General features: G+C 45.6%; 1 protein-coding gene across 1 annotated transcript; it reads left to right on the top strand.

The window, feature by feature from the left end:
- Nucleotides 1-126,075: 126,075 nt before the first annotated feature.
- RGS17 (regulator of G protein signaling 17) lies at nt 126,076-261,069 on the top strand. Its single transcript, XM_066594553.1, has 5 exons — nt 126,076-126,154; nt 194,476-194,613; nt 228,950-229,039; nt 255,343-255,577; nt 260,838-261,069. Exons 2-5 carry the CDS (start codon nt 194,495-194,497, stop codon nt 261,024-261,026), a joined length of 633 nt encoding a protein of 210 aa, XP_066450650.1. The 5' UTR covers nt 126,076-126,154; nt 194,476-194,494; the 3' UTR covers nt 261,027-261,069.
- Nucleotides 261,070-288,358: the final 27,289 nt, after the last annotated feature.

Here is a 288,358-nt window from a genome sequence, read left to right as displayed (position 1 = left end):
GAGGAAGTCACATGGGACGGCAGGGCACAGTGATCACGTGATCATGTGCTGCCCCCTGATTCCTGCTGAACGGGAAGCTTCTGAGATTGCCTCTCCTGCTGCTGTCACATGGAGGAGAAGTGGACCGGGCCCTAAATGTATCTGTCTGTCTGTCTCCCCCCTTCATCTATCTATCTATCTATATACTATCTATCTATCCCATATCTATCTATATACTATCTATCTATCCCATATGTATCTATATACTATCTATCTGCTATCTATATACTATCTATCTATCTATCTATCTATCTCATATCTATCTATATACTATCTATCTATCTCATATCTATCTATCTCATATCTATCTATCCCATATCTATCTATATACTATCTATCTGCTATCTATATACTATCTATCTGCTATCTATATACTATCTATCTATCTCATATCTATCTATATACTATCTATCTATCTATTTCATATCTATCTATCTCATATCCATCTATATACTATCTATCTATCTATCTGCTATCTATATACTATCTATCTATCTGCTATATAAATACTATCTACATTCTATCTATCTATATACTATCTCTCTATCTGCTATCTATATACTATCTATCTGATATCTATATACCATCTATCTATTTTCTATCTATCTATCTATCTAATATCTATCCATATACTATTTATCTATCTCATATCTATCTATGTACTATCTATCTATCTATCTATCTATCTATCCCATATCTATCTATATACTATCTATCTATCCCATATCTATCTATATACTATCTATCCCATATCTATCTATGTACTATCTATCTGCTATCTATATACTATATATCTCATATCTATCTATATACTATCTATCTATCTCATATCTATCTGTCGATCTCATATCCATCTATATACTATCTATCTATCTGCTATCTATATTCTATCTATCTATCTGCTATATAAATACTATCTATCTATATTCTATCTATCTTAATACTATCTATCTGCTATCTATATACTATCTATCTGCTATCTATATACTATCTATCTATCTAATATCTATCCATATACTATTTATCTATCTATATACTATCTATCTATCCCATATCTATCTATATACTATCTATCTATTTATCTATCTATCTATCATCTATATACTATTTATCCATCTATCTATATACTATCTATCTATTCCTCTATCTAGATACTATCTATCTATCTGCTATCTATATACTATCTATCTATTCATCTATCTATCTCATATGAGATAGATAGTATATGGATAGATATGAGATAGATAGATGAATAGATATATAGATGGATGAATAGATAGATAGTATATAGATAGCAGATAGATAGTATATAGATAGATATGAGATAGATAGTATATAGATAGATATGAGATAGATAGTGTATAGATAGATATGAGATAGATAGATAGTGTATAGATAGATAGTATATAGATAGATGGATGAATAGATAGATAGTATATAGATAGATAGTATATACATAGATATCTATATACTATCTATCTCATATCTATCTACTTATCTATCTATTCGTCTATCTATATACTATCTATCTGCTATCTATATACTATCTATCTATCTGCTATCTATATTCTATCTATCTATCTATCTATATACTATCTATCTATCTGCTATCTATATACTATTTATCTAGTCATCTATCTATCTATCTATCTGCTATCAATATACTATCTATCTATTCATCCATCTATCTATATACTAGCTATCTATTCATCTATCTATATACTATCTATTTATTCATCTATCTATATACTATCTATCTATTCATCTATCTATCTCATATGGGATAGATAGATAGCATATAGATAGATATGAGATAGATAGATAGATAGATGAATAGATATATAGACAGTATGAGATAGATAGATAGTGTATAGATAGATAGTATATAGATAGCAGATAGATAGATAGTATATAGATAGATATGAGATATCTATGTATATACTATCTATCTATCTCATATCTCCAGCTTAGCATACAGATGATGAGCTTGAAGGCAGGAAAGAACTGTCCGTAAATGCTTGACATGGCTCTCCCAATCAGAAGAGAATATCAGAATGCTATCCAAATATACAACCATGAACGTGCCCAGGATGTGATGGAAAATGGTGTTCATAAAAACTTGAAAAATAGCTTGCCAGTTAAATAACCCGAATGGCATGACCAGACATTCAAAATGCCCAAAAAGAGTATTAAACGCCATTTTCCATTCGTCCCCCTCTCTGATACGGATGAGATTATAGGCTCCCCGAAGATCAAGCTTGGAAAGCCAATGGGCTTCTACAACCTGGTTGAGGAGGTCAGGAATCAGGGGTAAAGAGTACTGACTCTTGATGGTTATCCTGTTCAGGGCTCTATAATCAACACAGGGCCAAAGGCCACCATCCGTCTTCTCCACGAAAAATAACCCTGCCCCTGCGGGTGATTCGGAAGGACGTATCTGTCCCTTGGTGAGACTCTCCGTAATATACTCCTTCATTGCCTCGCGTTCAGGGACTGTAACATTATATATTCCCCCCTTGGGGATCTTGCTCCCAGGAATTAGATCAATCTTGCAATCCCATTCACGGTGCGAAGGTAACGTCTCAGAAAGTTGTTTCGAAAAAACATTAGAAAAATCCTCAATATTTGGAGGTAACCCCCTTATATTACACTCAGTGGAATGCACCTGGACTGAGACCAAATGCTCCCTGCAACCCTGCCCCCATTGCACTAGTTCAGAGGTGGACCAATCAATCTGGGGATTGTGAAGCCAGAGCCAGGGTAACCCAAGGACTAAATCAACTGAAAGGCTCTCCATCACAAGAAAGAAACACACCTCAGAATGTAGCGCCCCTACAGAAAAAAAACAGTTCAGGGACCTCGTACCGATTAACCCCGCAGACAACGGAGTGGAATCAATACACGAGACCTGGATTGGAGGATTTAATGGTAAAAGATATGCAGACATAGATTTGACAAATTCAAAATTAATGAAGTTCGCAGCAGCCCCCGAATCAATAAAGGCCCAACTGTTGAGATGATGAGCATTATAAGAAATAGAGAACGGCACAAACAATTTGGAACATTCTGGAAGTAACTGAGCTCCTAGGCAGACATCGCCTAGGAGCGGAAGTTTTCTGGCGGCTGTTTCTTGAGGCGACCTGATGACCTGGACCTCCGCAATAAAGGCATAATCGGTTCCTGAGCCGGAATTCCTTGTGTTCCTGTGGGGACATAGAGCCCACTTCCATTGACTCGACTTTGTTGGTAGCTGAGGTCATGGACGGATTCTCGGACCGGTTCACGGGCAGTTTGGTCCGCGTCTTGCGTCGGGTCCTAAGATGACGGTCGGCCTTTGCCGCAATAGTCATGGATGCTCTAATGTCTCGGGTTCCGGGTGTGAAAACAACAGATCTTTTACAGACTCAGACGAACCAGTTAAAAACAAATCTTTCAGAGCGCGGTCATTCCATCTTGATTCCATGCAAAACTGACGAAACTAGGAACAGAATTCTTACACGGGACGTCTTCCCTGTCGAAGACTCAATAGCTTACTCACAGCATACCCCGTCCTATCTGGCTCGTAATAAATCTGCTCAAGGGCTGTAAAAAAGGCGTCTACCAATTGGTGAGATCGCGAGTCGGGAAGTAGCAAGAATGCCCAGTTTTGAGGGTCACCCCTCAAATGTGAAATAACAATGCACACTCTCTGGTATTCAGAACCCAACGAGTGGGGACGCAATTTGAAATACAACCTACAGGCTTCCCGGAAAGAGAAACACGTCCTACAGTCACCAGAAAAAATGTCAGGTAGAGAGATCTTGGGTTCGACCCCCGCCCCCTGGGCTGCAGCAGTTGTGACTGAAGCATTGGTAGCAGTCTACTTTTGTTGCTGGAGCCAGGTGGACAGGTTTTGCACCATACATGTCAAGACTTGCACTTGATTGGCAAGAGCAACGACAGCTTACATATCAGGGGTCAAGCGGGAAGGTCTCCCGTGTCCCTACCTACTTTCCCCTCTGGTCTAGGCCCCAGGGCGACAACTGGTCGATGGTCCCTGTGCTGCACTAGTGACAGGGACCCCAAGGAAGGAGGGACAGGGAGACTGGCAGGTGAGCACCGCGTAGCTGACTGGAAGCAACAAGTGAGCAGACCAGAGAGTAGTCATTAAACAAGCAGGGTAAAACCGAAAGACACGGGCAGAGTACAGGAGGGAAAAACAGAGACAGAGTCAAATGAAAGGCCGAAGACACAAAAGTCAGGTCACTAATAGCGGGTGTAGGCAGACAAGTCAAAACCAAACACTGGCAACCAGAGTCTGGGCCAGCAAGGTATAAATGCAGAACTCCCCGCCCAGAGGGGTGGGGTGAAGTCACATGACGACTGGAGGGAATCATAAAGCTGCCTCCCCCAACGGATGGGCACACCTGCGCACGTCATGGGATGCGTCGCCGGCCACTGCGACCAACCGCCAGAGTGGGGGAACCCCGGACAGAGCCGGCAGCCCAGGCCCCCGCAGCACCAGGATGAGCATCCTGCATCAACCGGACCTCGGTGCCCCCAGTGGTAACCCCATATCTAACAGTATACACTGAGGAGAGTCTACCTCACCTCTTTGCGTATATACTGAGGACAATCTGCCTCACCTCTATGTGTATATACTGTGGACAATCTAACTGACCTCTGTTTATATACTGAAAGGTTGTAAAATAAGTAAGGAAGCGGCCATGGATTGCAGGGATGGAGCATGGCTTAAAGGCTGCAACCTGCAGTCTGGGGGTAAATTTGAATAAAAAGAGGCGTTAACTTTAAGGGTAAAAAGTGAGGAGAGATGGTGCATTCTACAGAGGGACATCAGTACATGCAGTCTGAGGAGAATCTAGGGCTCCTCTATGTGTATACATATTTTATTCCTCGGTTGTTCTGAAGTAACCATGAGTTCATGAAAATTTTCTGTGCAAACAACAGATAAATACCTGAACCAAATTAACTTGGGCGAAGCTGGGTATATCAGCTAGTTAGATTATTAAAGCTTATATTTTAAGATACTTTCAGTGAGAAGGTTGCTCTTTGATATTTAGAATCTTTTTTGCCTTTAGTGATAAGAAAATTGTGGCTATATAGTAAATGATGACTACTTCTGGGTAAGAGCACTGTGTCTGAATTTGTTGTCAATTTAGATACTAAATATTTACTGTATAAACTATTTAACTGGGCAGAATATGGTATTGTTTAGTCACTACTTGGCAGAATATGACTCTATGTGAGCACAATATGGAACCATATAGCCATTATATGGTTCTATGTGGGAAAATTATGGTGCTTTGTGAGCTCTATTTGTAACTGTATAACTCTATATGCTCACAAAATTATACTATGGGCAGAACCCATCTTCATGTGTTTCTTTTCAACCTCCAGCGCTATGGTGCGGTGTTTGAACAGCCGGCAAAGGTGAAGAAATTTCTCTCAATCAGGTGCAACTACACTCCGTACTAGAAACCGTAGTTGTGCCTATGGCCATCTGAAGCTGCCCTGGAGGCCGTATTCATGCGTATTGGTGAGCATATGGGTGCCACGTATTTGTGGAACGAATGTTACTTTTTTGCATGTGGATCAGTAAACATTTTGCTGTTTTTTGCGCACACAAAAAAATAAGCACCAATGCTCCCAGTCATTGATATGGCTAATTAGTCTAATGAGTTCAAGATATATTCTTTTCCTGCGCAGTTATGCAGAGCATCACGCCTCTCCTAGCATATTTACTAGAGATGAGCGAACGCGTTCGTCCGAGCTTGATATTCGTGCGAATATTAGGGTGTTCGGGATGTTCGTTATTCGTAACGAACACCATGCGGTGTTCTGGTTACTTTCACTTCCTTCCCTGAGACGTTAGCGCGCTTTTCTGGCCAATTGAAAGACAGGGAAGGCATTACAACTTCCCCCTGCAACGTTTAAGCCCTATACCACCCCCCTGCTGTGAGTGGCTGGCGAGATCAGGTGTTCGCCTAATATAAAAGTCGGCCCCTCCCGCGGCTCGCCTCAGATGCCTGGTGAGTTAGATGAGGGACAGTGCTGTTTATACCGGAGCTGCTGTAGGGAAAGAATTGGTAGTTAGTGTAGGCTTCAAGACCCCCCAAAGGTCCTTATTAGGGCCACTGATAGCTGTGTGTTGGCTGCTGTTAGCAGTGGCATTTTTTTTTTCTCAAAATCGGCTCTGCAGAGCGTTGCACCTGGCATTAGGGACAGAAGTGCTGCATAGGCAGGGAGAGTGTTAGGAGTGAGTGTAGCCTTCAAGAACCTCAACGGTCCTTTCTAGGGCCATATTTATCCGTGTGCAGTACTGTCCAGGCTGCTGTTAGCTGTGCTGCATTTTTTTTGGGCTTCTCAAAATCGCCTCTGCAGAGCATTCCACCCTCCATTGATACTGCAGGGAAAGAATTGTATAGGCAGGGCCACAACACAGTTATTATTCATAGAATATACGCAGTGCTGCCTTTTGGTGGAAAAACAAGTGAAAACAAATCTATTTGTCCAGCCTCTGTCCGTCCTTACGGGCGGTGGACACGTGTGAGCTGCGTGAAAAACATTGCTAAATCATACGCACCCAGCTACGCTTTACTGCTGGCTTCGCCATTTGCTTTCCTTAATTGGGAAAAAAAATACCTGCTCTGCCAGAGTTATAATAACTCTGCTACCCTCACGTTCTGTGACACATTAGCAGGGACACAGCACAGTTATTAAACTTCTCATGTTCATTGAATATACGCAGTGCTGCCTTTTGGTGGAAAAACAAGTGAAAACAAATCTATTTGTCCAGCCTCTGTCCGTCCTTACGGGCGGTGGACACGTGTGAGCTGCGTGAAAAACATTGCTAAATCATACGCACCCAGCTACGCTTTACTGCTGGCTTCGCCATTTGCTTTCCTTAATTGGGAAAAAAAATACCTGCTCTGCCAGAGTTATAATAACTCTGCTACCCTCACGTTCTGTGACACATTAGCAGGGACACAGCACAGTTATTAAACTTCTCATGTTCATTGAATATACGCAGTGCTGCCTTTTGGTGGAAAAATAAGTGAAAACAAATCTATTTGTCCAGCCTCTGTCCGTCCTTACGGGCGGTGGACACGTGTGAGCTGCGTGAAAAACATTGCTAAATCATACGCACCCAGCTACGGTTTACTGCTGGCTTCGCCATTTGCTTTCCTTAATTGGGAAAAAAAATACCTGCTCTGCCAGAGTTATAATAACTCTGCTACCCTCACGTTCTGTGACACATTAGCAGGGACACAGCACAGTTATTAAACTTCTCATGTTCATTGAATATACGCAGTGCTGCCTTTTGGTGGAAAAACAAGTGGAAACAAATCTATTTGTCCAGCCTCTGTCCGTCCTTACGGGCGGTGGACACGTGTGAGCTGCGTGAAAAACATTGCTAAATCATACGCACCCAGCTACGCTTTACTGCTGGCTTCACCATTTGCTTTCCTTAATTGGGAAAAAAAATACCTGCTCTGCCAGAGTTATAATAACTCTGCTACCCTCACGTTCTGTGACACATTAGCAGGGACACAGCACAGTTATTAAACTTCTCATGTTCATTGAATATACGCAGTGCTGCCTTTTGGTGGAAAAACAAGTGAAAACAAATCTATTTGTCCAGCCTCTGTCCGTCCTTACGGGCGGTGGACACGTGTGAGCTGCGTGAAAAACATTGCTAAATCATACGCACCCAGCTACGGTTTACTGCTGGCTTCGCCATTTGCTTTCCTTAATTGGGAAAAAAAATACCTGCTCTGCCAGAGTTATAATAACTCTGCTACCCTCACGTTCTGTGACACATTAGCAGGGACACAGCACAGTTATTAAACTTAGATTATTCATTCACTAGAGGCAGTGGGGCCTTTCGTTTTCCAAAAAGGGAAGAAATTATATTTGGCCTGCAGTCTTGCGCCAATTTATTTCCTGCCTGTGAAATCAAATCACTGGTAATACAGCATGCTGAGGGGTAGGGGTAGGCCTAGAGGACGTGGACGCGGCCGAGGACGCGGAGGGCCAAGTCAGGGTGTGGGCACAGGCCGAGCTCCTGATCCCGGTGTGTCGCAGCCGACTGCTGCGCGATTAGGAGAGAGGCACGTTTCTGGCGTCCCCACATTCATCGCCCAATTAATGGGTCCACGCGGGAGACGGTTATTAGAAAATGAGCAGTGTGAGCAGGTCCTGTCCTGGATGGCAGAAAGTGCTTCGAGCAACCTATCGTCAACACGCAGTTCTGCGCCGTCCACTGCTGCAAATCCGAATCCTCTGTCTGCTGCTCCTCCTTCCTCCCAGCCTCCTCACTCCACTACAATGACACATGCTCAGGAGCGGGAACACTCCCAGGAACTGTTCTCGGGCCCCTGCTTAGATTGGGCAGCAGCGGTTCCTCTCCCACCAGAGGAGTTTATCGTCACTGATGCCCAACCATTCGAAAGTTCCCGGGGTCCGAGGGAAGAGGCTGGGGACTTCCGCCAACTGTCTCAACAACTTTCTGTGGGTGAGGAGGACGATGACGATCAGACACAGTTGTCTTGCAGTGAGGTAGTAGTAAGGGCAGTAAGTCCAAGGGAGCAGCGCACAGAGGATTCGGAGGAAGAGCAGCAGGACGATGAGGTGACTGACCCCACCTGGTGTGCAACGCTTACTCAGGAGGACAGGTCTTCAGAGGGGGAGTCAAGGGCATCAGCAGGGCAGGTTGCAAGAGGCAGTGCGGTGGCCAGGGCCAGGGGTAGAGGCAGGGCCAGACCGAATAATCCACCAAGTGTTTCCCAAAGCGCCCCCTCGCGCCATGCCACCCTGCAGAGGCCGAGGTGCTCTAAGGTCTGGCAGTTTTTCACAGAGACGCCTGACGACCGACGAACAGTGGTGTGCAACCTTTGTTGCCAAAGCTCAGCCGGGGAGCCAACACCAACAGCCTCACCACCACCACCATGCGCAGACATATGATGGCCAAGCACCCCACAAGGTGGGACGAAGGCCGTTCACCGCCTCCGGTTTGCACCCCTGCCTCTCCCCCTGTGCCCCAACCTGCCACTGAGATGCAACCCCCCTCTCAGGACACAGGCACTACCGCCTCATGGCCTGCACCCACACCCTCATCTCCGCTGTCCTCGGCCCCATCCAGCAGTGTAGTTCAGCGCACCGTTCAGCCGTCGCTTGCGCAAGTGTTCGAGCGCAAGCGCAAGTACGCCGCCACGCACCCGCACGCTCAAACGTTAACCGTCCGCATAGCAAAATTCATCAGCCTTGAGATGCTGCCGTATAGGGTTGTGGAAACTGAGTCCTTCAAAAGTATCATGGAGGCGGCGGCCCCGCGCTACTCAGTTCCCAGTCGCCACTACTTTTCCCGATGTGCCGTCCCAGCCCTGCACGACCACGTCTCCCGCAACATTGTGCGCGCCCTCACCAACGCGGTTACTGCCACGGTCCACTTAACTACGGACACGTGGACAAGCACAGGCGGGCAGGGCCACTACATCTCCCTGACGGCACATTGGGTGAATTTAGTGGAGGCTGGGACAGAGTCAGAGCCCGGGACCGCTCACGTCCTACCCACCCCCAGAATTGCGGGCCCCAGCTCGGTGGTGGTATCTGCGGAGGTGTATGCTTCCTCCACTAAAGCACCCTCCTCCTCCTCCTCCTCCTCTGTCTCGCAATCAAGATGTGTTAGCAGCAGCATGTCGCCAGCAGTCTGTGTCGCGCGGTGTGGCAGCACAGCGGTGGGCAAGCGTCAGCAGGCCGTGCTGAAACTACTCAGCTTAGGCGATAAGAGGCACACGGCCCACGAACTGCTGCAGGGTCTGACACAGCAGACCGACCGCTGGCTTGCGCCGCTGAGCCTCCAACCGGGCATGGTCGTGTGTGACAACGGCCGTAACCTGGTGGCGGCTCTGCAGCTCGGCAGCCTCACGCACGTGCCATGCCTGGCCCACGTCTTTAATTTGGTGGTTCAGCGCTTTCTGAAAAGCTACCCACGCTTGTCAGACCTGCTCGTAAAGGCGCGCCGGCTCTGCGCACATTTCCGCAAGTCCCACACGGACGCTGCCACCCTGCGCACCCTGCAACATCACTTTAAGCTGCCAGTGCACCGACTGCTGTGCGACGTGCCCACACGGTGGAACTCTACGCTCCACATGTTGGCCAGGCTCTATGAACAACGTAGAGCTATAGTCGAATACCAACTCCAACATGGGCGGCGCAGTGGGAGTCAGCCTCCTCAATTCCTTTCAGAAGAGTGGGCCTGGTTGGCAGACATCTGCCATGTCCTTGGTAATTTTGAGGAGTCTACCCAGGTGGTGAGCGGCGATGCTACAATCATTAGCGTCACCATTCCTCTGCTATGCATCTTGAGAAATTCCCTGCAAACCATAAAGGCAGCTGCTTTGCGCTCGGAAACGGGGGCGGGGGAAGACAGTATGCCGCTGGATAGTCAGGGCACCCTCCTGTCTATTTCTCAGCGCGTACAGGAGGAGGAGGAGGAGCATGAGGAGGAGGAGGAGGAGGGGGAAGAGACAGCTTGGGCCGCTGCTGACGGTACACCGGCTGATTGCCTGTCATCCTTTCAGCGTGTATGGCCTGAGGAGGAGGAGGAGGAGGAGGAGGAGGAGGAGGAGGATCCTGAAAGTGATCTTCCTAGTGAAGACAGCCATGTGTTGCGTACAGGTACCCTGGCACACATGGCTGACTTCATGTTAGGATGCCTTTCTCGTGACCCTCGCGTTGCACGCATTCTGGCCACTACGGATTACTGGGTGTACACACTGCTCGATCCACGGTATAAGGAGAACCTGCCCACTCTGATTCCCGAAGAGGAAAGGGGTTCGAGAGTGTTGCTATACCACAGGACCCTTGCGGACAAGCTGATGGTAAAATTCCCAGCCGACAGCGCTAGTGGCAGAAGGCGCAGTACCGAGGGCAAGGTAGCAGGGGATGTGCGTAGATCGAGCAGCATGTACATCCCAGGCAGTGCAACAGTCTTTAAGGGCCTGGCCAGCTTTATGGCTCCCCACCAAGACTGTGTCACCGCTCCCCAGTCACGGCTGAGTCGGCGGGAGCACTGTAAAAGGATGGTGAGGGAGTACGTAGCGGATCGCACGACCATCCTTGGTGACGCCTCTGCCCCCTACAACTACTGGGTGTCGAAGCTGGACATGTGGCCTGAACTAGCGCTGTATGCCCTGGAGGTGCTTGCTTGTCCTGCGGCTAGCGTGTTGTCGGAGAGGGTGTTTAGTGCGGCTGGGGGAATCATCACAGATAAGCGTAGCCGCTTGTCAACCGACAGTGCCGACAGGCTAACACTCATCAAGATGAACAAAGGCTGGATTTCCCCAGACTTCTGTTCTCCACCAGCGGACAGCAGCGATACGTAAGCAATACGTAGGCTGCACCCGCGGATGGAAGCTACGTTCTCTCTCACCATCCAAAACGGGGACATTTCTGCTTCATCAATCTGTGTCTAATATTCCTCCTCCTCCTCCTCCTGCTCCTCCTCCTGAAACCTCACGTAATCACGCTGAACGGGCAATTTTTCTTAGGGCCACAAGGCTCACTCAAATAATTTTTCAGAACAATTTTTATAAGTTTCAATGCGCTTAAAAGCATTGGAACTTTAACTTGAACCAATTTTTCGTTACACTGGGCTGCCTCCAGGCCTAGTTACCACTTAAGCCACATTAACCAAAGCGATTAATGGGTTTCACCTGCCCTCTTGGCTGGCCATGGCCAATTTTTGGGATGTACATTAGTACTGTTGATACAGCAATTTTTGTGGGCCCTCGCCTACAGTGTAATCAAATTAATTTTTAGGCCACCTGCATTACAGCTGACGTTACCTCAGCTGTGTTGGGCAATGCAATGGGATATTTTTGTGTACCGCCGGTGGGTTCCAGGGAGCCACCCATGCTGTAGGTGCACACTGAGTTTTTAATACATCTGTACACTTCTAAAGAACCCGTCTGACTGGGGCATGCAGTGTGGGCCGAAGCCCACCTGTATTACGCACGACATTACTACCTCAGCTGTGTTGGGCAATGCAATGGGATATTTCTATGTACCGCCGGTGGCTTCCTGGCACCCACCCAGGCAGTGGGTCCACAGGGAGTTTAACCTACATGTGTCCACTTGTAAAGAACCCCAGTCTGACTGGGGCATGCAGTGTGGGCCGAAGCCCACCTGCATTAAGCACGACATTACTACCTCAGCTGTGTTGGGCAATGCAATGGGATATTTTTGTGTACCGCCGGTGGGTTCCAGGGAGCCACCCATGCTGTAGGTGCACACTGAGTTTTTAATACATCTGTACACTTCTAAAGAACCCGTCTGACTGGGGCATGCAGTGTGGGCTGAAGCCCACCTGTATTACGCACGACATTACTACCTCAGCTGTGTTGGGCAATGCAATGGGATATTTCTATGTACCGCCGGTGGCTTCCTGGCACCCACCCAGGCAGTGGGTCCACAGGGAGTTTAACCTACATGTGTCCACTTGTAAAGAACACCAGTCTGACTGGGGCATGCAGTGTGGGCCGAAACCCACCTGCATTAACCCTTTCCAGTCCACTGTGTGACCTGTGAAGACATTAGGGTTTAAGGCTGTACAGCTCCGTTGTTGGTAGACGTCCGTCGGGGTTCTCTTACTGTATATTGCCAGCCTCTCTGCTGTCGGAGCCTATCCTACGTGTCAGCTCATGCAGTACTGGCTTTAGCCAGCATATAGCGCCGTTGTATAACAGCAGAAAAAGAGTAAGCCCCCTAGGAAAACCATATACAAATTGGATTGGAAAGGGTTAAGCACAACATTACTACCTCAGCTGTGTTGGGCAATGCAATGGGATATTTCTATGTACCGCCGGTGGCTTCCTGGCACCCACCCATGCTGTAGGTGCACACGGAGTTTTTACTACATCTGTACACTTATAAAGAAGCCCAGTCAGACTGGGGCATGCAGTGTGGGCCGAAGCCCACCTGCATTAAGCACGACATTACTACCTCAGCTGTGTTGGGCAATGCAATGGGATATTTCTGTGTACCGCCGGTGGGTTCCAGGGAGCCACCCATGCTGTGGGTCGACAGGGACTTCACAATAGGGAGTTGTACCTGCCTGTGTCTATGAATTAAAAAGCCCGGTCTGACTGGGGCATGCAGACACCTTGACAGAATGAATAGTGTGTGGCACATAGGTTCCCCATTGCTATGCCCACGTGTGCAGCTCCTGATGGCGGTGGCACAGGATTCTATTTCTCATTGCTTCTGTACAGCATTGTGGGCTATCGCTCCGCCACTTTTAAAGAGGGTCGCTGCCTAGCCGTGCCAACCTCTGCAGTGTGTGCCTGCGGTCCCTCGTCATGGCAGACGCAATTCTAAATAGACATGAGCGTGGTGTGGCATGAGGGCAGCTGAAGGCTGCCCAGGGACACTTTGGTGTGCGCTGTGGGGGGGGAGGGGGGGCGGTTGGGCAGCATGTAACCCAGGAGAAGTGTCAGTGGAGTGTCATGCAGGCAGTGATTGTGCTTTGTTGGAGGTAGTGTGGTGCTTAGCAAAGGTATGCCATGCTAATGAGGGCTTTTCAGAAGTAAAAGTTGTTGGGAGGGGGGGGGGCCCACTCTTGCCGGTATTGTGGCTTAATAGTGGGACCTGTGAACTTGAGATGCAGCCCAACACGTAGCCCCTCGCCTGCCCTATCCGTCACTGTGTCATTCCCATCACTTTCCTGAATTGCCCAGATTTTCACACATGAAAACCTTAGCGAGCATCGGCGAAATACAAAAATGTTCTGGTCGCCCATAGACTTCAATGGGGTTCGTTGTTCGAAACGAACCCTCGAGCATCACGGGAAGTTCGTTCCGAATAACGAACACCCGAACATTTTGGTGTTCGCTCATCTCTAATATTTACGCATCCCCATTGACTCTATGGAGTATTTTAATGCGCTGCAATTTTTTTGTGCTTAACAAAACCATTTATGCCTAAACTGAAGTTTTGATTTTTTTTTTTTTACAAAAATAAGCATAAGGTCTCTGTCCACTTGTTCTTCTGTGTACGTATGTCGATAGTCAAGAGTTTCCATGATTTCACAGATATGAGGTGTTAAGCACAGCACCACAAGCATAATGAATTAATGATAGAAATCAATGGAACTTCTGCTTTGCTTGCAGCACATCAATATTACATTTATTCAGCCATCTTTGTATCTTTCTTCACAGCTTTTAAAGAAACATCTGTCAGTAGTTGGCTATTATCTTTATTGCAACGTGAAAGTTCTACAAGTTCAAAAGGAACTTCTCATTTTAGGAAGCGAGACATGTATTTAAACTAAGAAGTGACTCAAACCACAACTGATTCACTTGTTTTCAGCTGAATAAGCAAAAAGTGCAGAATGGTTTTGTTGTTCTATCACAAAACAAAGACTTGTTTCGTCTTAACTGACTTCATAATCAATAACCCTTAGGAGGAAATGTCTACAGATTTTCAAATGTGCACAGCTGAGCTATAAAGTGAATCGTCGACAGAACAGGAGTGCTGAAGAAAGCTTCACCTTCCAAGACAATTTATTTTGTACTTTTTTAAGGGCTCCGTTACAGGCTTGTGTTTGTCTATGCAAAATCTGCGTGCTAAACACTGAGAATAGAACCCATTTATTTCAATGCACAGAAGAACAGAGTAAGTCCATTATCAGGTAAAGAACTCTTTCTCTTTATTAAACAATCTAGACAGACATTCAGGAACAAAGGACATGTGCCGTCTTACATGTTTCAGGCAAGCATGTTCCCCTTATCATCACAGCCTGAAACATGTAAGACGGCACATGCTTCTTGTTCCTCCATGTTTATCTAGATGGTTTAATAATGAAAAAGAGTTTTTAACCTCCGCTGGACTTACTCCGTTGTCCTGTGCATCTGTTGTGGTTTCCAGACAGTCCTTGCGTGGGAGCAATTGCAGAGAAGCTGGTTTCGGTTTGCATGTCCATTGATTTCAATGGGTTTGTTCTCATGAGCGTGTTTTGTGCAAGCATTTTATGCAAAAAAAATAAGTCTTGCTGTAATTTCCTGCTTTTTGCGCAGCGAAACTGTCATAGAAATATTACAGTAATACGTGCAGAGACACGTGCAACAGGCGGATTACCTTGCTCTTCCAAACTTGTGCATGCACAAATATGCACAAATGTGTGCAAATGTGCTGCGGTGAGCGTATTTGCGCTAATGCTATTGGGTGTCTGCCATTAGATAGGGTTTAGAGGAGCCTAAGCGCAAAAAAAACTCGCTCCAGTGCATCGCATTTGGGCTAAGAATGAGGGTTTTTGTGCACATGCCTGCACAAATACTGTACACATTTGCGCAGGCACCGCTTCTTGACATGGGCAGGAAATTACCCCTGCCCTGATTTTTAAGTGACCACTAGGCCAAATCCGGTGCCGGTGTTCACGGTTATACATAGTGTTTTCCGCATACCCATGCACTCCCCCATAGACTCCTATGGGGATCTTTTGTGTGCAAATGCGCATGAAAATGTATCACGCGAGCAAAATACGTGCACAAAAATCGGTGAGAAGGAACCCATTGCAAACAATGGATTCTATTCTCTGCTCAATAAGTGCGAATATGTCCATCTGAAGCCACCCGACGGGTGGCCTCACATGAGCACATTTGCCGCTGCAAAATCTGCGCCTGCAATGTGCAGCAAATAGAACCTATTGACCTCAATTCGTCCCTTCCCATGTTTACCACGCATTTCGAGCACTGGGAAAAAAATGCTACATGCTCCATTTTTAGGCATAAAAATTTTTTTAGGTTCACAAACCAAAGAAATATTTTTGTGGTATGTTTAGAACATGAGGCTCTTGTCATGAATGGAAGACATTTTACTACATAGTGCTCGCTCACACGCAGTGAATTGAACCTGTTGATTTTAATGGATTCATTCATATGAGCGTGTTTTTTTATGCAATATTGAAAAATACACATGTCCGATTGTGGTGCGAATTAGGGTTCCTCACTTGGGTGTATTTGCGCGCGCAAAACTTGCATGCGCAATAAGCAGAGAAAAGAACCCATTGATACATGGGTACAAACACATTTTCATCTTTGCACGCTCACTACTTATGTGCACCAAAAAAAAGACCTGCTCTATTTTGTGCGCATTTGTGCCCCAAAGGTCCCCATAGAAGTCTATCAGAGGTGTGAAAATGCGCAATTCCATGAAATAAAGAGCACATCTAGACCTCAGTAGGCTAAATAGCCATTTAAATCAGGGTGTGGGTGTGTTCCATGTGCATACGCACATGCTCTGCATGTGTAAAAGAGTAAACTAAAGCATGTGCATTTGCCCATACACCTGTCTGATGGAGCCCTTATGCACCACAATAGGGCATTAAAGTGAATGGCCTGTGAAAATACGCAATGAGTATGCAAGAAACCTTGTGATCAAATACATCGGCCCTTTTGCATATTTTTTTTTTGTGCGCAAATATGCACTGTTTTTGTGTGCACAAAAACATGCAGGAGCTGCGAAACATGCAGGCATAAGCAATTTTCAGTTGTGTAAATACGTAGTGTATTAACACAACCAAAATACGCTTACACCCATGTGAATGAGACCTTATACTGCAATTCACACATCTTTTTGCATGTAACAAACATAATAACAAGCACGTCCTACTGAGTAGAAAATGAAGCAGACTTGTAAAGTAAGCAAACTCTATAAGGTCAATTTCACACAAGTGTATTACGGCCACAAGCTTTGTCCAACCGCAGAACTAATGACCTGAACTAACAGCTTCATAGGGATCTATAATGCTGTCAGTTTGGATCATTAAACCCACAGTTAGCTGAGACTTGTGCGAAATTGGCCTAAACAAAACAATGATTGTTAACCATAAGACCTGCAAGACAGATATAAACCCCATTTATTGGTGGCATCCCAGTCGTGACAAATATCTGACAGACTTGGAGGAAACTGATACATGAATAAATGATATCTGCAATACATTCAGTTTGGTTTCATCTGCAATGCAATTCTCAAAAAGTGTAATTAAAGATGCAACAATATGAAAAGTGTAATTAAAGATGCGACTACAAAGTATTCCAACCTCATAAGGTCATCACTAGGATATGCCATCACTTTATGCGGGCCCAACCTCTGGGACTCTCACTGATACTGAGGATGAAGTACTAATTTAGGGCTGCAATCACTTCATTGTTTTTCACGATGCAAGCTTGTTAGGACAGCGCCTCTAGAGTAAGAACCAAGTTGATTGCAGTCAATTCCTTGGATGGGGAATGCCTGTCACAACTGTGTATATAGAGAGAGTGCTGTACGAAAAGGAGACACCCTGTCCCAAAGGACATCCAAAGAGAGCTGAAGCAAGGAGAGATCCCTGGAGATCCCAGGGAGGGGTAAGGACTAGAGATGAGCGAACGTACTCGTCCGAGCTTGATATTCGTGCGAATATTAGGGTGTTCGGGATGCTCGTTACTCGTAACGAGTACCACGCGGTGTTCCGGTTACTTTCAGTTTCCTCTCTGAGACGTTAGCGCGCTTTTCTGGCCAATTGAAAGACAGGGAAGGCATTACAACTTCCCCCTGTGACGTTCAAGCCCTATACCACCCCCCTGCTGTGAGTGGCTGGGGAGATCTGATGTCACCCGAGTATAAAAATCGGCCCCTCCCGCGGCTCGGCTCAGATGCCTTGTGAGTTAGCTGAGGGACAGTGGTATCGTGCTGGAGCTGCTGTAGGGAGAGCGTTAGGAGTTAGTGTAGGCTTCAAGAACCCCAACGGTCCTTCTCAGGGCCACATCTAATAGTGTGCAGTACTGTGTTAGCACTGTATTTTATTTTTTTTTTTCAAAATTGGATCTGCAGAGCATTGCGCCCTGCAATAGGGACAGAAGTGGTGGTTAGGCAGGGAGAGTGTTAGCAGTGAGTGTAGGCTTCAAGAACCCCAACGGTCCTTTCTAGGGCCACATCTATCCATGTGCAGTACTGTCCAGGCTGCTGTTAGCAGTGTTGCATTTTTTTTTTTTTTTCTCAAAACCGGCTGTGCAGACCATTGCACCCGGCATTAATACTACAGGGATAGAATTGTGTAGGCAGGGCCAGAAGACATACATTATTCATTGAATAGACGCAGTGTGGCTTTTCCTTTGAAAAACAAGGGAAAAAATTCTATTTCGCCTGCCTCTGACAGTCCTCAGGGCTCTGGGTACGTGTGTGCTGCATGCAGAACGTTAAAAAAAATCAGACGCAGCCAGCTACGTTTTACTGCAGGCTTGCGCCAATTTGTTTCCTGCATGGGAAATCCCTGATCTGCTGTAGCGAATAACTTTGCATCACTACAGTTCTCTGACACATTTGCAGGGCCACAACACAGTTATTAAACTTAGTAGTATTCATTGAATACACGCAGTGTGGCTTGTCCTTTGAAAAACAAGGGAAAAATTCTATTTTGGCTGCAGGCTTGCGCCAATTTCTTTCCTGGCTTGGAAATCACTGGTAATACAGCATGCTGAGGGGTAGGGGTAGGCCTAGAGGACGTGGACGCGGCCGAGGACGCGTAGGCCCAAGTGAGGGTGTGGGCACAGGCCGAGCTCCTGATCCAGGTGTGTCGCAGCCGACTGCTGCGCGATTAGGAGAGAGGCACGTTTCTGGCGTCCCCACATTCATCGCCCAATTAATGGGTCCACGCGGGAGACCTTTATTAGAAAATGAGCAGTGTGAGCAGGTCCTGTCGTGGATGGCAGAAAGTGCTTCGAGCAAGCTATCATCCACCCAGAGTTCTGCGCCGTCCAGTGCTGCAAATCCGAATCCTCTGGCTGCTGCTCCTCCTTCCTCCCAGCCTCCTCACTCCACTACAATGACACATGCTCAGGAGCGGGAAGACTCCCAGGAACTGTTCTCGGGCCCCTGCTCAGATTGGGCAGCAGTGGTTCCTTTCCCACCAGAGGAGTTTATCGTCACTGATGCACAACCATTGGAAAGTTCCCGGGGTCCGGGGGAAGAGGCTGGGGACTTCCGCCAACTGTCTCAACAACTTTCTGTGGGTGAGGAGGACGATGACGATGAGACACAGTTGTCTTGCAGTGAGGTAATAATAATAATAATAATAATCTTTATTTGTATAGCGCCAACATATTCCGCAGGTAGTAGTAAGGGCAGTAAGTCCGAGGGAGGAGCGCACAGAGGATTCGGAGGAAGAGCAGCAGGACGATGAGGTGACTGACCCCACCTGGTGTGCAACGCCTACTCAGGACAGGTCTTCAGAGGGGCAGGCAAGAGCAGCAGCAGGGCAGGTTGCAAGAGGCAGTGCGGTGGCCAGGGGTGGAGGCAGGGCCAGACCGAATAATCCACCAACTGTTTCCCAAAGCGCACCCTCGCGCCATGCCACCCTGCAGAGGCCGAGGTGCTCTAAGGTCTGGCAGTTTTTCACAGAGACGCCTGATGACCGACGAACAGTGGTGTGCAACCTTTGTCGCGCCAAGATCAGCCGGGGAGCCACCACCAACAGCCTCACCACCACCAGCATGCGCAGACATATGATGGCCAAGCACCCCACAAGGTGGGACGAAGGCCGTTCACCGCCTCCGGTTTGCACCGCTGCCTCTCCCCCTGTGCCCCAACCTGCCACTGAGATCCAACCCCCCTCTCAGGACACAGGCACTACCGTCTCCTGGCCTGCACCCACACCCTCACCTCCGCTGTCCTCGGCCCCATCCACCAATGTCTCGCACCGCACAGTCCAGCCGTCGCTAGCGCAAGTGTTGGAGCGCAAGCGCAAGTACGCCGCCACGCACCCGCACGCTCAATCGTTAACCGTCCACATAGCCAAATTTATCAGCCTTGAGATGCTGCCGTATAGGGTTGTGGAAACGGAGGCTTTCAAAGCTATGATGGCGGCGGCGGCCCCGCGCTACTCAGTTCCCAGTCGCCACTACTTTTCCCGATGTGCCGTCCCAGCCCTGCACGACCACGTCTCCCGCAACATTGTACGCGCCCTCACCAATGCGGTTAGTGGCAAGGTCCACTTAACTACGGACACGTGGACAAGCACAGGCGGGCAGGGCCACTACATCTCCCTGACGGCACATTGGGTTAATTTAGTGGAGGCTGGGACAGAGTCAGAGCCTGGGACCGCTCACGTCCTACCCACCCCCAGAATTGCGGGCCCCAGCTCGGTGGTGGTATGTTCGGCGGTGTATGCTTCCTCCACTAAAGCACCCTCCTCCTCCTCCTCCTCAACCTCTGTCTCGCAATCTAAATGTGTCAGCAGCAGCAGGACGTCGTCGCCAGCAGTCGGTGTCGCGCGGCGTGGCAGCACAGCGGTGGGCAAGCGTCAGCAGGCCGTGCTGAAACTACTCAGCTGAGGAGATAGGAGGCACACGGCCCACGAACTGCTGCAGGGTCTGACAGAGCAGACCGACCGTTGGCTTGCGCCGCTGAGCCTCCAACCGAGCATGGTCGTGTGTGACAACGGCCGTAACCTGGTGGCGGCTCTGCAGCTCGGCAGCCTCACGCACGTGCCATGCCTGGCCCACGTCTTTAATTTGGTGGTTCAGCGCTTTCTGAAAAGCTACCCACGCTTGTCAGACCTGCTCGTAAAGGTGCGCCGGCTCTGCGCACATTTCCGCAAGTCCCACACGGACGCTGCCACCCTGCGCACCCTGCAACATCGGTTTAATCTGCCAGTGCACCGACTGCTGTGCGACGTGCCCACACGGTGGAACTCTACGCTCCACATGTTGGCTAGGCTCTATGAGCAGCGTAGAGCTATAGTGGAATACCAACTCCAACATGGGCGGCGCAGTGGGAGTCAGCCTCCTCAATTCTTTTCAGAAGAGTGGGCCTGGTTGGCAGACATCTGCCAGGTCCTTCGAAACTTTGAGCAGTCTACCCAGGTGGTGAGCGGCGATGCTGCAATCATTAGCGTCACCATTCCTCTGCTATGCATCTTGAGAAGTTCCCTGCAAACCATAAAGGCAGCCGCTTTGCGCTCGGAAACAGAGCCGGGGGAAGACAGTATGTCGCTGGATAGTCAGAGCACCCTCCTGTCTATATCTCAGCGCGTTCAGGAGGAGGAGGAGGAGCATGAGGAGGATGAGGTGGAGGGGGAAGAGACAGCTTGGCCCACTGCTGTTGGTACCCATGCTGCTTGCCTGTCATCATTTCAGCGTGTATGGCCTGAGGAGGAGGAGGAGGAGGAGGAGAAGGAGGAGGAGGAGGATCCTGAAAGTGATCTTCCTAGTGCGGACAGCCATGTGTTGCGTACAGGTACCCTGGCACACATGGCTGACTTCATGTTAGGATGCCTTTCTCGTGACCCTCGCGTTACACGCATTCTCGCGACTACGGATTACTGGGTGTACACACTGCTCGACCCACGCTATAAGGAGAACCTTCCCACTCTCATTCCCGAAGAGGAAAGGGGTTCGAGAGTGTTGCTATACCACAGGACCCTTGCGGACAAGCTGATGGTAAAATTCCCATCCGACAGCGCTAGTGGCAGAAGGCGCAGTTCCGAGGGCCAGGTAGCAGGGGAGGTGCGGAGATCGAGCAGCATGTACAGCCCAGGCAGTGCAACAGTCTTTAAGGGCCTGGACAGCTTTATGGCTCCCCAGCAAGACTGTGTCACCGCTCCCCAGTCAAGGCTGAGTCGGCGGGAGCACTGTAAAAGGATGGTGAGGGAGTACGTAGCCGATCGCACGACCGTCCTCCGTGACGCCTCTGCCACCTACAACTACTGGGTGTCGAAGCTGGACACGTGGCCTGAACTAGCACTGTATGCCCTGGAGGTGCTTGCTTGTCCTGCGGCTAGCGTCTTGTCGGAGAGGGTGTTTAGTGCGGCTGGGGGAATCATCACAGATAAGCGTACCCGCCTGTCAACCGACAGTGCCGACAGGCTAACACTCATCAAGATGAACAAAGCCTGGATTTCCCCAGACTTCTCTTCTCCACCAGCGGACAGCAGCGATACCTAAGCAATACGTAGGCTGCACCCGCGGATGGAAGCATAGTTCTCTCTCACCATCCAAAACGGGGACATTTCTGCTTCATCAATCTGTGTATAATATTCCTCCTCCTCCTACTCCTCCTCCTGAAACCTCACATAATCACGCTGAACGGGCAATTTTTCTTAGGGCCACAAGGCTCACTCATATAATTTTTCTAAAAATGTTTTATACGTTTCAATGCTCTTAAAAGCGTTGGAACTTTAACTTGAACCAGTTTTTCGTTAAACTGGGCTGCCTTCAGGCCTAGTTACCACTTAAGCCACATTAACCAAAGCGATTAATGGGTTTCACCTGCCATCTTGGTTGGGCATGGCCAATTTTTACTGAGGTACATTAGTACTGTTGGTACACCAATTTTTTTGGGCCCTCACCTACAGTGTAATCATAGCAATTTCTATGTTCTTCGCCTGCACTCATGGTACAGAAAGGTGTGTGGGGTTGGCCTACACTTTAGCTACATAAATGTAACTTGGGCCTTGGCTATACTGCAGCTACTGAAATGGAACTAAGACTGCGCTCCCACTATACTGCTGCTTCGGAATTGTTCCTGGGGCCTGTGTAGGCTGCTACTATTACTTAAATGGAACTTAGACTATGCTCCTCCTATACTGCTGCTTCGGAATTGTTACTGGGGCCTGTCTTGAGTGCTACTATTACTGAAATGGAACTAATACTGTGCTCCCCCTATAATGCTGCTAGTGATATGTTAGTGGGGCCTGTCCTAATGCTACGGCTGAAATGTTACGAATTCTGGGCTCTGCCTATACCGCTGCTAATGGTATGTCTCTGGGGTGTGGAAACAGAGGCTTCCCAAAGACATGATGGCGGCGAGGCCATTTCCCACCAACGCGGTTACTGTTAAGGTGCATATAACCACGGACACGTGGAGAGGACACGTAGTGCCTCAAAAACATCCCCCTCCTCCTCCAACAATGAAAACATTCTTGGCAAATGCCTTTGCATTGGTTTGTCTGGTGGCAGTCCAAGAATTTCACCTTTACCGACACAACAAGAGAGCCCCCCCACCATCCCCCCGCCATGGCCCACTTAATCCTGGCCGCATTCCGAAAACCAACAAAATACAACCGTGCTACTAGCTCCGCAGTCACCACCACTTTACCACCAACGCGGTTACTGTTAAGGTGCATATAACCACGGACACGTGGAGAGGACACGTAGTGCCTCAAAAACATCCCCCTCCTCCTCCAACAATGAAAACATTCTTGGCAAATGCCTTTGCATTGGTTCGTCTGGTGGCAGTCCAAGAATTTCACCTTTACCGACACAACAAGAGAGCCCCCCCACCATCCCCCCGCCACGGCCCACTTAATCCTGGCCGCATTCCGAAAACCAACAAAATACAACCGTGCTAGTAGGTCCGCAGTCACCACCACATTACCACCAACGCGGTTACTGTTAAGGTGCATATAACCACAGACACGTGGAGAGGACACGTAGTGCCTCAAAAACATCCCCCTCCTCCTCCAACAATGAAAACATTCTTGGCAAATGCCTTTACATTGGTTCGTCTGGCGGCAGTCCAAGAATTTCACCTTTACCGACACAACAAGAGAGCCCCCCCACCATCCCCCCGCCACGGCCCACTTAATCCTGGCCGCATTCCGATAACCAACAAAATACAACCGTGCTACTAGGTCCGCAGTCACCACCACATTACCACCAACGCGGTTACTGTTAAGGTACATATTACCAGTCTGACTGGGGCATACAGACACCTTGACAGAATGAATAGTGTGTGGCACATAGGTTCCCCATTGCTATGCCCACGTGTGCAGCTCCTGATGGAGGTGGCACAGGATTGGATTTCTCATTGCTTCTGTACAGCATTGTGGGCTATCGCCCCACCACTTTTAAAGAGGGTCGCTGCCTAGCCGTGCCAACCCTCTGCAGTGTGTGCCTGCAGTTCCTCCTCATGGCAGACTCACTTATAAATAGACATGAGGGTGGTGTGGCATGAGGGCAGCTGAAGGCTGCGCAGGGACAGTTTGGTGTGCGCTGTGGACACTGTGTCGTGCAGGGGGGAGGGGGGTTGGGCAGCATGTAACCCAGGAGAAGTGGCAGCGGAGTGTCATGCAGGCAGTGATTGTGCTTTGTTGTAGCTAGTGTGGTGCTTAGCTAAGGTATGCCATGCTAATGAGGGCTTTTCAGAAGTAAAAGTTGTTGGGAGGGGGGCGGGCCCACTCTTGCCGCTATTGTGGCTTAATAGTGGGACCTGTGAACTTGAGATGCAGCCCAACATGTAGCCCCTCGCCTGCCCTATCCGTTTCTGTGTCGTTCCCATCACTTTCTTGAATTGCCTAGATTTTCACACATGAAAACCTTAGCGAGCATCGGCGAAACACAAAAATGCTCGGGTCGCCCATTGACTTCAATGGGGTTCGTTACTCGAAACGAACCCTCGAGCATCGCGATAATTTCGTCCCGAGTAACGAGCACCCGAGCATTTTGGTGCTCGCTAATCTCTAGTAAGGACTATAAGTGAAAAAGAAAAGAACTCCTGTGCTCAGAGTGCCCAAAGTGTACCACAGCTCCAAGACATAGTCAAGAGTAGACCAAGTTACTATGGATGGTAAAAAAAAAGCAGGACTTATAAATGAATGGTGAAAACTTCATAAAGGTGTAGTGGCCTGGCGGGTCATCTAGAACAGTCAGATTAACACCTGTCCTGTCCCACCGGTCTATGCACCTGCCCTGGGCATAGAAGGTGCCATACTTTGGAGAAACCCTGTTTCTCTCCCTTTTCTAAGCCTTGAGCTTAGTTCTGGCATTAGCTGGTTGCCGATTGGGTAATTGTCAAATCCACATTGATTGGAGCAGAGGCCAGGGCGGGAAGAATTCAAAGAGAGCCCCTATGCAGAGTGAGAGGAGAGAAGAAAAGTGCGGGAACTGAAAGAAAAGATAAAAGGGGGGGGGAGAGTGAGTGAGAGTGGGCAGTTGGAGTTAGGCATTGGAGGAGAGAGGTCGGGAGAGCGTTGGCTGCAGAAAGTCGTGTCAGAGAAAGAGGAGGTGTTCATACAAGAGAGGAAGCAGTATCTTTACCAGTCTTCTCAAGGGTTAGCAAGGTCCCTTTCCACTCCCTTGGTTTTCCACAGCAGAGTGGAGGAGAAAGTATTGAGGTCGATCTTCCACTAAGACAGTGAGTCTAAAGCTACCCAGTGAACTCAGAGCCAGGATTAGTCCAGCGACCACCTTACACTCAACTTCATCTACACTCTGTTTAAATCTTACTCATCCCGTCAGATAGATAAACTAGTGGAAAATTGACTTAAGTCAGCTTCAGTGAAGATGAAAGTAAAGGAGAGAGCATTGAAGTCAATTGTCATTCATCTTGTTCACTGCATATTGCTGTATGTACTTGTACCATCACCAAGTGCTGCATTGAAAGTGTGTGTATTTAACTGTTACAAATACCATCTTAGTAAATCTGCGTACTCCCAGATTACTACACAAGCTACCGGACTTGTCTCAATTATTTCATCGGCACTCCATCCCGAGAGTCCAGGGTGGAGTACTGGCATTACCCATGACAAAACAGGCCTTCCTGTTAAGTGTACCACAGTATGTTACTTTGGCCACTATGCGATAGCTGATCAGGGCATTGGTATTGCCACTGTCAGGAGAGATTACAGCTGTTCTACAAACCCCATGATCTACCCCACTTTGGCGCGCTCAGCTCTGTCATTGCATGCCCACCGCTTTGGCATCCTATGAACAGGATAGTTCTTTCTGTGCCACGTACTCATGGTTGCAGTAACACAAATCCCAGTAGCAACCACCAATATTTACAAAAATTCAACAAAAAGGAAAATCTGTATTTTAAAATGACAGTCGACAGAAATAACTCCACTGGCAACCCGCCAGTTGTAGCAAATGCACCAGTTGTTACTAATGCACCAGTTGTTGTCGCGCCAGCTGCTACTGTTGCAACAGTTGTTTTAGCACTTGCAAATGCAACCCCCACTAGCCATGCCATACTGTGTAGCAGCAACATTGCTACCCAAATATAGTGGCAAGTGACATACTCTGAGAGAGTTTAGAGGGAAGATGGGAGCTGTGTTTCATTTGCACCCGCTAGCAACGGAACAGAAAATAGAAATGCTCATGCGTCAATTAGAAGGTGCCACTGCCAGAGAAGTAAAAACATGGCCACATGGGAATATGCGTTGTTCCTGCAGGAAGACATGAAGGCCGTAATAAGGCCTGATCCTAAAGAGGCCACTAGAGTTGATCAGGTGCTGGAAGAGCAAGTTATTGAGGGCTCATTAAATGAGACTCTCAGGAGCCAGCTAAAGATGTTGTCGGTGCAACACCCCAACAATATATTTTTAGACTTCATGAAGTTGGCTATTACTATTTTAGGTACAGAGCCCCAGACCATTGAGGGGTTAAGTCTGAGACTGGGATGAATCTCCTGAGTGACGAAAGCTTGTCCAGCCCTCGTAAGGATAATGTCTACAGACAGTCCAAGCAATCCAGCGACGATATGTCCCCCCCACTGCTGGAAATGCAGAGACAGATGACGGAGCTGACTCATAGTGTTGCCACACTATGTAGAAAAGTTAGTGAGCTTGAAAGCCCATATCTGGTGCCGTAGCCTTCACTACCCGAGCGCCGGTTACCACTGAGACAGTCTCGGCTGGCTGGAAGTTACACATGCTCCTTGCGGTCATTTTTTGAACATTGCCGCTAGTACAGGCATAAAGTAAATTCATGCTTTCGTTTAAACGGGCAACCCCTGGAAAGAAGGACCTTACCCCGGGAAGATAAACACTAGGTCCGCACAGCCCGAAAGGGATTTCTAAGTATGTAGGCCCCCGTCCAGAAGTCACTTTATATGTGGACGTTATGCCCCTACCTGCTTTGATTGATACTGGTACGCAAGTAACTATGATCCGGAAATGTGACTTCGAAAAGTATTGGTCCCTTGAAGTCCTCAGCTGTCTGCCAAAAGAATTAATCAATGTTGTAGCGAGTAAGGGATACTGGGAACCCACTGTTATAGCTGGGAGAACTGAGATACCCCACCACGGAATTCTGGTAGTAGATTGCCAGATAAAAACGCACCAATTAATATGCTGGGTATAAACATTCTCAGGAATTGCTACACAGAAATGTTAGAAGCTCTGCAGAGTCATATACCCACAGCATCCCAGGCTCAGCGAGCTGTATTAAAAATAACCATTAAAGCATTCACGGCTCTGCAACGGTTTACTAACCCGCAGGGTCATGTGGGTAGAGCCTGTGTGAAAGATGTCAGACTGGTTCTAGTTCCACCGAAATCTGAATTTGTCCTTTGGTGCCTTACATGTCCAGGTCTACATGATCATGCATACGAGGCTATAGTGCAGCCTGTACCAATAGATGGCCACCCATTCTTGATGGCTGCCTGGAGGCTGGCTACTGTAGCAGACGGGAAGGTGGTGATGCGTCTCATTAATATTGGGAATGTCCCCGTACAATTAAAGAAATACACTGCCGTGGCACAGGTTTTCCTACTTGCTCTTGACATCATTCTCAGGAACTAGACTGACAGTGTCCTACAGGGGGCGCAATCCATACAGTCAGGTTCCGCTAAATCTCCTTTATGGCTAAATCTGTTGATGCACAGAGAGTTTTCTGTCCCAGAAAACCAGGTAATTATGCCTGCTTAAATTGCTCATGCTGTAGCAACCTAATCCGTGGGGACACTTTTCAACATCCCTGAACTGGTCGTACCTTTAAGATAAAAAACTATTATACCTGCAGTTCCACTTTTGTTATCTATTTGATAACATGCCAGTGTGGAAGGCCTATGTTGGCGAAACTACACAAGAGATTAGACAGAGAATAACCAAATATAAGAGCACAATTAGAACTGCAGTAAAAAGACTTACCAGTTGTAAAACATTTTTTGGAACATAGGCATTCTATCAGCCAATTGCGGTTTAAAGTAATAGACCATGTACCGGTACTAGAAAGGGGTGGTGATAGGATAAAATTGTTGAAGAAAAAAGAATTACAATGGATTCATGTGTTGGACACATTGCAACCCAATGGTTTGAGCATCGAGTACCAACTCACACCGTATTTGTGACTGTCCTTGTATATATACGTCTTTCTTATCTGTAAATGTATGGACTTGAGATGCTGTATATTTCTTTACATTGTTTTTATTTACTAATGTTTTGTTGTATTGTAGGTGATATGCCAAGATGATTATCCTCAAATGTTGCCTCCTATGCTGGATGTACCCTGAGAGTGATAGACTCTGTCGCCACTGTAGCCACGGGATACTTATATACTGATGAATAAAATGCTTTGTTGTATATTTCCCCAACTATCAGTATATTGATTTGCTGTAATAAAGTAGATTTTGCTTTTCCATTGGGACTATTTCATCTAACTATGGCATTACGTCAATTAGGTTGTTTTGATTGAATCTGGGTCTATAAAGTATAACTTTCTGTCCAAGGTATATACCATAAGGTATTGATGCATTATGAAATTTGGCTGGGAGGTTTGGCAGAGTATTATGTGCTTATATTGCTTCTTAATTAAGGATATCAATGATAGACTGTAAGTCTGAGGTGGTTGATGGATTTTGTCTATGCAGGCTATCGATTGAGATCATACCGATTATATAGAATGACACATTTTTTGTTGTATACCGCCTCCTCTTGAACTTATGCCCCTTTACGTTGTATATTGATGCATATGGCAAGTATGCCTGAAGGGCATTATAGTATGCCGAGCTATATATTTTCTGACATAGGCTATTTATGCCACTGGGTCCTTATTATTTGATCAACAATTAATAATTGATAGATTAATACCTTGAACTATTGACATGCCTTCTCCCCTATGATAGTATTTAATTGTAGGTGATTATTGGCCTTTAACTTCGGGTCTGATATATAAAGGCATTAGGAGTAATTAATACATATAGTTGCCATGGAATTTGGCTTGTACCAATCATGTGCCTCTACGTCTTGGGGGCTCGCCAAGATCACGTGCCGCTGCGTCACTGGTGCACGCACCGGTCACGTGGTTAGGTAACTCCCGCACAAGAGCATCTCGCATTGAGTATGAGTACGTAAGACAGAGATTTGGGGATAACGCAAGATAACTGGTGTATCTCGCACAGGCACGCTAGAACCCTGGCAAGCCGTGGCGGTATGGAGTCTCTATTAACTCATTCCTGGGTGATCGGCAGGGACGGCACCATTGACTATGATCTTCATGCAGGTAACAACCATTCATTGAACTAGTTAAATACTATCTTGTATACTATTGGCTAATCACTTTTAACAGGTGTTGGTAATTTGTAATTTTAAATGTTTGTGTATATATGTGTGTCTTTAAGTTTTTGCACACTAAGCATGATTAAGACCTAGGAACAGGTCAAAAAAATCGCTGGTGTTTATGTATGGAGGAATAAAGAACACAAGCTTTTTTCATCTTATGCTGTCTGGACCATAACTTTACTTTTGAACAGTCTTGACTTTGGGCAGGTCAAAAATATCTGCCACTCTGTCCTACTAATGGTCATGCACCAAGGCCCATCCCACCTTCCTCGTACCAACAGGTCAAAAGCATGATTAAGGAGATGAAGGATAAACACATTATCAGGGAGAGTCATAGTCTCTGGGCTGTTTCCATTGTCCTAGTAAAAAATAAAGATGGAGGAGGTATTTCAGATCCTCATTGACCATGGTCTCAAAATCAAACCTTCTAAATGCCATCTACTACAAATGAAAGTGCGCTGTCTCAGACACATTGTCAGTGCTGAAAGAGTGTATCCAGACCCCGACAAAGTAGATGCTATTAAACATTGGCCTACCCCAAAAACGCTGGATGATATTTGAAGTTTCATAGGGTTCGTTGGATATTATAGACGCTTTATCCCTAAATTTGCGCAGATTGTGGCCCCTCTACAGGACGTTTTGCGCGGGCACCCAAAGGAGGCCTAAAAACATCTGATATCCATTAATTGCGAAGAAGAGCAAGAGCAGGCCTTTCAGACACTAAAGGAGAGGATGACTACTCCTCCCATACTTGCTTATCCGGATTATGCGCTCCCTTTAATTTATATACAGATGCCAGTTTCTGAGGTTGAGGTGCAGTACTTAGTCAAGTGCAGGAAGGCAAGGAGAGAGTAGTTGCTTATGCCAGCCGCTCGCTAAAAGGATCTGAAAGAAACAACCATAATTACAGTTCCTTTAACTTAGAACTACTCACATTATTCTGGACAGTCACCAAGAAATTCAAAAACTATCTAGCTGCCGCAATCCTTACTGCCTACACCGATAACAATCCAGTTGCCTACCTAAATTCAGCCAAACCAGGAGCGTTAGAACAGAGATGGCTTTCCCGTTTAGCAAATTTCACTTTCCAAATCAAATATTGTACTGGAAAATGTAATGCAAACACTGACGCTCTCTCCAGACTACCCACCCCAATAGACTATTCCCCTGAAGACGACACATTGAGGTACCAGATTTCATGATACACCAAGTCCAGCAGAGCTGCCAAGCTGTGTCCTCTACCTCAAACTCTTTATCTCAAAACGTAGATTCTCTCAAAAAGTGGTTCTTGCTACAACAGGACAGTCAGACATTTGGTGAGTTGCAGTAACATTTGTTAACAGGAGCCATCCCTAAAGGTGTCTTACATAAGTCTATGGACCCTGAGTTGCAATGGTTGTGGAGACAGAGGAAACAATTATTCTTAAAAAAGAACCTCATTTGCAGAAGCATTATTGACCTCGACCTCTGGAAATCGTCTGCATCAAATAGTAATTCCACACAGAGATGCAAATCAAGTACTACTTACATATCACAACCAATCTAGCCATTTCAGCATACACAAAATGGAAACTGTAATCTGACAATGCTTTTATTGGATTGGGATGAGGAATGACATTGAAAGTGGTGGCAGGAATGAACAGTATGTGAAACGAAATAAACAGCTCAGAATGAACAAAAAGCCACGCTATGCCCCATCATCACTACCAAACCACTGGAAATCCTCTCCATCGATCACCTAAAAATTGAAATAAGCAAGTTCGGGTATAGTTATGTACTTTAATCGACCATTACACAAAATTCACCATCGCCATTCCAGTAAAGGACTTGACCGCCAGAACTACAGCCGCCCTTGTATGGAAACATTTCATCTCAACTATGGATGTCCTGACCAGATTCTTTGAGATGGAGGACCAGCATTGAATCCCAATAATTTGAAGAATTGTGTGACACCCATCATTACAAAAAGCTTCGAACTACCACTTATCACCTCCAAAGAAATGGACTTTGCGAGAAAGCAAACCAAACAATCCTTGAATTGCTAAGAACCATTCTGTACAAACCAAAAGATTATTGGCCCACTCTCTTACCTGAATTAGTCTACACTTACAACAATACCCCACACTGTTCCACAGGATATACGCCTATTACTTAATGTTTGGCCGCCAAAGGAAGCTATCCGCAGATCTCAGACAAGAAGATCAAGTATCAGATGACCACAGCCCATTGCCTCAAACAGATTAGATACAGGACCACCAAAGGGGACTCAAAGAAGCTCAAGAAATTGTTGACACCTCCTTAATAGGAGTCAGAGAGAAACAAGCACGTGACTTTGACAGAAAAGCCCATGCATCTGACCTACAAATAGGAGATCAAGTTTGGTTACGTAAGGAACATAGAAGTGGAAAGATAGACACTAGATGGGAACTTACACCCTATACCGTGATTACCTCAATATCCCCAGAAAAAGGACTTTACGGCATCGCCCATCCAGGAGGAAGAATACAGATCGTGCATCGAAACTATCTTAAAATTTGTTTGGCCCAAGCAGCTTTATCCACAAATTGAATTGGATCCAGAAAAAGAAACCATCGAGTCTACCCCCCCAACCAGCTATGGATTTCCCTTCCCTGTTCACTCTAGAAAACCAACTGCTCTAGTACCAAAACCCCTTTTCCCACTTAGTATACCAGTCACCGGCACCAGAAGCCCCTTCAATCATTTCTTCTGCTTCATCTACTCCATCAAATTCAGTACCACCCTCACTAATGGTATCACCCACGTACAGAAGGAGACTACCTGCATTGCCCTCAGTTCCAGGGAGATCCACCAGATCCACTCATGGTCAACCACCTCTAAGACTCATAGACTAACAACCTTTTGTTATATAAATCATCTTTATCAATCCTATGGATTTGGACAAACCTTAATTTATTGCAACATTTGCCAAAGATCAAGCACAGTGCCCTGAGAGACTACTCAGTGTGTTCTCAAGTTCATCAGTTTTTCATAACATTTACGCCATGTGCCTAAAGGAACTGCTTGATGATTGCTACCAGCTATTGTTTTGATGTTTATATGCTCACACTTATCTTACCCTCATCTCAGAGACGCTTGAATTAGTGCATCGCACTAATGCATTGTGGACTCTATATTTATTTACTTATAAATCGACTCTCACCCATCCTTGTGGAAAGGCAGCCACCATCAGAAAGTTGTTTTTACTGAATGTTTTCATTTTTAAGACGCACATGCAAATGTGAACATGCTGCACAGGACTTTAAAGTCAAGTAACGTTATGTGATTGTTGGTTAACACAAGAATTCTATTCCTAACAGGTTGTCTACCAGACAGTGCATTTTCCTAAAATGTCAATTATCGTCTGCATTAATGTTTATGCATATTCTGTTTGCCTTTGAGGAGAAGAGCTATGTAGGTCCTCCATAGCTAGCCGACTCTGATTGGCTGGTGCTCGATCCAATCACAGCACTAGCTTGCCAGAGGTAGGGTAATTCAAAACCCTGTTACCAGAAAGAAGAGAATCCTTGGGCAGGCTGACATGGCAACCTGCTGCAGCATCGGAGACGAGCTTGAGGACCCAGACGCTGGCGGCTAGGTGAGTTTTTTTTTTGCAAGTGATATACCCTTAGGTGAATTCGTTAGGGCCAAAAGATCATGCTCTGATAATCAAGAGTTCATCAAATGTAAGGATTCAATTTATAAAAGACTCTGTGAAAGAGGTTAGAAGAAAAATACACTAGACAAAGCAATGAAAAAGGTTGAATCAAGGACATGCACAGAATGTGTTGGCAATATGAAACGTCATGTTGACCACAATAAATCCAAAAAGTTAACTTTTTCCACCGCTTACAGTAGAGATTTCTTCAATATTAAAAAATTGATTCTACTACACTTGCCAATTCTTAAACAAGATACAACAATTGATGTCATACTTGGAGAGGGAATCTCATATGCAGCAGAAATCTGGGAATTTTTTTTATCCCCCAGCCTATTTAAACCTCCTGCTAAAGAACATTCCCATTGGTTAGAACATAAAGCTTTTTACTGCTACGGTGGACAACGTTGTGACACGTGTCACAAGGCATCAAAACGACAAAGTTTCAGTAACAGTGATGACACAAAACATTTTTCTATAAAAAAAAAATTATATTAATTGCAATTCCACCAATGTGGTTTATGTCATTGAATGCTCCTCGTGTAACATAAAATACATTGGTTGCACTACTAGAAAACTCAAAGTCAGAATTATCGAACATCTACGCTATATAAAAAATGGGAAATCAGTTAACTCTGGCGCTGCTAAACATTTTGTGGAAACACATAACAAGAACATAGATTCATTTGCCTTTTATGATATAGAAATAATACATGACAATAGGAGACTTAAAACTAATCAAGATTTAATATTCAAAAGAGAGGCATTTTGGATATTAACATTCGACACATGTTTTCCAAAGGGGCTTAACTTTAGGTCCGATCTTCTTTACATTTATTAGGAAAGAAGGAAGGGGTAGGATAAAACTTACATTACATTATTATGTTAGCGGTTTTTTTCTTTTATGATTTTTTTTGCTATTCACACATCTATGTGTTATCAATAGAGATGAGCGAACACCAAAATGTTCGGGTGTTCGTTATTCGGAACGAACTTCCCGCGATGTTCGAGGGTTCGTTTCGAACAACGAACCTCATTGAAGTCAATGGGCGACCAGAGCATTTTTGTATTTCGCCGATGCTCGCTAAGGTTTTCATGTGTGAAAATCTGGGCAATTCAAGAAAGTGATGGGAACGACACAGCAACGGATAGGGCAGGCGAGGGGCTACATGTTGGGCTGCATCTCAAGTTCACAGGTCCCACTATTAAGCCACAATACCGGCAAGAGTGGGCCCCCCCCCCTCCCAACAACTTTTACTTCTGAAAAGCCCTCATTAGCATGGCATACCTTTGCTAAGCACCACACTACCTCCAACAAAGCACAATCACTGCCTGCATGACACTCCACTGACACTTCTCCTGGGTTACATGCTGCCCAACCGCCCCCCCTCCCCCCCACAGCGCACACCAAAGTGTCCCTGGGCAGCCTTCAGCTGCCCTCATGCCACACCACGCTCATGTCTATTTAGAATTGCGTCTGCCATGACGAGGGACCGCAGGCACACACTGCAGAGGTTGGCACGGCTAGGCAGCGACCCTCTTTAAAAGTGGCGGAGCGATAGCCCACAATGCTGTACAGAAGCAATGAGAAATAGAATCCTGTGCCACCGCCATCAGGAGCTGCACACGTGGGCATAGCAATGGGGAACCTATGTGCCACACACTATTCATTCTGTCAAGGTGTCTGCATGCCCCAGTCAGACCGGGCTTTTTAATTCATAGACACAGGCAGGTACAACTCCCTATTGTGAAGTCCCTGTCGACCCACAGCATGGGTGGCTCCCTGGAACCCACCGGCGGTACATAAAAATATCCCATTGCATTGCCCAACACAGCTGAGGTAGTAATGTCGTGCTTAATGCAGGTGGGCTTCGGCCCACACTGCATGCCCCAGTCTGACTGGGGTTCTTTATAAGTGTACAGATGTAGTAAAAACTCCGTGTGCACCTACAGCATGGGTGGGTGCCAGGAAGCCACCGGCGGTACATAGAAATAGCCCATTGCATTGCCCAACACAGCTGAGGTAGTAATGTTGTGCTTAACCCTTTCCAATCCAATTTGTATATGGTTTTCCTAGGGGGCTTACTCTTTTTCTGCCGTTATACAACGGCGCTATATGCTGGCTAAAGCCAGTACTGCATGAGCTGACACGTAGGATAGGCTCCGACAGCAGAGAGGCTGGCAATATACAGTAAGAGAACCCCGACGGACGTCTACCAACAACGGAGCTGTACAGCCTTAAACCCTAATGTCTTCACAGGTCACACAGTGGACTGGAAAGGGTTAATGCAGGTGGGTTTCGGCCCACACTGCATGCCCCAGTCAGACTGGGTTTCTTTATAAGTGGAAACAGATGCATTTATAATTCCCTGTGGACCCACAGCATGGGTGGGTGCCAGGAAGCCACCGGCGGTACATAGAAATATCCCATTGCATTGCCCAACACAGCTGAGGTAGTAATGTCGTGCGTAATACAGGTGGGCTTCGGCCCACACTGCATGCCCCAGTCTGACCGGGGTTCTTTACAAGTGGACACATGTAGGTTAAACTCCCTGTGGACCCACTGCCTGGGTGGGTGCCAGGAAGCCACCGGCGGTACATAGAAATATCCCATTGCATTGCCCAACATAGCTGAGGTAGTAATGTCGTGCGTAATACAGGTGGGCTTCGGCCCACACTGCATGCCCCAGTCAGACTGGGGTTCTTTAGAAGTGTACAGATGTATTAAAAACTCCGTGTGCACCTACAGCATGGGTGGCTCCCTGGAACCCACCGGCGGTACATAAAAATATCCCATTGCATTGCCCAACACAGCTGAGGTAGTAATGTCGTGCTTAATGCAGGTGGGCTTCGGCCCACACTGCATGCCCCAGTCAGACTGGGGTTCTTTAGAAGTGGACACATGTAGGTTAAACTCCCTGTGGACCCACTGCCTGGGTGGGTGCCAGGAAGCCACCGGCGGTACATAGAAATATCTCATTGCATTGCCCAACACAGCTGAGGTAGTAATGTCGTGCGTAATACAGGTGGGCTTCGGCCCACACTGCATGCCCCAGTCAGACTGGGGTTCTTTAGAAGTGTACAGATGTATTAAAAACTCTGTGTGCACCTACAGCATGGGTGGCTCCCTGGAACCCACCGGCGGTACATAAAAATATCCCATTGCATTGCCCAACACAGCTGAGGTAACGTCAGCTGTAATGCAGGTGGGCTAAAAATTAATTTGATTACACTGTAGGCGAGGGCCCACAAAAATTGCTGTATCAACAGTACTAATGTACATCCCAAAAATTGGCCATGGCCAGCCAAGAGGGCAGGTGAAACCCATTAATCGCTTTGGTTAATGTGGCTTAAGTGGTAACTAGGCCTGGAGGCAGCCCAGTGTAACGAAAAATTGGTTCAAGTTAAAGTTCCAACGCTTTTAAGCGCATTGAAACTTATAAAAATTGTTCAGAAAAATTATTTGAGTGAGCCTTGTGGCCCTAAGAAAAATTGCCCGTTCAGCGTGATTACGTGAGGTTTCAGGAGGAGGAGCAGGAGGAGGAGGAGGAATATTAGACACAGATTGATGAAGCAGAAATGTCCCCGTTTTGGATGGTGAGAGAGAACGTAGCTTCCATCCGCGGGTGCAGCCTACGTATTGCTTACGTATCGCTGCTGTCCGCTGGTGGAGAACAGAAGTCTGGCGAAATCCAGCCTTTGTTCATCTTGATGAGTGTTAGCCTGTCGGCACTGTCGGTTGACAAGCGGCTACGCTTATCTGTGATGATTCCCCCAGCCACACTAAACACCCTCTCCGACAAGACGCTAGCCGCAGGACAAGCAAGCACCTCCAGGGCATACAGCGCTAGTTCAGGCCACGTGTCCAGCTTCGACACCCAGTAGTTGTAGGGGGCAGAGGCGTCACCAAGGATGGTCGTGCGATCCGCTACGTACTCCCTCACCATCCTTTTACAAAGCTCCCGCCGACTCAGCCGTGACTGGGGAGCGGTGACACAGTCTTGGTGGGGAGCCATAAAGCTGGCCAGGCCCTTAAAGACTGTTGCACTGCCTGGGATGTACATGCTGCTCGATCTACGCACATCCCCTGCTACCTTGCCCTCGGTACTGCGCCTTCTGCCACTAGCGCTGTCGGCTGGGAATTTTACCATCAGCTTGTCCGCAAGGGTCCTGTGGTATAGCAACACTCTCGAACCCCTTTCCTCTTCGGGAATCAGAGTGGGCAGGTTATCCTTATACCGTGGATCGAGCAGTGTGTACACCCAGTAATCCGTCGTGGCCAGAATGCGTGCAACGCGAGGGTCACGAGAAAGGCATCCTAACATGAAGTCAGCCATGTGTGCCAGGGTACCTGTACGCAACACATGGCTGTCTTCACTAGGAAGATCACTTTCAGGATCCTCCTCCTCCTCCTCCTCAGGCCATACACGCTGAAAGGATGACAGGCAAGCAGCCGGTGTACCGTCAGCAGCGGCCCAAGCTGTCTCTTCCCCCTCCTCCTCATCCTCCTCATGCTCCTCCTCCTCCTCCTGTACGCGCTGAGAAATAGACAGGAGGGTGCCCTGACTATCCAGCGGCATACTGTCTTCCCCCGCCCCCGTTTCCGAGCGCAAAGCAGCTGCCTTTATGGTTTGCAGGGAATTTCTCAAGATGCATAGCAGAGGAATGGTGACGCTAATGATTGTAGCATCGCCGCTCACCACCTGGGTAGACTCCTCAAAATTACCAAGGACATGGCAGATGTCTGCCAACCAGGCCCACTCTTCTGAAAGGAATTGAGGAGGCTGACTCCCACTGCGCCGCCCATGTTGGAGTTGGTATTCGACTATAGCTCTACGTTGTTCATAGAGCCTGGCCAACATGTGGAGTGTAGAGTTCCACCGTGTGGGCACGTCGCACAGCAGTCGGTGCACTGGCAGCTTAAAGTGATGTTGCAGGGTGCGCAGGGTGGCAGCGTCCGTGTGGGACTTGCGGAAATGTGCGCAGAGCCGGCGCGCCTTTACGAGCAGGTCTGACAAGCGTGGGTAGCTTTTCAGAAAGCGCTGAACCACCAAATTAAAGACGTGGGCCAGGCATGGCACGTGCGTGAGGCTGCCGAGCTGCAGAGCCGCCACCAGGTTACGGCCGTTGTCACACACGACCATGCCCGGTTGGAGGCTCAGCGGCGCAAGCCAGCGGTCGGTCTGCTGTGTCAGACCCTGCAGCAGTTCGTGGGCCGTGTGCCTCTTATCGCCTAAGCTGAGTAGTTTCAGCACGGCCTGCTGACGCTTGCCCACCGCTGTGCTGCCACACCGCGCGACACCGACTGCTGGCGACATGCTGCTGCTAACACATCTTGATTGCGAGACAGAGGAGGAGGAGGAGGGTGGTTTAGTGGAGGAAGCATACACCTCCGCAGATACCACCACCGAGCTGGGGCCCGCAATTCTGGGGGTGGGTAGGACATGAGCGGTCCCAGGCTCTGACTCTGTCCCAGCCTCCACTAAATTCACCCAATGTGCCGTCAGGGAGATGTAGTGGCCCTGCCCGCCTGTGCTTGTCCACGTGTCCGTAGTTAAGTGGACCGTGGCAGTAACCGCGTTGGTGAGGGCGCGTACAATGTTGCGGGAGACGTGGTCGTGCAGGGCTGGGACGGCACATCGGGAAAAGTAGTGGCGACTGGGAACTGAGTAGCGCGGGGCCGCCGCCTCCATCATACTTTTGAAGGACTCCGTTTCCACAACCCTATACGGCAGCATCTCAAGGCTGATGAATTTTGCTATGCGGACGGTTAACGTTTGAGCGTGCGGGTGCGTGGCGGCGTACTTGCGCTTGCGCTCCAACAGTTGCGCAAGCGACGGCTGGACGGTGCGCTGAACTACACTGCTGGATGGGGCCGAGGACAGCGGAGGTGAGGGTGTGGGTGCAGGCCAGGAGACGGTAGTGCCTGTGTCCTGAGAGGGGGGTTGCATCTCAGTGGCAGGTTGGGGCACAGGGGGAGAGGCAGGGGTGCAAACCGGAGGCGCTGAACGGCCTTCGTCCCACCTTGCGGGGTGCTTGGCCATCATATGTCTGCGCATGGTGGTGGTGGTGAGGCTGTTGGTGTTGGCTCCCCGGCTGAGCTTTGCGCGACAAAGGTTGCACACCACTGTTCGTCGGTCGTCAGGCGTCTCTGTGAAAAACTGCCAGACCTTAGAGCACCTCGGCCTCTGCAGGGTGGCATGGCGCGAGGGGGCGCTTTGGGAAACACTTGGTGGATTATTCGGTCTGGCCCTGCCTCTACCCCTGGCCACCGCACTGCCTCTTGCAACCTGCCCTGCTGATGCCCTTGACTCCCCCTCTGAAGACCTCTCCTCCTGAGTAAGCGTTGCACACCAGGTGGGGTCAGTCACCTCATCGTCCTGCTGCTCTTCCTCCGAATCCTCTGTGCGCTGCTCCCTCGGACTTATTGCCCTTACTACTACCTCACTGCAAGACAACTGTGTCTGATCGTCATCGTCCTCCTCACCCACAGAAAGTTGTTGAGACAGTTGGCGGAAGTCCCCAGCCTCTTCCCCCGGACCCCGGGAACTTTCGAATGGTTGGGCATCAGTGACGATAAACTCCTCTGGTGGGAGAGGAACCGCTGCTGCCCAATCTAAGCAGGGGCCCGAGAACAGTTCCTGGGAGTGTTCCCGCTCCTGAGCAGGTGTTATTGTAGTGGAGTGAGGAGGCTGGGAGGAAGGAGGAGCAGCAGACAGAGGATTCGGATTGGCAGCAGTGGACGGCGCAGAACTGCGGGTAGACGATAGGTTGCTCGAAGCACTTTCTGCCATCCAGGACAGGACCTGCTCACACTGCTCATTTTCTAATAACCGTCTCCCGCGTGGACCCATTAATTGGGCGATGAATGTGGGGACACCAGAAACGTGCCTCTCTCCTAATCGCGCAGCAGTCGGCTGCGACACACCTGGATCAGGAGCTTGGCCTGTGCCCACACCCTGACTTGGCCCTCCGCGTCCTCGGCCGCGTCCACGTCCTCTAGGCCTACCCCTACCCCTCAGCATGCTGTATTACCAGTGATTTGATTTCACAGGCAGCTAATAAATTGGCGCAAGACTGCAGGCCAAATATAATTTTTTCCCTTTTTTGAAAACGAAAGGCCCCACTGCCTCTAGTGAATGAATAATCTAAGTTTAATAACTGTGCTGTTTTCCTGCTAATGTGTCACAGAACGTGAGGGTAGCAGAGTTATTAACTGTGGCAGAGCAGGTATTTTTTTTCCCAATTAAGGAAAGCAAATGGCAAAGCCAGGAGTAAAACGTAGCTGGGTGCGTCTGATTTTTACAGGTTGCACACGCAGCCGACACGTGTCCACCGGCGTTAGGACGGACAGAGGCAGGACAAATAGAATTATTTTCCGTTTTTTTGCACCAAAAGGCAGCACTGCGTATATTCTATGAACATGAGAAGTTTAATAACTGTGCTGTTTTCCTGCTAATGTGTCACAGAACGTGAGGGTAGCAGAGTTATTAACTGTGGCAGAGCAGGTATTTTTTTCCCCAATTAAGGAAAGCAAATGGCAAAGCCAGGAGTAAAACGTAGCTGGGTGCGTCTGATTTTTACAGGTTGCACACGCAGCCGACACGTGTCCACCGGCGTTAGGACGGACAGAGGCAGGACAAATAGAATTATTTTCCGTTTTTTTGCACCAAAAGGCAGCACTGCGTATATTCTATGAACATGAGAAGTTTAATAACTGTGCTGTTTTCCTGCTAATGTGTCACAGAACGTGAGGGTAGCAGAGTTATTAACTGTGGCAGAGCAGGTATTTTTTTTCCCAATTAAGGAAAGCAAATGGCAAAGCCAGGAGTAAAACGTAGCTGGGTGCGTCTGATTTTTACAGGTTGCACACGCAGCCGACACGTGTCCACCGGCGTTAGGACGGACAGAGGCAGGACAAATAGAATTATTTTCCGTTTTTTTGCACCAAAAGGCAGCACTGCGTATATTCAATGAATAATAACTGTGTTGTGGCCCTGCCTATACAATTCTTTCCCTGCAGTATCAATGGAGGGTGCAATGGTCTGCAGAGGCGATTTTGAGAAGCAAAAAAAAATGCAGCACAGCTAACAGCAGCCTGGACAGTACTGCACACTGTTAAATATGGCCCTAGAAAGGACCGTTGAGGTTCTTGAAGGCTACACTCACTCCTAACACTCTCCCTGCCTATGCAGCACTTCTGTCCCTAATGCCAGGTGCAACGCTCTGCAGAGCCGATTTTGAGAAGAAAAAAAATTGCCACTGCTAACAGCAGCCAACACACAGCTATCAGTGGCCCTAATAAGGACCTTTGGGGGGTCTTGAAGCCTACACTAACTACCAATTCTTTCCCTACAGCAGCTCCGGTACAAACAGCACTGTCCCTCATCTAACTCACACGGCATCTGAGGCGAACCGCGGGAGGGGCCGACTTTTATGTTCGGGTGACACCTGATCTTCCCAGCCACTCACAGCAGGGGGGTGGTATAGGGCTTGAATGTCACAGGGGGAAGTTGTAATGCCTTCCCTGTCTTTCAATTGGCCAGAAAAGCGCGCTAACGTCTCAGGGAAGGAAGTGAAAGTAACCAGAACACCGCATGGTGTTCGTTACGAATAACGAACATCCCGAACACCCTAATATTCGCACGAATATCAAGCTCGGAAGAACACGTTCGCTCATCTCTAGTTATCAATTATGTGCGGAATAATATTTTTTTGCTGTCGTTTTGATTTTTCATTTTATTAATCTTTTTTTATACCATTATCATTGACTTTTCATTAAGCATGTTTTCCACACATATTTTTTCACACATATATCTGCTGTATAACTTCTGAATGTTCTTTAAATATTCTTGCTCTGCAAATGATCATATATATCACCTTTAATCATTTATCTGAGGTATCCACAAATATACCATTAGCTATTAACTCTAAACTCCCTATGCATGTCACAGGAGTTGCAAGATATCGGCATAGCAGGAGTTGAGTTTCAGCTGCCTTTGATGTTTTATAATTGTTCTTAACTTTTAAGGAAGTGATGTCTGATGTCCATACTTTATGCATATTCTGTTTGCCTTTGGGCAGAAGAATTATGTAGGTGTGCAATAGCTAGCCTGCTCTGATTGCCTGGCACTCGATCTAATCACAGCACTTGCTTGCCATAGGTGGGGTAATTCAAAACCCTGTTACCAGAAAAAAGAGAATCCTTGGTCAGGCTGACATGGCAACCTGCAGCAGCGTCTGAGGCCAGCGTGAGGACCCGGACGCTGGCGGCTAGGTGAGTTTTTTATTTTTATTTTCAAGTATTGTAGTTAGGGTTTATTTTTGGGGGAGTGCTTATATTTCAACCCCCCCCCCCTTCCCTAAAAATCAGGATAGAACTTAATATCAGCAGACAGAGAACAAACGTCCAGGTAAAGGCTCAGGGATCAGGGCAGACACAAACATCAGAGACAGCAGACCTATGTTAGGTGACTGAAGGAAAACACACCAACACTCAGGCAGAGGAGCAGAGCAGGCTTCTACCTCTTGGAGTAGTCCTGGTGTGGTTTGCAGATGACCCACAGGAGTCAAAAGCACAAGTGCAAAGCATCGTAAAACAGGCTGGACTATAAACAGAAACCGATGCAAAGTAGGAGCAGACAGAGAACAAATGTCCAGGTATAGACTCAGGGATCAGACCAGACGCAGACGTCAGAGACAAGAGATCTATGCTAAGTGACTGAGGGAAACACACACCAACACTCAGGTAAAGGAAAAGCTCACTTAAGTAGGAGGGCAATAGCCTATTACCCTGCAACAGGGCTGTGAGCACTGAGGAGGATTAATTCCTGCAGTGCTGATGGAAATTAGAAGCTGAGAGTCCATTCATACAGAAAGAGCCAAACAATACCCGTATCTGCATCTTGCAATGCACAAAACTCACATGATTTTCTCCCCTGTGAATGCACCTTAACAAATATAGCATTTGTTTGATTACAATGGGTTAACTTTTTCCATCCCCTTACAAGATGTGAACTTAATGGCGCTGATAGCAAGAAATTTTTGAATGGTGCTCTATAATAGTGTGTGTTTTTTTGCATTTTGTAATGATTTTGTACTTCTGTTTTTATTATTTCAGGCTTGTGAAGCAAACAGATCAGTATCAGTTTACGGTAATTTTCACATTAATTAAAATGATTTTCATCAGTGTTGGCACAGCCTGTTATATGTTCAGGGTAATGATTAATAAACTGGATAAACACAAGTCATATTTTCACTAATCTCTAACCGAGCTAACACAAACAAAAATTAGATACGAAAATAATTTTATGAATTTACAAGAATTTTGAACATCTGACAATCACAGAAAGTATTAGGTTAATAATAAAGTGCATAAAATATTTCAGTCCTTAACTAATGTAAATTAGCATTTCAGCTTATAGCCTAAGTACTTAAAGCTCATGACGCTTTATAACTACTGAGAGCAGAAAAAGCAAATTTAGCATTTTTTAAAATCAAAATTAAATTCTAAAATGTTTTTACAGAGGAGCTGTCACCTTCCTCACATGTGTGTTTTAGTAAATACTTCTATTGCCCATGAAATAACAATGCAGGTAAAATACTCTGTTGTTCCTTTTGGAAATGTATGAATAATTTGATAAATTACACACTTTCAGCATTAATTGGACAGGATTAGAAGGTCAAGAATAGAGATGAGCGAGCACCAAAATGCTCGGGTGCTCGTTACTCGGGACGAAAATTTCGCGATACTCGAGGGTTCGTTTCGAATAACGAACCCCATTGAAGTCAATGGGTGACCCGAGCATTTTTGTATATCGCCGATGCTCTCTAAGGTTTCCATTTGTGAAAATCTGGGCAATTCAAGAAAGTGATGGGAACGACACAGCAACGAATAGGGCAGGCAAGGGGCTACATGTTGGGCTGCATCTCAAGTTCCCAGGTCTCACTATTAAGCCACAATAGCGGCAAGAGTGCCCCCCCCCCAACAATTTTTACGTCTGAAAAGCCCTCATTAGCAATGCATACCTTAGCTAAGCACCACACTACCTCCAACAAAGCACAATCACTGCCTGCATGACACTCCGCTGCCACTTCTCCTGGGTTACATGCTGCCCAACCTCCCCCCCCCCCCCCCCCCGCACGAGCCAGTGTCCACAGCACACACCAAAGAGGCCCTGCGCAGCCTTCAGCTGCGCTCATGCCACACCACCCTCATGTCTATTTATAAGTGCGTCTGCCATGAGGAGGAACCACAGGCACACACTGCAGAGGGTTGGCACGGCTAGGCAGCAACCCTCTTTAAAAGGGGTGGGGCGATAGCCCACAATGCTGTACAGAAGCAATGAGAAATCCAATCCTGTGCCACCTCCATCAGGAGCTGCACACGTGGGCATAGCAATGGGGAACCTATGTGCCATACACGTTTCATTCTGTCAAGGTGTCTGCATGCCCAAGTCAGACCGCGGTTTTTTAAAAATAGTCAAAGGCAGGTACAACTCCGCAATTGGAATTCCGTGTGCACCCACAGCATGGGTGGCTCCCTGGAACCCACCAGCGGTACATAAATATATCCCATTGCAGTGCCCAGCACAGCTGATGTAATGTCATGTTAAATGCAGGTAGGCTTCGGCCCACACTGCATGCCTCAGTCAGACTGGGGTTCTTTAGAAGTAGAACCATGCAGTTACAACTCCCTGTGGACCCACAGCATGGGTGGGTCCCTGGAACCCACCGGCTGTACATAAATATATCCCATTGCAGTGCCCAGAACAGCTGATGTAATGTCATGTTAAATGCAGGTGGGCTTCGGCCCACACTGCATGCCCCAGTCAGACTGGGGTTCTTTAGAAGTGTACACATGCAGTTACAACTCCGTGTGGACCGACAGCATGGGTGGGTGCCAGGAAGCCACCGGCGGTACAGAAATATATCCCATTGCATTGCCCTGCACAGCTGAGGTAACGTCAGATAAAATACAGGTGGGCTTCAGCCCACACTGCATGCCCCAGTCAGACCGGGGTTTTTAATACATAGACACAGGCTGGTACAACTCCCTAATGTGAGGTCCGTGTGGACCGACAGCATGGGTGGCTCCCTGGAACCCACTGGCGGTACCAAAATATATCCCATTGCAGTGCCCTGGACAGCAGAGGTAACGTCTGATTAAATACAGGTGGGCTTCGGCCCAAACTACATGCCCCAGTCAGGCTCGAGTTTTTTATAAGTATACACAGGCACATACATCTTCCTAATGGGAAGTCCATGTGGCCCGACAGCATGGGTGGGTCCCAGGAAGCCACCGGCGGTACATAAATATAACCCATTGCAGTGCCCAGCACAGCTGATGTAACGTCAGCTTTAATGCAGGTGGGCAAAAAATTAATTGGATTACACTGTAGGCGAGCGCCCAAAAAAATTGGTGTACCAACAGTACTAATGTACCTCAGAAAAATTGCCCATGCCCAACCAAGAAGGCAGGAGAAACCCATTAATCGCTTTGGTTAATGTGGCTTAATTTGTAACTAGGCCTGGAGGCAGCCCAGTTAAAATAAAGATTGGTTCAGGTGCAAGTTTCAACGCTTTAATGAGCATTGAAACGTATTAAAATTGTTTACAAAAATTATATGACTGAGCCTTGTGGGCCTAAGAAAAATTGCCCGTTCGGTGTGATTACGTGAGGTTTCAGGAGGAGGAGCAGGAGGAGGAGGATGAATATTATACACAGATTGATGAAGCTAAAAGGTCCCCGTTTTTGATGGTGATAGAGAACGATGCTTCCATCCGCGGGTGCAGCCTACGTATTGTTTAGGTATCGCTGCTGTCCGCTGGTGGAGAAGAGAAGTCTGGGGAAATCCAGGCTTTGTTCATCTTGATGAGTGTAAGCCTGTCGGCACTGTCGGTTGACAGGCGGGTACGCTTATCTGTGATGATTCCCCCAGCCGCACTAAACACCCTCTCTGACAAGACGCTAGCCGCAGGACAAGCAAGCACCTCCAGGGCATACAGCGCGAGTTCAGGCCACGTGTCCAGCTTCGACACCCAGTAGTTGTAGGGGGCAGAGGCGTCACGGAGGACGGTCGTGCGATCGGCTACGTACTCCCTCACCATCCTTTTACAGTGCTCCCGCCGACTCAGCCTTGACTGGGGAGCGGTGACACAGTCTTGCTGAGGAGCCAGAAAGCTGTCAAAGGCCTTAGAGAGTGTTCCCCTGCCTGTGCTGTACATGCTGCCTGATCTCCGCGCCTCCCCTGCTACCTGGCCCTCGGAACTGTGCCTTCGGCCACTGACGGATGGGAATTTTACCATCAGTTTGTCCGCCAGGGTCCTGTGGTATAGCATCACTCTCGAACCCCTTTCCTCTTCGGGAATGAGAGTGGAAAGGTTCTCCTTATACCGTGGGTTGAGCAGTGTGTACACCCAGTAATCCGTAGTGGCCAGAATGCGTGTAACGCGAGAGTCACGAGAAAGTCATCCTAACATGAAGTCAGCCATGTGTGCCAGGGTACCTGTACGCAACACATGGCTTTCCTCACTAGGAAGATCACTTTCAGGATCCTCCTCCTCCTCCTCCTCCTCCTCCTCCTCAGGCCATACACACTGAAAGGATGACAGGCAAGCAGCATGGGTACCCTCAGCAGTGGGCCAAGCTGTCTCTTCCCCCTCCTCCTCATCCTCCTCATGCTCCTCCTCCTCCTCCTCCTCAACGCGCTGAGATATAGACAGGAGGGTGCTCTGACTATCCAGCGACATACTGTCTTCCCCCGCCTCCGTTTCGGAGCGCAAAGCGTCTGCCTTTATGCTTTGCAGGGAACTTCTCAAGAGGCATAGCAGAGGAATGGTGATGCTAATGATTGCAGCATCGCCGCTCACCATCTGGGTAGACTCCTCAAAGTTTCCAAGGACCTGGCAGATGTCTGCCAACCAGGCCCACTCTTCTGTAAAGAATTGAGGAGGCTGACTCCCACTGTGCCGCCCATGTTGGAGTTGGTATTCCACTATAGCTCTACGCTGCTCATAGAGCCTGGCCAACATGCGGAGCGTAGAGTTCCACCGTGTGGGCACGTCGCACAGCAGTCGGTGCACTGGCAGATTAAATCGATGTTGCAGGGTGAGCAGGGTGGCAGCGTCCGTGTGGGACTTGCGGAAATGTGCGCAGAGTCGGCGCACCTTTACGAGCAGGTCTGACAAGCGTGGGTAGCTTTTCAGAAAGCGCTGAACCACCAAATTAAAGACGTGGGCCAGGCATGGCACGTGCGTGAGGCTGCAGAGCTGCAGAGCCGCCACCAGGTTACGGCCGTTGTCACACACGACCATGCCCGGTTGGAGGCTCAGCGGCGCAAGCCAGCGGTCGGTCTGCTCTGTCAGACCCTGCAGCAGTTCGTGGGCCATGTGCATCTTCTCTCCTAAGCTGAGTAGTTTCAGCACGGCCTGCTGACGCTTGCCCACCGCTGTGCTGCCGTGCCGCGCGACACCGACTGCTGGCGATGTGCTGCTGCTGACACATCTTGATTGCGAGACAGAGGTTGCGTAGGAGGAGGAGGGTGGTTTAGTGGAGGAAGCATACACCGCCGCAGATACCACCACCGAGCTGAGGCCCGCAATTCTGGGGGTGGGTAGGACGTGAGCGGTCCCAGGCTCTGACTCTGTCCCAGCCTCCACTAAATTCACCCAATGTGCCGTCAGAGAGATATAGTGGCCCTGCCCGCCTGTGCTTGACCATGTGTCCGTTGTTAAGTGGACCTTGGCAGTAACTGCGTTGGTGAGGGCGCGTACAATGTTGCGGGAGACGTGGTCGTGCAGGGCTGGGACGGCAGAACTGGGAACTGAGTAGCGCGGGGCCGCCGCCGCCATCATACCTTTGAAAGCCTCCGTTTCCACAACCCTATACGGCAGCATCTCCAGGCTGATAAATTTGGCTATGTGCACGTTTAACGCTTGAGCGTGCGGGTGTGTGGCGGCGTACTTGCGCTTGCACTCCAACACTTGCGCTAGCGACGGCTGGACGGTGCGCTGAGAGACATTGGTGGATTGGGCCGAGGACAGCGGAGGTGAGGGTGTGGGTGCAGGCCAGGAGACGGTAGTGCCTGTGTCCTAAGAGAGGGGTTGGATCTCAGTGGCAGGTTGGGGCACAGGGGGAGAGGCAGCGGTGGAAACCGGAGGTGGTGAACGGCCTTCGTCCCACCTTGTGGAGTGCTTGGCCATTATATGTCTGCGCATGCTGGTGGTGGTGAGGCTGGTGGTGGTGGCTCCCCGGCTGATCTTGGCGCCACAAAGGTTGCACACCACTGTTCGTCGGTCGTCTGCACTCTCAGTGAAAAACTGCCAGACCTTTCAGCACCTCTGCCTCTGCAGGGTGGCATGGCGTGAGGGGGCGCTTTGGGAAACAGTTGGTGGATTATTCGGTCTGGCCCTGCCTCTACCCCTGGCCACCGCACTGCCTCTTCCAACCTGCCCTGCTGCTGCACTTGCCTCCCCCTCTGAAGACCTGTCCTCAGTAGGTGTAGCAAACCAGGTGGGGTCAGTCACCTCATCGTCCTGCTGCTCTTCCTCCGAATCCTCTGTGCGCTCCTCCCTCGGACTTACTCCAATTACTACTACCTGAGTGATAGACAACTGTGTCTCATCGTCATCGTGCTCCTCACCCACTGAAAGCTCTTGAGACAGTTGCCGGAAGTCCCCAGCCTCATCCCCCGGACCCCGGGAACTTTCCAAAGGTTGGGCATCGGTCACGACAAACTCCTCCAGTGGGAGAGGATTCGGAACCATTGCTGCCCATTCTGGGCAGGGGCCCGAGAACAGTTCCTGGGAGTCTGCCTGCTCCTCAGAATGTGTCATTGTAATGGAGTGAGGAGGCTGGGAGGAAGGAGGAGCAGCAGCCAGAGGATTCTGAGTTGCAGCAGTGGACGGCGCAGAACTGTGGGTGGACGATAGGTTGTTGGAAGCACTTTCTACCATCCACGACAGGACCTGCTCACACTGCTCATTTTCTAATAAAGGTCTACCGCGTGGACCCATTAATTGTGAGATGAATGTGGGGACGCCAGAAACGTGCCTCTCTCCTAATCCCGCAGCAGTCGGCTGCGATACACCTGGATCAGGAGCTCGGCCTGTGCCCACACCCTGACTTGGGCCTCCGCGTCCTCGCCCGCGTCCACATCCACGTCCTCTAGGCCTACCCCTACCCCTCAGCATGGTGTATTACCAGTAGTGCAGAAACAGAACGCTGTAATTAAATGTGCCGCTTATTGGCCTGTGGTTGGAGGCTGACTTCGCTTACGGAACGCAGAGCAGAGCCAGGAAAGAATTTTGCGCAAGCCTGCTGTAACACTTAGCTGGCTGCGTATTAATTAGGACTACTACCCCCAGCACAGACGCAGTACACTGAGGACGGTCACAGGCAGCCCAAATAGAAAGTTTTTTCCCAAATTTTTTTGGAAAAGCCCACTGCCTATATTGACAGTATATCTGTTTCACTGTCCCTGCCTCACCACTACTGGCCCTGGACTATGTAAAATTACTGCACACTGTTTCCCTCTGGACAGGATGACAGTGGTGATGTAACGGTCAGCGCAGAGCCAGGAAAGAATTTTGCGCAAGCCTGCTGTAACACTTAGCTGGCTGCGTATTAATTAGGACTACTCCCCCCAGCAGAGACGCAGTACACTCAGGATGGTCACAGGCAGCCCAAATAGAATGTTTTTTCCCAAATTTTTTTGGAAAAGCCCACTGCCTATATAGACAGTATATATTTTTCACTGTCCCTGCCTCACCACTACTGGCCCTGGACTATGTAAAATTACTGCAGACTGTTTCCCTCTGGACAGGATGACAGCGGTGATGTAACGGCCAACGCAGAGCCAGGAAAGAATTTTGCGCAAGCCTGCTATAACACTTAGCTGGCTGCGTATTAATTAGGACTACTACCCCCAGCAGAGACGCAGTACACTCAGGATGGTCACAGGCAGCCCAAATAGAATGTTTTTTCCCAAATTTTTTTGGAAAAGCCCACTGCCTATATAGACAGTATATGTCTTTCACCTTTTTCACTGTCCCTGCCCCAGCACTACTGGCCCTATACTATGTAAAATTACTGCAGACTGAGGATGCAATGCTCTGCACGGCCGATATACAAAAAAAAAAAAAAAATGTGCAACATTGCAAAAAGCAGCCTCAACAGTACTGCACACGGTCAGATGTGGCCCTAAGAAGGACCGTTGGGGTTCTTGAAGCCTAAAATAACTCCTAACACTCTCCCTATAGCAACTCCAGCAAGACAGCACTGTCCCTGAACTCTGTCAGAATGCATCTGTGGCGAGCCGCGGGAGGGGCCGATTTATATACTCGGGTGACACCTGATCTCGCAAGCCACTCACTGCAGGGGGGTGGTATAGGGCTTGAACGTTGCAGGGGGAAGTTGTAATGCCTTCCCTGTTTTTCTATTGGCCAGAAAAGCGCGCTAACGTCTCAGAGATGAAAGTGAAAGTAACTCGAACATCGCGTGGTGCTCGCCTCTAGTAACGAGCATCTCGAACACGCTAATACTCGAACGAGTATCAAGCTCAGACAAGTACGTTCGCTCATCTCTAGTCAAGAATAGAGATGAGCAAGCACCAAAATGCTCAGGTGCTCGGTACTCGAGTCAAACTTTTCGTTATGTTCAAGAGCTCGTTTCGAGTAACGAACCTCATTGAAGTCAATGGGCGACTCGAGCATTTTTGTATGGGATCGATGCTCCGCATAGGTGATAACTTGTGATTGTGAAACACCAGAAAACATCAGAAAGTCATAGAAACACCACAGTAACGGATAGAGAAGGGCAGGGGCAACACGCATGGCTGCATCTGAGGCTCCCAGGTCCCACTATTAAGACAAAATGGGGGTAAGATCCTGGCGGTCACCCACCTAACAATTTACTTGGGACAAACCCTCATTAGCAAGGCACGCGTGCTGGCACATCTCAACTGAGCACCACACTACCTGCAACCAAGGACAATCACTGACTGATAGCGTTCAGCTGGCCTCATGCCACACACTCGCTTCATAGCCACACCACCCTCATGTCTATTTATAAGTGCGTACTGGATGAGAAGGAACCAGAGGCACACACTGCGACCCTCTTTGAAAGTGTGGGTGATAGCCCACAATGCTGTTGAGAATTGATGATAAATTGACGTACGATTATCATTCCAATCTCGTGCCATCTTCGTCACAAAATTGTCAGGAGCTACAAACGTGGGTATAAAAGGGACTCAGGTTCCAGCACTTCTACACATCTCCACAATACAGTAATACTCTGTGTGGGAAGCACTTGAGCAGGCCCAGGGTCAGGCTCGGTCCCAGCCTCCACCTTGTGTGACCCAAGGTGCCGCGAGTTACATAGCAATGGGAAATCCATGTGTCCCCACACAATTCATTCTGTATAGGTGTCAGATAGCTCAACACCGTGATGGAAAGTCTTTGAGTTCCTTGGGCTCGCCTATGCTGTCGGTGCTCAAAGATGGTATTACACAGGAAGAAGTCCAAACATGGCAGAGTTTCACCCTGCCAAGGACCTCGGCATCGGCCCACATTTCTGCCCTAGTCAGTCAGTGTATTTGTGCCAGACAGCTAAAACACCGCAATCGGAAGTCTTTGTACACCCACAGCATAGGCGAGCCCAAGAAACTGAAAGATGGTATTCCACATGAGGAAAACAGAGTGCCCAAACAGGGCAGAGTTTCAGCCCGCCAAGGGCTTCGGCCCACATTTCTGCCCTAGTCAGTCAGTGTATTTGTGCCAGACAGGTAAAACACCACAATGGGAAGTCTTTGTGCACCCACAGCATAGGCGAGCCCAAGGAACTGAAAGATGGTATTACACATGAGAAAAACAGAGTGCCCAAACATGGCAGAGTTTCAGCCCGCCAAGGGCCACGGCCCACATTTCTGCCTTAGTCAGTCAGTGTATTTGTGCCACAGGTAAAACACCACAATGGGAAGTCTTTGAGCACCCACAGCATAGGCGAGCCCAAGGAACTGAAAGATGGTATTACACATGAGGAAAACAGAGTGCCCAAACATGGCAGAGTTTTAGCCCGCCCAGGCTTCGGCCTCGGCCCACATTTCTGCCCTAGTCAGTCAGTGTATTTGTACCAGACAGGTAAAACATCGCGATGGAAAGTCTTTGAGCACCCACAGCATAGGCGAGCCCCTGGAACCCAAGGAAAGTATTACACATGAAGAAATCAGAGTGCCCAAACAGGGCAGAGTTTCACCCCACCAAGGGCCTCAGCCCACATTTCTACCCTAGTCAGTCAGTGTATTTGTGCCAGACAGGTAAATCACCGCAATGGTAAGTCTTTGTGCACCCACAGCATAGGCAAGCCCAAGGAACTGAAAGATTGTATTACACATGAGAAAAACAGAGTGCCCAAACATGGCAGAGTTTCACCCCACCAAGGGCCTCGGCCCACATTTCTACCCTAGTCAGTCTGTGTATTTGTGCCAGACAGGTAAAACAACGCAATGGGAAGTCTTTGTACAGCCACAGCATAGGCGAGCCCCTGGAACCCAAGGAAAGTATTACACATGAAGAAATCAGAGTGCCCAAACATGGCAGAGTTTCACCCCGCCCAGGACCTCCGCCTCGTCCCACATTTCTGCCCAATTCATTCTTTGTATGTGTCAGATAGCTGAACAATGCAATGGGAAAGCCTTTGTGCACCCACAGCATAGGCGAGCCCATGAAACTCAAAGACAGTATTCTTTGTGTCCCCAAAAACTTCATTCTGTGTATGTGTCAGCTGAACACCGCAATGGGAAACCTTTGTGCACCCACAGTATAGGCAGACCCCAGTAACATTTATGTAGCAAGAGTATAGCCGGACCCCAGTAACATATCTGTAGCAAGAGTATAGGCGAACCCCTGTAACATTTCTGTAGCAAGAGTATAGGCGGACCCCAGTAACATTTCTGTAGCAAGAGTATAGGCGGACCCCAGTGACATTTCTGTAGCAAAATATAGGCGAACCCCTGTAACATTTCTGTACCAAGTGTATAGGCGGACCCCTGCAACATTTCTGTAACAAAAGTGTAGGCGAACCCCTGAAACATTGGTGTACCAAGAGTATAGGCGAACACCTGAAAAAATTTGGTTACCAAGAGTGTAGGCAATGTTAGTTAGATAACAGTATAGGCAAGAGCCTGAAAAATTGGTGTACCAAGAGTACAAGTGTACCCTTGAAAAATTGCTCAACCCTGAGGGCAGGCGAAACCCATAAACATTTTTTAAAGATACAGCTCGCTGTTGCTTAATTTGTAACAGAGCCTGGAGGCAGCCCTGTGAAAAAAAATTGGTTTCTGGTAAAGTATAAATACTTTTGAAACTTTGAAAAATTGTTAAAAAACTTTTAAATAGAGCCTTTGGGCCGCAGAAAAATTGGCAGTTTAGCGTGATGACATTCTGTTTTAGGAGGAGGAGTACGAGGAGGAGGAGTAATAATATTCGAGAGTCACTGACAAAGCTAATTCAAAGCTAATTTTTTTGTGGTGATAGAGGATGCATTTTTCTCCTGTTGCAGCGAAAAGAATCATTAGGTTCCGCTGCTTTCCACCGGTGGAGAAGAGAAGTCTGGGGAAATCCAGCCTTTGTTCATCTTTATGAGTGTAAGCATGTCGGCACTGGCAGTTGACAGGCGAGTACACTTATCTGTGATGATTCCCCCAGCTGCACTAAACACCCTCTCTGACAAGACACTAGCGGCAGGGCAGGCCAGCACCTCCAGGGCGTACAGTGCAAGTTCGTGCCACATGTCCAGCTTTGACACCCAATAGTTGTATGGAGCAGAGGCATCACGGAGGACGGTGGTACGTTCGGCTATGTACTCCTTCATCATCTTTCTACAGTGCTCCCTCCGACTCAGCCTTGACTGGGTAGTGGTGACACAGTCTTGCTGGGGAGCCATAAACCTAGCAAAGGCCTTGGAGAGGGTTCCCTTGCCTGCATTGAACATGCTGCCTGATCTCCACGCCTCCCCTGCTACTTAGCCCTCGGAACTGCACCTTCTGCCACTAGCGCTGTCAGATGGGAAGTTTACCATCAGTTTGTCCACCAGGGCCCTGTGGTATTGCATCTCTCTCGTACCCCTTTCCTCTTCGGGAATGAGAGTGGAAAGGTTCTCCTTATACCGTGGGTCAAGAAGGGTGTACACCCAGTAATCCAGAATGGCCAGAATGCGTCTAACGTGACGGTCACGGGAAAGGCAGCCTAACATGAAGTCAGCCATGTGTGCCAGGGTACCAGTACGCAACACATTGCTGTCCTCACTAGGAGGATGACTTTCAGGATCCTCCTCCTCCTCTTCTGCCCATACACGCTGAACAGATGAGAGGCAAACACCATGGGTACCCTCTGCAGTGTGGCCAGCTGTCTCTTCCCCCTCCTCCTCCGCCCCCTCCCCCTTCTCCTCCAAAATGCGCTGAGATATAGACATGAGGGTGGTCTGGCTATCAAGTGACATAATGTTATCCGCCGTCTCCTGTTCCAACCGCAAAGCGTCGGCCTTTATGCTGGGGCAGCGAACGTCTTAGCAGGCAAACGCTAATGATTGCCGCATCACCGCTCGCCATCTCGGTAGACTCCTCAAAGTTTCCGAGGACCTGGCAGATATCTGTCATCCATGCCCACTCCTCAGTAAAGAATTGTGGAGGCTGACTACCACTCCGCCGCCCATGTTGCAGCTGGTATTCCACTATTGCTCTACACTGCTCGTACAGCCTGGCCAACATGTGCAGCATAGAATTCTAGCATGTGGGCACATTGCACAGCAATCGGTGCTTTGGCAGCTTAAATCGACGTTGTCCTCAGGGTGACAGCATCCGTGGTGGACTTGCAGAAATGTGCGCAGACGCAGCCCACCTTGCCGAGCAGGTCAGACAAGTGGGGGTAGTTTTGCAGAAACCGCTGAACCACCAGATTGAAGGCATGGGCCAGGCGTGGCACGTGTGTGAGGCTGCCAAGCTGCAGAGCCGCCACCAGGTTACAGCCGTTGTCACACACGGCCATGCCCGGTTGCAGGCTCAGCGGTGAAAGCCAGAGGTCGGTCTGCTCTGTCAGACCCTGCAACAGCTCGGGGGCCGTGTGCCTCTTGTCACCTAAGCTGATTAGTTTCAGCACGGCTTGCTGACACTTGCTCACCGCTGTGCTGCCGTGCTCTACCGACTGCTGGCGACGTGTTTACACTTCTTAATTGACAGGTAGAGGTGGCGGAGGAGTGGGAGGGTTTGGAGGAGGTGGCATATAACGCCGCAGATACCAAGACCAAGGTAGGACCCGCTATTCTGGGTGTGGGTAGGACGTGAGTAGTCCCAGGCTCTGACTCGGTCCCAGCCTCCACCAAGTTCACCCAATGTGCCATCAGGGAGATATAGTGGCCCTGCCCGCCAGCACTTGTCCACGTGTCCCTGGTTAAGTGGACCTTTCCAGTAATCGCGTTCGTGAGGGCACGATTTATGTTGCGGGAGACGTGCTGGTGTAGAGTGGGGACGGCACACCAGGAAAAATAGTGGCGACTGGAGATCGAGTAGCACGGGACCGCCGCCGCCATCATGTTTTTGAAAGCCTCCGTTTCCACAAGCCTGTATGGCAGTATCTCCTGGCTGATTAATTTTGCAATTTGCACGTTTAAAGCTTGTGCATGTGGGTGGGTAGTGGCGTATTTCTGCTTTCGATCCAACGCTTGTGTTAACGACAGCTGAACGCTGCACTGAGAGACATTGCTGGATGGAGTGGAGGACCGTGGAGGTGAGGGTGTGGGTGCAAGCTGGTAGGCGCTAGTGCCTGCATCTGGAGAGGGGGATTGGATCTGTGTGGCAGGTTGTGGCACAGGGGAAGAGGGAATGGTGTGATCAATAGGCGGTGAATGTCCTTCGTCCCACCTTGTGGGGTGCTTGGCCATCATATGCCGGCGCATGCTGGTGGTGGTGAGGCTGGTAGTGGTGGCTCCCCGGCTGATCTTGGTGCGACACAGGTTGCCCACCACTGTTTGATGGTAATCCGCGCTCTCACTAAAAAACATCCACATCTTTGAACACCTAGCCCTCTGCACGGGGGCTTGCCACAAGGGGGTGCTTTGAGAAACAGTTGGGGGATTCTTCGCTCTGGCCCTGCCTCTACCCCTGGCCACTCCACTGCCTCTTCCAACCTGTCCTGCTGCTGCACTTGCCTCCCCCTCTGAAGCCCTGTCCTCAGTAGGCTTAGCAAACCAGGTGCCGTCAGTCACCTCATCGTCGAGCGGCTCTTCCTCCGAATCCTCTGTGCGCTCCTCCCTTTGGACTTACTGCCCTTACTACTACGTCACTGACAGACAACTGTGTCTCATCATCCTCATCCACAAAAAGCTCTTGAGACAGTTGCCGGAATCCCCAGCCTCATCAACCGGACTCCAGGAACTTTCCAAAGGTTGGGCATCGGTCACGACAAACTCCTCAGGTGAGAGAGGAACCGTTTTTTCCCAATCAAGGCAGGGACCCAAGAACAGTTCCTGGGAGTCTGCCTGCTCAGAATATGTCATTTTCATGGAGTGAGGAGGCTGGGAGGAAGGAGGAGCAGCTAGAGGATTCAGAGTTGAAGTCCCTAGGCCGGGAGTAGTGGACTGCGTAGAAGACTGGGTGGTCGATACATTGCTGGACGTGTTTTCTGCCATCCACAACAGGACCTGCTCTCACTGCTCTGTTTGTAATAAAGGTCTAGCACGCAGACCCGCAAATTGTGATATGAAGCTGGGGAGGCCAGAAACTTGCCTCTCTCCTAAACCCTCAGCAGCCGGCTGTAATTCACTATGCCCAGAAACTCAGCCTGTGCCCACAACCTCACTTGGACGCCCGCGTCCATGTCCTTGACCCTTACCCCTACTTCTCATCATGGCGGATTAAGAATAGAGCAGAGCCCAAATAAAGTACCCCACTGTACAGCGCTGACAACTGTAACTAATTCACCGCACACAGAGACTTGTAGATAGCGGAGGCTCTATGCTGTGACTTGAGAAAATTAACCCGCTGTCTTGCGCTAATACCTAGGGGTTGTTATGTGTGCTGCTGGGATCTGTAGTTCTAAGCTTTCTAGCAGCACAGCTACAGGTGGTTGAGGGTTAATTGAGCTGGCTGGGTGTTGTACTTCCTGCTAGCCAATCTCCTGGGTCTGTGCTCACATATAAACCCAGCTCCTGGTCAGTCGCTGGCTGGATCCCAAGGTGAGCAGTTATGTTACTTCTGTGTTCTGTAACTTGTTATCAGTCATGTTCAGCTTGTTCCCACTCTGATCTGTGTTTGCAAGTAGGCCTGTTGTGTCTCTCTGCTTCCAGTGTGTCAGTTGGCTGATCCCTGACACAGTCCCCTATGTCAGCTCTGTGGCTGACTGTCTATCCCCCTGGTATGAGGACACATAGACTTGCTGTGAGTTTCATCTGTGTTCAAGTGAGCTCTGGGTAGAGTCTGTGACGGTAGAGTCCGTGCCCTGGTTGTCTGTCCTGTTGCGAGCTTGCTGTGTCATCTGTGACCTGCTGGTTCATGTCCGTTTTGTACCTTTATTTCCTGTCAGTTTTCTGTCAGCTTGCTGTGTGCCCTGTGCTCTGTCCTGTTCCTTATGCAAGCTTGCTGTGTGATCTGTGTCTTGCTGGTTCATGTCTGTTTGTATGTTTAAATTATGTCAGTTTTGTGTTAGCTTGCTGTATGACCTGCGATCTGTGTCCTGTCCTGTTGCAGCTTGCGGTGTGAACTCTGTCCGGGTTCTGCTGGACTCCTGGTTAGTGTAGGGACTAGCGGTATAACCAGGAGCCGTGAAGTTGGCCCGCTAGCTTTCAGGTTTTGTACAAAATTTCAACTAATACCTGGTATTTATTTTCAGCTTATCATCTGTTACTAGTGGTTGCATTTTGGCTTCTGTATGCTGTGTATTCTGGCTCTGTGTGTCCTGTGGTTTAGTCTCGGTCATGTGGCATGTTAATGCATCCTGTTGTGGTGTGTGACTCCTAGGATCAGCAAGGGCCCAGATCCGAAGACCGCTGGGCCACGCTCTTATTGGGGCGACGTCCCTGCTAAGGTAGGGCCATTGTCATCCCCCTTGTAGTTCAGGGTAAGTTTGCCTGAAACCCGTGTGAATATCATGTGCAACCTGTGTGCGTGCATCCCATCCCACCCCCCTTTTGGGGTACGATCATGTGGGCCCTGTTAGTTTTACCCACACAATCGTAACAGGGGTAATTTACCGCTCAAAGAGACTTGTAGATAAGAAAGGCTGCATGTAGTGGGAGAAGACTCTAAAGTCAATGGATAGTGCTGGTAACTGCGGCTATCTCAACCCCCTCAAGGAAAGGGTATTGTGAGATGCTCTGCGCAGCGGCAGAGCTGAAATACTTCACAGTGGCCTAGAAAATATTAGAGTACTGTTTCACAGTGAGAGCTCGTTGTAAGGCACTGCAGGCTGAGAATGCTATAACTGTAAGGCTGGGAACAGGCCTAGATGCGTAATACAAAAGTTGGTGCACTACTGCTCACAGCCAGCCACAACTATAATACACATGGCTAGATGTAGCCCTAAGAAGGACCGTTGGGGTTCTTGCACAGAGGATCATGAGTCCTGTAAAACTTTCCCTATATAGGCAGCTCTGTCCCTAAACTCTGCATAATATGCTGCAGACTGAGAATGCTATAGCTGAAATGGCCTGCACAACCCGAGATGCTTAAAAAAAAAATTGGTGCGCTACTGCTCCAAGCCAGCCACAACTATAATGCAAACGATGAGGAGTAGCCCTAAGAAGCACTGCTGGGGTTCTAGAAGACAGGATCCTACGCTAACACTATCCCTGTATAAGCAGCAGCACTTTCCCTAACCTCTGCCAGCATGCGTCTGAGGCGAGCTGCGGGCGGGACCAGATAAAGTACTCAGCGGTCACCTGATCGGCCCAGCCACTCACTGCTGTGGACGGGCAGAGGGCTGGCACGTCACAGCAGGAAGTGGTAATGCCCTCCCCGCATGTCTATTGGCTAGAAAATGACGCTAAACATGCGGGGAAGGAAATGCAATTGACTCAAGTACCGCATGGTGTTCGTCTTGAGTAACGAGCATTTCGAGTATCCTAATACTCGAACGAGCATTAAGCTCAATTTATTGCGTATTTTTTCGCCCAACAGAAATGTGTGTGCAAAATCAAGTAATGTGAGTGAACCCATTGAAATCAATGGGTTCTATTGTCTGTGGTTTGCGCAAGCATATTTCCATGTGCACAAACGTACGCAAATATGCCAATGTGAAGGAGCTCTAAGGGCTTTTGTACACATTTTTGCACATGCAATTTCACTTGTACAAACGCAGAGGATAGAAATGGGTTCACTCACATTATGTGTTGTTGTGCACAAATTTTGCGCATGTGAAAATATATGTGACATGCTCTACTTTTGATCCAGTTGCGTATGAAAGGTCCCTATAGGAGTCTATGGGGGGGCATAAATGTGCACCAGATCCACACAAAATCTCGCACTGAACTACCAAAGATATACACATTTGCTACCCAAGAAAACTCTTCCAACTACACCTGACATTTCTACCTACTTGTCTGTTTTAGTAAATTCTTGTATTCCTTATGATATAATGATCATTTTAGTGCTAAATAACACATCTTCGCAGGAGGTTTGGCAATGAAAACAAATTTAATTGACAATATAAACATATGACCTACCCTCTGGATAGTTGATCAGCAGGAGTCCACTGCTTCAGATTCCGACGAATCAGCTGATCATGCAGCCCACTGTCATTGCAACAGGTCAGACGTTGTCACAGGTGGTCAGCACCAGAAGTGTAATAGGTGGCTCCCATTGAAATCACAGTTGGGCATCAGGTCCTGACTGTAGTGAGGAGCCAGAAGTGTAATAGAAGGCGTTGCTCCCATTGATTTCAATGGGAATGAAGTTGCTTTCCACAGTTGTTTACAAGAGTTAGGCTACCTTCACAGGGGCAAGAGTGATATTGGGCCAAGAAACTATGTGCGATATCATATTTGTCAACGTGTATTTACCCACACATTCGAGGCATTTTTCATGAAAAAAAACTCCTTGCATCTCTTCTGTGAAATTGTGATCTTCCAGCGCTTGCATCATGCGCATCGGAGGATCGGCAAGTATTTCCCATTAATTTCAATGGGAAACATCACATCGCTCTCGTGTGCACGGCATGCAATGTGTTTGACTGTCCCATTAAAAAAACAACAGGTGATGAGTTTTGAGGGACTCTCATATGCATGATTCCATTCAAAAGAGTGGAGTTCATATTCACATGACTTTTGTGTGTCTTGCAATGCACAAAACCATGCAAGATTTGCGCTTATGTGAATCTAGCCTCGTGCTGTGCCTTTTCACTGCATCACCTGACCATCTAATGTGTATGGGGGTCACCAGACTTCCCCATGACAGCTCTGTTGGGGAAACAAATGATCCCTTGTTCTCACAAGAGATAAGCCTTTGCCAGAGTTGTCTGGAAGTGGCTTATTTCCTACCACCCACTGAAAAAACTATGTACTATCAGACGAGTGTGCATGTGTATAGAGGGGTCAGGTAGTACACTTGTCGTCCTACCTGCCAAGCGATTCGCCAATAGCTATCTAAAGTTTATGGGTAACTTTAGCATGACTTCCCAATAGAGGGTGTGGAAAATAAAAATGCCTACGCAGCATGAACTTTACATACAGCCCTGGCACTGACGATATCTTCACAATTGCTCTTCAACTTCAAATTATTTGCCAACACGCTGTAGAAGAATTTCCACGAATATCTGCTATTTCAAATGGTGTAAAGAAAGTTTATGTTAACTGAATTCTACAGATATCTGTTATTATTAACGATAAGGTTTAATTGTGGCCCTCCTTGAGCCTGCTCCACCGTTCTACAAACAGCACGTGATAAAATGAATGATTACCATGGAATTGGGCTAGATGAATGGCATGTGCAAAAAGTACAGTACAATAAGATGAAATGCAGGCAAAAATACAACAAATATTCCATCAAAACATGTCGCAAATACACACGTAGATACTGTGTTTCCCCGAAAACAAGACCTACCCCAATAAAAAGCCCTACTTTAAAAAAAAACAAAAAAACAGCAATACTCACCTAGTCGGTGGCATCCCGATCCCTGGGGCTGCGGCAGGCTGCTGTGTCCTTCGTGCTGACAGCATTCTCTTCCTGGTAACGGGGCTTTGAATACCCCACCTCCAGCAAGCGAGTGCTGTGATTTAGGTCCCTAATAACATAACTGGTGCACTAATCTTAAGAATGAGGTTATGCAGGGGAAGATCGGCTGGGTTGAGGGTGTTTCGGGATTCCATGGAATAGTTTACTGCATCACCAATTTGTAGAACTGAATCTGTAGTGCATTTCTTCTCATTTAAATGATTTCACCAAAAGATAATTAATAGCAGTTACTTTGTTATTTTTGGGAAGTTAAATCGCATTCTAGCATAACCAATTTATGGACTTTGGTTTGATGTCAGAGATGTCGGGGTACACCTTAGCAGTCTATTCTGTAAAAGATGTCACCACTATGGCTAAGCTTGGTTTTATGATGATCTTACCTTCAAGAGTAGAGTTTTCTCCATCTCCTATTTTAAGTAGCATCTCTGATAAATGCCCATTGGAACGTCACCTATTATTTGCTATTAGGACGAGCTTCTAAAAATGAGACCACAAATATAATGATTTTAAACATGACCTTACTCTGTCGGCTTGTGTTCCCCAGGGCACGACTGGTAAGGTTTGCCGAAAGTCTGCAGCTAAGAGAACTGTAATATCCCCCATTAAGCCATCATTTGCCCTTATGCCTTTCAGCATTCTACTGAGCGCCTATATGAGCTATAGTGCATTTATACCATACTGCTAGCTTAGTCTCTTTCAGAACCTGTGCCATATTACTCTGCTTTGATATTTTGGACAGAAGTGTCTCTACATGCATCAGATTTAAGGGCAGCTTTAGGCTGGGTCCACACGGGGTGGATTCCCGACGGAAATCTCGCGGTTTGGCCGCAGCGAAAAACCGCGAGATTGCCGCCGGGAGAACTGCTGCTTCAAAACCCACAGCGGTTTTGAAGCGGCCCGGCCATTCGCTCTTTCGCTGTGGCTGGTGCTCACATAGAGGAGAGCGTGGCCACAGCGGAAAAAAATGAACATGCTGCGGTTGGCAAATCCGCGCCGCAGCGGCGGCTTCTGCCGGCTTAGCCGCAGCAGATTTGCCATCCCGTGTGGATGAGATTTCTGAGAAATCTCGTCCACATGGCTGGCTATTCCCGGGATTAGCGGCTGCATGCGGATTTGCCACGGCGAAATTCCGCACGGAATTTCCCCGGCAAATCCGCTCCGTGCGAACCCAGCCTAAAAGTAAAATGAGCTATCTTACCTCCATCTAGTAATGCGGCAGCAATGCGAGAAAAGACAACAGCCAAGGCTATCCCACAATCTTTCCGTATTCTGGCTTAGATTTAGGACAAATGTTTTGCCGATATCCCAGGAGCATCCTGGAAAAATATTTGACCAGTGTCCTCCTCAATACCTTCTAAAATTTGGTTGTAAACTTGAAACTGTTCTTCAGTTAATAAACTTTTGTTATTAGACACTGCTTGTGCCAAGAAAATTGTGTTATAACTGATCTCTCTAAGGTAATTTCTATGTTGTAAGACTGTATCACATCTTGAAGCTTAAAGTAAGGGATAGTGTTCTAAACATTGTCCTCCCAAAAATAACACTGCGTCTTCAATAGAAATCAGGCATTTATTATAAAATTTCATCCATAATGTAATGAACATATTCTTGCAATGCTGACACTATATGACACTTTATGACCTCCGACATACTATCCTTGTATTTTTTCCAAAGACATAAAGCGTCTGATAGTTGATAAAATATCAACAATACTGAGAAAAGTTCCCATAGTCTAAATGAGGAATCACAAAGAGAAGCTTCTTCCCTATTAGCATTCCAGTGCTTGTCATCCTCTAGCAAGCCTAAGCCTTACAGATTGATTGATATGTCGGTTGAACAATACCATTAACAGTCTTCAGATTCAAGAATGACGTTGGACCTCTAATTTCATGAAGTAGAAGACGAAGATAATAGCAGTCTTCATTATTACGTCGGACGGTGTATACACTGTCTAAAGCTTGATCCCTTTTCTACTTCTGGCCAGCCATCGATGTCATTTCCATATTTTCTCAAAGCTGTTACTTTTCCATAAAGTATAAAGAATAGAGATGAGCGAGCACCAAAATGCTCGGGTGCTCGTTACTCGAGATGAACTTTTCGCGATGCTCGAGGGTTCGTTTCGAATAACGAACCCCATTGAAGTCAATGGGCGACCTGAGCATTTTTGTGTTTCGCCGATGCTCGCTAAGGTTTTCATTTGTGAAAATCTGGGCAATTCAAGAAAGTGATGGGAACGACACAGCAACGGATAGGGCAGGCGAGGGGCTACATGTTGGGCTGCATCTCAAGTTCCCAGGTCCCACTATTAAGCCACAATAGCGGCAAGAGTGCCCCCCCCCCCCAACAACTTTTACTTCTGAAAAGCCCTCATTAGCAATGGATACCTTAGCTAAGCACCACACTACCTCCAACAAAGCACAATCACTGCCTGCATGACACTCCGCTGCCACTTCTCCTGGGTTACATGCTGCCCAACCCCCCTGCACGACCCAGTGTCCACAGCACACACCAAATTGTCCCTGCGCAGCCTTCAGCTGCCCTCATGCCACGCCACACTCATGACTGGGGTTCTTTAGAAGTGGACACAGATGCATTTACAACTCCCTGTGGACCCACAGCATGGGTGGGTGCCAGGAAGCCACCGGCGGTACATAAAAATATCCCATTGCATTGCCCATCACAGCTGAGGTAATAATGTCATGTTTAATGCAGGTGGGCTTCGGCCCACACTGCATGCCCCAGTCAGACTGGGGTTCTTTAGAAGTGGACACAGATGCATTTACAACTCCCTGTGGACCCACAGCATGGGTGGGTGCCAGGAAGCCACCGGCGGTACATAAAAATATCCCATTGCATTGCCCATCACAGCTGAGGTAATAATGTCATGTTTAATGCAGGTGGGCTTCGGCCCACACTGCATGCCCCAGTCAGACTGGGGTTCTTTAGAAGTGGACACAGATGCATTTACAACTCCCTGTGGACCCACAGCATGGGTGGCTGCCAGGAAGCCACCGGCGGTACATAAAAATATGCCATTGCATTGCCCATCACAGCTGAGGTAATAATGTCATGTTTAATGCAGGTGGGCTTCGGCCCACACTGCATGCCCCAGTCAGACTGGGGTTCTTTAGAAGTGGACACAGATGCATTTACAACTCCCTGTGGACCCACAGCATGGGTGGGTGCCAGGAAGCCACCGGCGGTACATAAAAATATCCCATTGCATTGCCCATCACAGCTGAGGTAATAATGTCATGTTTATTGCAGGTGGGCTTCGGCCCACACTGCATGCCCCAGTCAGACTGGGGTTCTTTAGAAGTGAACACAGATGCATTTACAACTCCCTGTGGACCCACAGCATGGGTGGCTCCCTGGAACCCACCGGCGGTACATAAAAATATCCCATTGCATTGCCCATCACAGCTGAGGTAATAATGTCATGTTTAATGCAGGTGGGCTTCGGCCCACACTGCATGCCCCAGTCAGACTGGGGTTCTTTAGAAGTGGACACCGATGCATTTACAACTCCCTGTGGACCCACAGCATGGGTGGGTGCCAAGAAGCCACCGGCGGTACATAAAACTATCCCATTGCATTGCCTATCACAGCTGAGGTAATAATGTCATGTTTAATGCAGGTGGGCTTCGGCCCACACTGCATGCCCCAGTCAGACTGGGGTTCTTTAGAAGTGGACACAGATGCATTTACAACTCCCTGTTGACCCACAGCATGGGTGGGTGCCAGGAAGCCACCGGCGGTACATAAAAATATCACATTGCATTGCCCATCACAGCTGAGGTAATAATGTCATGTTTAATGCAGGTGGGCTTCGGCCCACACTGCATGCCCCAGTCAGACTGGGGGTCTTTAGAAGTGGACACAGATGCATTTACAACTCGCTGTGGACCCACAGCAGGGGTGGGTGCCAGGAAGCCACCGGCGGTACATAAAAATATCCCATTGCGTTGCCCATCACAGCTGAGGTAATAATGTCATGTTTAATACAGGTGGGCTTCAGCCCACACTGCATGCCCCAGTCAGACTGGGGTTCTTTAGAAGTGGACACAGATGCATTTACAACTCCCTGTGGACCCACAGCATGGGTGGGTGCCAGGAAGCCACCGGCGGTACATACAAAATATCCCATTGCATTGCCCATCACAGCTGAGGTAATAATGTCATGTTTAATGCAGGTGGACTTCGGCCCACACTGCATGCCCCAGTCAGACTGGGGTTCTTTAGAAGTGGACACAGATGCATTTACAACTCCCTGTGGACCCACAGCATGGGTGGGTGCCAGGAAGCCACCGGCGGTACATAAAAATATCCCATTGCATTGCCCATCACAGCTGAGGTAATAATGTCATGTTTAATGCAGGTGGGCTTCGGCCCACACTGCATGCCCCAGTCAGACTGGGGTTCTTTAGAAGTGGACACAGATGCATTTACAACTCCCTGTGGACCCACAGCATGGGTGGGTGCCAAGAAGCCACCGGCGGTACATAAAACTATCCCATTGCATTGCCCATCACAGCTGAGGTAATAATGTCATGTTTAATGCAGGTGGGCTTCGGCCCACACTGCATGCCCCAGTCAGACTGGGGTTCTTTAGAAGTGGACACAGATGCATTTACAACTCCCTGTGGACCCACAGCATGGGTGGGTGCCAGGAAGCCACCGGCGGTACATAAAAATATCCCATTGCATTGCCCATCACAGCTGAGGTAATAATGTCATATTTAATGCAGGTGGGCTTCGGCCCACACTGCATGCCCTAGTCTGACTGGGGTTCTTTAGAAGTGGACACCGATGCATTTACAACTCCCTGTGGACCCACAGCATGGGTGGGTGCCAAGAAGCCACCGGCGGTACATAAAAATATCACATTGCATTGCCCATCACAGCTGAGGTAATAATGTCATGTTTAATGCAGGTGGGCTTCGGCCCACACTGCATGCCCCAGTCAGACTGGGGGTCTTTAGAAGTGGACACAGATGCATTTACAACTCCCTGTGGACCCACAGCAGGGGTGGGTGCCAGGAAGCCACCGGCGGTACATAAAAATATCCCATTGCGTTGCCCATCACAGCTGAGGTAATAATGTCATGTTTAATACAGGTGGGCTTCAGCCCACACTGCATGCCCCAGTCAGACTGGGGTTCTTTAGAAGTGGACACAGATGCATTTACAACTCCCTGTGGACCCACAGCATGGGTGGGTGCCAGGAAGCCACCGGCGGTACATACAAAATATCCCATTGCATTGCCCATCACAGCTGAGGTAATAATGTCATGTTTAATGCAGGTGGACTTCGGCCCACACTGCATGCCCCAGTCAGACTGGGGTTCTTTAGAAGTGGACACAGATGCATTTACAACTCCCTGTGGACCCACAGCATGGGTGGGTGCCAGGAAGCCACCGGCGGTACATAAAAATATCCCATTGCATTGCCCATCACAGCTGAGGTAATAATGTCATGTTTAATGCAGGTGGGCTTCGGCCCACACTGCATGCCCCAGTCAGACTGGGGTTCTTTAGAAGTGGACACAGATGCATTTACAACTCCCTGTGGACCCACAGCATGGGTGGGTGCCAAGAAGCCACCGGCGGTACATAAAACTATCCCATTGCATTGCCCATCACAGCTGAGGTAATAATGTCATGTTTAATGCAGGTGGGCTTCGGCCCACACTGCATGCCCCAGTCAGACTGGGGTTCTTTAGAAGTGGAAACAGATGCATTTACAACTCCCTGTGGACCCACAGCATGGGTGGGTGCCAGGAAGCCACCGGCGGTACATAAAAATATCCCATTGCATTGCCCATCACAGCTGAGGTAATAATGTCATGTTTAATGCAGGTGGGCTTCGGCCCACACTGCATGCCCTAGTCTGACTGGGGTTCTTTAGAAGTGGACACAGATGCATTTACAACTCCCTGTGGACCCACAGCATGGGTGGGTGCCAGGAAGCCACCGGCGGTACATAAATACATCCCATTGCAATGCCCAACACAGCTGATGTAACGTCAGCTGTAATGCAGGTGGGCTAAAAATTAATTTGATTACACTGTAGGCGAGGGCCCCCAAAAATTGGTGTATCAACAGTACTAATGTACATCAGAAAAATTGCCCATGCCCAACCAAGAGGGCAGGTGAAACCCATTAATCGCTTTGGTTAATGTGGCTTAATTGGTAACTAGGCCAGGAGGCAGCCCAGTTAAAATAAAAATTGGTTGAGGTGAAAGTTTCAACGCTTTAATGAGCATTGAAACGTATAAAAATTGTTTACAAAAATTATATGACTGAGCCTTGTGGGCCTAAGAAAAATTGCCGTTCGGCGTGATTATGTGAGGTTTCAGGAGGAGGAGCAGGAGGAGGAGGAATATTATACACAGATTGATGAAGTGAAAAGGTCCTCGTTTTTGATGGGGATACAGAACGATGCTTCCATCCGCGGGTGCAGCCTACGTATTGCTCAGGTATCGCTGCTGTCCGCTGGTGGAGAAGAGAAGTCTGGGGAAATCCAGGCTTTGTTCATCTTGATGAGTGTAAGCCTGTCGGCACTGTCGGTTGACAGGCGGGTACGCTTATCTGTGATGATTCCCCCAGCCGCACTAAACACCCTCTCTGATAAGACGCTAGCTGCAGGACAAGGGCATACAGCGCGAGTTCAGGCCACGTGTCCAGCTTCGACACCCAGTAGTTGTAGGGGGCAGAGGCGTCACGGAGGACGGTCGAGCGATCGGCTACGTACTCCCTCACCATCCTTTTACACTGCTCCCGCCGACTCAGCCGTGACTGGGGAGCGGTGACACAGTCTTGCTGGGGAGCCATAAAGCAGTCAAGGGCCTTAAAGAGTGTTGCCCTGCCTGTGCTGTACATGCTGCCTGATCTCCGCACCTCCCCTGCTACCTGGCCCTCGGAACTGCGCCTTCGGCCACTAGCGCTGTCGGATGGGAATTTTACCATCAGTTTGTCCGCCAGGGTCCTGTGGTATAGCAACACTCTCGAACCCCTTTCCTCTTCGGCTATGAGAGTGGAAAGGTTCTCCTTATACCGTGGGTCGAGCAGTGTGTACACCCAGTAATCCGTAGTGGCCAGAATGTGTGTAACACGAGGGTCACGAGAAAGGCATCCTAACATGAAGTCAGCCATGTGTGCCAGGGTACCTGTATGCAACACATGACTGTCCTCACTAGGAAGATCACTTTCAGGATCCTCCTCCTCCTCCTCCTCAGGCCATACACGCTGAAAGGATGACAGGCCAGCAGCATGTGTACCCTCACCAGTGGGCCAAGCTGTCTCTTCCCCCTCCTCCTCATCTTCCTCCTCCTCCTCCTCCTCACCGCGCTGAGATATAGACAGGAGGGTGCTCTGACTATCCAGCGACATACTGTCTTCCCCCGTCTCTGTTTCCGAGCGCAAAGCATCTGCCTTTATGCTTTGCAGGGAACTTCTCAAGAGGCATAGCAGAGGAATGGTGACGCTAATGATTGCAGCATCGCCGCTCACCACCTGGGTAGACTCCTCAAACTTTCCAAGGACCTGGCAGATGTCTGCCAACCAGGCCCACTCTTCTGAAAATAATTGAGGAGGCTGACTCCCACTGTGCCGCCCATGTTGGAGTTGGTATTCCACTATAGCTCTACGCTGCTCATAGAGCCTGGCCAACATGTGGAGCGTAGAGTTCCACCATGTGGGCACGTCGCACAGCAGTCGGTGCACTGGCAGATTAAACCGATGTTGCAGGGTGCGCAGGGTGGCAGCGTGCGTGTGGGACTTGCGGAAATGTGCGCAGAATCGGCGCACCTTTCCGAGCAGGTCTGACAAGCGTGGGTAGCTTTTCAGAAAGCGCTGAAACCACCAAATTAAAGACGTGGGCCAGGCATGGCACGTGCGTGAGGCTGCCGAGCTGCAGAGCCGCCACCAGGTTACGGCCGTTGTCACACATGACCATGCCCGGTTGGAGGCTCAGCGGCGCAAGCCAGCGGTCGGTCTGCTCTGTCAGACCCTGCAGCAGTTCGTGGGCCGTGTGCCTCTTATCTCCTAAGCTGAGTAGTTTCAGCACGGCCTGCTGACGCTTGCCCACCGCTGTGCTGCCACGACGCGCGACACCGACTGCTGGCGACGTGCTGCTGCTGACACATCTTGATTGCGAGACAGAGGTTGCGTTGGAGGAGGAGGAGGAGGGTGCTTTAGTGGAGGAAGCATACACCGCCGCAGATACCACCACCGAGCTGTGGCCCGCAATTCTGGGGGTGGGTAGGACGTGAGCGGTCCCAGGCTCTGACTCTGTCCCAGCCTCCACTAAATTCACCCAATGTGCCGTCAGGGAGATATAGTGGCCCTGCCCGCCTGTGCTTGTCCATGTGTCCATTGTTAAGTGGACCTTGGCAGTAACCGCGTTGGTGAGGGCGCGTACAATGTTGCGGGAGACGTGGTCGTGCAGGGCTGGGACGGCACATCGGGAAAAATAGTGGCGACTGGGAACTGAGTAGCGCGGGGCCGCCGCCGCCATCATACTTTTGAAGGACTCCGTTTCCACAACCCTATACGGCAGCATCTCCAGGCTGATAAATTTGGCTACGTGCACGTTTAACGCTTGAGCGTGCGGGTGCGTGGCGGTGTACTTGCGCTTGCACTCAAACACTTGCGCTAGCGACGGCTGGACGGTGCGCTGAGAGACATTGGTGGATGGGGCCGAGGACAGCGGAGGTGAGGGTGTGGGTGCAGGCCAGGAGACGGTAGTGCCTGTGTCCTCAGAGCGGGGTTGGATCTCAGTGGCAGGTTGGGGCACAGGGGGGAGAGGCAGCGGTGCAAACCGGAGGCGGTGAACCGCCTTCGTCCCACCTTGTGGGGTGCTTGGCCATCATATGTCTGCGCATGCTGGTGGTGGTGAGGTTGGTGGTGGTGGCTCCTCGGCTGATCTTGGCGCCACAAAGGTTGCACACCACTGTTCGTCGGTCGTCTGCACTCTCAGTGAAAAACTGCCAGACCTTTGAGCACCTCGGCCTTTGCAGGGTGGCATGGCGCGAGGGGGCGCTTTGGGAAACAGTTGGTGGATTATTCAGTCTGGCCCTGCCTCTACCCCTGGACACCGCACTGCCTCTTGCAACCTGCCCTGCTGCTGCACTTGCCTCCCCCTCTGAAGACCTGTCCTCAGTAGGCGTAGCAAACCAGGTGGGGTCAGTCACCTCATTGTCCTGCTACTCTTCCTCAGAATCCTCGGTGCGCTCCTCCCTCGGACTTAATGCCCTTACTACTACCTCACTGATAGACAACTGTGTCTCATCGTCATCGGTCTCCTCACCCACTGAAAGGTCTTGAGACAGTTGCCGGAAGTCCCCAGCCTCATCCCCCGGACCCCGGGAACTTTGCAATGGTTGGGCATCAGTCACGATAAACTCCTCTGGTGGGAGAGGAACCACTGCTGCCCAATCTGAGCAGGGGCCCGAGAACAGTTCCTGGGAGTCTGCCCGCTCCTCAGAATGTCTCATTTTCATGGAGTGAGGAGGCTGGGAGGAAGGAGGAGCAGCAGCCAGAGGATTCTGAGTTGCAGCAGTGGACGGCGCAGAACTGTGGGTGGACGATAGGTTGCTGGAAGCACTTTCTGCCATCCACGACAGGACCTGCTCACACTGCTCATTTTCTAATAAAGGTCTACCGCGTGGACCCATTAAATGTGCTATGAATGTGGGGACGCCAGAAACGTGCCTCTCTCCTAATCCCGCAGCAGTCGACTGCGATACACCTGGATCAGGAGCTCGGCCTGTGCCCACACCCGGACTAGGGCCTCCGCGTCCTCGGCCGCGCCCACGTCCTCTAGGCCTACCCCTACCGCTCAGCATGCTGTATTACCAGTAATGCAGAAACAGAACGCTGTAATTAAATGTGCCGCTTATTGGCCTGTGATTGGAGGCTGACTTCGCTTACGGAACGCCAGGAAATAATTTGGCGCACGCCTGCTGTAACACTTAGCTGGCTGCGTATTTATTTGTAGAACTACTACACCCAGCACACACAGACCCAGAACACTGAGCACAGTGACAGGCAGGCCAAATAGATTTTTTGCCCAATATTTTTTAGAAAAGGCCCACTGCGTATATTCAATCAATAATATATGTCTTCTGTCCCTGGAGTGTGTCACAGAACTGCAGAGTGTTGCACTGTTATTAACTGCAACAGAGCGGTGATTTCAGAGCCAGGAAATAATTTGGCGCATGCCTGCTGTAACACTTAGCTGGCTGCGTATGATTTTGTAGAACTACTACACCCAGCACACACGGACCCAGAACACTGAGCACAGTGACAGGCAGGCCAAATAGATTTTTTGCCCAATATTTTTTAGAAAAGGCCCACTGCGTATATTCATTCAATAATATATGTCTTCTGTCCCTGGAGTGTGTCACAGAACTGCAGAGTGTTGCACTGTTATTAACTGCAACAGAGCGGTGATTTCAGAGCCAGGAAATAATTTGGCGCATGCCTGCTGTAACACTTAGCTGGCTGCGTATGATTTTGTAGAACTACTACACCCAGCACACACGGACCCAGAACACTGAGCACAGTGACAGGCAGGCCAAATAGATTTTTTGCCCAATATTTTTTAGAAAAGGCCCACTGCGTATATTCATTCAATAATATATGTCTTCTGTCCCTGGAGTGTGTCACAGAACTGCAGAGTGTTGCACTGTTATTAACTGCAACAGAGCGGTGATTTCAGAGCCAGGAAATAATTTGGCGCACGCCTGCTGTAACACTTAGCTGGCTGCGTATGATTTTGTAGAACTACTACACCCAGCACACACGGACCCAGAGCACTGAGCACAGTGACAGACAGGCCAAATAGATTTTTTGCCCAATATTTTTTAGAAAAGGCCCACTGCGTATATTCAATCAATAATATATGTCTTCTGTCCCTGGAGTGTGTCATAGAACTGCAGAGTGTTGCACTGTTATTAACTGCAACAGAGCGGTGATTTCAGAGCCAGGAAATAATTTGGCGCAAGCCTGCTGTAACACTTAGCTGGCTGCGTATGATTTTGTAGAACTACTACACCCAGCACACACGGACCCAGAACACTGAGCACAGTGACAGGCAGCCCAAATAGATTTTTTGCCCAATATTTTTTAGAAAAGGCCCACTGCGTATATTCAATCAATAATATATGTCTTTTTTCCCTGCCTCCACAATTCTGTCCCTGGAGTATTACTGCAGGGCGCAATGCTCTGCACGGCCGATATACCAAAAAAAAAAAATGTGCAACACTGCAAAAAGCAGCCTCCACACTACTGCACACGGTTAGATATGGCCCTAAGAAGGACCGTTGGGGTTCTTGAAGCCTACAATAACTCCTAACGCTTTCCCTGCCTCCACACTTCTGTCCCTGGAGTATTACTGCAGGGCGCAATGCTCTGCACGGCCGATATACCCCCCCAAAAAAATTGTGCAACACTGCAAAAAGCAACCTCTACAGTACTGCACACAGTTAGATGTGGCCCTAAGAAGGACCGTTGGGGTTCTTGAAGCCTACAGCAGCTCCAACACGATAGCACTGTCCCTCAGCTATGTCACAACGCATCTGAGGCGAGCCGCGGGAGGGGCCGATTTTTATACTCGGGTGACACCTGATCTCGCCAGCCACTCACTGCAGGGGCGTGGTATAGGGCTTGAACGTCGCAGGGGGAAGTTGTAATGCCTTCCCTGTCTTTCAATTGGCCAGAAAAGCGCGCTAACGTCTCAGAGATGATAGTGAAAGTAACCCGAACATCACGTGGTGCTCGTTACGAGTAACGAGCATCTCGAACACGCTAATACTCGAACGAGTATCAAGCTCGGACGAGTACGTTCGCTCATCTCTAATAAAGAACACTTATTGCAAAATCATCTGTTTTGCATAGGTCAAAAAATGCTAAAAACAGTTTTCTGGGGGCTGTTGACTTTCTGTAGCAAATTATTGTTGTCATTTGGATTAAAACAGATACGTTGTCCATTTTCCAAATATACAGTGAGCTAAATGACTATTGGAAACCTTTCATGTATGGGAAACACCAGAAGCCTCCAGACGGCCTCAGAACTGCTAATCTATTGACCACTTTCATATAATTTGGTATCATCACTATCATTTTCAAGACCAAATGTAGCCTAGTCGCTGTCTTTATTAACATATTTACATATGTATTTAATAGTTTTTCCAGAACTGCAATCCACTATGTTAATATGGGCAAAAAATGTATGTGAAAGAACAGGATTATAAGGCACTACCAAGCTGTTATCCAGGGTTACAACAATGATTTTAAGGGTAAAACCGCCATCTTCGGGAGCTGTTTGCCAGTACTGTTGGTATCCGTCATCTCCTGTTTGAGTTTCTTTCAGGAGCGGTCGAAGATACTTTTTGCTGCAGCAACCTTCTTTCATGCAGGGGGCATTGATGTTTAAATTATTGCAAGCCCATATCTATATATATAGCCCTCACTGACTCACTTACTCACTGACTCACTGACTGACTGACTCGTCACTAATTCTCCAACTTCCCGATGTCGTAGAAACATGAAATTTGGCACAAGCATATATTATTTCCAAAATAGGAAAAGTAAAGCAGTCCCAACTCGATTATTCAATTCTAGCGCAAAAGAATTAGCATCCAAATTTTATGTATGCAATGTAATTCTCTCACTTCCCGATGTCATAGAAACATGAAATTTGGTACGAGCATTGACTATGTCATAAATAGGAAAACCTAATGGGTCCCAACTAGAGATGAGCGAGCATACTCGTCCGAGCTTGATGCTAGTTCGAGTATTATGGTACTCGAGATGCTCGTTACTCAAGACGAGCACCACACGGTACTTGAGTCAATTCCATTTCCTTCCCTGCATGTTTAGCGCCATTTTCTGGCCAATAGACATACAGGGAAGGCATTACAACTTCCTCCTGTGATGTTCCAGCCCTATACCACCCCCCTGCAGTGAGTGGCTGGTGAGATCAAGTGACCGCCCAGTACTTAAAGCGGTCCCGCCCGCGGCTCGCCTCAGACACACACTGGGAGAGTGCTGCTGGTGCTATAGGGAGTGTTAGTGTAGGATCCTGTCCTCAATAACCCAAACGGTCCTTCTTAGGGCCACATCTGACTGTGTGCATTACTGTTGTGGCTGCTGGGAGCAGTTTTGCACCCCAAAATTTTTTTTTTCATCTCGGGCTGTGCAGGCCATTACAGTTATAGCGTTCTAAGTCTGCAGTCTGTAATACAGAGTATAGGGAAAGTGGTGCTGAGACAGGGACAGTGGTAGTGTAGGATCCTGTCTACGAGAACCCCAACGGTCCTTCTTAGGGCTACCTCTGACCGTGTGCATTTTACAGGGTGTCTGGTGGGAGTTGTAGTGCATCACTATTGCAGAGCCAGCCCTTTTTGCAGCCTTCCGTATAATTTTTTTCTGGCTGCAGTTTGCGTTACATTACCACTTTCGGCCTCCAACTGTATGCCAATAATTCCATAATTTTTACACCGGTCTGTGTCTGCTGTGAACTTAACGCACAGCGTATGGCCACAGCCACTAATAGAGGGAAAGTCATATACACGCTATATAGCCTGTATTCTTTTTCAAAAAGAAAAAAAAATAAGCTCCATCGTTGGGCTACCTCTGACCATCTGAAATTTACAGATTGTCTGGTGGGAGTTGTAGTGCATCACTATTGCACAGCTAGGCCTCTTTGCAGCCTTCTGTATATTTTTTTTCTACCTGCAGTTTGCGTTACATTACCGCTGTCAGTCTCCAAGTGTACGCCAATAATTTCATAATTATTTACACCGGTCAGTATCTGCAGTCAATTTAACGCACAGCGTACGGCCACAGCCACTGATAGAGGGAAAGTCATATACGCACTACATAGCCTGTATTTTTTTTCAAAAATTTTTTTAAAAAAGATCCTTTGTTGGGCTTCCTCTGACCATCTGAAATTTACAGGGTGTCTGGTGGGAGTTGTAGTGCATCACTAATTCACAGCTAGACCTGTTTGCAGCCTTCCATATTCTTTGTTTTTGCTTGGAGTTAGTGTTACAATACCGCTGTCAGCGTGAAAATGTATGCAAATAATTCCATAATTATTTACACCGCTCTGTGTCTGCTCTATTCATAATCCATCATGCTGAGGGGTAGGGCTCGAAGACGTGGACGTGGACGCTGGCGAGGACACGGAGGTCCAAGTGAGGGTGTGGGCACAGGCAGAGTTCCTGGTCCAGGTGAATCGCAGCCGGCTGCTGCAGGATAAGGAGAGAGGCAAGTTTCTGGGGTCCCCAACTTCATATCATAATTTATGGGTCCACGTGGTAGACCTTTATTACAAACAGAGCAGTGTGAGCAGGTCCTGTCGTGGAGTGCATCCAACAATCTATCGACCACCCAGAATTCTGCGCCGTCCACTGCTGCAACTCTGAATCCTCTGGCTGCTGCTCCTCCTTCCTCCCAGCCTCCTCACTCCATGAAAATGACACATTCCGATGAGCAGGCAGACTCCCAGGAACTTTTCTCGGGTCCCTGCTTTGATTGGGAAAAAATGGTTTCTCTCTCACCTGAGAAGTTTGTCGTGACCGATGCCCAACCTTTGGAAAGTTCCCGGGGTCCGGGTGATGAGGCTGGGGACTTACGGCAACTGTCTCAAGAGCTTTCAGTGGGTGAGGAGGACGATGATGATGAGACACAGTTGTCTATCTGTGAGATAGTAGTAAAGGCAGTAAGTCCGAGAGAGGAGCGCACAGAGGATTCGGAGGAAGAGCCGCTGGAAGATGGGGTGACTGACCCCACCTGGTTTGCTAAGCCAACTGAGGACAGGTCTTCAGAGGGGGAGGCAAGTGCAGCAGCAGAACAGGTTGGAAGAGGCAGTGGAGTGGCCAGGGGTAGAGGCAGGGCCAGAGCGAAGAATCCCCTAACTGTTTCCCAAAGCGTCCTCTCGCGCCAAGCCACCCTGCAGAGGCCTAGGTCTTCAAAGGTGTGGATGTTTTTTCAGTGAGAGCGCGGACGACCGACGAACAGTGGTGTGCAACCTGTGTCGCACCAAGATCAGCCAGGGAGCCACCACTACCAGACTCACCACCACCACCAGCATGCGCAGGCATATGATGGCCAAGCACCCCACAAGGTAGGACGAAGGCCGTTCACCGCCTCCGGGTCGCACCACTGCCTCTCCCCCTGTGCCACAACCTGCCACTCAGATCCAACCCCCCTCTCATGACACAGGCACGACCGCCTACCGGCCTGCACCCACTCCCTCACCTTCACTGTCCTCCACCCCATCCAGCAATGTCTCTCAGCGCAGCGTTCAGCTGTCACTAGCGCAAGGGTTGGAGTGAAAGCGCAAATACGTCGCCACGCACCCGCACGCTCAAGCTTTAAATGTGCACATTCCCAAATTGATCAGCCTGGAGATGCTGCCATACGGGCTTGTGGAAACGCAGGCTTTCAAAAACATGATGGCGGTGGCGGTCACAAGCTACTCGGTCCCCAGTCGCCACTATTTTTCCAAGTGTGCCATCCCTGCCCTACACCAGCACATCTCCTGCAACATCAATCGTGCCCTCACCAACGTGGTTACTGGGAAGGTCCACTTAACCACCGAAACGTGGACAAGTACTGGCGGGCAGGGCCACTATATCTCCCTGACGGCACATTGGGTGAATTTGGTGGAGGCTGGGACCGAGTCAGAGCCTGGGACCGCACACATCCTAACGCACACCCAGAATAGTGGGTCCTTCCTCGGTTCTGGTATTTGCTGCGGTCTATGCCACCTCCTCTAAACCCTCCCCCTCCTCCTACGCAACCTCTACCTCTCAATCAAGAAATATGAGCAGCACGTCGCCAGCAGTCGGAGTGGCGCGGCAGCACAGTGGTGGGGAAGCGTCAGCAGGCCATGCTGAAACTCCTCAGCCTAGGTGACAAGAGGCACACGGCCCCTCGAACTGTTGCAGGGTCTGACACAGCAGACCGACCTCTGGCTTTTGCCACAGAGCCTCCGACCGGGCATGGTCAAGTGTAATAACGACCGTAACCTGGCTCGGCAGCCTCACATACGTGCCATGCCTGGCCCACGTCTTCAATTTGGTGGTTCAGCGGTTTCTGAAAAACTACCCAGACTTGTCAGACCTCCTCGGCAAGGTGCGTCGGGTCTGCGCACATTTCTGCAAGTCCACCACGGATGCTGCCTCCCTGCGGACCCTGCAACATCGGTTTAATCTGCCAGAGCACCGACTGCACGTGCCCACACGGTGGAATTCTACGCAGCAAATGTTGGCCAGGCTGTATGAGCAGCGTAGAGCAATAGTGGAATACCAACTCCAACATGGGCGGCGTACTGGGAGTCAGCCTCCTCAATTCTTTACCGAGGAGTGGGCCTGGATGGCAGACATCTGCCAGGTCCTTGGAAACTTTGAGGAGTCTACCCAGATGGTGAGCGGCGATGCTGCAATCATTAGCGTCACCATTCCTCTGCTATGCCTGCTGAGAAGTTTGCTGCAAAGCATAAAGGCCGACGCTTTGCGGTCGGAACAGGAGACGGGGGAAGAGAGTATGTCGCTTGATAGTCAGAGCACCCTCATGTCTATATCTCAGCACGTTTTGGAGGAGGAGGAGGGGGAGGAGCAGGAGGAGGAGGAGGGGAAAGAGACAGCTGGGCCCACTGCAGAGGGTACCCATGCTGCTTGCCTCTCATCTGTTCAGCGTGTATGGGCTGTGGAGGAGGAGAAGGATCCTGAAAGTGATCTTCCTAGTGAGGACAGCGATGTGTTGCGTACTGGTACCCTGGCACACATGGCTGACTTCATGTTAGGCTGCCTTTCTCATGACCCTTGCATTAGACGCATTCTGGCCACTACGGATTACTGGGTGTACACCCTTCTCGACCCACGGTATAAGGAGAACCTTTCCACTCTCATTCCCGAAGAGGAAAGGGGTTCGAGAGAGATGCAATACCACAGGGCCCTGGTGGACAAACTGATGGTAAACTTCCCATCTGACAGCGCTAGTGGCAGAAGGTGCAGTTCCGAGGGCTAAGTAGCAGGGGAGGCGTGGAGATCAGGCAGCATGTTCAATGCAGGCAGGGGAACACTCTCCAAGGCCTTTGCCAGCTTTCTGGCTCCCCAGCAAGACTGTGTCACCACTCCCCAGTCAAGGCTGAGTCGGAGGGAGCACTGTAAAAAGATGGTGAGGGAGTACGTAGCCGATCGTACCACCGTCCTCAGTGATGCATCTGCTCAATACAATTACTGGGTGTCAAAGCTGGACACGTGGCACGAACTTGCGCTGTATGCCCTGGAGGTACTTGCTTGCCCTGCCGCTAGCGTCTTGTCAGAGAGGGTGTTTAGTGCAGCTGGGGAATCATCACGGACAAGCGTACCTGCCTGTCAACTGCCAGTGCCGACATGCTTACACTCATAAAGATGAACAAAGCCTGGATTTCCCCAGACCTCTCTTCTCCACCAGTGGAGAGCAGCGAAACCCAAAGATTCTTTTCGCTGCAATCGCGGATACAAGCATTCTTCTCTATCACCGGAAAAAAAGGACATTTACCTTTGTCAATCTGTGTATGATATTAGTCCTCCTCCTCCTGCTCCTCCTCTTGAAACATCATGTCATCTCGCTGAACTGCCAATTTTTCTGTGGCCCAAAAGGCTCATCTAACTATTTTTAAACAATTTTTCTATGTTTCTAACTAAAGCATTGAAATGTTACAGGGGTCTGCCTATACTTCTGCAACATAAATGTTACAGGGTTCTGCGTATACATTTGCTACAAAAATGTTACAGCTGTCTGCCTATACTTCTGCTACAGAAATGCTACAGGGGTCTGCCTATACTGCTGCTACAGAAATATTACTGGGGTCTGCCTATACTTCTACTACAGAAATGGTACTGGGGTCTGCCTATACTGCTGCTACAAAAATGGTACTAGGGTCTGCCTATGCTTCTGCCACTTAAATGTTACAGGGGTCTGCTTTTACTGCTGCTACAGACATGTTACTGGGGTCTGCCTATACTTCTACTACAGAAATGTTACAGGGGCCTGCCTATGCTTCTGCTACGTAAATGTTACAGGGGTCTGCTTATACTGCTGCTACAGAAATGTTACAGGGGTCTGCCTATACTTCTGCTACAGAAATGTTACTGGGATCTGTCTGTACTGTTACTAAAGAAATGTTACAGGGGTCTGCGTATACTTCTGCTACAAAAATGTTACTGGGGTCTGCCTATACTTCGGCCACGTAAATGTTCCAGGGGTCTGCCTATACTGCTGCTACAGAAATGTTACTGGGGTCTGCCTATACTTCTACAGAAATGGTAATGGGGTCTGCCTATACTGCACCTACATAAATGTTACAGGGGTCTGCCTATACTGCTGCTACATAAATGTTACAGGGGTCTGCCCATACTGCTGCTACAGAAATGTTAGAGGGGTCTGCGTATAAACAATAAAAACATTGAACATTATTTAAAAACATACTAACGTAAAAATATAGAAGCAATCTTTAAAAATGTACGCATGTACAGTAAATTTTAAATAGGTGCCTTCCGGCAAAAGGAAAACGACTGTTAGAATCAAGAACATTGGATTATTATTATTACTTTTTTTAACACTGTAGATATGAATGCCCTTCACTAAGAACATAACGGTACAAGTATTTTGGTTATAGAACGTATATAGGTTAAAAGCAGATGGATTATAAATAGAGATGAGCGAGCACCAAAATGCTCGAGTGCTCGTTACTCGAGTCGAACTTTCATTGATGCTCGAGAGTTCGTTTTGAGTAACGTACCCCATTGAAGTCAATGGGCGACTCAAGCATTTTTGTATATGACTGGTGCTCCGCTAAGTTTTTCATTTGTGAAAATCTTAGCAAATCACCAAAGTCATGTAAAAAACACAGAAATGGATAGGGCAGGCAAGGAGCAACATGCAGCGAGGTCTCACTATTAAGCAAGAGTGAGACCCCCCCCCCCCCCCCCACTGTCAGCATAACGTTCTCCTCTGCCACAGCTGTTACAGAGAAGAACAATGTTAGCCCATTGAATTCAATGGAGCCGGCAATACAGCCGGCTCCATTGAAAGCAATGGGCTGCCGGCGAGCGCGGGATGAATTTTCTGGAAGGGCTTAAAAATATAAGCCCTTACCTGAAAAAGAAAGATTTTAGTGTAAAAAAGAATAAAAATGCAGGCATTCTCTTCAATGGAGCCGCTGCTGCTGCCGGCGACTCCATTGAAGACAATGATCCACTGGCACACCTGAATTCTTTTTCAGGGAAGGGCTTTACATATAAGCCATTCCCTGGAAATGAATTAGAAGTGATTGAAAAAACAAAAAAATAGATACTCACCTCCCTTCAGCTGCCGGGCACAGCCGCATCTTCTCCTGCTGTCCCCTGCACTGTGGTGCTGAACTGCTGTCATTCAGCTGAGAGCTGCGCTGAGCCAATCAGAGGCAGCATTCACTCACCCATTCATGAATTCATGAATGGGTGTGAGTGAGATCTGCCTCTGATTGGTCAGGCTGTGACCAATCAGAGGCAGCTCATTCAGCAGGCGGGGATTTTAAATCCCCGGCTGCTGAATACAACAGAGAGCTGTTCAGGAGAACTGCCAGCTGGCCGCAGCTGAACTCCGTCTGCCGGGACCAGGTGAGTATATATATATTTTTATTTTTACACATTTCTGGATGAATTGCAGGGAAGAGCTTATATATTTAAGCCCTTCCCAAAAATTCATTGTGCAATCACCGGCAGCCCATTGCTTTCAATGGAGCCAGCTGTATTGCCGGCTCCATTGAATTCAATGGGCTAACATCGTTCTGCCGGGACAAGGTGAGTATATTTTTTTTTTACATTTTTTACACATTTTAGGATGATTTTCAGGTAAGGGCTTATATTTTTAAGCCCTTCCCGAAAATTCATCCCGCTCTAGCCGGCAGCCCATTGCTTTCAATAGAGCCGGCTGTATTGCCGGCTCCATTGAATTCAATGGTCAGTGCTCGTTTAATCGAGACGAGCACCGCGTGGTGCTCGTCTCGAGTAACGAGCATCTCGAGCACCCTAATACTCGAACGAGCATCAAGCTCGGACGAGTATGCTCGCTCATCTCTAATTATAAATGGTCGATGGATCAAACATGGCAGCTGGGTTATTGTCATAAGAGGCAGGAGCCTGAAAACTAGGTTGCAAAGGATATGATGGCCAAACAGGGGATGTTCCTTGTATGGGGTTTGGCTGGTTAGCTGGGGGCACACTATGAAAATTATTGTTGTTGTGGATTGCAATCTCCTGCAGGTTATTTGACAATAAACACCGAAGCTTTACCAGCTCTGGCATACCCACTTCTGCCACCCCAGTGCTTTGCTGCCCTACAGCTGGAAGCCCTTGTTCTGCCATCACGTTCTCCTCTCTTTGCACATCTTCTAATATAGATAAGAATATGTCATCGGGAACATCCTGCTCCTTCTCTCTTTGTATCTTGTGGACCAACATGAATGGTTTAGAAGAAGTAGGACCAATAAAATATTAGGATGATCATCATCAAGACCTGACCTAAGGGTTGACGTTTGGAAGGTAATGGTTGGCATGCTGCCAGAAGAATATGAAGGCTTCTATCTTGTTGATACTGATAATTACATATTTTAGTTTACAGCTGAGGTAGGAATACAGCCGACTATAGAACACAGCATCCCTGGAGGTCTGGGGGCAGAGTTGCAGCAGGCACATATCCTTGGTGGAAGCAGGCCAGATGAGATCCACATACTCCCAGACTGATTCTGGACTGACGAAGCCTTTACTTGTGATCATCTTTGGTAATTCCTGACAAAGATGAGTGGTATAGCCAGAAACTTGCATTGCAAACACTTTGAAATGCTTAATAGAAAACATATGAATGAAGCCTTTCCATATTTCAGATTGAGATGAGGAGGAGTTCTGACTTTTAGTACCTAGAATATCCTTTTCATTGCTATCAAATGCCCCTCTTGTCTCAGAAAATAGTAGCTTTTCCACATAGCTGTTGTCGCTTCTACTTTTGTTCTGTGGCTTTACTTTTGTCCATTGGCTCATATTCGTATCTGAAGGTTTGATTTTGCCAATGGAGGCAAAATTCAAGGTGGAGGCGCGGAACTGAGCCTGACCCTGAGCCCGCTAACGTGCTTCCCACACTATAGCGGGTCCTGGTCATGGTGTCTTGTCCTTATAATGCCACCTCCTCCTCCTGCTTGGGGTCAGGAGATCAGCACTGGGCATCATGTATTTTCTCCCATGTTACCATAGTTATCTGAGACACTGGTTTGGGCCAAAGAAGAGGAGCGTTACTGCATTGATGAGACCTTCACAGCTGTACTAGCATCGGAGTCCGCTCTATGCCCACAATTGCTGAGGGTGTGTGCAGAGGCCTATGTCCTCGGCATAGTGAAAGTCTGGCATGTTTGGGCACTCTGATTCCTTCATATTTAATACTGTCTTTGGGTTCCTTCGACTCGCTTATGCTGTGGGTGCACACAGACTTCCCATAGAGGTGATTTCCCTGTCTGGCACAAAGTGACTGACTGACTTGGGTAGGGTGCATAGTGCAGATGCCTTTCCCCTTGCGGTGTCGCTAGAGCTATCCGACACCTAGACAGAATGAATACTGTGTGGGCACATGGACTTCCCATTGCTCAGTCGCGGCACCTTGGGTCTCACAAGGTTTTTGCTGAGACCGAGCCTGGCCAAGGGCCCGCTCACATTCTTTCCACACAGGCTACAGCGGGTCCTGGTCATGGTTTCTTGGCCTTGTAAGGCCACCTCCTCCTCCTGCTTGGGGTCAGGGGAACAGCCAAGCGCATCATGTATTTTCTCTTGTGTTACCACAGTTATCTGAGAAACTCGTTTGGGCCACAGGAGAGGAGCGTAACTGCATTCATGAGATGTTCACTGCTGTACTAGCATCGGAGTCGGCTCTATGCCCGCAATTGCTAAGGGTGTGGGCAGAGGCCTATGGCCTCGGCGCACTTAAAGTCTGCTATGTTTGGGCACTCTGATTCCTTCATATTTAATGCTGTCTTTGGGTTCCTTCGACTTGCTTATGCTGTGGGTGCACACAAACTTCCCATAGCGTTGATTTCCCTATCCGGCACAAAGTGACTAACTGACTTGGGTAGGGTGCATAGTGCAGATGCCTTTCCCCTTGCGGTGTCGCTAGAGCTATCCGACACCTAGACAGAATGAATACTGTGTGGCCACATGGACTGCCCATTGCTATGTCAGTCGCGGCACCTTGGGTTTCACAAGGTGTTTGCTGGGACCGAGCCTGGCCAAGGGCCCACTCACATCCTTTCAACCTTTGGGGCGCATCAAAAGAGGTATAGGGGCGAAGGACGAGAACATTATCCTTCCATTATATAAGGCACTTGTCAGACCTCACATGGAATACTGCGTACAATTCTGGACACCGGTGCTCAGGAAAGATGTCACAGTGCTTGAGGGGGTTCAAAGAAGAGCGACTAAACTAATACATGGAATGACGGGACTGGAATACCCAGAGAGGCTGTCCAAATTGGGACTATTTACTCTAGAAAAAAGAAGGTTAAGAGGCGACCAAATAACCATGTATAAGTACATGAGGGGACAACACATGGATCTCTCCCGCGATCTGTTTACACCCAGGACCACGACGGTAACAAGAGGACATCAGCTACGATTAGAGGAAAGTAGGTTTCATCACCAACACAGAAAGGGGTTCTTTACTGTAAGAGCAGTTAGACTGTGGAACTCTCTACCGGAGGAAGTGGTGATGGCAAAATCCATAGAGGAGTTTAAAAGGGGACTTGATGTCTTTCTGGAGAAGGATATTACAGGATATAAATTTTAGGTTAAGTGTCAATCCTGGTATATAGGCAGGTAGGAACTATTAGGGGTTGATCCAGGGAACAGTCTGATTGCCATTAGGGAGTCGGGAAGGAATTTTTTCCCCAAAAGGGCTAATTGACTTCTGGCCTTGGGGTTTTTTGCCTTCCTCTGGATCAACACAGTAGGATAGACAGGCTGGACTAGATGGACAATGTCTTCATTCGGCCTTACATACTATGTTACTATGTAACACAGGCTACAGCGGGTCCTGGTCATAGTTTCTTGGCCTTGTAAAGCCACCTCCTCCTCCTGCTTGGGGTCAGGGGATTAGCATTGCACATCATGTATTTTCTCTTGTGTTACCACAGTTATCTGAGAAACTCGTTTTGGGCCAAAGGAGAGGAGCGTTCACTGCTGTACTAGCATCGGAGTCCACTTCATGCCTACGATTGCTGAAGCTGTTGGCCGAGGCCTATGTCCCGGGGGAACTGCAACTGCACCAGGTTGGGCCTGTGGAACTTTTTCCTGGCTAATCCAGTCTTTGAAGCGGTGAAAGAAAACGTAACTGACTTAATGAGACCTTCACAGGTGTACTAGCATCGAAGTCTGCTTCATGCCTACGATTGCTGAAGCTGTTGGCCGGGGCCTATGTCCCGGGGAACTGTTGCAACTGCACCAGGTTGGGCCTGTGGAACTTTTTTCTAGATAATCCAGTCTTTGGAGCGGTGAAAGAAAACGTAACTGATTTAATGAGACCTTCACAGGTGTACTAGCATCGAAGTCCACTTCATGCCTACGATTGCTGAAGCTGTGGGCTGAGGCCTATGTTGTCGACGCAGTGTAAATCTGCCATGTTTGGCCACTCTGATTTCTTTATTGTTCATGTCTTGGGTTGCCTAGGACCCACCTATGCTGTCGGTGCACACAGACTTCCCATCGCGGTGTTTGACCTGTCTGGCACAAAGACGCTGATTGACTTGGGTAGGGGGCAGAGTGCAGATGGCTTTCCCCTTGCGGTGTCGATTGAGCTATCCAACACCTAGACAGAATGAATACTGTGTGGGCACATGGATTCCCCATAGCTATGTAACTCATGCCCACATTTGCAGCTCCTGAAGGAGGTTGGCACTTTATTGGAATGAAGATCGAACGTCAATTTCTCATAGATTCTCAACTGCATTGTGGGCTATCGCCCCCCCCCCCCTTTTGAAGAGGCCCTGCCAACCCTCTGCACTGTGTGCCTCCGGTTCCTCCTCATCGCAGACGCACTTATAAATAGACATGAGGGTGGTGTGGCTATGCAGCGAGCGTGTGGCATGAGGACAGCTGAAGGCTGCCGAGGGACACTTTTGTGTGCGCTGTGGACGCTGGGTGGTGCGGGGGGTTAGGCAGCATGTAACCCTGGAGAGGAGGCAGCGGTGTGACCCGCAGGCAGTGATTGTGCTTGGTTGGAGGTAGTGTGGTGCTTAGCTAAGGTGTGCCTTGCCAATGAGAGTTTGTCCGAAGTAAAAATTGTTAGAGGGGGGGCATACTCTTGCCGCTATTGTGGCTTAATAGTAAGACCTGGGAGCCTGAGATGCAGCCCTGCATGCTGCCCCTGCCCTATCCGTTTCTCTGGCGTTTCCATGACTTTTGTATGTTTTCCAGATTTTCACAAGTGAAAACCTAAGCGGAGCATTGGTCATATGCAAAAATGCTCGAGTTGCCCATTGACTTCAATGGGGTTCGTTACTCGAAACGAGCTCTCGACCATCGCGGGAAGTTGGACTTGAGCAACGAGCACCCGAACATTTTAGTGAAATTTTGCACAAGCATTTATTATTTCATAAATAGGAAAACCTAATGGGTCCCAACTCGATTATTCAATTTTAAGCACAAAAGAATTAGCGTCCAAATTTGACGCACGGAATCTAATTCTCTCACTTCCCGATGTCATAGAAATTTGAACTTTGGCAGGGGCATTAATTATGTCATAAATAGGAAAAGTTAATGGGTCCCAAATCGATTATTTTATTCTAAGCGCAAAAGAATTAGCGTCCAAATTTTACGTACGTAATCTAATTCTCTCAGTTCCCGATGTCATAGACACTTGAAATCTGGCACGAGCATTGATTATGTCATAAATAGGAAAAGTTAATGGGTGCCAACCTGATTTTTCAATTCTAAGCGCAAAAGAATTAGCGTCCAAATTTTATGTACGTAATCTAATTCTCTCACTTCCCGATGTCATAGAGATTTGAAATTTGGCACGGGCATTGATTATGTCATAAATAGGAAAAGTTAATGGGTCCCAACTCGATTATTCAATTCTAAGCACAAAAGAATTAGCGTCCAAATTTTACGTACGTCATCTAATTCTCTCACTTGAAATTTGGCACAAGCATTGATTATGTCATAAATAGGAAAAGTTTATGGGTCCAAAATCGATTATTCAATTCTAAGCGAAAAAGAATTAGCGTCCAAATTTTGCATACGTAATCTAATTCTCTCACCTCCCGATGTCATAGAGATTTGAAATTTGGTACGGCATTGATGTATATATATAAAGACGAAAGCCGTCACTGACTCACTGACTGACTTGCCACTAATTCTCTCACTTCCCGATGTAGTAAAAACATGAAATTTGGTACAAGCATTGATTATATCCAAAATAGGAAAAGTAAAGTGTTACGGTACTCTGCCCCCCGAGCGCCAGGTGGGGTGCCCTGAACTTCCCGCACCCCACTGTCCCTGCCTACTTGCCTCGGCCCTGGCTAACCCCAGGCGGACAACTGGGCGGCGGTCCCTGCTCTGGCTAGGGACCTGGCGCCTACCTAGATGGAACTACTAATGGGGGACAGAGTGCCGACAGAAGGGGCAGGTGGAACAGACCAACAGAACTTACAAAGCAGAGTAAAGCTGGAGATGGAGCTCACAGGCAAACTGAAAGGACACTGACTAGCAACTAGAGCAGACTGGAACAGACCTGACTAGAGGCTAACAGAACCAATAACTGGCAGTGAGCTCAGGTCACTGCCTGCCTTTTAACTTAAAGCCTCCACCCAGGGGCAGAGAGTGGGAGGAGCCGACTCACCCACTGTTGCATATGGGAGGTTGAGGAGAGCGGGCGGCACCCTACGGGCAGACACGCCCACGCCGCCGCACGCTGGCTGCTCCACGCCGCCGGGAGAGCCCCGACAGCAGAGCTCCGGGACGCCGGAGCCGACATCGGAGCGGCGCGCGCCGGCCGCGGGACCCAGCGCCGCCCTGCATGGTAACATTACCCCCCCTCTGACGGGGGACCTCCGGGCCCCCGGAAACTCGACCAGGCTTATCCGGAAAACGATGGTGGAACCGCCGTACCAACACGGGAGCGTGAACATCACGTGCGGCCACCCAGGAATGATCTTCTGGTCGAAACCCCTTCCAGGCCACCAAATATTGTAGGGTTCCTCGACACCGACGAGAATCCAGTATCTCCTGGACCTCGTATTCAACTTCCTCCTGGACCAGGGTGGGCGGAGGGGGACCGGAGGTGGGCATCACCGAAGGGACAAAAGATTTCAATAGCGACTTATGGAATACCCTGTGAACCCTCCATGTGGCTGGCAACCCCAGCTCGTAGGCGAGTGGGTTCACCACACGTGTGATGGCATACGGCCCCATGTAACGTGGCGCCAGCTTCAAGGACGGGACCCGCAATTTGAGATTTTTAGAAGACAGGTATGCCTTCTGTCCCACCCTGTAAGGTTCAGACACCAACAGACTCTTCCCACTACGCAACTGCATACGGGCCCCCGCTGCCTCCAAGTTTCTCTGTACCTCTTTCCATACTCCCCGAAGCGTATCTGTGGCGACATCAGCTGCAGGACAGACTGACGGAGTAGGGATTGCTGTAAGGAAGCGAGGATGCTGACCGTATACACAAAAAATGGAGACACCCCAGTGGAAGAACAAAGGCGGTTGTTTAGCGCAAACTCTGCCAACGGCAGGAAGTCTGCCCACTGATGAGCCTTTTCGCTAGCAAACAACCGTAAATGTTGCACTAAATCTTGGTTCTTCCACTCAGTCTGACCATTAGTCTGCGGGTGGAACGCTGAAGAGAAGGAAAGCGACGTTCCCAGGTTTCTGCAGAAGGCATGCCAAAACTGCGACACAAACTGAACCTTCTGATCAGATACAATATTTTGGGGAACCCCATGTAGGCGAATTATTTCTTTTACAAAAATCGTGGCGAATTCTTTTGCCGAGGGTAGCTTTTTTAACGTCACAAAATGTGCCATCTTTGAGAACCGGTCGACCACCACTAAGATAGTGGTACACTTCTGGGATTCTGGTAGGTCAGTGATGAAATCTACTGATAAGTGCGACCATGGACTGGAAGGAACCGGTAGCGGTCTCAGAGGACCCTCCGGAGGACGCCGCCGACTCTTATTACGAGCACAGACCGAGCAACCCCTCACAAGGTTGCGGATCTCCTGAGACATGCCTGGCCACCAGAAGTGTCTGGAACAAAGCTCCAGGGTCCCCTGGAACCCTGGATGCCCGGAGAGAACCGACGAGTGAGACTCATCTATGACTCTAGGGCGTAGGGTCTCTGGCACAAACCATCTGCCCACCGACACCCCCAAAGGAGCGTCCTGCTGAGCATCCTGTAGTTGAGGGACGAAGTTAGACTCTACAGCTGCCACCACTACGCCGGGGGCTAAGATATTTTCGGGAGTCATGGTCTCACTATCCGGTACCCCGAAACTCCGTGACAGGGCGTCCGCCTTCACGTTCTTCTCTCCTGGGATATGTCACGACGAAATCAAACCTGGCGAAGAACAACGCCCACCTGGCTTGACGAGCTGTGAGTCTTTTCACATTGGCGAGATATACAAGATTCTTGTGATCAGTATATACGGTAATTGGGTGTCTAGCACCCTCAAGATGGTGTCGCCACTCTTCCAGAGCCCATTTGATAGCCAATAATTCACGGTTACCCACGTCGTAGTTGCGCTCTGCTGAATTGAACTTCTGCGAAAAGAACGCACATGGGCTATACCCAGACCTGCCACTGACTTCCTGCGACAATACTGCTCCTTTCCCCACTTCAGACGCATCTACCTCAATAAAAAAAGGGTAGTCTTGCGTCCAGCTGTATTAGCACCGGGGCAGTCGTGAATGCCCTTTTTAGATGGCTAAAGGTCTCCAGGGCTGCAGGCGACCACTTACCCAAGTCGGCCCCCTTCTTAGTCAGGTCGGTCAGAGGTTGAGCAATAACTGAGTAATTCCTAATGAATTTGCGGTAAAAATTTGCAAAACCTAAGAACCGCTGGAGAGCCTTGAGGTTGTCTGGCCTGACCCATTGGGAGATTGCTGCTACTTTATCAGACTCCATCTGAATCTCCGTGGGTGAAATCACATAACCAAGGAAAGATACTTGTTTAGAACCAAATGTACATTTCTCTAACTTGACAAAAAGTTGATACTTGCGCAAACGGGTCATGGCCAACCTCAGGTGCCGCACGTGTGAGTCCCAGTCAGGCGAGTACACCAGAATGTCGTCAAGATAGATGACCAGAAATACCCCCAGGAAGTCGTGGAAGACCGCGTTCATAAAACCCTGAAACACAGCGGGGGTGTTACAAAGTCCAAAAGGCATGACCAGACATTCAAAATGTCCTAATGGGGTGTTGAACGCCGTCTTCCATTCATCTCCCTCTCTAATGCAAATTAAATTGTAAGCCCCCCGCAAGTCCAGTTTGGAGAACCAGTGGGCCCCTACCACCTGATTCAACAAGTCAGGAATTAGGGGCAAGGAGCACTGGTTCTTCACAGTGATTTTATTCAAGGCCCGATAATCCACACAAGGCCTTAGTGTCCCATCCTTCTTCTCTACAAAGAAGAGACCTGCCCCGGCAGGGGACCTGGATGGCCGGATATGTCGGTTGGCCAGAGCCTCCGAGACATAGGACTTGAGGGCTTCATGCTCACGGCCTGACAAATTGAAAATGGCTCCCTTAGGGATGGGACTGTCGGGAATCAGATCAATACCACAGTCCCACTCCCTATGAGGGGGCAGAGCCTTAGACAGTTTTTTTGGAGAATACATCCTGAAAGTCTGACAAATACTCCGGAATGAGCACCGTATCTGCGGAGCACACAGCTATGGTAGACAGGTGATTATGACAGGATGATCCCCAATGAGTCAATTCCCGGGTGGACCAATCAAATTGGGGATTGTGCAGTGCCAACCAGGACATACCAAGCACCACATCAACCGACATTTTTTCCATACCCAGGAAAGACAGTTCCTCCGAGTGGAGGATCCCCACCGTGAACTGTAATCCTTGGGTCCTCCATCGTACCAGGCCTGTAGAAAGAGGGGTAGCATCAATACTGGTAAAATGAATTGGCGTCTTCAGCGCCACAAATTCCGCCATCAGAGAATGGACAAAACACAGACTTATCAAGTTAGCGGCTGCTCCGGAATCAATAAACGCCCTCCCTGATCGGGTAAAATCCCAGAATCTAACATGACACGGTACCAAAAGTTTAGGAAGTACCTGAAGTCCTAGGCGATCCTCCCTACAATCACCTAGGACTCGGAGTTTTCCGCCGGTTCCGGCTGCGAGCGTTGAGACCTCAGTGGGCAGGTTATCACCTGATGTCCAGCTTTCCCGCAGTAGAGGCAGAGACGATGCAACAAACGGATCCGGCGTCGCTCTTTGGGGTCCAGCGGATCCACCTCCATCGGCTCGGGCACAGAGACTGGTAAGGAGGGAAAGGGACCAGGGCAACCGACCTCCCTGACTCTACTGGTCTGCCTGTCCTGCCTCCTAGACCTGAGCCTCCTATCTGCCTTCACCGCTAGCTCCATAGCCTCCCTTAAGGACCCGGGAATGGGATGGGAAATTAACAGGTCTTTAACTGCACCCGAGAGGCCCTGCAGAAAAACGTCTTTCAGAGCGCTATCGTTCCACGTCGTATCCCCCGCATAGCGTCTGAAGTTGGAGCAATAATCCTCCACACAAGACGACCCCTGCCGCAGCGCCAACAATCACGAAACCGCCAACCCCGCTCGGTCCGGTTCGTCGAAGATACCCCCGAGTTCCTGGAAAAAGGAGTCCACGGACTGCAGGCAGGAGGAAACCTCGGGGATGGAAAAAGCCCACGTCTGGGCAGAGCCCCGCAGCAGGGACATTATCAGCCCGACCCTCTGAGCCTCCGACCCGGAAGAACGGGTACGCATCCGAAAAAACAGGCGACACGCCTGTCGGAAAACAAAAAACTTGTTCCTCTCCCCAGAAAACACCTCGGGAAGAGGGCACTTGGGTTCTGGGCTGGTTGAGGCGTCCGGCCCCTGCGACACCCCCTGCTGCTCCTGGGCCACCATGCGGGCGGATAAATCCTGGATCACAGGCACCAGGGCCTGCAGCTGGTTCGTGAGGGAACTGATCGCCTCCATGACAAAACAGTTTTTAAGGGCCAGTTATTATGTTACGGCACTCTGCCCCCCCGAGCGCCAGGTGGGGTGCCCTGATCTTCCCGCACCCCACTGTCCCTGCCTACTTGCCTCGGCCCTGGCTAACCCCAGGCGGACAACTGGGCGGCGGTCCCTGCTCTGGCTAGGGACCTGGCGACTACCTAGATGGAACTACTAATGGGGGACAGAGTGCCGACAGAAGGGGCAGGTGGAACAGACCAACAGAACTTGGAGCTCACAGGCAAACTGAAAGGACACTGACTAGCTACTAGAGCAGACTGGGACAGACCTGACTAGAGGCTAACAGAACCAATAACTGGCAGTGAGCTCAGGTCACTGCCAGCCTTTTAACTTAAAGGCTCCGCCCAGGGGCGGAGAGTGGGAGGAGCCAACTCTCCCACTGTTGCATATGGGAGGTGGAGGAGAGCGGGCGGCACCCTATGGGCGGACACGCCCACGCCGCCGCACGCTGGCTGCTCCACGCCGCCGGGAGAGCCCCGACAGCAGAGCTCCGGGACGCCGGAGCTGACATCGGAGCGGCGCGCGCCGGCCGCGGGACCCAGCGCCACCCTGCATGGTAACATAAAGGGGTCTTAACTCGATTATTCAATTCTAGCGCAAAAGAATTAGCGTCCAAATTTTATGTACGGAATCTAATTCTCTCACTTTCTGATGTCATAGAAACTTGAAATTTGGCACGAGCATTGAATATGTCATAAATAGGAAAAGTTAATGGGTCCCAACTTGATTATTCAATTCTAAGCGCACAAGAATTAGCGTCCAAAATTTGCATACGGAATCTAATTCTCTTACTTCCCGATGTCATTTTATACAAAGGAAACGTCACATGGTTTCCTCCACGTGGTGTTTTCTGCGTAACGCAAAGAACCATGCAAAATGGTGAACATATTTTTTTCCCGGTATCTCTAAAGTAACGACGACTTCATAAGATTTTCCGTCTGAACACCAGATAGACACCAGTACCAAATTAACTCGGACGAAGCCGGGTATATCAGCTAGTTACCTATATTAGCCCATATTATTTCAGCTTTTGGTATCTCTGCACAGATAACAACATCTATTTTGGTTGGAGAAATGCATTGCTCTAGCTACAACAAAATGTGGATATGAGGAAGACCTTTCATTTGCTATTCAACAGAATGCATTATACAATACACTTTACCAAACAAATGCCCCTTTGTTAACAATGCCATTAATGCTTTAACTTTTAAGTCAAAAACTCTTGCTAGGATGTTATGACGATTGTGAGGATTTTGACCAGGCAGCAATAACTCCGAACTTCCTTCCATCGAGGATTGCACATAAATGTGATGAAAAGGTCAGGACGACCATAATAACGGACATACGACACAGTATCTTTAGTTTTTTCATGCATATATTGAGGAGAACCAGTGAATGAGGACTGGAGCACCACCATTTGCCCAAGCTGAGTGGCATCAGTATCCTGCCTCCCTATAGTATCTCTAAGATGTATATAAGTTTTGCTTGGTTGCTTTTAGCATAATTTAATTACTCAATTTCAATTTTTGCATACATATAAACTAAATATTGACTAAAAAGAGATACAGCAAACAGCAAACAGTATCAATTTCTCTGGTCATGATGTGGTACAAATAAAAATTTTATGCAGATACTGTTTTTTTTTTAAGGAATAACTTTGTTTTAGGGTCACACTGGGGAATATTAATAGAATAACCATCCTCACCATAACCAAAATGCAGTGGATACTGTAAGGCATCGTGCAACTCACCGATATGTTGCAGCCTGTTATCATAGCTTTGTAACACTTTATGTTGTTGTTTGAACTGCTGTCCAACTATGACCACAGCCACTTTGCTTTATGTAGGTGCATTAAAACATTCTTTTTGAGCATTGGCTGATTTTCTATTGGTATTGATAACAACTTTAAACTTTTCACAATTTGGAGGTATTTTCTCTAGTGTAGCTGTTAAGTCCTTTATACACGGGATCTTATTGTGCAGCATCGCTTGCAACTGTTTAACCAAATTGTGTTTCATGACTGCTAAACTTGCTGCGTCACAAGCTTGCTTCTCAATGTAAATAGACGAGATGGCAGCATCCGTGGTGCAATTAAAAGTAGATTTTTATTCCTCTAAGACGATATACAACGTTTCGACCCTTTTCGGGCATCGGCCCCCGTGTTACTGCAGGTAGCAGACGGCCGTACCTGTAGACAGACGTCTCTCTGCAGCGCCAGAGGAAAGAACATGTGACTGGCTTCATTGCGGGTCATGTGTTCTTTCATCAGCTCTGCAGAGAGACGTCCGTCTTCAGGTACGGCTGTCTTCTTTCTGCAGTAACGGCTCAGTCTCACGGGCGCATCGGCGCCCGTGTAAGGGTGCCGATGCGCCCGTGTGACTGAGCCCTTAAAACGCAGCAGGTCTCCCCGCAGCGTTTTACCGAATTTGTAAACTTCGGCTCTGCCGACCGAGATGGCGTATGACTGCGAGTGTACTGCATATTATACGGAGAAATAGAGCATGAGTATTTCTCATGAGTATTATTATTACACAGTGTCTACACTCACATATGCATGGATCAATGAAAGTTCATTCATTTTGATTGACTCCATCACCGCGTATCATGTGGCCTTGCAACTCACGGATAATACGTGAAAACATGGTCATGGAGATGAGCCCTTATAATGCAGAGCAATGGCGACCAAACGGCACAGAACACTCAATATCAGATTTTATCATAATACTAAAAATATAGTACAAGTGCTGCAGCAGTAGGGAAGGAGAAATAACATCCACTAATGAGGGAGAATATGCCTAATAATGCAAAAATAGTGAAGTATATTAAGTAGCCATAAATGACAACGTAAACAAAAGCAAACCTCAAGTCTGATTCCCCTGATGCTCGTTTTGCCCTGTGCTTTTTCAAGAGATCCCTTGCTAGCCATTGTTGTACACTATATTAATGTATACTTGCTTTTAGTCTGGTTTTTAACATCGCAATCAGGCAGGCTGTAAGGAAAATGGCCTACCCGAATGCAACACAAATAAGGGCTGTCTGGAAATAGGTGAATGTGCATACAAATGGAACACTATAACAAAGAGAACTGCAAACAGGACTTGTGAGAAGACATCCAACAACAGAATACCAGAATACATAAGCAGATTGAATAGCTAAAGTACTACGAGGTATTGGTTCGTATTTTGGCCAAGATACTTAGGCTCACGAGCCAATGACAAGGGTCCACGTTGTCTTGTGAGACCCTACTCAAACAAGGTAACTTAACCCCCCGGAGTCATGCCTACAAGCAGGGCGAATGTCTCAATAGGGATAACCCCATGCTGTAACCTAAGGGCCTGGCTCGCCCTAGATGGTAAGAGACAGGACACCATTCACAAGCACCAACAGACAAGGGAAATACACCCTGAACAGGACATTTCACACCTCATGTCTGGTCACCTACCCAGACACTGAACAGGTCGCAGTTCACACCAATAAACGTGAGTTCCCACTCACAGAACTCATGTATACTGATATTAAATGGAAGCTAGTGCAACTGAATTGCTGAAACACTCTGTGCTGCTGACCTATGATCATCTCTGCTAAATCTGCACCACTGGTTCTTCATTGCTTACTTGAACTGTATTATGTCTATAGTCTGTCTCCTGCCTAGATTGAATGTTGTTCTTATTATACGCTTTTTTGTTCACACTCCCCCAAATAGTATCATCCCCCACCTCTATGTCCAGTTTTATTGTCAAGGTGTTGTTTTTCCAAGGAGGGCTATAAACCTGTAGTCCAGTCACTGGCCAGTTGCTTAATTAATCTAATTAAACTAGCCACTCCCAGCTGTAGGCTGTTGCATGTTTTTAAAAGTGGACTGATCAAGAGTTTAATGCAGTTAACAGTTTAACAGGGCAGAAGACATCACTATTACTGTATCCTCTATCCTCATCTTTACTTTTTTTCATTCAAACCTACTTCCAATGCCTACCTCTGGTGCATTCTATTCATATTAACCCCTCTCTCCTTTATTTGCTCATACAGAGTTCACATGCACTCTTCACTTTCTTAATATACCTCTATCTCTTTGAAGCCACTGAAAAACATAACAGCCGTCATCATAAATCTCTTAACCACCTGCTCACTCTCGTTATTCTGCTGCTACTAGCAGTGGGGGATATTTCTCTCAATCCTGGTCCACCCTTCAGTGCTCCTAAATATCACCCCCCACCTGCTACACTGAGGCACACTTGAAGCCCACCCATTAGTCCATGCATACCCTCCCCTGTTTTATTTCAATGTGCACTCTGGAACTGCCAGTCAGCATACAACAAACTCCCAACCATCCACGACTTTTCACTGCTAAATCTCTAAGCCTGCTAGCTCTCTTAGCAATGTGGATAAAGCAGACTGACACTGCGTTCCCTGCAGCATTGTCTTACAATGGCATGCAGTTTTCCGATGCCCCAAGATCGGAAACATGCATGGTGGAGTAAGTGCTTGTCTCTCTCTGTGATGCACCATCCAGGTCATTCCCCCCTAGTACCCTTACTCACCTTCTCATCATCAGAGGTACATACCGTATGACTTTTCCGTCAGCTGTCCATGCAAGTATGCAGTTATTTATTGCCCCCAGGCCCTCCCCATCTGTTTCTGGATTACTTTGCTGCCTGGCTTCCCCATTTCCTATCCTACGAAATCTGAACTCTCATTCTAGGTGACTTTAACATCCCCACCAATGACTCCATCTCCCTATCTGCCTCTCATCTTATATCACTCTCCTCCTCCCTTGGTCTCTGACAACTCACAGGCTCTCCCACTCACAGAGACAGTAACACTCTGGATCTGGTCTTACTCCATCTCTACTCTGCTTCTCACTTCGCTAATTCCCCTCTCCCACTCTCAGACCATAACCTCCTCTATTTCTCTGTCAAGCACCCTAGCATCACCCCAGACCCTCTTACCCACCGTACGTAAAGGAACCTTCAGGCCGTTCACAACAAAAACTTTGCTGAGACGCTACAGTTTTCTCTGTCCCTTATATCTCTCCCCTCTTGTACCGACCTGGCCACCACACATTAAAACACTGTTCTCAAACATGCCCTGGATGAAGCAGCACCCCCCCCCCCCCCATGACTCAAGCGCTTCATCCGGCAGTGCTCAAGATGAGCTGAACGGCTGTGAAAAAAGTCACAAAAGTCTGCAGACTTTCTTCACTTCAAATTAATGCTCAGAACCTACAACCTAGCCTTCCACCACGCCAAACAGGTCTACCTTACTTTACCTCTCTTGTCTCCTCACTATCTCCCTAAATGACTCTTTAACACCTTTCACTGCATAGTTCTGCACAAATTTTGCCAGGCAAACGAATGTGGGTTGGAATGTGGGACATGATCAAACTCCGCAAACTCCACAGATGTTGCAGTTGATGAGACCCCACATGGCAGGCCAGCATTATCTGGACTCCGAGTCAGGCACCATCTATGCAAACTACTTTCTGTTTCCTCGGGAAGCAGTTTTTTTGTCCAATGGATTCGAAGAGAGAGATGATCTGGACTTTCTAAATTATCATTTTTTAAACTGGCTGTCTGTTTTAGTTTTTTTCAGCTGAGCTTTTTTTTGTTAGGTAGAGACTCGCAAGATAATGAGGATCCTTGATGTGGGTTGCGAGCTTATATATTTTGGCCAAAATATCCAATGTTGATTTAAAGCAGAAATTTAGAATATACCTTTCTTTAGGTAATTTTCTTTTGCATACTTTGGTGAAAATATAAACCAATGCCTCATCACTTAAAAAAAAAGAAAGGTTTTAAAAGCTATGTGTTTGTTTTACTTTAATACAAAATGCGGAACATTACATCTCTGTAAAAGACTGCATTAGACTGAGATGTTAGGGGATCTGACTAGCTGTGGAAGGTTTTTTTTTTTTACTTATTTTTTTAAAGTTTCCACAAGAACAACGATTGCTAAGGGAATGAAGGTGCAACCTGTTCCCGACTGACTGCATTCATTACCAGTAAAAAGGCCATTGGTTAAAGCTCATTGAATGCATATTTACACAGGCAGATTGTCATTTGAGTTTTTAAGCCTGCATGATCAAAACGACAAAAGCATTATTGATTGTCGTTCTGATCCTGCTGCCATTAAAACTAGTTTCAGACAAGTATATTATGGCTTCACTTCTGCATCTGTAATAGGGATGCATGTAATGGCATGGCCACAGTGTTCACTGAATCTAGGGGCTTATGATATTGGAATTCGGGTCAGTAAACCATGTGGTTATGCTGTAACACATGTGCATATTGCTGCTGTAAAACACTTATCTTTTAACACAGGTTGACAGTCGTGTGCATAACTGCCTGACAACTGTCCCACGAACTATTGCCTAACTAGCATTCCTTCGCTTGACACAGGAGCAATAGCCATGCAAGTGAATGCAGCAGACATAGAACATTCACAGTAAGCAGGAGTCATTCAAATATGTAGAAAATTCAGCTATGTGACAACAGAGATTTTTTAGTATCAGAGGCTGGAATAGGCACATGTGACAGGGGCGGAGCTTCGCGATGACGCGTACAAGGGGGCGGAGCCAAAATGCCAGTGATGCCGAGCCGAGCCGAATGGAGAAGATAGATCTGCGCAAGCGCGTCTAAAAAAGCAAGAAGACACCGAAGTTAGACGGAGCCATGGCAACGGGGACTCCAGCAACGGAGCAGGTAAGTGAATAACTTCTGTATGGCTCATATTTAATGCACGATGTATATTACAAAGTGCATTAATATGGCCATACAGAAGTGCTTAACACCACTTGCTTTCGCGAGACAACCCCTTTAACTGATGTGCTTCTCAGTGAACTGTTGGTGGTCCCTTGTGCAGGAGACAATTATCACTAGAAATTGTTGCTTAAAGGGGTCAAAATGGAAATTCTGAAAATGCTAAAATCTAGAGGTACAGCTAAGTAGCGGCAAACTGTAGCTCCCACCACAGCTCCCAGGTCCCACAACTAACGCTAGCCTCACTTTCACTGACAGTGCCAGAGAAAGCCTGTTGAAGCTGATAGACTGGCCTCTACGGCATTCTGAACTGCACATGACCAATACAGTGCAGTGCTTCCGCCCCTGTCCTCCCATCATGCACTGCTCACAGGAAATTAGAGACTATAAACAGAGGAAGAAATGCGGACAAGATGTCAGAGGAAGTGGAGATATTTTTCAGGTGGATAGTCACGTGACATAAATTGAAAATTGAAAAAGTAGCTAGACCAGGTACAGTGAACTGTTGCAGCAGTGCTGGGATCGCTGCCGGGTTGACCGAGTCCGGTGCGGATTTTAGTCATGGTTCTGCACCTTCTTGCTTAGTAGGTGTGATGTAATGTGCTCACATCTGTGGATGATTAGCTGGCTATTTAGCTGGGATGGACAGGAAGCTAAGGTGCTGTAAATAGTCATTTGCTGGCTGTCTGTTGAAAAAGTTTGTGGACTCTGGCAATGGTTCATCTCCGCGGGCCTCGGTTGTGGTGGATGGAGATGTTAATTTTGAAGTAAGTTGAATAGTGGACTCTTGCCTAGTTACGAGATCTCTTCAGTATTTGATGCATTGACGTGGCTATGGTCCTGAGAAGAGGACATGGGTGCTGGCCACGGATGTCCATGTGGACCGATTAGTGAAAAGTTTTCACAGGCTGAATCCTAAGCGACCTGGTCCTAAGGGTCCTGGGGCCCCTTCTGGAAGGGGAGGTACTGTTGCAGCAGTGCTGGGATCGCTGCCGGGTTGACGGAGTCCAGTACGGGTTTTAGACATAGTTCTGCACCTTCTTGCTTTGTAGGTGTGACTTAATGTGCTCACATCTGTGGATGATTAGCTGGCTATTTCGCTGGGATGGACAGGAAGCTAAGGTGCTGTAAATTGTCATTTGCTTGCTGTCTGAGCTGGCAGTTAGTAGCTCCCATGGGCAGCGTGGTGTCCACTGTTCCTTACTCCAGATGGCTCTGTGTGCTGTGGCTTATTCTACTAAAGCTAAGTGCTGTGTTTTATTTTGTTTTGTCATTTATCAGTTTGGCCAAGCAGGGTTACTTAGGTCCCAGGAACGAGTGCAGGCCCGCATCTATCGACGCGATCAGTCTGCGTGTTAGGCAGGGCCCTCTCCCTCATTCGTTATGTATTTAGGGAAAGACTTCCCATTTATTATTTGTTAGTTTGTTTTGGCCGTCACACTCTGAGCAATTATTGTACATAACAGAATTTACAGCCATACTCACTCAGTAGAATATTGTGTACCTTTGTTAACATTCAATCCCATTGAGGTGTTAACTAGTCAGCTGAAGGTGCTGACACTGGAGGTTGCTGAAATAAAACAGCAGCAACCCATTCTTCGGGCTTCTATTAAGGAACCTGAGATCGATCCCCCAGATCGTTTTTCTGGAGATAGGATAACATTTGTTTGCTTCAAAGCGTCCTGCAAACTTTATTTCAGGTTACATACTCTGTACTCGGGTTGTCAGGGTAATAAAATTCTAAGTACAGCACCAATCGGGCCCACCCCACTTGCCCCGTTGCCGGCGGTAAAGAAAAAAACACCACACAGAGGTCTGGTATCATTCCTCACACGGGACATGGCTGCGCTTTGCCGACGTTTATTACAGATTACATGAGATCTTATACCCTTTGTCCCATCACCAACAAGGGGTGATGGGCTTATAACCATATATGGGCAGTCCGGATTTCCGGCCTGAGACAGTGAAAACAGCCGCTATCTTGCTACGGCGCCTCTGGCTTATGTACAGAAAATCACGTATTCAATTAACTCCAGTGCAAAGAATCACCCACTCAATTCTAAGAAAACGGCCAAGCATGCATTCTCCATATATGGGAAGTCCGGATTTCCGGCCTAAGACAGTGAAAATTATGTACATAGTGGAACATCTTGATATCTTGCTTCTGGGAAAACAGCCAAGTACATGCGGCCTTCATGACTGGTTCGGTATCATCTCTGAATTTCTAGAACATCTCTCAGCCTTGCAAACCCTTGGAATATCTGATGTAAGGCGACATATAAGTTTTTTCTCATTTGGAATTGAATAAAACTTGCATATAGGTATAAAAGTATAAAGAACATATGGCAATATATATATATACCCTCTCAAACCCCCCTAAAAAACTTAATATGGAGATCAAGCATCAGACCTTGCACTCTTCCTCGGTCGTCTCTCCCTTGCGTCAGGGTTTCTCCACTGCCCGTAAGTCCCTACTCCTAAAGGGGGGGGATCCCTACCTCACCTCAGAAGGAGGCCATGGATTCCCTGGGCTTATTTCCGGGCATCCATACCCTCTATCTGTACGAGTTAACACCCCGCAGGGTGTGCCCTCGCCGGAACCTAAGGTCTTCTGCACTTTCCCTAGGCAAATGGGAAGTCCACTGACAGTCCATCTTAGAAGACCGGGGCGGCGCATTACTAGTACATATCTCCATTCTTCTGGTAACGTACGTGGTTGGCATTATCGGAACTGGCTCTTCATCTTTTTCAAACAAGGGAAACGTTGGTGTCACATTATCCAGTCCCTTACTCATACTCTTTTTGATCAAAGGGATAATACACAAACAGGAAATTACATACCCCACCTCTTTCTGCTAAAAACATATCCAGGGCCACTCTATTTTGGAACGCCATGGTTGCAGTGGGCCCTAACTGGTCAGCTAACCCTTGCAAAAGCATCTCTGGTGTAGTTTACAAACCTCTGCTGATTGTAAAAGATATAATTCATCCAATCGACATTATTATTAACAGTGACAATAGCAAATAAGGACTCAAAACCTGCTTTAACCTGATTTCTAGAATTAAATTCATCTGGCACCCCCCTTGGCACTCCTATTGCATCTATGTATACATGTGGATTAAAGTTACCACCTGGAGCGTCTCTCTTAGCACGATGCGGTGTTGGATTCTCACCCTCAGTGTAGTCTTCATATTGCACATTTGATTGTATTAATTTGTTCTGAAACAGGGGGCTAGTGTACAGTAGTCAAAGGTGTGTGTTAGAGGAATTGTACCACATTATAGCATGTAAAGGATATACAGGATCATTAGTTTTTTCAGTGCGAAGTGTGGATCCAAGTGGGCTTTCCTTCGAGCTTGACTGCAGTTGGGGTGGTGAACAACATCTGGTAGGGACATTCAAACCGGGTTTCTCTCTTAAACTTTTTCACATAGACCCTGTCACCTGGTTTTAGATTGTGACACTCATCTGTAGGACCTGGGAGAAAAGCAGAGACTGCAGAATACATTATTGACAATTCCTTGGAGAGGCCTATGACAAAATTAACAAGAAAATCATTCCCCAAACTCTGATACTGAGGCATGTACCCTCCTGAGAAAAAGAAAAACTAATAGACACTCAATTCAAGATTTGCCCATTTTCTTCATTGCCTTTTGGATCTACTTTCCCCCTACTCCGCGGATGGTAGGGTGTGTGAAAAGCCTGGAATATACCCAAAGCAGACATGATGTGTTGCATTATTTCACCTGTGAAGTGTGTACCTTTGTTTGACTCAATCACTTCCGGTACCCCGTATCTGCGGATTACCTCATTCATGAGCTTCTGTGCGGTTACCTGCTTATTTACTTTGGTAACAGAGTAGGTCTCCAACCTGAAAAGAAATCAACAACAAGCACATATTCATGCTTCCCAACAAGTGGGAGCTGAGTGTAGCCAATTTGCAATCCCTGAAATGGGTAGAGTGGTCCCGGCAAGCGTGATGTGGCAAATTTACTTCTGCCCTGCTGCTTACGGCAAAGATCATGCAAAATTGGACAAATGATGCAGCAGCTACAGAAAACCAAGGAGCCACCCGTCCTCGTTCAAGCGTCGACATCATTACTGCTTTAAGAGGTGTGTCTTTTCGTGCGTCAGCTGGGCCATCATGGGGCACAGGGACCGTGGTAGGCAAGTGCTGTTGACTGTTCGCCATACATCGTCCCTTTTTAGTCCATTTTTCCTTTTCTTCCTTGCTGGCTCGTAACTGTAAAGTCTTTAGCATATCAAAGTCCAAATTTTTATCAAAGTCCAAGTTTTTATCAAAGTCCAAGTTTTTATCAAAGTCCAAAGTTATTGTTAAATTCTTCTTTTCTTCCATGGCTTCAGGGCCGCTGCTTTTGCTGTGCGGCCTGTGATGGCATTGCCTCTTGCTTCTCCGGTGTAGGAATTGGTGTGAGCTTTCCACCTTGTCAGGTAGAAGTAGGGCCTCCATGAGACCCTGCACCGCTGCATCATTCTTAATTGGCTGTCCTGCTGAGGTAAAAAACTATCTGGCCTTCCATGTTGGGCCGTAATCATGAGCTATGCCAAATGCATACCGGGAGTCAGTGTAAATGTTTGCCGTCTTACCTTCTACCACTCCACACGCCTCAGCGAGGGCTTTTAGTTCCGCTTCTTGTACTGCGACATGCGGAGACATTCTGCTTTTAGGACATCTTGTTGTGTAACCACTGCATATCCAGTGTGGAGTCGTCAATCACCCTGGTACCATCTATAAAAAACAACTCAAAATATGCATTATTAACAAGGGCTTTCAGTAACTTTTTAAAACTTAAATTTTCTTGTTGCATCACTGCTAGACAATCATGCTGATATTCTATTTGAAAAAGATCAGAATCTTGTTGCAAAAAATTAAAAAATTTAAAAATGGCTTGCAAAAAATTTAAAAATGGCTGATTTGCAATACCTAGATCACCTATGCCTTCTCCTCCCCCCCTTTAAACCAGGGTACTCAATTGGAACAATAGTACCCGGTTTAAGGTAGTACAACATTGTAAAAAGATTTGATGGATGCAGATAAGGCCTGTAAGATGTTAGCACCAATAGCAGAAACATGAGTTACATCGGGACAGAATAATCTACAAACACCTATTAATATTTGAAATGTGATATTCCTTTAAGTGAATTCATTATTAGTCTGATCCTGCCTGCAATATCTTATAAAATCTGAGACAGGAGAGAAAAAAACAAAAACAAAAAAAAACAAAACAAAAACTTTTACTAGCTGCTCAAGCTCCTCACCCCCTCCCTTGTGGACAAGAGGGATGAAACATTACGTACTATTACATCATCTAGCTCCACCCCTTCGATATTGGCACATTGCGTCTTTTTTCAGAGCTCACTTCAGCTTAACAGTCCAAGCATCCACATCACAACCAAGCAAAGTCCCATGCATGGGGAGGACTTTTATCCCCAGTCAATTATCTGCATCACACATTCCACCACAGCTTGAACACGGGTCACTAACTCACATCCATCCATTCTCTCAAGTCTGCTCCGTCACCCCCTATTGAAGGTGTACCAGTCCATGCAGATGCACGGACAAAAAAAGTTTGACAAACATACATACATCAGTTGAAAAACATTGAGGTGAGTGCTATTTATGACAATTTTATAAAGTACATGATTCTATTGAGATGAGATTGTGAATGAGTGCTATCTTTGACAAATTATGTGAAAAAAAGTTTGCTGAGTGACTGAGACATTCTATATTTCTTATCTACTGAAGCTATTATATGCTGTATTAAATGCTGAAGTATTTTAGAATCTCTGGGTATTTTTCAGCCCCCCTTGTGACCCTGAGCTCAGAGTGAATCTGAAAGCCCCCACCTTTTCAAAACAAACTGTTATCTCTCCGCGAATATGAAACACAGACTGAATTGTTTTAGCGTAAACTATTGCCTGCATTTTGAAATCATAATTACAGCGCAACATGTTCTTCATTTTCAACCCCTGTATAAGTAAGAATATAACTTAGAAATTGCTATATTTCCCTGCCTACTAAGACAGTATAATTAATTAAATTCATTTCAAGCCTTCATTCCTTTACAGCAAGCAGAGATATTATCCAGGGTTATTATTGCATTCTTTCTCTCGCTTCGTTATCTCTTGACCTTGAAGACTAAACACAAGCTCGCAGCTACATGTCAACAAAACTCTTCTCCCCTAAAAGCAAGCTCAGTTAACTATTTGCACATACAGTATATACATATATACACATATATATCTATATCTATTATCTATCTTGTATTATACACATTTTCATCTCTCTTTGCCAACAAATCACATGCATTGTAACTTTCTTATCGACTTGCTTGTTCCTTCAGCACTTTCTCCCTACCTAACTGCCAATATAACCTTTAATAGACACTCTCCTGACGCCCTCTTGATCACTTACTGTACTTTTCAACATTTCACTTACGGATACTTTCTTAAACAAATAATGTGTACATACTTAACTTACTCTGACTGTCTCTCTCTCTCTAGCAAACCTTCATCTTCCAAGGCACCTCTCGGTCCTAAAGACCTCCCTCCCAGACACCATTTTGTAATCTGCCGTGCGGGTCGGTGTCACAGATTTTCATTAGAGTTTTCTTACATTCTACAAATTCATCCACACGGCGGCAGCCCTTGAGGGGCTCTGTCTTCTTTAATAAGATCTTACGCATATTACAACAACAACAATAATAATAATAACACGCTCCATAGAATGTATCCTTCTTAATTCCAAATTGTCAGGCCCTTATATACTGGCAAGACAACCGAAGGTCTCTTCTCCTATGGAACCAGCCTCACAGAATGCATCCCTCTGAAATCAAATCGTTAGCCCCATATATAAGGCAAACCGACCGAGGGTCCCTTCTCCTATGAAGCCTGTCTCACAAAATGCATCCCTCTCTGCTAAACCATTAACAACTAACTAAACTAAACTGAGGGTCCCTTCTCTTGTGAGACTAAATGAAAAGAAAGAGAGAAAAAAAACTTCTGCAGATACAACAATCTCCACTATTATTAAAACGTTAAAACTTCAAAGTACAAATAGACTACAGACTAGTTTCTGGGTGACCGATTGGTGCGCATATCACGGTCAGTGGTCCATGACGGCAAACCCGGAGCCCACACGAGTTACCGTGTAGAACTCTTAACCCAACCCGTCCGGTCACAAACCACAGATAGTCAGTCCTGCTGCAAGACTTCGCAGTGTAAAACACAACATAAATATATGCTGGCCTTACCTGGAGTTCTGTGAGTTGATCAGGCTCGGTTTGCAGCAGGACGGCTTCCCCGTGGCATGGATCCGGGTGAATTGCGCTGTAAGCTCCTGGTTTTGTCGCCCCAGTTGGTTGCGCCATTTGTCAGGGTAATAAAATTCTAAGTACAGCACCAATCGGGCCCACCCCACTTGCCCCGTTGCCGGCGGTAAAGAAAAAAACACCACACAGAGGTCTGGTATCATTCCTCACACGGGACATGGCTGCGCTTTGCCGACGTTTATTACAGATTACATGAGATCTTATACCCTTTGAACCATCACCAACAATGGGTGATGGGCTTATAACCATATATGGGCAGTCCGGATTTCCGGCCTGAGACAGTGAAAACAGCCGCTATCTTGCTACGGCGCCTCTGGCTTATGTACAGAAAATCACGTATTCAATTAACTCCAGTGCAAAGAATCACCCACTCAATTCTAAGAAAACGGCCAAGCATGCATTCTGCATATATGGGAAGTCCGGATTTCCGGCCTAAGACAGTGAAAATTATGTACATAGTGGAACATCTTGATATCTTGCTTCTGGGAAAACAGCCAAGTACATGCGGCCTTCATGTCTGGTTCGGTATCATCTCTGAATTTCTAGAACATCTCTCAGCCTTGCAAACCCTTGGAATATCTGATGTAAGGCGACATATAAGTTTTTTCTCATTTGGAATTGAATAAAACTTGCATATAGGTATAAAAGTATAAAGAACATATGGCAATATATATATATACCCTCACAGGGTGATGAACTTCAGAGTGTGGGAATCACTATTTCTAGGTTGCATGGTGCCCCCCAGGCATGGGCATTTTCTGTGCTCTTCTCCTCTGAAGTTTTGTCCTGTATGGATCCGTTTTTTGAGGTCTTGGGTTTGATTTATGATGATCCCGATAGGGTTCTTCCTGCTGAGATTCTCACTGAGGGTGGTATTGATCCAATCAAGGTCTTCTTGGATTGTGGAGCTGTTGTCAATCTTATTCATCAAGAGACAGTCAAGCATTGTGGGTTAGAGGTAGAACCTCTGGATTACCCCATCCCTGTCTCTGCTATTGATGCCTCTCCGTTTTCCCAGAGGTGTCTGTGTTCCAAACCTTTGTCTAAAGATTGGATTATTTCACACTGAAGTTATCACCTTGTATGTGATGGAATCCCTTCAGGCGCAAATAGTCTTGCGTTTGCCCTGGTTGCAGTTGCATAATCCCATGGTAGATTGGGAGAAGGGAGACATTGCTAAGTGGAGCCCCTAATGTAGTGACTGCTGTTGCTGGTCCAGCACATCCTTTGCAGACGTAACATGAACCTATTACAAAATTACTTATTGTGATGATGTACATGAGATTTTAAAATGTTAGTCTGTGCCCAGAATACCAGTTAAACCACGAGAAATTGCATGATAATTTGCCCATGTGATGTACCCTTTAACATGAAGAAACACAGAGATTGAATATAAGCACACAAGAATCAATACATACACCATTGTTGAATAAATTAATATTTATTTTAAAGAAAAAAAATCTAACCTAAAATATCCAAACTGGAAAAAGCCTTTTATATTAGAAAAAGTACTTTAAAATGTCACTGAAAAACCTAAAAATTAGAGAATAGTAAAGCATGGGCTGGGATCTAAGGTCTGTGATGATCCAGGTCCAGTTTCAGGGGCAATGCTACTAGAGTTCTTTTGGCTTGGCATTTGTATGTCACCAGCAATAAGGACACTGGATGGCAGGTCGGGAGTACGTGGCCTAAAATAACTTGGCCCCGATATGGTGGCATGATATCTGTTGCCGTATAGGCCATAAGCACTGTGCTCATGATAGCCAGATCAGTATGTCCAAGGTGTGTAGGCCGCTGCTGGGGATAATGTCGCCAGCAGTCAATGTGCGCAAAAAGATCATAGGGGAAACGATGGGAGACTGCAGGCTTCCAAATTGGCTATAATATACATTTATAGCAAATTCTGTTCCCAAGATTTTTGGCTACAGACTGAGGAAAGGCATCAGCCAAGTCCACACTCTGGCATGCATCCTGCATATGAAGGACCCATGTCTGGTGAAGTTGGCTGGACTGCAGTTTCCTTCTCCCCTTCTTCATCAGGTTAAAGGCTGTCATGTGTGCTTTGGTGTGCGATAAAAATAGGATGTTATAATTTACATGCAAGGTTATTTAAAAAAAAAAAGATTAAAAAATGTGTATGGCTGTTGGTCCACAGTTATTGCCAGAAACATTAGTTGTTTTAAATAGAGGTAGGGTTTTTTTCTTTTTTTTCCCCCAGATACGCTTGTTTCCCTGTCTGTATAAGCCCAACTTAACTGATCACGAGCACTTTGCCATTTATTTTTAAAATCAGCCATCTCAAGCACAATCTTTCCCATGCTGATCTTTGTATTCTGTGCAGTTTGAATCCTATATTAACTACGTGAAGGAAAGTTTGGGCAGGACCTATCTTCCCATTATTTTTTTTAAACTCCTGCACTATGACACAAAGTTTGAAGGGCCGGCGAAGAGAAAAAAATCTCGTTCAGGCACAACTTCACTCTATACCGGTAAGCATAGTTGCACATACGGCCGTCTGAAACTGCCCTTAGGGCAATTAACTTCCCTATATCCAAATGAGAAAACCTTCTGTATGCAGCATTCCTTGACTAACCCACTCATAGAAACTAACTTCCCATTTCTTTTCCTTACCTTTCAGGGTCTCTAAGGAGCAGAGACTGCGTATTAAACGCACTCATTGACTTCAATGTGCAAATTATGTGCGTATTATGCACCAAATTAGGACATGTCTTTTTTTTGCGCATGTCTGAGTGGCACAATGCACATAAATGGGGCTTTTGTGCTGCATAATATGTGTGTAAAAAATATGCTTGTAATATGCAGTGAAAATATGCTTGTATGAGTGATTCCTAATAAGTTTTTTTTTCCTTGTCACTATCTATATTTTTGTTTTTTTAAATCCCAGTTTTCACGCTGACCACTGCGAGTCTTTTCACATCATGTTTTTGCAATCTAGTACTGGTTCCAAACTGGTTTCTGCCCTCTTTGCAGAAGGGACAAAAACCAGGGCGAAACTAGGATGGAACCAATGGCTGCAATAGGTGAGATGAAAAAAACTCTTTGGTCTCTGTTTCACTAGGTTGCCATCGCTGTCAAATGTTTTAGCTGGATAGATAAGTTACAAGGTCTCCATCTCCCCTATTGCAACCTACTACTGTGTACCGCTTCTGTCCTGGTTTTCACCCCTATGCAGTTTTTTGCATAGGCAGTTTCCTGCATGGGAGATAGAAAACGGGGCAGGACTAGTGCTGGATCACAAAAATGCGATGAGAAAAGAGCCTAAGCCTAATATGCCCTATTCTGTTCTGTAGAGAAAACTTTTCAGCAGTCATTATCATCACAGGCAGGCTTATAAATTAAAGGGGACACTTATACATAGATTACACAGGATCCACCATTCACAATAGGTGATAGTTACAGCTTATCTCCTCCCGTCCCTGCACAACGACCTCTGTACAAGTCACAGAGCATGTCAAGAACACTCGCCCATAGAAGACAATGGACATTTCTTCTGTATTTTGTTATCTGTTCTATGTGGATGCAGTAAAGCATCTCTGATGGCTATTATTAACAAGATGGCTGCCTCCATAATCATGTAAAGAACATGGACTAAAAATATCTATAATTAGAAAATAAAAACAGATGAAAAAGAATGTTTCACTATGTGGTTTTAATTAATTAAAAAAACATGTCATATATTCCCTTTAATGGATATTTCCTCCTAAAAAGTGCCAGGTTCATGATTTGTCCTTACTTGGCAAGTTCTTTGAAAGTCCTGTTAAGTCAGTTTTGGGGATGCTTTGTAACAACACATAAAGCTATTCCTGCGTATTCACTGCGTATTTGCTCCTGCCCATTCTCTTCATGCTGCCTATTTTTTACATGATTGTATAAATTCATAGAAAAAATATGCTCATGTGAATTATCACTTTGAAATTAATGGGTTCTATTCACTGCGTATTAAGCATGCAACAATTGCTCATCTAATACACTGCGCAAAAAAACTCACGTGAACAAGCCCTTACTATACAACTAAAATTGTCCCTTTGAAGGCAAATATAAGGCTGATGTGGCCCTCACTTGAAATTAGTTTGACTGCCCTGGCCTATGGTAAACAGATTTATACAGCTAATATTTACCTTCTGGAGCACTTTTTTGTTTTTTTTTGCTGTTCCAAAAGTTTATAACTTTTTTCAATTTTTCTATCAACATAGCCATATGAAGAATAGTTTTTGTTCTATAGGTTGTATTTTTTATTGGTGCCATTTAATGCACTGAAAAACTTAAAATACATTTTAAATGGGCTAAAAAATTTTACAAAATGCAATAGCACCATTGTTCTTTGGGGTACATACAACTATTTGATCACTTTTTATTCAGGTCTTTTTGTGAGATGTGGCAACCAAGAAAACCACTTGTTTAATTTTTATTTAAAGGAGTTAACAGTGCTTGTTAATAATTAGAGATGAGCGAACGTACTCGGATAAGCACTACTCGTCCGAGTAATGTGCTTTATCCGAGTACCTCTCTGCTCGTGCTGAAAGATTCGGGACGTGCTGCGGAGCGGGGAGCTGCAGGGGAGAGCGGGGAGGAACGGAGGGGAGATCTTTCTCTCCTTCTCTCCCGCCCGCTCTGCCCCGCTCCCCGCTGCGACTCACCTGTCAGCAGCGGAGCGCCCCGAATCTTTCAAGACGAGTACAGCGATACTCGGATAAAGCACATTACTCGGACGAGCAGTGCTTATCCGAGTACGTTCGCTCATCTCTATTAATAATGTAATAGTTTGATGGTTCAGACTTTTAACTTTAAATACTTTTAATTTCTTTATATTGTTTAAATACATTTAAAATTTTATTTTTACAATTTTTGTCCCTCTAAGGGAATTGAACTTGTGATCATTTGGTCACAGTATGTTGCAATATCACTGCATTGCAGTATATTGCACCCTTCATTATTGCCTATTAAGCCAAGGCAAGATTTAATACGCTTGAATCCATAGCAGGACCCAAGATGTTTTTCTTTTCTTTCTTCTCCACTTAGGAAGAAAACAGAAAGAAGCAGTGTAGTGTTTTGAAACTAGAACCCAGCACTTCAACAACACTTCATAACAGTGCTAACCACTGAGTTACATTTGTTGAAGCTTCATCTCCTTGACCAGGTCATCCAAATTATTTTTGGAAAATCAGATCGCTCATAGTCTTGCAATGGGCCGGACGAACAAGGTTGAAAGTGTCAACAGCAACTGAACTGGTTGCCCAACCTGGACCATGGTCTTCCCAGTGTCCCTACACTATGGTACATATAGGGTGAACGTAAGAGGTTGGACTAGTGGGGTCCACATGGTGCACAATGAGTCAGCCAACAGAAGGACTCAAAGGGACAGTTTCTATGCTCAGGAATGTTTACTTAAAATAGTATAGCACAAACAGCTTGTTCAACAAGTTACTTTACTTGTGATATGAAAGTTGCAATAGTCTATGGCCAATATTGATTACCGTCAGTCTGGACAGCGGAAACTGGAGGAACGGTATTCTGGCAGTTCAAACAATGACGTGTGATGTTTGAGGAAGTGGGTTTCAAATCTTTACATTGGCCTCCTTAGATGAAAGAACTGTGTCCCCTTGAGTCAGCATTAGAGATGAGCGAACGTACTCGTCCGAGCTTGATACTCGTTCGAGTATTAGCGTGTTCGAGATGCTCGTTACTCGAGACGACTACCACGTGATGTTCGAGTTACTTTCACTTTCATCTCTGAGACGTTAGCGCGCTTTTCTGGCCAATAGAAAGACAGGGAAGGCATTACAACTTCCCCCTGCGACGTTCAAGCCCTATACCACCCCCCTGCAGTGAGTGGCTGGCGAGATCAGGTGTCACCCGAGTATATAAATCGGCCCCTCCCGCGGCTCGCCACAGATGCATTCTGACAGAGATCAGGGACAGTGCTGCTGGTGCCGGAGCTGATATAGGGAGAGCGTTAGGAGTTATTTTAGGCTTCAAGAACCCCAACGGTCCTTGTTAGGGCCACATCTAACCGTGTGCAGTAGTGTGGAGGCTGCTTTTTGCAGTGCTGCAAATTTTTTTTTTCTGTATATCGGCCGTGCAGAGCATTGCGTCCTGTAGTAATTTTACATTGTCCAGGGCCAGTAGTGGTGAGGCAGGGACAGAAGACATATTTAGTGTATATAGGCAGTGGGCCTTTCCAAAAACATTTGGGGAAAAAAATCTATTTGGGCTGCCTGTGACCGTCCTCAGTGTACTGGGTCTCTGCTGGGGGTAGTTGTCCTAATTCATACGCAGCCAGCTAAGTGTTACAGCAGGCTTGCGCAAAATTCTTTCCTGCCTCTGTGTTGCCTCTTACATCACCGCTGTATTCCTGTCCACAAGTGTACTGGGTCTCTGCTGGGGGTAGTTGTCCTAATTCATACGCAGCCAGCTAAGTGTTACAGCAGGCTTGCGCAAAATTCTTTCCTTCCTCTGTGTTGCCTCTTACATCACCGCTGTATTCCTGTCCACAAGTGTACTGGGTCTCTGCTGGGGGTAGTTGTCCTAATTCATATGCAGCCAGCTAAGTGTTACAGCAGGCTTACGCAAAATTCTTTCCTGCCTCTGCTGTGCGTTCTGTAAGCGTAGTCAGCCTCCAACCACAGGCCAATAAGCGGCACATTTAATTACAGTGTTCTGTTTCTGCACTACTGGTAATACAGCATGCTGAGGGGTAGGGGTAGGCCTAGAGGACGTGGATGCGGGCGAGGACGCGGAGGCCCAAGTCAGGGTGTGGGTACAGGCCGAGCCAGTGTGGTGGCCAGGGGTAGAGGCAGGGCCAGACCGAATAATCCACCAACTGTTTCCCAAAGCGCCCCCTCACGCCATGCCAGGTGTGGCAGTTTTTCACAGAGACGCCTGACGACCGACGAACAGTGGTGTGCAACCTTTGTCGCGCCAATATCAGCTGGGGAGCCACCACCACCAGCATGCGCAGGCATATGATGGCCATGCACCCCACAAGGTGGGACGAAGGCCATTCACCGCCTCCGGTTTGCACCACTGCCTCTCCCCCTGTGCCCCAACCTGCCACTGAGATCCAACCCCCCTCTGAGGACACAGGCACGAGTGCCTACTGGCCTGCACCCACACCCTCACCTCTGCTGTCCTCGGCCCCATCCAGCAATGTCTCTCAGCGCAGCGTCCAGACGTCGCTAGCGCAACTATTTGAGCGCAAGCGCAAGTACGCCGCCATGCACCCGCACGCTCAAGCGTTAAACGTGCACATAGCCAAATTGATCAGCCTGGAGATGCTGCCGTATAGGCTTGTGGAAACGGAGGCTTTCAAAAGCATGATGGCGGCGGCGGCGGCCCCGCGCTACTCGGTTCCCAGTCGCCACTACTTTTCCCGATGTGCCGTCCCAGCCCTGCACGACCACGTCTGCCGCAACATTGTACGCGCCCTCACCAACGCGGTTACTGCCAAGGTCCACTTAACAACGGACACGTGGACAAGCACAGGCGGGCAGGGCCACTATATCTCCCTGACGGCACATTGGGTGAATTTAGTGGAGGCTGGGACAGAGTCAGAGCTTGGGACCGCTCATGTCCTAACCACCCCCAGAATTGCGGGCCCCAGCTCGGTGCTGGTATCTGCGGCGGTGTATGTTTCCTCCACTAAACCACACTCCTCCTCCTCCTCCAACGCAACCTCTGTCTCGCAATCAAGATGTGTCAGCAGCACGTCGCCTGCAGTTGGTGTCGCGCGGCGTGGCAGCACAGCGGTGGTCAAGCGTCAGCAGCTCATGCTGAAACTACTCCGCTTAGGAGAGAAGAGGCACACGGCCCACGAACTGCTGCAGGGTCTGACAGAGCAGACTGACCGCTGGCTTTCGCCGCTGAGCCTCCAACCGGGCATGGTCGTGTGTGACAACGGCCGTAACCTGGTGGCGGCTCTGCAGCTCGGCAGCCTCACGCACATGCCATGCCTGGCCCATGTCTTTAATTTGGTGGTTCAGCGCCGGGTCTGCGCACATTTTTCGCAAGTCCAAGACGGACGCTGCCACCCTGCGGACCCTGCAACATCGGTTTAAACTGCCAGTGCACCGACTGCTGTGCGACGTGCCCACACGGTGGAACTCTACGCTCCACATGTTGGCCAGACTCTATGAGCAGCGTAGAGCTATAGTGGAATACAAACTCCAACATGGGCGGCATAGTGGGAGTCAGCCTCCTCAATTCTTTACAGAAGAGTGGGCCTGGTTGGCAGCCATCTGCCAGGTCCTTGGAAACTTTGAGGAGTCTACCCAGATGGTGAGCGGGGATGCTGCAATCATTAGCGTCACCATTCCTCTGCTATGCCTCTTGAGAAGTTCCCTGCAAAGCATAAAGGCAGATGCTTTGCGCTTGGAAACGGAGGTGGGGGAAGACAGTATGTCGCTGGATAGTCAGAGCACCCTCATCTCTATATCTCAGCGCGTTGAGGAGGAGGGGGAGGAGCATGAGTAGGAGGGGGAAGAGACAGCTTGGCCCACTGCTGAGGGTACCCATGCTGCTTGCCTGTCATCCTTTCAGCGTGTATGGCCGGAGGAGGAGGAGGAAGAGGAGGATCCTGAAAGTGATCTTCCTAGTGAGGACAGCCATGTGTTGCGTACAGGTACCCTGGCACACATGGCTGACCATGTTTGGATGCCTTTCTCGAGACCCTCGCGTTACACGCATTCTGGCCACTACGGATTACTGGGTGTACACACTGCTCGACCCACGGTATAAGGAGAACCTTTCCACTCTCATACCCGAAGAGGAAAGGGGTTCCAGAGTGATGCTATACCACAGGACCCTGGCGGACAAACAGATGGTAACATTCCCATCCGACAGCGCTAGTGGCAGAAGGTGCAGTTCCGAGGGCCAGGTAGCAGGGGAGGCGCAGAGATCAGGCAGCATGTACAGCGCAGGCAGGGGAACATTCTCCAAGGCCTTTGCCAGCTTTATGGCTCCCCAGCAAGAGTGTGTCACCGCTCCCCAGTCAAGGCTGAGTTGGCGGGAGCACTGTAAAAGGATGGTGAGGGAGTACGTAGCCGATCGCACGACCGTCCTCGGTGACGCCTCTGCCCCCTACAACTACTGGGTGTCGAAGCTGGACACGTGGCCTGAACTCGCGCTGTATGCCCTGGAGGTGCTAGCTTGTCCTGCGGCTAGCGTCTTGTCAGAGAGGGTGTTTAGTGCGGCTGGGGGAATCATCACGGATAAGCGTACCCGCCTGTCAACCGACAGTGCCGACAGGCTTACACTCATCAAGATGAACAAAGCCTGGATTTCCCCAGACTTCTCTTCTCCACCAGCGGACAGCAGCGATACCTAAGCAATACGTAGGCTGCACCCGCGGATGGAAGCATCGTTCTCTATCACCATCAAAAACGGGGACCTTTTTGCTTCATCAATCTGTGTATTCTATTCATCCTCCTCCTCCTGCTCCTCCTCCTGAAACCTCACGTAATCACGCCGAACAGGCAATTTTTCTTAGGCCCACAAGGCTCAGTCATATAATTTTTGTAAACAATTTTTATACGTTTCAATGCTCATTAAAGCGTTGAAACTTTCACCTGAACCAATTTTTATTTTAACTGAGCTGCCTCCAGGCCTAGTTACCAATTAAGCCACATTAACCAAAGCGATTAATGGGTTTCACCTGCCCTCTTGGTTGGGCATGGGCAATTTTTCTGAGGTACATTAGTACTGTTGGTACACCAATTTTGGGGGCCCTCGCCTACAGTGTAATCCAATTAATTTTTTGCCCACCTGCATTAAAGCTGACGTTACATCAGCTGTGATGGGCAATGCAATGGGATATATTTATGTACCGCCGGTGGCTTCCTGGCACCCACCTATGCTGTGGGTCCACAGGGAGTTGTAACTGCATGTGTCCACTTCTAAAGAACCCCAGTCTGACTGGGGCATGCAGTGTGGGCCGAAGCCCACCTGCATTTAATCAGACGTTACCTCAGCTGTGATGGGCACTGCAATGGGATACATTTATGTACAGCCGTTGGGTTCCAGGGAGCCACCCATGCTGTCGGTGCACACGGAATTCCCATTGCGGAGTTGTACCTGCCTGTGACTATTTATAAAAAAACCGCGGTCTGACTGGGGCATGCAGACACCTTGACAGAATGAATAGTGTGTGGCACATAGGTTCCCCATTGCTATGCCCCCGTGTGCAGCTCCTGATGGCGGTGGCACAGGATTATATTTCTCATTGCTTCTGTACAGCATTGTGGGCTATCGCCCCGTTCCTTTTAAAGAGGGTCGCTGCCTAGCCATGCCAACCCTCTGCAGTGTGTGCCTGCGGTTCCTCCTCATGGCAGACGCACTTATAAATAGACATGAGGGTGGTGTGGCATGAGTGCAGCTGAAGGCTGCGCAGGGACACTTTGGTGTGCTCTGAACACTGGGTCGTGCGGGGGGGGGGGGGTTGGGCAGCATGTAACCCAGGAGAAGTGGCAGCGGAGTGTCATGCAGGCAGTGATTGTGCTTTGTTGGAGGTAGTGTGGTGCTCAGCTAAGGTATGCATTGCTAATGAGGGCTTTTCAGAAGTAAAAGTTGTTGGGAGGGGGGGGGGGCACTCTTGCCACTATTGTGGCTTAATAGTGGGACCTGGGAACTTGAGATGCAGCCCAAAATGAACCCCCCCCCCCCCCCGCCTGCCCTATCCGTTGCTGTGTCGTTCCCATCACTTTCTTGAATTGCCCAGATTTTCACAAATGAAAACCTTAGCGAGCATTGGCAATATACAAAAATGCTTGGGTCGCCCATTGACTTCAATGGGGTTCGTTACTCGAAACGAACCCTCGAGCATCGCGATAATTTCGTCCCGAGTAACGAGCACCCGAGCATTTTGGTGCTCGCTCATCTCTAGTCAGCGTGGAACCTGTATGCCAAGCACCACAGACGGAACAGAATACAAAGTATCAGTACGGGCCTAAAGACAGAACAGAAGATGATGTGTCCTGTGTCTTTCAATCTCTCCTGGTAAAATGAAATATTTTATTAGATGCACCAAGAATAAATGAAAAGCCTGTGAAAACTTTTGAAAAATTCTGCCAGCATCTACAAAACTGGTCAGTCAGAGACTTCCATATTGGTATAGTATTTTGTGTATTCAAAATAGCGAACACCTTTGCACTTTGCATTATAACTACAATATTTGTCAAAGAATTTGCCATTTTGCTACAAACTTGGCATGCAGTTACATCTCATGCAAATGATTAGAGTTGTGCCGTGATTAGATGAACGATATTGTCACCTGAGGCCCGAAAGTGGTTCCACAGTTGCCCTACATAAAGGCTCTTAAAGGTTGGTTGTGTGTAGTGGACTTTTTTTCCAACTTGTGTAAAGCTTGTTGACCACTAGATACCTCTATGACACAATCCAAAAGCCCAGTTAACAAAGTTTAAGAAGGGGCACATTATTGAAATGCAAGAAGCTGGATGGTCATATCGATGAATTGCCCCCCACCTGGGCTGTTCTGGCCAGACTGTTAGGAGGTGTTGGGACCAGGGGATGCATGAGGACACACAAGGCGACCCGGCTCAGGACACCCTTGACAAACCACCAGAAAAGAGGATCATCTGATCGTCCGACAAGTATGACAGCTCCAACTGTGTCATTGTCCACCATCCAGCCCTGTAAATGGGCAAAATCCATGCGCAAAATTTCCAAAGTGTTTTCACACAGATCCACATGCAGAAGTGACATGTTAGTTATGGCAACAATAAGTTTATGAAAAGTGCTCCAATGAATGGATGTTTTATCAAATTAACAGTGGGAAGTGGGACTCACTTGGTGTGGAATGCTAGTCTGATGACAGCCTCAAGACCCCGCTAGTCCAGGAAAACTTTGTTACATATCCAATACACTGATCCCTAGAGGTGTCTTCAAAGAACGCAGGGAGAGTGTCAAGGGGGAACCCTCAGGATAGGAAATTACCTCGGTCGCATGAATACAACAAAATGATAATAAAGTCCCCGTGCTCCTGGAGTGTGGATGATAAAAGTAGGAAAGAATCTATATATTAAGGATGCACTTACTTTGTAGAGGAGTCTGTTCCAGTATAGTACTCCTTTAAATCCAAGTAGGTCCTTAATGACCCAGGGATTGTTATTGAACTCCTATTTTTCTTTATTCAAGGATAACAGAAACATGTTAACAAACAATCTAGACAGACATACTATAGTGGTAAAACATGCGTGTGTAGGATGCAACGTGTTTTGGAGGTATGCAGATACCATTCCATGGGATAGTATTAACCTAATGAAGTGAATGCATTCTATTTACTGTATCTTGCAAGCGCAAATATGAACAGAAAACACGCTCGTGTAAGTCCACCCTTATTCCTAATTCCACTGAATAATTTTCCTGAGCATGCATATTTATATATTGTGAGACACTGAACGGGTTAATTACGGATGGTCGGTATATTTCACCCCGGTTCAGATGTTATGCTCAGTGGGTATGAAGGGAGTCCGTGTCTCACTGCGTGAGTATTACGTGTGCTGCTGAGTCATGTTGTACTACTGTGCTTCTAGCAGCACAGCACTCTCAGGGTTAATGAGCTGGCTGGGTGTGGTTCTTCCTGCTAGCCAATCTCCTGGGCCTGTGCTCACATATAAACACAGCTCCTAGTCAGTCTGAAGCTGGTCTTGTACTGTTTGGATGTATCTGTGACATGTGTCCTGTTACTTGTTCTCTGTTCTGTTGCAGCTTGCTGTGTGATCTGTGCCTCATGGTTCATGTCCGTTTGTACGTTTATGTTGTGTCAGTTTGGTCTGCTGAGTTTGTTTGCTATGACAGCGCTAGGTTGGCCCCAGGGGTGTAACTAAAGGCTCAGGGGCCCTGATGCAAAAGGTGAGCTGGGGCCCCCCCTCTATCTGTATCTGTACCCGTACCTATACCTAAGCCATGCTGCGCAGAGGCATAACTTGAAGCTTCTGGGTCCCATTGCAAAATCTGTTACAGGGCCCCCAACTATAATGCTTTATTCATAGTACTGGGCTCCCTATATGGAGAAGAGAGGCCTTATGGGCCCCATAAGGCTCCTGGGCCCGGCTGCAACCGCATCCCCTGCACCCTCTATAGTTACGCCCCTGGTTGGCCCCTAGGGCCCTCTAGTAGATGTGTCTTGTTAGTGTAGGGATTGCAAGATACGAGGGGCCTTGCCGGGGCTTGCAGCTTAAGTTCATTGACCAATGTACGAACTAACACCTCGCATTTATATTCAGCTTATCATCTGCTATTAGTGTTTGCATTGTGGCTGCTGTATGCTGTGTATTCTGGCTCTGTGTGTCCTGCTGTTTAGTCCTTGTCATGTGGCAAGTTCATCCTGACTGTAGCACAGGGACAGTTTGCTAGAAACCCGTGTGCGTATCCAGTCCTCTCTTTGTCACGATCATGTGGGCCCCGTGCTTACTTTGCCCACATAATCGTAACAGTGGAACACGGGGAAAAACCAGGGATGTGATGTGATCTCCAGCATATAGTTACTGGAGATGCTTTTTACAAAATGTGTTGGACCTGTTTTTTTTTTTTGAATGGATGGCAGGCTTGGTAGTGGGGCTGTCCATTCCACCCACTCCACTGATTGCCTACTGATGGAGCAAGTGGCTGCCCTGTGAAAGGGCGGTGACTATACAGCCGACTGTGACTGCTGAGGGGTCAAACGCAACCCTGCAAGGGGCTCATGGTATGCAACCATCTGTGAGGGCCACAGTGCAAGCTGTGCTGCAAAAGATGACTCCTCTGGACGACGTGGAAGTGTATCTCAGTATCTTTGAGAGAGTTTCTGAGCAGGAAAGGCTACCTATGGACCAGTGGGTGGATGTCATGACGCCTTTTCTGACAGGTGAACCCCAAAAGGCCTATTATGACCTGAGCGAGATGAACTCCCGTGATAAAGGCGGAGATCCTGGCTTGTCTGGGGGTTATCATGCAGGTGCGCGCAGCCCGGGTCCATACCTGGACTTTTGTGGAAAGCCTACCATCTCAGTCCCAGATGCATGACCTTATCCACTTGGTGAAGAAGTCGCTACAGCCCAAGGAGTGCACTCCAGTGCAGATGGTTGAGAGGGTCGTCCTGGACAAGTTTAACCACTCCTTGCTGCCTAAGATACAGCGCTGGGTTGGACAAGCGGGACCTACCGACGCAGACCAGCTGGTGAATCTGGTGGAGAGGTACGGTGCCACTGAGGAGCTGCTACACTCCTCTTCCAGCCGGGGCATTGCCAGGGAGGCCAAGTCAACCCAGGTAGTCAGTAAGACTTCTCCGTTTACTTCTGGTGGGAGGTAAATGGAGCTGACTCAGAGGCAGAGACAGCGGCCGGACCTCCGCAGGGGTCTCGTGACAAAGGTCCAAGCCGAGTACAGTGCTGGAGGTGCCATGAGTGGGGCCACATAGCAGACCACTGTCCCATTACCACCAAGCCCATGGACTGCAGCACCTCCAGACGTGTGTCCCTATATGCACGCCCCGTTCTGGCCACAGAGACTAAAGCCGAGACTGAGCCACAGGTGTGCACCATGTGCATTGGGGGTCATCCCACACTGGCTTTGCTGGACTCTGGTACATGGAGCTCTGGTCAAGTCAGGGGCTTACACCGGACAGAAAGTTGGGGTGCTTTACATCCACGGGGACACTTGGAAGTACCCCACCGTGGTCATTTGCATGGACACACCATGTGGAACAACTACCCATGAAGTGGAGGTGGTTCCGGCGCTAATACATAAAGTGATACTCAGAAGGGACTTTCCGTTATTTTGGGACTTGTGGAGGGGTAAAAACCCCAAGTCTTCTAAAAATGTGCATGTTGAGGCTGATAATGTGTGCCAGGAGGCAACCCCAGAACTGTATGACTCATACACCGAGGTACCAGCTGTAGGGGTGACCACAGGTGACAAGGACAATTTTCCCCTAGCTGTGCTGGCTGGTGACGCAGAGAGTCAGAAGGAAGTTCCTAACATGCCTGAACTGGAAATGTTGCGTGAGAACTTTGGCACTGCTCAACTCTGGGATCCCACCTTGTTAAGGGCCCGGAAAAATGTGAAAGTTATTAACGGTGTACCTGACACCCCTGGGGCGAACGCGGAATACCCTTACATAGCGGTTAACAGTGACTTACTGCACTGGGTAGATAAGATACACGGGGAGGAGCTGGGACACCTGGTTGTACCCCCACCATATCGCCATGTAGTCCAAGACCTGGCCCATAAACATGTGCTAGGTGGTCACCGGGGCTCTGAAAAGACCCGAGAGCGGGTATTACAAAGGTTCTATTGGCCAATGCTTCCAATGTGGGACTAGGGGCTGTCCTTTCCCAAAAGGTTGGAGGTGAGGAGCACCCAGTCACCTATCTGAATACGAAGCTTACACCTGCAGAGAAAAACTACAGCATCTTGGAACGTGAGTGTCTGGCCATAAAGTGGGCTCTTGAATCCCTGAGGTACTACCTGCTAGGTAGTCACTTCAGATGAGTGATGGACCACTCCCCGCTCACCTGGATGAGCCAGGCTAAGGAGTGAAATGCAGAGGTGACACTGTGGTTTCTCATTCTACAGAACCACAAATTCACCATAGAGCACTGAGCTGGCAAGCTACAGGGGAACACTGACACGTTGTCCAGAACCCACTGTTTGGTGGCTAAAGGTGTTCGCCCCCACAGGTTCGAACAGAGGGGGAGGGTATGTGAGACACTGAACAGGTTATTTCTGGATGGTCGCTATATTTCACACAGTCGGTGGCAGGACATCTAATTCTCTGCTCACTATGACAGCAGATTTCATGTGAACTTTGCACAGGCGCACTTCACTGTTTCCACACTTACTGGTGTACAGCTGGATGATTTTTGTCTACAGATGGAACCTTTTGCCTTAAAATTGCAGGATCACTTACTAATTTTGCGCACGTTGGGCAGAGCTTAACCAAACTTTGTTTGAAAATGAGGTTGCACACTAATAAAAGATTGGTAGATGTGAAAATCAAGGACCATCTTACTGTTAGAGCTCAGTCACACGGGCGCATCGGCACCCGTACACAGGCGCCGATGCGCCCGTGCGACTGAGCCCTCACTGCAGGAAGAAAACGGCCGTACCTCAAAATGGACGTCTCTCTGCAGTGCCAGGAGAAAGAACATGTGACCGGCTTCATTGCTGGTCATGTGTTCTTTCTTCATCGCTGCAGAGAGACATCCGTCTTGAGGTATGGCCATCTTCTTCCTGCAGTGAGGGCTCAGTCACACGGGTGCATTGGCGCCTGTGTACGGGTGCCGATGCGCCCGTGTGACTGAGCCCTAACAGTATGATGGTCCAGCTTTCATTTTACTTCAACAGCTTTAGAAATAAATACTGCAATGTGATTGGTTGCTATGGGCAACAATGATGTTTTTTTGTTAGGCCTCATATCCACGGCCATATTGCTAAAACGCTGCATGTCCCCCCTCAGCAGCTTATTCCTGGTATTTGCAAATAGTGCATCGGCTGACAGAGAGTCGTCAGAGACCGCGTATAGCTGCGAATGCACTGCACATGCCCACGTATCAAACGCACACCATCATGTGTAGTGTGACTCTTTTTAAAAAAAAATCCCTCTGTTTCATAGTGAGGTTGCTTATGAAACAGCCACCGATACGCAATGTATTGCATATGGACTGCATTGCACACGCTGCCTATACAAATGTATAGGGCTCACGCTGCATGGTACACAGAAAAATAGAGCATGCTGAGATTTTTTTTCTCATGTTCATCTACGCGCAGTGTTCACATGCATATGTATCAATAAAAGTCTTTTTTTTTTCATTGACTCCATTCACTGCATATCACGCAGCTGCGCAACACATGTGTAATACGCGGTAAAAAAATACCTGTGGACATGAACCCTTAGGGGTCATTCACACGAGGGAATCTGTGCAACTAACTTACATGCACCAAAAAAAGCAACTATTAGAACCAATGGTTTCCTATGTAAACGTTCAGATGAAGGAATTTTAGGAGCGCAAAAGAATCGCGCTTTCAAATTAGGACATCAGTAACTGAAACTCAGCAACTGAAATTCCCTGCTGTCCGAAAATATAGGAAATGACCTGCTCACGTGTACTGATCACGAACAGGATACAAATCTCCAACACACAGCAGGACTATAAGATCCCAGGGACATTCACATGTTCCACGTCTGATGTTGTATACCTGATAATGTGTAGTAAATGTCCTATTGGCTGGCATTATATTGGAGAAACAGGGCAAAAACTAAAAGCCAGGATGAGAACTCATCGTCATCCAATTAAACAGAGAAAGACAGAATTACCTGGGGCCGAGCACTTTTTTAGTCATGGTCACCACTTAGAAGATATGAGAGTTATGATATTGAAGGGTGGTTTGAAGTCACAAAGCCATAGACGAATTTGGAAATATAAATCTCTAACAACTTTTCACACTTTCAATGTAGGATTAAATTATTCACAAGGATTTATGCATGAATGGGAGGTATGAGACATCAATAGCACAGATAAGACTGCTGGCCTACCTCCCCAACAGTAATTCAGGGACCATAAAACTTTCACTTCATTATCAGTGTCTAGTTAAAAATGTTTTTGTTTCTGTTACAGTATTCCTTTAAGTGCAAACCAATCACATCCATGTATGTGCCTTGTCATAAGTATGTGTGCCATAAGTATGTATAAATATGCATGCCTCTTCAGATCTGTATTATTGTATCTTGACGCCACCGGAAACAAGGGGCTGACCTGGGTTTGCAGGAGTTACCGCCCCCAGTCGAGCCCCTACCTTTCAATTGGCAGCCAAGCACTGTGTGCGATGTCAGTGTATCATCTCAGAAGTGCACTCCAGCCGCTGCTGATGTCGGATCTCGGGGTGCCAGCGTGTTCTCCTGCCGCCGCAGACATTCATCTCCTCTCCTCGTGATGTCACATCTCCATTTGGCAGCGTGTCCTCCTGCCAGCGCGGACATTCATCTTCTGGCCTCTACCTTCTGGCGGGCACATACCTCTCCACCCCTGCAGGCTCCAGGCGTATCCGCTGGCACTGTCGCTGGTGTACTCCCTTACCAGTGGACTGCCATGTAAGGAGCTGCAGGTGTCCGCGCCGCTTGGGTCCCCGTGACTTCCGTCAGTCCTGGTGCTGCTGTGCCTTCCTGCAGGCACCTGGCCGCACAGTTGCCGGTGTGCTCCATGCCTGTGTTCTGTGTGATGACCTGGTCGTGGGGCATTGTGTCTCTCTTCGCATGTCACTGGCGGCCGGCGGGGGCCAGGGACACAGACTCTGGGGCCGGCAAGCTGACTGGCCGGCCGACTTGTCGACACCCACTGGGACAATGGGGATGAGAGTTGCTCTGCGGCTTCACACACCGCATCACAGACTGGGGCAATGGGGATTACAGTGTCCCTTCCGCTGAATCCTGGCTGCCAATCGGAAGCCAGGAACTTGCCAGGGGACGTAAACTCCTGCAAACCAGGGTCAGCCCCTAGCTTCCAGTGGTGTCAAGATATAATAATACCCTTCGGATCTATTTCATTTAAGTGTGAAGAAGAAACCTGCGTTGGTTCGGAAGCTTGCATTAACATCATGTATTTTTGTTAGCTATTAAAAGGTATCATATCTCCTCCTCTCCTCAAAGTTTTTTCCAGAGGAAGAAAATGAGGTAGAAGTTAATTTTCCTCATTTTAGGTGAAAAGAATTCCTTCCTGAGTCCAAATCTAGCAATCAGAATAATCCCTGGATAACCGACCCACCTGAAGTTATTAATGATTATAACTTATGATATTGTACCGCTATAGAAAGGCGTCCAGACCTCTTTTGAACTCTTTAATCGAGTTCACCATCACCATGTCATTAGGCAGAGAATTCCATAGTCTCGCTGCTCTTACAGTAAAGAATCTCCTTCTATGTTGTGTAAAAACCTTCTTTCCTCTAGAAGTATGGGGCGCCCTCTTGTTACTGTCACGTTCCTGAGTATAAATAGATGATGAGAGAGATCTCTGTATTGTTCCCTGATATATCTATACATAGTAATTAGAGCACCCCCTTGTTGCACTTCTGGATATAAATACATGATAAGAGCGATCTATAAATTGACCACTGATATATCTATACATAGTTATTAGACTGCCCCCTTAATACAGTCCTCAGAATGAATAGATGAATGGAGAGATCTCTGTTTTGCGCCTTGATATATCTATACATAGTTATTAGAGCGCCCCCTTGTTACAGTCCTCAGTATAAATAGATGATGGGAGAGATCTCTGTATTGTCCCCTGATATGTTATACATAGTTATTAGATCATCCCTTAGCTATCTCTTTTCTAAACTAAGGGCTCGTTAATACTAGTGTATTTGTGCAGTGTATTATGTCTTCTACTTTTGCACTTGTAGCACGCAGTGACTAGAACCAACTGATTTCAAAAGGTTTGTTCACATGAGCACATTTTTTCACGCAATGTTTGATTGCATGAAAAAATACGCAGGATGTCCTGTTTTGGTGCAAATATACAGGAAACCTGCATATTTGCGCAGCAAGTACATGGGCCCCTCTGCATACGTTTTTTTGCATGCGTAAATACACACTGTTTTTGCACGCACAAAAAATACATAGGAGTGGGCAAAATATGTGAGTATAAGCATTTTTGGTTGTGGAAATGTGCAGCATATTTACATGTCCAAAATACACTTATGCCCATGTAAATGAGCCGTAAGTAAACCCAATACTGATAACCTCTCTTGGTATTGTAGCCCGCCGATTCCATTTATCACTTTAGTTGCTTACCTTTGAACCCACTCAATCTCTAATATGTCCTTCTTGAGTACTGGTGCCCAAAACTGTACACCATATTCCATGTGTGGTCTGACCAGTGACTTGTAAAGAGAAAGAACTATGTTCTCATCATGTGCCCCAAGACCTCTTTTGATGCCCCCATTATACGGGACTTATGAGTGTTTGCAATCAGGAGCTGATCTGTATTAATTCTTTCTAGATGATTTAATGCAACTTGTCATTATACTGTCTATACAGAGATGCAAAAGCACTGGAGACAGATCTTGTGGCAGTGAAAGGGTTATTCTTCCATGCATTTTCCTGTTGCTTCATGCGATGCAGAATTCTTGGGATGGTGATGAAGAGATGACAGCGAGAACAATCCGCAGCAGCACTGCACAAGTGAATGGGAGACAATGTGTAGGGATGGTTGTAACCTTCCAGCTAAGGATGCTCTGCTGCCCCCCTGCTGCTTGGTCGCGCAGGCGCAGGACAGATTTGGTCCCCCCCTTCTCTCTCACACTCTATCACTCCCTCTATCTTCTCTCTCTTCTCTCTCTTCCTCTATTTCTGCCGGCTGGGTGCTGAAGTTGGGCGGATGGCCACAGTACATCTCGTCTAGAGAGCAGAAGAGCCTCTCCAGGACAGCTAAGCTGCAGTAGGCTCATCCACAGGCAGAGGGTAAGACCCCCAGAGAATGCTACCACCATAGAAAGCTGCCATCAAGAATCCCAGCAGATCCACTCGTGCAAAGTGCACAGAGACACAGGCTGGAGGCAGCAAATGGCAGCTTGTCACCCTTTACTGCAGTGCTATCCTACTAGCCTGCACCCCATTATATACTGCATGTCATTCTACAGGTCTCCCCACTACTACAGCCTCAGTGTGACAGCTGGATTGTGCATTTGTCTGCTGGTGCAGTAGCTGGATTTGCCTTTCCAGCATCACACCAGCAGCAGGGATGGATGAGGAGTAGATACTAGCAGCAGCTGCAACAGACAAGGGAGGGGAGAGAGGGGGTTAAGAATCCCCATCATCAGGAAACATTAGCAAAACCTGAGATGGGTGGTAGAGGAGAGGGATAAAAAGCAAGGAAAGGAGGCGTGTACCAGGGAGGAATAGATACAAAATGATAAATATTAGATATCATCTAGTATAAATACTGTTACATTGTAACACTATGGGACTAAAAGGATTTCCACCCTCTTCAGCTAATATTGGAACTATAGTGTGAAGAATAATCTGTCTATGCGCTGTTCTCACGGTGAATTAAGGTCATTGTCGATTTCCTGATGTATCTAGTGAGCTGGGGGAGGAGAGATGCAGAATATTTATGCCTTCTGTAATGCATTGCAATTAAACTAGAGGAACGCCCACTGGATCTACTAGACTGTGTTGGCGAATGCCTGTATGATGATGGCACAGTATGTAAATATTGAGAGATGTTTACTAATTACAGTGATTTGGATTGTATGTATGCGGCATCCTCCTAAGGAATGAGCGTGACATCTTTTGTAGCTCCCCTATACTCCATAGACATTTGATACATTTAAAGAGGGCTTTGATTCCAGCCGTATTGTCTCATTTATCAGGAGTACATTACAGATGAAAGATGATGAAGAAATAGCATTTTAATTCACTTGGGAAAACTGAGGGTTGAAAGTAGATCTGTTGTTAAGATCAGGAAGATGTAAATATGACATCTTACATATTATATGCTGTATAATTAGCCTGAGGATTTTACAGTTTACATACAGAATGGTGAAACCTACAGAATGCACATATAATACATTATAGTATCTACAAAATTCCATGATACTGAGTACTAGAGATGAACAAATGTACTGGAGCAACCAGTGTCAGGTAGCTGCTGCCAAAGCATAGGGTGCACCAGAAGAGGTCTAGGGGCACATGACGAGAACATTGTTCTTCCTCTTTACAACTACCTAGTTAGACCACACGGAATATTGTGTACAGCTTTGGGCACCGGTACGCAAGACGAACATATAAGAGCTTGAGCAGGTACAAATGCAACTAAAGTAATAAATGGAATGGGTGGACTACAACACCCAGAGAGGTTATCAAAACTGGGGTTATTTAGTTTAGACAAAAGGATGGCTGAGGAGCAACCTAATAACTATGTACACAATATCAGGAGTCAATACAGAGATCTCTCCAATCATCTATTTATACCCAGGACTGTAACAAGGGGGCGCTCTAATAACTATGTATAGTTATTTTAGGGGTCAGTACAGAGATCTCTCCAATTAGCTAATTATACCCAGCACTGTAATAAGGGGGCACTCTAATAACTATGTATAATATATCAGGGGACAATACAGAGATCTCTCCCATCATCTATTTATACCCAGGATTGTAACAAGGGGGGGCATTCTAATAACTATGTATAATAGATCAGGGGATAATACAGAGATCTCTCCCATCATCTATTTATTCCCAGGACTGTGACTGTAACAAAGGGGCATACTCTACATCTAATTTTGTACACAAGTGCCAAACAGGTGTAGAAAAGAGCCTTTATTTCTCCATAGATATATACAGCGACGTTTGGATCACACCATGTGTGATCGAACATGGTGTGATCGAAACGTCACTGTATATATCTATGGAGGAATAAAGGCTCTTTTCTACACCTGTTCGGCACTTGCATATGTTGCTGCGGATACATCTCTGGACATATTGCTCTCTGGGGGCAAGTGTTCGGGCTCCCTATACTGTGGCTGGTGCATAATTTAGCTTTTCTGGTCCCACCCAAATAAGGGTTCAACTGTGTGCTGCTGGTGACTGTATCTTTTAGGTTTCTACACAACATAGAAGGAGGTTCTTTACTGTAAGAGTAATGAGACTATGGAACCCTCTGCCTAAGGATGTGGTGATGCTGAACTCGATTAAAGATTATAAGAGGGGCCTGGGCGCCTTTCTTGAGCGATACAATATTATATGTTATAATCATTAATAACTTCAGAAGGGTCGGTGATCTGGGGATTGCTCTGATTGCCAAACTTGAAGTAGGGAAGCATTTTTTTTACCTTAAGTGACAAAAATTGGCTTCTATCTTAGGGCTTTTACCCACTACCGTTTCTTTTAATGCTGCAATATTGCTGCATTTTTTTCAATGGGAATTTCTAATGTTAAAATTGTATCGCACAGAAATCGCAAGTTTGTGCAGTTGCGATTTTTGTGCAATGCAAGTTTAACATTAGAAAGTCATATCGAAAAACGTAGCGATATTGCAGCAATAAAAAAAATGCTAGTGGTTAAAAGCCCTTATTGGGTATTTTTCTACCTTCCCCTGGATCAACATTGTGGGTAATGGGTTGAACTGGATAATCATATGTTGTTTTTTAGTTTAGCATACTATGTTACTATGATGTTTATTCACTTCACTTTTTGCTGATTTGCAGTCTCTCTGCTGTTATATATACATTGTGTGGAATAATTTGATGATCTGAGAATTGACTTTGACCAGGGAGGATAGACGTTACAAGAAAATCGTGCAAGTTTTCTGTGTTGTAAGATGCACAAAACTCGCATGAAAATACCACCTATAATTTCCAATAGGTGTATTTACATAGGCGATTTTTTTTCTTGCAGTGGCGCTACAAGATGGACAAATTGCAGAATGTTCTATTTTCGTGTGAATCTCACACAAAAATAGAAACCACAGAGGTGTGGTCTCCAGTATATCGCACAGAACTGATTGTTGGAAGTAACATGTTATTAACAAGTATGTTAATTTCTTACTATGTCTTACTTTCAGGGAGTGCCTTATTTTCGGGGAAACACGGTATCTTTTTACTTTCTATCTATCTATATTTGTATCTCCACTCTTTCTTTATCTTATCTGTCTATCTCATATCTATTTTCCTATGCACCTAGCTTTTTTATCTATCTCATATCTATCCTTCTTTATATGATCTATCTATCTATCTATCCATCCATCGATCTTGATCATATTTATCTATCTGTCTGTCTCATCTATCTTATATCTTTCTTTCTTTCTTTCTATCTCATATCTATCCATCAATCTCATAGATCTGTATATCTTTCCAAGTCATATCTATCCATATTTCTATCTATTTACCCATTAATCTCATATTTATCTTTCTTTCTATCTCATATCTACCTATATATCAACCTCATAGATCTTTATATCTTTCCATATTTCTATCTATTTACCCATTAATCTCATATCTATCTTTCTATGTCATATCTTTCTAGCTATCTATCTATCTTATGTCTAGCTGTCTTTCTATCTATCTCATATCTATCTATTTCTATCATATCTAACTAACACTCTAGCTATATTTTTTCTTTCTATATCTAGCTCATATCTATCTTGCTATTTATGTGTGTATCTATCTATCTTTCTATCTATGTTGTATATTTTTATCTACCATCTATCAATTCCGTCCCCTGTGAAAGGTCCCAAATGGAGTAAGAAAATGGAACCCACAAGTGCTAGTATGAACGGATACTAATTCTGCAATTGTGTTTGTGTTTTAAGGTGTTTTATGCTGTTGGGCTGCCTCTAGCTTGGATACAAGATCTGATACAGGTGGGCATGGAGGCTCTAGTACCCTGTTGGCCCGCTTCTAGCTTGAATACAAGATGTGATACAGGCAGGCATGGAGGCTCTTGTACACTGTTTGGCCACCTCTAGCTTGGATACAAGATATGACACAGGAGGGCATGGAGACTCTAGAACCCAGCTGTACTGCCTCTAGCTTGGATACAAGATGGGATGCAGATGGGCATGGTGGCTCTAGTACCCTGTTGTACCGCCTCTACCTTAGATACAAGATGTGATATAAGGGGGGGTGGTCATGGAGGCTCTAGTATCTGTTCTACCATCTCTAGCTTGGATACAAGATGTGATACAGGTGGGCATAGAGGCACACAGGTTCCATGTGGTATCCTGTGGTATATCCCTCTACATTTGCTGTAACTGAGCCTCTAGGTCATGCAAACCCATAGGCTGTCAAAATTGTTGTCACAGATGGTCCTATACATGTTTTATTGGTGATATATCTGGCAACCAAGCAGCCACGGAAGTGTAGCAATGTTGTGGAGATATTCCTGTGATATCCTTCTTGTGTGTAGTCAAGCATTATCCTGCTGGAAGCCTCATGAAGGCAACATATGTGGCTGCAGGATGTCCAGAATATATCACTGAGTTGTCCTTGTCCCCTATACTAGGGGTGACCGACTGTCATATGTGATGGCCCCCCAGACTATCACACTAGCAGTGGGGGCTGTGTGCCGCTCCAAAGCTAAGGTAGGATTGAGGTGCTCACCCATAGGTCTTCAGACATGAACACGGCCGTCTTGACTGCCAAAACTAAACCTGCATTCAACTCAGTAGCAATTCAGTTTCATCATTCATGACATCACTGCAAACGGAGACAACGGTGGGTGTGTGCCATAGGCAGTACTCGTAATGGGCGACATAAGACCAAATATCCTTCAGCCAAGCCCATGTAAATGGTTCTGTCACCTACTTTCAGCCCATAAGTTTAGTTTATTGGGCTAAAAGTAGGTGACAGTATCCCTTTAAGCTAAAAAAAAACCCCACTAAAAGTAATGTGTGAAAAGAAATGGAAATAAAAATTAATTGTTTACAAAATTAGTACAAATTTAACTAAGTGACACAAAACTGTAGGAAATAGTTCTTTAATAATATGCTTGAGATGTTGCTTGGTGTGTTTACTCTTTGCATTTATAAGAACATAAGGTTATGTATAATTAAAGTAACCACAATTTATGTAGGTTCTAGCTGCACTTCTATACCTTGATGTGATTATTGATCACCATATTACTGTCGACGTTGCATAATGAAATAGCTGATAATTTTAGAGTCATCTTCACTCTTATCTTTTTAAAGACTACGTGCTAAAATTGTATTAGTAAGCAAGAATGCACACAATAGCCACAATAGCGGCAAGAGTGCCCCCCCCTCCCAACAAATTTTACTTCTGAAAAGCCCTCATTAGCAATGCATACCTTAGCTAAGCACCACACTACCTCCAACAAAGCACAATCACTGCCTGCATGACACTCTGCTGCCACTTCTCCTGGGTTACATGCTGCCCCCCCCCCCCCCCCCCCTGCACGACCCAGTGTCCACAGTGCACACCAAATTGTCCCTGCGCAGCCTTCAGCTGCCCTCATACCACACCACCCTCATGTCTATTTATAAGTGTGTCTGCCATGAGGAGGAACCGCAGGCACACACTGCAGAGGGTTGGCACGGCTAGGCAGCGACCCTCTTTAAAAGGGGCGGGGCGATAGCCCACAATGCTGTACAGAAGCAATAAGAAATCCAATCTTGTGTCACCTCCATCTGGAGCTGCACACGTGGGCATAGCAATGGGGAACCTATGTGCCACAAACTATTCATTCTGTCAAGGTGTCTGCATGCCCCAGTCAGACCGCGGTTTTTTATAAATAGTCACAGGCAGGTACAACTCCGCAATGGGAATTCCGTGTGCACCCACAGCATGGGTGGCTCCCTGGAACCCACCGGCTGTACATAAATGTATCCCATTGCAGTGCCCTGGACAGCAGAGCTAACGTCAGATTAAATGCAGGTGGGCTTCGGCCCACACTGCATGCCCCAGTCAGACTGGGGTTCTTTATAAGTGAACACATGCAGTTACAACTCCTTGTGGACCCACAGCATGGGTGGGTGCCAGGAAGCCACCGGCGGTACATAAATATATCCCATTGCATTGCCCATCACAGCTGAGGTAATGTCATGTTAAATGCAGGTGGGCTTCGGCCCACACTGCATGCCCCAGTCAGACTGGGGTTCTTTAGAAGTGGACACATGCAGTTACAACTCCGTGTGGACCGACAGCATGGGTGGCTCCCTGGAACCCACCGGCAGTACATAAATATATCCCATTGCATTGCCCATCACAGCTGAGGTAATGTCATGTTAAATGCAGGTGGGCTTCGGCCCACACTGCATGCCCCAGTCAGACTGGGGTTCTTTAGAAGTGGACACATGCAGTTACAACTCCGTGTGGACCGACAGCATGGGTGGCTCCCTGGAACCCACCGGCAGTACATAAATATATCCCACTGCATTGCCCATCACAGCTGAGGTAATGTCATGTTAAATGCAGGTGGTCTTCGGCCCACACTGCATGCCCGAGTGAAAGTAACTCGAACATCGCGTGGTGCTCGTCTCGAGTAACGAGCATCTCGAACACACTAATACTCGAATGAGTATCAAGCTCGGACGAGTACGTTCGCTCATCTCTATTCAGTATTTAAATAATGTCTTCATACATTGATATAGTTTTTGCACTCTATGTTTGTTACTTATGTAACCCCAGTTTAAGAAGTATAAGGACAGGAGAGATGTCAGTTGCATATAAAATTACAGATCACAGCAGTTCCAACAGCTCGAGAAATCCTCATATAGGAAGTGACATCAGAGGAACTCAGAAGGCGATTGATGGCAGACAGAAGTGACAGATAAAAATCTTTGGGCGCAGAAGAAAGACGCACAACAACCTGGGAAGAAAGAGAGAGACTATAATTAAAAGTATAGTACAGTAATTAAAACAACAGCTGCACTTGAAAATCCATCCCATACACCTAAAAGGGTTTGTTTCTACGGCTTGTGTGTGGATTTCAGCAAGCCCTATTCAAATTAATTGGATAGTCAGAAATTTCTTTAACAAATCTGCCACGTTAAAGGGGTTTTCCAGGAAAATACTATTGATGGCCTCTTCTTAAAATAGAAGAGATTTTTCGACAGCGACTCGTGATAACTAGTTATGTTATTGACAATTATAGATACTGTAAAGTAAGGAATTAGACTTACCCAGTGACTAGTGGGGTTCCTATTTCAGAAACTTCCCACCAGTACCTATGAGTCCAGGTTCGCTTTGTATTATTGGTAGGCATCCTCCAGTCACATCCATACCCCATCCTCATCCAGGGTCCAGGGGAGCTGCTGGGAAATGTATGCCCACTATTTTAATAGTGGGCATATAAAGAAACAATTTTCCAAGGAAAAAAACAAAAAGGTTCTCCGGGCTCGTTTTGGTGAGGGAGAGGTAGTTTCCCAAAATGCTAAATAGCAGTGTGTATTTATTCCATAAAATTCAGACCATTAGCAACGTGTTTCAGTGCTTAATCGTGCCTTTCTCAAGCTTAAAAACTTTTTTAAGCTTCAGAAAGGCGCAATTAAGCGTTGAAAAAATATTATGGTTTAGCATGTAGTTCAGTTTTGGTCCAGTGCTCACAGCTGCACCTCCATGAACCTGACCTAACTGCAAGAAAAATGCCTAGCTGTTTAAATTACTCAAAATAACTTTCCAGGCCTGGACAAACCTAGATAGCCACACCAGCTTCTCTGACAATCCGATGCATGCTGTGTATTAGTATACATGATTAATCTAAGACACTACACTTGCATTGATTAAACAATGCTGCCAATCTGAGCAGTGCTGTCCACATGAGCAGAGCTGTCCACATGAGCAGAGCTGTCCACATGAGCAGTACTGACCAGTCAGAATAGCATGCAGTGTCTTTGACTACTGGTGTGTACTATGCACAGTGGGCATCAGGTAGTCAGAGAAGCAGTGCAGCCATCTTTGTTGTCCAGGCCTGGAGGGTCACTTCAATAAATGTCACTGCCAGGTGCTGTTCTATTACCAATAGCTGAGAAAAGGTTTGTGACCTCTATGAAATTATCAGGATATTCGTTTAGAAACTGTAACTTAATCTTCATCCAAGTCATAATTATAATAATTGGTCCTATTTTATATACAACAGTAACAACATCTCATGTGAGGCTGATGCAACATGCAGAATTTCTGATGTGGATTTTGGGGCTCATTCACCTCGGATTTTATCTCCTCACTTGAAGGGGTGAAATCCGCTGTGAAGATCCACAGCCTCAATTTATATGCTGTGGACTTAAAATCCTCACTGCTGGTCAATGTACACTGCAATTTTTTTCTTCAGGTTGTTCTTGAGATTTCGTTATCCACACAGCTTTCACTGTTAAACACTGCAGAAATCTGCTACTTTAGGATACGTTTATACTTGGTGGAAAATCTGCACCAAAATCTGCATGAAAACCAAATAAAAAAAAACAAGTGTTAAAATCTGCACCATTGGATGTTGAGGGTGGAATTTTCAGCGAATCCGAATTTTGAAGTACATTTACACCCATGTGAACCAGTCCGAAGGGCAGCTTCACGTGAGGCTATGTGCAAAAAGGGTCGCTGCAGTGTATTTGCGCATAAACGAGGCTTGAGGAGTTAGATTTGTGTGTGTCAGCACATAGTACTGTACTTTTTCTGCACACAGCGTCAGTTTCCCCGTGCACTTTTCTCCACGTTTTGCACAGTGTCACACTTTTCCCCTTGTCCATTTGCACACCTCCCATAGACTTCTATGAGACTTTTGAAGTCCTACTTTTTACCGCATGTGCATAGCACGTTAATGTGAATGAACCCATTGAATTCAATAGGTTCTATGCACTGTGTTTAGTATGCTCAGATTTTGCGTGCGCAGATACCCGTGCAAACAGGGTCGTGCAAATAATCCCTTACTGACTTACACAAAAGTGGAAACAGTTCTGAGCAGTGTGGCATTAAGCTCTGCTACCTACCTGCAGCTCCACCCTGGCTCTGACCCTTCCAGTCTACACGTGTTCCCCCATCCTATGATGGGTTTCCACAGTCTGCATGGACTGGATTTTTTTTTATTCCTGTACAATCCCTTCAAGGGGTTGTTAGCTTATTGACACATCACCATTTTAGAGTCAATAGACCCCTATTCTGACATTTCTCGGGGTCCCTGTATCAAAATCCTATTGATGAAATATCTATGCCATTACCTGTAGATGCCTTGTACTTTAATTATACTGCAGACTGAGGGGGAATATTGCCATTAATGGAACTGTATGTAGGTGCCAGGATTTTTTTTGTACTGGAAGCAGGTGACATATATTGGACTGTGAGTGGCAGCAAAAGGGACAGTTCACACATTGCATATTTCGGCACCAAAACTCTTCAAGAAAGTATAGTTCAATGTAAGTGAATGTGGTTTTAACAAACTCCTTTAATTCTCAGCAGAAGAAATCGGCAGCAGATTCTCATTATCCATCAGAAATGTGGTGGAACTTCACCGTGTATTTCATTGCAGTGCAGGAAGTAAAATCCGTAGTGAAAATCTACACCAAAATTCACACACAGTTATATTCAAAGAGGATTTTAGTGCAGATTTACTTACAGAAATTTTCTGCAATGTCTTTGCATACCCTCGTAGTGATGTAATAGTGGTGATGTGGTCAGATTAATTGACTACTAAATAGTTGCATTAATTAGAGTGTGGCTAGTCGCATTAAATGAGCACTGGCAGCATTCAGCATTCATTAATTAGACACCGAATGCCAGCATTTATTGGTTAATAATTGTCTGGGGAATGTTATTTGAGTACTGCATTGGAATACTAAGTAAGTGTTGTATAGGGGAATAGATTGGGAGAAACCTGTGAATCTCCACATTGACTGATAGACATTAACTTTCTACTAAGTTGCTTTTTACACATAATGTAACTCATTGTTAGCAACATCCCTCCACTAGTTGTCGGAATAGAATGAAACTTTCTATATGTGATTATAACATTGATATGAGTAATTACAATATCTGAGAAAAAGCATCCTTTATTCTGGAAAACAGACCCCTTGAACGGAAGCTCTAGCACAGAAAGTTAGAGAAAGAGTGGCGAGGCAGTCAGTGAGGGCTTTCACACATATATATTCATTGCAAAAAACATCCCTCCCCTAGAGGAAGTTGTTGTAATAGAATAAAACTTTCTCTGTGTGATTGTGTCGTGGATATAAGTAAGTGATTACAATATCAGAGCAAAATGATCATTTATTGTGGAGAACTGACCGCTTGTAGGAAGGCTCTAGTATCCTGTTGTACCGCCTCTAGCTTGAATACAAGATGTGATACAGGCGAGCATGGAGGCTCTAGTACCCTGTTGTACCGCCTCTAGCTTGGATACAAGATGTGATACAGGCGAGCATGGAGGCTCTAGTACCCTGTTGTACCGCCTCTAGCTTGGATACAAGATGTGATACAGGCGGGCATGGAGAGTCTAGTACCCCGTTGTACCGCTTTTTGCTTAGATACAAGATGTGATGCGGGTGGGCATGAAGAGTCTAGTACCCTGTTTTACCACCTTTAGCTTGTATACAAGATGTAATATGGGGGGCATGGGGGCTCTAGTACCCTGTTGTATCACCTTTAGCTTGTATACAAGATGTGATACGGGCAGGCATGTGGGCTCTAGTATCCTTTTGGACCTCCTCTATCTTGGATGCAAGATGTGATATGGGCAGGCATTCACTCTCTAGTACCCTGTTGGACCACCTCTAGCTCTCTAGCTTGGATACAAAATGTGATACAGGCAGGCATGGAGACATTTTGGCAGGCATTATATTGCTGCACATTTGCTGTAACTGAGCCTTTACATTATGCAAACTCATAGGCTGTCAAAGTTGGCATTCTAGTGGTCAACAAGCTTCACACAAGCGGAAAAAGAGGTCCACTACACACATGAAGCCTCTGAGAGCCTTTTATACGCCATGGGGGGAACCACTTTTAGGACCTTAGGTAGCAAGACTGGTCATCTAATCACACTACAACTCTAATCATTTGCATATCAGCCTGAGATGTAACTGCATGCTGAGCTTTACAGCAAAACAACAACTACTTCTAGAGGCTGGATTTTTATTTTTTTCTACAAAGAGTGTGTTTCATGATTTGTAATTGCTTTATTAATGAATTTTGACTACTGGCAATATTGAAGTGGAATCTGCTGCCACCTGAGTACATTTGCTTAAGATTGAGATGGACCATAGCTTTGGGGGTACTGGGGGAAATATTTTTCACTGGGGGCTAGAAGGCCTACAAAGGTTGAGAAAACACTATTCTGGAGTTTTAGCTTCACAAAAAACTGTGTTTTGTGGACTGTTTCTCTGAACTAAATTCTGGGATTTTGTATGGCCTAATCAAAATAATTGTAAATTTGGAAGTTATTAACTATGATGAATTGACCATGTGGTTTCTGAAAAGAAGTCAAGTGGTGCAAAAGTGGCATGGTGCTTTCATAACATTACTTCTGATTTCTTTGAGCAATTGGCAGTGTTCAAAGAGGTCAAAATCTGATCAATCAGATTAAAGGCATATGTACTGTAGAGGCAGGCCATTTGACTGCTATGGGCCAATGAAAAGAAGGGTGGCCCAGCAATGATTGCTCACATTCTGCCTTCTAATGAAGACAAAATGTTTAACTTTTCATAGAATGTTTGTTAGTATTTAGCTATAGCATACTGGACATAAATCATTTAGATTATCTATTTAACCCTTTAATGATGGGCACATTTTATGCTCTAAATACCAACCATTTTTTACTTTTTTTTCAACAGCATAGCAGTATGGGGACTTGTACTTGTATTTAATGGCATCATTATGGGGTACATATGATGTGTTGTATAAATTTTATACATTTTTGGGGGAGGAATTAGGAAAAAAGAAATTCCGCCATTTGTTTTCTTTATTTCACTTTTACGGCATCCAGCCTGCAGAATAAATAAAGTGATCATATTATTATTTAGGTCAGCACAATACCTTTAATACAAAGTTTAAACATTTTTTTTATGTTTTGTCATTTTTGTATACTGAAGCTAACTACATACAAGCGAGCGCAATATCGGGCTGTAAAACGCGGCCCAATTGGCGTTCACCAACAAGCAATTTACCCACAGATGCAAGGCATTTTTCTGTCCAAAACACTTCCATCACTTTAGTAAAGTAGTGATTCTCTTTCAGCCATGCCAGAGGATTGGCAAGTGTTTCCCATTGTCTTCAAAGGAAAACCTCACATCGTACTCGCGTGCACATCGCATATCGTGCAATGTGTTTTCCTGTCCCATTGAAAACAATGGGTAATGCATTCCGAGGACAGGCAGAAAATATAGGCCATGACGCATTTTTTCCTTGCGGTGCTGGAAAAAATTGCTCATTTATACGACTCAATTCAAAAGAATGTGTTTTGCTGATCAAGTGTCAAAGTTGTGGCGAGCATGTCTTCTCTTTCTCTTCCATTCCTGGGGCCAACATCCAAAACCGTTCCCCTTGGAATTGAGAAAGCCAATCTGCAAGTGAATTATCGACCCCCAGACTGTGCACAACCAAAATCCCTGTATTCAACGACAATGGTACAAGAGATTCACCTCTAGGCAGGAAGATGCTGTCAAATTATAATTGCCTGTAAACCCCCAAATTATCCCAATGGAACCACACTTCTTTATCCTGAAACTGATCTCACCAGAGCGCAATTGCAACAACAATTGGGAAAAACTCCAACAGCACCAAATTCCTTACTAAACCTGTCTACACTCAATCATCTGATTACCGGATAACACATCATTAGCCTTGAAAAAAGGCCCTACCTAAACACCTGCACAAACTGCTGCATCCGTAAATAAATCAAAACTCTCAATTCCTTTGACCATCATCACAGTCCTTCCATTGTACCCATTCAAAAAATAACGACCACACCTCCAAATCTGCTTTGTGTGTCTTCCCACATTCAATAAAATGATGTGATGAACGTACTCCTGCTGTAACAGATGCCAACCTTCTACAAAACATTCTCCCCATCGGCATTATCCAGAAAGCAAACTTATGCTTCCCTGATAATGTTTGCAATTCGCGCAGCTTAAACTTGTCAGCCTTCTTGGCCCTAACCACCTCTTCTTTCAGTGCTTCCAATTTCTCTTATGGTAACCTGCATTCCATTGCCTCAGAGTTAATGGTAATACCCAAAAAATTAAACACATTGTAGGACCTTCCATCCTTTTGGGGGCCAATGGCACCCGAAACGCTGCACGACCCATTCCACTTTCCCCAACAGCGTCCGGCAAATTAGCGACCCTCCTGGACCTACGCACAAAGATCGTCCAAGTAGTGAATGACCAAACTGATGCCCACTGTGTCTCTCACCACCTATTCCACAAACGAACTAAACGCCTCAGAATCAGCACATGAGATTGAACAATTCATGGGCAGACATCTATCTACAAAATAACTACCTTCCCAGTAGCATTCCAACAAATGAATGCTGTCAGGGACCACCAGAAGTAAACAAAAAGACAATTCGATGTCCGACTTCTTCCAACATTGCCCCCTTTCCATATTTTCTTACCCAGCCAACAGCCACATCAAATGAGGTGTACACCACCGTGCAAAGCTCTGTATCTATTCCTTCATTAACCGAGGCCCCTTTTGGATTCACCCAATGATGGACCAACCAAAATTTATTCAGCTCCTTTGTAGGGACTATACCTGGTGGTAATACTACCAAATCCATAAAAGGATCCTTAAACAGATCCTGCCATGAACCCTAAAAACAACCTCCTTTTCCAATGTTTCTGCAACTATCTTCAGGAACCTCAGCGCTGACTGCAAATTTTGTTTAGCAAAACAGGGGGCACAATGCTCTGGGGTGGGTATTTTAAAACCATTCTGAAAACCTTTAAACAACCCTCTGCCTTTAACTTATCAGGATACCTATTTAGAAAAGGTACCCTCTCTGCCAGTTTCACCAGTGTCATTCCTTTCCTTTTCCTTTTTAATGCATTTTGTTGCTCCATGCGACACTCCATTGCAATGTGAGCAGACATGTTTTAATCTGCACCACGCTTCAAATTTGCAATGTCCTTCCTTAAATTGCCAGCACCAACCTGGCTTATGTCTCTCAACTGTTAAAAATTGCTTCCCACCTGTGAACCAGTGGCCGATCTTGACAACTCAGCTTCCCCTTGGAAAGGGGGCTGCCCATACTGCTCCGGGGCCATCCCCTTAACCAAAACCAAATTTCCTTCTTATCCCATCTTAAAGGAAGGGCAAAGAGCCTTACTGTGCCTACACTGCTAGTCATATCGCAGTCCACTCGGCCCCCAATAAATCCAGAAAAACAAAAAAGCCAGGAACAATTTTCCAGCACTTTTTTCCAATCACACTAGCTAAAATGGCGACCACCTGCAGCCAATTTCTAAAGGTCTACAGAATTAAACACCATCTTCGCCTCTCCTCCTCCTCTATTTTACATTCCGCCCTTCTTCCCCTTGTCCAAATTATTATTTTTTTTAAAGGGGAAAGAGAGAATAGTTCCACATAATCGTCTTGCCCTATCTTTTTCCTCACTTCCTTTTTTAAATGTGCTCCTAATGGACCCTTAACAGATGTTTTCTATCATCCAGATGAATCCCATCTTTATCAGTTTTAAACAGCACCACTACTCCTGCGCCTGTCGCCCCTTGGACATCTCTGCTGCGCTCCCGCAGGGAATGCTACCCCTACTGGATGACAATCCAGATGGTAACGTCCATGCCGAAAAACAGGTGACAGAGCAGGCCCTACTTCGTGCCTGTGTAACAATACCAACCAATATCAAATATGACCTAAAATAATTACCTGCACCATGTGCGCCCGCAAACACTCCCTCACCCCCCAAAAAACACCCCCTGAAACTATCCCCCGGCAAGCACAACACAGCTATCAATATTATATGGACAAGCCCTACAGGTTAACTCACCGGGCTGCGCAGAGGCTATAAAACCCACCAGCCACTCTTCTTCCATCCCAACAGGCCATCTCATTGTCCTCACAATGTCTTCTCCGACCTCTGGATCCGCACCAGGTTGACAAACCACTCCGCAGGTTTCCAAGCCACTTCTGACCTTCTCACTGTTCCTTCTTTATCCCCATCTTCCTCCTTCCTATTTCCGGAACTGCTGCTCCCTCAGATTCCTTGAACATCCGGCCCTCCTGGGCCCGGTACTGCAATGGGGCTGCTCCCAAACCAGTTCATTGCCAAGTGAGCAGCCCCCTGTGCTTTCTCCAGCTTCTGCCATCAGTTCGGCACTAAGTCCCGCCTCTTTCTTGGAGTTGGGAGCTCCGCACCGCCTGACAGGACTCCTCCCGGGCCTGCTCTCTTCCCTAGCAGGGGTTGCGGGGGAGGACCTGACCGGAAGGATCTCCAAAGGGCTCCCTAAATGGCTTTGGTGCATGCTCAGGGCTTAGCCTCACCAGCACACGCACTCTCTGCGGCCTCTTCACGCTCACTGCTGCAGCTCCAGGCTCCATCACAACCGTCCACAGGGCTTCCTCACTCATATGTTCCAGTCAGTCCAGACAGTGCTCCAATGCCACTGTCCGGATGTTCTCCCTCACCACTTCCATCTATCCGGTAAGCAGGATTTTTCCTCAGGCTCTTCTTCTCACTTCCGCGCTGTCTTGCTTTACATCATGTGTTCTCCAACTGACGAACTGCTCTCTGTTGTGGCTCCTTCTTCTTCTTTTCCCGCACTTTTCTTCCCACTTCTTCTCCCTGCCTCTCCCTCCTCTTTAATAACCCTTTCACTACCCGTTAAACCTGTCATGGGCTGCCTCCTCCCACAGCCTTGCAGGCCTCGGCTCTGGCCCTACTTTCGTAGTGGTACAGGAGAGCTGTAGCATTATTCTAATGCAGCGCCATCAACAGGCGCAGCATCAGAATAAAACCTATTAGTGACCACCATTAAAAGTTGTATGGGTGGACACTAAGTGGTTAAGAGTTAAAAATCCATACCATATGTCGTTTATTAACTAACAATTGTGCTTAGTTGTTTCCGTGACTCCCAAAAAAACTAAACAGAGAAAGCCAGGGACATGCAAAGCTATGTCTCCACTCATTTCCGTCTGGATGCGGCAGCCTTCTCAGTGGACATAAGCTGAGTCAGAGAACTCCCATTCTGGACATAGATGTAGGCTCCAAAAGTGGGAACTGCATCTATCGGACATTTATGGTACATCCTGTGAATATGGCAGAAATGTCTAGGGTGGGAATAGCCCTTTAAATGCCTACTAAAGAATGTTCACTTTCCTAAGTAAAAAAAAATAAACAACATTACCAAGGTGAAAATTTACTGTAGTTGTAATTCAATAACACTATCATTCTAATTCAATAGTCTTTCTGCTACCTGGTTTATTGTTTGCAGGTGGAGCTGTTAACAGCATTTTATGTCAAAATTTCGCTATTTTGCAGTTACAGTATCTTGTTTTCAGGCAATATTCTTAAATTCTGCTTTCTTCAAATTATTTAAACAGGGCATAAAATGTCATTGAAAATGTTACTGCTTTGGAAAGCAAGTTTATCCATTATAGAGTATTTTTAATCCCTTACATGATCTCTGTTTTTAAGCTTAATCTAATGTCTTTAGAGCTGTAATCCTTACTGGGACAACAATGAAATAATAGTTAGAATGTGAAAAGGTTTGGAAAAAATGAAAATTGTATGATTGCGTCAAAAAAAGATTTTCCTACAGAAAACAAAAATTTCTAAAACAGCAGTCTCTAAAAAGAGTTTTGGAGATTAGGTAAAAGAAAAAAGTTGCATATGTAACCAATTTGATTGCTTGCAAACCTCAATTGTATTTTTAGATTGTACTTCTTACAATTTTTATTCTTGGAATCTAAAAATTCCAAATAGAGAGAGAGAATGGGATCAACAAAATACAGAATAAAAGGCAAAAAATAGAGCTATAGAGCCGATATGGTTGATTGAGCTTCCAGTTAATCCCTTACATACTCACACTGTCTTTTGTATTTTTCTCCATTAGCCTCATAGCAGTTATAGGGGGTGTCTTCATAGTACGTACGTCCTTGAGTTTTGTCTGTTCTGCCTACTACTTATGATGTGGTATTAATACAGTAATTGTTTAACAAGTTTGGACACTTTATATATTTTCTTTAAAGATAGGCTAGAAACCATGTAATGATGTCCCCAGATGCCTGTTAGAAGCCCTGTCTTTTTCCACTGCGCTACTCACACAGTGTTGTCATCCTAAATATGGCCACTGATGGAGGAACACGTGGCTAGTCCATTAGGCCTCTTTCACACAGACAACAGCAATATCACTGTGAGAGAATAGCAGCGATATCGCAGCTGGGTTCTGTTTTCTCATGGGGATACTGAGATTTTGTGGCACTACAAAGTCCCGCGACTTTGTGGTGCACTTTTGCCGGGATTCTCAGGGGGGCTTTAAATATAAGCCCTGCCCTGAAAATAAGCCCTGGCTACATTTGAAAAAGAAAAAATAAATAACACATTACTAGAGATGAGCGAGCCTACTCGGCCACGCCCATTTTTCGCCCGAGTACCGCGATTTTCGAGTACTTCCGTACTCGGGTAAAAAGATTCGCGGGGCGCCGTGGGTGAGTGGGGGGTTGCAGCGGGGAGTGGGGGGGAGAGGGAGAGAGAGAGGGCTCCCCCCTGTTCCCCGCTGCTACCCCTCGCGCCACCACGCCTCCCCCCGCCCCCCGGCGCCCCCGGAATCTTTTCACCTGAGTACTGAAGTACTCAAAAATCACGGTGCTCGACCGAGTAATTACTCGAAACGAGTAGGTTCGCTCATCTCTACACATTACCTAACAGGTCCTGTCCGCTCTGTAGCACTTTTACTCCTGCAGTTCCATGGCACTTGTTTGTAGTCTTCAGCCAGAACTTCCTGGTCAGGGGGTTCAAAAATCCTGCCTCCAGGAAGCTTTGTTGTCTAGCTCCGCAGCTCAGCCCATCACTGCAGCGCCATTCACTCAGCCAATCACTGCAGCCAATTACTGTGATGGCTGTGATTGGTTTATCGAGCACTGCAGTGATTGGCTGAGCCACGGTGCTCGAGAACCAATCAGAGCCAAAGCTTCATGGAGGTGGGATTTTTAAGCCCCTCTCCATGAAGCACTGGCTGAAGACTACAGACAAGTGTGCCGGAGCTTCAGAAGGAGAAGTGCGGCAGTGTGGACAGTGGCAGTTAAGTAATTTTTTTTTTTATGTATCTAGGGTTTATTTTGAGGACAAACAGTAGGACTTCCTACTGTAAAAGTTGCATTACACCACACAAAAAACGCGTTTTCGCGTGATGCGATGCAACAGAAAGGAAGGCTCCATAGGGAAACGTGGGCTACAAAACATCGCAAATTGTGGCTGTATAGAGCATGCCGAGATTTTTTTTCTCACAATTTAGCAGCCTACAAAACGTCACTAATGTAATAGAACCCATTGGAAAGCATGGGCTCCACATACATGCAATTTGTAGCACTGTCGCATCGTGAGAAATTATGTGGTTCTCCATCAGTGGCCATGTTTAAGATGGCAACACTGTATAGGCAGTACAGCAGCAAGTGGGTGGAGCCTCACATAGAGGCATCGGTGCTGCGCTGAAGACATAAGGCTATTAGTAAGTGCCTCATTACACGGTTTCTAGCTAGAGATTAGCAAGTATACTCCCTAAGGCTAGCTACTCAAGCGAGTAGTGCCTTAGCCGAGTATCCTCCCGCTCGTCTGTAAAGATTCGGGGGGCGGCAGGGGGCGGGGAGCAGCGGGGGAGAGCGGGGAGGAACGGAGGGAAGATCTCTCTCTTCCTCTCTCCCCCCTGCTCACCGCCGCAACTCACCTGTCACCCGCACCGGCAGCCGAATCTTTACAGACAAGCGGGAGGATACTCGGCTATGGCACTACTCGCTCGCTTTTTTTTTTTTTAAATGTGTATCACACCAAGACAATTAGTCTGTGTGAGATAAAAGTCCAGTCCAGGACTTCCTTGTGGGTCCCAGTCAGCTCAGGTGAAATCACTGAGCTCGTTACTGGGGCATAAAAGACTGCAATACCCTGCAGTCATTGTCAGAGAGCTGAGAAGTGAACACAACTCCAGTGTGGACTCATCATCACCCCTATTGAAAAACTGCTGTCTGTGGTTTTGTACTTCAGGAAGAGACTGTTCTGCCAGCACTCTGAGTGGTGAATTCCTGCCAGTGATACCCTAAGGCAGTGTTGGCGACACTTTTAGAGACCAAGTGCCCAAACTGCAACCCAAAACCCACTTATTTATCACAAAGTGCCAATACATCAGGGGGCCGGGCTTATCACGAAGTAGGATTTAACCCTCGTCATTCTAAAACGGATAGGCCGCTTCAAAATAGACAGCTTTAGACTGCTTTTTGACTGCAGAATGTCCTCAGCGGAAATTTCTATGGAAAATTCTGCAGCATTTCCGCATCCAAAAAGCAGTCAAAATCTGTACCATATCTATTTTGAAACAGCACTGCCCATTTCCACAACATGTAAACATACCCCAGCGGTAAAAATGACCCCCCCACCAGAGATAAAATTGACACCCCCACAGCAGCCCCGAGAGTAATAGTGACACCCCCACAGCGGCCCCCAGTATAGTAGTGACATCCCCACAGCAGCCCCCAGTATTTTAGTGACACCCTACAGCGGCCCCCAGTGTAATAGTGACATCCCATAGCGGCCCCCAGTGTAACAGTGACACCCCACAGTGGCCCCCAGTGTAATAGTGACATCCCATAGTGGCCCCCAGTGTAATAGTGACATCCCACAGCAGCCCCCGGTATAATAGTGACACCAAACAGCGGCTCCCAGTATAATATTGACATCCCACAGCGGCCCCCCAGCCCTTCCGAGACCCACATACTTACCCCCTCCTCCTCGTGGAAGCTCCGCTCCTCCTCTACTCGGCATTGCTGCTCGGTGCTGATCCTGGGTGCACACTGTGACATCAGTGTACTGCCGGACGCCTCCTCTCCCTGCCCTCGCAAAACCTGAGAGGGGACGTCGGGGGAGGGGGGAGGGAGGATCCCGGCTGCACACTGACATCACAGTGTGCGCCGGGATCAGCACAGCTAGCAGCACAGCTGAGTGAATACTGACAGGGGACCCTCGACCCCTGCCGGTATTCACTAATGTAGTGCGCGGCCGATGGCGGTGCGTGCCAGTAGGGAGGGCTTTGCGTGCCGCCTCTGGCATGCTTGCCATAGGTTGGCAACCACTGCCCTAAGGGGACTGAGTGATATGCTGTGCTGTTATTGACATCTGGAACCTATGTTATATGAATCTACAATAAAACTGAAGTACGTTTTAGGGACTTGTAGCGCCAGTGTGTCATTGCCGACCCCACCCCTAATACAGACATTGCTACAATGTATATATGCACACTGTTTCTTAAAAAAAGAAAAATCAAGCACCGAAAAGGAATTGTTTTCCTGCAAAACTCCACATGCAGTTACATTGAGGCAGATATGCAAATAATTAGAGTTGTGGTGTGATTAAATGAATGGTCTTGCCATCTGAGGTCCTAAACATGGTTCCACCCTTAGCCTATGAAAAGGCTCTCAAAAGGCTCATTGTGTGTAGTGGATCTCTTTTTCCGCTTATGTAGAGCTTTTTGACCACTAGATGCCTCTATGATGCAATCAAAGAACTTTCGCCCAGTTAACAAAGTTTGAGAAGGGGAGCATTATTGGAATGCGAGAAGCTGGATGGTCGTATCGACAAATTGCTTGTCACATGGGCTGTTCTGAGCAGACTGTTAGGAGGTGTTGGGGACCAGGGGATTCATGAGGGCACACACACAAGATGACCAGGTTTAGGACGACCTTGAAAGACCACCAGGAGCGAGTATCTTTTGATCATCGCACAAGCAGCTCCAACTGTTTTGTTTGCCATCCAGAGACAAGTGGCACCATCGTTACAGGCCCCTGTGTTTGTCAGAATTATTTCTAGTTGCTTGTCTGAAGGGCATTTGGTCTCATGGCACTCATTATGTGTACTGCCTTTGACACACACCTATCATCCCCTCCACTTGCAGCGGTGCAGTGAACGATAAATCCCAACTTCTAAGAAGTGGAACTGGCTTGTCTTCAGCAACTAATCCAGGTTTTGTTTGAGCTCTGACGACAGGCATGTTCATGCCTGGAGACCTAGGGGTAAGCGACCCAATCCTGCCTTTGCTGTGGAGCAGCACACTGCCCCCTGCTGGTGTGAGGGTCTGGTTGGCCATCGCATACAGCAGTCGGTCACCCCTAGTAGTGCTACGAGGGACAATAACAGCTCAGCTATATGTTCAGGACATTCTGCAGCCACATGTGTTCCTCTTATCGCAGCTACCAAGAAGCATTGTCCAGCAGGATAATGCTTTGCCACACACACAAGTGGGTCACAGGAATGTCTCCACAACATTGTCACACTTCCATGGCCGCCCGGTCACCAGATTTATCATCAATAGAACATTTATGAGACCATCCGGGATGAAAACTTTGACAGTCTACAAGTTTGCATGATCTAGAGGCCCAATTAGCAAAGTGCAATAGGTTACCACGGGAGGTGGTAAGTTTTTCTTCAATGGAAACATTCAAACAAAGGCTGGACAAATATCTGTCTGGGATGATTTAGTGAATCCTGTATTGAGTAGGGGTGTGGAACAGATGACCCTGGAGGGCCCTTCCAACTCTACCATTCTATGTATGATTCTATGAAATGTGGACCGATATGCTGCAGGACACTATACGGAATATGTAGGTTTCCATGCCCGCCTGTATTGTATCTTGTATCCAAGTTAGAGGTAGTACAACAGGATGCTAAAGATCCCTTCAATGGGTCAGTTTTCCTCAATAAAAAATAATTTGCTCTGATATTGTAATCTCTTACTTATATCAATGTTAGAATCACACATAGGAAGTTTCATTCAATTTTGACAACTTCTAGGGGAAGAATTGCTTTTACGATGAGTTTATAAAGTGGCCAACTCCTTTTTAAACTTTTTTTTTTCTTGACCATGACGCAGAGTAGTTTTGAATAGGCAACATGTCTTCTAGATAATATGTATAATAATATTTCCAGGAAAGAAATACCCACAGAATACATTACGGCAAGCTCTAAACTAAGGAATCTATGGAATCTTGTAATTAGTCACCATTAGAAACCATTTATTACTTTGAAATCATGAAAAATTTAAAAATTTCCAGAAAATGTTTAACCCCTTAAGGGGATTTACATCTCCACTTTTCAAAAGCCATAACTTTTTTATTTTTCTGTCGACATGGCTGTGTGAGGGCTTTTTTTTGCATGGTGAACTGTAGTTTCTATTTGTGCCATTTTTGGGTGCATATACTATATTGTAAAACTTTTATAAATTTTTGTTGTTTTTATGGGTACCATTTTGAGGTACATACGGCTTTTTTATTACTTTTATTGATTTTTTGGGAGGCAAAATGGTTAAAAAGTGTGTTCAATTTGTTGTGCGAGTCGTTACGGATACGACGATACCAAATATGTGCAATTTTAATTAAAAAAAAAAATTATACTAATAGGTGAAAAAGCAGAAAAAAGGGTGTTTTTTTACATTTTTTTTTATTTTGACAGTGTATTGATCTTTTTATTTACACTATTTGTGTCCCTGTGGGGGACTTGCACCATAGCACCTATGATCGCTATGATAAAGCACTGCAGGACTTCTGTCCTGCAATGTCTTATCGCTTGTTATAGCAATCATAGGCACTGGCAATGTAGGACTCCTGTATCTGGCATCCTGTTGTCATTGCAACCCATCAGCTCTCCACAATTACATCCCGAGAGTCCGATAATGTGACAGAGGGAGTGCGCTCCCTCTGTGAACCCTTTGAATGCCGCAATCTACATAGATTGCGTCGTGTAAGGGCTTAACAGCGGGGGTTGCTGTCCCGATGCACCCCGCTATTGCAGCTGGAGGCCGGCTATCGGGATCTCTTCTGGAGTAGCGCTATCTACAGGGCGCAACTGTACATCCTGTTGCCTTAAGTGCCTCCTGCCAGGATGTACAATTACGCCCTGCAGCGTTAAGGGGTTAAAGGAAGAACCAATAATGAATGAATCATAGGAATCTTATTGATGTTCAAATAGAACAATACTGTATATACAGGTTTTATTCTATTCATCAGAGTAAACATTGTAAAAAAAAAGGGGGCTTCAGGTAAGAAGCCAAGCCTAAAAGTAAAACCTCAAAAGAATTTGCCAAATGTCCACTATGGCACACTAGGAGAGGATGGTTCATGTATCATGTCAGGCTATCATAGATATTTTATTAAATGTCCTAGCAACCTATATCCATTTGGATTCATAATATGAGATTCATAGAAGATCACTATCTAACCTGAGGATTAGTGTTGTAAATAAAGAGTTGTTGCTCTAGGTATTATTCTGATTGCCAGATTGGAGAAATTATTTTTTTCCCTTAAAATCTCATCAGGGTTTTTTTTTGCCTTCCTCTGGATCAATATTGGGTGGGTAATAGGCTGAACTGGATGAACATATGTCTTTTTTCAGCCTTACACACTATGTTACTATGATGTAGCTATCATGTTCTTTGAGGTATTTTATTAAAAAAAATACATACGATACAATCTGATATGTCAGGGCTCCGTCACACGGGCGCATCGGCACCCAACACCGGCGCCGATGCGCCCGTGTGACTGACAGTTAGAAGACGGCCGTACCTGAAGACGGCCGTCTCTCTTCTGCGCTGCTAAAAAAACACATGACCGACAATGAAGCCGGTCACATGTTCTTCCTCCCGGCGCTGCAGAGAGACGTCCGTCTTCAGGTACGGCCGTCTGACGCTGCAGTAACACGGGCGCCGATGCGCCCGTGTGACTGAGCCCTGGGGTAGTAACAGAACTGCATGCTTCTAAGGAACAAGGTTGGAAGAGGGAGCTTTAGAAGTCCTTAAATGCAATTATCCATAAGTATGACCAGCATTATCTGGAAAGGCTTATGTTCACACTGCAGCTTTCGCCTTGGAATTGTCTGTGTGGAAACCACCTGTAAATTCGTGGTAGCTATTCTTGGCTATCCTGTCATGCTTTTTGCTGGAGATTCGCATACAGATTTAGTCCTCGCAGTGTGTATGCATAGACGGTGGTAACAGAAGAAAAATGTCTTTTTCCAAGCAGTCCAAAAATAATCCCTTTTTAGGAATGGCAACATGTTTTGCACCTGGAAAGTAAAAATGAATCAATTGCTTTTTACAAGCTTTCAAAAAATTATCACATTTTGGGGAGTAACAGCAGGATTGGTGTCCTGGAAAGTAAAGAAAAAAAAGCTTTTTTTTATAAACATAGCCCTAGTAGTAGCAGCAGCAGGGTTGGTGGATGTTAAATCTAGATTTTTGACTCTTCACAGTTGCCTCTTCTAGCTGATATAACAGCTTTACACAATTGAGGCATTCTTTCTATAGCTGCATTCAGGTATAATTCAGAAATTTCTTACCAACATTGTTGTAGAAGTTCCCACAAATGTGCTGCACTTATAGATTGCTTTGCTTTCACTATCCTGTCCAGTTCATCCCAAAAAAACTCAATGGGGTTTAAGACTGGAGTTTGTGCAGGGTATTCTATTCTTTGAAGCCTACAAGTTTCTTGTCTTTTTAAGTAGTTCTGACAAAACCCCTAGAAGTATGTTTTGGATCATTGTCCTGCAGTAATATGAAAGTAGTGGCCTTTGGTCTGCCAGACCTCTTCCTGTCAGAGTTTCCTGCTTTTTCCAAGTGCCTTTTGATGATATAGGAAATTGTACTGACCACCACCTTGGCTTTCTTGGCAATTTCTCTGTCTGTTCTAACACTGGTTATATGGAAACAGAGTTTGAAAGTAATCTACAAAAGTTGGTACACGTGTAGGAATAGTGCCTCTTTAAAGGGGTTGTCTCGCGAAATCAAGTGGGGTTAAGCACTTCTGTATGGCCATATTAATGCACTTTGTAATATACATCGTGCATTAAATATGAGCCATACAGAAGTTATTCACTTACCTGCTCCGTTGCTAGCGTCCTCGTCTCCATGGTTCCGTCTAAATTCGCTGGCAGCTTGCTTTTTTAGACGCGCTTGCGCAGTCCGGTCTTCTCCTTTCAGCACGAGCCGCTTCAGTGTGCTCCCCGCTACAGCTCTTCTGCGCATGCGCAGACGAGCTGTCACTGCTCGGGAGCGCGCTGGAGCGGCCATTCTGTACCATCCTCTGTTAGAGGAAGGTGCAGAGCTGCCGAGCTGTCCCAAGAAGCCGCCCAGCTGTCCCGCCGTCCTGCCGCTCAGGTAAGTGATGGGCCGGGGGGGGCTGCCGCTGCACCGGGGGCGGGCTGGCCGGAGGGGGCTGCGCCGGGGGGGGGCTGTCGCTGTGATGGGGGGGCTGTCGCTGCGCCGGGGGGGGCTGCCGCTGCGATGGGGGGCTGTCGCTGCGATGGGGGGGCTGTCGCTGCGCCGGGGGGGGCTGCCGCTGTGATGGGGGGGCTGTCGCTGCGCCGGGGGGAGCTGCCGCTGTGATGGGGGGGCTGTCGCTGCGATGGGGGGGCTGTTGCTGCAATGGGGGGGGCTGCCGCTGTGATGGGGGGGCTGTCGCTGCGATGGGGGGGCTGTCGCTGCGATGGGGGGGCTGCTGCTGCGATGGGGGGGGGCTGCCGCTGTGATGGGGGGGCTGTCGCTGCGATGGGGGGATGTCGCTGTGATGGGGGGGCTGCCGCTGCGATGGGGGGGCTGCCGCTGTGATGGGGGGGCTGTCGCTGTGCCGGGGGGGGGCTGCGCCGATTACCTGCTGCCTGGCGGTGGGTGACTGGTCGGCCGTGTTCACTCCAGGGGTCCGGTCGGCGGCTGCGGGGCGTCTGGTTGTCAGGGAGACACAGCTGGTAGCGTCTCGGGAGCGCGCACGTCGGGCTACAGCAAGCGACGGGAAAAGAGCCGGCGGCCATCTTGGGAAAATTTTTATAAGTTGCTGAAACGCTGGAACGGTAAGTACAAACCAGCTAGAAAAGTCATTTACAGGGGGGCTTAGTAATGTATGCTTAATTAGGGGGACTGGGCAATAAAAAAAAATCCACTCCTGCCTCGAGACATCTCCTTTAAGGTTGATAAGGAGGAAAAAGAGGGGTGGAGCAAAACCCATACAGTTGTGTTTGTTATGAACAATGATACTACATACGTGGTGAAGAGAGTGAAATGGTAACTTCAATAGTGGAGGTACTGCCTGACCAGATGACGCACCACCTGGGGGCCGTGACAGAGCAAAAACTGGGACTAAAAAAACTGGCAGTGGAAGAGACGCCACACTCCAGGTAAAACAAGTAGGAAGTGACCAGAGGTGTGGAAAACTTCTCCTATTATTTAATAAAGTACGTGATCAGCTTATGAAAACGTGTTTCAGGAAAACCCCTTCATCAGTTCAGCTGGTGTTTAAACTAACCCTGGCTGACCCTCACTACACAGGCAAACAGGATCTGATTATTCACACTTTTGGGACCCACCAATTGCTTGTATAGCTTGTATGTTTTAAACACCAGCTGAACTGATTAAGGTGTTTTCCCGAAAGCGTTTTCATAAGCTGATCACATACTTTATTAAATAAAAGGAAAAGTTTTCCACACCTCTAGTCACTTCCTACTTGTTTTACCTGGAGTGTTGTGCCTCCTCCACCGCCAATTTTTTAGTCCTATTCTCTTGCTCTTTAAGGTTGAGGTTGGCCCCTGGATTTAGGTACCTGTAGCTGATTGTATGGTTGATTTCCTGGAGAACATTTAGCAGGAGGGGAATCCATCCAAATGAGAATAGCTGGAAGTATGGCTACCTTGGGTGACAACAAATGTAAAAAGTATTTCTAAACTTACTGGGGAGGATAGAAACTGTGAACCGAAGCATGGCCAAAAGAGTAAAAAAAAAAAATCAGCAGCTCGGTTAAAGGGGTTGTCCCGCGAAAGCAAGTGGGGTTATACACTTCTGTATGGCCATATTAATGCACTTTGTAATGTACATCGTGCATTAATTATGAGCCATACAGAAGTTATTCACTTACCTGTTCCGTTGCTAGCGTCCTCGTCTCCATGATGCTGTCGAATTTCAGCGTCTAATCTCCCGATTAGACGCGCTTGCGCAGTCCGGTCTTCTCCCTTCTGAATGGGGCCGCTCGTGCCGGAGAGCTGCTCCTCGTAGCTCCGCCCCGTCACGTGTGCCGATTCCAGCCAATCAGGAGGCTGGAATCGGCAATGGAACACACAGAGCCCACGGTGCACCATGGGAGAAGACCTGCGGTCCACCATGGGTGAAGATCCCGGCGGCCATCTTAGCAAGGTAAGTAAGAAGTCGCCGCAGCGCGGGGATTCGGGTAAGTACTATCCGGTTTTTTTTTTTACCCCTGCATCGGGTTTGTCTCGTGCCGAACGGGGGACCTATTGAAAAAAAAACAAAAAACGTTTCGGCGCGGGACAACCCCTTTAAGTACAGGTATGTGTTGCTAGGTGTGATAATTGAGGAGAAAGGGTTCTTTAAATAAGTATTCTGACTGTGCTTAATGCCAATTAGTACTGCAAGGGAAAATAAAAAAGTTTTATTATAAAGTTTCCTGGGTCAAAATGTGGGCACGTTGCTGTGCAAAAAGTTAATGAATTTATGAATAGGCCAAATTACACAAAATCAAAATCGCTGTGAAGTAAAAGTATAAAATAAGCCCTTCTTTAAATAGAATATACTTGATTTTTAAAGTATGCCTGTATTCAGCAATTATGTTTTCTATGCAGTTCTATGATGATGGACTACTAATAGAGAACAGCACAAAAAGTAAGGGTGTATGTACCTCTTGTGACAGGAGTCTAACTGTGGAAAACTAAAAGTAACAGAACATGTTAGATATAGATTTGCTGGTGTGTGGGTGCTTTTTATTCATAACATGTCATTTGTTAAGTATAAATGAATGTGTTATTATATGGCTGTGCTGACAGAGGATTTGGTTATTAGTATAATTTTGCTTAAAGGGGTATTCGCATCTTGTAAAGTGATACAATATCACTAGGATATTCCATCCCTTTATGATCCATGGGAGCCCGACTTCTAGGACCCTAACTAGTTCTGAGAATGAAGGGAGCACAGCACTTATTTAATACTGCATCCCCTCCACTATTTTCCTGTAAGTGGTGCTTGGGTTGTGCAGAGAGCTGCAGTGTGGCACCATTCAAGTAAGTAGGGCTGGTCTTAGTTTCTCTGCAGAATCTGGTGTCCAAGAACGTCGCTGTGCAGGGAAAACATAGAAGGGGATGCAGTGCAATACTAAAGCTGCAGCCCCTTCATTCTCAGGATTGGTTGAGGTCCAAAGGCCTTTAGTCTTCAATGCTCTGGGCACAGTGCTAGTCCACGCTCTACTATACAAGTCCCAGCTCCAAAAACAAACAAAAAAATGTATTAAAGTGTCACATGCACCTCAATGTCTATCAACAGCCATGTTCACTCATCCCACAAAAATCAAGCCCTTAAGCAGCTCAGCAGAAGAAGAATGAAAAAGTTATGTATTTTTGAATATGGCGATGGATGAAAAAAAATTCTATGAAAAATGCTTTTTTGTGCAAAAATAGTACAAAGAAATATATAAATTTGGTATTGCCACAACAGCACCGAACCACAGACTACCGATATCACTTATACAGCTCGGTGAATAAAAAGAGTTAGCAGAGTTTGTAAATGCTGTTTTAAGAACTTTGAAGGGTGCAGTTTTTAAAATGGGGTCATTTATAGAGGTTTCTAATATATAGGCCTCTGAAAGTCACTTCAGAACTGAGTTGGTCCCTTAGGGTGCATTCACACGAACGTATATCGGCTCGGTTTTCACGCCGAGCCGATATACGTTGTCCTCGTGTGCAGAGGGGGGAGGATGGAAGAGCCAGGGCCAGGAACTGTGCTCCCGCCCCCTCTCTGCCTCCTCTCCGCCCCTCTGCACTATTTGCAATGGGGAGAGGCGGGACGGGGGTGGGGCTAATTCCCGGACCTTGGCCCCGCCCCCATCCTGCCTCCTCTCATTGCAAATAGTGCAGAGGGGCGGAGAGGAGGCAGAGAGGGGGCGGGAGCACAGTTCCTGGCCCTGGCTCTTCCATCCTCCCCCCTCTGCACACGAGGACAACGTATATCGGCTCGGCGTGAAAACCGAGCCGATATACGTTCGTGTGAATGCACCCTCAAAAACAGATTTTGGATATTTTCACGATTTCTGATATCCATAATAAATAAAAAGATGCTTACGAAATGGTACTAGTATACAGTGCACATATGGTAAGTAATTTTAAAGGGGATTCCCAGGGAAAATACTATTGATGACAAATTCTTAGGATAGGTCATGAATAATTGATTGGTTGGGGTCCCTCGCTAGTAACCCCAACCGATCAGCTTATTGTGCCCCTGCTGACAGAGCCACAATTACACAGAGCTCGGAGCAGAATCTGCTACAACGACTTGTCCAACCATGGCGATTCCTCTTTCCTACTTCCTGAATGGAACAGGAAAATGGAACCTATCCTTCTGAAACACACTGAAAAAATAGAGAAAGCTAACAAGTAATATTGATTGGTGGCAAGACCTTATAAAGACGAATTCCAACCTTTTATGAACTTTTCATTGTAGGATTTGCAGAGAGTGGGGATATTGTTTCTTAAAGACATGGGCTGCATACAGTAGGGCAATATTCTTTTGTGTTGCAGTTCACCTGAACATGAGCTGATTGCCAGAGAGATCAATGCTTGTACCCGGACAGATCAGCTAGTATTAGCTAGCGAACTGCCTTGAAAGTCAGGTTTTCCTCCATGCAGAACATGGTCACTCCAACTGATGCCAAACAAGTGCAACTTTTTACAGCAGTCTTTGCTTCAGCACTATGATGTCTATATTTCCTTATGAGACAATAACTTTATAGGGCATCCCCAACGGAGACTTTCATGGCATTGGATACACCATGCCATTCTATTGGATGTGCAGTGCCATTCTATTGGATGCACCATGCCATTCTATTGGATATCCCATGAAAGTCTTATAAATGTAGCTCCCACCTCTTGGACTGACACTTAATTCTGGTTCTGGCCCCAGCCCGACTCAATGCAGTCTTGCAGTACTCAAAAGATGCACATAACTAGCAAATGTAGACTGATCCCTGCTAATAGTAATGCTCACCTACTAAAAAGCAGAAGCACATTTCTTCAAATGCAGAGGTGAAGACTTGTAGATTCTGGACTGGTACGTTGTTAACATTTCCATCTAGTATATGCACAGTTTACTAAACTGGATTCTAGTAGAGTTTACACATTTATGTTAAGTACTGGCATAAAACAGTTATTGTTTATTGTGTGCATGGATGACATAGGTGGATTATTAGACGTGCAAACACAAGAAAGAAAAGCCATGAAAATACAATGTGCAGACCTGATGATGCAGATCGATAAAGATTATCCAATCAGTCGAGTCTGACTTTCAGTCAATTTATGAATCGTTGTTCTCCATGCTTTCCTATTCTTGACCGCTTCTTTCAGTTCTTCCATGTGCATGTTTGTATCAGCCTTAATTGCATCTAGCCAGCGTGTTCTTTGGTGACCTCTTCTTTGCAACCTACTAACTGTCCCGAGCATCAATGTTTCCAGAGAATTAGATTGCATGATATGTCCATAGCATGAGAGATGCTGCTTGCTGATTTTGCCATCTAGCAATATTTTAGGTTTGATTCGCTCAAAGACCATCTTGTTGGGGACCATTGCCAAAAACGGTATGCTCAGCATTCTTCTTCAACACCATAGTTCAAAAACATCAATTTTCCTTCTATCTGCCTTCCTGAGTGCCCAGCTTTCACATGCGTATATATAGATTGGAAAGACGATAGGACAGTTAAAAACAATTAAAACAATTAAAAAACTTGCACAATCGCTCCAGGGTTGCCACTATAATGCAAGGGGTGAAGTTCCCCACAGGTCTTCTTATTCTACAGCTTCCTTCCCCTTTCCAGGATATCATTGGCTCCCCAACAGTATTTTCTTATTTTTGACAACATTGTTTTTCACATCATTCAAGTGTTTGTCTTATCAAACTACTAACGTCCACTTGTCATGAGTATGTGAGTGCTTCTCATTCTCCACCCATGGTGACATTATCGAAGGTCCTACAACATATATAAAACACAAAGCCTGACCGACAGAAGAACAACAAAGTTAAGGCTCTTGAAAAGGGGAGGACACAAAAAAACAATTGGTATACAACTAAGACATTATCTCAGACACAACTCAGTCATCCTGATAGAAGACACCAACCTAAGACCACCACAGAAATCTAGTGAGCTCAAATTTAGCCAATCATTTTGTCAATTCACACTCATGCAGTACTGCTAGTTTCACATGTTTTGGTATAGAGAAAGTAACCCATAAAAGGCGCGGCAAGGTAACGTTCGATGATATACTGATTAGAGAGTCCTTTTGGATTCACAAACTGGGGACTAGATCCCCTGAGGGGTTAAATTACAAGTCAGACCTGCATTGCATATACAGGGATCAAACATGATCAAAAGAGAAGAAAGTTCATTTGGATCAGACCCCTTTTGGGGGGTGGGGGGCTATACTGTAAGTTAGACCTGCACCATATATATAGAAACATTACATATGTAGGAACCAAATATGAGTATATTTTTCCAGAGTCAGAAGTAAATGGAATTTTTTTTTTCCTGGGACCAGACCCCTTTAGGGGGGCCATATTGCAAGTCAGACTAATATCATGTATATAGAAACATTTTATATGCAAGAATAAACGTAGGATATCTTTTCATGGAGAGAAATAGGGAAGGTTTTTTTTCCCCCTTCTTTCTTTGATATAATTGAATATGCAGGCTGACTGCTCTATAAAGGGGGCTAAGTATTATGCTATTGTATAACAATGGGAATTTCATATGGTCTTTTGTAACACAATTGTGAAGCTCAATCACAATAGATATAAATAAAGTGCAACTAGGGGTTAATCTTGCAACAAATGGAATATATGAAGTTTTGGCAGACCGCCCGATGGTATCCATTTCGTGTCATGTTGACATGTGTTTGATATTTGTTTGATCACAAGTTTCATCACAAGCATTATCTCACCAGTAATAGTTTTATGTTTCTATGTCTTTTCCCTTTGCCCTATAGCCTGTACAGCTGACAGTCATTGTAATTATTTGTTCTGTTACACCTATTTAAGCTGGTCCCACCCTCTATTCAGATCATACCACTGACGAAGGCTCTGTGCAGCCGATACGCATCTGGTTAGAGATGTGTATACCTGGCAATTTTAAATATGACTAAATAAAAGAAGATTACAAATTTTACTCTGCAAGCAAGCGTGGATTACACTTTTTCCTGCATGGAATTTTTTGCTGTTTAAAGCCCAGGACCGGGGGCAGGTGAACCCGCTTGAGCAAGCAGTGGATCGTGAGATATATGAAATGAGCAAGCTGACAGCACAGCACACCATATTCAAGTGTCTGAGCTAAAGGACATGTGGTGATGTCACTGCTGTGGGAGGAGCCATTCTGCCGTTTGGTAGAAAGTACTGTATGTGGGTTTTTCTCATGCTCCACCCCATGGTGATGTCATCGCAGGTCCTATAGGATATATAAAACACAGAGCCTGACCAAAGAACAACACACTTAGGGCTCTTGGAAAGGGAGGACAAAAATAAGAAAAGGAGAATACAACTAAGCCGTTATTATCTCAGACACAACTCAGCAGTCCTGACAGGAGACACCGACTGGATCTGTGATGATGTCACTGCTGTGGGAGGAGCCAAGCTGTGTTAGTCTTGTGTGGGAATCAAGATGCATGTAGTATAGCTGTGTGTATGATGTGTAGGGATCATAATGGATGTACCATGCAGCAGAGCTCTGTGGTGCATTGCCCCACCAGAAACACTGGTACTATAATGTCCTAATAATTACTAGTCTTGTATCAGATGTCACATTGTTTCTCTGTGTATTATGCCATTTATATATTTATATGTACTTCTGCGCTTTGTATAGAACTTTATGGCTTTTTATAGATTTGTTTATTTAGGAAGTCTCTAGGCAACAAGACAGATTTGTTTTAGACATATGTCATAAGAGTGCGGTGACGGCTACTCTCATGTGGACCTCCTGTATTATGGGTGTTCACATTATTGTACATTTTGTGTTGCTTTTCTTTTTTGTGTTTGACTATATTTTTGGCATGTAGGCACACTCCAAACAGTTATTATTTGATGATATATAAGTACAGTAGTGCCGGCTGAGGTTTTTTCTGTGTTAGATAATTAAATATGCATCACAGATTTATGTAGATCAATTTAAAGGGGTTTTCCAGGCAGCATCAGCTGTCAGTGCTGGATACACCAAGGTCGAAGTGGAAGCCCCAACCTCTGTATAGTTGCCAAAGCTCGTTTTTGCAGGCTTAGCCCTCATTTAAAAAATGGGAGCAGCACTAGTAATTGCTGGCTGGGGTCTCATTGATTTCACTGAGAGCTGCACCTGAAATTACAAGCACCGGCCTCTACACAGGGGTCAGAGCAGTGGCTTCTGCTCAGAGCAGCAATGCATCCCTGGCTGTGACAGCAGGCGCTTGCTGGAAAATCCCTTTTAGGGCCCACTTTGTATGTACGCATTACGTAGTGAATAGAACCTATTGATTTCAATTTGCTCCTTCATATGCGTGTATTTACCCACGCATTTTGGGTGCGCAAAAAGATATGCAGTATGCTGTATTTACCTGATCATTTTTGCATCAAAAGTCCCTATAGAAGTCAATAGTGATGCGCAAATGCACACAAAATACGAAAGGAGATGCATGAAACAATGCGCACTTGCACAGGAAAAGGGACACATCTTGAAATCATTAGACTAATTACCCATTTCAATGGATGGGAGCTTTGATTTGCATTTTTTTGCGTGCGCAATTGTGCATGACTTGCACATGCAAAAAGTAGAGTAAAATACACGATGACCGCACAAAAAAGCAACGTTCATTCTGCAAATACGCAGCACTCCTGCGCAGGCAAATACGTGTATGTTCGTGTAAATCTAGGCCTGTGTCACTTGAATGCATCTGTGCAGCCTTTGCACGTGCAAAATTTGCACACGCGATACACAGTAAATAGAAGTCATCGATTTCAATGGTTTCATTTATATAAGCATATTTTATGTGCACATTTTGTTTGTACAAAAAAAATATGCAGAATGCTTTATTTTCCTGTACATTTGAACATTAGAATAGCACATATTCAACTAATTAAGGCAACTGCCCATTTCAATGAACAGGAGCATGCTTGCGTGTGTTTTGCACACTCACACAGTAAAGTAAAATGGGATTGTCCTCAGTAAGAGAAGTCAAATAATCTTGTAAATATGATACCTTTTAATGGATAACAAAAATACACTTATGTTATAGTGAGCTCTCCAACCTCATATGATCCTTCCTCAGGGAAAATGGAACAAATCTAAAGACATATTTAATAAATACACATGATCAGTTGGGAAGGCAGGAACATGCTGAACCTAATCTGAACTAGATAAATACCAGAGACAGAGGGTAAGAGGGCACAGACATGTTGGGATCAATAGCATTTAGATAAATAGCAGGGAGGGATGACCAGAACAGTAAATAATTAGTCCAGTGACAAGGAATGGGAAAGGAATGTAAAATCTCTCCTTCAGACCTGCAAACAACAAAGATGGAACAATACCTCTGCAGCAGAACCCACTGGATGGCAGCATTCCTTCAAATCAATGTATTAGTTTTTACCAAGTTTATAAAACAATAAGTGGGAATAGCACTCCTTCCGAGTGCTCTCCTGGGGAAGAGATGATACCATCCCCCAACCCACTCACCCCTCAGGTGTCTCCATACACCCCCTGGGTGCTTTGCTTAAGGACACCCCTCTTGACCTCCTTCAGACCTTTCATATTCTCCACTGATGCAAGAACCCCACTCCGAGGTTCTTTCCAGTCGTGGGGGTATCAAAAATGGCCATAAATTTATACTCCCAAATTCTTCTATGATTCTCAGTATGATAACTCTCATCTGTTCCATGTTGTGTCCATGACCACAAAAATGTCTTGCCATAGGTAATTTAGTCTTTCCCTCTCTAATTGTGTGGTGATGCCATCTCATCCTGGCTCTCAGTTTTTGTCTTGTTTCGCCAATATAAAGGCCCCCAACAGGACTCTTACTGCATCGGATCAGGTACACAATATTGGACGTGGAACATATGAATGTCCCAGGGATCTTATAGTCCTGCTGTGTGTTGGGGATCCGTATCCTGTCTGTGGTCAGTACATGTGAGCAGGTCTTGCAGCTTCTCTCCTTACAGGGATAAGTTCCTTTTTGTGTGTCAGGGGGCAATGCACTCCTGATTATAAAGTTCCCTTAAATTAGGAGGTTGCCTGTAACATAAGAGATGAAGGTCCGAGAATATGGTTTTCAGACAGCCATCCTTGTGTAGGGTATGATGGAGTTTCTTTGCAGTCTTTCTTCGTACCTCTAGCTGTGGATTGTGGGTCATTACTAGAGGTACATGTCCATTTCCTTCCTTCTCTGTGTATTGGAGTAGTTGATTTTTGGGTATCCTGGCGGCTCTGGGGATTTGGTCATCAATTGAGGTGGGATGGTAGCCTTGATTTAAAAATGTCTTTTTTAAGATTGTGTAAATGTTCTTCTCTGTCTGTTGGGTTGCAGCAGATCTGATTATACATACACGTAAATGTGCATGCAAATACGCAACGCACATTATGCAAATGTATGTGTAAATGCATTTACACCCGTGTGACACTGGTTTAACCCCTTAACGACCGCCCCATCGGGAAACTACGTCCTCAGAAAGTGGGCCTTAATCCTAGAGGACGTAGTTTTATGCATCCTCTTTGGATTGATGCCCACTGGCCTGAGGACGTGACAGCTCCATGCTGTCAGTGCCCGCAGGTAGCCGACAGCATGGAGCTGTCATCCCAGGATGCGGGCAGTCCCCCCCGGCACTGCGATCGGCGCTATAAAATGAATAGCGCCGATCGCAAAAAAGTAAATAAAACAGTGTAAAAAAGTAGTAATTCAGCTGCTATGATGGATCGGATCCATCACGGCAGCTGAAAATACTCACACGGCTTGTCGGCGGTGTCCCCCGGAGATCTGGTCCTCCCGGACCCGCCGGCGGGCTTCTGTGCATGCGCGCCAGCCGATGACGTCACGCGCACGTGCAGAAGCCCGGGTGTCCCCGGCAAATTTAAAATCTCCTGTCTCCCGGCTCCTGAAGGTAGCCGGGAACCAGGAGGTGTTACCGGGGACCACTGTGAGCGGTCCCCGGGCCCGCGATCACGGCTATCCATTGCGATAGTGGTAATCGCGAAAAAGTTGAAAAAGTAAAACAAAAGTAAAGTTTCACCTCCCCTCATGGATCGGATCCATGAGGGGAGGTGAAGATACTCACCCCCGGTCCTCTGCGATGTCCCGATGTCCCGGGACCCGAAATCCCCGTCTGCGCATGCGCGCCCGATGATTGACATCGGGCGCGTGCACAGAGGGGCTCGAGCCCCGGAGAATTCAAAATTGCTCTGCTCCTGGCTGCCATGTGTAGCCAAGAGCAGAGGGATGTCACTGGGGACATGATCACTGTCATCCAATTGATGACAGTGATCATGTAAAGTAAAAAAAAGTAAAAAAAAAAAAAAAGGGGTAAAAGGTAAAAAAAAAATAGTGCAAAAAGTAAAAAAAAAAGTTTTAAAAAGTTTTAAAAAGTAAAAAAAAAGCTTGCGTTTCATCTCCCCCCACGGATCATATCCGTGAGGGAGGATGAAATGACGTACCTAAGACCTGCGGATTTATCCACGGACCTCACCCCAGCTTCTGCGCACGCGCCCGTCTCCAATGTGGCAGGCGCATGCGCAAAAGCCGTGGTTTTTTAAAATCTCCCTGCTCCTGGCTACAAAACTTAGCCGAGAGCCTGGAGATTTCACGGAGGGCCGCGGTGAGCGGTTCCTGATCACGTGTTCGCCGTTATCTAATGGATAATGGCGATCACGTAAAAGTTAAAAAAAGGGGAAGGTTCATCTCCCCTCACCAATGCGATCGGTGAGAGGAGATAAAACTTTTTACCAGAGGCCTCCATATTTGCACCCCGACGCAATCTTCTTCCGTGAACTTTCCCGTATTCTGCGCATGCGACCACCGGCAAAACACCGGATACATGCGCAGGAGTCGGGGAGCCCAGAAAACTTAATATCTCCTTGCTCTCGGCGACCAACGGTCACCGAGAGCCTGGAGCAGTGACGGGTGGCCTCGTTGAGCGGTCCCCGGACACGTGAAAAAATGGTAGCGATCTACCTTTGGCCGGTCTCACATGACCGGATACGAATTACGGATTCCGCATGCGTTTGATTAGCGGTAATACGCAGATCAATCGCATTGGATTACACAATTCCGCTCACATTAGCGGGTTGGAATTGTGTAATCCACTCGCAGAAAAGAGAACGCAGCAGGTTCTATTTTACCACAGATATCCGCAACATAGAGCCCATTGTGCTCCATGGTCATGGATATACCTGCTGCCCATACGCAACTACGTTGTATACGGGCTGTGGGTACCCATGTCATCGCTAAGCGACGGTGCGGGAAATACAAACAACAACAAAAAAAAGTGTACTGCGCATGACCGCCTGTGTAAGTACGCAGTTATGCGCAGTACATTACGCGGCCGTACGCAGGGTCACAGCCGGGCTCACAGCTGGGATCCGCTGCGGGCCTCCACAAGCAGATTCCACCTACGGCTGCCTGAGCCCGGCGTTATTCAGACCGCTACCTGTAATACGCAATTTACAAGTAGCCCCGGGAACGCTCGCCTTCCTGCAGTTCCAGGAGCAGCTTGTTGAGCGTCTTCTGTGTGAGACCGCCGCACCTCATCAAGCTTACGGAGACTCACAGAACGCCACTTTTTACACCCCATACCCGCCACTGAGGTCAAAAAATGACCCCCAAAAAGCATGAGAGGAGGGGGGATACCCGATTTTATAGCCCTATGTGCCCATCCCAACCAGCCTCCGTTATTACCCGTCTTTGGAAATACTACACAGTTCACATTATTACTTTTATCTAAGATTTGGGGAACGCCGAAAAGGGCGTGGAGGGGGGGGGGGGATTTTAGGGAGTCAATTTTTATTCCGTACAAATGAGCAATGGGGCCTGGAATGTATTCAGTTGTGCCCTGCAATCCAACGGGTGTTCCCTGCATTATAGACCTAGCCTTGTGTCCTGTAAGTAGATTAGGGCCACAATGGGTATGTTTTTGAACACGGGACAAACGGGGGTATCCATTTGGGGGTGAACGTCTTCATTCCTATGTACACTGTACAAAAAAAAAGTTTTTAAATTGACAAAATTGCCAAAAAAATGAAAATCGTAATTTTTTCCTTCTGCTTTGCTGAAATTTAGTCAAATACTGTGGGGTCAAAATACGCAGTACACCCCTAGATGAATTCGTTAAGGGGTCTAGTTTTTAAAATGGGGATATTTGTGGGGGTTCTTTATAGTTTTGGACGCTCAATGGCTCTACAAGTGGGCAATGGGGCCTGGAATTTATTCCGTTGTACCCTAAAATCCAACAGGTGCTCCTTCCATTATAGGCCTAGCCATGCGTCCTTTAAGTAGATTAGGGCCACAATGGGTATGGTTCTGAACACGGGACAAACAGGGGTATCCATTTTGGGGTGAAAGTCTTCATTCCTATGTGTGCTGTACAAAAAAAACAGTTTTTAAATTGATACAACTGCCAAAAAAATGAAAATTGTAATTTTTTTCCTACTGCTTTGCTTAGATTTATTCAAAAATTGTAGGGTAAAAATACACAGTACACCCCTAGATAAATTCGTTAGGGGGTCTAGTTTTCAAAATGGGATCATTTGTGGGGGTTCTCTGTCGTTTTGGCCGCTCAAGGGCTCTACAAGAGGGCAATGGGGCCTAAATCACCCTTATGCTAAATTTCTGTTCTGAAAGCTACCAACTACTCCTTTCATTTTGGGCCCCGTTGTGCATCCAGACAAAAGATTAGGGCCACAATGGGTATGTCTCTGAATACGGGAGAAACAGGGGTATCCACTTTGGGGTGCAAGTCTTCATTCATGTGTGTGCTGTACCAAAAAAGCAGTTTTTAAAACGACAGAATTGCCAAAAAAACGAAAATCACAATTTTTTCCTTTTGCTTGGCTTCAATTCATTCAAAAACTGTGGGGTCAAAATGGTCAGTACACCCCTAGATAAATTCGTTAAGGGGTCTAGTTTTCAAAATGGGGTCACTTGTGGGGGTTCTCTTTGATTTTGGCCGCTCAAGAGCTCTACAAATGTGCTATGGGGCCTAAAACGCCTTCAAGGAAAATCTATGTTCTGAAAGCCACCGACTACTCCTTTCGTTTTGGGCCCCATTGTGCATCCAGACATGAGATTAGGGCCACAATGGGTATGTCTCTGAACACGGGAGAAACAGGGGTATCCATTTTGGGGGGAAAGGCTTCATTCATGTGTGTGCTGTACAAAAAAAGCTGTTTTTAAAATGACAGAATTGACAAAAAAACGAAAATCACAATTTTTTCCTTTTGCTTGGCTTGAATTCATTCAAAAACTGTGGGGTCAAAATGGTCAGTACACCCCTAGATAAATTCGTTAAGGGGTCTAGTTTTCAAAATGGGGTCACTTGTGGGGGTTCTCTTTGGTTTTGGCCACTCAAGAGCTCTACAAATGTGCTATGGGGCCTAAAACACCTTCAAGCAAAATTTATGTTCTGAAAGACACCGACTACTCCTTTCATTTTGGCTCCCGTTATGCATCCAGACATAAGATTAGGGCCACAATGGGTATATTTCTGAACACGGGAGAAACGGGGGTATCCATTTTGGTGTGTAAATCCTCATTTTCATGGGCTCTATAGGAAAAAAATATGTCTTTAAAATGACATATTTGCAAAAATATGAAATTTTATTTTTTCTCCCCTAAATTGAACTAATTCCTGAAAAAAACTGGTGGGGTCAAAATACTCATGACCCCCCTCAGTGAATACACTAAGGGGTGTAGTTTTTAAAATGGGGTCATTTGTGGGTGTATCTATTATTCTGACACTTATGAGCCTTTGCAAACTTGGCTTGGTGCAGGAAAACAAAGTGCTCCTCAAAATGCTTAAAAGTAATGTTAAATTTGTACGTCCTCTAAATGGTTAAAAAAAACACAAAAGTTTTTCAAGTGTGCATTCAGAATAAAGTAAACAGATGGAAATACATATCTTATCAAAAATTTGTACAGTATGTTTGGACATATTTGAGATATTACGGTTGAAAATGTGAAAAAATGACAATTTTTTCAAAATTTTTCCAATATTGGTACTTTTAATAAATATACACAAATAATATCGGTCTCTTTTTACAATCTAAATGAAGTACAACATGTGGCGAAAAAACAATGTCAGAATCACTGGGATATGTAAAGCCTTTACGGAGTTATGCCACGTTGAACGACGCATGTCAGATTTCCAAAATTTGGCTCCGTCACTAAGGCGCAAACAGGCTTCGTCACTAAGGGGTTAAGTTAGAATGCTCTGAGAATTGATCAGCTTTGTCCATTTTATTACATCTATATATATATATATATATATATAAATTTATTTTTTTTTTATTTAAAAGTTAAAGGGGTTGTCTCGCGGCAGCAAGTGGGGTTATACACTTCTGTATGGCCATATTAATGCACTTTGTAATATACATCGTGCATTAAATATGAGCCATACAGAAGTTATTCACTTACCTGCTCCGTTGCTAGCGTCCCCGTCGCCATGGTTCCGTCTAATTTCGGTGTCTTCTTGCCTTTTTAGACGCGCTTGCGCAGATCCGTCTTCTCCCTTCTTCTCCCTTCGGCTCCGCTCGGCAGCATCGGCATTTTGGCTCTGCCCCTTGCACGCATCATCGCGTAGCTCCGCCCCCTTGTACGCATCGCGTAGCTCCGCCCCCGTCACGTGCCGATTCCAGCCAATCAGGAGGCTGGAACCGGCACACATCATGGGGCGGAGCTACGCGATGATGCGTACAAGGGGGCGGAGCCAAAATGCCGATGCTGCCGAGCGGAGCCGAAGGGAGAAGGGAGAAGACGGATCTGCGCAAGCGCGTCTAAAAAGACAAGAAGACACCGAAATTAGACGGAACCATGGCGACGGGGACGCTAGCAACGGAGCAGGTAAGTGAATAACTTCTGTATGGCTCATATTTAATGCACGATGTATATTACAAAGTGCATTAATATGGCCATACAGAAGTGTATAACCCCACTTGATTTCGCGAGACAACCCCTTTAAAATATTTTTTGGCCTTCACTTCATATGATATAAAAGTAGGACAAAAACAGAGAGGATGCAAAAAAAATTTCTTATTATGAGCTTAAAACCCTGTAGAATTTAGCATAATCTTTACAAGTAGGTTCCAACTCTTCCTGAACCCTCCAGCTGCCTCTGAATGGAACATTAACACTTGTCACTAATGGCGGTTTCAGACGAGCGTATGCACAAATATGTTTACTGGTATGAAATGTATTTTCGCATGAAAGAAGTTAGGAGATTGCAAGAAGCAAGCTGATATGTGCGTGCTTGCAGATCGATCGTTTTTTTGCGGTCAAAATGCCAGTTCGCAAGCTTGCATGTTATACCCTTCCCATGGAATAGAATGGCAATTAAATGCCTAATTAGGGAGAGCTGATTTCCTTTCTCAGCATTGTATACCAGGTAACACCTTCCCCCTCCCTTTTTTCAGCTGCCATACAAGTCTATGGCAGCTTTCTGCATAATACGGACAAAGATAGAGCAGGACCTATCTTTTCTCTGACGAAGACGGAAAAAACGTTCATCTGAACAAATCTATTGAAATCAAAGGTATCACTTTCTTGCGTTATGTGGGTGAGGTTTTTGCATGCGGAAATGCCTCCGCAAATACGTTCATCCGAAACTGCCCTAAGGACAGCCTTACTTGAGCCCAAAATCAGCACATGCAATGTGTTGACTTCAATGGGTTCATTCACATGCTCTATTTTTGGGCGCAATTGCGCACCAAAGGTCCCTGTCTGCACAAAATCGCGCAAGGAGCTGTGCAATTTCACAGGGCTAAACCATAGCACCTGGGCCTAATAGGTCAGCTGACTCACCTGCTTAGTACGCTGACCCACATACTAAAACATGGAGCTGCCAGAACCGCACTGATGTGAGTGGTCCCGACAGCACAATAAAGTACAGTAAAATGCGATGATCAGGGCGCAATAGCCCGTGATCATTCACCCTATACAGCTTATGCCTGTCTGAGGCAGCCCTAATTATGAACTCATCAGAATATTCAGAATAGTCTGTTTTTATTCTAATTCTATTTAACACAGAAGTTTGCTGCTCTCATACTAATGTTACTCTGCAAATATTGATGCTGGGATTTATTGGTATTGCATGTAGGAGCGCTAATATATTCTTTGGCTTCTTTGGAGGAGTGCTCGGGGTCCTCATGTTCAAAAGTAACATTTGTATTCGGTATACCTAGATCAACCAGAACATGAAAATCACTAACAAATAAAGTGAATGACAGATTATCCTGTTATAATGGCATTTGTTGGGATGGCGAGGATTAGGCAGCAAATAAACAGTCTGTTCTTGAAATTGATGAGTTGGAAGCAGGAACAATGGGAGATCATAATGATTTGAATGATGTTAACAAGGTCTTACTGTAGACAGCTGAATACCACATTTTTCCTGACTAGAACACGCAGGTTTCAGCCAGATAAAATCTTACTGAAATGTGTCTGCGCCTTATCATCCAGAGGCACTGGGGTCTGATAGATCCAGAGATCTCTGAACGCTGCCGTAATGATCCAGCAGTGTGCTGATCATTCATCGGGAGAACTCTGTAGCAATGCTTACCGTGGCTGCATGGTCCTCCCTCTACCTGCCCCATCAGTCCCCTCCAGCAGGTAAGGCTGGAGAACACTCACATGTCTCCCCTGGGGTGCAGGTCCTCTTCTGTATACACAGGGACAGTTACTAGCAAGGATCAAAGGGTGTGCAGTAGCAGCAGGACCGTTGATGAAGTCATAACCATGTGAGCAGAAAGCAGGTAGAAGGGGTCATGTATTACCACACTTGTATGTGGGGTTTAGTGGGCTAAAATCAAAGTTTAACATGCCAGTTGCAGATGAGTGTGTGCATGTAGCAGAGCTGTACAGCTTTGTATCTGCATGTGTCAGAATTCAGCTTTTTTTGTCACCACGTCTCTAAGAAATATTTTAATAAAAAGTGATCAAAAGATCATGTGTACTCCAAAGTGGTACCAATAAAAACTAGAGGACTTCCCACAATAAATAAGCCCTCACACAACTATGTCAATGGAAAAATAAAAAAATTTTTACCTCAAGGATGGCAAAATTGTTTGTTTTTTCTATTTCGCTCCACTTAGAATTTTTTTTACAAGTTTCACAGTACATTATATGGTACATTGAGTAACATCATTGAAAAATTGCCCCGCAAAAAACAATAAGCCCTCAGACAGCTACGTGGGTAAATAAGACTTGTGATTTTTTTGAAAGTGGGGAGTAAAAAACAAAAATGCAAAAGAAAATAGGCATCGTCCTGAAGGTGTTAATGGTTTTGATCGTGTTCCTCCCTTCCTCCACTCTAAGGGCTCAGTCAGACGAGCGTTTTTTGCCGCGATTTGCGGATCGCATGACGAATGCGCATCCGCAAATCGCGTGACCGGGGACGAAAAATCGCCCGAAAAATCTGCAGCTAGCAGCGTTTTCGGTGAAAAGGCCCCCGATCAAAGGAGCGCTGTCCAACCCATTGCAATTCAATGGAGTTGGCAATACAGCCGACTCCATTGAAAGCAATGGGCTGGCGGTGAGCGCGGGATGAATTTTCGGGAAGGGCTTAAAAATATAAGCCCTTCCCTGGAAATCATCCAAAAATGTGTAAAAATAAAAAATATATATATACTCACCTTGTCCCTGCAGCCGGAGTTCAGCCGCGGCCGGCCGGCAGTTCTCCTGAACTGCTCTGTGTAGTATTCATTTAAAATCCCCGCCTGCTGAATGGGCTGCCTCTGATTGGTCACAGCCCTCACCAATCAGAGGCATCTCTCACTCACCCATTCATGAATTCATGAATGGGTGAGTGATTGCTGCCTCTGATTGGCTCAGCGCAAGGACCAATCAGGGACAGCTCTCAGCTATTGAATGTCCCTGCACTGAGCCAATCAGAGGCAGCACTAACCCATTCATGAATTCATGAATGGGTGAGTGAGAGCTGCCTCTGATTGGTGAGGGCTGTGACCAATCAGAGGCAGCCCATTCAGCAGGTGGGGATTTTAAATCCCCGGCTGCTGAATACTACACAGAGCAGTTCAGGAGATCTGCTGGCCGGCCACGGCTGAACTCCGGCTGCAGGGACAAGGTGAGTATATATATTTTTTTTATTTTTACACATTTTAGGATGATTTTCAGGGAAGGGCTTATATTTTTAAGCCCTTCCCGAAAATTCATCCCGCGCTTGCCGGCAGCCCATTGCTTTCAGTGGAGCCGGCTGTATTGCCAGCTCCATTGAATTCAATGGGCGAACATCGTTCTTCTCTGCCACAGCTGTGGCAGAGGAGAATGGTCTTTGTAGTATATGTTCTCAATGGGGTCGGCGCTGCTGCCGCCGGCCCCATTGAGCGCATATAATAGAACACAAGGAATCGCAGATCGCAGATAGACGCGATCTGCGATTCCTCGTGTCCTATAATTTATCGGACATCCGCGTAAAAAGCGGCCATGTGTCCGATACCATTGCAAAGCAATGGTTCTATTTATGCGCAGATCGCAGGAAAAAAACGCCAGTCTGACCGAGGCCTAAGGGTGAGTGTGATATCGGGCCGTTAAACTCAGCCTGACATTTTGCTCGGCAACATGTGATGTTCCCGTGGATGTGAGGCGTTTTTGTGTTAAAACCGCCTCGTGTCACTTTAGGGAAGTAGCGATCGTCAGCTGCGGCTTTTATCCCCGACTTAATGTTTACCATTGTTTTTAATGGGTAAACCTTGCATTACACTTGTGTGCACTTCGCACGGTGTACGATGCTGTGCTGTCCCTATTGAAAAGAATGGGCGTTGCGAGGCCTTCCGAGGGAATGCCCAATGATAGCACATGCTGCGATGTTTTTCCCATTTTCAAAAGAATGGGGTTCATATTCGTGCAAGATTTGTGCGTCTCGTAACTCACAAATCTTGCATGATTTTCTTGGCCGTGTGAAACAAGCCTAAGTCCTTCCTACACTTTAAAACCCGACTTTGGACTCTTTCTTTTTTCTTAATGACTTTTTGTAGGCCAAGAATGAGGTGGTAAGTGGGAAAACCTTGTGGATACTCAGTTATGTTATGGATGGATGGGTCTTAGACGGAGAAAAATGTGTTTTTGGAAATGTAAGGTGCAGTGTGAGGCCTTAGTCAGACGGGTATTTTTTCACGCGATTTGCGCATGCGCATGCATCCGGCGATTTTTTAAAACCATTGCTTTGCAATGGTATCGGACACATGAGCGCTTTTTATGCGCTCGTCCGATAAATTATAGAACAGAAATCGCAGATCGCACCTATCTGCGATCTGCGATTCCTGTTCTCTTCTCTATATGCGCTCAATGGGGCCGGCGGCAGCAGCGCCGACCCCATTGAGAACATATAGAAGACAAATCATTCTTCTCTGCCACAGCTGTAACAGCTGTGGCAGAGAAGAACGATGTTTGCCCATTGAATTCAATGGAGCCGGCAATACAGCCGGCTCCATTGAAAGCAATGGGCTGCCGGCGTGCGCGGGATGAATTGTCGGGAAGGGCTTAAATATATAAGCCCTTCCCTGCAATTCATCCAGAAAAGTGTTAAAATAAAAAATATATATATACTCACCTGCTCCCGGCAGCCGGAGTTCCGCGCGGCCGGCCTGCAGTGGGTGTGAGTCAGACCTGCCCCCTGATTGGCTCAGCGCTGAGCCAATCAGAGGCAGGTCTGACTCACACCCCCTTCACACCCACTGCAGGCCGGCCGCGGGGAACTCCCGCTGCCGGGAGCAGGTGAGTATATATATATTTTTTATTTTAACACTTTTCTGGATGAATTGCAGGGAAGGGCTTAAATATTTAAGCCCTTCCCGACAATTCATCCTGCGCTCGCCCGCAGCGCATTGCTTTCAATGGAGCCGGCTGTATTGCCGGCTCCATTGAATGCAATGCGCTGGACAGCTCCGGACCGTTTCTAATGAAACGCGGCTAGGAGCAGATTTTCGGGCGATTTTCGGGCACCAGTCACGCGATTTGCGGATGCGCATCCGTCATGCGATCCACAAATCGCGCGAAAAAACACCGTCTGACTAAGGCCTTTAAGTGAGAATAGACCATTTATTTATCTAAATGCAGTAGAATAAATCATTCTCTAAAGTGTAACTTCCCAGGAAATACAGACCTATAAAAGAAAACTATTGAGCCATTTAGAGGGATGCCTCCTTTTCATTGTATAGTAACTCTGCAGTCTACTTTTATGTTCACTTTTACATATTGCATGCCCATAGTTCTGTTTCTAACTAGCTGAATAGTTCTGGAGTGCCTCAATCGGAAATCAACATAATTTCTAGCTTAGTAAGTTCATGACACTTGAAAATAAAAACTTAATAGTCTGAAATATTTTACATCTGTATTAATAGACATGATGATGTTTGTCATAACGCTGTTCGAGGGCTCCGTGAGACGGGATTTACAGAGTTCCACCGAGGATTCTCACATCACGACCTTTCATGTTTAGAAGTGTCATTAAATTTTCAAACGCTTCACCACAAATTTTCTGAAGGATTTCTTACTGCAGTTAAAGAACCTTGAAGACTTTCAGCTCAAGGCCGAAAATTGATACTGAGTGTTCGAGTGTTACTTGGGGTGTATGCACACAGGGCAATAAGCTGCAGCATTACTGTACCCCAACAGAACCTCATGCAAGTTAATTGCCATTACTGTTTTAGAAAACCAGTGCAAACACACATATTTACATGCTATTCCGCCAACATTTAGTTGCAGTGCAGTGGAAATGCGGCTCTCTGCCATGGCATACGTCTCTCCTCAAAACTCACCACCCTCCAACCCGAAAGATACTAGCAGTAATTTACACAGTATTAATAAGAATATTAAGACACATGGACAGCAATACACTTAGAAATGTGACTGTAGCGTAATTACGTTCATACTAAAAAACAACATTTTATAGTCCAGCCATAAACTCAGACTAAGGCTGCCTGTCCACGGCGTTGCGGAATATTGCTAGTGATATTCCGCCGCCTGGGAGCACGGGAGAGAACTGTCAGTTTTTCACGGTGAGCCTATCTGACAGATAGGCTCACCACAGAGATTCGCGGTAAATCGCGATTTGCTGCCCGCGAGCAGAGAACCGCTACAATTCTACGCTCGTGGACAGGGGGGGCTGCGCTTTCTATAGCAATGCTATGGAAAGCATTAACTGTATTCCCCGCGGCCGAATTATTGCCGTGGGGGACGCACTGCACAATTGCCCATGGTCAGGAACCTAAGGCTAGATTCACCCGGATGTGTTTGCACATGCAAAATTTGCATACACAAAACGCAGAACATGGACTTATTGATTTTAATGGGTTTGTTCGTATGCATGTATTTTTATGTGTATTTCAGCCATGCAAAAACAAAACAAAACAGAGCATGCTCTATTTTTCTGCACATTTGCGCACCAAAGATCACCATCAAAGTCAATGGAGGTGTGCAAATGGGCGCACAACAGTGGAGGCGATACATAAAACGCTACACAATTCCATTGGTAAAAGAATACATCTGGAACTCATTAGACTAATGAGTCTTTGTTTGCCACATGCCTTGAGGGCACAGAAAGTACAGTAAAAATATGCCGATGCGCAATCAAAAAACGTATTCAATGCACAAAAAAGTTGTACTGAGGCGTGTACAAATGGTCATACACTTGTGTGGAGGGGGCTTAAATGTATGTGACCTATAATTTCCACTAATAAAGTGAGCGACCTACCCATCTTCTAACAATGAGGCTCTGAAAATAAGATAATACCTAAAACAAAAAACAGTCAGGGAGGGAGGGGAACGCTGAATCCTGGTGCTGCCTTCTTGCTGGAAGCTGACGGATAGCTCCTACCCACCTCAGCTATCCCTTAAAAACCTGCTCCCATTCATGGACCCCTCTGTCCAATAATACGCCCATTTCCATGAGATGGTCAAACCTTCCCAATAGATATAACAAATAAGGATCATAACTAAATGACCCAATCGAAACCAATCACTAAGGGAGCGCAAAACTGCCTAGCTACCACAAAGATAACTAACCAGGGGATTCCTGGCCAAATATCACCTACTAGGAAAATGGCTCCACAAGGATTAGTATCTCATGTGGACCACTCCTGATGGTCCAGGATCCCTACATTGGAGTTGTGGCTTCCATTTATAATGTAAGTTGAAGTATAGCACCATTGAATGATGGGTACCAACTACGTTCAGTGGATTGCATGGACTTTCAGTGGAGTTCGTTAGGGTTTCCTTTCTTGTGGTCCTACTGTTGACTGCAAGATTAGCTCTGCTTGTAGTGCTGCTCTCCCCACAAAATCTGATGGAATTTGTGATGACGACTCCCAATAGATCATCTAATGCGAGTTTGAACAAAGTGTTTCACACCTTATAACTTAATTATGTTTAAGAAGTTTTCTCTGGAACTTCTTTACAGAGAGCTCTTTCTATTCAAAGGGTATGCCATTAGTGGCAAAGGCCTGGAGAACCACTCAATATTTTAATCACTCTGTATTTAATAACTTTAAAGGGACACAAATTTTTAAGACAACTTCTACTTACCTACTAGCTTGTATTAGTCTAATCATTTCTGTGATATACTTGTATTAAAATTTTTATTGCTTTACTGCTGTAAATCACATTTGCATTGGCTGCCATTAGAAGTTTCCCAGCTTCTCTGCAATCCACTGTTTGTCATTGGGTATAGAGCTTTTGTAGTAACAATGACACAGGAGCATTTCCATAGGGAAGGGGATATCTTCAAAGACAGCGCCTGTGCACTAACCACTGCAGCTGACAGATATGCAGACACAGTGATAAAAGTTTCTGCCTCTCCTGCTGTTACAGCATATGTGTGTGTACATATTGCACACACCTTATAATGTGTTTACTAGCCATTTGGCTAGAATGTCTGTAAATGCCTGAATTGTCCTGGGAGAGCAGGGGGTGGGCATTCAGATGCTGCCCCTCTGCTGATTGGACCAGAGACAGTGCTGTAAATATAAGGAAGTGCATGAGAGTGAACTACTGGCAGATTTGTAAGCTTACTACATACCCCCATCCTGAAAGTGGATTGCAAACAGCAGAACAACAGAAAAAATAGGAAGACCACCTGAAAATTAGAACTTACAGACATGAAACAGGGTGCAAACATCAGCAAATGAGGGTAAAGAGGACCTGGTGTAACCTGGTCTATTTTAGAAAACTTGTTGAAAACCTAGTTACTCTTTAAGGTCAGATTTACACATTCATTTATGAGTTGTACCTGAGAATCTTGGGTTGCAACTCACATCATACAACACAACAAACCTGTCCTTGCTGTCTAATATGCATGGACATTGCACATTGTAAACAGACAAGAATAGGACATGCAGGAATTTTTTTTTCACACAGACCCACATTCCGTGTAAAAAATTGCTTATGTGCACAGCATAATAGACTATAATGGGGCCATGTGCTGTCTGTGAAATACATGGACAGCACACGGATGGAAATCACAAATGTGTGATTAACCCTTAATAATACTACAACTAAAGAATAAGAATATGGACCTGTGGGCTTAAACTCATGAACATTTTTTTCTCACGTTTTGCAGGTATAATAATCATGTCCGCATAACGGGACAAAATGAAACCCCGGATTTCAATAGAAATTCGGTGGTTTTGTTTTCATTATCAGGATTCTCGTCCGTTAATAGTATGGGAGAGAAAAGATAGAACTTGCGCTATCTTTCCCGCACGTAGTATTAACTATGCGCGGGAGAGATATGGCAGGAACTATCTTCCCACTATTTTACAGAAAAAGGTATTATTCTCTGATAAGCATAAAAATATATTACCAAGTTTCATATATTCACCTATTGATTTATGTAAAGTTTGTTGAAAGTATAGAGACCATTTAAATGAAGCGCAATGCATTGCTTACAGTTCAGAAAATTGCTGCAAAACCTTGGGACTTGTTACCAATTTTGATGGATATTTTTCTAAAAGTACCAGTATTATCATCCCTTTTGTTCCATTCACTTTCTTGTTGTCTTACTTTTTTATGGATGTTGTTTTCAATTCATTTTTAATTTCCATTTGACTCCCACCCCTGTCTAGGACATGCAGTTGGACCTGGCCACCCTTGGCCTTCGATTATGTTCCTTATCACCCAAATGCTGGTGAGTCTCCGGCAACTATTGTCCCTTTTCGTCTACATCTTATTAACCTTGTTTGGTTGTATTCTGTTTCTTGTCATATGTTGTCATAAAATTATCTAAAAATATTTTCAGATTTTTTTATGGTCCTGATTAATACCTGAGTATAGTGGTATATATACCGTAGAAACAGTGTTTGTAGCTCCCATGGAGCTTGTACGTAAGCTGGACTAATCTCTCGTCACCATAGTTCGTGCAGTGTTGAACTGGGTACTTTGGGCCAACTGGAGGAATTGACTCAGAGGGCCGAAATACCATCTGTCCTTAGACTGGACAAATTACAAATTCACATCTCTCCTAGACTTCATTGGAGGTATACGTTGGAATTATTCCTTAAAATATACCTTTGCTGTGTCTACAGGCACCCAGCACATGCTAAGACTGTTCTTTTGCACACGCTAGTTCAGTATGTATCGGCCTACCTTTGTTTTTCACTGCATGCTCAACTAGGGTTGCTGCACCAGCTGCCGGCACCCCTTAATTGTTTTTCAGAGAAGGGTTTAAAATATAAACCCTTCCCTGAAAAATAACCCAAACTGGTGTAAAAAATGCTAAAAAAAACATACTCACCTTTCTTCAGTTGCCGGGACTCAGCCGCATCCTGTTTCCGCTGTCCCCCGCTCTGCACTGAAGTTCTTTCAGCAGGCGGGGAATTAAAATCCCCGCTTGCTAAAAGAGCTGCTTCTGATTGGCTGAGGCGCTCAGCCAATCACAGGCAGCTCTCAGCCATTCAATGAATGACAGGCGACAGCTGCCTGTGATTGGCTGAGCGCCAATCAGAAGCAGCTCTTTCAGCAGGCGGGGATTTTAATTCTCCGCCTGCTGAAAGAACTTCAGTGCAGAGTTGAGGACAGTGGAGACAGGATGTGGCTGAGCCCCGTCAGCTGAAGAAAGTGGAGTATGATTTTTTTATACCAGTTTGGGTTGATTTTCAGGTAAGGGTTTATATTTAAAGCCTTTCCCTGAACAACAATTAAGGGGTGCCGGCAGCTGGATCCTCTACCGCAGCTGTCATCTGTGACAGAGGGCCCCTGTGGGATGTCACCATTAGTACAGGGGGCCGCTGTGGGATGTCACCATTACTACAGGGGCTGCTGTGGGGTGTCACTATTAACGCTGGGGTTGCTCTGTGGGGTGTCACCATTAATGCTGGGGCCGCTTTGTGGGGTGTCACTATTACTATTGGGGGCTACTGTGAGATGTCACTATTACCACTGGGGCCGCTCTGTGGGATGTCACTATTACCACTAGGGCCGCTCTGGGGGATGTAACTATTAAAGCTGTGGCCACTCTGGGGGATGTCACATGCGCCTGCGCGTAGATTGTATGTGATGCGAGTGTCTGCAGACTGCAACGTGTTCTTGCGAGTAGATGACGTTTAGTGTGAATCACGCTAAGCGTCATCTACTCACGAGAACACGCTCGCCTGGTTCCCGCGCATGTGCACAGCCGCTGGACAGGATCCAGGATATAAAAGAGAGAAAAAATACTGAGATAAGCCATGTTCCCAAGCCCCACCCCACCCCAAAACACACCCCTTTTACCACGGCCGGTATCTTTTTGTGACAAAGGTTGGCAACCCTATGCTCAACCCATGCCTGTGTAAGCCTATATAGAGACATACATCGGAGGCTACCCTCAGAGGTGTACGTGTGAGACATACCTTCAATGTAGATTTCAACAGAGCCTAAATAATGGCGACATAAATTGTACATACATATAATACCTTCAAATGCTATGCACACAAATAATATGGTTATATTCTGTATTTATAATGAACACTGCAAAAAAAAAAACATTTACACACTCCTATATACCTACACATTACATATGCTTATGTCATGGGCAACATGGTGGCTCAGTGGTTAGCACTAGAGATGAGCGAGCATACTCGCTAAGGGCAATTGCTTGAGCGAGCATTGCCCTTAGCGAGTACCTGCCCGCTCGAGAGCAAAGGTTCAGCTGCCGGCGCGGGTGACAGGTGAGTTGCGGCAGTGAGCAGGGGGAGCGGGGGGAGAGAGGGAGAGAGAGATCTCCCCTCCGTTCCTCCCCGCTCTCCCCCACCGCTCCCTGCCCGCCGCCGGCAGCCGAACCTTTTCTCTCGAGCGGGCAGGTACTCGCTAAGGGCAATGCTTGCTCGAGCAATTGCCCTTAGCGAGTATGCTCACTCATCACTAGTTAGCACCTTTGCTCTGCAGTGCTGGGGTCCTGTGTTCAAATCTAGCCATGGAATTTATATGTTTTCCGTGTGTTCACATGGGCTTCCTCCTACATTTTAGGTACATACTAAGGGCGGATTCAGACAAATGTGGTTTTCTTCCCTTATGCGGCTGTGATAATCACAGGATAAAATGAAACCACTGATTTCAATAGAATTGCAGTGGATTCATTTTCACTAGCGGGATTCTCACCCGTTAATTATATGGCTGAGAAAAGATAGGATCTGCCCTATGTTCCCCTATACATAGTACATACCATGTGTGGGAAAGATCGAGCTGCACCTATCTTCCCACAGTCTTTTTCATACTCATATGCTCTGGCGCGGAGTTTGAAAAGCCGGTGAAGGGTAAGAAATTCCTTTTGTTCAGGTGCAACTATGCTCGATACCGGCGAGAGTAGTTGTGCCTACGTTCATCTGAATCCGTCCTTAGAAACAAATATATAAGTGCTAAATATATATACACACACACAGAACCACACATATGCACATCAAGCAGCATAGATACATCTACATTACACATAACACCGTATATTACTGCTAGAGATGAGCTTGATACTCGTTCAAGTATTAGCGTGTTCGAGATGCTCGTTTCTCGTGACGAGTATCACGCGATGTTCGAGTTACTTTCACTTTCATCTCTGAGACGTTAGCGCGCTTTTCTGGCCAATAGAAAGACAGAGAAGGCATTACAACTTCCCCCTGCGACGTTCAAGCCCTATACCACCCCCCTGTAGTGAGTGGCTGGCGAGATCAGGTGTCACCCGAGTATAAAAATCGGCCCCTCTCGCGGCTCGCCACAGATTTATTCTGACATAGAGGAGGGAAAGTGCTGTTGGTGCCGGAGCTGCTATAGGGAGAGTGTTAGGAGTATTTTAGGCTTCAAGAACCCCAACGGTCCTTCTTAGGGCCAAATCTAACCGTGTGCAGTAGTGTGGAGGCTGCTTTTTGCAGTGTTGCACTTTTTTTTTTTTTTGTATATCGGCCGTGCAGAGCATTGCACCCTGCAGTAATTATACTTACTCCAGGGCCAGTAGGGGTGGTGAGGCAGGGACAGAAGACATATATTTATTGAATATAGGCAGTGGGCCTTTCCAAAAACATTTGGGGAAAAAAATCTATTTGGGCTGCCTGTGACTGTCCTCAGTGTACTGGGTCTGTGCTGGGTGTAGTTGTCCTTCTAATTCATACGCAACCAGCTAAGTGTTACAGCAGGCTTGCGCAAAATTATTTCCTGGCTCTGTGTTGCCTCTTACATCACCGCTGTATTCCTGTCCACAGTGCAACAGTCTGCAGTTATTTTACATACTCCAGGGCCAGTAGTGGTGACGCAGGGACAGAAGACATATTTACTGAATATAGGCAGTGGGCCTTTCCAAAAACATTTGGGGAAAAAAATCTATTTGGGCTGCCTGTGACTGTCCTCAGTGTACTGGGTCTGTGCTGGGTGTAGTTGTCCTCCTAATTCATACGCAGCCAGCTAAGTGTTACAGCAGGCTTGCGCAAAATTATTTCCTGGCTCTGTGTTGCCTCTTACATCACCGCTGTATTCCTGTCCACAGTGCAACAGTCTGCAGTTATTTTACATACTCCAGGGCCAGTAGTGGTGACGCAGGGACAGAAGACATATTTATTGAATATAGGCAGTGGGCCTTTCCAAAAACATTTGGGAAAAAAAATCTATTTGGGCTGCCTGTGACTGTCCTCAGTGTACTGGGTCTGTGCTGGGTGTAGTTGTCCTCCTAATTCATACGCAGCCAGCTAAGTGTTACAGCAGGCTTGCGCAAAATTATTGCCTGGCTCTGCTGTGCGTTCCGTAAGCGAAGTCAGCCTCCAACCACAGGCCAATAAGTGGCACATTTAATTTCAGCGTTCTGTTTCTGCACTACTGGTAATACAGCATGCTGAGGGGTAGGTGTAAGCCTAGAGGACGTGGACGCGGGCGAGGACGCGGAGGCCCAAGTCAGGGTGTGGGCACAGGCCGAGCCAGTGCGGTGGCCAGGGGTAGAGGCAGGGCCAGACCGAATAATCCACCAACTGTTTCCCAAAGTGCCCCCTCGCGCCATGCCACCCTGCAGACGTCAAGGTGCTCTACGGTGTGGCAGTTTTTCACAGAGACGCCTGACGACCGGCGAACAGTGGTGTGCAACCTTTTTCGCGCCAAGATCAGCTGGGGAGCCACCACCACCAGCATGCGCAGGCATATGATGGCCAAGCACCCCACAAGGTGGGACGAAGGCCGTTCACCGCCTCCGGTTTGCACCACTGCCTCTCCCCCTGTGCCCCAACCTGCCACTGAGATCCAACCCCCCTCTGAGGACACAGGCACTACCGTCTCCTGGCCTGTACCCACACCCTCACCTCCGCTGTCCTCGGTCCCATCCAGCAATGTCTCTCAGCGCAGCATCCAGACGTCGCTAGCGCCACTGTTTGAGCGCAAGCGCAAGTACGCCGCCACGCACCTGCACGCTCAAGCGTTAAACGTGCACATAGCCAAATTGATCAGCCTGGAGATGCTGCCGTATAGGCTTGTGGAAACGGAGGCTTTCAAAAGCATGATGGCGGCGGCGGCCCTGCGCTACTCGGTTCCCAGTTGCCACTACTTTTCCCGATGTGCCGTCCCAGCCCTGCACGACCACGTCTCCCGCAACATTGTACGCGCCCTCACCAATGCGGTTACTACCAAGGTCCACTTAACAACGGACACGTGGACAAGCACAGACGGGCAGGGCCACTATATCTCCCTGACGGCACATTGGGTGAATTTAGTGGAGGCTGGGACCGAGTCAGAGCCTGGGACCGCTCACGTCCTACCCACCCCCAGAATTACGGGCCCCAGCTCGGTGCTGGTATCTGCGGCGGTGTATGCTTCCTCCACTAAACCACCCTCCTCCTCCTCCTCCAACGCAACCTCTGTCTCGCAATCAAGATGTGTCAGCAGCAGCACGTCGCCAGCAGTCGGTGTCACGCGGCGTGGCAGCACAGCAGTGGGCAAGCGTCAGCAGGCCGTGCTGAAACTACTCAGCTTAGGAGAGAAGAGGCACACGGCCCACGAACTGCTGCAGGGTCTGACAGAGCAGACCAACCGCTGGCTTGCGCCGCTGAGCCTCCAACCGGGCATGGTCGTGTGTGACAACAGCCGTAACCTGGTGGAGGCTCTGCAGCTCGGCAGCCTCACGCACGTGCCATGCCTGGCCCATGTCTTTAATTTGGTGGTTCAGCGCTTTCTGAAAAGCTACCCACACTTGTCATACCTACTCGGAAAGGTGCGCCGGGTCAGCGCACATTTCCGCAACTCCAAGACGGACGCTGCCACCCTGCGGACCCTGCAACATCGCTTTAATCTGCCAGTGCACCGACTGCTGTGCGACGTGCCCACACGGTGGAACTCTACGCTCCACATGTTGGCCAGGCTCTATGAGCAGCGTAGAGCTATAGTGGAATACCAACTCCAACATGGGCGGCGTAGTGGGAGTCAGCCTCCTCAATTCTTTACAGAAGAGTGGGCCTGGTTGGCAGACATCTGCCAGGTCCTTGGAAACTTTGAGGAGTCTACCCAGATGGTGAGCGGGGATGCTGCAATTATTAGTGTCACCATTCCTCTGCTATGCCTCTTGATAACTTCCCTGCAAAGCATAAAGGCAGACGCTTTGCACTCGGAAACGGAGGCGTGGGAAGACAGTATGTCGCTGGATAGTCAGAGCACCCTCATGTCTATATCTCAGCGCGTTGACGAGGAGGAGGAGGTGAAGGAGCATGAGGAGGAGGGGGAAGAGACAGCTTGGCCCACTGCTGAGGGTACACATGCTGCTTGCCTGTCATCCTTTCAGCGTGTATGGCCGGAGGAGGAGGAGGAGGATCCTGAAAGTGATCTTCCTAGTGAGGACAGCCAAGTGTTGCGTACAGGTACCCTGGCACACATGGCTGACTTCATGTTAGGATGCCTTTCTCGTGACCCTCGCGTTACACGCATTCTGGCCACTACAGATTACTGGGTGTACACACTGCTCGACCCACGGTATAAGGAGAACCTTTCCACTCTCATTCCCGAAGAGGAAAGGGGTTCCAGAATGATGCTATACCACAGGGCGCTGGTGGACAAACTGATGGTAAACTTCCCATCCGACAGCGCTAGTGGCAGAAGGCGCATTTCCGAGGGCCAGGTAGCAGGGGAGGCGCAGAGATCAGGCAGCATGTACAGCGCAGGCAGGGGAACATTCTCCAAGGCCTTTGCCAGCTTTATGGCTCCCCAGCAAGACTGTGTCACCGCTCCCCAGTCAAGGCTGAGTTGGCGGGAGCACTGTAAAAGGATAGTGAGGGAGTACGTAGCCGATCGCACGACCGTCCTCGGTGACGCCTCTGCCCCCTACAACTACTGGGTGTCGAAGCTGGACACGTGGCCTGAACTCGTGCTGTATGCCCTGGAGGTGCTTGCTTGTCCTGCGGCTAGCGTCTTGTCAGAGAGGGTGTTTAGTGCGGCTGGGGGAATCATCACGGATAAGCGTACCCGCCTGTCAACCGACAGTGCCGACAGGCTTACACTCATCAAGATGAACAAAGCCTGGATTTCCCCAGACTTCTCATCTTCACCAGCGGACAGCAGCGATACCTAAGCAATACGTAGGCTGCACCCGCGGATGGAAGCATCGTTCTCTATCACCATCAAAAACGGGGACATTTTTGCTTCATCAATCTGTGTATAATATTCCTCCTCCTGAAACCTCACATAATCACGCCGAACGGGCAATTTTTCTTAGGCCCACAAGGCTCAGTCATATAATTTTTCTAAACAATTTTTATATGTTTCAATGCTCATTAAAGCGTTGAAACTTGCACCTGAACCAATTTTTATTTTAACTGGGCTGCCTCCAGGCCTAGTTACCAATTAAGCCACATTAACCAAAGCGATTAATGGGTTTCACCTGCCCTCTTGGTTGGGCATGGGCAATTTAGTACTGTTGGTACACCAATTTTTGGGGGCCCTCACCTACAGTGTAATCCAATTAATTTTTTGCCCACCTGCATTACAGCTGACGTTACATCAGCTGTGTTGGGCACTGCAATGGGATATATTTATGTACCGCCGGTGGGTTCCAGGGAGCCACCCATGCCGTGGGTCCACAGGGAGTTGTAACTGCATGTGTCCACTTCTAAAGAACCCCAGTCTGACTGGGGCATGCAGTGGGGGCCCAAGCCCACTTGCATTAAACATGACATTACCTCAGCTGTGATGGGCAATGCAATGGGATATATTTATGTACCGCCGGTGGCTTCCTGGCACCCACCCATGCTGTGGGTCCACACGGAGTTGTAACTGCATGTGTCCACTTCTAAAGAACCCCAGTCTGACTGGGGCATGCAGTGTGGGCCCAAGCCCACTTGCATTAAACATTACATTACCTCAGCTGTGATGGGCAATGCAATGGGATATATTTATGTACCGCCGGTGGCTTCCTGGCACCCACCCATGCTGTGGGTCCACACGGAGTTGTAACTGCATGTGTCCACTTCTAAAGAACCCCAGTCTGACTGGGGCATGCAGTGTGGGCCCGAAGCTCACCTGCATTTAATCGGACGTTACCTCAGCTGTGATGGGCACTGCAATGGGATACATTAATTACGTGTGCAGCTCCTGATGGCGGTGGCACAGGATTATATTTCTCATTGCTTCTGTACAGCATTGTGGGCTATCGCCCCGCCCCTTTTAAACAGGGTCGCTGCCTAGCCGTGCCAACCCTCTGCAGTGTGTGCCTGCGGTTCCTCTGGCAGACGCACTTATAAATAGACATGAGGGTGGTGTGGCATGAGTGCAGCTGAAGGCTGCGCAGGGACACTTTGGTGTGCACTGTGGACACTGCGTCGTGCGGGGGGTTGGGCAGCATGTAACCCAGGAGAAGTGGCAGTGGAGTGTCATGCAGGCAGTGATTGTGCTTTGTTGGAGGTAGTGTGGTGCTTAGCTAAGGTATGCATTGCTAATGAGGGCTTTTCAGAAGTAAAAATTGTTGGGAGGGGGGGGCCCACTCTTGCCGCTATTGTGGCTTAATAGTGGGACCTGGGAACTTGAGATGCAGCCCAACATGTAGCCCCTCGCCTGCCCTATCCGTTGCTGTGTCGTTCCCATCACTTTCTTGAATTGCCCCGATTTTCACAAATGGAAACCTTAGCGAGCATCGGCGATATACAAAAATGCTCGAGTCGCCCATTGACTTCAATGGGGTTCGTTACTCGAAACGAACCCTCGAGCATCGTGATAATTTCGTCCCGAGTAACGAGCACCCGAGCATTTTGGTGTTCGCTCATCTCTAATTACTGCACATATTCCCATACATGAAATACATGCGCAATCAAAATTATTCAACTCCCATTGCAAATTAGGTTTATTTTCCAAATTTACAAACTTTCAGCCAGTTGCAAAAAAATAAAAACAATTTCCAGAGCTCAGCACAACTAATATAAGAAGAGGTTTCTCTAAATTTCATAGAAAATGCCACTTTTAATAACTGCTGTAAATCACAGAATTTTTCAACCCCTTCATGAGAAGTATGTTTAGTACGTCTTAGAGCACCCTTCTGCTCTTATGACCTGCTGCAAATGTGATGTATAGCCAGAAACCAAACTTCTGATAGTGTTCCGGAGAAAACTTAGCGCATTCCTTATGGGCAATGTGGACTTTGAGGCTTGCTTGGGATTATGGTCCTTTTGAAGGACTCATTGACACACAAGCTCCAGCTTCTTCACAGAAGGCATAATGTTTTCTCATAGGATTTCCTGATACTTTGATACTTAATTGAATGCATTTTGTCCTCTACACACTGCAGGTTTCCAGTACCAGAAAAGCAGCTCCATTGCATCACTGACCACTGCTGCCATGCTTTACTGTAGGCAAGCTGTTCTTCTCAGCTTATGCTTCATTCTTCGTATTAAAGTACCTGTACATGGGTCGATTATTGCCCAAATAGTAGCTTGCAACAGTCATCCCATGTACACACAGCCACCAAAAGGTTACTGAGCCAAAAATCACTCGCTAGTCGCTTCATTTCAGCTCACTGAAGGGAAACAACTAGTGAGCGACTTCTCAGTGTAAAGACTCAATCTTTGAATTACTGGGAAGCCAGAAGAAATCTCCATCTCTATTCACTGAACAATTGTTGCTACTGTGTGAAAGCAGAGGAGCGATAGTCGTTGGGACAAGTTGTTGGCGCTTCGGCCAGCATGTGTAAATGTACCTTTAGTTGTGTTGAACTGTTTAAATTGTTCTTGTTTGATTGTTTTTTTTGAAACAGCTGAAAGCTTGTAAATTTTGCAAATAATCCTAATTTGCAATTGTGGTTGAATAATTTCGATTGCAACTGTACAATATATACAATACACATATGTATACACCGTACCATTTATAAGTACATATTACACACACATTTGTATACATCATAACATACACACACACTTAAAGGGGTTGTCCCGCGGCAGCAAGTGGGTCTATACACTTCTGTATGGCCATATTAATGCAATTTGTAATGTACATTGTGCATTAATTATGAGCCATACAGAAGTTATAAAAAGTTTTTTACTTACCTGCTCCGTTGCTAGCGTCCTCGTTTCCATGGAGCCGACTAATTTTCGCCGTCTAATGGCCAAATTAGCCGCGCTTGCGCAGTCCGGGTCTTCTTCTGTTCTCAATGGGGCTCCGTGTAGCTCCGTGTAGCTCCGCCCCGTCACGTGCCGATTCCAGCCAATCAGGAGGCTGGAATCGGCAATGGACCGCACAGAAGAGCTGCGGTCCACGGAGGGAGAAGATGCCGGCGGCCATCTTCACCGGTAAGTATAGAAGTCACCGGAGCGCGGGGATTCAGGTAAGCACTGTGCTGTTTTTTTTTTTAAGTCCCTGCATCGGGGTTGTCTCGCGCCGAACGGGGGGGGAGGTTGAAAAAAAAAAAAACCCGTTTCGGCGCGGGACAACCCCTTTAACTCTTATGCAGACAGCTGGATATCCATCATAAAAGACTTCTAAAAGAAGGGAGAGAGCACAGCGTATTAATGACCGTATTTTCTTCCTGTCCTGTTGTCTTAACTGCCTGCAGATTCCCTCCCTCTTCTGTCTGTCTAAACAGCTATTTCTAAGCTGCTAGCATCATGTTATGACAGCAGAACAGAAGTATGGCTGTTGTAATTTACTTCAGCTTCTTAGGCAGAAGAATGGGAATGCAGAGTTGGAATGATAATGCTTGGGACTCATGGACAGAGGCACTACTCCTCATCAGGGGGAGCCACTGCTTCCTCCCTTCCTCTGAAGCTCTTGAAAAAGCATAAATGTTGAGAGGGGCCCAATAGTATTTAAGTGCAGAAGGATAATACGAACTTCTGAAGATTTCCACTCTTCCATAAGCACTACAGAATTAGATAACTAAGAAGGATGGAAGCAGCTGAAAGTCATATACTCTTCCCATCTCAGGTACAACAGAAATAGATGGGATTAAACTATATAGTTGCATGTGTATTTGGTGCAAGGTATGGTAAGCAGCATTTAGTTCCTGCTGAAAAGAATGCCTGAATATGCATTACTGGTCAAAAGTTTTATTTTGACATTACCGCAGTTCAAATCCAGCAAATATTGTGAAATGGTTCAAAAGTAAGTTTAAAACATTTAAAAAATTGTAATCTGAAATGCAACAATAGTCTGAATTCATAATTTTATTCAAAGGGCTTTTTTTCACGGAACACATCAAGAACAGCTGCTCTGCGGACCAGAAAACAAATTATGGTTTGAAATTGCATGTAAATTATCACTACAGGTGTCTCAACATTTGCAGACTGCTTTCAAACCCTCGGACTCTATATAAACATTGTTGGAACAGACTGCAATACAACACCCTCTGGCCTCATTCACATGAGCATGGTTTTAGCGCATTATAGGCATGAAAAGATCCTGTCTAATAGAACCAATGGTTTCCTACAGAAATATTCACATGAAGGAATTGTAGATGTGCATGTAAATTATCCCTCATTCACACGAGCGGGGTTTTAGCGCATTATAGGCGTGAAAAGATCACGTCTAATAGAACCAATAGTTTCCTATAGAAATATTCACATGAAGGAATTGTAGATGTGCAAAAAACTTACACCTAACAAAGATAGGACATGTGTGCACAAAGCTCGCATCTATGGTCCGCGCTGCAAAAAAAGATAGAACTTGACCCATCTTTGGTGCGAGCTGCGCAGGAGTTTCCATAGACTCCTATGGGAGCTAGATAACATGCAACATACAGCTCCCAATTGTATAAACGGGCAATTTCACTGCTAATTAAGCTCGAAACTTAATAGCTGGAAATTGCCGTTCATACTATTTTTATTGCAGTATAGCCGCGATCTTTTCACGTGCCTATACTGCTCTACAACCACGCTCATGTGAACAAGCCCTCTAGGGTAGGATTTGGACAGTTTTACTCCTCAGGACAGAACACATTGCTACCATAATGGCAAAAAAGGCAATTAACCAAAGAAGACGAACAGACAATTATAATCCTTAGGTTATGTCTGTCAAAAGGCACTTGGAAACTCAAAGAAACTCTGACAGTAAGAGGTCTGGCAGACAAAAAGCCTCTACAAAATCAGCAAACTGACATAGAACTGATACATTCGGGTCATTGACTTGATGTGTGACTACTAATGGTGAGAAAACCATAAAGGTGATGCCCATGACAACAAAGCAGACCACTTATTTTGCCTGCTAACCAGCATTGGATAGATGAAAGCTGTTATCAGAACGATCGGCTTATGTTTTCATTTTCTGACCCCCAAGCAGCATGTTAGCTGTGTACACCATTCAGGGTAAACCCTGCTGTGGATCCTGAACATCAGACTTCTAATGATGGAGGCAATGTACTTGTTACTTATCAAATAGAGGGAAAAGAAACAACTGTGGTCTTCATGATCTATGTACAAAGGCATTGAATTTACCAAAAATATGTGTATTGCATTTCTTTCTCGCTATATATCATCATAATTAAATCCCAAATCATTATTTATAAGCGCTACACAACAGATCAACAAACGTTTCTTTTGAAGTCAACCAGTATTTTGCTGCTAGAAAAAAAATGATGTAATTAGCCGCTGAAATTTGTAGGCAATGAATCAAGTCTGCGAGGCAGATTTTTTTCCCTTCAAGCTTGGGTTTTATACAGAAAGAATAACTGCTGAAAAAAATCAAACGCATTCAATCAAATGTTTGTGATGACATAATAGTTTTGTTGTGTGCTTATAATTAATATGTGGGTGCCTGCTGTGTGGGAAACAAAGAGCTGCCAACTGATGTGCCAAAATCAAACCTATTACACAGCATTCTGGTCATCGCCTTTCCTTTAGTCATCTACAAATATTTTTGCAATACATCTGTATTTCTTTCACAAGTGTAAACTCATGATGTGATAATGTCCTTCAAACTTTTGGAGCATATCCATGTAAAAAGAAAAAGTATGGCTAGGTTGATACCACATTCGGACATTGCACTTGTGAGACCATTTGATACCATAGGCTGAACACATGCCCCAGATGTATACATCCGTAGGTCAACTATACATTTCAGTATAGTTGAAGCAAACTGAACATGAAATGGAGTAATTGCTGCTGGAGGCGCCCTTAGATGGATACTCCATGCACTGGTTATAACTTCAGACCCTTCAAAAAACAAAAAGGTTGTTCAGAATCAAAAACGCCTTTAACCCTCTCATGACATAGCCTATTTTGGGCTTAAGGACGCAACAATTTTTGGCGGATTTTCTTCTCAGTTTATCAAAAGTCATAAATTTTTTATTTTTCTGTCGACGCAGCCGTATGAGGGCTTGTTTTTTGCGTGGCGAACTGTAGTTTTTATCGGTGCCATTTTTGGATACGTAGACTATATTGTAAAACTTTTTTTTTTTAATTATAGCAGGGAGAGAAAACGCCATAGATTTTTTTATTTTTTTTTTACAGCGTTAATCATGCAGCATAAATGAGACATTCCATTTTTTCTGCGGACCGGTACGGTTACAACGATACCAAAATTCTTACATTTTTTTTAGGTTTTCCCACTTTTCTGCAATAAAAACCCTTTTTTTTGGAAATCTTTTTTCTAAATTGCTGCATTCAAAGCCCTGTAACTTTTTTTTAGTTTTTGATGTACGGCGCTCTATGAGGGCTTATTTTTTGCGAGATGAGCTGTAGTTTTTACTGGTACCATTTTGGGGTACATACGGCTTTTTTGATCACTTTTATTGCGTTTTTAGTGAGGCAAAATGCTAAAAATTAGCATTTTGCCTCAGTTTTTTAGCATTTTTTTAAGCGTTTTTTACCGTGCACAGTCAAACGCATGTGCAACTTATTGTACGTGTCATTACGGACGTGACAATACCAAATATGTGGGGTTTTATATTTTTTTTACCTTTTTTTATGCTAATCTGAGAAAAAGCATAAAAAATGGTTTTTTTTACTCTTTTTTTACATTTTTTTAATTCATTTTTTTAATCTTTGTTTTTTTTACACTGTTTGTGTCCCTCTGAGGGACTTTAATCACTGCCCTGATGATCGCTGTCATAAAGCATGGCAGAGCTACTGCTCTGCCATGCCTTATCGCTTATACAGCGATCATAGGCATAGGCAATACAGGACGCCAGTGTCTGGCATCCTGTTACCATGGTGACAGGCCGGGCTTTCGCGATGTTATCGCGAGAGCCGGCCGGTGACACAGAGGGAGTCCGCTCCCTCTGTGAACTCTTTCCCTGCCGCGATCTACTTAGATCGCGGCAGGGAAGGGGTTAACAGCGAGGGGGCACATCTCCGATGCCCCCCCCCCGCTGTTGCAGCGGGACGCCGGCTGTGACTGACAGCCGGCTCCCGCTGCAGGATAGCGCGGGATCATATGTGATCCCGCGCTATCTCCAGGACGTAAGTTTACGTCCTGTTGCGGGAAGTACCAGGCTGCCAGGACGTAAACTTACGCCCTGCAGCGGGAAGGGGTTAAATAAGGCTGGTTGAATATTCAAAAATGTAATGTAGTAATTACCTTGAACAGCACTATGACCTTTTTGCATGTGGAAAAGAAGTGATAAAGACAAGTGTAAAAAGGGGTCTGTTACACAAAAGTGGCCTCTGAAAGCCTTTCTATCAACCAACAGCGAAACTAGTTTTAAGGGCCTCAGGCAGAGGCGTAACTTGAAGCTCCTGGGCCCCAATGCAAAACCTGCAAAACCAGGAGCATGGATCGTTTGCTTTGTTTCACTATCTTGATGGTTTGATAAAGACCAACACAGGTCGAAACGTTGTCTGCCTTTTTTTTTAAAATGGAACAATAAAGGATACAATTTTTACCTTTTGAAGCACCGTTTTGCTGCCTCCTCTTTTTTTGATATAATGCAAAACCTGGAATGGGGCCTCCAACTATAATGCTTTATTCATAGTAGTGGGCTCCCTATATGGAGACAAGAGGCCTTATGGGACCCCTAAGGCTCCTGGGCCCAGGTGCAACCGCATCCCCTGCATCCTCTATAGCTACGCCCCTGGCCTCAGGTTGCAAGACCATTCATCTAATCACGCCACAACATATCTGCATGAGCTGTAACTGCATCCCGAGTTTTGCAACAAAATGACAACTTCTACGGGCTTTTTTTTTTTTTTTAACAAAGAATGTATTATATAAGGCTAGAACTTGGGCCATATTATTAGTGCTGATTGAGCCTGTTTAATTTCTTTGGTTATTGCTCCCTGCTCTCTTTTTCTGTTCTTAGTGTGAGTAACCTCCAGGAAAATTTAAAAGGGCAGTACCATAGGGGAAATCTAAAATCTACTAAGCTTCTTCCTAGTAGATAACTAAGTTTTCCTATCTTAAATTGCAATAAGAAGAGGAACTGACTTGTGAGCAGCCTCTAATTGGCACCTTTCATAGGTAATTTGCTACTGAGAATAAAAGTGTAGTGTACAGACCAGGTAATTGTTCTGTTCTTTATGACTGGCAGTATGGTCAGCAGTTTGGCAGGAATATTATGGTACTATCGTTGGCATTATAGACCGATAAGCCAGGTGAAGTAAATAAGATTGATTCTCTCATTACATTGGTACTTGTCTTGCTGTGAACATCCTGACAACAGTCAGTTCTTGAAGTTGATGAGCTGAAGGCAGGAAAAATGAGAAAGCATAAGGATCTAAGCCAAATTGTGATGGCTAGATAACTGGGTAAGAGCATCTCTAAAATGGTTTATGAGGTGTTCCCAATATACAGTGGTTAGTAGCAACCGAAAGCTGTCCAAGGAAGGGCAACTGGTGAACCAGAGACTGGGCCATGGGTCCTTAAGGCTCATTGATGCATGTTGGGAGCAAAGGCCAACCTGTCTGGTCCGATCATACAAAAGAGTTACTGTAGCACAAATTGCTGAAAAAGTTAAAGCTGGCTACAACAGAAAGCTGTCAGAACATACAGTGCATCATAGCTTGCTGCCTATGGGGATACATAGCAGCAGGCCATTCAGAGTGCACATGCTGACACCTGTCCTCCGACAAATGAATTCATCCAATATACAGGGTGTCTTAAGTGTGAAAACACCCATGTAGAATGAAAACGGATTGGCAGATGGTGATCTGATTTTGCATACAAGCTGTAGGAGAAAAGGGAAACCTGTTAAGCCATGTTACCAACATGACAGCCATTTTGAAGGCCACCATCGGATTCAACTCCATTGGGAAGGTGGGTGTGCAATTTATAAAACCAACAGAGATTTTCACCAAAAAAACAATAGTGAGCTTCATTTTAACATAACTTTATTTGTTAACACAGTGATTTTTCTTTATCACAGGCAATGTTATCTCAAGCAGAACATGTTGAGAGCATCCTTATGCCAGGTGTTGCAGCATCTGCAATTTGTAAGGATGCCATTTATGTGTAGACAAAATTTGCTGCATGGAGGCATGGCTATCCCCACACTTTTGAGATAAACAATAAGTGCTGTGTTGTGGGCCCTTGCTAAATGAGACCAGAAAAGTGATTGCTGATGCTTCATCGGTAACTGTTTTAAATCATCATGATGTTGGTTAACCAGCGACAGAACCAGTTTCTCAGAAGTTAGAAAGAAGTTTTGCAACTGCACTGTGGGTAATGGGAGGTCTATTGGGTGGTGTTGATTGAAATCTGTTTCTATAATGCGTGCTTCGCTCACCTGACATAGGGATAATCTTCTGCATGAGATAACACCATTATTCACATTGCCTATAGAAAATCACTGTGTTAACATGAGAATGAATAAAGTTTTACTAAATTGTTTTTTCTAGTAAATCACACACCTACCTTCCCATTTTGGTGCTGTACTCGTACAGTTTTTTTTGTTTCACCCTCGTTTATAACGTACTGGCATACAAAGATATATTGTTTCTGGATATACCAGAATATATCCTCATGAAGAGGAATACTACCGAGATATCAAGGCAGACACAATCCTTTTATGGACTGAAGTGCAGTCTTTGGCTCATTAGTACTTACTATACAATAGGTCCTGAATATGAGTCCATGTACAAAGCAAGGGAAGATGATGGGAATTAATTAAATATTACATATAAAGGCTTCCCCCAAGCACTGTGGCTAGAAACTCATGGCACGCGGCTTATAAAGAAGGTTCTGGAATACTGTTGACACCCAATCCAGATCCAACATTTACTAAGACTTGGCACTCTTGAAATTTGGAATGCATTTCTTTTTTTTACGTACAAATGTATAGCACAATCCAGACATGTTTAGAGACTTTTCACACACGAGGAAATTGGCCTACATAGAGATTTCTGCGTCACAATGTTATCCCTTTGGGTCTTGAGTTCCCCACCTGTTAAAATCCATGCATCTTTACTTCAAAACCGCAAGATCCAATTCTGCAGCGGAAAAGCTTTCTGCTGCAGAATTAGGGACGTCTGGCAGAATTGTTCTTGCAGATTTCTAATATACAGGAGATGTAATTCTGCACCTAAAGTCTGCAGAAAGGAAATCAAGAAACTCTGAGATGTTCAAGATGTTTCACAGAATGAGTTCCAGAGTTAAAAACGCAACGCTAGTTGACAACACCCACAACTGCGTCCAGCGGCCTATTCTGTTCCGTGTGATAGCACCCTTAGGTTGGCAAATATTTTTGATCTTAGGATTTTAATAGGATTATCAGACTGCCCTATGTCACACCTTGGGGGTAATGAGCAGCAGCACTAAACTTTATGGAGCTGTACGTCTCTTTTCACACTTAAATGACTTGGAACTTTCTCCTAGACTTCCTATAGCCACTGTACAATGTTTAGTCTTTAGTATACAGCTTCACTCTGCTGTTCTTCCATGTACATACTTTTAACAATCTTGACTATAAAATATATATTTATGTATTATATACAATGCAGGCATATTAAGTGCACATTTCAATAAATTTTTTTTATATACAACCAGAGGACCCCTTGAAATGCTGCGGTTTAATGTCTTTATCTCCATTTGTTCTTCAGTCACTGAGGAATTGCTGAAATGAGAAAGAGGCAGCAGTCCCAAAATGAAGAAACCTCAACGGTACCGCAAGCTCCTGGTGGGAACCAAAGGCCGAATACTTGCTGCTTTTGCTGGTGCTGTTGTTGCAGCTGCTCATGGTATGTCTTGCAGTATATTTGCTACATTACCTGATACAGGTAAATAAAGCTAATCAATTGCCTTTAACTGATGACATAGATGCAGATAGAGAACAGTTTCAGCTTCATTGAAAACCTGCAAAAGTTCCCACAGTGGCTGTATTTAAGCTAGTGGCACACGAGCATAAAAAAACTCATTCTTGTTGCATCCATAAAAAACAGACATTTTTTCTATGTCGAATCACAGAATGGTAGAGTTGGAAGTAACCTCCAGTGTCATCGGGTCCAACCCCCTGCTCAGTGCAGGATCACTAGATCATTCCAGACAGATGTCTGTGCAGCCTCTGAAGACTTCCATTGAAGGAGAACTCACCCTACCCCCCCCCCCCCATGTCAACCTGTTCCACTCATTGGCCACCCTAAGTGTCTAATATCTAATCTGTGTCTCCCCCTTTCAGTTTCATCCCATTGCTTCTAGTCTTTCCTTGTGCAAATGGGAATAGGGCTGATTCCTCTGCACTGTGACAACCCTTCAGATATTTGTAGACAGCTATTAAGTCTCCTCTCAGCCTTCTTTTTTACAAGCCAAACATTCCCTGATCCTTTAACTGTTCCTCATAGGACATGGTTTGCAGACCACTCACCATCCTGGTAACTCTTCTCTGGATTTGCTTCAGTTTGTCAATGTCTTTTTTAAATTGGAGTGCCAAGAACTGGACACAGTATTCCAGATGAGATCTAAGCTCTATGCTTCTCTTAATACATCCCAGAATTGTATTTGCCTGTTTTGTGGCTGCATAACACTGTTTACTCATGTTCAGTATGTGATCTATTAGTATACTTTGCAGTCCTTGTGTCCATTTTTTTTACTTCAGTATGTCATCTGTTCATGTCTGCAAAGAAAAACCCGAAGCAGGCCCAATTCTTTCAGTCCTGCATCTATTATGAAATATGACAGCACATGCACAGCATACAGATGGCATCTGAGGGTTATCCATTTTTTTTTGTATTCCCATTGACTTGAATTTCTCATTCTCAGATCGCAGCAAAATAGTGCATGCCATGAGGTGTTTTTCTCATGTTCCATATGCTCATGTAAAAAAAACTGATGTGTCTTTTGCATATTGACTAGAGATGAGCGAGCATACTCGTCCGAGCTTGATGCTCGTTCGAGTATTAGGGTGCTCGAGATGCTCGTTACTCGAGACGAGCACCACGCGGTACTCGTCTCGATTAAACGAGCACTGACCATTGAATTCAATGGAGTCGGCAATACAGCCGGCTCCATTGAAAGCAATGGCCTGCCGGCGAGCGCGGGATGAATTGTCGGGAAGGGCTTAAATATATAAGCCCTTCCCTGCAATTCATCCAGAAATGTGTAAAAATAAAAAATATATATATACTCACCTGGTCCCGGCAGACGGAGTTCAGCGCGCCAGCGGCAGTCCTCCTGAACTGCTCTGAACAGCTGTGAGTAGTATTCAGCAGCCGGGGATTTAAAATCCCCGCCTGCTGAATGAGCTGCCTCTAATTGGTCACAGCCTGACCAATCAGAGGCAGATTCCACTCACACACCCATTCATGAATTTATGAATGGGTGTGTGACTGCTGCCTCTGATTGGCTCAGCGGGACCAATCAGATGAGAGGCAGCAGTCACTCACCCATTCATAAATTCATGAATGGGTGTGTGAGTGGAATCTGCCTCTGATTGGTCAGGCTGTGACCAATTAGAGGCAGCTCATTCAGCAGGCGGGGATTTTAAATCCCCGGCTGCTGAATACTACTCACAGCTGTTCAGAGCAGTTCAGGAGGACTGCCGTTGGCCGCGCTGAACTCCGTCTGCCGGGACCAGGTGAGTATATATATATTTTTTATTTTTACACATTTCTGGATGAATTGCAGGGAAGGGCTTATATATTTAACCCCTTCCCGACAATTCATCCCGCGATCGCCGGCAGCCCATTGCTTTCAATGGAGCCAGCTGTATTGCCGGCTCCATTGAATTCAATGGGCTAACATCGTTCTGCCGGGACAAGGTGAGTATATTTTTTTAAAATTTTTACACATTTATGGATGAATTGCAGGGAAGGGCTTATATATTTAAGCCCTTCCCGACAATTCATCCCGCGATCGCCGGCAGCCCATTGCTTTCAATGGAGCCAGCTGTATTGCCGTCTCCATTGAATTCAATGGGCTAACATCGTTCTTCTCTGCCACAGCTGTTACAGCTGTGGCAGAGGAGAACGATCTTTATGCTGACAGTGTGTGTGGGGGGGGGGGGTTCTCACTCTTGCCACTATTGTGGCTTAATAGTGGGACTTGGGAACTTGAGATGCAGCCCAACATGTAGCCCCTCGCCTGCCCTATCTGTTTCTGTGTCGTTCCCATCACTTTCTTGAATTTCCCAGGTTTTCACAAATGAAAACCTTAGCGAGCATCGGCGATATACAAAAATGCTCGAGTCGCCCATTGACTTCAATGGGGTTCGTTACTCGAAACGAACTCTCGAGCATCACTGAAAGTTCGACTCGAGTTACGAGCACCCGAGCATTTTGGTGCTCGCTCATCTCTAATATTGACTAATACTGGGCAGTGCACTGTCCAAGTCTACTTCATTTTCTTACTTGGACAGCATAAGGACTGAATATATGCTCATGTGCCAGAGTCTTTATTCTCAATATCCCACTTACCCCCATGTTATACAAGACTCCAAGGAGTTGAAATACACAGATTTATTTGGCATGGCCTTCATATGTGATTTTCTTTCTTTGACCATGAAAAGTAACTGAATAGTTTACGAATACAAATCACCAGCTCTCCAGAGGTAGCACCCTGCTAATCAATTCCATATATATGTCAGCTCCCTGAGCCCTGTGATTGGGGCATGGGGGTTGGATGTGATATATTGGGCTTAACTGTTGTCATACTTAATTGTTTGATTTTTACCACAAGATTTTAACCCTTCCTTAATACCTGTAAATACTGATCCAAATAGTATTTGAGTAAAAATATTTTCCAATATCAATCAGAAGCTGCAGCATCACATCCCCAAACTCCTGGCATTATGGTGCTCAGAATATGAGTACTGATGCCAGGAGTGATGACGATGGCATCTTATTGGCTGTAATAGTCACATGCTTTTGCCTGGCCGTCTATAGAAAATCACCGCCGATACTGGTGTCAACTGCATCCCAGCGCTCCAGGAGAGGTGGGTATACCCTCGTTGTTTTTTATTTTAGGCAAGGCCCAGTTGGGGGATGGAGGTATGTTACAAACCTCTTGTATCAGTATTTACTGTAACTTTGTAATCATGTGTAACTTTACCATAAAAAGCGTTTGTCTTAATTGAGTACTGATATTTTAATTGAATTTCACTACTACAACTTTAAGAAAACTCGAATATAACAAAATGGTACGAAATAAATTAGAAAAGGGGGCACAGCCAATAATGAGATTACAATAAACCACAAAAAGGGTGCTCAAAGGGCTGTATACATTAAAGCAGTATTAAGAAATAAGGCCAAAAGGACGTATGTATAGCAGATTGGTAAAGCAAATCATGACATAATACTCAGATAAGAAGTACAATCTGTATTAAGACAAAGCTACTACTACTGAGAAAGCATGATTGTTAAAAACAATGAATAAGTCTCTCAACATGAGGCATTTAGAGTTAAAGGGGTTGTCCCGCGCCGAAACAGGTTTTTTTTTTTTCAACCCCCCCCCCCCCGTTCGGCGCGAGACAACCCCGATGCAGGGGTTAAAAAAGAACACCGCACAGCGCTTACCTGAATCCCCGCGCTCCAGTGACTTCTTACTTACCTGCTAAAGATGGCCGCCGGGATCTTCTCCCTCGGTGGACCGCAGGGCTTCTGTGCGGTCCATTGCCGATTCCAGCCTCCTGATTGGCTGGAATGGGCACGTGACGGGGCGGAGCTACCAGGAGCCGGTCTCCGACACGAGCGGCCCCATTCAGAAAACAAGAAGACCGGACTGCGCAAGCGCGTCTAATCCGGCGATTAGACGCTGAAAATTAGACGGCTCCATGGAAACGAGGACGCTAGCAACGGAGCAGGTAAGTGAAAAACTTCTGATAACTTCTGTATGGCTCATAATTAATGCACAATGTACATTACAAAGTGCATTAATATGGCCATACAGAAGTGTATAGACCCACTTGCTTTCGCGGGACAACCCCTTTAAGGTGACCACCATGGTAAGTGGAGTCTTACACTTTATTAAGTACAATCATTGTCACTCTATGCAAGAAAACCTGTAGACCCTGATAAGAGTGTGAGGGCTCTTACCCACTTGCGTTTCTTTAATGCAATTGTCAATGGGACTTTCTAATGTTAAAAACACATCGCACAAAAATCGCAAAGCACAAACTTGCAATGCGTTTTTAACATTAGAAAGTCCCATTGACAATCACGTTTAAAAAATGCAGCAATATCGCAGCGTTAAAAAACGCAAGTAGGTAAGAGCCCTGATTCTGAGGGAGTGCCTGTACTCCAATACATTGCGTAGGCTTATCTGCCATATAGTAAGACAGTCAGTGGTGGCAGCGAGTATTTTTGGGAGCACGAGTGCAGGATTGAAGGAGTTGAAGTAAGTCAACCACTGCGGTCGCATCTACATCAAGCGCTATGAAGGCCTAGTGACAAATTGGACAACTCCTTTTAATATCTCATCCTAGGAGTATGTATCACTTATAAATAGGACCCAGTGTTTTATAAACATCAGTTTCTGACTTGTCATCATATCAGAGATAGTTCAGTATAAACTGGACAAGCTAAATTCCTTGGTTTATTTCTTAATAGCTTGTTATTTTAATCTGGAATATTGTGACCATGAGCTAATTTCCAAGAAGAGATATATAACAATATGAAATAACCTAAAAGGATATGCTGGGACATATTTAACTATTGCTATTGATTACATCAGGTCTTCAATAGATGATCTGCTGGCACTGATCAGATGATTTTCAGTGCTGCTGTCGCTACGATCAGCAGAGGAAACAGAAAGCGTCAACTACTACCTTTCTGCAGAGGAAGCAGAAAGCATAGCAGCCTGGAATGGTACTGCAGGTACAGTTCCCTTTGAATTCAGTGGGAGCTGTTCTGCAGTACCAGTTCTGGGAGTTATGCTATGGTCAGCGTTTTCTGCGTTTTCCACTGACCATAGAGACAGCAGAACTGGGAATCAGCTGATTGTCGGTGATTTGAGTGGTAGGTCCCCGCTGATCATCTATTGATGACCTGACAGCCATCAATAGGAAAAGTTCACAATTTCCCAGAATATCCCTTAAAGATTAGTGCAAAAATTGCAGGGGTTCAGAAATGGCAGACTTTCTAAATGGACTCTGCACCAAAATTTTGCAACAAGGTGCAGTGCAGTCCATGTGAATGAAGTTTACAACTCGGATTTTAGGGCATACTGCAAAGAGATGTAACGGTCTTATCCTGTCGCCTAGCATAGAGGACAGTGGGGATCTCAAGAATGGTCTGTCCCAATAAAAACATCACAGACACAGATATCAATGTTTTTTAAGTTATATCAAACATAAAGTAACTCTCAGGCCAGGTATGGCTTGCATGCTTGAGAAAGGGGAGGGCTCTGAAACATTGCACAGATGTGCACACGCACTCCTGCCCTTTGCATTGCAGCAACAAAAAAGTGTGAGAGTTTTAAAGGATACTTACAAAGTTACTTAATTTTGCATTTAGAGAGCAAACATTGAAAAATTCAATGCAGAGATGTCCATATCCTTTAATGATACATCACTTCTACCACTGAGAAATATAAAAGTTTGTTCACATGTGGCAGATTTGGTGCAGATCATGCCGGCACATTACCGCTCCATTCACTGTCTGTAGAACTGATGGAGATAGCCAGGTGCAGTGCTTGACTGTTATCCATCATAAGAGGTCAATGGCAAGTGATATTTGTTCAGGGTGGTTCAACCCTTTTAAGAAGCGTAAAACATGCTATATATATATATATATACAGTATATATATATATATGTATATATATATATATATATATATATATATATATATATATATATATATATATACAGTTGTTATCGTGCCCCCTTCATTCATTTGGTTCTACTCCCTAAATGTTTCTATTTTGCCTGATCTATGTTTTCCTAAAAAGGGATTGAAAATTGACCCTATGGAAGTTTCACAAGGCATAATTTAATATTTGTGTTGTTTCCAACAACTGTGCTATACATAGTTTTCTTGTTGGCTTCCTCTCCGATAGCTGTACCATAGTATCCAATGTTCTTACAGTTGATGTAGTTCACTGTAGATATTCTTTCTGTGGTAAATGTAGTAGGTGTAAAATGAATTCTGTAGGTCTCATTTATCACAACTGTCTAATAGAATTGGCGTTATTGGCCATAAACCCAATCAGAGCTTAGTCTCCTCCTCTAAAACAAGAAAAGCTGCAATATGATTGGATAGCAAAGCTGTTTTTTTATTTTTAAAAGTTATGATAACTTAGTGCCCCCTGAGTGCTTAGTGGATGTATTGTTATGAATGAGGTGAAACTTTTACAGAAGTTCCTGTTGTCTTGCCCTTGTTTTTCCTATATTTTGACTGTGATTAGCCCTAGTGCCCATGGCCATGACGGGCTCCGCAAGTGGAATTCCGCAGCGGAGTCCGTCACGGCGCCCCCACAGAGACCGCATACTCACCTCCAGATCCGCTGCCCGATGTCCCGCCTCCCATGACACTATCTACCGCTGTGCTACAGTCGAAGATAGTGTGATGGATGGCTTCCATTGACTGCAATGGAAGCCTTCCTGTAACGGACGGCTTCCATTGACTGCAATGGAAGCCTTACGCGCATACGCCCGCGGCAAATAAAACATGCCGTGGGTTATTATGGGTGATTTCACGGGGCGGAATTCCACGGTGGAATTCTGCAACGTGAGCATTGCACTATTAGGTTCAATATAATCTAATAGCTGCGGGGCAACGTGAGACGCTGCAGAAATCTGCCTGTGGGAATTAGGCCTGAGGCCTCGGTTAGACGGGCGTTTTTTCGCGCGATTTACGCATGCGATCCGTGCATACATAGACCCAATGCTTCGCAATGGGATCGGTCACATGTCCGCTTTTTATGCGGATGTGCGATAAATTATTGGACACAACGATTCGCAGAACACGCCTATCTGCGTTCTGCGACTCCTTGTGTTCTCTATATGCGCTCAATAGGGCCGGCGGCAGCAGCGCCGAGCCGACTGAGAACATATACTATAAAGATCATTCTCCTCTGCCACAGCTGTAACAGCTGTGGCAGAGAAGAACGATGTTTGCCCATTGAATTCAATGGAGCCGGCAATACAGCCGGCTCCATTGAAAGCAATGGGCTGCCGGCGAGCGCGGGATGAATTTTCGGGAGGGGCTTAAAAATATAAGCCCTTCCCTGAAAACGATCCTAAAATGTGTAAAAATAAAAAAAAAAGTATACTCACCTTTTTCCTGCAGACGGAGTTCAGCCGCGTCCGGCCGGCAGTTCTCCTGAACTGCTCTGTGTAGTATTCAGCAGGCGGGGATTTAAAATCCCGCCTGCTGAATGGGCTGCCTCTGATTGATCACAGCCCTCACCAATCAGAGGCAGCTCTCACTCACCCATTCATGAATTCATGAATGGGTGAGTGAGTGCTGCCTCTGATTGGCTGAGCGCAGGGACCAATTAGAGGCAGCTCTCAGCTATTGAATGACAGCTGAGAGCTACCTCTGATTGGTCCCTGTGCTCAGCCAATCAGAGGCAGCACTCACTCACCCATTCATGAATTCATGAATGGGTGAGTGAGAGCTGCCTCTGATTGGTGAGGGCTGTGACCAATCAGCTGTATTGCCGGCTCCATTGAATTCAATGGGCGAACATCGTTCTCCTCTGCCACAGCTGTGGCAGAGGATAGCGGGCAGTGCTGGGCCGTTTTGCCGAAAACGCTGCTAGCTGCGAATCGTCGGCCCCGGTCACGTGATTTGCGGATGCGCAAAAACGCGGGAAAAAACGCACGTGTGACTGAGGCCTGAATGTATATTTATAGGGTTTTCCATGACTAATGTTTTATTTCAGAAATCTTTTGTAAATAGTAAAAGAAACAACTCACCAATTTGCTTTACTGCAACTTTATTTTGACCCTTAAGAGATTTCTAACCAGTTTAATAGAAAAAGGAGTATGCAATAAAGTTATCTTAACAATTTGGTACCATTTATGGTCCTTTGTCATCAGGGTTCTCATTGCTTCTCGTCATCGCTGTAGGATGATGTGTTGCCCACCATCACATCACATGACGGTGGTAGTCAGTTGCAAGTTGCCTTGGTGACATCACTACTAACACATCGTTGTCTGCTGACCAGTGCCAGGAGAATGGCTCCAAATTGTAAAGGTTGCCATTTTATAAAGTTTATTTAACCCCTTAAGGACTAGGCTGTTTTGTACCTTTTTAGGAATTTTGCCCATTTGGTGGTTTTACTGCCCTATATTTTTTCCTTCAGCTACCAAAATTATTTTTGCTTCTTTTTTCCCCCGTGACGTATAGGGCTATTTTTTTAATTTTTTTTTTTCACTGACTTTTTTTTCCAGTTTTTTTAGTTTTATTAGGAGTTAAAAGGTAAAAAATAATTTTTTTACATTTATAGTTTTTTTTTTAATTAGTAAATTTATGCTAAAATAAACTATGGAAACCTGTTCCTTATTTTGTTTCGGACATTTTGGATAGTTTTGGATTACAGGGCGCATACGGCAATGGTTTTGGTCTGCTTTGGGCTATTTTCTCTATGTACTGTATATATTTTATTATTAGAGATGAGCGAGTATACTCGCTAAGGCACATTACTCGAGCGAGTAGTGCCTTAGCCGAGTATCTCCCCGCTCGTCTCTAAAGATTCGGGGGCCGGCGGGGGGCGGGGAGCGGCGGGGGAGAGCGGGGAGGAACGGAGGGGAGATCTCTCTCTCCCTCTCTTCCCCCCGCTCCCCGCCGCAACTCACCTGTCACCCGCGCCAACCCCCAAATCTTTAGAGACGAGCAGGGAGATACTCTGTAATCCTACAGTGAAGAGTATTGTAGCAAGGGGGCGCTGTAATAACTATGTATAAATATATCAGGGGATAATACAGAGATCTCTCCCATCATCTATTTATACCCAGGACTGTTACTGTAACAAGAGGGCTCCCTCTACATCTAGAGGAAAGAAAGTTTATTATGATTCTATATAACATTTAGTATTGATGTAAGTGTTCTTTCAACCTTTTGTATGACCCTTGAAACTTAGCTCTGGTAGCCTCGCATCTTGATCATCTTTCAGATATTTCTACACATTGATTGAAATTCACTTATGGTAACATCAGTTGATTGGAGAGAATTTTAAAAAGACACACCCCTATCTATTCAGAGATAAAATTGCATGGTGGCATAGATCTAGAAAATGCTACAAAAAAATTCTCCTGCACTGAAAGTTCCCAAGAGCACAGTGGCCTCCATAATTCTTACATGGAAGACGTTTGGAACAACCAAGACTCTTCTTAGAACTGACCGACCCAACAAACTAAGTAATCATTTGAGAAGGGCCTTGATATAATAATAATAATAATAATCTTTATTTGTATAGCGCCAACTTATTCCGCAGCGCTTTCAGGCATGGATAAATGCAAAACAATACAACAATTACAATATAAGGTACATTGGGTTAGACACAAATGGGTTGAGGGTGGTACAGGAGGTGCAGGGGTTGGGGAACATAGGCAATAGGAAATTTTATGTACAGATCATTTATCAGAAGGCAAACAGGGTGGAGCACCATAGGGAGGGGCGGGGGACTAGGTCAGGAGATTTGGTATGCTTCCCTGAAGAGGTGCGTTTTTAAGGCACGTCTGAAATTTCGTGCATCGGGAATTGTCCGGATGCCTTGGGGTAGAGCGTTCCAGAGGATGGGTGCTGCTCTGGTGAAGTCCTGTAGGCGAGCATGAGAGGTTCGTATTACAGGGGTGTTTAGTCTGAGGGTGTTAGCCGATCGGAGTGAGCGGGCTGGGTGGTGTGCTGACAGGAGGGAGGCGATGTATGGTGGCGCAGTGCCATGCAGAGCTTTGTGAGTGAGGTAGAGGAGTTTAAATTTAGTTCTGCAGTGGATGGGCAGCCAATGCAGCGACTGGCATAATGCAGAGGCGTCTGAATAACGACTGGATAGAAAAATGAGTCTAGCTGCTGCATTTAGTATGGATTGGAGTGGAGCGAGTCTAGTGCGGGGAAGGCCGATGAGTAGCGAGTTGCAGTAGTCAAGCCGGGAGTGGATGAGCGCAACCACGAGCGTCTTTAGCGTGTCCGTGGTTAGGAACGGACGTATTTTAGCAATATTTCTGAGGTGCATGTGGCATGTTTGGGCCAGAGATTGGATATGGGGGGTAAAGGAGAGGTCAGAGTCCAGTGTGACCCCAAGGCATCGGGCATGCCGTCGGGGGGTTATGATGGTGCCAGACACTGGAATGGAGATGTTGAGGGGAGGTCGGTTAGAAGGTGGAAAGACAAGGAGGTCAGTTTTAGAGAGGTTTAGTTTGAGAAAAAGGGAGGACATAGTGTTAGAGACAGCGGACAGACAGTCGGTGATATTTTGGAGGAAAGGTCCAGAGATCTCACGAGAGGAGGTGTATAGTTGGGTGTCGTCAGCATAGAGATGGTATTGGAGGCCGAATCTGTGGATTGTTTGTCCAATTGGGGCAGTATAGATAGAGAAAAGAAGGGGACCAAGGACCGAGCCCTGGGGTACCCCAACAGCGAGAGGAAGTGGAGCAGAGATAGAACCAGCAAAGGAAACACTGAAAGAGCGGTCAGAGAGGTAGGAAGAGAACCAGGAGAGAGCAGTGTCCTTTAGACCAATAGAGTGGAGCATAGTGAGAAGGAGATTATGGTCGACAGTGTCAAATGCAGCAGACAGGTCAAGGAGGATTAGTAGAGAGTAATCACCTCTCGACTTTGCAGTCATCAGGTCATTTGTTACTTTTGTAAGGGCAGTTTCGGTCGAGTGTAGAGAGCGGAAACCAGACTGGAGGGGGTCGAGGAGTGAGTTGTCAGAGAGAAAGCGAGTAAGCCGAGAGTAGACCAGGCGTTCCAGTAATTTGGAGATAAAGGGGAGGTTTGAGACGGGTCGGTAGTTAGCAGCATTAGTCGGGTCCAGAGTTGGTTTTTTAAGCAGAGGGGATATAATGGAGTGTTTGAATGAGGAGGGAAAAGTGCCAGAGGTTAGGGAGAGGTTGCAGATTGTGGTAAGGTGAGTAATGAGAGCTGGGGAAAGGGAGCGGAGGAGGTGAGAGGGGAGAGGGTCGCTGGCGCAGGTGGTAGGGCGGGCAGTGGAAAGGAGCCTGGAGACTTCTTCCTCTGTCGTTGGTTCTAGCGTAGATAGTGAGTAGGTGCTGGGTGCAGTGCTGATGGAGCTGGGATCAGGGCTAACCATGCAGCTTTCAGAGATTTCTTTTCGGATGTGGTCGATTTTTTCTTTGAAATAGGCAGCTAGTTCTCCAGCAGTCAGGTCTGTCGCAGGGGCCTGTTCCTTGGGGCTGAGGAGGGAGTGAAAGGTCTCAAAGAGTTGTTTGGGGTTGTGGGATAGTGAGGAGACAAGGGAGGTGAAATAGACTTGTTTGGCATGGTGAAGGGCTAGGTTATACATTTTAAGCATGAATTTGAAGTGGAGGAAGTCTGCTGGCAGCTTTGACTTTCTCCACAGCCGCTCGGCGCACCTAGAGCACCGCCGGATGAAGCGCGTTTGGGACGTGAGCCAGGGTTGCCGTGGTCTGCGTTTGACAGCTCGCGTCACGGGCGGTGCCACTTCATCCAGGGCACGGCTGAGGGTGGTGTGGTAGTATTCGGCTGCCAGGTTAGGGCAGGGGAGGCGAGAGATGGGCGATAGGGAGGACTGAATAGTTTCAGCAAACTGTTTAGTGCGGACAGACTGGAGGTTCCTAGAGGTGCGATAGATAGGAGGGTCAGGAGAGATGCTAGGGTGCCTGATGGAGAAAGAGAGAAGGTTGTGATCCGAGAGTGGAAGTGGGGAGTTAGTAAAGTGAGAAGCAGAGCAGAGACGGAGGAAAACTAGATCGAGAGTGTTACCATCTCTATGAGTGGGGGAGTCAGAGATTAGCGATAGGCCAAGGGAGGAGGTAAGTGTTAAGAGCCGGGAGGCAGATGAGGAGCTAGAGTCGTTAGTAGGAATGTTGAAATCACCAAGGATGAGGGTTGGGATTTCACAGGATAGGAAGTGGGGGAGCCAGGCAGCAAAGTGGTCTAGGAACAGGCGGGTAGGACCTGGGGGGCGGTAAATAACTGCGACACGCAGAGGCAGTGGGCGGAAGAGTCGCAGGGTGTGGACTTCGAAGGAGTGAAAGGTAAGCGAGGGAGCTGCGGGAATGACCTGGAAGGTACAGTTTGGGGAGAGGATGATGCCTACTCCTCCACCGCGTCTGTCATCCGATCTGGGGGTGTGGGAGAACTGCAAGCCATCATAGGACAATGCAGCGGGGGAGGTAGAATCGGACTGCTGTATCCAGGTTTCCGTGAGGGCGAGCAAGTTCAAATGTTTAGTGGTGAAAAGGTCATGGATAGTTGGGAGTTTGTTACACGCAGATTGGGAGTTCCATAGGGCGCATTTGAATGGGGCAGGGGGGGCATTTTGGTAGAGAACAGTACGGGGTGGGCCTGGGTTGGGAGAGATGTCCCCTGCAGCTAGGAGTAGCAGAGTAGCAAGGGTGAGCACGTGGCTAGGGGATTTGTGTGGGTGTCTGAGGTGTTTCTTTGCAGTATTAGGGGGTTGAAGGCGTCTTAGGAAGTTGAACAGTGCATGGGAGCCATACATGGGTGAGGAGAGGAGGGAGGGGCTGATGTGGATGGAGTGTGTTGGGGCTGGGCATTGGTAGAAAGTGTGCAGGCTTGAAAAGAGGATAGTGATGGAGATCAATGCAAATGAAAGTTAACGAAGAGCCCAATGGTCACTCTGGCTGAGCTCCAACGATCCTGAGTGCAGATGGGGGAAACGCCCAGAAGATCAATCAATCTGGATGTAGTGGCCCAGAGCACCATCCTGGTCCCCTCCATAAATGTCATACATGTTTTGTCCTATGTAGATGCACTGTGCAAAGCTTGTCCTGTCACATCCAGTCTGTGTGTTGCACAGCTGCAGCGCTTCAGAAGTTAACAGTAATAAAATCAGTGCCTACATGTAGATGTATCAGTTGGTCTTGTCATGTGGTATAAGAGAAGGTATAAATAGGAGTGATTGAGGAAGGGAAAGGAGTCCATCTTCAGGAAGAGAGAGTGCTAACACAGAGCCTCATGGAAGCACCTTCAGCTTCCATGTAGGTGAAGATGAAGGAAGAGGAGCGATATCCCATAGTGTTTGGAGTGTGGATGTGAAGGAGTGAGTCCTGTCATCAGAGAGAGAAAGCCCTACCAAAAGTTCTAATTAAGGTACCAGTTCACACTACAGGCTTTTCCTGTGTGGCCGTCCATAGTTAGGATCACCGCAGAAAGGTACTTTATTGTGAAAACCACGCGCCTGCCGTGCGGGGTCTTTATTGGCTAAGCCTTCTTTAATAATTGTCTGCCAGAGAGTCTGCGAAGTGATCCCTACCCCCCTTCCTCCTCTGGAGTGCTCCGAATCCAGAACTGGTGACATACAGATAACATGGACTGTAGGACCGTATTCATCCTGTGTATCCTCCCTACCTCTGAGCTCTAGCGTGGTAATGTTTTACAGTGAATTGTACCTGCGTTACCTGTTGTAAAAGTTATACTGGGCCTTAACCATTCCTGGGGACCCAAGGTACTATGCACAAGTCTCTTTGTTCATTTCCCCACCGCGTAGCATACTAGTGTGTGGGAACGGTGGCGTCATGAGTGATAGGTACTACTACTCCCCCATCCCGTTTATTGGCATTCCCTATCATAGGGGTGTCAAAGTTGGCCTGCAATTCTACTCTGGCCTTGGCTGCATGTCATCCCTCCCGGATCAGAGCCTGGTAAGTGCCAGCGTTTCAAAACAGCACTTATCCTTCCCAGCTCTTCATGGTGGCCAGGTGCTCAGGGTCACCCCTCTAGGGTGTTGTATGGAGTTTGCCAAAAAGCACCTAAAGAACTCTCAGACTGTAGAAAACAAGTCTCTCTAGTCTGATGGAACCAAGAATGAACTTTTTGGCCTCAATTCTAAGCATCGCATGCTTCATACCATTTCTATAGTGAAGCATGATGGTGGCTGCATTGCATCATGTTGTAGGGGTGTTTTTCAGAGGCTAGGACAGAGAGACTGGTCAGGGTTTGTGGAATGCTGAATATAGCAAAGTACAGTGATATTCTTTATCAAAACCTGATCCAGAACTCAAGGAACCTCAGACTGGGCAGAAGTCTCACCTTCCAACAAGACAATAAGACCCTAAGAACTCAGCAAAGACAACACAGGAGTGACTTAGGGACAACTCTGTGAATGTCCTTGAGTGGCACAGCCAGAGCCCTGACTTCAACCCAATCGAACATTTCTAGAGAGACCTGAAAATAGTTGTCCACAGGCGCTCCACATATAACCTGTAATTGCTACCAAAGGTGCTTCAACAAAATTCTGCACACAGGATCTGAATAACTTATGGCAATGTAAAATGTAAGTTTTTCATTTTTAACCCCTTAAAGACGCGGTCCTTTTTTTTATTCCATTTTCGTTTTTTCCTTCCTCCTTTTAAAAAATCGTAACTCTTTTATTCATCCTTCCATCCATGTGATGGCTTGTTTTTTGCAGGACGAGTTGTATTTTTCAATGGTACTATTTAATGTACCAGATAATGTACTCATAAATTCTAAGTGGAGTAAAATGAAAAAAAAATGATATTCCGCCATTTTTCAGTGCATCTTGTTTCTACGGCGCACAAACTCGAGCAAAAATGGCATGATAATTTTGTTCTATGGGTCAGTTACTATGATACCAAACTTGTATAGTTTTTTTGCTGTACTACTTTTATTTTTTTTCAAAGACATTTAATTTTTTAAAATTCTTTTCTGCTGCCATCTTCTGTGAGCAATAACTTTTTTATTTTTCCATCAACTCAGTTGTAAATGGGATGATTTTTTGCGAGACATCCTGTAGTTTACGTTGGTAACATTTTGGAATGCATATGAATTTTTGATCACATTTTATTGCATTTTTTCTGGGAGACAGGTTTACCGAAAAAAATGCATTTCTAGCGTTCCTTATTTTTTTTTTTCTTTGGACGACATTTAACATGCGGGGTAAATAATGCATAACTTTGATAGTTTGTACTTTTATGGATGCAGCGATACCAAATATGTATTTTTGTTTTATGATTTATATTCTTTTATTATAGATATGCTGGAGGGCATATCGCTTGGGGGCCGTACGGGGCCCTGAACATCGTTTAGGGGATTTAAATGCCGCTGTCAGAATTGACAGTGGCATTCAAAGAGTTAATAGTGCTGATCAGCTGTGAGGCTGATTGTAGCTATTGCCCGCAGGTGTCAGCTGTAATAAACAGCCTGCACCCGCGATGTATGAAGAGAGATCACCCCGCGATCTCTCTTCATACATACCCCGATCCCGCAGGACATAACTGTATGTCCTGTAGCATTAAGGGGCTAAAACATTTACAAAGATTTCTAACATTCTGTTCTAATTTTGTTATTATGGGGTATTGAGTGCAGAATGATGGGAAAAACTTGAATTGAGTTTTCAATTTACACAAGGCCACAACATAGCAAGATGCAAAAGTAAAAGTGTATAAAGACATTCCGAATGTACTGTATATGAAGAGGTAAATGTACTATGGTAGCAACTGTAGGCTACAATTACAGTACCCTAAGGCATTGTTCCTCAGTGTTCTAAGCCAAGTACTGCTTACTTAAACTAATGACTTCAAAGTATTCCCAAACGTTTGATCACACACGCTTTGCATATTAAATGCACAGCAAGAGGATAGTTTAAGTACCCCTTAGGCCTTAGTCACACGGGCGTTTTTTGCCGCGATTTGCAGATCGCATGACAGATGCGCATCCGCAAATCGCGTGACCGGGGCCGTAAAATCACCCGAAAAAACTGCTCCTAGCCGCATTTCAATAGAAACGGGCCGGAGCTGTCCAGCGCATTGAATTCAATGGAGCCGGCAATACAGCCGGCTCCATTGAAAGCAATGCGCTGCGGACGATCTCACGATGAATTGTCGGGAAGGGCTTAAATATATAAGCCCTGTCCTGCAATTCATCCAGAAATGTGTAAAAATAAAAAAATATATATACTCACCTTGTCCCGGCAGACGGAGTTCAGCGCGGCCGGCAGTTCTCTGAACTGCTCTCTGTAGTATTCAGCAGCCAGGGAATTAAAATCCCCGCCTGCTGAATGAGCTGCCTCTGATTGGTCACAGCCTGACCAATCAGAGGCAGCTCTCACTCACACCCATTCATGAATTCATGAATGGGTGTGAGTGAGAGCTGCCTCTGATTGGCTCAGCGCAGGGAGCATATACTAGACAAAGAATGATTTGTCTAGTATATGCTCTCAATGGGGTCGGCGCTGCTGCCGCTGGCCCCATTGAGCGCATATAGAGAAGAGAACAGGAATCGCAGATCGCAGATAGGTGCGATTTGCTATTTCTGTTCTATAGTTTATCGGACGAGCGCATAAAAAGTGCTCATGTGTCCGATACCATTGCAAAGCAATGGTTTTATAAAATCACCGGACGCATGCGCATGTGCAAGTCGCGCGAAAAAACGCCCGTCTGACTAAGGCCTTAAAGACATTACATGTACCAAAAGGGGTAAACATACCACTATAGGTCGAGAGCCTAGGTTCTAGAGTCTTACTACAGTGATGTCTGGGGTTAAGAGTGTGTCAGGGAAAAACTCCCGTCAGTATGCCATTTGGCATCCAAATTGTAAAGAGTACTCATGATTGTTTAATTTATACCGATCGGTAGGAAGAGACGGACCCGCACATGTGCATTGCTCATGTACAATTCATCTACTTCGATTTATTGACGTTACAAGAGGTCTTTTATAGACCTATCATATAATTAAAATGACGTTGATTCTGAGCCAAACATTACATAGTTTGTTTACATCATTCAATATTCTGCCACATGATTGATCAAAGTTCATTCATATTACTTAAAACTTTCCATACTTTAATAATTTTGTACTTTTCCTTAATACGTGCCTAATCATCATAATGATTTAGCATTTTCACTTATCAATACAGGTTTGTCTTTATAACTTTATTTTAAGGTAAATTTATTGGTTATATCAGCTGTAACTTGGTATTAATTGGTTCCTTATCTGTCAAGGTCTGTACCTTAAACCATCGCCTGACTAGTCACCAGCTAGGGTTTATTGCTGGTTAAGTTCAAGCTGACCTTCTACCAAGGCCTAAAACTTTATACAAGAAATGATTTCTCTATAACAGTAGAATCTAGAATAATATCACAAAAGCTGGGGTCCTGGGTAATTTCCCCCACAAGTGCCTCAGCTTACAAGCTTTTTGACCTGAGAGCAGGCTCTCTCCTGAATTTTGCTCTGATTTAAGAGCAAAAACTTGGCTTACAAGCCTTGCTCTCAATGGGGCTGTCGCTGCTGCCAGTGGCCCCATTTAAAGCAATGGCTGTCGGCAACCCCTGCAGTGATTTTCGGGGAAGGGCTTTAAATATAAGCCCTTCCCTGAAAATCATCCCTAGCTGTAGTAAAAATATATATACTCACCTGTCCACTGCTGCCGGGGCTCAGGCGTCTCTAGCCGCCGTTTGTTCTCCCTGCATTTTTCAACCCCACCTGCTGAAAAGCTTTATAGCAGTGCAGGGAGAACAAGCGGTGGCTAGACGTGCCTGAGCCCCGGCAGATAAGTGAGTATTTATATATTTTTTTAATACAGCTAGGGAGGATTTTCAGGTTAGGGCTAAAATTTTAAGTCCTTCCCCAAAAATCACTGCGGGGGTGCCGGCGTCCTATTGCTTTCAAAGAGGCAACGCCATCCCTATTGAAATCAGTGGGAGAGCTTCACAATCCGGAATGGATTAATGGTTTTTCTATTCATTTCAATGGGGAAAATTGATTTGATTTACGAGTGTTTTGGGTTAAGAGCTCAGTTACGGAATGAATTCATTCCAAGGCACCACTGTATTTCTTTTTCTACTGTATGTAGAATAGCAAGAATGATCAAGTACAGTATGTTGTGTAATCAAGTAACAGGCAAACTACCTGCAATTAAAATAGTTGTGTATGTGGATGGCAGTATTAACTTCGTGCTAATACAAATTTACAGTAGATATGGCTGTTTAAATGGCCATTTTCGTACTGATATTACATTGATTTGCAGCTTCTGGGCAGCTCAATGGTTTTACACAGTGAAATAAAAGTTAAAACCTTGCTGTACCATCTTTACTGTAAGAGCAGTGAGAGTATGGAACTCTCTGCCTGCGGATGTGGTGATGGCAAATTCACCAATAGAATTTAAGAGGGTCCTGGACACCTTTCTTGAGTGCTACAGTATTATATGTTATATCACTTATTACTTCAGTGGTGATCTAGGATTAGACCCCATTTACACTTAAAAATAATCGCTCAAAACTCACTCAAATGATAGTTTTAGTGACAGTTTTGAGTGATCATCTTTGCATACTTTACAGTAGCTAATTAGCTACTAAAGAAGTATGCAACCAGAGTGGGACTCAGCTGCAGCCTCTAATAGAACAATACAGCTGTTTTGCATAAGCAAACAGCTGTATTCTTCTCTGCACTGACTGCTAGTGTCCCCACTGTAAATTCACAGCAGGACACAGGCACAGAGAATCTTATCAGCGCAGTCGGCTGATAACAGACTGCTCCACTAATAATAGTTGATGGCTCAATTATAGCAAGCAATGAAAACTGCACAATGTCCCTGCATTTAGACAGAACGAGAATTGCTCGAAAGACGGCTTTAAGTGATTTTTGAGCAATTCTCGTTGTGTCTAAAAGGACCTTTATTCTGATTGCCAGATTGGAGTCGGGAAGGATTTTTTTTTCGCCTAAAATGAGGGTAATTGGCAAAACCACATTGGGGTTTGTTGCCTTCCTCTGGATCAACATGGGTAGGTGAGGGGGATTAATGGGTTGAACTAGATGGACACTATTCTTTTTCTGCTGGCAATACTATGTTACAATGTTTAACAATGTATAATTGTAGCCATGGCTGCTGGCCAAGTACACATGTAGGAAACACAAAGGGAATGGAGTTACAGCTGTAGCTATTAGTTCAAACAGAATTAATGCCTAGTCACAAGCAGATATAAGATCAGATAATATACATATACATGCTGAGAAGAACTTTCACACAAGTTTCCAGAAGGTCTCACACTGTCACTCAGATTGATTGCTAATGATGCATTGACATAGCCTGATAGCCACTGATAGCAACTAGTAGGCTGCCACAATAAGAGAATTATCATCTACCATCATACAGTCTTAAATACGTTGAAATATAGGTTTGGTTTCAAAATATACATAAAAGTACTGTATACTGGAAAACTGCTTATTAACAATTCCATGATGTAATGCTATTAACAGAAATGCTTCTGTTAGCCAGCTGTAACTTCCCACAACAACCCCTAGTAGGGCATATGGATGCCGCTCCTATTCTGGAAGACCCAGTATGTCTGTGCATTATATGAACTGCCATTTATTTGAATGTGAGCCATGTAATGCTACATTTCCCTGCAGTGGGGGGATGTATGCCTAGATATGTCTCGCTGATAATTGATCAACAGCTACACTCTAGGGGAGCTAGACTCCCAGAGATTAAGTCTTCCTCTTTATGAAAATAAGTTTCCTTCATGAAACAACCCATTTAAAGGGGCTGACCAGGTTTAGACTATTGATAGCCTATCCTCAGGTTAGGCTATTCATAGTAGATCAGCTGTTCATGCTTTGTGCACTAAGATGTTTCTGCAAGAAGCAGGCAGCTCCATTCTCACTGCAGTGGCCAGGCTCGGTATTACATGCAAATATCCTTTTCACTTCAATGGGAACTTTGCCTGCAATATCAAGCCTGGCCACTGCAGAGGAAAAAGAGCTGTCTGCTTCCTGCAGAAATCAGCTCAGTGCACAAGCCCACTGGCTGGGTAAAAAGCTGATCTCAGCAGGGATCTCAGGCAGCAGAGTCTCGCTATTTATTATTGATAGCCTATTCTGCAGATAGGCTATCATTACTTTATAAGTGGACAACGTATTTAACTTACTGTTAATAGATGGTACGTATGACCAGGCCTATACAACTTGGCAGTACGTGTCAGGTTGTGCTGCTGTGATCTGCTGTTCTACAGGGTTCCAGGAGCACACCTTCACAGGTGAGGGATAATTGAGCTGGCTGGGTGTGGAGTTCCTCCTGCCAGCCGATCCCCATGGGTCTGCGGCCTATATCTGCACCAGCCCTTCTGCAAGAGGAAGCAAGTTTTCCTTCACTCTAGGGTTTGTTGTCCTGCATGCCTGTATATGTATATGTATATGTGTTGTGTTGTGTGAACAGTGTCTTGTCCAGTGTCTGTGCAGGTGGTCAGACATCAGGTGTAGACAGACCTGTTCTGTGTTGTTTCGTCTTGCATGCTAGCCCTAGTGTGTTTGGTGTCTTGTTGGTTTATGTCCATTCTAATGTTTTATTTTCTGTCAGTTTTATGTCAGTTTGTCCTGCTGAGTTGTTTGCCATTTCTGGGCTAGGGTGGCCCTAAGGGTCCTCTGGTACATGTTGTTTTGCTAGTGTAGGGACCCGCAAGATAACAAGAAGCCTTGATCGCGGCTTGCAGGCTTAAGTATTTTGGCCAATACCGATACCGCGTTATAGCTTTAACATCTGCTTATGTGTACAGGTATGCATGGCAAGTGTGTGTCGTCAGTCGGTTCCTGTTTGTGTCTTCTGCCAGCACTTCTAGTCTGAGTCTGTTTCCTGACACTGTTCCCGGTGGACCATAACCCCTTCTGGGTCATGTTCGTGTGGGCCCGGTGTTTGTTTGCCCACACGAACGTAACAGTATGTAGGGGCCAAAATTAAATATAGGCAAACTTCTTGGGGCTGCAGATAGAGTTTTAGCTGCTGGCTTTGTAAGTAAAGGTAATAAAAGGGTAATTACCTTTATTTATAAAGTAAGCCACTGAAAATCAATCTATTTTATCGTTCATTCTTCATTCAGAGGGTCAGATCTAGCACAAGCTTCCAGACAGAATAGTGCAGCATGGTGCACTTTTTCTTGTGTGGGGAAAATGCTAGATGGTATGATGGAAACCTGATGATAAAATTCATACATAGGGGGTCATCAGGTGCTTTTTGGATCCATCAGACTGATTACATTCTCAGTGAGGTCTCTGCAACTCTGTTCTGGAACCTCTTGCCTGCCTGATGCTCTCCTTCCAGCCTCAGTGTGATGCGAAGACGCTGATGGCTGAAGAAGGACCCACTGCCACCAATTTCTCCTATTGATGGTACACAGTAAGTGGGCCCATCTATCTTAATGGACAGGCCGCCACTGCAGCCTGTCCCCTACCCCGTTGCATGTTGGAGAGGAAAACACATTCAATTTAAATAGATGGGTCCTCCCACTTGTCTGCCCCAGCCCTGGTAACATCGCACAGTCCTCCACACAGTTGGCAGCAGCCGTGTACGATGAGCGGAGCTTGTTAGCACTGATGTCATGGGCCATTATGGAGGCTGTGTGGCACTGGCCGCCAGAATTCCTGTAGTGGGCTGCATGTTGTGCAGGCCTGCCTATAACTATAATGGATGGGCTGTTACCCTTTTGACTTTTCTCTGTACAGCAATGCTGCTGATCAGGCAGATGCAGAGAACTCCAACAGAGCCCCTTTCAAGTGAATAGAAATGAGTTGCAGTACCTGCACAGTGTCATGCTGTACATTGGAAAATTCAAATCTAAAGTGGTAAGACAGTGCAGTAAATATCCAGAGAAAAACGTAATTTTCTGCATCCCTGTATTTTAAATGTGATTCTCTATTTCCATGCGGTTTGATTCGGCACAGAGACTCGCCAGCAATCAAGCTTTAAGTGGTGTTTGGCGCAGAGATTATTTTCCTAACACATCCATAACTTTTCTATTATGTATTAAAGACGCTGGTTTCTTGGCATCTATGGTATGTAGTTGGTATATTGTAATGTGCTTTTGTTGTTTAAAAACTTTTTTGTTGTGCTTTTTTATTTGTGTTTATGTCTTTACATCAATAATCCCCTATCTTTGTGGTGTTTTGTCCTTTCTTGTTTCACTTCACTTAAAAATTTACTTATCTTTTTTTTATTCATTTTGAACTGTTTATTTGTAACTGTTATTTATGTTTGTTCTATGGAAGAAAAAGGTTCAAGAAACAGATGTGTCAGTTGACATTCATAACTTCCAGTATATATAGATATGGAGGCTTTTTTGCAACATAAGGGCTTATACAGAGAAGCGTGTTTTAGTCCCATTATGTGGCCGAGAAAATCATGGCCACATAACAGGTTGAAACAAAACCATTGATTTCAATGCTTTCGTTTCCACTAGCGGTATTCTCGCCCACTAATACTACGTGCGAAAAGGATAGGGCAGGGCCTATCTTCCCACTTTTTTTTTTCAAACTCACGTGGAATAGCGGGGAGTTTGAAAAGTAAAAAAGATTTTTACCTCATTCATGCACAGCTACACACCGTAGCAGCAAGTAAGAGATGCATATATGCCCATGTGAAGATGCCCTTATGGCTTCTAAAATCAGTGAGCACACAACACAGATAATAGGATCTTATTTGCATGCAGGAAAAAGTAGTACCTGCTCTATTTTCCTACATATTTGCGTTCCAAGGGACCCCTAGACGTCGATGGGAGGTGAGCAAATACGTAAGGGGATGCGTGAAACACTGAGCAAAGCCACAAAAAATTAACACATCTGGATCTCATTCAGCTAAATAGCCTTTTAATCCATGAAAAAGGTGTGTTACATGTGTGAACTGGCCCTGCATGTACAAAAAGTATAGGGATATATGTAGGCATGTGCTCAAATGTACCTCATCCAACCTTGTTCATGCGCAAATACATTGCACTGCAGCAAGCGTTGTTTCACATACGCTCATGTGAAGAAGCCCTTAGGTGCAGATTTTGCACTGTGAAATATTTACAGTGAGTACGACCTGTGCGTCTGTACTTTAAGTCTTACCGTTGTGAATAGAGCCTTATTGTCTGAGTTACATTTTCTTTTTAATGGTAGCTTCACACGGACGTATTGCAAAATACACTCGCTCTTGCACATTTTGCGCTGTGAACGAGGGTACTTTGTGCACATGCCTGCACAAACACTGCGTATTTGCACAGGCACTGCTAGTTTACATGGGCGGGGGAATCACCCCGGCCTGAATTAAATGGCTAATAAGGAAAACAATATGAGGGCGCATTCAGACGATCGTATATCATCCGGGTTTTCACGCCCAGCCGATATACATCGTCCCTCTCTACAGGGGGAGGAACCTGGAAGAGCCAGGAGCAGTGTACTGATCTCCCGCCTCCTCTCCACCCCCTGTCCGCCCCTCGCCACTATTTGCAATGGGAGGGCGGAACGGGGTGGGGCTATGTCCCAGAACTTGGCTCCGCCCCTCCCATTGCAAATAGTGGCGAGGGGCGGAGAGGGGGTGGAGAGGAGGCGAGAGTTCAGTGCACTGCTCCCGCTTCTTCCAGCTTCCTCCCCCTGTAGAGAGGGACAACGTATATTGGCTGGGCGTGAAAACACAGCCGATATACGATCATCTGAATGCATCCTGACATTGTGCGTGGTATTGCGCATACCCGCACTTAGGTATGTGCACATTTGCACACCTCCCAGAGACCTCTACGAGGCTCTTTGGTGCGCATATGCACACAAAATAGAGCAGGTCTTATTTTTTTTTTGTACCCGCAAGACCGCAAGCACCTAAAAAAGAAATCAGTATGAACCTATTGAAATCAATGGGTTCTATACTATGCGTATAGCGCATGGGACTTTTCGACACACAAAAATGCGCTAAAATATGGTCTTTGGAAAAAGCCCCAAAAATAGGAAATGTGATGGAATAAGAAAAGATGCTACATTTAGTGGATCAGTCCCCTGCCACTCCAACACTACCAGACCACATTTACAGCAGTAATGAGCTGACACAGATGTGAAAACTACAGCTAATCACTGGCTTCAGCAGTCTCCTGACGGTTTGACATATGCATGAAGGATATGCAACTGTTTTCAATAGCCATCCCAACAACTTTAGAATTTTTTAAATTAAAACACATTAAAAAAATCACACGTGTACATGACCCTTATATTTCGAGCAAAGGACTGTTTCTATCTTTCAATTCTTTCATGGCTCATTTGTGTAAAAGAAGTTTTCATTGCTTAGGGGAGATCATCCCCCAAAATCTTGCTTACTGGAAATACCCCGTTGTGGAGTTCTCACGGTTCCCTTTAATCTGCTTACTTTGATATCTGAATGGTTCTTTATGATCTGCTCTGCCACCAGTAATAATAATAATAATAATAATCTTTATTTGTATAGCGCCAACATATTCCGCAGCGCTTACATAGACAGGGGGAATACAGAAAGACAAAAGTACAAAAAATTACAGAACCACGGTTACAATCGTAATCAGTTGGTGGAAACAATAGGGAAGGGTCCTGCTCCAACAAGCTTACATACTACAAGTAATTGGGTGATACAGAAGGTAAAATGGCTGGAGATGTGCACGGTATGGCGGGGTGGAGAGTGAGGGATTCTATACACATAGACAATGGTCAGATATTCGGCCGTGTGACGGCGGGATCCGTATGACTGCAGGGGCAGTTTATGACAGCTAGCAGGGATTGCAGTCAGTAGGTCAGGGAGCATGTTATCAGGTGGCATACAGAGGAGTCAGTTTAGGGTATGTGGTATGCCTCCCTGAAAAGGTGCGTTTTTAGAGCACGCCTGAAGTTTTTCGAGTCCTGGATTGCCCGGGTATCCTTTGGTAATGCGTTCCAGAGGGCTGGTGCTGCTCTGGAGAAGTCTTGGAGGCGGGAGTGAGAAGTTCGAATTAGAGGGGTGTGCAGTCTAGTTTCGTTTGCCGAGCGGAGAGCCCGGGCTGGGTGATGGATTGAGATGAGGGAGGCAATATAGGGGGGCGCTGCACTGTGGAGGGCTTTGTGGATTAAGGTAGTAAGTTTAAATTGAATTCTGTATTTAACAGGCAACCAGTGCAGTGACCGGCACAGGGCAGAGGCGTCCGAGTAGCGGCTGGACAGGAATATGAGCCTGGCTGCCGCATTCAGGATGGATTGGAGAGGGTAGAGTCTGGTGCAGGGTAAGTCGATCAGCAACGAGTTGCAATAATCGAGCCGTGAGTGGATAAGGGCAACAACAAGGGTTTTCAGCGTGTCTATGGTGAGAAAAGAGCGGATTCTTGCGATGTTCTTGAGGTGCAGCTGACAGGTTCGGGCCACAGATTGGATGTATGGGGTAAATGAGAGATCAGAGTCGAATATGACCCCAAGGCAGCGGGCATGCTGTTTGGGAGTTATGGTGGTGCCACACACTGAGATGGAGATGTCAGGATGAGGTCGGTTAGTGGAGGGTGGAAATACCAGTAAGTCAGTTTTAGAGAGGTTTAGTTTTAGGTAGAGAGAGGACATAGTGTTGGAGACAGCGGACAGACAGTCGGTGATGTTTTGGAGGAAAGGTGCAGAGATGTCACGGGAGGAGGTGTATAGCTGGGTGTCATCAGCATAGAGGTGGTATTGGAGGCCAAAGCTCCTGATGGTTTGTCCAACAGGGGCTGTGTAAATAGAGAAAAGGAGGGGGCCGAGGACCGAGCCTTGGGGGACCCCAACAGCAAGGGGAAGAGGAGGGGAGGTAGAGCCAGCAATGGAGACACTGAAGTAGCGGTCAGATAGGTAGGAGGAGAACCAGGAGAGAGCGGTGTCCTTTAGGCCGATGGAGCGAAGCATACTGAGGAGGAGTTTGTGGTCGACAGTGTCAAATGCTGCAGAGAGGTCGAGGAGGATCAGTAGGGAATAGTCGCCCCTCGATTTGGCTGTCAGTAGGTCGTTTGATACCCTTGTAAGGGCAGTTTCTGTCGAGTGTTGGGGTCGGAAGCCAGACTGCAGGGGGTCGAGGAGAGAGTTCTCTGATAGATAGATTACAAGGCGGGAGTAAACCAGCCGTTCAAGTAGTTTAGAGATAAAGGGGAGGTTTGAGATGGGTCGGTAATTGGCAACGTCAGTCGCGTCAAGAGTCGGCTTCTTTAGCAGTGGGGATATGATGGCGTGTTTGAAAGAAGAGGGAAAGATGCCAGAGGTCAGAGAGAGGTTGAATATAGTGGTGAGATGGGAGATGACCACTGGGGAGAGGGATTGAAGGAGGTGTGAGGGGAGAGGGTCACTAGCGCAGGTGGTGGGGCGAGCAGAGAAGAGCAGTTTGGAGACTTCTTCCTCTGTCGTTGGTCTGAATACAGACAGTGAGCAGGAGCTAGATGCAGTGCTGACAAGACTAGGGTCAGGGCTAGTCTGGGATTGGGAGGTTATTTCCTGATGGATGTCATCAATTTTCTTTTTGAAATAGGCAGCCAGCTCTGCAGCACTGAGATCTGTCACAGGGGGCTGCGGTTTAGGGCTGAGAAGGGAGTGAAAAGTATCAAAGAGCCGCTTTGGGTTGTGCGATAATGAGGAGACGAGCGAGGTGAAGTAGACTTGTTTGGCATGATGGAGAGTGAGGTTGTAGGTTCTGAGCATGAATTTGTAGTGGAGAAAGTCTGCGGATGTTTGCGACTTCCTCCACAGCCGTTCAGCACTTCTAGAGCACCGCCGGATAAAGCGCGCTTGAGGCGTGAGCCAGGGTTGGGGCGTTTTACATCGGATGGCTTGGATCCTGGGGGGAGCCGCTTCATCCAGGGCATGTTTGAGAGCGGTGTTGTAGCGATCGGCAGCCAGTTTGGGGCAGGAGAGAAGAGAGATAGGGGACAGAGAGGACTGTAGGGACTCAGCAAAGTCTTGGGTGTGTATGGCCTCAAAGTTCCTATAGGTACGGTAGGTAGGTAGGTGTGGAGAGATGTTAGGGAGCATGACAGAGAAAGAGAGGAGGTTATGATCCGAGAGCAGGAGAGGGGAGTTAGTGAAGTTGGAAGCAGAGCAGAGACGGATGAAGACCAGATCCAGAGTATTGCCATCCCTGTGAGTGGGAGAGGCTGTGAGTTGAGAGAGACCAAGGGAGGAGGTGAGCGAAAGAAACTGAGAGGCAGATGGGGAGTTGGGGTCATTAGTGGGGATGTTAAAATCGCCTAAGATGAGGGTTGGGATTTCGCAGGATAGGAAATGGGGGAGCCAGGCGGCAAAGTGGTCCAAAAACAGGCGAGGAGCACCTGGGGGGCGGTAGATAACTGCTACTCGCATGGACAGCGGGCGGAAAAGCCGTAACGTATGTACCTCAAAAGATGGAAAGGTGAGTGAGGGTACAGGGGGGATGACCTTGTAGGTACAATTTGGGGAGAGAAGAGCACCTACTCCACCACCACGCCTGTCATCTGGTCTCGGGGTATGGGAGAACTGCAGGCCATTGTACGACAGTGCAGCAGGGGATGCCGTGTCAGACTGCTGGATCCACGTTTCTGTGAGAGCGAGCAGACTTAAAGAATGAGCAGTAAAATAGTCGTGGATGGTGGCGAGTTTATTACATGCTGACTGGCAATTCTAGAGGGCACATTGAAAGGAGTCAGGGTAGGGTTCGCGTGGGCTAGCAGTTGGGCTTGAGGGGTGTCTTAGTGAGTCAGGTTGGGGGTAATAGTTAGGAGCAGTGGAGGGTGGGCCAGGATTAGGAGAGATATCCCCAGCTGCTAGTAGCAGCAAGATAGCAAGCGTGAGCAGATGGTTAGAAGATTTATGGAGGCGGCAGTTATATTTGTTGGTGGTATTAGGGGGTGTGAGGCTTAGTAAGAAAGTATAGAGTGCATGCGAGCTGTGCATAGGGGAGGACAGGAGAGAGGGGCTAATGTGAATAGTGCCCCCCGGAGTTGGGCACTTGAAAGAAGTTCTGAGACTGAGAGCAAGGATGAGAACAGAAGTGACAGCATTAGTGATAGCTTTGAAGTGAAAAGCCTTTGAACAGAGTTTGTGACGTACCTGTCTCTTGCCATGTTAAACTGCATGGAAGTCACACTTGATCACGGGCACACTTCAACACAGGGACCACATGCATACACTGCCACATGCGTGTCAGTGAAGGGATACTACTTTTAAAACCAAGCAGCAGCCAACACCTGGGAGGGACTAGTTCAATTTAGGTTCGTTAAGCAACTGGCTAGTGACCCACCCAGAGGTTTTATGGCTCGCTTACATAAATAACACCTCCACACTAAAAACTGGACATAGAAGTGGGGGATGAGACTATATGGGGGGGAGTTGCACAAATATGGCCAGTAGTCAAGCTAGGCAAGAAACACATACCATAAGCATAATAGTGAAAAGATGCAAGAAAATAGCAATGGTGCAGGTTAAGCAGAGATGAAAGCAGCAGGGGGGTGGGTGGACTTCAATTGCAGGAGAAAACACATACCTGTTGAGAAGGAAAGGATAAGCAGATATTAATTCATGCCATGTTAAACTGCATGGAAGTCACACTTGATCAGTAAGAAAGTAATTATGAGCAAAGAGGATAGTCACAGACAGGACAAACCAAAATATCACAGCACATATGGAGACTATGAGAGAGTCATTATGCAGCATCCGAGGAGCGGCCCACAGCCTAGGAGACAGAGGGGTAGAGTTTAGGCCTTGTCACAGTGGCTCTACCATCTCCCACCCAGAGGGTAACCAGGGACACGTCCAAGGGGCCGAGGGCAGGCTGTTAAACAGGAGAGTCCAATGCTGGATTACCTTAGTTCTTTGTGTCACGCATGATGCCACCATTCCATCCTCTGCGGTGAATCCAATTGATGGTAATAAACTTTCTGAGCCAAACTGGGAACGGTCGGTGAAGCTCGTTGACTTGAAAATAACTTGGTTACAATCCATCAATACATGCCAGCAGTAGAACCGTGCAAAAACTCAAGACGGTGGGACAGTGAGGATTTACGGGAGGTCAGGAGAAACTACAGTCCTGTTATCTGTAGGTCCTGATCCCGGCAACACTCTTCTCTTCTCTAACTCTCTACCGGTCAACACTCACATTTAGGAAAAGGTACGCTGCATGGCGACTCCTCATTCTCTCTCTCTTAGCATTGAAAGTGTACTTTCACATCTCCTGGGTACAGCAAGCTCAGGGCAGGCTGTAGATTCCTTTCCGCCTCTTCCATTCTGGGCCACACAGACTGAAGGTGCCTGTGTAGTCCTCTTGCAGATCCAGAACAGAACTCAACTCTCACTCATGCACCTCGCATCCACATATATATCACAAGGTCACATGACAAACAAACAAATACATTTTCCAGACAATCAACTCACATAAAAGACAGTTCACTCTTTCAGTGCTGCAGCTATGCAATACACATCATTCATGCAACACAGAAGACACTGACAATACAGTAGACAAATGCATGCATACTATTATGGAGGGGCCCTATTGTTCTGGGCAACTACAATCACACAGAAGGCCAGGAGAACCTCCAAGATCTCTGATGTGTGGGCCTTCACTAAGCAAGCCTTCACTAAGCAATACTTAAAGATGTTATATGGGATTATGGATAGAAAATGATCCAGGATCCATACAATCATGGCTTTATTGAGACACATTAAAATCCCAACAGGATGGACATATGTTGGCATGACAATCTGACAAATTTCAAGATGTCACAGCAGCTCTTAGTCATAGCAATGGTCATTAGTGGCCATTAACACTTTAGCATCTTCGTTTGCATGTAAAAGGGCCTGCACAAGTTGTTTGCAGAGCTCAGTGTGTGTGTGCCATCACATTCCATTGCTCTTCTCACAGCTGCCGGCAGATTGCGTTGTTCTCCTTCTCCTCATGGCTAGTGTAAACTTGCAGCAGGGAGAACATTGTGCTGTCTATTGAAAGATGAATGTGTTTGCTTTATGTTTCAGTGGCTGAATGGCGAATTTTAAGTTAAAGGGGTTGTCTCGCGAAATCAAGTGGGGTTATACACTTCTGTATGGCCATATTAATGCACTTTGTAATATACATCGTGCATTAAATATGAGCCATACAGAAGTTATTCACTTACCTGCTCTGTTGCTAGCGTCCTCGTCTCCATGGTTCCGTCTAAATTCGCTGGCAGCTTGCTTTTTTAGACGCACTTGCGCAGTCCGGTCTTCTCCTTTCAGCACGAGCCGCTTCAGTGTGCTCCCCGCTACAGCTCTTCTGCGCATGCGCAGACGAGCTGTCACTGCTCGGGAGTGCGCTGGAGCGGCCATTCTGTACCATCCTCTGTTAGAGGAAGGTGCAGAGCCGCTCAGCTGTCCCGAGAAGCCGTCCTGCTGTCCCGCCGTCCTGCCGCCCAGGTAAGTGATGGGCCGGGGGGGCTGCCGCTGTCCCAGGGGGGGGGGGGCTGCCGCTGCGCCGGGGGGGGGCTGCCGCTGTGATGGGGGGGCTGCCGCTGTGATGGAGGGGGCTGCCGCTGTGATGGGGGGGCTGTCGCTGTGATGGGGGGGCTGTCGCTGCGCCGGGGGGGGGGCTGTCGCTGCGTCGGGGGGGCTGCCGCTGTGATGGGGGGGGCTGCCGCTGTGATGGGGGGGCTGTCGCTGTGCCGGGGGGGGCTGCCGTTGTGATGGGGGGGCTGTCGCTGCGCTGGGGGGGGCTGCCGCTGTGATGGGGGGCTGTCGCTGTGCCAGGGGGGGCTGCCGCTGTGATGGGGGGGCTGCCGCTGTGCCGGGGGGGGCTGTCGCTGTGCCGGGGGGGGGCTGCCGCTGTGCCGGGGGGAGCTGCCGCTGTGATGGGGGGGCTGTCGCTGTGATGGGGGGGCTGCCGCTGTGATGGGGGGGGGGCTGCGCCGGTTACCTGCTGCCTGGCGGTGGGTGACTGTGTGCCGTGGTCGGCCGCGTTCAATCCAGGGGTCCGGTCGGCGGCTACGGGGCGTCTGGTTGTCAGGGAGACACAGCTGGTAGCGTCTCGGGAGCGTGCACGTCGGGCTACAGCAAGCGATGGGAAAAGAGCCGGCGGCCATCTTGGGAAAATTTTTATAAGTTGCTGAAACGCTGGAACTGTAAGTACAAACCAGCTAGGAAAGTCATTTACAGGGGGGCTTAGTAATGTATGCTTAATTAGGGGGACTGGGCAAAAAAAAAATTCACTGCTTCCTCGAGACAACCCCTTTAACCTTACAGTAAAATCATCGTTCAAGCGAAAAGTGCACAATGCCTACATTTACATGTAACGATTATTGCTAATTCTTCGGCCGTTTGAACAATTTTTTGTGATAATCGCTGCGTGTAAAAGGGCCCTAAGAGCTGCTGTAACAGCCTAAACTGCATCAGATGGTCACGCCATTGTATGTTCTTCCTGTTGGGATTTTAATATGCCTCAATAAAGCCCTGATTACATGGATGCCTGATCCTTTTCTTGCTGTCTTCTGCAAGTGATTCTGACCAAGTCCGTGCATCCTGCTGGTGAGCTGGTTCATTTTTTCTGTGTTATATGGGATTATAGACCAAGCTGTAGTGGGCACCACAAAACTAAATATGATGATGGGGTCCCGCTATTGTATAAACTTAATAGAATAGAGAAAAGGCAAGAAAAGCTGCAAAATTTAACATGCACACAAGAGCATGAAAAAATGATGTCTATTTTATTGGACAAAGGACACACAAAACAAAGAATGAATAAAAACATGTAAAAGCCAAAAAGCACACCTGTAATACAATATAATAAAGGGCACACACCCACTGCAGCCCATCAGAATAAGACATGAAAATAGACAATGTTCACAGTTGTGACTCCAGGTTCAGAGGAGAATATATACAATAGAATTCATACTAATAAAAAAAATATTATAAATGTCTCCACGCATATATGGTAGCTTCCTCAGGGGTAAGTATGTGCTACCTGCTTGGTGTATATATAGTATGCCCAAAATTGCAAATATTCCGGTGAGCGAAATGGTATCTGAATAAGGTGGAATAACATGCCTTTCTTTTTCTCTCCCCTTATTCAGATGTCATTTCCGCTCTCTGGGACATTTGCTATTTCGGGCACATTATATATACACCAAACAGGTAACACATATTTATCCTCTGAGGAAGCTACCACAGATAGTGTTACGAGTGGGGACACTTGTTTTTACTTATTTAACGCATTGTATATTGCCATGTCTTAGGCCAGATTAGTATGAGCGTAAGCATATTAGCGCGCGCTTTGGGGGAATGGGTGTTTTGTATTTCCACGCATATCAGCGTATTTTATTGTATATTTTGCATGTGGAAGTTGTGTGCAATTTTGCACAAAAGACATGCCCCGATGCTCTCATAAGTTCGAAATATTCTCTTAGGCCTCCTTCCCACGAGCGTGACGGGCTCCGCAGCGTAATATTACGCAGTGAAGCCCGTCACGGCGCCCCCCAGAGCCCCTATACTTACCTGCGGGAGATAGCGTGAAATCGCTTCCCCGCCCACCACCGCCGCGTCACCGCTCGTCACCGCTCGTCACCGCCCACCGCTCTCGCGTCACCAGCCGTGTCACGTGCACGGCCGGCCGTGTCACGTGACGCGGCCGGACCGCGTCATTTGGCGTCATATGACGCTCGGCGGTGGGCGGGAAAGTGTTTTTTCACGCTATCTCCCGCTGGTTACAGCGGGAGATAGCGTGAATGGACGGCTTCCATTGACTGCAATGGAAGCCGTCAGTGCGTACAGCCCGTCCTCACCCGCAGAAAATAGAGCATGCTGCGGGTGAGGACGGGAGAAATCGCGGTGCGTAATTCCGCGGTGGAATTACGCATCGTGAGCATTGAGCTATTAGGTTCAATAGAACCTAATAGCTGCGTGCAACGCAGCGGATTTTCGCCGCGAATTACGCGGCGGAAATCCGTTCGTGGGAAGGAGGCCTTACCCTGTACAAATGTGTAAGAAAATAGATAAACAATCCAGACAGACATGCAGGAACAGAGAGCAGGTACTGTCTTACATGTTTCAGGCAAGTATGTTGCCCCTTATCATAGACGTCTTTGAAACGTGTAAGACAGCACATGCTTCTTGATCCTTCATGTCTGTCTGCATTGTTAAAAAAAGAGAAAGAGTATTTTACCTGACGCTGTACTTACTCCATTGTCCTGTGCAACTGTTGTGGTTTCCAACCAGTCCTTGCATTGCAGCGATTGCAGAGGAGCTGCTTTCTGGATTGAATTTCCATTGACATCAGTGGGTTCTATTTTCTGCATACTACACACACAAATTTTTCATGTGCAAATACGCTTGTGTGGAACCAGCCTTACTCTGATGGGCTGCAGTGGGTGTGTCCTTTAATATATGTGCATTAGGCCAGTCTCACATCAACGGGTCGGATTCCGCATGCGGGAGCACATACCTTCAATTGTCGTCCTTTATCTGTGCTGCGGATGGCTGCAGTGAGCGGCTGTCAGACATGCGCAGTACAGATTTTTTTCAAATGTTTGTTTTTCCAGCATCCCTAGGCGATGACCCATGTACCCGCGACCTTTCTGCAATGTCAATTGCGGATTGGCTGCGGGTCGAACGGCTTCCATTGACTTCAATGGAAGCTGTCCCTGTGGAAGCCGCACAAGAATAGAGCATGCTGCGATTTTATTTCCGCGAGCGGAAAATGGAATCACTGCCCGCTCATGTTAGCGTACTTGTCGCTGCTCTTTTCTTGTTAATGGATGCGAATCATCTGCGCAAGTGACGATTGCGGATTTCGCAATCCAAATCCAGTTGTGTGAGACCGGCCTTAGAGGTGCATTTTTTTGTCTTTTACATGTTTTTATACATTCTTTGTCCAATAAAATGGACATCATTTCTCCATATTCTTGGGTGTGCGCATATTACATTGTTTAACTTTTCTTGTTTTTTCTCTATATGGCATTATAGAAGCACGGCTGATATGTTTTTTCAGGGTCAGCACCGTTCTTGTCCACGGCCTTTGCAGCTCATCCTCATACAAGCTAATAGCCCATGCACAACAGTGGTGCTGTTTCTGGAAGAAATCACTCATGTTTTTATATTGTCATATAATTTCTTTAACTCAAGTTTCAGCTTTTCCCCACTTTTGCTTAATTTAAATATCTGGTGAGGTGAATTGGTACATTACTATCCATTGGGTTTACTGATAAATGTGCATTTAATGATTTTGTGTGAATTGCTTAACTTTCTCTAGACAAAATAAAGTGTTGTACTACATTGCAGCCTCACTGTTAGGAATGAAGATAGAGGTGAGAATTCAGGAAGAACGCCCCATACGACAAAGATGGAGAATATACAAGCTGTAGAAGAATGGTGAGTTTCCATTTTAATGCTACTATGCAGTATATCAACAATTCAAATAATTTCAGTCTTATGGGGCATTTTCCCGTACTAGTTCTTTTTATAGGTTGACCCCTAGGCATGTACAGAGAGATGAAAGAGACTTATAAATCTGTTCTCAGCCTGAGTATTCAGCAGTGTTCTCTGTTGAACCGATCATATGCTCTTGGATATAAGAATCTAGTGACAACAATCTTCCTAACTTATATGCCATGTATTAGTAATGACAAGCCAGCGCATAGTATTTTCGTAGAAACAGATTTTGTTTTTATACTATTTATTTTGTAACTATTTATTATATCTCTTGTTATGTTAAAGAGATTTTCCCTAATAATTATGCACAAATGGTCTTACATCTCTTATATGGTTCACCTACAGCCCACAGGGACAGGCTTTCTGTTGAATTTCACTGAATATTGGATCTTGCCTGTGGTTTTTACATGGACCATGTTGACAAGAAAGGTTGACACAGGTTGAAAGAGACAGTTGGGTATATGGTTAGAAAAAAGCACGAGTATGGACCAGTAATACAGTTTAACTAATTTTTGGCTCTTTGTTATAAATCGGTATGTGAAATAGTTACTGTAAAAGGAACTTTCTAACAAAAGAGATTGTCCAAAATGGTCACAGTGTGTCACAGATACAGTAACAATCCATTTACTTATAACTAGAAATGAAGAAAATAATGAGAAATCAAGACTCAACAATTATTAGAAAGTTACGAAACTTTTCGTTATACACTGATAAACCATTAAAACCTCTAGAAAGTATTTTTTAAAACCAGTTTTACAGAATAGCTATCACTGCAGTAAAAGAAAAGATAGGGTGCATTTAGGAATCAAATTTTCCTTACCACTGTACCTGTTCAAAATGTGATTGTTCTCAGTAAGAGAAACCTAAGATAAGAGAAATCTTGTAGATAGGATACCTAATTGCTAACAAAAATACATGTTATAGTGAGCTTTCAAACCCACTTAGCGTTCTTCTTCAGGCTGTTTCTTAGGCCTTAAGAAGAACCCTAATTAGGTTCTACAGTAAGTTAATTACATTTTGCTCTACTAGCTAACACTAACACAAACTTTTTTCTTTGTACCAATTCTTGGACTAATGACATCTTGCTAAATGACACACTGTGGTTTGGAGTATATTTACACATGTCCCCCCTAGAAATCCCATAAATGTCTGATAGCTGCAAATCCCACCATTGCGATCTGCACCAATTTTAAGAATAGGGGTACTCAGACCCTTGTCTTGCCTGCTGGGATTACCGCTAGCCACTACTTCTAGGAAGCAAATGAGTAGTGAGGGTGGCTGAGAATACATAAACAGATGAAAGGGGTATTCCCATTTCAGACATTTATGACATATCTACAGAGAGGTGGATAGAGAGTTTTGTTTCTCAGTCACTTCACCATTGTTCTCCACCTGGATGCAGCAGCTGACTCATCAGGGCGGACATGAGGAATGGGATTATGGGGTATGTCATAAATTTCTGAGAGATATTCCTTAATCTGCCTTTACATTCTCAGGCTACATTCACATGGGCAAACGTGACTTCGGGTCGAGGAAGAAAAAATAAAAAATCAATCATGTAAATAAATCCATTCAAGAGAATGGATTTCATATTCATGCAAGTTTTGTGTGCATCGCATTGCTTAAAACGTGTGCGATAATATCGTTTGTGTGAAGGCACCCACAGGAGAACCTTTTTGCTTTAGAACTGCTGATTAAGCACGTCTCTAGTATATACAGTAGTCTGGATTATATGTCTATGTAGTGTCTCCATAATTGCTATACATGTCTGTCTTATGTGGATGCACTATGCAAAGCTGTCATGTCTATTTTCTGTATGTGTGTTGCACATTTGCAGCGTCTGAAGGGTTAACTCCCTTAAAATCATTGCCTGTCAGCTCTGCTGCTGAATGTATCTCTTCTACTGTGTCATGTGGTACAAGTGAGGCTATAAAAGTGAGTGTTTGAGAGCGAGCGGGAGTGGTTGTTGATGATCTTCCATCTACCCATGCTGTTGGAGGACCCACAGTGATGCAGGGAAGCACCTTCAGCTTCCTTGCATTGAAAATGGAGAAGAAGGAGAGGCCCCCTAGGAGGAGCTGAGGAGCTTTCCTTTTCCCCAATCCGGTGGAGAGACCACAGGGGAAAAGAGAGAAATTTCTGGTTTCCCCATGTCTAATATGGAGGAGACAGAGAGACAGCCTTACCCCATGTGAACACATGAGAGAATGAGTGAGTCACTAAAAATCCCCCAGAGAGAGAGCGCACAACCCCACATCCTACTTCACACCAACCAGGTACCCATTCACACTACAGGCATTTATTTTTCCTGTGTGGCCGTCTGCCAATAGGATCACCACACAGAGGTACGTGATTGTGACACCCACGCGGAGAATGTGCGGGGTGCATCTAGGCTAAACCTTTTTCCAAGTGATTTCTTGCCAGAGAGTATGTGGAGAGATTTTTATCTTTTTACCTTCTCTGGAGTATATTTAATGTCCAGGACCGATGACATATAGATAACGTGGACTATAGGGCCGTATTGTTCCTGTGTATTTTTGCCTCCCAACCTCTGAGCTGCTGCCTGTAACTGCTGCTGTAAATGTACTTGTAATTACCTGTATGCAAAGTTTATTCAAGTAAAGTTTTACGGGGTCTCTACTGTTCCTGAGGTCCCGAGGTATGATACATTTGTCCAGTGTTTATTACACTGCCGCATAGAATAACAGTATATATATATATATATATATATATATATATATATATATATATACACACACATATACTTTCATAAGCATTCCCCCTGTGTTACCACTCGGTTACACCGTGACAAGGACTAGGCCTACGGCCATACCCACAGTGTTCATTTCTCCATGACACTGCTATACTTGGCGTTTCTGATGGGACGTTACATCTACATTGCAGACGATTTTATTATGTCGATTAAAAAGCTCCGCTTTTTCAATGTTTAAAGCAAATCTATCAGCAGCTCTCATATTCATAAATGGGGTTCTGATGGAGCATTCTTCCCTTCAGAAAGCAGTACTGTATGTCTTCAGCTCTTTTTTATCCTGTGCATGCACTTTACATTACACATATATACATATACAATAGACTTTACATTACATAAATGTAATGTACATAACAACACACCCCTGTACTGCACAAACGTGAAATTTGGCACATCCATTCCTTAGGTTGTAAATAGTAAAAGTAAAGGGGTCACAACTTGAATATTCAATTCTACTTGCAAAAGTAAGTGACCCCCTATGTAATGTACGCAATAACACACATCTGAACCGCACAAACATGAAATGTGCCACAACCATTCTTTACATCCTGAGGGCTTGGTCAGACGAGCATGTGTTTTGCGTGCGCATAATGCACACTTCTAAAAAAAACAATGGGTTCATATAGAAACGTTCATATGCGCGGAATTAGCAGCGCAAAACAGCATGCACCTAAAAAAGATAGGACATAAGTGTGCATTTTGCCAGAGTTTCCATTGACTCCTATGGGAGTAGCTTCCCCGCGGCTTACAGCAGGGCATTTAAAAAGCGTTTCTGGCCAGAAGCACCTTTTAAATGTTCCACTGTTAACCCCTTAGTCCCTGCAGGGATGAGGGGACTCCCAGAGGTTCCGGTAATCTTCGCAGGGAGTCCCCTCATCACTGAACACTGTGACAGCACTGTCACAGTGTTCAGTGATGATGAGACTGCAGCAGGGATGAAAGAATCCCCTGCCACAGATGTGGCAGAGGACCACGATGCTATCCTATTGCTTTCAATGGGGCCGGTGCTGCTGCCACCCCATTGAGAGCAATGGGATTAAAGCAACACCCGCAGGGATTTTCGGAGAAGGGTTTGAAATATAAGACCTTCCCTGAAAATAAGCCCTAGTTGCAGGCAAAAAAAAAATTACAGATCACCTAGCAGTGCTGTTGGGGCTCCGGAGCATCTTCTCCCCAGCTTCCCAGCACTCTCCTGAATCATTTCTTCTGGATGGGGATTTAAAAATCCCCGCCTCCTAGAAGTTCTGCCTCTGATTGGTCCCTGCACTCAGCCAATCAAAGCCATTCAATCATTGAATGGATGCCCCAGCTACAGAGAAAAAGTGTGAAATGAAAAAAAATACAATGTGAATGACCCCCAGAGGTCATTATATGATGTTACAAAAATAAGTAAAAATATTCTGAAATATAAATACACACATAAGGCCTCGGTCAGATGAGCATTTTTTTTGGCGCACAAATAGCCGCGCAAAAAGAACACGTCTATTAGAACCAATTGTTTCCTATTGAAGCGTTCACATGAACAATTTTTAGACGCGCAAATGATAGGACATTAGTGGCTACAATGCCCGCATCGAAGGTGCGTGCTGCGAGGAAGGATAGAACCTGACCTATGTTTAGTGCGTTTTGTGCAGGATTTCCCAGTGACTCCTATGGGAGCCGGACTAACACGCAGCACACTTTATCTTCGTTCACGTGATTTTTCCACACACAAGTGGCGATATTTTTGTGTGGTTATTTGTGCACAAAAAAAAATGCTCGTCTGACTAAGGCCGAAGGATAATTTCACACAGGTGAGTGTGATATTGCTGTGAGAAAATCGCGGCAAAATGGCATAGGTGCTTATGAAATGTTTGAGTGTCCGCGATGCTTTCTCCTAAAAATAATGTTGCATCGCGGTCACTTGCGATTTTCCTGCATTATAGACAATAGGAGTTTCTAATGTTAAAAACACATCGCACAAACATTGCAAGTTCGTGCGTTGTGATGCAATATTTTGGGGGTCCCATACGGGAGCATGGGCTAGGAAAAAAGGCTTATCGCAGTAAGATAGCACACAATGCCATTTTTTTTCACGCCACATCGCATGAGTGAAAACATCGCATATGTGAACAAAGACATTGAAATACATAGGCTTCATATTACAGCTATTTCCGCCTGCATAACTCGTAAGTAGCTAATTAGCTACTATAAGGTATGCAAAGATGATCACTCAAAACTGTCACTCAAACTGTCGTTTGAGCGATTTTTGAGCGATCATCGCTTTGTGTAAATGAGCCTCTTGACTACCAATGCATACTATGTACAATATGCATCATTTAGTCAGAGAAGCAGTTCAGCCATCTTTGTTTTCCAGGCCCCAAAGGTCGCTTTAATATCTGCCTTTAGTTCTGAGTCCAGGGTCACACCAAAGCTGCCTTCTTCAGGGCTGATTTTAGATAAAGCGTGGCTCTGGGCAAAATTTAAAAAAAAAATGTGAAAACGTTCTACAGACACCATGTCACATTCAGTCAATTCAGGAGGCAGCGTGCAGAACGCCGCAATGCGGATCTCAGCCGCTTTCAGGGGACTTTGCTAGTGTATTAGAAGATCAGGGACGCAAGTCCCAAGAATACTGTATGCCCTCTCAGTCAAACATATTCATATACATATATACCGTATTTTTCGCTCTATAAGACGCACCTAGGTTTTAGAGGAAAATAGGGAAAAAAAGTTTTTGAACTCCACCATAGCAGCAGCGAGGGAGATATCACGGGAGGAAAGAGTAGCAGTATTGCCTTGGATTGAAGTATATGCCACTCGGTCAACCTGCCATTCAGGATCCAGGGACAGCTGAGTGTAAATCTAATAGTGGTCTTGTTACATGTCATCCAGCTTTCTAGGAGCCCTAAATGCCATGTCTCATTATGGTGAGGTATGGGGGTATACATTTGTGCACAACTACCGTAGGCACAAATGTATACATCATACAGGCAGCTCTTTCTCCCCCTCCCTTCTCTCTGCTATATAGCCGGCAGATATGAGAGCCATCTATATACCTACAGCTGATTAATGAAGCAGGGGGGAGCAGCAGTTCCCTCTCACTAAATCAGCTGTCTGTAGGGGCCCTGGGTGCTGTTATGGAGCTGACCTGCGATCTTTATCACACTCTGTTGGCTCGATGGCAGAAGCTGATCACTGAGCCCCCTGCTGCTCAGCCCCCCCCCCCCCCCCCCCCCCCCCCCCGCGCACACACACACACACACACACACACACACCCCAGCTTCCAGGAATCAGCAGCTCTCTTGCTGTGCTACTCTCTACTACTGATGTATACCCCCAGCAGATACTGAGGAAGGGGCTTGAAAGCCTCGAAACGTGTATATATGCTGATTATACAATATACAGAAAAGTTAAGCAAAATCACCCTTGTGTGTCCATATATGTTCCAGGGGGCGACTTACACCCAATATTTTAACCTTTCTGCTATCCACAGAAACCAAAGTAGCTTCTGTTGCCAGTAACCAGAGGAGGTCCCCCATGGCATCTAACCTCATTAGTTGAAGTGCCTGCGTGCAGATCCTTCCGATGTACAGTAGGAAGGATGGTCGGACTGATCTACATTACATGACCATGTAGCCTTTCACACTAGTATGTGAAGGTCCAGTTCCCAGTAAAGCAGATAATTACAGAAGCATCTGGGACCTTTGACACGGGACAGAATTGTCTGCAGGAAACGGTGCAGGTGCTGATTTTGTCAGTGTGGATTTTGCTGTGTTTTTAACTGCAGAATGTGTTAATTTGTTGCATTTTTTCCGCAGACTTTAATTGCGTAATTACATCACTTGTATATTAGAATTAGAAAAAAAAACTATTAAACTCATCTCACGTCTCCCACACCTTCTTTACTTTGGTCGCTGTCCCTTCTAACCCAGTCAGTCTCCACTTGACACAGTCCTGACAGCTGGTCATATACCATCTAAGCACATGACCCCTACAGCCAATCCCTGGCTTCCATCATACCAACGAATTTAAACAAGTGTAAACAGGCCCAATGATTGAACGACGAATGAAAATTCGTTCACTTATTCATTTTCTGCAGGTCTAAAAATATTTGTTGGCTAGTTTGCACTAATCGTTTAGTTTAAATACAAATTATTCGGTTGTTGTCATTCTCCGGTACAAGGAACCGATTCGGTTAAAAAAATAAAAAATTTCCTTGTGTTTAAACTAACTGCCCAAACGAACTTTTTCACCGTTTACTCATTTGCTCGGGCAAACAATTTCTTGCTACATGTAAAAGTACCCTTGAGTATGATTCTTTATCTTAAGGCTCTTCTTTATCACTTTTGTTGCTCAACTTTGTAATTTTTTCAACTGCAAGGAATCTTTTTTTATTAACTGGAACTATTTTTGAATAATTACTTCCGAAGTGCACCACAACGACCGCAACAATAGACATTTTTTCGACAAAGATATAATTTATTATTTCTATTAACTTTTTTTACAATATGAGTTTTGATAAGAACTTCCCTAATTTAAGCTTTTCGTAATACTTCCCGGGAGATTGATATGTCAGTAATAGAGATGAGCGAACACCAAAATGTTCGGGTGTTCGTTATTCGTAACGAACTTCCCGTGATGCTCGAGGGTTCGTTTCGAACAACGAACCCCATTGAAGTCAATGGGCGACCAGAACATTTTTGTATTTCGCCGATGCTCGCTAAGGTTTTCATGTGTGAAAATCTGGGCAATTCAGGAAAGTGATGGGAATGACACAGTGACGGATAGGGCAGGCGAGGGGCTACATGTTGGGCTGCATCTCAAGTTCCCAGGTCCCACTATTAAGCCACAATACCGGCAAGAGTGGGCCCCCCCCCCTCCCAACAACTTTTACTTCTGAAAAGCCCTCATTAGCATGGCATACCTTTGCTAAGCACCACACTACCTCCAACAAAGCACAATCACTGCCTGCATGACACTCCACTGACACTTCTCCTGGGTTACATGCTGCCCAAACGGCCCCCCTCCCCCCCACAGCGCACACCAAAGTGTCCCTGCGCAGCCTTCAGCTGCCCTCATGCCACACCACGCTCATGTCTATTTAGAATTGCGTCTGCCATGACGAGGGACCGCAGGCACACACTGCAGAGGTTGGCACGGCTAGGCAGCGACCCTCTTTAAAAGTGGCGGAGCGATAGCCCACAATGCTGTACAGAAGCAATGATAAATAGAATCCTGTGCCACCGCCATCAGGAGCTGCACACGTGGGCATAGCAATGGGGAACCTATGTGCCACACACTATTCATTCTGTCAAGGTGTCTGCATGCCCCAGTCAGACCGGGCTTTTTAATTCATAGACACAGGCAGGTACAACTCCCTATTGTGAAGTCCCTGTCGACCCACAGCATGGGTGGCTCCCTGGAACCCACCGGCGGTACACAGAAATATCCCATTGCATTGCCCAACACAGCTGAGGTAGTAATGTCGTGCTTAATGCAGGTGGGCTTCGGCCCACACTGCATGCCCCAGTCTGACTGGGGTTCTTTATAAGTGTACAGATGTAGTAAAAACTCCGTGTGCACCTACAGCATGGGTGGGTGCCAGGAAGCCACCGGCGGTACATAGAAATATCCCATTGCATTGCCCAACACAGCTGAGGTAGTAATGTTGTGCTTAACCCTTTCCAATCCAATTTGTATATGGTTTTCCTAGGGGGCTTACTCTTTTTCTGCCGTTATACAACGGCGCTATATGCTGGCTAAAGCCAGTACTGCATGAGCTGACACGTAGGATAGGCTCCGACAGCAGAGAGGCTGGCAATATACAGTAAGAGAACCCCGACGGACGTCTACCAACAACGGAGCTGTACAGCCTTAAACCCTAATGTCTTCACAGGTCACACAGTGGACTGGAAAGGGTTAATGCAGGTGGGTTTCGGCCCACACTGCATGCCCCAGTCAGACTGGGGTTCTTTACAAGTGGACACATGTAGGTTTAACTCCCTGTGGACCCACTGCCTGGGTGGGTGCCAGGAAGCCACCGGCGGTACATAGAAATATCCCATTGCATTGCCCAACACAGCTGAGGTAGTAATGTCGTGCGTAATACAGGTGGGCTTCGGCCCACACTGCATGCCCCAGTCAGACGGGTTCTTTAGAAGTGTACAGAAGTATTAAAAACTCAGTGTGCACCTACAGCATGGGTGGCTCCCTGGAACCCACCGGCGGTACACAAAAATATCCCATTGCATTGCCCAACACAGCTGAGGTAACGTCAGCTGTAATGCAGGTGGGCTAAAAATTAATTTGATTACACTGTAGGCGAGGGCCCACAAAAATTGCTGTATCAACAGTACTAATGTACATCCCAAAAATTGGCCATGGCCAGCCAAGAGGGCAGGTGAAACCCATTAATCGCTTTGGTTAATGTGGCTTAAGTGGTAACTAGGCCTGGAGGCAGCCCAGTGTAACGAAAAATTGGTTCAAGTTAAAGTTCCAATGCTTTTAAGCGCATTGAAACTTATAAAAATTGTTCAGAAAAATTATTTGAGTGAGCCTTGTGGCCCTAAGAAAAATTGCCCGTTCAGCGTGATTACGTGAGGTTTCACGAGGAGGAACAGGAGGAGGAGGAGGAGGAATATTAGACACAGATTGATGAAGCACAAATGTCCCCGTTTTGGATGGTGAGAGAGAACGTAGCTTCCATCCGCGGGTGCAGCCTACGTATTGCTTACGTATCGCTGCTGTCCGCTGGTGGAGAACAGAAGTCTGGCGAAATCCAGCCTTTGTTCATCTTGATGAGTGTTAGCCTGTCGGCACTGTCGGTTGACAAGCGGCTACGCTTATCGGTGATGATTCCCCCAGCCGCACTAAACACCCTCTCCGACAACACGCTAGCCGCAGGACAAGCAAGCACCTCAAGGGCATACAGGGCTAGTTCAGGCCACGTGTCCAGCTTCGACACCCAGTAGTTGTAGGGGGCAGAGGCGTCACCAAGGATGGTCGTGCGATCCGCTACGTACTCCCTCACCATCCTTTTGCAGTGCTCCCGCCGACTCAGCCGTGACTGGGGAGCGGTGACACAGTCTTGGTGGGGAGCCATAAAGCTGGCCAGGCCCTTAAAGACTGTTGCACTGCCTGGGATGTACATGCTGCTCGATCTACGCACATCCCCTGCAACATGGCCCTCGGAACTGCGCCTTCTGCCACTAGCGCTGTCGGCTGGGAATTTTACCATCAGCTTGTCCGCAAGGGTCCTGTGGTATAGCAACACTCTCGAACCCCTTTCCTCTTCGGGAATCAGAGTGGGCAGGTTCTCCTTATACCGTGGATCGAGCAGTGTGTACACCCAGTAATCCGTAGTGGCCAGAATGCGTGCAACGCGAGGGTCACGAGAAAGGCATCCTAACATGAAGTCAGCCATGTGTGCCAGGGTACCTGTACGCAACACATGGCTGTCTTCACTAGGAAGATCACTTTCAGGATCCTCCTCCTCCTCCTCCTCCTCAGGCCATACACGCTGAAAGGATGACAGGCAATCAGCCGGTGTACCGTCAGCAGCGGGCCAAGCTGTCTCTTCCCCCTCCTCCTCATCCTCCTCATGCTCCTCCTCCTCCTCCTGTACGCGCTGAGAAATAGACAGGAGGGTGCCCTGACTATCCAGCGGCATACTGTCTTCCCCCGCCCCCGTTTCCGAGCGCAAAGCAGCTGCCTTTATGGTTTGCAGGGAATTTCTCAAGATGCATAGCAGAGGAATGGTGACGCTAATGATTGTAGCATCGCCGCTCACCACCTGGGTAGACTCCTCAAAATTACCAAGGACATGGCAGATGTCTGCCAACCAGGCCCACTCTTCTGAAAGGAATTGAGGAGGCTGACTCCCACTGCGCCGCCCATGTTGGAGTTGGTATTCGACTATAGCTCTACGCTGTTCATAGAGCCTGGCCAACATGTGGAGCGTAGAGTTCCACCGTGTGGGCACGTCGCACAGCAGTCGGTGCACTGGCAGCTTAAAGTGATGTTGCAGGGTGCGCAGGGTGGCAGCGTCCGTGTGGGACTTGCGGAAATGTGCGCAGAGCCGGCGCGCCTTTACGAGCAGGTCTGACAAGCGTGGGTAGCTTTTCAGAAACCGCTGAACCACCAAATTAAAGACGTGGGCCAGGCATGGCACGTGCGTGAGGCTGCCGAGCTGCAGAGCCGCCACCAGGTTACGGCCGTTGTCACACACGACCATGCCCGGTTGGAGGCTCAGCGGCGCAAGCCAGCGGTCGGTCTGCTGTGTCAGACCCTGCAGCAGTTCGTGGGCCGTGTGCCTCTTATCGCCTAAGCTGAGTAGTTTCAGCACGGCCTGCTGACGCTTGCCCACCGCTGTGCTGCCACACCGCGCGACACCGACTGCTGGCGACATGCTGCTGCTAACACATCTTGATTGTGAGACAGAGGAGGAGGAGGAGGAGGAGGGTGCTTTAGTGGAGGAAGCATACACCTCCGCAGATACCACCACCGAGCTGGGGCCCGCAATTCTGGGGGTGGGTAGGACGTGAGCGGTCCCAGGCTCTGACTCTGTCCCAGCCTCCACTAAATTCACCCAATGTGCCGTCAGGGAGATGTAGTGGCCCTGCCCGCCTGTGCTTGTCCACGTGTCCGTAGTTAAGTGGACCGTGGCAGTAACCGCGTTGGTGAGGGCGCGCACAATGTTGCGGGAGACGTGGTCGTGCAGGGCTGGGACGGCACATCGGGAAAAGTAGTGGCGACTGGGAACTGAGTAGCGCGGGGCCGCCGCCTCCATGATACTTTTGAAGGACTCCGTTTCCACAACCCTATACGGCAGCATCTCAAGGCTGATGAATTTTGCGATGCGGACGGTTAACGTTTGAGCGTGCGGGTGCGTGGCGGCGTACTTGCGCTTGCGCTCGAACACTTGCGCAAGCGACGGCTGAACGGTGCGCTGAACTACACTGCTGGATGGGGCCGAGGACAGCGGAGATGAGGGTGTGGGTGCAGGCCATGAGGCGGTAGTGCCTGTGTCCTGAGAGGGGGGTTGCATCTCAGTGGCAGGTTGGGGCACAGGGGGAGAGGCAGGGGTGCAAACCGGAGGCGGTGAACGGCCTTTGTCCCACCTTGCGGGGTGCTTGGCCATCATATGTCTGCGCATGGTGGTGGTGGTGAGGCTGTTGGTGTTGGCTCCCCGGCTGAGCTTTGCGCGACAAAGGTTGCACACCACTGTTCGTCGGTCGTCAGGCGTCTCTGTGAAAAACTGCCAGACCTTAGAGCACCTCGGCCTCCGCAGGGTGGCATGGCGCGAGGGGGCGCTTTGGGAAACACTTGGTGGATTATTCGGTCTGGCCCTGCCTCTACCCCTGGCCACTGCACTGCCTCTTGCAACCTGCCCTGCTGATGCCCTTGACTCCCCCTCTGAAGACCTGTCCTCCTGAGTAAGCGTTGCACACCAGGTGGGGTCAGTCACCTCATCGTCCTGCTGCTCTTCCTCCGAATCCTCTGTGCGCTGCTCCCTGGGACTTACTGCCCTTACTACTACCTCACTGCAAGACAACTGTGTCTGATCGTCATCGTCCTCCTCACCCACAGAAAGTTGTTGAGACAGTTGGCGGAAGTCCCCAGCCTCTTCCCCCGGACCCCGGGAACTTTCGAATGGTTGGGCATCAGTGACGATAAACTCCTCTGGTGGGAGAGGAACCGCTGCTGCCCAATCTAAGCAGGGGCCCGAGAACAGTTCCTGGGAGTGTTCCCGCTCCTGAGCAGGTGTCATTGTAGTGGAGCGAGGAGGCTGGGAGGAAGGAGGAGCAGCAGACAGAGGATTCGGATTGGCAGCAGTGGACGGCGCAGAACTGCGGGTAGACGATAGGTTGCTCGAAGCACTTTCTGCCATCCAGGACAGGACCTGCTCACACTGCTCATTTTCTAATAACCGTCTCCCGCGTGGACCCATTAATTGGGCGATGAATGTGGGGACGCCAGAAACGTGCCTCTCTCCTAATCGCGCAGCAGTCGGCTGCGACACACCTGGATCAGGAGCTTGGCCTGTGCCCACACCCTGACTTGGCCCTCCGCGTCCTCGGCCGCGTCCACGTCCTCTAGGCCTACCCCTACCCCTCAGCATGCTGTATTACCAGTGATTTGATTTCACAGGCAGGAAATAAATTGGCGCAAGACTGCAGGCCAAATATAATTTTTGCCCTTTTTGGAAAACGAAAGGCCCCACTGCCTCTAGTGAATGAATTATCTAAGTTTAATAACTGTGCTGTGTCCCTGCTTATGTGTCACAGAACGTGAGGGTAGCAGAGTTATTATAACTCTTGGAGAGCAGGTATTTTTTTTCCCAATTAAGGAAAGCAAATGGCGAACCCAGCAGTAAAGCGTAGCTGGCTGCGTATGATTTAGCAATGTTTTTCACGCAGCTCACACGTGTCCACAGGCGTTAGGACGGACAGAGGCTGGACAAATAGATTTGTTTTCAGTTTTTTCCCACCAACAGGCAGCACTGCGTATATTCTATGAACCTGAGAAGTTTAATAACTGTGCTGTGTCCCTGCTTATGTGTCACAGAACGTGAGGGTAGCAGAGTTATTATAACTCTTGGAGAGCAGGTATTTTTTTTCCCAATTAAGGAAAGCAAATGGCGAACCCAGCAGTAAAGCGTAGCTGGCTGCGTATGATTTAGCAATGTTTTTCACGCAGCTCACACGTGTCCACAGGCGTTAGGACGGACAGAGGCTGGACAAATAGATTTGTTTTCAGTTTTTTCCCACCAACAGGCAGCACTGCGTATATTCTATGAACCTGAGAAGTTTAATAACTGTGCTGTGTCCCTGCTTATGTGTCACAGAACGTGAGGGTAGCAGAGTTATTATAACTCTTGGAGAGCAGGTATTTTTTTTCCCAATTAAGGAAAGCAAATGGCGAACCCAGCAGTAAAGCGTAGCTGGCTGCGTATGATTTAGCAATGTTTTTCACGCAGCTCACACGTGTCCACAGGCGTTAGGACGGACAGAGGCTGGACAAATAGATTTGTTTTCAGTTTTTTCCCACCAACAGGCAGCACTGCGTATATTCTATGAACCTGAGAAGTTTAATAACTGTGCTGTGTCCCTGCTTATGTGTCACAGAACGTGAGGGTAGCAGAGTTATTATAACTCTTGGAGAGCAGGTATTTTTTTTCCCAATTAAGGAAAGCAAATGGCGAACCCAGCAGTAAAGCGTAGCTGGCTGCGTATGATTTAGCAATGTTTTTCACGCAGCTCACACGTGTCCACAGGCGTTAGGACGGACAGAGGCTGGACAAATAGATTTGTTTTCAGTTTTTTCCCACCAACAGGCAGCACTGCGTATATTCTATGAACCTGAGAAGTTTAATAACTGTGCTGTGTCCCTGCTTATGTGTCACAGAACGTGAGGGTAGCAGAGTTATTATAACTCTTGGAGAGCAGGTATTTTTTTTCCCAATTAAGGAAAGCAAATGGCGAACCCAGCAGTAAAGCGTAGCTGGCTGCGTATGATTTAGCAATGTTTTTCACGCAGCTCACACGTGTCCACAGGCGTTAGGACGGACAGAGGCTGGACAAATAGATTTGTTTTCAGTTTTTTCCCACCAACAGGCAGCACTGCGTATATTCTATGAACCTGAGAAGTTTAATAACTGTGCTGTGTCCCTGCTTATGTGTCACAGAACGTGAGGGTAGCAGAGTTATTATAACTCTTGGAGAGCAGGTATTTTTTTTCCCAATTAAGGAAAGCAAATGGCGAACCCAGCAGTAAAGCGTAGCTGGCTGCGTATGATTTAGCAATGTTTTTCACGCAGCTCACACGTCTCCACAGGCGTAAGGACGGACACAGGCTGGACAAATAGATTTCTTTTCAGTTTTTTCCCACCAACAGGCAGCACTGCGTATATTCAATGAACCTGAGAAGTTTAATAACTGTGCTGTGTCCCTGCTTATGTGTCACAGAACGTGAGGGTAGCAGAGTTATTATAACTCTTGGAGAGCAGGTATTTTTTTTCCCAATTAAGGAAAGCAAATGGCGAACCCAGCAGTAAAGCGTAGCTGGCTGCGTATGATTTAGCAATGTTTTTCACGCAGCTCACACGTGTCCACCGCCCGTAAGGACGGACAGAGGCTGGACAAATAGATTTGTTTTCAGTTTTTTCCCACCAACAGGCAGCACTGCGTATATTCTATGAATAATAACTGTGTTGTGGCCCTGCCTATACAATTCTTTCCCTGCAGTATCAATGGAGGGTGGAATGCTCTGCAGAGGCGATTTTGAGAAGCCCAAAAAAAATGCAGCACAGCCAACAGCAGCCTGGACAGTACTGCACACGGATAAATATGGCCCTAGAAAGGACCGTTGAGGTTCTTGAAGGCTACACTCACTCCTAACACTCTCCCTGCCTATGCAGCACTTCTGTCCCTAATGCCAGGTGCAACGGTCTGCAGAGGCGATTTTGAGAAAAAAAAAATCCCACTGCTAACAGCAGCCAACACACAGCTATCAGTGGCCCTAATAAGGACCTTTGGGGGGTCTTGAAGCCTACACTAACTACCAATTCTTTCCCTACAGCAGCTCCGGTATAAACAGCACTGTCCCTCATCTAACTCACACCGCATCTGAGGCGAGCCGCGGGAGGGGCCGACTTTTATATTAGGCGAACACCTGATCTCGCCAGCCACTCACAGCAGGGGGGTGGTATAGGGCTTAAACGTTGCAGGGGGAAGTTGTAATGCCTTCCCTGTCTTTCAATTGGCCAGAAAAGCGCGCTAACGTCTCAGGGAAGGAAGTGAAAGTAACCAGAACACCGCATGGTGTTCGTCACGAATAACGAACATCCCGAACACCCTAATATTCGCACGAATATCAAGCTCGGACGAACGCGTTCGCTCATCTCTAGTCAGTAACAATCTCACCTGTTCTCACTTTGGAGTAACTTCTTGCATGTTTGGAGATTCTGCCCCTGCTGTGGAATGCGTGAGCCATGTAAAGCATCTGAATTCCGCAGAGTTCCCACAGCGTCTGAGTCTGGGAAACCCTTGTGCTCTGGGAAGGTAGAGCACATCTTTGTTTTGGCCTATAACCAAACTACAGTTCAACTTCATAGAGAACGGCTGCCAAAAATCAGAGATCGGACTTTAGAAAAATAGCTATTTTAAACTCAGTGTTTCTTGGGAATCAGATATATGTGTACAAAGCAGGACCTCAAGCTACGTGCCCCCTGGAAGTCATTTATCGGTGGGAAAACAGAATGTAATGCACAGAAGTATCTTTCCTACCTGTCTGTCCTTTTGGCTCCGCAGATCCCGAGATGACCAGCTGTGAAAAAATAGCATCTTTTGATGTTCTGTAACTAGATGTCTATATGAGTCTACATGTTGCCACCCAGTGGTCAAGCTGTGAATTGCAGGCTGTCAAAGATTTAGCTAGAATGTCATAATATTGTATTGAATTTGCCTCATGGAATATTGGAGTCTTTAACCCCTTAGTAACCAGCCTATTTTTGCCTTAAGAGCTGAGCAATTTTCATATTCACACTTTTTTTTGTGGAAAGAGTTGTATATTTTAATGGCATCACTTTGAGATACGTGTAATGTGTATTACTTTTTGCTACATTTTCTGTTGGGCAGATGGAAAAAAACAGAAAGCTGCCTTAAAAGTCTATGGCATGTTAAAAAAAAAATCAAGGCGTAGCATGTGACACTATGTAGAATACAGGAGAAAGACAGCTGGCCCTTATTGGCTTTAAATAGTCATTCTATTCCACAAAAAGGGAGTATCACGTGTGCATGTGAACTAGCATTTAGAGCACAAGAATTACAGCACTATGTGCTGGCATGTGCGTATCAGCTGGATTATGCCCATCTCAAAACCTTGTTTATGCGCAAATATGCTCCATAGCAGCGAGCATATTTGCACTTAAGTTCGTCTGTGGAAGCCCTTAAAGCTACTGAAATCACATCTACACTGCTAGGTACGTCTCTATAATGTGTTATATGCTGCTGTTTCTTTGTATATGAGAAATATCAATAGAGGAATATAATATCCTCTTCTTTGTGTACTGTGTATGGGAGTATATAGTTGTTACATAGACAGAATTTCTTGTGCAGTTTTGCAAGATTGTCCATAACTTTGCAAGATTGTCCGTAATTGTGTAACTGAAAAGATTGTGACTGAACCTTGTAACCATCTTACTTAAAGAGATATTCCGGCTACACAAAGTTGCTGTCAAATCAAAAGTTATGAAAGTTTGCAATGTGTTTTTGCTTCAGATTTTGTATCGGTCGCTCTAAAAAACATTACCTTCTCCTGCACTTTAGAAGTGTTTATTCCCAGAATGCCCTGGATACAACCTGCAGGCATTCGAGCCCCTATGGTCAGACTTGCATAGCAGGAACAACCAGGGATGGCTTTTTCTTCTCTTCAGCTCTGAGTATTTGCTTGCAACTTCTGTCTTGCAACTTTTTCCAACTATCATTTTAACACTATTCCAAGTTATTCCTGTGTGTACTACATTGGTGTATCTGTGATATTAGAACTTGCTGGTTGTAGTTCACAAGTTTTCTCTATATGTGGATCTCCAGTGATGAGAGGAGGAAAGTAAAGCTGTTTTATTGATTTAGAAAAAAGGCAGATAAATAGCTCAGACATCCATTACAGACAGCATGGCCCTGTGCAGGCATTTGATAGACACTGTGATCCCAAGGAGATGAAACTCTGGAGAGATACACCTTCTTCTCAAGGAAATGTGGACAAATGTGTGATGCCACAGTACATGCAATATTTGTGAAAGGGAAAGCAAGGCCAGGGCAATCTGCAGAAGCAGTCTATTAGAAATACTGTGGTAAAAAACAGGGGAGAGACAAAGGAACTATTTCTCTGCTCTGTGCAGACTGGAAACAAAGAGACACTACAGACAAGTCCGTGTGGTGACACAGGACACCGCATGCCTGCAGCTGCATATAACAGGGACAATCTGTGTCTGACCCTTGACATTTATTGCAGGACTCCCTAAGAGAATGGCACAGCGAAGAGGCAGACGCATAGATGATTTTACTCTTCAGGAGGTGCAAGGCTTAAATGAAACCTTTCACATCCCCACAGCATTGTCAACTAAGTTAGGCTGCATTCATACCAGCGAATTTGCACATGCTATATGCAGTGAATAGAACCCATTGATTTCAATAGGTTCATTCACACGCAAATATTTTTTCTGTGAATTTCATCTGTGCAAAAAATAGACATTAGCCATTTTAATCAGTGTGCTTTTTCCCATGTCCAAATAGAGATGCCTTTGCAGGTGGAAAAAGCGCAGTAAGATATGCCAATGTGCGCACAAAAAAGCATTATTCATTACACTAATGCACTGCGCTCATGCGTGCGTGAATACGCCTATGCCCATGTACACTGGCCTTGTGGTGCTGTTAGAGGATGTGACAGGAAGCCAGGTGATGTATTTTCTATACTCACCGGATCCAGTGGAATTCGCGCGAAGCACAAAAATTTGACTCTTTTCACAGTCCCATGCACATTCTCTCCCATAGACTTTTATGCACAGGACTCAAATCAGATTTTTGGGCTCCATGTGGACTTCACCGGGTGACAGCGCTGGACTGCAGGAGCGCGTGAGTATAAAAAAAATAGACAAATTGAAAGAGACGGTGCCTAAATACAAATTAGGAATTGATCACACAGTATAGTATACAAGAAGAGTGTCTGTAGCTTTAATGCAACCACTTAAGAAAAATCTAGGATTTGCAAAGCAAAATCATGATCATGCCAGTACATGAGAGCACAGACTGGATAAACAGATAGGATTATGTATTGATCCTAAGCCACTGAACAAGGCTCTGAAGAGAAACTATCCAATGCCTAGAAAAGAAGACATTCTGACAAATCTCCCAAAGGCTAAAAATAAACTTTCAGTGAGTTATGTGAAAAATGGAATCTGGCAGGTGGAACTGGGTGAAGAATCAAGTTTATTGACAGTATTTTCTTCTCCATTTGGACAGTGTAAATGGCTAAGAATGCTTGGAAGGTGGTTTTGGAGTAAACATAATTCTAAATAGCTGAAATAACAGTTGAAAAAAAGTGATGACCTGGAATCAACAACAAGGCATAATGATCAGAAGATGATGCGAATCTTGGACTGATGTAGAGAAAACAAATCAAGCTAGAGAAATTCAAGCTGAAAATGACATAGGTTCCATTTGTTGGACTTCTGACCTCAAATGGTGTGAAAGTGGTTACTGAAAAGTCACTCAGTGAAGAATGTTATTGCATATTTAGCAGATTGAGATTGAGCAGTGGTGGTACACTTCCTCAAAAATCGGTATAGGTGTAGAATGTCTGAGTGGTTCACGGAAATGTCTGTATCAGCCTTCATGCTTTCCAAACAAAGGAGAAGCAGAAATACTACAGATAATTGCTTTATAATAAGTCAAAACATAAGTGAGTATGCATGCTGTATTCTAACTGTACTGTCTTCTAAAGTGTATCCTGTCTTAAGTGTGTGACTTGGGATTAGTGACTTTGGATTTGGGGACTTTGGACAAGTAACTTTTATTTAATTACTGCTTATTTATTAAAATATTTGCATATATATTGTCATGATTGACAATACCATCCAGTGTACATCTTGTGCAGTGTATGCAGTCCTTGAACAGCCGTCTGAGGGTGCATACTGCTGTACCAGATTTGAGTGTATTGCGCATTTGGAAGACCAGATCCTGGATCTAAATAAGCAGCTTGTAACACTGAGATCCATTTGCGCTATAGAAAGTAGTTTGCTGCTCACTGAGCAGGCACTCGCTGCAGTAGATGTGGGGGTGGATGGTATTATGAGAGAGCAGGATGATCAAGCAGCTAGCTGGGTGACAGTTAGGAGGGGTAGAGGGAAGAAATCCAGGGAGGCTAGTTCTGAACTGGCACACCCCAACAAGCTTGCAAAGCTAGTATATGAGGGGGGTGCCGTTACAGAGTTAGCATTGCAGCAGCATGACATGCCCTCTAACCGCCAGGGGAATGTCTGCTCCAGCAAGAAGGGGAAACGGAGTGCAGGGAAGTCTAGACAGGTCCTAATAGTGGGAGACTCAATTATTATGGGGACAACATGGCAATCTGCCACAAAGACTGGGATCTTTAAACGGTGTGTAGTTTTCCTGGGGCCCGAATTCAACACATCACGGATCGAGTTGAGAAATTACTGGGAGGGGCTGGTGAGTTTCCAGCAGTCATGGTACACATTAGCACCAATGACAAACTTAGAGACAGATGTAAGGTCCTTAAAAGCTATTTCAGATAACTAGAATGTAAGCTATGCGTAAGGACCTCCAAAGCAGTATTTTCTGAAATACTACTTATACCATGTGCCACACCAGAAATGCAGCGGGAGATTAGGGAGGTAAGCAAGTGACTGAAGAGTTGATGTAGAAAGGAGGGATTTGGGTTCCTGGAGAACTAGGCCAACCATGCTGTTGGCTACAGGTTCTACCATAGGAATGGGCTGTATCTCAATGGGATGGGTGCAGCTGTGCTGGGGGAGAAGATGGCTAGAGAGATGGTGAGTTTTTGAACTAGGGACTGGAGAAAGATCAAGCACGGAGATAGAGGAGAAGATAGTGTAGACAGTGACCTGCGACTAAGTAATGGAAATAGAGGTAGAACAGTGGGAGGGGTTAGTACAGTTAGAGCTGGCAGAATACTGAATAGGGATACACTTTAAAATAAATGAAACCTTCTAAACTGTATGGTGATCAATACCAGAAGTCTGACCAATAAGGTGACTAATGCTAGAAGTCTGACTAATAAAGTAGATGAACTGGAAGTAATAATGTCTGAGGGAAACTATGACATGGAGGGAATAACTGAGACCTTGTTGGATGAAAGTTGTGCCTGGGTGGTGAACTTACAGGGTCACAGTCCTTTCAGAAGGGATTGTAAAAACCAGAAAGGGGGAGGGGTTTGTCCTTATGTGAAATCCTGTTTAAAGCCCACATTACAGGACAATATATGGGAGGGAGATGAATATGTAGAGTCTCTATGGGTAGAAATACATGGAGGGAAAAATAACAGTAAAATCCTAAGTTTTCTATAGACCATTAAATATAATAGAAGCCATTAGAAATGTATTACTGAGGGAAATAGATAAAGCAGCAAATCACAATGAGGTAATTATTATGGGGGACTTTAACTATCCAGATATAAACTGGAAAGCCAAACATGTGGATCTCTTAAAAACAAGTTTCTGTCAATAACTTAACATAAATACCTTTCACACCTTGTGTAGAAACCAACTAGAGGGTCAGCCATTTTGGAATTAATATTAACCAACAGACCTGACAGAATAAAAAGGATGCAAGTGGGGGGAGCACCTAGGAAATAGTGACCCTAATATAATACATTTTAACTTGTCTTCCAGAAGAGTCTTTTCTGGGAGCTACTAATATGCTAAACTTTAGGATGGCAAATTTTACCCAGCTCAGAGATGCCCTAAACCATATTTATTTAAACAATGTTCTCAAAAATAAGAGTACGGACAATAAATGGAGAATGTTTAAAAACATCCTCAATACTTACTGTAAGAGGTTCATACCTTACATCAATAAAAGGGTTAGGAATAGGAGAAAAACAATTTGGCCTAATAAAGATATAAAGGGGGCAATAAACAGCAAAAAGAAAGTGTTAAAACTAATAAAACAAGAAAACAGCCAAGGAGCACTAAAAACCTATAAAGAAAAAAATAAATTATTTAAAAACAGATAAAAGCAACAAAAGTGGAGAAAGAGAGCCTTATTGCAGAGAGAGTAAAACTAACCCTAAACTGCTCTTCAATTACATAAATAATAAAAAAGATAAATACTGGAAGTGTTAGCCCTTTAATAATGTAGGAAAAATTGTAGAGGGTGATGAGAATAAAGCAAATCTATTAAGTAGTCTTTTCTCTAGTTTATTCACAGGGGAAAATGAAATGTCAGATGAGATGCAGGATGAGGATGTAAACTCTTCACTAAATCTTACCAGTTTAACCCAGGAGGAAGTGCAGAGCGGCCATTAAAAGATTAAAATAGACAAATCGCTAGGTCCCGATGATATACACTGCCGGCTTCTAAGGGAATCAAGTAATGTGATAGACAGACCGTTGTTTCTTATATTTAATGACTCTATATTGGCAGGGTCTATTCCACTGGATTGGCGCATAGCCAATGTGGTGCGAGATATTCAAAAAGGGATCAAAAAGTGAACCTGGAAACTACAGGCTAGTAAGTCTTAAGCCATAAAAAAAAAGTTCGACTTCAACATCTAAAATCTTCTTTATGTCAGGAAAGAGTCATCATATAATTAGACATCAAGACATCATCCAGCTCCTTAATGTCTGTTTATATGATCTCTCTTCCCTGAAATAAAGAAGATTTTAGATGTTGAAGCTGACCTTTTTTCTTCATTTATATATTGCTATTCCACTAAAGCTGACGGTTTTCTTCTGGTCTGGGTTCCGTCTATTATAATCGCCTTGCTGTGGGGTCCCTGCTATAGAGGGTGAGCTCAATTTTTTCTTACCTCACATTGGTAAGTCTTAAGGCCCATAACATAACAATTATCACCCAAAATGTGTTCAGATGATCGAATGTGAGCTATAATCATTATGTGTAAACGCGAGCAGTCGTGCATTTTTCGTTCATTGTTGACTCTTAGTTTACATAAAATCCATCGTTAGGCAGTTCACTTTTCGCTTGGTTTAAATGACAATCGTTCAGCTGTTCAGCGATTCATGCGGAGTGATTATCGTTTGTCCAGGCATACTTTCTTGCATCTAAAAAGGCAGAGCAATTGGCTGTTGGGCGAACAAAGCAATTCTTTTTACACACCCTCCTAGTGCTCAACCATTGATGCTGGTAAATCCTCGGCCGTTATGATGCGCACCGCATCAGCTACAAAGAGGATCAAAAATACATTTGTCATCTTTTACTTTGAATACAAAGGTCACGGCATCTACATCGAGGATTTATCTTTGGGCGCCAGCAGATTTCGCTACTTCTTCCAACAAAAAAAGATTTGTGAACTTGACAACTGGAGATTCTTTTAAAGGTCAATTCACAAAAACCACCTTGTTTTTTTTTAGCATAAACCTACCACCTACTGATTTTTTTCTCACTGCTAATGCAGAAAACACCTATACTAGCCATTGTTTTTTTTCAGTGACTACAAACTTGACACCTAGAGATTCTTTCAAATGTCAATTCACAAAACTGCTTGTTTTTTTTGCACTCAAATTATGCACACCCACTTAATTAGACCTACTTTCAAAGGCCAATCCACACTTGCTGATTTTCTTCCCCATCACTAATACACATGCCCTTCTATCAAACTATTGTCCACTTATCTTTACATATAAATGCTATCAAGTGACACAACCGCTGACTGAAATGCCCAGGCGCCATGTTCAGTTCTAGTGTTAATCGTTAGGTTTTAAAGCAAAAGCATCGCTCATTTTCGATAATTTGAACGATAATCGTTAAGTATAAAAAGGCCTTTACTTCTATTGTGGGTAAGATGTTTGAAAGGTTCTAAGAGATGCTATCCTGGAGTACCTCAAGGAAAATAGCTGTATAACTTCGTATCAGCATAGGTTTATGAGGGGTCACTCCTGTCAAACCAATCTGATCAGCTGCTATGGGGAGGTAAGTTCTAGACTGGACTGGGGAGAGTCATTGGTTCTTATATATCTGGACTTTTCCAAAGCGTTTGATACTGTGCTGCATAAAAGGCTAGTACATAAAATGAGAATGCTTGGTCTGGGGAGAATGTGTATAAGTGAGTAAGTAACTAGTGTGGCAAGTTAGTACCCTATTCTGTTCAATATATTTATTAATGAACTTATAGAAGGATTGTACAGTAAAATAGCAATATTTGCAGATGATACATACTATGTAAAGTAACACAGGAGAGGACAGAATGCTGTTGCAAATGGATCTGGATAATTTGGCGGCAGAAAAGTAACAAATGAGGTTTAATACTGATAAATGTAAGGTTCTGCACATGGGCAAGGAAATACATCTCACTATTACACACTAGGGCCTCGGTCAGACGAGCGGTTTTTTGCTCGCCTATGTGCGCAAAAAAAATGCTCTTCTCGCATAAGCAGAAGACATGTAAACAGGCAAAGTTTGATATGTGCTGCGCATGACACTTTGCCTGTTCACTGGGGCAGCTGCTACACACAGGGCCTCCCCTGACTGAACTCCCCACGGGAACAAAAGAATCCCCTGCCACAGCTGTCACAGCTGTGGCAGAGTACCGCGATGCTATCCTATTGCTTTCAATGGGGCTGGCACTGCTGCCGCCCCATAAAAGGAATGGGATGAAGGCAACCCCCACAGGAATTTTCGGGGAAGGGCTTGAAATAAAAGCGCTTCACTGAAAATAAGCCCTAGCTGCTGGGAAAAAAATTATACATCACCTAGCAGCCCTGTCGGGGCTCCAGTGCGTCTTCTCCCCAGCTTCCCAGCACTCTTCTGATTCATTTCTTCTGTATGGGGATTTTAAAATCCCTGCCTCCTGGAAGCTCTGCCTCTGATTGGCTGAGCGCATGGAGTATTCACAGCCATTCAATTATTGCCTCATCAATTAGTTGTTCACCAGGCTAGTGTGGCTTTCTGCATGAAGCAGACAGCTCCAGGTTTGGTACTACAGGCATTGAAGTGAATGAGAACTTTACCTTTAATACCAAACCTGGCCACTGCAGTTACAAAGGACCTGTCTGCTTCCTTGTAAAATAAGCTCAGTGCATGAGTTTACTGTTCTGGCAAACAGCTAATCAGCAGGAGTCCTGCGTGGTGGACCTCGCTGTAGTACTATAGGTGTCCTATTCTAAGGATAAGAGAATAGGACTAAAAACTGGCAGTGGAGAAGGCGCAACACTCCCTTTATTTAAGAAAGTACGTGATCAGCTTACGAAAATGCGTTTCGAGGATAACCCCTTGATCAGTTCTGCTGGTGTTTAAAATATACAAGAAATTGGTGGGTCTTAAAAAGTGTTAATAATGAGATCCTGTTTGCCTGTGTAGTGAGGGTCAGCCAGGGCACCAAGGTGGTGCGTCATCTGGTCAGGCAGCATCTCCACTATTGAAGTTACCACTCCACTCTCTTCACCAGTAAGTAGTTTCATTGTTCACAACAAACACAACTGTACGGGTTTTGCTCCACCCCTCCCATTCCTCCTCATCCATATCTATCCTAAAGATAGGCCATCATTAGTTTACAACTACACCCCTTTAAATAGATATGGGAAACTATATAGCCTGATTTAAAAAAAAAAAAAAAACATATCGGAATGTGATGACCTGTCTAAAGAATTAATCTCTTAAATAAATATCAAGGGATCAGGCATGTTTCTTGTTGGATATTTAGATGGAACAGGACTTTTTAAAAATTTAAAAATTATGAGATCACTCAAGCAAAAAATGAGCTAGATATACTTTATGAGGTGTTGGCATATGTGATATTATATCGAATGTCAAATGAATGGGTATTTCTTTTTTGCAGACGTCTAGAGCAGGCGGAGAGTAAAAATCAGGAGATCACTCTCAGTGGTAGCCACATGTGCTAAGAGGACTTGTGGGCAGTGCTTTTCTTAATAGGCCAACTACTTTAACCCAAGCACAAAATGGAGCCTTATGCATGATTTGTAAAATCCATAAGAAAGAGATAAGGTTGGCCTAAACTGGATTAGGGGTCACTTATCCTTAGCAGCTACATTGGTTATGGTCACCCACTACGGCATGGTCACCCACGGCATGGTCACTACGGCATGGTCACCCACTGTGAATGCTGTGATATATTATGTCTACCAGAAATTCTGTGATGTTCAGAGAAAGAGGCCTACATACTTAGGCTGGCTTTACACAGGTGAGAAAATCATGCAATTTTTGCCTGCTGCAATATTCAGTAAAAAAGCAGAACATGAAACCAATGATTTACAATGGTTTCATTCCCATCTGTGATGTTTTCCCCTGATGCGATGTTGAGGGGATAAAAAATCATGTCTTGCTCTATCTTTCTGCGATGTTCTATTTTTTATCTTGCATATATTCCTATGGAGGCTTCTTTTTATCGCATTGCAACGCTACAAACGTGCGATGCAATTTTAACATTACAAAGTCTCATTGACCTATGCAATAAAAATTTGCGGGCGGCAGCGATGCATTGCAAGATTATTCTAAAAACAAAAAAAGCATTGCTGATGCTCACAAATTGCAGTGAATCAAGATGCGATTTTGCCTCCATTTTCTTGCAGCAAAATTGCGATCGCCCGTGTGGAGCCAGCCTTACAATAGATATCTTTGTATAATACAACTCATCTAAGTAGCACTGATAGTACTGTGTATTTTTGATTTTTTCAAACAACAGTTTTGCTCTGTAAAACTAATATTAATGGTTCAAAGTGCATACAAGAGTATATTAATAAGACATTTTTGACTTTTAGCCAAACTCCAACCACTGAGGAAATTGTATCTTGGTCTCACAATTTTGATAAGATGATGAAGAGTCCTGCAGGAAGAAATCTCTTTCGAGAATTTTTACGCACAGAATACAGTGAAGAAAACCTACTTTTCTGGCTGGCGTGTGAAGACCTAAAGAATGAACAAAACAAGAAACTTGTTGAAGAAAAGGCTAGGAACATATATGAAGATTATATTTCCATACTTTCACCAAAAGAGGTAAGTTCTTTTAGTTCGGTAGGTAGTTATGTACTTTGTAAATAGTAAACAATGGAAAAATAAAAGTGCAATAGAAAAAAGATTCTGTAATGCACATTATTGGTAAAACTTGGTCAATAGCCCAAAATTGCCTTTTTAAATGAAAGTAAAAGTATTGAAGGCATATAGCTCAATAAATGATCCAAATACAAAAATATATTGCTCTCCTTTGCGGACTAGATGAAATATTCCATGACATCGCACCTTGAAGATTCTTAGAGGCATTTGCTAGCTGTGAGTCACTCAGCAGAAATTGAAAAACACTGAAGAGATGCCGGCTCCATAAAAGAAATCTTTTTTTATTCATATCAAACACATGAAATCACATAGTGAAGGTACTTTGTGTGACCTTGTCCACGCTAAGATGCATTTCAAAAGCAAATTACTTCTTTGATCACAGCTGTGATCAAGGAAGCAGTTTGCTTTCGAAATGCGTCAACAAATGATCATTCAAGATTATGGTGACTTAATTGTCTAAATATTATCCCACCTCATAGAGTCACACATCTTCTATGCTCCTAAGGAGTAGTTTAAATCAGAACATTATCGAAGAAGAATGTGCATTGTATCACTACAGCGGTCGGATAAGGACAGAAATAAAGGCTATTAATATGATGAATTAAATAAATTTCAGATGTAAAGAGGAATGCTCTTGACTTAGAAGAATGCAGGCTCCGTTATGAATCCAAAAGTAATGCTAATATAGGAGTAAGGGAAGTAATTAGGAAACATGCTCCATTTAGTAAAGTTGATATTGTCATTAAAGATATTAGACGTATTAGTCTTTATGTTCACTGTATCCAACCACCAAGTTTAAAAATAAGTACCTGACCTTGAAGTGAGGGACCTCCTTGGAGTGCAAATTTTTTCATCAAAAATATGTCCAAATGTTATGCTGATTAATTCTCTAATAAATCCTTATAATAGTGGAGGCTTTGTTTTCTGATGCAGAGCACCAAATCCTCTGTATAGACATGGATTTAAAAGATAAAATGCTGGCTACCTGCATATTGATACTGAATACTGATATGCTGTAACTTAATAAACCAATTGTACCCATATTCGTTGGAGACAAGGAAACCGAGATGGATTTTAACTCTAGCTGTCACCTATCCTGGGTGCTAATGGTGTCTCCTAGTACTCGGAAACCCCCAGGACATATAGTAGGGCTAAATTATGCAACAGCCAGTCAAATGATATTATAAAGAAAGTATCAACACTTGTAGGTAATAAAAATGCAAGAATAGGAACTCTTGGTGATGGTAATTACATGATGGCACAAACTGATAATAGTGATGGTGGTAAAATAAAGGAGCAGGCAGATAATGGTAATGGCTATCAGTTAATGGTACAGATAGATGATGGTGAACAGATAATAACAAACTGACAATAACTGACCCTAATTCCAACTTTCCTTACGTTTTCCTCTAATCTATGATGCTAAGGATTCTTTTAGACGAGCCAATTCTCGTTTGAATGAGCGAGTGATGTCACTGCTAACTCATTCGCACTTGTGCAGCCTGTTTAGGGCTCAGTCACATGGGTGCATCAGCGCCAGTGTTACTGCAGGAAGGAGACGGCCGTACCTCAAGATGGACGTCTCTCTGCAGCGCCGGGAGAAAGAACATGTGACCGGCTTCATTGCCGGTCACGTGTTCTATCTTCAGCACTGCAGAGAGACGTCTGTCTTCAGGTACGGCCGTCTTCCTCCTGCAGTGAGGGCTCAGTCACACGGGCGCATCGGCGCCTGTGTACGGGTGCCGATGCGCCCATGTGACTGAGCCCTTAGACAGGCAAATGCATCGTTGGCTCATTCAAACGAGAATCGCTCAGAATTGTTCAGTCTTTCACATTCGCTGTATAAGTGAATGAGAGGGACTGAATGAGTGCTGTTGATAACAAATGAGCCAACAATGGTTTTTACACCTGCATAAAATGAACGCCGAATGAAATGTGAATGATTCTTGTTCGTCATTCAGTCGTTGGCTTGCGTTTAGACCAAATGATTGCTGTTCATTTTGACGTGTTTGAACGATTGTTCTGTCTAAAAGCATGCTTTTCCTAACACGACACTACTGTCTCTGAGAATCGCTAAAGTAATTCCTATTGAAAACACTATCTGAGGCCTCGGCCAGACGAGCATTTTTTTGGCACAAATAGCTGTGATCGCTGTTAGCATTTGAAAAAATTGCGTGAACGAAGCTAAAGGCGCGTTCTACATTTTTGCATAATTTGCTTGTTTACACGATCTGTGCTGCTTGCCGCAAAAAATGGCAGTGGTCCCCTTAGATACCCAGTACATCTAACACCAGCTGCTGTCTTCTTTTTTGAAATGCATAAGGTGTAGAGATGAGCGAGCACACTCGTCCAAGCTTGATGCTTGTTCGAGTATTAGGGTGTTCGAGATGCTCGTTACTCGAGACGAGCACCACGCGGTACTCGTCTCGATTAAACGAGCACTGACCATTGAATTCAATGGAGCCGGCAATAAAGCCGGCTCCATTGAAAGCAATGGGCTGCCGGCGAGCGCAGGATGAATTTTCGGAAAGGGCTTAAAAATATAAGCCCTTCCTGAAAATCATCCTAAAATGTGTAAAAATTAAAAAAAAATTTATACTCACCTTTCCGCTGCAGCCGGAGTTTAGCCACTCAGCTGAGAGCTGCCCCTGATTGGTCCCTGCGCTGAGCCAATCAGAGGCAGCACTCACTCACCCATTCATGAATTCATGAATGGGTGAGTGAGAGCTGCCTCTGATTGGTGAGAGCTGTGACCAATCAGAGGCAGCCCATTCAGCAGGCGGGGATTTTAAATCCCCACCTGCTGAATACTACAGAAAGCAGTTCAGGAGAACTGCCGGCTCAGCGCTGAGCCAATCAGGGGGCAGGTCTGACTCACACCCCCTTCACACCCACTGCAGGCCGGCCGCACGGAACTCCGGCTGCCGGGAGCAGGTGCGTATATATATATTTTTTATTTTAACACTTTTCTGGATGAATTGCAGAGAAGGGCTTATATATTTAAGCCCTTTCTGACAATTCATCCCGCGCACGCCGGCAGCCCATTGCTTTCAATGGAGTCGGCTGTACTGCCGGCTCCATTGAATTCAATGGGCAAACATCGTTCTTCCCTGCCACAGCTGTTACAGCTGTGGCAGAGAAGAAGGATTTGTCTTCTATATGTTCTCAATGGGGTCGGCGCTGCTGCCGCCGGCCCCATTGAGCGCATATAGAGAAGAGAACAGGAATCGCAGATCGCAGATAGGTGCGATCTGCGATTTCTGTTCTTTAATTTAACGGACAAGCGCATAAAAAGCGCTCATGTGTCCGATACCATTGCAAAGCAATGGTTTTATAAAATCGCCGGACGCATGCGCATGCGCAAATCGCGGCAAAAAACGCCCGTCTGACTAAAGCCTTAGAGGAACATTCCCAAACTCAATTTTTCAGGGACCTGTTCAGTTTTGAAGTGGGTTTGATCAGCCTATATATTAGAAACTCCCTATAATCACCCCATTACAAAAACTGCACCCCTCAAAGCATTCAAAACAACATTTATGAAGTTTGTTAACTCTTTAAGTGCTTCACCGCAATTAAAGGAAAGTGGAGGTGAAACGTAAATAATTCAATTTTTTGGCAAATTTTCAATTTTGAACTAGTTTTTCTGCATTACAATCAGAGGTATCAGAAAAACAAATCTTAGTTTTTATTAACCTTAATGTGCAGTTATTAGAAATATCCCACATTTGGCTCTAGTGTGTAACTTGACTTAAACACGTCCTCGGAAATGTACAAGCACCTTGTGGATTTTGGAGTCCCCTTTTATTGGGACATTTTCCAGGTACCATTTAAGGTATGTTTGCACAGCTGAATTTGACACAAATATTGTTGCTTGAATTCCACCTCTAAAACTGCAGTAGCAATCCGTGGCTAAGCCACATATTTCTGCCACAGATTCACACACGCATTTAGCCCTGTCCATAAGCAAAATCAACATGCAGAATCATGTTGGAAATTCCGCAAAAGGATTTTGCCCATTGACAGGACTTAATTTGCATGTCCTGTCATGCAAGTACACTGCAAAAATATGTAGCTTAGCCGCAGGTTTCAGATGTGGAATCCATGCGGAAAAATTATTGGATATACGTGTATCCCTTCCTGACAGGCTGCAGAGAGAGGGAGATCGTGTAAAGTATTCAAAAAGTTTTTATTTTGAATCAAACTTTACTGTGATTGCTGTGACCTGCTGTCAGTGAAGTCACATGCCAAGAGACCACACTGAATCTCTGTGGATCTCTGGGCAAAGTTCCGTGATTTCAGCTGTCTTGGGACAGCTGGGTCACAGAGCTACATGCAGGGGAGCTGGCAGATGATCTGCTTGAGCTTCAAGATGTAGAGAGAGGGCACAGCAGTGCCTTCTCACTAGGATTGCTGTTACTGTCCCAGCGATCACATGCCTGGAGACCAGGCAAAGCTCTGTGATCAGAGCTGTCATTAGACGTTGAAGTCATTGAGCTCCTGCACAGCTCGGTGCTCTAGGAGGAAATCTCTGCATGGATATTCTAAGATGTTGATGCAGAAATAGATGAGGCGTACCCAGACAATTATAGTCTACAGGTGATCCTTAAGTGGTGAAAAAACTGTCTAAACAGTTTTCTTGCTAAATATGTTCTGATTCTAAATTCATTTCTTGCTTTCTAATACTTGGGATGAGATGTACTGTATTTCTGGGTTGTCTCTGCTTACCCTGCTGCTTCCAGCTTGTACAGGCAACAGTGGAACGGAATATAATTAAAGGGATTTCAGAACGAATTCCAAATGACATACCTGGATATGAAAGAGCTAACACAGAAGATCCAAGTTTTTGAAAAGTGCCTAACTATAAAGCCTGATTTATTCCATCTTCAATACTGGTACTTGACCAAGTTCCTGCAAATGTGCTTTATTGTGGTTCCTCTAAATTAAAAGCCCTCTGAAAAGTTTTTAAGAACATGGTATATTATTTTATTTTCGATTTAATGCTTTTTCCCCATTTGGTAACCTGAGCCTTATAAATTGCATTAAAAAAAAAACATTATAAAAGTGGGTTACATGATCAATAAACAGCTGTGAAAACATGTACTCTATGTCTTTTTTTATGGTTTTTCAAACAGTAACACCTGGGTATTTCTACAAATTATTTTAAATTACAATCCAAACCCTGTTCTATTATCTGTATCCACAGGTCAGTCTTGACTCCAGAGTTCGAGAAGTGATCAACAGGAATTTGCTAGACCCAACACCTCATATGTATGAAGATGCCCAACTTCAGATTTATACACTGATGCACAGAGACTCATTTCCAAGGTTTTTGAACTCACAAGTATTTAAGACTATTCTTGAGAGTACAGAAGGTTCTACCACTGACTCTTAGCTGAAAATTTTGGACAAACTGTATGGGTTTTTGTCTCAACAGAACAAATATGTAGTTTAATAACATCAGACACTGAGTTCCTGGAGAACTCCATTTGTGCACTACTCAGGCTACTGTGAAGAATAAACAAGAAAACTGCTTTCTGTCTCCATTTCCCCAAGGTCTATCATGCTTGATTTTGAGAGGACAAAAAACACTGGAATTGCCACGTTTGCTTTATACACAGTTCACTTGAGCGTAGGACATAATGATATATTTGATGGACTATGAAAATACAAATTGTTCTATCTCATTCTGCATGTGTACAAATTGACATTCTCCTTAACTCACACACACATTGCAATATATAGGCAATTACATTAAACATGTACTTAGCACTATTTTGTGTGGAACTCCACTGAAAGCAGAAACAGACCTTGGCTTGGTGTGTATTTTCCTACTTGACAGATGTGTATTGATGAGACTATTATAACATTAAAGATTATTTTGAGTGCTGTAAGACAAGGGATATTGTAAAGCCAATACACAAGAAAGTTTCTAAGGCTTAATGAAAGTAAAGGAGATAGAAGTTGAATTACTCACAGATATTCACTGCCAAATGTGGCTTTTTTTAATTTTTGTTACAGAGTTTGCAATGTCAAAGAAGCACAAACCACATAAAAGGATATACGTCTGGATGACCAAATCTCTGAGCTGACATTGTTTATTGTTGTTATGAAAAAATAGCATATTTATGTACATTTCAGATGTCATATACATGAAATGATTTAATAAAACTGGTCATCCAGTTTTAACAGTGTTGTCTAACATAATGTATTACAGCAAAAAAAGAAGAAAAACATAAAATAACAAAGAGCTTGATACTTTAATATTTTGAATAAAATATAATAAAATGTTTACCTATATGTAGCATTTGAAACATTTTAATGAAAACAAATCTGTCTTTTAAATTAATATTACTGTGTGAAAAAAATGCTTTGAATGCTTGGTTTTAGATTGATGAATAAGTTACCTTTACGACAAGTTACGTAAACTTAAAAGTTAATCTCTCAGCTTCTTCGCTTATTGTACCTCTCCTTGAAAATAAGGGAAGCTGTAGAGGTCAGCAAAGAAACCAAATTTTATTTCTTACATTTTTTTTCTTCATATTTAAAAGACAGAAAACCAGTGTTTTGCTTGTACTGTCTGAATTATGGTTTTTATCACTGGTTTTTTGACTTTCTATTTAACCTGCCTTTTATATTTAAATGTGTATATATCTAGGTTTATAGGTATACACACATATACACACTTGACTGCTGAAATTTACTTTTTGACATACTAGTATAGTAAAACTTAGTATCTTAAGTAAAGCAAAGATATAATATAGTTATTCATGTTTTAATTTCTACTATCAATAGTGGAAGAAAAATATTGGCTTCGAATATTAGTTGCATGAATTCTAAGTGGCAGACAGGCCTTACATTGTCTAAAATGTTCTTATTAATTACATGTTACTACCTCTATTTTTATTTCTTAGTTATTTTTTCTTCTTTATTCATACAGGTTTAATAATTTTTACTTGAAGCGTTACATTTTTTGTTTGCATGAGTTCACCTATATGACCATGTGTACCATAAATACTTTACATTTGTATCTTGTACAGAAATCAGGAGAAATGGATATTAAGGGCTATTATATGCTCTCTATGCAAATCTTTTACTTATATTAGTATGAAAAAATAAAAAAGATAGCATTTAAAGAAACAATATAATTAAAAATAGATAAGGAATAGATTCTGTTTACACTGAGACTACTGAATATTCTGAATCTAATATTCAGCACTTTTAAAATGTTATTATTTATACGGTTGTAGATAAAGTGAAAAAATATTTATTATAATAATTTCTTTAGTATAAAAAAGTTTTAAATGAATATGTTAATGTGCTATTCACTATTATATACATATTAGTTTTATCTGCTCACAAAATAAATAATGGTGAGATGACTCTCAGTTAAAATATATATGTACGTAGCAAAAAATACATTTTTTTCTTTTTTTTCAAGAATGTGAAAAATAGAAATATTCCTAGTATTTTTTTTAATTCTCTGGTTTTAATAACTACAGATACAAAACTGTAGTAGTACTATTTTTCCTAAATGAACTTGTATTTGCTGTGTGTTTCTATTTTTTGGTGTCATAGATGTTATGGTGCTCAATGCGCAATAACACAGTACAGATATGAAATCTGTATAGACATTAGAAAATATGTACAGAAATGATGGAAGGATTTATACTTACTGAGAACGGCAGTAGTTGTTAAAGGCATTTGTTTACAGTGTCAAACTTTACACTTAAAGGAAAAATAAGATCTTATTTTTGCATGAAAAAGTTCTGAGAGGAAAGTTTTGCTGTGCCATATAATAGGATTTTTCAAGTTTCCCATTTTTAACTAATGGAAGGATACAACTTTGTCCCAAAGAAGAACAATAATATCTGGGCATGAGCTCTCCGCTGATTTTGTCCCTTCCTTTTTTGACAAAATAAATTCTAATGTTAATGGCTCAGAATTTCATTGACAATTTTGAATTCCCTATACTTTGAAGTGCATGATAATTCTGTTTATTACAAGGCATTTATTATTACTGCTGAGAAAAGTAAAACTGCATGGGCTGTGCTTGTACCAGACTATTCTTTACTGGTTATGAAAATGCACATGTGTTATGTTGATGTGTCCAAACTTTGGAATATTTAAGTAAAAGGGCACATCTTTTTAAGAACATATGTCAAAAGGTGCAGTCAAACTTATCCATTTTTATCTTCTTTGCCAATTGCTCTACCATAATACTGGTCAAATCATCATATTTTTTAATGAATGATGTCGAATTTTACACAGACCTGCAAATATTAAAATGTTTTATAATCAGCAGACAAAAAGGAATCAACTGAATCGTCCAGATTATGGCCGTAACAACTGAAATAATATGTCAAAAGCAAAAAAGGGAATAGAATTTTTCAATTCCTAAAATAATTCACGTATTTATACTAAACCCAATACATTGTATAGCCAAAAAAATGGTATAGGAATTACGCTCTGTTCACACGACCATGATGGCTTCCATGTTTAACAGAGATGTTACCAATATGATTAATTGGTTTTCAAATCTAATAGAGCCTTTATAGTGAGGTTTTTCAGACTTCTATCAGGGTCTTGCTATTTTTGACTACAGTATTCTTGCTGTTAAGAGCAACAGAACCCATATAGAAGGAAATGCAGCAAAAGTGTGAAAAGAGCTTCAAAGGTGTTGTCCCACCCATAGAAGGTATCTACAGGATAGATGATAACTAAGTAATCAGTGGGAATCTGACCACTGAGAACCCCAGTGATCAGGAGAACAGATGTGCTGGAGATAGTCAAGGACTTGAACTCAGCTATCTACAGCCATCCTATTGAATGAGTGCTACACATTCGGGACCCCTTTTCTCATGATCGGTGGAGGTCCTAGCTGTTGGACCCCCACTGATCAGCTAGTTATCATCTATCTTGTGGATAGGGGATAATTTCTATTGGTTGAACAATCCTTTTAAACTCAGGGTTACTTTTATCTTAAAAACGTTTCACGTAACTGAAGTCAGCTTTCAAAAATAGAGAAGAAATTTGTGGATTAAAAAGTTGGTGTCACTCTTAAAAAAGACCCTTTACATTTTTGTTGTATAATCCTAGCCTAATAATTTGACAATATTTATAGTTCTTGCACTGCATACACCATTACCTGAAGTTATAAAAGTCCTTATGGGCCTTGTTGGTTGACTGACAAGACCACCTTTCCTGTTTTCTGTAGCCATAATATAAATATCCTACTGTCTAATTTGCCTACTTAACTCCTGAAGTCTGTTATACTAAATATGCACTGTGCACTCATCTGAAGCCTAATGTACAATCAAAAGGTTTAAACATTATAGGTTCAGATCATTGATTTATTCTGTTTTTCTTTTATTGGCTGGCCTAAAGCTATACAACATTTTTGCACTTTTTGTAAGTATGACTGCACCTTTATATAGTATGCTAGAGATTAGTTGACCTCAATTATGCTACATAATATATCATTCCACATTTGTTCACAGCTTTAAGAAGAACAAATTTTATCTTGTGTGTCTCAGGCTACATTCAAGCTATTACTATTTTTTATTTTACGTCATTTTCAATTCAAAAAGTCCTAACAGCGGGTATCCTAGGGAAGGTCAGTACCTGAAATATGCTGAAATGTTTCTAATGCGTATGTATGTTTGTATGTATGTGTGCATTCAAATCTATTTATCTGTGTAAAATTGAGGCCAACAATCTTGTTTCTTTTAGATAACAAAGCTCCGCATTCAGATGGTGCTAGATTTAAGCCATTTGCCTTTGCACTGTGGCTATTTTGATGTCTCAACACAATAAGGTAATTGGTTGGGGTGCCAGTTATGCCAAAGATGCTATATTGATACAACAAGACATACATATCATAATCCTTAAGAAGCAAGCTTTGAAATTAATTCTTCCAAGATACTGACTGTCCCCCAAATGACCATACATTTCAATCAACAGCCAATCTAAACATCAGAACAGAAAATCTGATAGACAACTGGTGAAATCCAATGTATGTGGTTTCGGTATTGGAGCAGTTTGATTTGAAGAACTAGATCCAAAAGATTTGATGTTCTCCGTCATGCCATATGAGTCAGAAATCTTGATCTTATAGTTATGTTATTTATTCTCCAAGATATTATAGATACTTTTGCAACAATTTAGAATTGACTATTTGCCAAATCTGAGGAATTTCAACTTTTTGTAGCAGTAAAGAAAAAAAATGAGCAAAGCTGAAAGCACACCTTCTATATTCTCACTCCTTTTATGAAGAACATATTTTCCACAGAAATGCCTGATGCTGACATATAAATCAAGCACGATTGTTTCAGTTTAGCATTTGGCATAAACTGTGCTCTTTCCTCAACCAAAAATGAGTATCTGCAAACCAAAAATACTTACAGTATTATAGCAATTTCCATTATATTTATTTATTTGATAGCACTTTGATTTTGGAAATTTTCATGATGGGAATTGCTGGCGCTTTTATTAAAATGGAAATATGAGTTGTATTTCCCTTTAAATGTATGTCTAACAATAAAATGAGTACAGTATTTAAAATTATGTAAGTGCTTTGTGCATTAGTCTAGCCATCTAATTTTCACTGCTAGGAAACTCAGCATTATAACCTTAGCAAGATTTTTTTTGTTATATTATCACAAATGGATGTACTTTGTTGCGCTGTAAAAGTGGATTTGTCACTATTGTTGTAAATTCAATTAACATGTGAAACAAGCAAAAAACAGATATAGAAAAAGTATATAAAACCATATTATATTACGTTCTGAAATGTTATGCTTAAAAACAGTTTTGCACCTTTTATAATATAATAAAGTATATTTCTTTAAACTGCTCACGTTCTTAGTGTTACAAATTGTGTGCTTTGAAAAAAAATACTGGTTCAAGTACACAAATGTGGTGACATGTTTCTTACTTGATAACAGTTCATTCATTAGTATGTTTAAGCATATGTGGAACTATTTTACGATTTACAAATACGGAATTAAGCCGCCTCCAGACGGCCGGGTCGGATCCTGCTGTGAAAATTCTCGCAGCGGGACCCGACCCGAGCCCCTGCAGTGACCAGCGCGGCACTCACCTCTCCCGCGGCTCCGGCTCTTTGATGTGCCGGCTGCCGGTCAGCCGGTGCATGCGCAAAGCAGAGCTGACGGCCAGGGAATAACATTTCTGTGCGGGGCTATGAGAGCTCCGCACAGAAATAGAGCATGCCACGATTTGTTTTCTGCAAGTGATTTCATGCAGACAAATCGCGTCCGTCTGCCTAGGATTTCGTTTTCTAATGCAATCCTAAGGCAGCTTCCAGGGGCGGAAATTCTGCAGGAAATCCTGCCGTGGAATTTCTGCCCGTGTGCAGGGGGCCTTACTCTACATAAAAAGTTTTGTAACTTTGCAGATACATTGCATTACTTATCTTGTATGGGTCCGAACTAACTGTTTAATAGACCAGAGCTGCATTCACACTTCTTTAGACAAATTGTATGTTCTGTGTAAAACCCGTTCTCCGTGCACTAACATAACAAATAGGCATCACCTATCCCTGCTGTGTCCTGTTAGTTTGCTTGCAGGCTGCAGTCCCACAGGTTACTGGATGTCACAGGCTGCTGCAGCCAATATTGGATTTTACTGCTCGTTTTGAGTTAGTTTTAGTAGTAATTAAATGAATTTTTAAGCTATATCAGAAGATAATAAGCTGGGAAGAAAGCATACTTTATTTTCTGGATCCACTTTTGGTTTTGGTCAGAATAAAACAGATGCAGTATCTGCACAAATGTCCTGAATAATATCTACAAAGACTAGAGATGAGCGAACACCAAAATGCTCGGGTGCTCGTTACTCGGCACGAAATTTTCGCAATGCTCGAGGGTTCGTTTCGAGTAACGAACCCCATTGAAGTCAATGGGCGACCGGAGCATTTTTGTATTTCGCCGATGCTCGCTAAGGTTTTCATGTGTGAAAATCTGGGCAATTCAAGAAAGTGATGGGAACGACACAGCAACGGATAGGGCAGGCGAGGGGCTACATGTTGGGCTGCATCTCAAGTTCACAGGTCCCACTATTAAGCCACAATAGCGGCAAGAGTTGCCCCCCCCCCCCCCCCCCGCACTGTCAGCGTAAAGATCGTTCTCCTCTGGCACAGCTGTAACAGCTGTAGCAGAGAAGAACGATGTTAGCCCATTGAATTCAATGGAACCAGCAATACAGCAGGTTCCACTGAATGCAATGGGCTGCCGGCGATCGCAGGATGAATGGTCGGGAAGGGGTTAAATATATAACCCCTTCCCTGCAATTCATCCAGAAATGTGATACACTAAAAATATATACCGGCGTATAAGGTGACGGGGCGTATAAGGCGACCCCCCAACTGTCACCTTATACGCCGGCAATACAGTGGAGCAAAGAATAAAAAGCATTACTTACTTCTTCAGACGATCTGCGCCGCTCCTGCAGACTGTCACTCCTTCCTGGTCCACGGACTAAAGCTTTCTCTATGAAAGGCTTGAAATCCCCGCCTCCAGAAACACAGCCAATCACAGCAATTCAATGACATCACTGTCATTGGCTGTGATTGGCTGAAGGCACGTGTGTTTCTGGAGGCGTGGATTTAAAGCCTTTCGTAGAGAAAGCAATGCTCTGCCGGGAACCAGGAGGGAGCGACAGCCTGCAGGAGCACCGCAGAACACCAGGAAGGAGTGACAGTCTACAGGAGCGGCGCAGATCGTCTGAAGAAGTGAGTAATGCTTTTTATTCTTTGCTCCACTGTATTGCCGGCGTATAAGGTGACAGTTGGGGGGTCGTCTTATACGCCCCGTCGCCTTATACGCCGGTATATATTTTTAGTGTATCACATTTCTGGATGAATTGCAGGGAAGGGGTTATATATTTAACCCCTTCCCGACCATTCATCCTGCGATCGTCGGCAGCCCATTGCATTCAGTGGAACCTGCTGTATTGCTGGTTCCATTGAATTCAATGGGCAAACATCGTTCTTCTCTGCTACAGCTGTTACAGCTGTGGCAGAAAAGAAGGATTTGTCTTCTATATGTTCTCAATGGGGTCGGCGCTGCTGCCGGCCCCACTGAGCGCATATAGAGACGATTTATGGCCTTTAGAAGGACCGTTGGGGTTCTTGAAGCCTACAATACACCTAACACTCTCCCTATAGCAGCTCCAACACGATACCACTTTCCCTGAACTAATGTCAGAATACATCCGTAGCGAGCCGCCGGAAGGGCAGATTTCAATACTCGGGTGACACCTTATCTCCCCAGCCACTCACAGCAGGGGGGTGGTATAGGGCTTAAACGTTGCAGGGGGAAGTTGTAATGCCTTCCCTGTCTTTCAATTGGCCAGAAAAGCGCGCTAACGTCTCACAGAGGAAAGTGAAAGTAACCCGAACACCGCGTGGTGCTCGTTAAGAGTAACGAGCATCCCGAACACCCTAATATTCGCACGAATATCAAGCTCGGACGAGTACGTTCGCTCATCTCTAACAAAGACATAACAAATATACCTTATAACAACATTCCTATCCAGATATTTACAGTTGTTTCAGATCCCTAAGTTCACCTATGAACATTTTATTGCTTTTATTTAACTCATTAGCAACTGCTGATATGCCTTTTTTTATAACAGCGGCTAACAGGCTCTAAACCTGCTGGAAAGAGCAAACGCTGCACCGGGTGGTCAGAACTAGAGAAAGATGTGGTACCCAAAGGTGGGATCTGTATTCATCAGACTTTCACAGCATAGTCTGCGGACATGCCATGTAACTCTCAGATGGGAATACCCCTTTAATAACTGCATAATGAAAGCTTATATAACTTATGGATAAATTGATACCTTATTGCACACGTTCAAGACATGGCCCACATTTGGCCTGCCACCTCATTTTATGTGGCACATCAGTTGTGCAGCAAACTGCAGGCTGGGTGAGTGGAATGTTTGTAGGGATGCTGGTTGGGCAGAGGCCAAACAGAGGTCTCTATTACTACAGTGACTACTATGGAGGTCACTTATTACTACTGGGGCCCATATAGGGGACACTATTACTACTGGACCCACCATGGGAGCACTATTACAGAGGTCACCAATATGGGGACACTTACTACTGTGGCCACTATGGGGGTCACTATTACTATTGGGGCCACTATAGGAGACACTTTTACTACTAGGGTCACTATGAGGGTCACTAATACTACTGGAGCCACTATGGTGGACCCTAATACTACTGGTACAACTAAGGGGGGAGATCACAATTATTACTGGGTTCACTATGGGGGTCATTATTACTACTGGGGCAACTATGGAGGACCCTATTACTACTGTGCCCACTATGGGGTCACAATTATTACTGGGCTACTGTGGAGGTCACTTATTATTGGAGCCATTATGGAAGACGCAATTACTACTGCGGCCACTATTATGGGGTTCACTGTTACTACACAGTTTTATAATTACAATTGGCCCTGTGAAGGCAACCATGGACTGATGTGGCCTTTGGTAAAAATCAGTTTGACACCCCTGCCTTATTGGGATATAAGCAGTTTTGTGAAAAGATAAGGAGTTGAAAGAGGTGCAAGCAAATGTGCCATCATTTTACAGTATCTAGCCCCCTGTTTTCCTCATGGCCAACAATTTTCAGTTGTGAACATGATCAACAAATTGTGCCAAATTTATGAAGCCCTAAGTCAGACCAGTCAGCTATTGTAGAAGGTACTACTAAGCAGTACTTGCGCTAATTTCTCAGACACATACATATAATGAACTTTCTTATGCATAAACTGTTGCAAGAGCCTGCAAAATTACACTTTTTATAAATGTGTCCTTTTGCTTTCAATTCTAAGGTGGTAACCTTAACTTAAAATGATACAATATACACAGTAGGAAAGCCTCTTAACTTAAGGGATTTGTATGACTAATGTGATTTCGGCTCAAAGTCCTACCTCGACTACATAAATTGTAAGAAAAATTCAATCAGAGGTCTTGAAAAGATGTTTTACACACGATTATCTCTCAATTTGGGCTCTTTTGAGCGATAATCGTTGCGTGTAAATGTGTACCCATCGTGCACTTACCATGCACTTTTCGTCCATCGCTGAGTTCCGCGCAGCTTAAAATCTGTCGTCCCTGATAAGATGGACCACACGCTCAGTTCTCCCCGGGCAGCATTCTTTCAGCTGCTGTCCCGCTGGAGAATAATGTATTTAGAGAACAGACCACCCGCTAGTCTCTAAATACATACAAATGAAGCTAGTTAGCTACTAATGGGCTGATTAGCCCATTAGTAGCTAATGCAAAATGATCGCTCAAAACTGTCATTTTCTGACGAATTTTGAACTCTCATCTGTGTGCATAAATGGACCTTAAGACAAAAACTAAATGTCACCGAAAGGACCACTAAATATAAAATATAACTTTTATAATGATTTTTATAAAAATGGCGTATCCACGTAACAAATCCAATATGTGACAATTGTCACACACTAATTAAAAATATTGGAGGTGACTATATTTATGCCTATAATTGGCAATACGAGTTTAATTTTTCACCTCTCAATTGATACAAAAGTATCCTTGTTGCTGATATCACTATTCTACTCAACGTGCACCAATACTAACTTAAGTCAAGTACTCAGGTACTCCAATGGTTCTATCATTAATATATAGCCTAAAAATTATGAGCTCATATGACACCAAAGAAAGCCCATACAAAGGTATATCACATTAAATCCCAGATTGATTCCAATGGGGTCTTGACACAAATAGATGTAAAACCTCTAAGGAGTAATATGCGATATTCAAAACTCACACCACTATGGCAGCTGTAGTAACCTCAGTCATAATCATTCGCTCTATACATAATATTGTGGACCAAGGTAATAAATTAGCTCCACTCTAGTAACCCATAATGCCCAACAACCAAAACCAGGGGTAGATAGTAGATAGATAATATCCCAAATATCTATAATGGTTGATCATGGTATCAATATAGGGTTTTGATGTGCCAGTGTGTGGGTGTATTTAGTTAGAAATGATATTGCTTCCACAATGTGTGTAATTGCATATAAATCGCTAATCCTCCTACAATATATAAATTTTTCAAAATATAGTCACCGCCAATATTTTTAATTAGTGTGTGACAATTGTCACATATTGGATTCGTTACGTGGATATGCCATTTTTATAAAAATCATAATAAACGTTATATTTTATATTTAGTGGTCCTTTCGGTGACATTTCCTCTTATAGATAGGACTTTATTGCCACGGTGACTAGGTTAAGACAAAAACTACACTCATTTAAAAAAAAAAAAAAATCATTGGTGATATATTTGGTGGCTGGGCAGGCCACAGAAGTATGACAATGTTGTGAAGGCATTCCTGTGACATCCCTACTGTGTGCAGTTGAGCATTACTGGAAAATGCCTCTTGAAAGCTGCTATGAGAGGCAACATGTGTGGCTGCAGGATGTCCTGAACATATCGCTGAGCTGTCATTGTCCCTTGTATCACTACTAGGGGTGACAAACTGTCATATGCTATGCCCCCCCACCCCCCCCAGACCAGCACACCAGCTGTGGGGGCAGTGTGCCGCTCCACAGCAAGGCAGGACTAACTCGCTCAACCCTAGGTCTCCAGATACAGACAAGGTCATCGTCAGCGCCCAAACTAAACCTGGATTAGTTGCTGAAGACAACCCAGTTCCACTCCACAGCACTCCAGTTTCGTCATTCACAACACCACTGCAAATGGAGGTGATGGTGGGTGGTTCTCAAAGATAGTACACATGGGTACTGTGAGACCAAATGTCCTTCAGCCAAGTGTCTGGAAATTGTTTTGACAGAAATAGGGGCCTGTAACAATGGTGCCATCTGTCTGTGGACGGCAGAAAACAAAACAGAGGTGCTCATGCTTGTCGGATAATCAGATGATCCTCTCTACTAGTAATCTGCCAGAGAAAGCCCTGAGCCCGGTTACCTTGTGTGCGTATGCTCACATATCTGCTGGTACCAACACCTCTTAACTGTCTGGTCAGATCGGCCCAGGTGGCTGACAATACATTGATACAACCATCCAGCTTCTTGCATTCCAATAACGCATCACCCTCAAACTCTGTTAACTGTTATCCTTCAGGGTGGATGACAAAAAAATAAAAAAAGAACAGTGCCATGTTTGCTGTTTGTTGTTTTGACTGCTAAAATGCATTCATACAGCTTTGTCGATGTAAAATTGAAAAGTTGAACGAAACTTAAAAATTATGGTTTAAAATGTGACAATAAAAAAAAAACTGAAAAATAAATTGCTTGGTTATTAAGACACAAAATAGACCAGTCACTAAGGCCCTATGTTCACGGGTGGGTCAGATTCCATTCAGGGAATCCCGCGCGTAACCCAGCCCTGCCCGAAGCCAGTGAGCCCTACTTACCTGTTTTCTCCAGCAGCGGTGTCTGCGAAGATCCCTCAACTTCCGGGTTCGCTGTACTGCGTATGGTCCTTACAGCTCGCTGTTGGACATGTGCAGTACAGTTTTTTTTTGTTTTTTTTTTAAATCTCCTGCTTTCTCGTGGGATCTGCGGCAAGTCCGCAATGTCAGCTGCAGGTATGCCGCAAATTGGATGGTTTCCATTGACTTCAATGGAAGTCATTCCTGCAGGTTCCGCAGAAAAATAGAGTATGCTGCGATTTTTGTCTGGACCAAAAGGTCCGCAAAACAGATCTGCATGCTTAAATTAATTTGCAGACACCCATGCTTCCTTATGGGAGGCTTGATTTGCGTATCTCCCACATGGGTTCCGCAAATCAACCCCGCCCTTGGACATTGGGCCTAAGGTGTTAAAGAAAATCTAGAGAAATATTTTCGTAATTTTATCCTATGATATGTCTTTATGTATGTTTTTTGGGGTAGGTCAAAATAGTAACTGTCTTTATAAAATAAACAATGTATAAAAATAGAAATCTAATAGCAGAATTGTCATCTTTCACATTAATTTGTTTCCACCTCATGTGATTAGACGATTTTTTTTCATCCTCCATTTTCTATTCATTAACATCAATTGCACGATAGATTGATAGAATGTTGTAGTTGGGAAGTTGTAGTGTTAACAGAATTTCAGTGATAACAGTAACAATACATAGAATGTTTAACCTCTTGATGCAAAATGCCGTACATGTGCAGTAGTGGTGCAATCTAGTTAACGTAGAGAACCGTGTATACAGGGTGCAAAGATGGAGCGGACACAGGAATTGTATATTACAGTTGACACTCTGCAACAATGGCAAGGATTGGAGATAACTCCTAATCCTGACCAATCAATCCCTCAGATGCTTGATAAATAGTAACTGTAGCATTTAAATGATTAAAACGACCCTCCAGGCCTGGACAAACAAAGATGGCTGAATTGCTTTTCTGACTACCTGATGTACACTGTGCATTAGTATGCATCATTACTCTAAGACAGAACACCTGCTTTAATCAACAAGTGCTGCTCATGTGGGCAGTGCTGGCCAGTCAGATCAGCATATGTGTTCTAATGCAGAGAGTGCATCAGGTAGTCATAGAAACAGTTCAGCCATCTTTGTTTGGGTAAGCCACTTTAAAAAGAAGGGGCTACCTTTTTCACCATATGATTGCCTCTGTGACGTGACTGCAGGACACTGATGAGTTTCCATGGCATCTGGGGACCCCAGGTCTGCCATCTGTGTAGGACCTAATAGGCTGCCTGTCAGTTTTAGGCTTTGTTAACAAACATTTGCCATATACGTTGGGAAAGCTCCCTCTGTATACATCAAATGATCCATAGACCACCATGCCTGGCTGGTGTACATTGATATATCTCTTAGTGCTATGTAGAAGAGTATATAGTCGAGTATGCTATTCTTTGCAAAGGCATCTTACAATGGGAGTCAATGAGCAGATTATGTCAGGACCAGCGGCTCCCAGAGCCTCCATGCCCGCACTGCTGATCCTACCTGCCCCGCCGGCTGGGGTGCGGCGTAGTGGAGCCCCGTTGGTGGTGACCTCCCCTGGCTGCCGTAGCCCTGTTCACCGCCGGGTTGCTAGGGACACAGCAAGCGCCCCATTCCCGTTACCATGGCAGCTGGGCGCACGTCCTTTATCTCCGCCTGGCCAATAATTGCTGGGGGCGGGTTTTCTTGCGCTGTGACTAGCTCCTGCTGCTGTCAGGCTCCCGCCCCAATCAGCTGCTGGTGCGGGAGTTCTGACAGCATTTAAACCTCCCTGTTTCTGTCAATGATTGCCAGTGTATGTTTGTCTCCAGGCTCCACCCGCATATTTAGATTGTATTCCCGGCTTTTGAGCCTCTTGCTTCAGACCTGACTCTGCTTTACCTGATCCCTTTGTTCTGCGGATTCTCCAGTTGTCAACCTGGATTGCCTGACTTGCCTTTGTGTTTGTGTGTATCTTGTTTTGTCTGTAAGTCTAACTATTGCCCCACATCCCTAGCTAGGTTAGGGAGTGTCGCCCAGTTGTCACCCTAGGGCCTAGCCTAGGGGGGCAAGTAGGAAGGGACAGGGGTTGTGGGTAATTCAGGGACTCCCAGTTTCCCGGACCCCAGTTTCCCTGACAGTGTATGCCACTGTATGCCTAGACAGTGACATACATTGGAGCCTTCTATCAGAGGTATACCTCAGGAAAGGTTCTGTATATGTCTGATGGAAGGCTTAGGGCTCAGTCACACAGGCGTTTTGTCACATGATTTTTTTGTGTGCATAACTGATGCACTCAAAAAATTACGCGACCTAAGCGGGCGGCACGGCATAAAAAACGCTGCTAGCAGCGTTTATCTGCCCACAGGGCTTGGTCACTCGGGCATTTGTACGCTCAAAAAGAGCGCTGCCCGCTATCCTCTGCCACAGATGTATTGCCAGCTCCACTGAAAGCAATGGGTTACCGGCAAGCGCTGTGTTAATTTTTGGGGAAGGGTTTCAAATATAAGCCCTTCCCTGAAACCATCCTAAAAAAGTGTAAAAAAATTTTTGGAAAAATCTATACTCACCTCTCTGCAACTGCCGGGGCTCAGCCGCATCCAGACGGCTGTTCTCCTGAACTGCTTTCAGTAGTATTCAGCAGGCCGGGATTTAAAATACCTGCCTGCTGAATGGGCTGCCTCTGATTGGCTGAGTGCTGGGACCAATCAGAGACAGCTCTCAGCTGTCATTCATCGGAAATCTCGTGAGTTAGGCAGATTACTGGTTCGGGCCTGCTGTAAAACAAAGAATGTGGATGGAGAGAAAATTTACCTTCTGCATTTGTAGTTAGTGTGTTAGAGCAGTGAGATTTAATTGCGATTAAGCAATTATGGAGGTTTAGCTGGTACCAAAGCTGTTGACATGTGTATGCCCTTGTTACATTTACCTTCCCTCAAGAAGTTGTTGGGTATAGTGAATGTGTGCTTGTGCCTAGGGTACCATTGGTACCATATGGTGCAGCAGCTAGGTCAGAAAGGGAACAGTGAGTTGGAAGTGAGTCTGCAACTGCCAAGGACCAAATCAGTCAGGACTAGGGCTTACAAGCATCATGTCTGCAACATTTTGACAGAGAGAGGCCACCAACTAAATATCAATTTGACTGGAAGTCACTGCGTTGGAGGAAATCAAGCTGAGCGATTAACCTGACAACCACTACTCTTATCAGTTTATCATAGTAAGACAAATAGTGTGCCTTTCCTTCTGGAGAAGAATATTTTCTGTTGCTCTAAGTGGTATTTGAGTATAAAGACTGTTCCTAAGTGGCCAAAACAAGAAATTGTCTCCATTTATAGTGCTGGTGAATTTAGTTCAATAAAAGTTTTAAAGAGATCCATCTTCCCTCTTGCACCTTATTTGTGACTATCCCCCAAAAATCCTGTAGCTTACTTGACCACTTTACATTGCAAATTCTTTATGTTGTACTCACTGCTGCACTCTAAAGTCATCCTCTTCCTCCATGAGGAGGAAGTTACGTGTGAGCAGATAATCAAGCTAAATCTGGGACAACTGGGAGGTAATTTACAGATTTCTTATTTCCTGTTCATAAATGTGACCAACTCCAGTCTCAGAATTAATGCCACCGGACAGAAAACTATGGGATCAGTTTTGTTTGGGCGTTTTAGTTTTACACCAGAGGCAAAAATACTGCAGGTCTGGATGTATGTGAAAGAGACTAGAGATGAGCGAGCACCAAAATGCTCGAGTGCTCGTTACTCGAGTCGAACTTTCAGTGATGCTCGAGAGTTCAATTCGAGTACCGAACCCCATTGAAGTCAATGGGCGACTCGAGCATTTTTGTATATGACTGGTGCTCCGCTAAGGTTTTCATTTGTGAAAATCTTAGCAAATCACCAAAGTCATGTAAAAAACACAGAAATGGATAGGGCAGGCGAGGAGCAACATGCAGGGCTGCATTTCGGGCTCCGAGGTCTCACTATTAAGCCACAATAGTGGCAAGAGTGAGACCCCTCCCCTTCCCCCACTGTCAGCATAACGATCGTTCTCCTCTGCCACAGCTGTAACAGCTGTGGCAGAGAAGAGCGATGTTAGCCCATTGAATTCAATGGAGCCGGCAATACAGCCGGCTCCATTGAAAGCAATGGGCTGCGGCGAGCGCGGGATGAATTTTCGGAAAGGGCTTAAAAATATAAGCCCTTACCTGAAATCATCCTAAAATGTGTAAAAATAAAAAATAAAAAATTATGTCAGCATTAAGATCGTTCTCCTCTGCCGCAGCTGTAACAGCTGTGGCAGAGAAGAACGATGTTAGCCCATTGAATTCAATGGAGTCGGCAATACAGTTAATTGTGTTAATTTTTGGGGAAGGGTTTCAAATATAAGCCCTTCCCTGAAACCATCCTAAAAAAGTGTAAAAAATTTTTGGAAAAATCTATACTCACCTCTCTGCAACTGCCGGGGCTCAGCCGCGTCCAGACGGCTGTTCTCCTGAACTGCTTTCAGTAGTATTCAGCAGGCCAGGATTTAAAATACCCGCCTGCTGAATGGGCTGCCTCTGATTGGCTGAGTGCTGGGACCAATCAAAGACAGCTCTCAGCTGTCATTCATCGGAAATCTCGTGAGTTAGGCAGATTACTGGTTCGGGCCTGCTGTAAAACAAAGAATGTGGGTGGAGAGGAAATTTACCTTCTGCATTTGTAGTTAGTGTGTTAGAGCAGTGAGAATTAATTGCGATTAAGCAATTATGGAGGTTTAGCTGCTACCAAAGCTGTTGTCATGTGTATGCCCTTGTTACATTTACTTTCCCTCAAGAAGTTGTTGGGTATAGTGAATGTGTGCTTGTGCCTAGGGTACCATTGGTACCATATGGTGCAGCAGCTAGGTCAGAAAGGGAACAGAGAGTTGGAAGTGAGTCTGCAACTGCCAAGGACCAAATCAGTCGGGACTAGGGCTTACAAGCATCATGTCTGCAATATTTTGACAGAGAGAGGCCACCAACTAAATATCAATTTGACTGGAAGTCACTGTGTTGGAGGAAATCAAGCTGAGCGATTAACCTGACAACCACTACTCTTATCAGTTTATCATAGTAAGACAAATAGTGTGCCTTTCCTTCTGGTGAAGAATATTTTCTGTTGCTCTAAGTGGTATTTGAGTATAAAGACTGTTCCTAAGTGGCCAAAACAAGAAATTGTCTCCATTTATAGTGCTGGTGAATTTAGTTCAATAAAAGTTTTAAAGAGATCCATCTTCCCTCTTGCACCTTATTTGTGACTATCCTCAAAAAATCCTGTAGCTTACTTGACCACTTTACATTGCAAATTCTTTATGTTGTACTCACTGCTGCACTCTAAAGTCATCCTCTTCCTCCATGAGGAGGAAGTAACGTGTGAGCAGATAATCAAGCTAAGGGCGCCCACCCACTGGCGTTTGCGTTTTCCGCGGGAAAAAAACGCAGCGTTTTCGCCGCGTTTACCACGATTTTTCCGCGCGTTTTTCACGGCGTTTTCGCAGCGTTTTTCGCGGCTTTTCCATTGACTTTCATGGGTGCATTAGGAGAAAAATAAGGACACATATGCAACTGACAGTTCCTATGTTAAAAACGTCATCCTCTTCCTCCATGAGGAGGAAGTTACGTGTGAGCAGATAATCAAGCTAAATCTGGGACAACTAGGAGGTAATTTACAGATTTCTTATTTCCTGTTCATAAATGTGACCAACTCCAGTCTCAGAATTAATGCCACTGGACAGAAAACTATGGGATCAGTTTTGTTTGGGCGTTTTAGTTTTACACCAGAGGCAACAATACTGGAGGTCTGGATGTATGTGAAAGAGACTAGAGATGAGCGAGCACCAAAATGCTCGAGTGCTCGTTACTCGAGTCGAACTTTCAGTGATGCTCGAGAGTTCGATTCGAGTAACGAACCCCATTGAAGTCAATGGGCGACTCGAGCATTTTTGTATATGACTGGTGCTCCGCTAAGGTTTTCATTTGTGAAAATCTTAGCAAATCACCAAAGTCATGTAAAAAACACAGAAATGGATAGGGCAGGCGAGGAGCAACATGCAGGGCTGCATTTCGGGCTCCGAGGTTTCACTATTAAGCCACAATAGTGGCAAGAGTGAGACCCCTCCCCTTCCCCCACTGTCAGCATAACGATCGTTCTCCTCTGCCACAGCTGTAACAGCTGTGGCAGAGAAGAACGATGTTAGCCCATTGAATTCAATGGAGCCGGCAATACAGCCAGCTCCATTGAAAGCAATGGGCTGCCGGCGAGCGCGGAATGAATTTTCGGGAAGGGCTTAAAAATATAAGCCCTTACCTGAAAATCATCCTAAAATGTGTAAAAATAAAAAAATAAAAATTATGTCAGCATTAAGATCGTTCTCCTCTGCCACAGCTGTAACAGCTGTGGCAGAGAAGAACGATGTTAGACCATTGAATTCAATGGAGCCGGCAATACAGCCGGCTCTATTGAAAGCAAAGGGCTGCCGGCGAGCGCGGGATGAATTTTCGGGAAGGGCTTAAAAATATAAGCCCTTATCTGAAAAAGAAAGATTTTAGTGTAAAAAAGAATAAAAATGCAGGCATTCTCTTCAATGGAGCCGCTGCTGCTGCCGGCGACTCCATTGAAGACAATGGTCCGCTGGCACACCTGAATTCTTTTTCAGGGAAGGGCTTTACATATAAGCCATTCCCTGGAAATGAATTAAAAGTGATTTAAAAAACAAAAAAAAATAGATACTCACCTCCCTTCAGCTGCCGGGGCACAGCTGCGTCTTCTCCTGCTGTCCCCTGCACTGTGGTGCTGAACTGCTGTCATTCAGCTGAGAGCTGTGCTGAGCCAATTCATGAATTCATGAATGGGTGTGAGTGAGATCTGCCTCTGATTGGTCAGGCTGTGACCAATCAGAGGCAGCTCATTCAGCAGGCGGGGATTTTAAATCCCTGGCTGCTGAATACTACAGAGAGCAGTTCAGGAGAACTGCCAGCTGGCCGCAGCTGAACTCCGTCTGCAGCGGAAAGGTGAGTATATATATATTTTTTTATTTTTACACATTTCTGGATGAATTGCAGGGAAGGGCTTAAATATTTAAGCCCTTCCCGAAAATTCATTGTGCGATCGCCCGCAGCGCATTGCTTTCAATGGAGCCGGCTGTATTGCCGGCTCCATTGAATTCAATGCGCTGGACAGCTCCAGCCCGTTTCTATTGAAACGCGGCTAGAGCAGTTTTTTCGGGCGATTTTTCGGCCCCAGTCACGCTGTATTGCCGGCTCCATTGAATTCAATGGGCTAACATCGTTCTGCCGGGACTAGGTGAGTATTTTTTTTTTTTTTACTTTTTACACATTTTAGGATGATTTTCAGGTAAGGGCTTATATTTTTAAGCCCTTCCCGAAAATTCATCCCGCGCTAGCCGGCAGCTCATTGCTTTCAATGGAGCCAGCTGTATTGCCGGCTCCATTGAATTCAATGGTCAGTGCTTGTTTAATCGAGACGAGCACCGCGTGGTGCTCGTCTCGAGTAACGAGCATCTCGAGCACCCTAATACTTGAACGAGCATCAAGCTCGGACGAGTATGCTCGCTCATCTCTAAAAGAGACATAAGCAATAGTATCTAAAAATCAGTGGTCAGGGAAAAACTAAACCAAATGTTACATTGTTTGAGCATATTTGTGCCTGTTTTAATCAGTTTTTATTTTCCACTGGTCATGGGAAACCCCTTACGTGGTATATACACATAATTTTTCATATGAAGATTATAGTGAAGTTGTAGATGGTGCTCCTATCTTTTTCTCAGCAGAGTGACTCAGTTGTCTTGCAGCCAGGGTCGGACTATCCATTTAACCCACTGGGTAAATTCCATTTCATTACAGTGAAACCTCGGCTTTCAATCAGCACATGGATCATGTGGGCACAGGACATATAACATAAGTGTCTGTCATAGAAGCTAAAGATAAGTCAGTCTATGATCTTTATTTATGTCATGGAGACTCAATCAGTTAGAAATAGGTGGCACCTTAAAGGGTTGTCCTGCAGAAGCAAGTGCAGTTATGCACTTCTGTATGGCCATATTAATGCACTTTGTAATATAAATCGTGCATTAAATATTGGCCATACAGAAGTTATATACTTACCCCCTCCGGGTGCTGGCATCCCCGTCTCCATGGCGACGTCCAAACTTCTCCTCTGGTCGCCGCAACAGTCGCGCTTGCGCAGAGAGGAATCCTCTTCTGGAGGGTCCGGGCTCACAAGCTGCGTCCTGGCTCCTCCTCCTTCTCAGCATCATCGCGTAGCTCCGCCCCCGTCACATGGTGCCGATCAGCCAATGAGGTGGCTGGAATCGGCAGTGGAGTGCAGACAGCAGAAGAACATCCACGGTGCACCATGGGAGAAGACCCCCATTGCACCATGGAAGAAGACCAGCGGCAGCCATCTTGGAAAGAAGATTTTTTAAAGTTGCTGAACGGGGATTCAGGTAAGGGAATTTTTTTTTATAATAACACCTGGCAGCAGTATTCCTTTACAGGTACTGGGGGACTGGGCAAAAAAAAAATGTCTCTTAAGGCGTGGGACAACCCCTTTAATGTATACCTCCAGTCTTAACATGTACTGTGTTACATATCAAATTTGCTGTTGTGGGCTTTCCATGCCATATAGGCTTCTCCCCTCTGGTACTGTTGTATCTTGTCTCCACCACAACAATGGGTGGAGACTTAGTGATTGCCTATATCTGCCCTGTTAACGCCCCCAAGCTCCTGATTGGCTATGGTGGCGGTTTGCAGTAACAGGAGTGTTAGGCTTAGGCTAGGGTGGAATTTTGCCATGTCTGGAGGGTTAAGGTTAGCCGTAGGGTTAGGCTTACAGGAAAAGTGACTGATTGGGATGAAGGCAGCTTCAGGAGGTGAGCCGTACCACTGCTGTGTCCGGGGATCGGACCGACGGCATGCAGGGTGAGAGCCCTGTTGGCACTGGCGCCCATGACAGCTGGGGAAGATAGCGCAGGGTGGGATCAGGCCCACAGCATGCAGAGTGCGAGAGCACTGTTGCGGACGGTGCCCATGACAACTGGGTAAATGAGCGCAAGTTCTGAGCTAAGGGGCTGACACAGAGCGGTGCCGGCATCTAGGGCCCTGGGACGGCATTAAACTCACAGTGAGGGACATTGCTGTGAGGCCAGCAGAGACAGTCACATTGGAGGACAAAGGAGTGCCCCTGGCACCTTCTGGAGCTTAGGCCACCGCCGCCATGATGCTAGCAACAATGGGGCTAGCAGTGGCCAAAGGAGGTTACACAGGGAGCTGACATGGCAGAAAGATGACAGCAGATTGAAAAATGGGGCCAATCAGCAGCTGTGGGCGTAACCTATACCCTAAACCTCCCCCAGGACAATCCCACATCTCTACCCATTCTTGTTTTGGAGACAAGATACAACAGTACCCTCCCCTCCTACCACCTTCATGGCAATTTGTTGACTCCTGCCTGTGTATTTACCCCACTCGCTGCTGGTTTGGGCCCACCTACAACATGGGGACACTCTGCAATTTTTTTCCAGGGCCACTTTGATTTCCCAATCCGTCTCTGCTTGCAACTCTGAGGCCTTAGGTTCAAATCCAATCAAGAGTAATGCATACATGTTCTCCCTGTGTTTGGTTGGGTTTCCTCTAGGTACTCCGCTTTCCTATCATACTTGAAAAAACATACTGAAAGATTCATTAGCTTCCTATAAAATTGGCCATTGTACGTGTGTGAGATAGGCAAATTATATTGTGAGCCTATTAGAGACTGATATGAATGGGAGGAAATGGTATAAACATTTGAAAACCATTAATGGGTTAAGGAGGAGATTGTTTATCATTTTATCGAGAGCATCCTTCTCCTCATTAGAATAAAAAATACCAAAGCAGTTTTCAAATTACTGACCTGAATCAGTGAACATCTGTTTTAAGAAGACAGACAAATAAAAGAGTAGCTAGATGTTTCATAAAGTTGTATGGCACCAGCAGCTGTCAGTAGCAAGCATTAATTAAAAAGTTTACATATTTTACGTTCTCTGTGTGCCGTTCATATTTACTTTGTTTTCCCTGTGGTATTTTCCTTATTTTGACAAGGTTTTCTCAACAATCTCCACCATCCTTGATGCTCTTTAATCCAATAAATTGACATTGCTTTCATTTTTTTACATTTTTTTCTGTTTGGCGTTCTCTTGCTCCAGATGGAAGATTGTTAAAAATTATACCAGGTAGTAAAAAAAATGATTTACAGAACAAATACAGATGGAGCAGAACTGCGTTTGTCATTTGTTACCACTGTTATTTGTGCTTTCAAGCTAAATCTTAAAGGAGTTGTCGCATAAAAAAAAACATTCCTCTTAAGTTATCAACTCTTGCAATCAGCTGGATGCTGCAAGTCGAGTTCCTGGAGTAGTCGTGAATCAGCTAAGCAGTTGTTATCTCCAGAAAATGCTTCAACAAGCCATTTAGTTCTTTTGCCGTGGTCATTTCAGTGTGATACATCAACAAAGCGGGAGCCTTTTGTACTTGGTAACACTCCACTTTGACCTATAGAGGAGCATTTCAAACAGGGTACCTGCTCAATAACATCCAAAGGCCCTAATAGTCTGGCATTTCCTATTATTGAGAGCAGCCTCATGGATCATAGAAACAATAGAGTGGAGGACACCCATTGACGTCTACGGGAGAGTGTTGTAGACGTACTATGTGACCTGTAAAATTAGTGAGTTTTTATAGTGCAAAAAAACCCCCTAAACAATGAGCTTTGTTACATCTTTAATAGAGATGAGCGAACGTACTCGGATAGGCACTACTCGTCCGAGTAATGTGCCTTATCCGAGTACCTCCCCGCTCGTGCTGAAAGGTTCGGGTGCCGGCACGGAGCGGGGAGCTGCAGGGGAGAGCGGGGAGGAACGGAGGGGAGATCTTTCTCTCCTTCTCTCCCGCCCGCTCTGCCCCGCTCCCCGCTGCGACTCACCTGTCAGCAGCGGCAGCTCCCGAACCTTTCAGCACGAGCGGGGAGGTACTCGGATAAGGCACATTACTCGGACGAGTAGTGCCTATCCGAGTACGTTCGCTCATCTCTAATCTTTAACCCTCTAAGGACTCTAACGCTATTTTGCCCCTTGAGGAAAATGCATTTGGTTCAATTTTTTTTGTTACTATAAATTTTTCATTTTACCATCAATGTAGCCTTATGAGTTCCTTTTTGCAGAACAAGTTGTACTTTTTAATTCCATTATTTGAGATATATATTTAACAACCTTTTGATTCTTTTTGTGTTTAACCCCTTAGTGACCAAGCTTTTTTGCTTTTTTACCATTTTTGTTTTTTCCTCCTCCCTTTTAAAAATTCATTTTAATTCCCTTTTAAAAACCCCATTGTTTATCCATGGACGTCGCTGTATGAGGGCTTGTTTTTTTGCAGGATGAGTTGTATTTTTCAATCGTACTATTTAATGTACCATATATGTACTGAAAAACTTTTAAAAAATTCTAAGTGGAGAGAGATGGAAAAAAATGACATTCCACCAATTTCTGTACATCTTGTTTCTACGGTGCACAAACTGCCACAAAAATGACATAACTTTATTCTATGGGTCAGTACGATTACTATGATACCAAACTTATATAGGTTTTTTTTTGCTTTACTGCTTATATATATTTTTAAAGATATTTAATTTTTTTAAATTATTTTCTGTCTTCATCTTTTGCACACCATAACTTTTTTACTTTTGGTATCATTTTTGAATATATATGACTTTTTGATTGCTTTTTATTACATTTTTTCTTGACAACAGGGTGACCAAAAAAGCACATTTCTGGCATTATTTTTTTTTGGACAGCATTCACTGTGCGTGGTAAATAATGCATTACTTTGATAAATCGGACTTTTACGGACACAGCGATACCCAATATGTATTTTTGTTTTATTATTTAGATTTTTGTATTGTAAATAGGGCAAAAGGTTTTTTTTTAACTTTAAAAAAAAAAAATTAATAAAACTTTGTACTTATTTTTACATTGTCCTTTAGTCCCCAGGGGGACCACAACATGCGATGCTTTGATCACTCCTGCAGTATGGTGTAATCCCATAGCATTACATCATTCTGCAATCTGACAGGCAGTCTATCAAGCCACCCCACGGGGATGGCTTGATAGGCAATCTGCCATGACAGCCCTGGGGCCTTTCAGAGAGCAAGGCTCTCCCGATCTCATTGCGGGGGGGGGGGGAGGCATATGGGACCCCTGAACATCATTTGGAGGGATTTAAATGCCACTGTCAGATTTGACAGCGACATTTAAAGGGTTAATAACCCTGATCGGCCGTGCGGCTTGTCGTGGCTGTTGCCCGCAGGTGTCAGCTGTAAGAAACAGCTGACAACCACAATGTATGGATTGAGATAGCAGCGGGTTCTCCCTCCATACACGTCCTGCAATGGCAGGATGTAAAAACACGATAGGGTGGTCACTAAGAGGTAATAAAAAACCCTGCCATTGTTTTTTAGGAATTGATTTGATGACTGTTACGGAGGTTCTGGGATTGCTGCCTTGCTGATAAGTCTGGTGCTGGTTTTGGAGATGTTTCTGCATCTTCTGGCTCAGTGGGTATGCTATTAGGTGTGATGTGCTTATTCACTCCTGTGGGTAATTACTAGGGCTATTTAGCCTGGCCTGATACTGGGCTGAACTGCTGTTGACTTTCAGCCTCTCTCTAACTGGGCTAGTAGTCAGAGCTTGGTCCTGGATCATTCGGTTACCTGCTGCATCTCAAGCTAAGTACTGTGCTTGTTTTCATTTCTAGTTTTGTTAGTTCCCTTTCCCACATAGGGTCCGAGACACGAGGTCAGAGCAGACCTTATCGCCCTGCTTTCAGAAAAGGCCCTTCCCTGTGTTTGGTTATCTAGGGGAAGTATTTCCCATATTTTGGTTTTATTATTGTTTTGTCATTTGTTCATTTGTATTTGTGAGAGATCTGTGGGTGACAGATTCAGCGGGTCCTGGTTGGACATAACAACGACCTTCCTCTTGCAGTACAAATAACTTGTTAACTTTATTCTTCTCTATTCATTGTAATCACGGTGATACTAAAGTTACATATGATCTTTATGATACTACTTTTGCTCTATAAAAACTTTTCTTAAAAGCAAACACTCGCTTTGGTGTAGCCTCATTCTGAAAGCCATATATTTTGGGGTAAATAGGACTTATTGATTAGCTTATATTCCTTTTTTTTCTGGAAGTGAGGATAACCCCCTATAACAATTCACCACATTGTCTTTGGTGTTTAGCATACGGAATTGAGAACTTGCTAATGCTATAGAATGGATCGTTACAGGTGCAGCAAAACCAATTATGTGTGTGTGTGTGTGTGTATATATATGTATATATATATATATATATATATATATATATATATATATATAATTTACACTCAATTTTTACTTCATGTTTTTTTACTCTTTTTGATTTTTATTAAATATTTCTCAACAATTTATTTCACTTTTTATATCTTTTCAGTCTCACAGCCGGTGTTCGATCATTCACAGCCATTCAGTGGATAACATCACTGAATGGCTGTGATTGGTTTATCAAGCGCCGGCTGTGATCGGCTGGCACTCAATCCAATCACAGCGCTTACGGCAGAGGAATTCAAAGCCGAGCAGGGAGATGACAGCGGGGAGAATTCTCAAGCAGCTTGCCACACCGCCGGGGACACAGACGTCGGCTGGGAGGTCAGTATTGCATTTTTTCTTCACCAAGTATATACTCGAGTATAGCTAGGCTTATACTCGAGTCAATAAGTTTTACCAGTTTTTTGTGGTAAAACTTATTGACTTGGCTTATACTCGGGTCGGCTAATACTAGAGTATATACGGTATATAAAAAGCAGATAAATGCAGCAAGGATGGAGACAGAGAGACTTACTTATATTGTGGGTAAAATGTTTGAAGGCTTTCTAAGAGATGCTATCTTGGAGTACCTCAAGGAAAATAGCTGTATAACTCCATATCAACATGGGTGTATGAGAGAGCGCTCCTCTGAAACCAATCTGATCAGCTTCTATGAGGAGCTAAGTTCTAGACTGGATTGGGGAGAGTCACTAGATGTTGTGTATCTGGACTTTTTAAAAGCGTTTGATACTGTACCACATAAAAGATTGGTATATAAAATGAGAATGTTTAGTCTGGGCGAGAATGTGTGTAAGTGGGTAAGTAACTCTTCAGTGCTAGAAGGCTGAGGGTGGTTATTAATGGTACGTACTCTGATTGGGTCACCATTACTAGTGTGGTATCACAGAGGGAAGTATTGTGTTCTATTCTTTTTAATATATTTATTAATGACATTGTCGATGGATTGTACAGTAAAATATCAATATTTGCATAGGATACAAAATTATGCAAAGTAATGAACACAAGAGAAGACGCAGGGTAGTTGCAACAGGATCTGGAAAAGTTGGTGATTGGGCACAAAAGTGGTAGATGAGGTTTAACACTGAGAAATGTAAGGCTATGCCACCATTACACACTAAATGGGAAACAACTGGGCAAAACTGACATGGAAAACGACTTGGGGATTTTAGTTACCTGTAAACGTAACTGGAGCAACCAGTGTCAGGCAGTTACTGGCAAGGCAAATAGGATCATGGGGTGCAACAAAAGAGGTGTAGCGGCACATGATGAGAGCATTGTTCTTCCCTTTACAAGTCACTGGTCAGACCATACATGGAATAATTGTGAACAGTTTTGGGGACCAGTACTCATGAAGGACATATCAGAGCTGGAGCAGGTTCAAAGGCAGGCAACTAAATTAAAATTGAACAGGTGGACTACAATACCCAGAGAGGTTATCAAAATTGGGGTTATTCACTATAGAATAAAGAAAGGAAGGGGCGACCTAATAACTATGCAAAGATATTTCAGAGGTCAATACAGAGATCTCTCTCATCATCTATTCATACCCAGAAATGTAAGAAGAGAGCACTCTAATAACTATATATAGATATATTAGGGGACAATACAGAGATCTCTCTCATCATCTATTTATACCCAGAAATGTAAGAAGGGAGCACTCCAATAACTATGTATAGATATATTAGGGGACAATACAGAGATCTCTCCCATCGCCTGTTTATACGTAGGACTGTGACTGTAACAAGGAGACACCCTCTATGTCTAGAGGAAAGAAGGTTTCTACACCGACATAGAAGAGGGTTCTTTACTGTAACGCAGTGAGACTATGGA

This window comes from Eleutherodactylus coqui, chromosome 3 (genome assembly GCF_035609145.1).
Source record: "Eleutherodactylus coqui strain aEleCoq1 chromosome 3, aEleCoq1.hap1, whole genome shotgun sequence".
Classification (NCBI taxonomy): Eukaryota; Metazoa; Chordata; class Amphibia; order Anura; family Eleutherodactylidae; genus Eleutherodactylus; species Eleutherodactylus coqui.
The sequence above is the reverse complement of the archived record's forward strand: the minus strand, read 5'-3'. Positions and strand labels throughout refer to the sequence as shown.

Bases quoted from the DNA above. Each gene is read 5' to 3' on its own strand.
- RGS17 (XM_066594553.1), top strand. From the start codon at position 194,495: ATGAGAAAGAGGCAGCAGTCCCAAAATGAAGAAACCTCAACGGTACCG. The intron at 194,614-228,949 runs GTATGTCTTGCA...ACTACATTGCAG, and splicing joins TGTTGTTGCAGCTGCTCATG to CCTCACTGTTAGGAATGAAG. The intron at 255,578-260,837 runs GTAAGTTCTTTT...CTGTATCCACAG, and splicing joins CCATACTTTCACCAAAAGAG to GTCAGTCTTGACTCCAGAGT.